Source organism: Zootoca vivipara, chromosome 2 (assembly GCF_965207765.1).
Source record: "Zootoca vivipara chromosome 2, rZooViv2.hap1.1, whole genome shotgun sequence".
NCBI classification, from domain to species: domain Eukaryota; kingdom Metazoa; phylum Chordata; class Lepidosauria; order Squamata; family Lacertidae; genus Zootoca; species Zootoca vivipara.
Genome location: NC_142584.1, coordinates 94,838,127 through 95,118,459, shown reverse-complemented (window position 1 = coordinate 95,118,459; position 280,333 = coordinate 94,838,127). Strand labels below are relative to the sequence as shown.

At 44.3% G+C, this 280,333-nt stretch overlaps 2 protein-coding genes across 11 annotated transcripts; both read right to left on the bottom strand.

Moving 5' to 3' along the window:
* Positions 1 to 2,949: 2,949 nt before the first annotated feature.
* Positions 2,950 to 30,264, bottom strand: LMOD3 (leiomodin 3). 2 transcript variants are annotated; one of them, XM_035106677.3, is made up of 4 exons: positions 29,729 to 30,264; positions 15,104 to 15,443; positions 8,591 to 9,949; positions 2,950 to 3,369 (listed from the first exon to the last, which is right to left on the bottom strand). In XM_035106677.3, the coding sequence occupies exons 2-4, from the start codon at positions 15,395 to 15,397 to the stop codon at positions 3,343 to 3,345; spliced, it is 1,680 nt and encodes a 559-aa protein (XP_034962568.2). In that variant the 5' UTR covers positions 15,398 to 15,443; positions 29,729 to 30,264; the 3' UTR covers positions 2,950 to 3,342. The 2 variants fall into 2 exon arrangements, with proteins under 2 accessions (XP_034962568.2, XP_060127319.2); XM_060271336.2 differs by having other exon boundaries at positions 29,733 to 29,909.
* A 16,640-nt stretch (positions 30,265 to 46,904) lies between these two features.
* On the bottom strand, positions 46,905 to 275,933 carry FRMD4B (FERM domain containing 4B). Of its 9 annotated transcripts, XM_035106673.3 has the most exons (24): positions 275,613 to 275,933; positions 212,845 to 212,972; positions 162,058 to 162,123; positions 160,358 to 160,452; positions 155,656 to 155,748; positions 153,987 to 154,071; positions 129,848 to 129,904; positions 128,837 to 128,859; positions 107,711 to 107,794; positions 105,216 to 105,281; positions 104,294 to 104,351; positions 101,315 to 101,401; positions 75,748 to 75,824; positions 72,941 to 73,079; positions 72,007 to 72,148; positions 69,574 to 69,707; positions 69,179 to 69,298; positions 66,312 to 66,540; positions 62,084 to 62,140; positions 58,279 to 58,429; positions 57,210 to 57,377; positions 55,435 to 56,240; positions 52,850 to 52,982; positions 46,905 to 49,304 (listed from the first exon to the last, which is right to left on the bottom strand). In XM_035106673.3, exons 3-24 carry the CDS (start codon positions 162,121 to 162,123, stop codon positions 49,184 to 49,186), a joined length of 2,991 nt encoding a protein of 996 aa, XP_034962564.3. In that variant the 5' UTR covers positions 212,845 to 212,972; positions 275,613 to 275,933; the 3' UTR covers positions 46,905 to 49,183. The 9 variants fall into 9 exon arrangements, with proteins under 9 accessions (XP_034962564.3, XP_034962560.3, XP_034962562.3 ...); XM_035106669.3 differs by lacking the exons at positions 212,845 to 212,972; positions 275,613 to 275,933 and adding an exon at positions 191,257 to 191,601; XM_035106671.3 differs by lacking the exons at positions 212,845 to 212,972; positions 275,613 to 275,933 and adding an exon at positions 191,257 to 191,601 and having other exon boundaries at positions 57,210 to 57,329.
* Between the last annotated feature and the right edge of the window lie 4,400 nt (positions 275,934 to 280,333).

The window sequence follows — 280,333 nt, the reverse complement described above, 5'->3', positions numbered from 1 at the left end:
CTTGGAGTGGAGCCATCAAAATTAATGAACCAAAGTTTGTCCTGCCCATTAACTTCAGTAGGTTTCTGCTAGCATTGAATGCCATCCTCTGAAATTTACGTCCTGACCCTGATCTAAGGCTGTGCTCATTGACAACAGGGGGCTTGTGAAACTTTCTTGATTGATTTTACATAGCCAAGCTGCATTGAGCATTTCAAAGCCTATGTGCTCTTTCTTGTTGTTTAGTCGTGTCCGACTCTTCGTGACTAAGTGAGTTTGATTGTGATTAACAGGGCAATGAGCAGCTTTCAAGATATGTTCATGTACAGAGATGAGGATCCTGTGGCCCTCCGGATGTTGGGTTACAATTGGGTTACAATTCCCATCATCCCTGATGATGGAAGTCCAACATATGGAGGGCTGCAGGTTCCCCATCGTTGTTACAGTCAGTGGAAAGAACACCACAACGGCTGTGAGGATAGGTTGTCTTAGTTGTTATCCTGGGAGGCAGCTGCTGCATTGATCTGCAAGTGGTGTTCTGTAGCTCCACAACTGAACAGTGATAAAATGCAATCTAAGGCAGCATAAATCTGCTAGGTGGTAGCTTGGTATGTCTCGGTGTAATAGAACAGTTGCCTTGCAGGATTCCTAATTTAAACTGACATGAGTGTGACGTAAATTCAAGTTTGTGCAAGCCTGAAGCATAAGCCTCTTTTGAATTTAAAGGCCTGTACTCCTTTGCCATAAGTAAAATTTAAGTTTGCATGTTATATCAGAGCCCACCTTTCACAGCAGATTGTCGTACGTGCCTGTTTTACTCATTCCAGATCTGTATTACAAGTGTCTCCTGAGCAGGAAGGAGAAATACGTTGGCCTCAGCTTATAAGTAGGTTGCCATCAGCAAAATGGTTGTGTGCCTCAGTCTTTAGGTACAGCTGCATGCATGATAGTTACGTAAAGGAAGTGTGTTGGGGGTGTGTGTGCTTGCGTGTCTCTTGGGAACAATGTCATTACAGCTTTCACAATGGAAATGTTGTAGTGGTGAATAAATGAGAGGCATAAGCTGGTTGGTACAAGTTAATGAGAAAGTGGATGAATTTACACCATGCACACACGGCAACATATTCATTGCTTCTGGAATCTTGCAGTACTAAAAGCAAAAGATCACAAATGAACTGGACATGTACCTGTTTTTCAAAATATTTCCCCCACACACAACATGGGAGAGACTTCATCTTACATACATTGCAGTGCTGTATTTTGCTCTTTAAAAATCAAAATAGCTAGCCAATTAAGTCATTGGCCAGGCCAGCTTTTAGAAACTGCTAAATAATTGGCCAAGGGTGGATTATCACCTTTGTCTCTAGCGGCTAATCTCCAATCTTCTGCAAGGACCAGGCCTGGTTTTCTCCTCCAGCTTGTAATGAACTTGCAGCTCTGAGCTGGGCAGTGCTCCAAGCACCTGGAGTCACTCATCTAGCAAAGGACACTGCTCTGCCCCAGCTCCTCCAGTCCATTAACAAACTGCCCCAGCGGATATCTGAAACTACAGTTCCATGGCTGTGCTATACAGAGGGTGGCCTTGACAGTGGGGAAGGAAAGAGACAATCAGGGATGCAGCAAGGGCAGGGTGGAGCTGCCAGGGGTGGAATGAGAGCTACTTTTCTCCAAGAGTCAGAGATGCCACGTTTTTAGACAGTGATGAAGAAGAATAAATGAAATTGCAGAAAGTGCCCCACTGTAACTTGAAGCTGTCAAGAAAGAATGCAAGCCTGTCAGCACAGCAGTCTAGGAAGTGGTGTCAATGTTCTTCAAACCAGTTTCAGCTGTCTTCCCCGATTTGCCTTTGGGTAGAGTTGTAGGCCACTCACACTATACCTAAATGGATAGCCCTGATAAGACACGAAGTCTTCACAAAGACAAGCTTTACTGAGAGCTGAAGGCCAGTGTTTATGGCCACGGGTGGTAGGGTGAGGTATCTGCAAAAGCCAATACTCAAGAGCTTCTCATTGTCATTTGCTTGCTCAACTGCCCTCTTATGGGCCAGAGTGGATGACTATGCAAATGGCAGCAGCAATGTAGAGGAGGAGGAGGAGGAGCTGCAGCTTTGGGCAGCCATTGCTACTCCCCAGCTTTTGGTCTAGAACAGGCATCCCCAAACTTCGGCCCTCCAGATGTTTTGGACTACAATTCCCATCATCCCTGACCACTGGTCCTCTCAGGGGAGTTGTAGGCCAAAACATCTGGAGGGCAGCAGTTTGGGGATGCCTGGTCTAGATGGATGTGATAGTAGAAATGGGAAGGGGAGCAGCTGCTAGCTGCAAGGAGGGCCCACTAAGGGTGTCCTGCCAGCGGTTTCCTAAAACCTTGGGAAATCACTGCTTGTGGAGTTTTACAGCCACCACCTCTATATTTCAGCTTTTGTGGCTGATGTACAGCAACCGGTGCTTTTTTCCCCCCTTTCAAAATGCTTAGGGATACTCTCACTTTGACTCAAAAAAATCACCAGGAAAGGAAATGGAGCCGCCATCGGAGGTGGTAACAACAAAATTGACCAATCACCATGCTGCATACTCCTTCATACATTAAACGCTTGCTTCCATATGAAACACCATGACAGGAAATGAGGCCGCCATTGGGAGTAGCAACTGAACTGACGATTCACTCTGCTATTCAATGGAACTGATGATTCACCATGCTAGAGAGGAAACTAAAAAAATTAAATTTTTTAGTTTCTTCTTCCATTAGATTCACAAAATGTTTAGGCGTATTCGTACCCCCAGGAAAAAAAGTACTGACAGCAACCATCCCTGAAAGTAGATGTTCATTTCTCTTGCAGTATTCTTCATCCACTAAAGATGAAAGTAACTGTGGTTTGCCAAACCCCCAATATGCACCTGTGCTGAAGCTGGCAGACAGACATGCCCCACAAGGACGGGTGAGAAGAAAAACTCACAAAAGGACACCATATGCATCTGTAAAGTTTAAAAGCAGAAGGCGACATGATTGCAACAGGGATTTCCTGAAGGAATCTATAAAAGTTATAACATAGGGGATAATATCCCTCTGTTCTCCACCCCTACTCTCTGAAATTAAAGCCCAGCAAGCTGACAGAGACTATAGGGGGGCACTAGCCCATTACAATAGTGTACGTGTGAATTATTAACCATTTATACTGTTTTCATTCTATCCTTTTCAATCATCACTTCAACAGGTGGCATGCTTTAAGCATTGTTCCCATGTCTTCCATTTGAAGGAAACAGACCCTGGAACAATATGAAGCAACACTTGCACAGTCTGTGTGTTTTGTTTTGTTCTTCTCCTTTCTTCTCCAAGTTGTTTCCTTCACTGAATGGGGAGTAACTACTCCAGCTCTTTGGGAAGTGGCACCTGTGCAGCAAAAATAAGAAATGTAAATGTAGGGTAGTGGGGAAGGGGGAGATATATCCTCATCACAATCTTCTTCCAAATGAAACAGAATGGTAACTGGGTTCAATTCCACATCCAATGTATAAACAAAATAACTCTTCAATATATACCAGACACATTGTGACAATTAATTCAATCCGCTACAAGCATCCCCAACCTTCAGCCCTCCAGAGGTTTTGGACTACAATTCCCATCACCCCTGACCACTGGTCCTGTTAGCTAGGGGTCGTGGGAGTTGTAGGCCAAAACATCTGGAGGGCAGCAAGTTGGGGATGCCTGCAATAGATGATGATCTCTTTACAACCAAATCCTAAACGCGAAGTTTTGGCAATCCATCCATTTCAACAGAACTTACTTTCCACATAAATTTATTACCAGGCTCAGCATCAATTGTTGTCCACCACAAGTACATATAGAGGGGTTTATTAATTTTAGAAATGTCCCAGGCTTATAATTTTGCTTTTATTAAAGATTTGTGTTACTATTTTATTATTTTATTTTTTGCAATATGTTTGGTAAAAAGGCATTCTACTGAGCTGCAGGTGTGACAAACAGCTGAACTGACAAGCTTAGGCCATCCAGGTGGTGGATGGGATGAGTATGCTGACTGTTGATTGTTCTCTAACGAGCATTGCAAGGTGCTCAGTGCCAGGTGTGTGTCTCATTTGTTTATGCACACACACAGCATCAGAATTCTGTCACAGGGTGACTTGTTGCAGCTTTGAAGGATAAATGGTTGGGTGATCGGATGCAAGCCTGTTTCTTCCCTTCACTGAGGTGCACAAAGGGTCACAACCTGTATCTGGAATTTCTTCTATAAGGTAATTGCAGGCTGTCCTGACTTAGGATGTTGTATGTTTCTAAACTCATTTCCACTGATTTTCCAGTGTGGGAATATATGGCTTGTGGGAAGTAGAAGTGCTGGAATAGAAGGTGTGAACTGATCACCACCAGCAATAAAATCCCCTCATTTAACTGTCCTCAAATTGACAAAATGGATGTTCTCCTGTGTTATGTGACTGAAGAGTTCTAGAAGTTTTGCAGTTTGGAAGGCTACAATTAAACCACAAGACTAATGCATAAAAAAGAAAAGGAGAAATATTGATGGACATTAAATAAAATAAAATGCTCTAGCCTTGCCCAGGCTGTTTGTCTATAACAACTATTTAGTTCAAGTTAAAACTAAGAATGCTACAACAGATCAAAACCAGAAAACATTGAAACTGGCTCTGATTTTAGATTGCCATGTTTCTAGACAGGAAGCTAGCCCAGATGTCTTAACATAATGAAGGGAACTGCCAGGAGGTGTAATGTATATTGCACGACTTTCAAGCTTGGAAAATTACTTCATAGCTGCCAAGTTTTCCCTTTTCTCGCGAGGAAGCCTATTCAGCATAAGGGGAAATCCCTGTAAAAAAGGGATAACTTGGCAGCTATGAATTACTTCTGAACTACCGAGGAAGACATAATTAAACATAACTGCTATGGGTGACCTCAGTGATTAACAGGTGCAGGACACGGGACCTGATCCAAATGAAAACATCCAAGGCATGCAAAACACCCTAAGGATAGAGATCTAATGTGGTGAGCTTTTCCAGCTGTGTAATTGAGAGGGGGGATTTGTCGGGAAATGCACCCTGCATCTCCACATCTTGCAATGCTCTTGGTGGCTGACACTGGAGACGCCCCACCCGGGGTCAGAAGGATTTCAAACAAATGCTCCTTTTCAAGCAACGTGACTAGAGAAGGAAAAATAAAAAGAACTGAATGGTAAATCTGGGCACTTTTTAGCCACTTCACTGTGTGTGAACACATATACATCACTCGCATATATCGGTGCCACAGTGTGGAGAATGTAAGATTTCATGCGGAGACCCACTGAAGACACTTTATCATTAATATGTTGTGATTGCCCTTTGGGGAACAGAATCAGAATAAACTGTAGCAGAAGGGCCAGTGGTTGCCACTATTGGGCACCCTCAGGTAGGAGATCACAGCCAGCTTTCAGACCCTCTCTAGGACTTGCACCACCTCCTCTCATTATTGCTTTCTGTTCACATGTTCCATTAGTAATGTCAGCAGTGATAGAAGCAAGGTGAAGGAAAATGAGCCCAGTAGATCCCCTTGAGGGCCCACTCAAGAAGGAGGTTCACAAAGACATTTCATCCCCGCCCACCCCCGAGGGGGTGGGACCCCAAAGCCAGCACTGGGTAGTTTCTAATATAGACTAAAATGCTGCAATTATAATGGATCTAAAAATGCTGATAACAACAGCATAGAAAGGTGGATGCAGTGTTAATGCCATCCACCTGACAGCTGCAAAATATGGCTGCACTCAGCGGAATATGGCCATATTAGCAACACCAACCCCACCCTCAATGGCATCTGCATGTTGAGCCTGGGAATATGTTTTAATTTATTGGAAGCCGTGCAGAGTTGCTCAGGCGACCCAGTCAGATGGGTGGCATATAAATAAAAAGTTGTTGTTGTTTGTAGTCTGATTGGCAGCTTCTCTCTTTTAGCTGAAATTGCCAGAGACTGAACATGGGTTCCTCCATCATACAAGGGAACCTTCCAAAATTACTTTAGATAGCTACTATTAAAAAAATTTCTCTTCTGAAAACAGTAGATGCTCCACCCATAAACATGCATCTTAGTTTGGATTTTTTTTTAAAAAAAAGTGGGTTTTTAAAATAATAAAAAATACAAAAATTCCATCATTAGTATTTACATAATATTAATGTGAGTGCACAAATGAAGTTTGCATGCTTTGGGTCCTAAGGTAAGAAGTCAGGAACAGAAGAGAGGTCTGCCCAGTTGCAGGACATTCCCCCTTTCCCCCCCATCTCACATGGCTTGGGATTTCTTTCCTCCAGCCTTCATGAGATATCTGCAGTGGAAATAAGGGGACAGAAAGCTTTCCTTCCATGGCCATCACCAGTGGTGGTGGGGGAGGTCACCTCAATGGGGACACACCACAGGGATTTCCCGATTGGTGTCTCTCCTTCTTATAAACCTTGCTTATTAGGGTGCAAGGACTGCACCCCCATAAGAATGGCTGGTGGATATTGAAAAGACTGTGATTGAGAGGCAGTACGTAAAGTGAAGATCTCTCAGAGTGAGAGACTGGATGAGAAAAGGGAAGTTAACCAGTGAAAGGTGGGAAGGTTTGTAATTTTCTCTGGAGAATGGGGAATTAAGAGTTATGTTTGCTCACAGAGGTATTTGCATTTCTTACACATTTCATGAAGGTTTAGATATCCTCAAGGTTGGTGCTATTATTAGGCCAACTAGGCAGCTGCCTAGGGTACTGACCTTTCAGGGACAGTTTTGTTACATCTTATAAATTTCTGATAGTATTTTACTTCTATATTTTGAAGAATTTTATCATTTTTGAGGTAATTCATATATTAGATTTTTTAAAAGTATATATGAAATACACTGTAGAGTTGATTGGAGGTTATGTTACATAGGAAGTGAAAATGCACTTCATTTTAAATCTTAAAAGTCACATCTTAAATTTGGCAACTATATCAACTGAATGTGCCCAAGCATCAGGTACACTTCACCTGAAGGAATGGGTGACAAAATTTGTAAAGGAAAAGGCTTGCAAAGTAATATTTTGATGTGCCTGAAATAGAGACTTTTCAGAGCCAGTGTGGTGTAGTGGTTAAGAGTGGTAGACTCCTAATCTGGGGAACCGGGTTCGCGTCTCCGCTCCTCCACATGCAGCTGCTGGGTGACCTTGGGCTAGTCACACTTCTCTGAAGTCTCTCAGCCCCACTCACCTCACAGAGTGTTTGTTGTGGGGGAGGAAGGGAAATGAGATTGTTAGCCGCTTTGAGACTCCTTCGGGTAGTGATAAAGCGGGATATCAAATCCAAACTCTTCTTCTTCTTTAATTTTAATATCACAGCTTTCTGCAAAATTATTTGTGTACTAAAACATTTTCTTTTGTACTTGAGAAAGAAAATAAAAGATTGTTCTTTTATTATTCCCTATTACTTATTCCTGCAATTTACAAATTTAGCAGTTTCAAGTTTTGTGTAGTTCATTTTTTTCTACAAGACATCTGGGGTGGGTGGGTGCAAGTACCGGTCCTTAGTATTGCATAGGGTGCAAAATAGCATGACACTGGCACTGGATATCCTGCTGATGATTTCCCTCTCCCTTATTTTTTTAGGAGGCTGTTGTTATTAGATGTGCATTATGTTTATAGTTGCACCTGAGATAAGCAGGTTATAGGAGCTTCTGGATTGTACAGGGTTTATAAGAGTGTGTATAATTTGGCACTGTTATTATATCATATTTACTACTATGTATTGCTTATTATTCTGAACTGTATTTACGTAACCATTCTAATGTTTTGTATTGTCCGGCTATTATGGGGTATATTGACATACATTCTTTATTATGTTCTATGCTGTGAACTGCCCTGTGGTTTACTTTTGCTTTTTGTTTTCGTTTTGCAAAATGTGGTATATATATGTTAAAATAAATAATAATAAATAACTGCAAATGTTAGCTATATATACAAATAGCTATATATACAAATTGCCAGTACATGACACCCAATTTCAATTAGGATACCAGAGTAGGAGATAGGGGGACTATGATCCTATGGTTCCATATGCAGATCATTCCCTGCCTGCAATCTGCATTTGGAAAATGTCCCCATTAAAGTGAATCAAAAGTTTTCCTCCAATGCAAATTGTGGCTCTGGATTGGGACTACAGTGGAGGTAAAGGATTTGTTCCCTACCCTCTCCCTTGGTAGGGTGCTGATCTAGATCAAGGGTGATCGGCTGGGATACACTGACACTTTGTCTAAATTGAAAACCCTTGCATTTAAAGCAGACACCCTTGCATTTAAAACTCGGCCCTCCAGATGTTTTGGGACTACAACTCCCATCATCCCTGACCACCGGTCCTGTTAGCTAGAGATGATGGGAGTTGTAGTCCCAAAACATCTGGAGGTCTGAGTTTGGGGGTGCCTGATTTAAAGGCTCAGAAACATAGCTTTTGCAATGTGCAATTTCACCCTTAGGATCCAGGCCATTGTCTCCACAACACACGGCCGTTGTCATCCCCAGATGACTCGATTTTGAATGAAATATCTTTAAGATGGGCTAACTGATATCACAGTATTTTCCTACTTCCTTTTTTCACCCCATTGCACTCACCGGTTTCAGATAAGCTACGTTGCTCTGCCGAATATCATTAAGTAACTGATCTCTAGGAGTTACTTCCTTCAGAGGAGGTGGCCGCCTTCTTGGAATAGGCTTGAGTGTCTTGATCACATCTTTGAGGTTGGTTTTTTCAGCAGGCTCCACATATTCTTTTATGGTGGGTTTCCGCTGGGTTCTCTTGAGTTTCACTATTTTGAAGTCGCCGCTGCTTACCTTTTCAGGCTCTGGTTTTCTTGCAGGTTCGTTTTTCCTGGCCGCAGATGGAGATTTTGGGACTGGTGGCATTGGAGGTTGCATCGAAGGAGGCATCACTGAAGTAGGCACTGGTCCCCCTAGCAATTCCCACATGCCAGGAGGCAACCCGAGTCCATTCTCTAACATGGCTATTAGCTCTTTCTGCTCTTTTCGTTGCTGCTGCTTTTGCTCCTCTATCCTTTTCTGCCTCTGTTTATCGAGGTTTCTGCTGAGCAGATTAGTAACCACCATTCTGGGACCTGGAAGTTCAAAGTGGTACCCTATCTTGAGCAGCGTAGGGTTGGCTTTCAGTAACCTGGAGATCTCCATTTCTGCTTGATGGCCCAACATGCTTCTCTGGTTGTGAAAGCGTAGCTCAGTCAGCTTCTCATTGTACTGCAGACACCTCATAATTGCAACAATTCCTTTACCCGAGATGAAATTTGAATCAATATTCAGCGTAGTGATGCTCCTGTTTTCACGCAGCATGTTGGCCAAGGCAAAAGCAACATTATCATCTGCCCCCACATTAGCTAAACTGAATGTTTTGATGTGCTTATTCTTTTTCATTGCATTGACAAAGTCCACCAGCATTTCCTTGGGGATGTTCTCAATGTTGTTCAAGTTGAGTTCTGTCATGCTTGGGTCATTCTTCCGGACCTTTCTCAGGCTCTCATCTAAATTGGTTTGATTTCCTGAAGGCCTAGCACTTAACTTAATAAAATTAGTATCTACAGCTAATTTTTTGGGAATATTTAATTTTGATGCTATCTTTTCATTATTTTCTTGTTTTTCATCTGATTCCTCTGTTTCATGTTCACCTCTGCTGTCCTCTTCACCATATGGTTTCTTTGTTCCCAGTTCTTCCTTATCTTTCTCTTCGTCCTCCTCCTCTTCTTCCTCCTCCTCCTCCTCTTCCTCCCCTTCCTCCTCCTCTTCTTCCTCCTCCTCCTCATCTTCTTCTTCCTCCTCCTCCTCTTCTTCACCTTCCTCTTCCTCTTCTTCATTCTCTTTATAATCTCTTATGTCTCCATTTGTTTTCCCTGCATTACTTTTCACCATCTGCTTCTCATTACTAATATCTTCAGAATTTTCTTCGGACTTCTCCACAGTGAGTCTCTGCAGAAAACAAAATGCTAAGAGCTGAAATAATTTAAAATAGTTTTGCCTCATCTACTAAATAAAACCAACAAAGTTGTTGTGACATTTAAATTTGTTTCCCCACTGTGCAGATGAGTTACTTTAAAAGAAAATACACAGTTCTAAATTCTAGTATGTACTATGCTGGAATTTATTCTTTACTTTTCACAATCCAAATGCTCTCATGTCAATATTATTTGAGTATAATTGGCTTTGTCTGCTACATTACTATCATATGTCAAAATCTGGAAATAACTGCTTCATTATTTTATAATGGGTTTCAAAATAATGTATTGGTCTTCTGGCTAAAACATCAATTTCCCTCCACTGATTGCCCTGTTTTCCTATCCACAAAATAACTATTGTTTTAGAATTACTGTAATTGTAGCATATCTTTCCCCATCACCACATCCAGGTTCAACAAACCCCACAGGACATTGTAAAAGAACATACCTGTGGGGTTTTCAGTAGTGTCTGAGTGGCGTTTCCACCCCTGTTCAGCCCAGACACTGAGGTCCAGTTCCAAGGGCCTTCCAGCAGTTTCCTCACTGCAAGAAGTGAGGTTACAAGGAACCAGGCAGAGGGCCTTCTCAGTAGTGGCGCCTGCCCTGTGGAACGCCCTCCCATCAGATGTCAAGGAGATAGGTAACTATGCAAGCTATAGAAAACATCTGAAGGCAGCCCTGTATAGGGAAGTTTTTTATGTTTTTGTATATGCTGGAAGCTGCTCAGAGTGGCTGAAGCAACCCAGTCAGATGGGTGGGGTACAAATACTAAAATTTACCGTGTTTTAAATTTATCGTGTATTTAATATTCTATTGGGAGCCACCCAGAATGGCTGTGGAAACCCAGCCAGATGGGTGGGGTATAAATAATAAATTATTATATTATAAATTATTATTATTATTATTATTATTAGTAGTAGTAGTAGTAGTAGTAGTGACTGGCAAGGGAGAATGAGGTAGGGCAGGACGGCTCACCTGGCTTTGCAATATGGAAGTGACTGCCAGTAACATATGTGTGAGAGGGGCAGGGAGGTAGGGAGGTTGGTGTGGTGTGGTGTGGTGTGGGGGCAGCAGCAGGAGAGTTGAATTGGGTCTGCAGCCATGCCCACACTGCATCACACTTCCTGCCACCTCTTTTTCACTTACCAGCAGTGGCCTCTGCATTGGGAAGCCAGGTAAGCAACCCACCCTGCTACTGCTCTGTCCTGCCATTGGCTACTTAAAGGTAAAGGGACCCCTGACCATTAGGTCCAGTCATGACTGACTCTGGGGTTGCGGTGCTCATCTCGCGTTATTGGCCGAGGGAGCCGGCGTACAGCTTCCAGGTCATGTGACCAGCATGACAAAGCCGCTTCTGGTGAACCAGAGCAGTACACGGAAACACTGCTACTTACTAGGGGGTTGTTTTTATTATTTTAAAATGTTGAGAGCAATCATAGTATACATTATTTGGTCCGAAAGACAATAAAGCTGAGATATGCTCCATGTTTAGATTTCCACACCATATTTTTCTGGTAATTCTAAGATATCGTATCCTCCCTCAAAGAGGGCACAGGGTGTGGTGAGACCTGGCAACCAAACCCTTGTGTTGTGGGTGGGTACGATTGGATAGCCACAGCACCCGATTGGTAGGTCCCTTGATGATGGGTTCAATCTGACCAATGGGACGCTAGTCCAAATGGATCAAGGGACCTATATATGCCAATGCACATGACCCTGAGCTTTCTCTCTTGGTCAGTGCATCGGAACACCCACCCAACTCTCCCTATATTTAGGGCTTGCACGCTTGACCGTACTATGCCATCGTGTGTAGTCTGTCGTTGGAACAGGGGCACAGCAGGAATTTTTCCCACTTGGCTGATTGGCTGGTGCCATTTGGGTTTCACCTACCACGTAGCAAATAATCACAACTTGTAAGGTTGCGGATAAGCTCTGGTTCAGGTGATAGGGATGGGGAAACGCTCTAACCACCCCTATGCAAAGGGGTATTCGATTAAAGGAATCTAGGGACTCAATGGTTTGGTCAACCCTGCGAGGGGTTGTACCTGAGTCCAGGGGGACATCTGGGTGGTGGACATAGCATGTCCCCAGCTTTCCGTCATTCCGGGTGTTCACCCTAGCCTGACCTATGGTAGAGCTGTGGGTTAGCGCTACCTGCAACGGTGCAGGGAGCTAGTTGAAGCAAAGCCTATGCAACCACTCACTTTCTGTAATCAAGAAAGTTGTGGTCTAAATTCTACCAAAAACCAAACCAAAATTTGAGTCTTGTCTGAATTTATTTAAGGAGGAGGTTTAAAGGTCTTCACACGCAAATTGGAATCCATATAATTTCCAACTCGGTGCCCCCTTTCCCCCTGGACCTGCTTAGCTTAGGCAGTTGTTAAAGATCCTGGTAGTTTAGTTTAATTTCCAGCCATCCTAAAGCAATTTACAGTGCCTGCTAGAGTAAATTTGCGTGGCACCAGAAAGACGGCAATGTCAGCACCAAGCAAGCTTGCCTGGGGAGAGCACTCAACAATTGGGGCGCTACCACAGGAAAGGCCTGTTCTCTCATTGTCATCCTCCAAGCATCTCTCTTGTGGGCCTCACACTATATACCTGATTATACTAAAATATTTTTTAGTATAAATCTTCTTAATTGGCATGCTTTGCCGTTATCACTTCCTCTGGCTTTTCCTGAATAATTTTAGAGCAATACTAAGCACAAAATACAGTCCTTCTGCTAAGGTAAAGGTAAAGGGACCCCTGACCATTAGGTCCAGTCATGACCGACTCTGGGGTTGCGCGCTCATCTCGCATTATTGGCCGAGGGAGCCGGCATACAGCTTCCAGGTCATGTGGCCAGCATGACAAAGCCGCATTCTGGCAAACCAGAGCAGCACATGGAAGCGCCATTTACCTTCCCGCTGTAGCGGTCCCTATTTATCTACTTGCATTCTGACGTGCTTTTGAACTGCTAGGTTGGCAGGAGCTGGGACCTTCTACTAGTCCTGGTGTAATTGCAGCAGTAACTGTAAGAGTCAGTCCGTAGAAATTTTTAAGCAATGTCTCACTTTCAGCCAGGCAGGGTTATGGAACCCTAATTTCAATTCTCGCTCTTTTTCTTTGTTGTCTCATATCCTGTTAGATCTACTGTCTCTAATGGAGCAGGAGCAATAAACGGTGAGACAGGTCTCCTACCCCACTCCTCTATCTGTGCCTTTTTTTCTATTTCTCTGTTCTCTGCTCTCCTCTGTTGACTAAGTCACTTCTCTCTCTTCCCCTATTTCCCTAAACCACTACATACTCATTTTGCCCAAACCTCCACTGATGCCTGAACATTTCTAACTGATTTACACTGCTCACTTACGCAGTGCCTGGTTTCTGACTTCATCCTCATCCTGTCCAGGTGAGACTCCTGAGCCCTTCTATGCAGGAATAGTCTTGTGAAAAGTCAGTACACAACCTTCTCCTAAGGCAAGGCATTTCTAAACCTTGTAATAGAAAAGCGAAACAAAACCAAATATGCAATTGTTTCTGGCTTATTACATGCGATCCAGAGGATATTCCCCTCAGTGTTTCCCAAGCAAGGAAAAACGTTTCCTGAAATTTTGAGTTATTGTAAAAACATGATTTTCCACTCCCAGCCCCTGCAATTCTTGCATTTGTATGTTTTAAGGTATGGTTTCCTCCCCTCACTTTTATTGTTTCTCTTTTCCTAAACCACTTCGAGGTTTTGGGGTTGTTGGTTTTTTTGCAGTCAAGCAGTGTATAAATTTTATGAAATATGTAAAATAAAATAGTGTTTTTGTTTTTAAATTTGTTTTTTTGTTTTTAAAAAAGCTTAAAAGCCCCATATCTTTGCCTCTTTAGTATCTGAGAAGAATTTGAATTTGTCTTTAAATTTGTTTTTGTTTTTTAAAAAAGCTTAAAAGCCCCATATCTTTACCTCTTTAGTATCTGAGAAGAATTTGAGCCTCCTACTCCGTTTCTGCGTCCATCATAGCTTGAATCGCTTTTGCTTACACAGATAAATCTTTAAACTGCTGCTTTTAATTAGTGTGTTCTCTGTACTGCCATATTTCATTTTTGCATCTTTTGTGGTGAGCTGCGTTTAATTATAAGAGAAGCAGGACACAAATAGCTTTAATCCACCAATCAATTCTTCCAAGGCTGAGTATTATCTATTTGAACCATTTGACTTTTGATGCATTCAAGAAGGAATCTCCCCTCTCCCATAGAAGCCAGGGAGCATCTTCCAGCCAAAAGACCTCACCATTTCATCTCTAGGAGGGTGTGTATATTCATCAGTTTCCATTGCCTGTCTAAGATACAGGGCTCTGTTACTGCACAGCATACCTGCATCACACAGAAGTAAGGAATGCAAAGGCACTGCAGCATGTCTTGCACTTCCTGTGTAAGAACTCCATTTTTATTCTCAGACACCCTCACACCTGATCATGTGAGTTTCTGCACTGATCCAGTAATTCATTGGGCTTAGGTCATATGACAATACAGTGGTACCTCGCAAGATGAATGCCCTGCAAGATGAATTTTTCGCAAGACGAATGCGTCTTGCGATCTGATGGTGACTCGCAAGACGAATTCATTTTGCGAAAAATTCGTCTTGCGAATCGGGGTTTCCCCTAGAGGAATGCATTGAAATTTTATTAATTAATTATGGGCAAAAAAAGAAGTTTCAGTGCATTCCTATGGGAAACCGTGATTCGCAAGACAATATTTCTGCAAAAAGAATTGACTCGCGGAACAAATTAAATCCGTCTTGCGAGGTACCACTGTAATTAAAACTGATTTAAAAACCACATACCGGCTAAAATAGATAGGAAGCACCTTTGTTTATACAAGCTTGCTTTCCCTTTAAGGTCCCAGGCAGTGGCATGAGACAGGTACATTTGGCTAGGATGTGGAGAAAGACCTTTTGGGTGGGAGCTCTTCGCTATGGAACTTTCTTTCCAAGATCTACTCCGTCTGCATCTATAAAAGCCTGCAAAATGTTTTTTCCCCTCCCAAAAGCCTTGTAGCACAATTCAATTAACCTAATTATTATTTAGTTGTTGCTATTCGGTGTGTTGTAGTTCCCACGTCACCACGAGAAGCATGCAGAATAGTTGCATTTCCTGTTTCTTACCTCCGACGGCAAGAGAGTGACAGGCACCCTTTCATCCTCATGCATCCGCCTCGATGCCTTCTGCCAATACAGGTAGTCAACAAGGGATCTGTGGTCAAAGTTTCCCGTCGGTGGCTTTTCCGTCTGGTCTCTCTGTATCATCCCAACGGGCACTTCAGGGTCTGGAGCCATGACTTCCATTTCACACTGTAGCTCCTTCAGTTCTTCGGGGGAGAGGTTTGCTAGGATTTCATCTTCATCGATCTCTTCAGAACAGATTTCTTCTTGGTCAGAGTTTTGGCTGAACTCAGACATGTTCTTTGTCGATGTAAAAAAAAGAGAGAAAAAGACCCAGAAATGCCTAAAGGGAATTTAAGAAAGACAAGAACCAGAGGTGGTTATATCTTTTATGAAACCCTCAATCCCCCCTAAGGTTTGTGGGAAAGATTATTTATTAATTGCAGTACAACTCAATCGTAGGAGATGCTTGTGTAAGAGTGAGCAGGGGCTACAGCATATGGTCGGTCTATATTAAGCAGCGCTTGGCTGGGGGAGGAGAATTTATGGAAGTGCTGCCATGTTCTGTTTTCAGCAGCTTGTGTCAGCTGTGTAAGCCCCTTCTGACATTTCAGTACAGCTGTTGTGTAGCGCTGCAGCTTCTCTGTGGCAATTTGCTGGAGGATTCCCCCAAGGAATATGAGATTTATTGGCTCATGATATATTCAAAATATTTAAATATAGGGAAATGAATGCTACTCAGGGTGGCCTGCGCATGACCCTCTATACACCTCTCATGTCCACTCCAAGCTTAGCTAATGCTCAGGCTTTGTGCTGGTCACCAATTATTTTCATCCTCTGCACGTATCAGAAAATGATTGATTTATGATGGCTAGTTTAAATGGCACTGGCAAAGATCGCTGTATTTATTGTCCCTAGCACGTCCCTAGCCTTCGGGCACGTGCTCTGTGGAGTCACTGACATTTTGTTTTAACAAATCAAAGGACCTGGGCAACAGAAGCATCATCTGACAATAAGCAAAACACCTGTTATTTTAAGACAGACTTTTCAGTGGAGAAAGAAACGGGGGGGGGGGAGTGCTATTTGTAGACTCTCATGACCCGCAAATAAGACTGACCCTATAGCACAGTTCATATTTGCTAATTATAAACATTTTGTATGACAGCACTTCAACAAATCATGGTTTTTGCCTCTGCAGCCGCCTTCATGGTGGATGCAGGACTATTGCAAGGAAATGTATACCACCTAGTCCTGCATCCACCATGAAGGTGGAGGCTTTTTCTCACTTGCTCACTCTCCACCTTAGAACAAATCTATATCACCAGGTGCCACAGGACAGCACTAGGCATATCAAGAGATCCATCGCATCCTGTTCACCGTTTATTTGAGCTCCTGCCATTGGGACGGAGATACAGAACAATGAAGGCGAGAACGAGCCGTCTCAAGAACAGTTTCTTCTCTAGAGCAATTTCGGCCTGAAATGGAAAGTCTGGACTTTGAAGTCATCTTATTTTTACTTGTCATTTCGTATTGCATTGTTTAATTAATGTTTTGTGTAAATTTATGTGGAGTGCCTTATCTGAGTGGATGGAGCAGCCGAGTAATTTCGTTCCCGCAGGGGGGCAATGACAATAAAGATTATCTTATTACTGTATCTTATCTTACGCAAATCTTGCGGCAGGTGAGAACACCCCTGAGGTGCCTCCTCAAGCAGAGCCTTAGCCCATAACAAGGACACCTGCAGCAATTAAGATGCCGTAGCAGACGTCCTAATGACTAGGGCCATGGCTTCACAAAGCCTTTGATCGTCGGCATTATTGGGGAGATCACCCTTGACTGCATTAATCCCAGAAGCAACTGGGGAAACAAGATGAAACTGGGGAGTCCACTAAGGGGCCTTCAGCTTGCCCATAATGCAATTGGGCAAAGTGTGAAATCTCTGAGGGGCAAGACCAAGAAACCCTCTAGTATTGCCCATTCAGCTGAGAGGGAAGGGAGCCACATTGGGCTCGATGTCTGGAGCAGCCGTCACTGTGGAGACTTTCCTCCTAGTTATCATCATGCCCAGAAACAGTCTTAGGGAGAGAAGTCTCCAAAGTCCAGCATGAATTCTTACTTAACAGAGAGAAATCCTTCTGGGAGCACAGGCAGGAATAGAGGCAAGGCTTGGCTCCTCCTCAATTACAGGCAGGGCAGGGGAGGGGAAGCAAATTCATTCACGCAAGTTGCTGCCACCTCCACCAGGGCAAAAACTACCAGACTAACCATAACTTTTGCCCCCTGAGCCAGAGAATTCTGCTCCTTGGCCCCACATAGGTACCAATTTTTTTTTATTTCAAGTGTTGGCAAATCTTGCTCTAAGCATTGCAATAGTGAGTACTATGATTGTTTTGGTTGTGCCAATATAAGCAGGCCAAACTAATTAAGTGAATGCAATTAACATTATAAAAATAAAAAGAGCAGCAATGAGGGCCCTAAACAGAACCAGGATCACCAGGGACAGGGAGGTGGTATAACCCTCCCCCTCCCCAGCTGCCCCTGTTGAACCCTACCCCCAGGGCCGTCTTAAGGCTATCTGGCGCCCTGGTGCAGGGATCCCTCGGTGGGCGCCACCCCCACCCTTCCCTCCGGGCAGGCCGGCTCGTCCCTCTTTGGAAGAGCAGGGAGCGCAGAGAGGCAGGAACCAGGCGAGGGGCTATGCTGGCCAGGGAGAGGCCCCAAGAAGGAAGAGCCCGCCCCACTCCGAGGCGCCGAGGGCACCGTGCGCGCTCGGGATAGACAGGGCCGCCGCCGCCACTGCCGCTGCTCCCTGGTCCGCCCGAGCTTCCCTCGCCTCGCCCAAGGAGCAGCCGGGGTGCGAAGCGAGCAGGACGCTCGAGGGCAGGAGCGCGCAATGGAGGCGGCCGGGCAGCTGCTGCGGAGCCAGCGGGCGGGCCAACCTCCACCCAGCAGCCACCCAGTAGCAGCAGTGGGATGGGTCCTGCCCGGGCGGGCGGGATGGAGCTGCGCCCCGGGCCGCCGCCTCTGGAGCCCGGCCGCTGGCCCGGTGGTGCGCCTGGGCTGGTGGCAAGGACCCCCACCCCACCCCGGGCTGGGCACCAAGTCGCGGCTGCCGGAGGTCCAGCGTGGCATGGTGGCCGGCGACGCGTGCAGGGAAAGGGGACACCACCAGCAAAGCCGCACAGCTCCACCACTCGCTGGGGAGCCCCTGAGAGGATGGCACCCTGGCGCAGTGCGCCAGTAGCCCCAATAGGAAGGACGGGCCTGCCTACCCCCAAGCTGCCATTTATATCCTAATGCAGCCTCCACTGGCACCAGTGATGCTGCGTGTAGGTTGTTAATTAAAAGGAAGGTGTCACATGACTCTTACTCTTCCCAGCCAATCATGACTTGAACAAAAGAGTGCAGGTGTGCCCATGGCAGACTGGCACATGCAAGACTTTAGCTTGAAGTCTTACTATTGGACTGAAAACTAAGCTCTAGCAGGATATTTTAAAAGATAATTCTGCTGGAATCAGAGTCTCATTGAGGCTTGCTTTGCAAACCAATAATTTCCTGAGTTATGTAAATACAGAACAAAACAAACTGACACAGAAAACTAAAACTACACAGCTACAAGCAAGATGGGCCATATTTGTTAGTTTCATAATTGTAGTATTAATGAAATAACATTGCATGGGAATGTGTATATCAGAGTCCTAATCATGGCTGGTGGGTGTTTTTTGTTTGTTTGTTTCCCAAGTAAAGCTGCTTTTGCAGGGGTAATTCAGAATTGTGGAGAGCGGCATGCAGTCTTTCTCCAGCCACCACTTCTGCACTCCAAATTGTCACGTCAGCTGCTTCTCCCTACAGGGTTCCAAACACGTGACTTCACAAATTCCTGTTTAGAGCAGAGGCGTGTCAGGCAGAGAAAAGGTTAAGCACCTCTTCTTCTCATTGCTCCCCATCTTTTCCGGGGGGAATGGTTTCATGTTCGGTTTCAGCTCCAAGAGCTTGCACAGAAAATGCAGTTAATTCCCCCAACTTATTTACAACAATTTCTCCCAAAATGTATTGTATGCGCGCACCTTTGTACTGCTGCGACGAAGTTTTCTTCCTAGTCAGTGCTAAAGACCTTGACCTTTAGGATGAATCAAAGGCTGCTTCAGTGACATAGATCTGAACTAAAAAAGATGGGCAGGTTTTCCTTCTGGGAGAACCAAGCAACTAAGCTGGTCCAGATGGTTGCTAGGGCAGTTCCTGTTTGTTGTGGGGAGGAGAATGTAAAATTGGAATGTGGACAAGAGGTCAGACGTTGCACGTCCAATGGCAGCTATCGGTACCCTTCAGATATGTAAATAAAATACAGAAGAGGAAAAGTGGTTGGTTGTGCTCATGGGTAATCGCTGAAGTGCAGAAGATTTTGCTTATTGCAGGTAACTATGACAATTTGCTATTTGTTGGAATTAACTCTGCTAGTACAGAGTACACATATTGACAGAGACAGTTATTACCCAGCAATAGTTTAGCAGGTATGGGCAAGGTTGGCCCTAACAGTAGGCAGCTGGTTTTGGGTGTCATGAAAGAGCAGCGCATTGTAATGTATATAATTAATATTTGTTGTATTTTTACTACCAGGGAGTGGAAGAGGAATTTGTGGGATTTTATGCTTCAGGTGCCAAAATAACTTGGCCAGCCTTGGCTACTTGGGGAAAGGCAGGTGTTGCTTGCTGCTCAGCCACAAGACAAGGAAATGTCTTGGGGTGGCCACTTATGGATCGGCAAAAAAAGAGGAAATAAACCACCCAAGAAGTGGATGAAAGAGTAATTTCTTAAAATGTGCACATGCTAATTTGGAAATAATTACTTAATTTAAATAGAAATAAAATCTCACCACAATGGGGAAGATTATGACCAGGTGATTTTTGTGTGCTTGATTCAGTCTGATGTCCAGGTGTGCTGCCCTTTTCCTCTTCAATTCTGTGATTGTATAAATGGGTAGACTGTCAATAGCTGGTGTTTAATTGTGGGTGTATTCTGCAATGTATTATTGACGCAATAATAGTGCATTAGTGGTAGTTTTATTCTGGTTGTTTGTTCTGTGATGCCTCCCCAATGCTTCCACATTATTGCCATCCAAAGGGGCTATAGGGCAACAAAAGCAGGACAAAAAAATAAAGCAGAACGTTGTGGTAGAAAAAAATTACAGGATTCTGAAGAAGTGTGCATGCACACGACAGCTTATACCTATGACAAACTTAGTTGGTCTCTAAGGTGCTACCGGAAGGAATTTTTTTTATTTTGTTAGGATTCCAACGGGTAGTTATGGGTTCTGCACTGCCTGGAAATAAAGCAGCGTGACCACATCAAAGCTTCCACAGGTGCAAACAGTATTGAAAGGAAGAATGTGTGCAACCACCCTAATAGTATGAGTACAAATGATAATGATTACACACTAAAAGGGGGAAAAAATCCTTCAGTAGCACCTTAAAGACCAACTAAGTTTTTATTTTGGTATGAGCTTTCGTGTGCATGCACACTTCTTGTATCTAACACTAAAAGGGAGGTCTGGAGGCAAAGGTGCTATCAATATTTCTGGCACTTTACAAAATTACATAAACTTGGTGTTTGTTTGTTTGTTTTAAAAAACACATACAAATAAACAATCAAATGGTATATATTGACTAAGAGCCCCAGTAACTTATCACTGTGGATTGATGAAAGAGGTTGGGACTAGAAGTGGACTTAACACACTTTTCACTGCAAAGGATTTAAGGGGTCAGTTTGTGTTTTGCTTAGCAAAGTTTGTTCTTACTTGGGTTATCTAAGAACTACTTTAAATAGCATCACCATTAGTTAAGTGAAAGAGATGTCTCACTACTTCTTTTTTATTTTTAAATAACTTAAATAACTTCTTCAGAACGTGTATCTGAAGAAGTGTGCATGCAACAAAAGCTTATACCCAGAACAAACTTAGTTGGTCTCTAAGGTGCTACTGGACATTTTTTTAAATTATTTCGCCTACTTTTCTACATAAGTCACCCACCTGCTCAATCTTCTAAGGTATTTTTGAGATGGAAAGAAAAGGGTGAAGTGAGATTTAAAAATACTGTTTGGAAATACTCGATCCAAATCAACTAAATTAACATATTTGTCTTCTGCTCTGGATTAGCAATTTCATATAATCTGCTGTTGATTGATTACACCAGAGGTTTTTAACCTTTTTGAGTCCACGGCTCCCTTGGCCAACTACATTCTTTCTGCGGCACCCCTGTGGCACTCAGGAGCCCAGTGATGTCACCAATTGCCTGCAGAGCTGGCAACCTCTTACCCTTTTCCAAACACCCTCCCCTGTGGAGTGTTCCCTCAGCCTCCTCTCCTTTCCCCTCTCCTTGGGAATCCTCTGGGCAGCTACTGCTGCTACCCTGGTCTCTCAGCTGCCTCCTCCCACTGCCCCACAGGAGCCCAGGAAGCACCCCCTGGCCAGCCCCAGAGGCACCATTTGCCTGGGGAGCTTGTAGCCAGGACTGTTGCAGTAAACCGCTGTGCAAGCCTTTAGGAGGCAGAGAGGCGAGGGGGCATCACAGAAGGGAGGGAAGGAAAGAGGGAGAGAGGCCAGTGTTGCCCATGTGATGCCCTAACCATCATTCAAAGCACCCCAGGATAACATGGCACACTGGTTGAAAACCACTGGATTACATTTATAACCTGTTTCATCCCATCCCAAGAGCTCATTTTCTATAAAAGTATAATAATTATTCTACCTATTCCTAGCCATCAAAGGCTAGATTTTAATCATGTAACAAGCATATTCCAGTGTGCCCACCTTGACCTCCTATGGTGCCTAGAAAGGGCCTCAGTATTATTAACCCTCAAAGAAAATCACAATGCATGCTCTTACTTTTCAGTTTCTGTGTGCAGTGGCTCAGTGAGCACACACCCTTAAATATCCCCACATTTCATTGGCTACTGGACACACACACACACACACACACACACCGCATTCTAAACAGAGGGGAGGTGCAAAAAACTGCTCACTGTGAGGAAAGGGTGGCTGGTGTAGGTGTAGTTTAATGCTGGTGGGGAATGATGCACCATTTTTTTCTGTTTCTGGTTTTTTAAGATGTACTGCCAGCCATTTTAGGTTACGCCACACACCCATAGCAGCCATCTTTTGACTGGCACCCGTGGCTCTTTCAAAATTCCAAATGTGCCCGTTGGCTGCAAAAAGTTAGCAAGGCCCGTGAGTCTAGGTGAATTCCAAAACTGGTAAGTCCCAACCCTGATGAGTAGAAATAGGCCCTAAATAAAGGGGCTATTTGTTTGATATAGTCAAAATGTGACTAATTGCTCAACCTAGAATTTTGCTTTCTGGTGCTTATGCCCAGGACATATCATTATTATACAGTGGTACCTCTGGTAATGAACTTAATTCATTCTGGAGGTCCGTTCTTAACCTGAGGTACCACTTTAGCTAATGGGGTCTACCGCCGCCGCCCCCGCACTATTACTGTATTACTGAATTTTGCACTCTTGCATCTGCAGCAAATAGTAGCAGGAGACTCTTTCAGGTGGTTTGTGATTTAACAGAACCACCTTCACCATTGGGGCCTTGTAAAGACCCTGAGGTAACGTTCTTAACCTCTGAGGTACTACTTCTGGGTCTGTAACCCGAAGTGTTTGTAACCTGAGGTGTTTGTAACCCGAGGTACCACTGTATTTTATGCCTGTGTAAGCACAACATCAACCTCTCTTGTCCTGTTCTAAACACTAGGATAGTCATCCATAATGTAGTCCATAAATGGCTTCCTGATGTTATCGAATAAATCAACTGTGGTCTCTCACTGGCATTTTATTCTCTCAAACCATGCCATTTGGGTCACTGAAGCGATCCATTCACCACTTGCAAATCTCCTGCTGATTTCTTGTCTGTAAATAAAGTACTTAGCTGCCCTCTTATATTTCCCTGATCTGCAACCGTTCCATCTTGAGGCCACGAGCTTGTGTGATCTGCTAAGTTAAGGTCAAGCCTCTTGTTAGGGCCTCTGCAGAGGAATTACTGAGGGAACATGAGATATTGTTGGCACATAAGGAACAGCAATTTTGATTTGCCATTTCCACATATTCTGCCTTATCTCTGGTGGAACTATGATCATGGAAGAGCTGCCTTCTAAGATGAGGCCTAAACTTGTGTTCACTGGTAGCAACCTATGTTCTGGAAACTGCCCTGAGACCTCTGGATATATGGCGGTATATTATTATTATTATTATTATTATTATTATTATTATTATTATTAATTAGTGTGTGTGTGTGTGTGGCTTTGTATTGCTTGTTTAATATTTTAGGTAAGACTATGAATTATGAGTGGGACAATCATACAACTGTCACTAGAATTACCAACCTAATTTTAAATGAATTTTGCACTCTTGCATCTGCAGCAAATAGTAGCAGGAGACTCTTTCAGGTGGTTTGTGATTTAACAGAACCACCTTCACCATTGGGGCCTTGTAAAGACCCCAAGATCTCCTGCAATGATTTTGCAAAATTTTTTGCAGATAAAGTCGCTCAGATTCGGAAGGAGGTAGACACCACTGTGGGAGCAGGGCCGTGGCGGGAGAGTGCTGGAGCTCTGTCTGGTCGAGTTGCATGGAATCAATTTCAATCCGTTACCTCTGAGGATGTGGACAGGTTGCTTGGACGAGTGAAACCGACCACCTGTCTCCTTGATCCTTGCCCATCCTGGCTAGTAAAAGCGAGCCGGGAAGGGCTGGGCGATGGGCTCTGCAGGGTGGTGAATGCTTCCCTCTGTGAGGGAGCCTTCCCAGACCCATTGAAAGAGGCGGTCATTAAACTGCTTCTTAAACAAACATCTTTAGACCTGGCCAATATGGCCAACTATTGCCCAGTCTCAAATCTCCCATTCTTGGGCAAGGTGATTGAGCGGGTGGTTGCTGAACAACTCCAGGCACGCCTGGAAGAAGCGGACCATTTGGATCCCTTCCAGTCGGGATTCAGGCCTCATCATGGGACTGAAACTGCCTTGGTCGCACTGGTTGATGATCTCCGGTGGGCTAGGGATAAAGGTGAGAGCTGTTTCCTAGTTCTGCTGGATCTCTCAGGGGCTTTTGACACCATCAACCATAACATCCTTCTGGACTGTCTAGATGGGTTGGGAGCTGGGGGCACTGTCATACAGTGGTTCCGCTCCTTCCTCCTGGGCCGTGTTCAGAAAGTGGTGGTGGGGGATGAGTGTTCAGACCCCTGGGCTCTCACTTGTGGGGTGCCTCAGGGTTCTGTCCTCTCCCCCATGCTTTTTAACATCTACATGCAGCCGCTGGGAGAGATCATCAGGGGGTTTGGGCTGGGTGTTCATCAGTATGCGGATGATACCCAGCTCTACCTCTCTTTCAAATCAGAACCAGTGAAGGTAGTGAAGGTCCTGTGTGAGTGCCTGGAGGCGGTTGGAGGATGGATGGCGGTTAACGGATTGAGGTTGAATCCTGACAAGACAGAAGTAATGTTTGTGGGGGACAGGAGGCGGGCAGGTGTGGAGGACTCCCTGGTCCTGAATGGGGTAACTGTGCCCCTGAAGGACCAGGTGCGCAGCCTGGGAGTCATTTTGGACTCACAGCTGTCCATGGAGGCACAGGTTAATTCTGTGTCCAGGGCAGCTGTCTATCAGCTCCATCTGGTATGCAGGCTGAGACCCTACCTGCCGGCGGACTGTCTCGCCAGAGTGGTGCATGCTCTGGTTATCTCCTGTTTGGATTACTGCAATGCGCTTTACGTGGGGCTACCTTTGAAGGTGACCCGGAAACTACAACTAATCCAGAATGCGGCAGCTAGACTGGTGACTGTGAGCAGCTACCGGGACCACATAACACTGGTCCTGAGAGATCTACACTGGCTCCCAGTACGTTTCTGAGCACAATTCAAAGTGTTGGTGCTGACCTTTAAAGCCCTAAACGGCCTTGGTCCTGTATACCTGAAGGAGCGTCTCCACCACCCCCACCATTCAGCCCGGACACTGAGATCCAGCGCAGAGGGCCTTCTGGCGGTTCTCTCATTGCGAGAAGTGAGGTTACAGGGAACCAGACAGAGGGCCTTCTTGGTAGCAGCACCCGCCCTGTGGAATGCCCTTCCATCAGATGTCAAGGAAATAAGCAGTTATCCTAATTTTAAAAGACATCTGAAGGCACCCCTGTTTAGGGAAGCTTTTAATATTTAATGTTGTAAAGGTAAAGTGTAAAGGGGGCCCATGACCATCAGGTCCAGTCGTGTCCGACTCTGGGGTTGTGGCGCTCATCTCGCTCTATAGGCCGAGGGAGCCAGCGTTTGTCTGCAGACAGTTTCCGGGTCATGTGGCCAGCATGACAAAGCTGCTTCTGGCGAACCAGAGCAGCACATGGAAACGCCGTTTACCTTCCCGCTGTAGCGGTTCCTATTTATCTACTTGCATTTTGACGTGCTTTCGAACTGCTAGGTGGGCAGGAGCTGGGACCGAACAACAGGAGCTCACCCCGTCGCAGGGATTCGAACTGCCGACCTTCTGATCAGCAAGCCCTAGGCTCTGTGGTTTAACCCACAGTTATTGTTTTAATATTCAATTGGGAGCCGCCCAGAGTGGCTGGGGAGACTCAGCCAGATGGGCGGGGTATAAATATTATTATTATTATTATTATTATTATTATTATTATTATTACAGAATGGTGCTGTGTAATCATACATATATTAATCACTTAGCCAACCCTGTCTTCCTATTTTACTTTCTATTATTTCCCAACATGATCCTGTAATACCAGACGGAGGATGCTTCTAAACATTCATCCTGATTAGACATTGACTATTCAAGGAGCAGTCATTCTGATCTGTTTGCAGGGAGGTTAGCCAATGTTGCGTCAAAACAAGTGCTATCCCACACTGCCTCATGGCTTTCCTCATTGCAAAAAGTCCAGCCTTTTGCTGAAGTGGGTTTGTCGCACAGGAGCTGCAAATGAACTTTAATTGTGCAATATGAGTTTGCTGGTATGCGATTGAATCCTGTCCCACAAAGTGACAGACTGAGGTGCCCTGAGCCATTCAGTTTTCATCCCTAACCTGTACCAAACATGAAGATACAATGAGAAACAGTGTCAAGTTTCAGTAAATGAAATTTAATTCCTCTGTAAATGGCTGTACTGTATATGTTAGAACCCTCCTTTTATTTAACACAAAGAATTGTGATTTTTTTCCCGGTTCTTCCAGCCATCCTGAATTTACCTCGTCCATCCTATCCAATTTAATTAAAAAAAACAAAACCTTGAATAATTTTAAAAAGAACATCAGTTTTTTGTTTTCTTTCATTTTTCCAGTCTTACATTTGGTTCTCCACATTTAATCAGATTTTAGTGTAAATTTCTTCTTTAATATACACATATTTGTAGGCACTTTTCCTAATATAAACATTTTTCCAAAGCATTTTGCCCTAATATAACACATTTTTGTATGTTATTTTCACAAATGTATGCACACTATGTATCTATGTGCACACTTTTACCCCAGTTCCTGCATTTTTCTTTACATTATTTGGATGGAGAACAGCATTGCAAAATTCAAAGATGTGCAAATTTAGGGTGGCTGTGATCACGCAAACCAACCTAGACCATGCACTTGTCATGTGATGCCCTTCTCTGCCCCCCCCCACTTGAGTGATTCAGTGGGTGGCAACAAGAGAAGGGGCCTTTTCCGTGGTGATTCCTGACTGTGGAATGCTCTCCCCAGGGAGAGAATAGTTATGGAGAATAGTTTCTGAGATATCGCTGTCTAGGAGCCATATCTGGCATACCAGTCGTAGCTGGTGGGAGGCACTTCGTAGGACCAATGTCACTAAAACATCAAAGACAGGGCCACATGATGGCAATCTCAGCAGATACACACGGGCCAGAGTTGCCCAATGTGAGCATATCTCATTTGCTACTGTCCAACATCAACAGTTAAGATATTAAATATTATTCATGGGTTAGGCCAGGGGTCCCCAGACTTACCGGCGTTTGGGCCGGTTCCCACCGCGCCGATTGCGCGGCGGGCCGGAGGGCGGGGGAGCGCACGCCTGTGTGGGCCGGCGTGGCGGGGGAGTGCGTGCCCGTGCGCATGCGCACGGGCGCTTACTGGCGCGGCGGCGCGCTTCCAGGGTAATAATAATAATAATATATTATTTATACCCCGCCCATCTGGCCGGGTTCCCCCAGCCACTCTGGGCGGCTTCCAAAAAAACAAATTCTAAAATACAGAAATCCATCAAACATTAAAAGCTTCCCTAAACAGGGCTGCCTTGAGATGCCTTCTAAAGGTCTGGTAATTGTTCTCTTTGACCTCTAGTGGGAGGGCATTCCACAGGGTGGGTGCCACTACCGAGAAGGCCCTACCGAGGCACTACCGAGAAGGCATTCCCACAGGGTGGGGAAAGCGTCGAAAATCCGTTGTGCGCATGCGCGTGGGCCTCCCCCGACCCGGAAGTGCACCAGAAATGACTTCTTCCGGGTCGGGAGAGGCCCATACGCATGCGCAAAAAGGATTTTCGGCGCTTTTTTCCCAACCCGGAAGAGCGCTGCCGCGCTGCGCACCGTAAGAGCGGGCGGCAGCGGTGGGCGGCGGGGGTCATCGCGGGCCGGATTGGCAGGCTAATTGGGCCGCATCCGGCCCCCGGGCCGTAGTCTGGGGACCCCTGGGTTAGGCGGAGGTAAAAAGACCATCCAATGACTCTGTCTATCTACACCAGGCATCCCCAAACTTCGGCCCTCCAGATGTTTTGGACTACAATTCCCATCTTCCCCGACCACTGGTCCTGCTAGCTAGGGATCATGGGAGTTGTAGGCCAAAACATCTGGAGGGCTGCAGTTTGGGGATGCCTGATCTACACCATCAAATTCATGAGTTGCTGAATCTTCTTCTTTGGCGATCACTCGTAGCCGAGTAAGATTATCTTCCATAAACACGATTTTAACAATGGATTGATCTGAATGTATAATTCTTGAATGTCTCCCAATTTACCTGAAGCTAAGATTAATTGAACAGATTTGTTTTGAAAAACTTGACAAGCTCAAGCATTTATGCTTTAGCAAACCTGACTGAAATTCTGGGAAGCAGCATTACAGACATTAGTGATAAATATCTCTTAAATATGCCCCATAATTTTAGCATAAACTGACATGCTAACAATTTTTCACTTGCTAGGAAAGGCACATCAATTTTTAGAACTAGCAAGTTACACAGGCATAGAGAAAACAGCTTATTTTATGGAGCTGTATATAATGTGTGATTGTCTAATATACAAAGAGTGTTTTATGTAGAATGTATTACTGCATAATGTGAAGAATTTATGGAAACAATAGTTGTCAATTTTCCCCAAGAAAACAGGCCATGTTAAGTTTGTTCATATCATTTTATGGGTTTTTTTAATTCCTTTATCAGAGAGGCATTAGGCAATACATAGACTCATAGAACTGTAGAGTTGGAAGGGACCCCAAGGCTCATCTAGTCCAACCCAGGAATCGAAACTAAAACACCCATGACAGTATATTTCTCCTTTGTTCCCTTCAGTAGTTTTGTCATATAAAATGTGACTTTTATCAGCAGAAAGATAAAGGACCGCTGACAGTTAAGTCCAACCGCGAACGACTCTGGGGTTGCGGCGCTCATCTCGCTTTACTGGCCGAGAGAGCTGACGTTTGTCCGCAGACAGTTTTTCCGGGTCATGTGGCCAACATGACTAAGCCGCTTCTGGTGAAGCCAGAGCAGCACACGGAAACGCCGTTTCCAGCGTTTATCAGCATAGTGCTTTACTATTGAGGAAGCAAAAAACGTAAGATAATTTCATGTAAATACTTTAAATACTTACTGTATTCAAACATACATCTTCTGATTTCTTAGCCCATAACTGTCAGACATATGCATGTACACACAGACACAAATACAACGTATTGCCAGGGTTTTTCTCCATAAACACGAGGTCTAGAAAATTAATCATAAAAACAGGGGAGATGGTGCGGGGAACGTTTGTCAAGCTAAACTTTCACCAGCAAAAGCAAAAGTGTGAATACTGGGGGCATATAGGCTGTGATCCTCATCATTGGATACATTCAGAAGTACCAGTAGGTGCCAATGAAATGATTGGAATTTATTTCTACGTCGGTTGTGGTACTGTCACCTAAAGGCATAACTTTCTTTTTTTCTTTTTAATAATATTTTTATTAAATTTTTCACATTAAAAGACCAAGCATACATAACATATTTCCACCCTCTTCCAACCCCCCCCTCCACAGGCCCCCTCCTGCCACGAGCGAGTCCCATGAAAGTAGGCAGTCGAGGGTGGTCCATTTTATAATTGGGTTTGTCCTCCCCCCCTCTCCCTCGCCCCAAAGCCCCCCCCCGCCACCAGGGAGCTCCAGAAAAACAAGGGAGAAATCAGGGGAGTGTCCACCCAACCATTTATCCAAAAAAGAGAAAAGAAAAACTCCAAAACAACCTCCTCCCCCAAAAAGTAAAAAGGCATAACTTTCAGTACATCACATAAATCCAAGCCATTAAGGGCTGAATTTCAGAAGAGACTGTATGGCATAGGATACACCGAAGCGAAGCAAGTATTTATGGTTTCTAATGTAAGCACTTACCTACAGCACGGGCAGGTATAGAGATCCCAGGCGAGTGGACCACAATAGCATGTTGCTCAACACCTGGGCTGCATCTTTTCCCAAATCTTCAGCCTTCAGTTCTACCTCCAAACGAAGCCGTGTCAGATGAAAGAGCAGCAGCAGCAACCAACATGCTCACCTCCTCATGTGTCACCGTTTCAATCCTAGGTAGTGGGGTCATCAAAACATGCCTGAAGTGCCTCAAATGTTGAATGGGTTCTATTTTTAAGATAACTGATGGGACAAGTGCTGACTCCAAATACTTCGGAGCAAATTCTGCCCCGCTAGTCTTTCATTTAATTTACTTTTTGCTGATAACCCCCCCTCCTTCAGAACCCGCCTCATTTATGGCTCTCTCTGTGCATGCCCTATGGTGGTGCCAGAACTTTAACCGGAGCCAACTGGAGAGAATGTACCCATGAAACTTAAACCTTGCCTCGTCTGTAAACTACTTTGTAACTAAGCATGGCGGGGCAAAGAAGAAGAACACAGCATTAAGCCCCTCGATGGCCTGTAATGTAATATCGGGAGTCTGAAGGGTCAGATGATAGCTCTGCGATAACAACATCGGCTTGGGTTACAAGTAGTCATAGAGATGCTTTGAGAGGCTGCTCCCAGAGACCCGTCCCAGTACACAATGAATGCCTAACAGGCTATGTCCTGCCTTAAGATCTTGTACCAAAACCCTGTCTGCACTACATAAAACTAGCACAGCATTGTAGTTAAGAGGGCTGGACTTAAACCAGGGAAATCCCGCTTCAAATTCCCAAGCAGCCACAAAGCTCGTGGTGACCTTGTGCCAATGCCAGTCAAGTCTCCCAACCTAGCTTCCCCTCAGCAGGTTGCTGCTGAGGAAAAACTGAGGAGGGGGATATCATGTATCCCACCCTGAATTCCTGAGGGAATGGTGGGCTAGAAATGTAAGAAAGAAAGCCATTTTTAGAATTAAAACAGGCTCATAATATATGGATATTTTATTTTTCTCTGGGGCTGATTTTTTTCTCGCTCTTCAAATTAGTCTTTAAAGCAGAACCTGTTAATTTCTTGTACTGTCACACCACATAGCTGACGGCTGTTAGAGACAGAGGTGTTTTTTTTAAAACTAAATAGATATTTGGTCTCCTCCAGCCAGTAAATTCTTATGTCCTTCTCTTCTAACTCTTGGCTAGCACAGGACTCAATGCCAGATGCCCCTTGGGAAGCTTGCAAGAAGAACATGATGGTCAATCCTTGTCCTTTGTCAACAGCAACTGTCCCTGGAGGTATACTGGCACTGAACACAAAGTTTCCCATCTTTGCACTTACAGCTATTTGCTGATGATAGATTTATCCTTCATGAATTTGTCCAACCTTTTTTTAAAAAGCCATCTAAGCTAGTGTCCAACTCCATATCTCAGGGGTTCTCAAACTTTCTTCCCTCAGGGTCCACTTGACATGGCTGGAAAAATCTGAGGCGCACCAGTCACAAAATGGTGGTGGACGGAGGCAGAGTTTGGCATAGTCAGTGGACAACAAAATGGTGGTGGACGGAGGCAGAGTTTGGCATAGTCAGTGGACAGTTATTGGCATAACTATCTACTGATATTGAATCCATTTTTGGACATTTCTAAATTCTTTGTCAGTGTTTTCCTTATAGCAAGCAGGCCCATTGTTCAGTTTCCCTCAAGCTAAGTTCAGACAATTGCTCTGGAAATATTGTGACTCGGCCTCCCCATTTTAAGCAGAATTTGTGGATCCAGAAGCACTAAAATGGAGAAAGCTTTTCCTTTTATATTTCCCCCTTTCTGCCCTATGTGGCACTCAGAGAATGGTTGCACATCTACTCTCATTTCTTCTCCTATTCATCTTTCACACTCGGCTTGTATTTTCTCCCACTCCACATATTCTGACAGTTTCTTTCACACACACCCATTCTTTTACATTCACTTTCTCCTATAAAGGCCCTTTCTCTCTCTCATCCCCTTCCTTTCTATTTCCAGTTTGTTTGTGTATTAACATTTTTATCTCACTTTTCAAAATCTCCTTCGACAACTTCTCTGGCCCTTTCCCCTCAGAGGAGACAAACAGTTCTTTTTCTTTGTTCAGTGTCTATATCCAGTTTCAGTGAATGGCCAGGTTTTAGTGTGAATGGCCAGGTTTTAGTGTGGAGAAAGAAGAGAAGGGAGATGGGTAATTTATCTATATTTATGACACCGAAGTTATGACAAAGGCATGGGGTTCCCAAACAAGTGTTTCCCTCATAAGGGAATATGGGGGTTCCAGCCAAGTATTTTGCCCATGAAGGAAACATGGAGTTTCTAACCAAGTATTTGCCTTGTAATTTTAAGGGTGAGGGAAGGAATTCTTAATGACACTACCATAAAATTGCCCAAATGTAGCCCTGTGTGTGTGTGTGTGTGTGTGTGTGTGTGTGTCTTTAGACTCCTTCTTAAGGCCAACAGACAGGTTTACACAAATTTCCATGGGAGGGCAATCTAGATGATTCCCAAGCTGCTCTTGAGTTTAGGAAAAATAAAAGTCAGAGAAAGCGTTCAAGGCAAAAACATATATAATTTTAGCAGAAACAGGTATATGAACTAGAGCAGGTGTGGGGAACCTTTGACCCGCCAGATATTGCTGAAGTACAACTCTCATCTGCCCCCGGAAGCATAGCCAGTGACCATTTTGCTTCTCCTGATAGTAAGCGTCTCATGGCCCCTGTCTTCTTGTACCAAACAAAGCACTGTAAATCACATCATCTAGTCCGTTTGCATCTGCTCTTTTTTCTCTTTCCCTTCACGTTGCTGAATTACCAACAAAGCCATGGCCCACGGTGTCCAAAAATATATTGGTGTATAATTGTGGGGAAAGTGCATGCACTCTTACTGGGAGACCAGCGTGTTAATAGCTGCAGGTGGGGCCATCTGTATTCCAGAGGCAGCTTGAGAAGAGAAACCCTCAATAGTTGTTTGTGTACATTAGGCACCCCCAAACTTCGGCCCTCCAGATGTTTTGGACTACAATTCCCACCATCCCTCACCACTGGTCCTATTAGCTAGGGATCATGGGAGTTGTAGGCCAAAACATCTGGAGGGCCGCAGTTTGGGGATGCCTGGTTGTACATGATACGATGGCTGGCTGTTGACAGAGGTGCTAGGCCTCAATTGTGTTTCATAGTAAGAGAGGTGGTTCTTTTAGTAAGCAACAGTGCCTGTTCTTACTGGAAGCCTAAGGGCACCTTTGACTTATGTGTCATTCGTATTTCCATTCTCCTCATGGGTCATAAGTGACATTTTGCTTTAGGAACACTAAGGTCTGTTCTCTCTATGCCTTCAGCCTCCGACCATGCTAGTGTTTGTACATCTGGAACCCTATTTATCTTTAATTTCTCAGACTATGATGACAGGCATATTCAGAGTTTGCCAGGCTATCCATAAGTGTTGCCTTCTCTCATATCCAGCACTTTGTAAGGACTAGCTTGCTTTCATTTCTCATTCCTTCCAAGAATTAGTTGGCTATTTTCCAGGAGGGTGGGGGTGGGAGTGGGGAGACAATGTTATTCATTTAGAAAAGCTCTACACCACTTAGCATTTTGAGCAAAAAAAATCCCCAAGCAGTTAACAGAGATGATAAATTTTTTAAATGTACTGTAGTAGAATTATTATAATTGATATAAATAAAAAAGCACAACACAATAAACACAATGTTGGTGGGGTTTTTTTTGGGGGGGGATAACCCATTTAAAATGCCAAGTCAACAATGTTGCCCATTATAACAGTAATTCAAAGCAGGAATGCATGGCTTAAAACTTTGCGTGTTGAAGATCTGAGATACACAGTGGTGGTTCTCAAACTGGGGAGAAGAGAACTGTCCTGCGCTTGGTAGGCTACCATAGGTGTGTCAACTCCTAGGGGCCGAGGTCCCTTCACTCCCCTATAAAATATTTGAGGTGCCCCCCCCCCCAGTTGAATGAGATTGCCATTCAGATGGTGTTTGTGCTCCGCATCTTGTGACTGATTATGCGGGGCAGGATTTACCTCCCCCCCCCAATATTTTATTCAAGCTGGTACCCCTGTAACATTGTCTGGCTGGTGGGCTGCTTGGTCTATCACACAAAGTTCCAGTTTTGACCAAAATTGCTTGTAAAACCTCTTCCAAAAACAGTTGATGCCGTATCAAAAAATACTTGAAAATAAAATAAAAATAACTACACACAAGCACCTGTAGCCTGATGCAGTTATCCAAAGCACCTTTTTCTCCCCACCTCAGTAGTGCCCCACTGAATTTGGCAGCAGCATAATTAAAACAAAAAGTAACCAGTGCTGGGGCAGCTCAGCTTTCTCAAGGGGGTGCTCCCTCTCTACCCACCATAATTATAATGATCATGTGGGGGTAGGGGTGGGGGAAGCTGGTGTGGGGGAAGCTGTGTGCATGTGTGTGTCATGTATGTGTGTTTGGGGGGTGTAAGGTGTGACTCCCTACAAGGAGCCAGCCCCCATCATCCTGACGTCCACCTCGTCAAGTAGAGAGCACCAGTGGTTCTGAAGCAGCCAGATTGGGAGGGGGAGACTCAGAGGAGGAGAGAAATCAGAGGGAGGAACAATGGGAAAGCTTGGGGGCGGAGGGATACAGACAGATGCTTAGGGATGTTGCAGAGCCAGGGCACTGACTGCTGAGGGAGGAAGCTGAAAGGGCATCACTCCTTCTGGTGCCAGAAGTAAGGAGAGCGCCGCAACGCAGGTCAAGGGGGCGGCGTTTTGGGGTGCCCAGATTACTTTGCTGGCATAGGAATAGACGTACGCCATTGCCAGATTCCGATTCGGGATGAGAGGTCATGTTTTAAGCTGTCTCTACACTGTAAATAAATAGCACAATAAACTTCTTTGAAGACAAACTGGACTCAGGCGGAGTTACTCTAGAGTAGCCACGACAACCCTCTGACGGGTGGGGTGGGGTGGCCACACCCACTGGAGAGTTGGCCAAAAGTGAATGTGGCCCTTAGGTCAAATAGTTAGCCATCCCTCTGTTAAAACATAAAAAAAAATGAAACAAAACTTAAGTGTAAATGACAAAATTCGCTGGAATGTGGAAAGTCTGCTTGGTTATGATTTCACTTAGTGCCATGGGCGTAGCCAGGATTTTTGTTAGGGGGAGGGGGAGCCAAAGTTGTTGAGACCCCCCCAAGCTGTTGAGCTTTTTTTGGGGGGGAATCATCGGTAAATATATTATCCAAAAGAGGACATTATGGGGGCAGGCTTCTCCAGGAGGAGGGGCCAGAAACTCAGTTAATTGAGTGCTTTCAATACTTTTCCATAATTTTTGTGGATCGGGGGGTGGGGGGTGGGCAGCTGCACCCCAAGCTACACCCATGCTTAGTGCTTATATAGACTGACAATCTATCAGCTTCAGGCAGAGCCCCTGGCATAGCATACGGGAATATGAATACTTACTACCTTCCTGGGTTGTTGTGAGTACTAGAGAGAAACAATATGTGAAAAGTTTTGAATGTGAAACCAGGCAGTGCTGTCTTCCACCTAAATGGAAATGTGTCTTTAAAAAATAATAATAAAAACTTCACCCAGGCTTTCCCTGAAGGGTTATCCCATTGTGTTAATAATCCATATGATCTACGGATGCATTTTATATTATCGGGGTAATTTAAGCAGTTCACCACCATCCGTGGTGGCACTGGCAGAGAAAGGGGGGTGCAGTAGGTGCGGACTGCCCTGGGTATCATCCCTGAGGGAGGGTGACATCGTCGCTCCGCTCCCCTGGGATGCTTGCTGTAGGCGATGCCCCCCTGGGATGCTAGCCCTGCCCCCATGGGCAGCTAGCCCCGCCCCTGGGTGCACAGCATGTGCGCTGCTCTGGGTCCCAGAGCAGCTAGCTCTGCAGACCTTGGTCTCAAATTTCAATGGTGCCCTGTGTAATGCCAAAATTCTGCACCTCCTCCCTTCATGGGTGTAGCCAATGGGGGGGGGCAAGGGGCAGCTGCTGCCCCTAAATCAATACAAATCAATACAAATCTGAGGTTCTCCCCCCCACCTAACAAAAATCTTGGCTATGCCCATGCCCCCTGCCACTCACTTTCCATTCTACATCATACGTGTGGCACCCCCCCCCCAGACGCCACACCCAGGGCGACCGAACCAGCCGCATTCCCCCTTCCCCCTCTGCTACATAAGCGAAACATGAAATGAACAGGGCAGGCATTAGATAACACTGAATTTTCTATTAAAACTTAATTCTTGAGCATATTTAGTTTGCCCCCCATTTAAAAGTGTGGTGGAGTCTCCTTCTTTGGAGGTCTTTAAGCGGAGGCTTGACAGGCATATGTCAAGAATGCTTTGATGGTGTTTCCTGCTTGGCAGGGGGTTGGACTGGATGGCCCTTGTGGTCTCTTCCAACTCTATGATTCTATGATTCTAAAACAAAACACAACCCATGGAAAAGCCCATTCAGCCTGGAGTGAGGCTGATGAGACACTAGAGGTCCTCATTACTCCAGTTGAAAAAAGGCAAAGGGATTTTGCCCATAGATTATTTACACGGATGCCAAATATTTTTTCCCCTAAAGGTGATGGTTGCTTGCAATTGTCCAAGTGCTTGAAGGAAGAAACGCATTGTAACTGCTAGCTACATTAGTAATGGAAATATCACTTTCTTAGATAACTAAAAATGGAATTTGACACATTAACGAAGGAGCTGAGGTGACTATTAGCCATGATCCATGATAATAATATAATAGTAATAGGAATAATAATAATAATAATAATTTATTATTTATACCCTGCCCATCTGGCTGGGTTTCCCCAGCCACTTTGGGCAGCTTCCAACAGAATAATAAAATAATCGATTAAAGATTAAAAGCCTCCCTAAACAGGGCTGCCTTCAGATGGCTTCTAAAAATCTGGTAGCTGTTTTTCTCTTTGACATCTGATGGGAGGGCATTCCACAGGGCAATGAGGGAACCGCCAGAAGGCCCTCTGCACTGGATCTCAGTGTCTGGGCTGAATGATGGGGGTGGAGACGCTCCTTCAGGTATACAGGACCAAGGCCGTTTAGGGCTTTAAAGGTCAGCACCAACACTTTGAACTGTGCTCGGAAACGTACTGGGAGCCAATGTAGATCTTTCAAGACCGGTGTTATGTGGTCTCGGCGGCCACTCCCAGTCACCAGTCTAGCTGCCGCATTCTGGATTAGTTGTAGTTTCTGGGTCACCTTCAAAGGTAGCCCCACATAGAGCGCATTGCAGTAGTCCAAGCGGGAGATAATCAGAGCATGCACCACTCTGGCGAGACAGTCTGCGGGCAGGTATGGTCTCAGCCTGCGTACCAGATGGAGCTGATAGACATCCATGCCTCCATGGACAGCTGTGAGTCCAAAATGACTCCCAGGCTGCGCACCTGGTCCTTCAGGGGCACAGTTACCCCATTCAGGACCATGAAAGCTTGGTGGAGCCTCCATGTTTAAGAGTCTGTGTACCTTTGATTGTGTGGTTCTTTGAGACATCTGGTTGGCTCATGCTGGTTTTGTTATACAGTGGTACCTTGGGTTACAAACGCTTCAGGTTACAGACTCTGCTAACCTAGAAATAGTACCTCAGGTTAAGAACTTTGCTTCAGGATGAGAATAGAAATCGTGCTTTGGTGGTGCGGCGGCAGCAGGAGGCCCCATTAGCTAAAGTGGTCCTTCAGGTTAAGAATAGTTTCAGGTTAAGAACGGACCTCTGGAACGAATTAAGTTCTTAACCAGAGGTACCACTGTATTGGTTGTTTCTATAGGGATATTGAAATAATTTTTAAAACAATTCTATAATTCAGAGACATTCCCTTGTGAGAGAAGAACTTGTCATCTTAGTAATTTGCAGACATGTCCTAAACCCATGCATGCGGTTGTTGGAGCACAGAAAGGCCCTGGGCAGTGGTGGCTAGGATAAAAGCACTGGATGAGGTTGTTCTCCCACTAAAAGAATGGGTTTGGAGCTTAGGAGTGCTCTTGGATCGTTCTTTGTCACTGGAAACCCAGGTAGCCCAAATGGCTAGAAGTGCTTTTTACCAGTACACAAACCATGGCCGTGTGTGGTGTAGTGGTTAAGAGCGGTAGACTCGTAATCTGGGGAACTGGGTTCGTGTCTCCGCTCCTTCACATGCAGCTGCTGGGTGACCTTGGGCTAGTCACACTTCTCCGAAGTCTCTCAGCCCCACTCACCTCACAGAGTGTTTGTTTGGGGGGGGGGGAGGGAAAGGAGAATGTTAGCCGCTTTGAGACCTCTTAGGGTAGTGATAAAGTGGGATATCAAATCCAAACTCTTCTTATTGGACTGGGGTGGTCTGGCCATGGTGATTAATGCATTGGGGCATGAATATAGGGGCAATTACTGTGATGCACTCTACGTGGAGTTGCCCTTGGGCCTCATCCAGAGGCTCCAGCTGGTGCAAAAAGCTAAAGGACCCTGGACTGTTATGTCCAGTCAAAGGCAACTATGGGGTTGTGGCACTCATCTCACTTTCAGGCTGAGGGAGCTGGCGTTTGTCCACAGGTAGCTTTCTGGGTCATGTGGCCAGCATGACTAAAATGCTTCTGGTGCAACGGAACACCGTGACTGAAACCAGAGCGCATGGAAATGCCATTCACCTTCCCGCCACAGTGGTACCTATTTATCTACTCACACTGGCGTGCTTTCGAACTGCTTGGTTGGCAGGAGCTGGGACAGAGCAACGGGTCAACATTCTGATCGGCAAGCCCAAGAGAGTCTCAGTGGTTTAGACTACAACGCCACCCGCGTCCTAAAACAAAACTCTCTAGCTGGACTGTTGATGGGAACAGACCATCACCAGCACTTAACTCTGGTTCTAAAGAGCTTGCACTGGCTGCTCATATGTTACTGAGTCAGGTTCAAAGTTCTTGCATTAATTTACAAGGCCCTTAACAACATAGGTCCAGATAAGGACCACTTGATCCCATATATCTTTGCTCAATCAACTGAGATCTTAAGGGGACTCACTATTAGTGAAAAACACTGTGCCCCCCCCATGGCTCAGATACATGGCTCTTTTCCACCAGGCGCCACATGTTTAGTACTGCAGACCCAGTTTTATGGAATTCCTTTCCAGTTGTGATCAGGCAGGCCTACTCCCTGTCCCTGTATTATTTTGCAACAATGAGGACTAGAAACCTGCTTTTAGCCACCACAAGCGGTAGCTCTCATGATTCTGCCAGAGGCCAAGAGCTGCCTACTGTGTTTGAAGAGGCTGCATGGCTTCCCTGATCTATAATACTGTAATCATGTCACTTCAGTCACAGTGGGACTGCCTGAATTCTACCACATAGCATGGAAATGAACCAATACTTACCTTCAAAGCTATTTTGTGACCCTTGCTTCCCATTACATTCCTGCCCATGCTTTCACTCTTCCAACTCCTTCCACAGTCTAAATGTCACTTGCTGTTTTATGTGCTTCTGCCAATGAGCTTGGCACCATCTCTTTCTCTTCCTTGGATTCCTTCCTTGAAAACTCCCTTTTCAGAAAGTCCTTGTTCCTGGCCCCGAGCATGTTTAAATGCACATACTGTACTGCCTCCCTCACCTCCCCCCTTGTTTCTTTTCCCATTGTCTATTTTAGATTGTCATCTTCTTCTGGGCAGGGACTTTTTGTGTGTGCATTGATGATCAAATTTTGTAAAAATACATACATACATACATACATACATACATACATAGTTTTATTTGTATGCCACCTTTCTTCTGTTCAAACTGTGCTCAAGAATACATAGCTGCAAGATAACAAAGGTAGTCATAAATAAAACATTAAAAATATACGTCCTAACTCAGGGGTCTCCAAACTTACCTGGCCCTGGGCCTGTGCCTCCAGCGCAGATTGCGTGGCGTGCGGGAGCGTGCGGGAGTGCACACCCATGCGCGTGCGCACACGCGATTTCTGGCGCAGTTTCAGGTCGCCGGAGTGTCAGAAAAAGCTTGTGCGCATGCACCAGCATCATCTATGGTGCACTTCTGGGTCGCCGGAACACCGGAAATAGCTTGTGGGCATGCACATGGGACTCCTCTGACCCGGAAGTGTGCCAGAAATGACACTTGTGCATGCACACAAGCTATTTCCAACCGTCCAGTGACCTGGAAGTGGGCAGCCGCGCTGCGCTGGTAAGAGCGGGCGGCAGCAGTGGGCGGTGGGGGTTACCGGGGGCCAGATAAATTAGCCTCGCAGGCCGTAGTTTGGGACCTCTGTCCTAACTGAACAACTTCCACATCTATCACAAGATCTAAAAGAAAGATACAAAAGGCCAACAGCAACAACCCCCCCCCCCCGCAAGTAGGACTCAGAGTAGAGCTATGAAGATGCCTTTTCCTGCACCATGTGTCTTGGTTTGGTATGTAAGGCTGTGTCAGATGGAGTTTTTCCCCTCTGCCGACACCTTCTGCAATGCATTTGCTCCATGCTTATTGTGGTCTCGATTGCCTAGTAGCCAGGCCCCGGGCCTCCTAAATAAGTTTAGATGAGATGCCCTTTTAACACCTTCCATCTCTGATAACAGATGCAAAACACAGCTCCCAAGAGGGAAGGATGAAAGAACTGTTTTTGAATTGAGAAAAGAGAATTAAGGGGAACCACTTTAATGGTTTTCAAATTCCAACTAGTAGATAGCTCTTTATACTGACAGGAGCACAAGAACCATAGACTCAAAGGGTTGGAAGGGACAAGTCATCAAGTCTAACCCCCTGCAATGCAGGAATCCCAGCTAAAGCAAAGGGTTCCGAACAGCAGGGAGGCAAATTGAGTAAATGCCTCAAAAAAATACCTTGGTTGCAGGGGCGTAGGAACACAGGGGCGGTGCGCCCTGAACGACACGATCCCAGGGGCGCCATCGCTGCTGCCCGCCCCGCCCCCAAAACGCCCGCCCCGCCCATGCGCACGGTGCGGCCCGCCCCCAAACGCACAGCGCACCCCTCCCCCAGAACGCACGCCACGTCACTGGGGGCAGCGTGCCTGCTCTCCGTCCCCGGTGGCAGAGCATGAAGCTCCGCCGCTGCTTGGTTGTAAGAGACACCATTGCTAGAATAAAAGCCACGGATTTCTAGATAACCCAAGGTTTATTTACTTAAATATTCATAAACTGCTCTCTCCACGTAAAATATCAAGGTGGAGCACAATAATATATCTAAGTACTGTACAATGCATTAAATAAATACCACAAAGCCTACATGAAATAATACTAAAAATGATTGACTCTTGAGACAGTTTAAATGACAGTGTGAAAAGGCCTTCTGAAAGTTAGCAGCGAGGATGTCTGCTAAATCTCAGTGAGAAGAGTACAGTATTCCACAGCATGGGATCAGCAACACCAAAAGCATTCCGGCTTCCGAAAAACTGGGGAACAACTAACAATGATCCTCCGGATGATCTGAGTGACCCAAGGACTTCAGGACTTTGTATTTCAACGCAGGAACACTAGACCTGCCTCGGTAGTGCAGATGTTTTAGCAGAGCTGACACAAAGCAGCTTGATAGTCAATTCCTCGTCATGTGCAGAAGCGGTTATTTTTCGGACTACAGTTTACATGCATCAAAGAAGTAATTTGAGATACAATCTGAGTCTGGATGCAATGTGTCATAGCGTTGTTGTTGTGTGGCTTTGCAAATGTGGTAGCAATTCTATTGCTTCACAGAGGCCTTTGGTCAGCTTCTGTATCCAGTTGGTCTCACTTAAGTCTTATGATGGTGTCTGATACATATTTTTGTTTACGGTATCTTCTCATTCTTCACATTCACTATAGTCTTCTAAGTGAAGCACTCCTAACATTTTAAAGCAAGCTATAGAAATAATGTTTAGTATTGTTTTAAACCACACACACTAGTTTTTATCCTGGGACCATCCATAAAGTGTTGCAGTGCTAACTGAAGTCTTCCCCTTTAGCATTCTGGCCAGTAATTTCCTCCAAGAAGAGCATTCTACCCACCTTCATAAATGCCTATTTTTTAATTTCCAGCTGACAATATTCTGTGGTTAATGAGCATGCTTAGTCTTTACTGGACTGGGGTGCTTTTTGGGTGTGCATGTCTTGCCCCTGCATATTTGTATTTCTGCAAACCTCAGAGTTCCTCCCTTTAGTTTCTCAGAGTTCCTTCCTTTTGGCCTTCTTTCTTTCAGCACTAACCATCTAAGTTGATGGAATAGCATGTGATTAAAAAGGGAAGATGTTTCACCCCCATAAATACATACTAGTCAATTAACCCATGGGTTACCGTTACTTGATTGCTTGATCAATTGATTGATTCAATTTTCACATAAAGAAAGCATTAGTTCTGAAGTTAAAGGCATGCTTTGTTGGTTTTCAGATTGAGCTCACGTGTCTGCTAGAACTTGTGGCGGAATGGTGCCTGATGATGATTCTGGTTCATCATGGGTTAATCCCTCACTCCCATTCTAGACAAGTGTTCCCTGAGAGGCGGAGCTTGGGGGGCATTCTAAATGGCAGTTGGGAGTTGGGGATTAACAGTTGGGAGTTAGGGAGTTGGTAGAGAGTAGAGTGTTAAAGAGGAATGCAGGAGCTGTATGAGGAAAACTGTGTTAAATAAAAAGAAGACATATGCTTTTAAGAACCAAAGAAACTCATGTTAATAAGTTAAATAATAAAGTTAAATGTGCTTAAACGTTCACTGACTCGGCAGTGTCTCAGTACCTTCAGAGGTGTGACAAAGAGGGGAGAACAAAGCTTTCCTGGGGAAGAGGAAACTGTTTGCTGTTTCTCCTGTCATACAAAGGGCTGGTTAGCGAAGCCGAAGGAGCCACATAGTTGCCTAAGGGAGAGGCACACTGTAGCAGTAGGGATCCCAGGGAGGGAGACTCCACTGGTGGCAATAGGTTTCGAACGCAGAGCCTGAGGTACTCTGGAGACAAGTCCAATTTGGACTCTGGAGGTTATTTTTCTCCTGTTTGTGGAGAAGCACAGGGAGAGCCTCTGAGGTTAAAGCAGTGAGGTGGGGGATCCATCACAGAGGTCATCATAATAAAGAAGGGGAATACGACAGCGTGTGCTGCTTAAAGTTTTTATAGGCCACCCCAGGGTATGTATGGTCTGAAAGCAAATGAAGCTGTGTCTGGATGGGTGACTGCCTAGGAACCACAGTATGCCATCTTAGGTTCCATCTCAGAAGAATATAAATGTAAGAAAATAAAACAAAATAGATTTTTAAAACCTACTGCCCAATCAATCGTGGATTCTTAGGCAATCAAATGCTTAAATAGTTGATTGAATGTTGATTTATCTTATAGACTTGTAGAGTTGGAAGGGACCCTGAGGATCATCTAGTCCAATCTCCTTCAAAGCAGGAATATGCAGCTGTCCGGTAGGGAGATCGAACTTGAAACCTTTGCATTATCAGCACCATGCTCTAACCAGCTGAGCTACCAGGATGTGATCAATTATATGTCGAAAAAAACAGACCCATCTGTTAATTGCAGGGTGCTCTCTCTTCTACAAACAACCCTTATTTCCGTGGTGACAGTCTAGTCTGAGCTTGGGAAGGAGGCACAAAGGGCTATATTGGAACAATCATGGAAGAACATTTTGTGCCGCTGAGAGGCTTGCCAGCTACTGTTTATTTCCCCAACCGTATACTTCACTTTGCTAAGAGAAAGGGAGGAGGGATGGCAAGCCTTTGTAGTTGTCAGCACCTGAGGTGTGCCCTGTGTTGACGAGGTTGTTAAACCAGTCATGGCATCAACTTGCTGGGGAAAAGTTGTTTTGCTGGGCAATGGCTTTATGGCACTGACCGACTTGGTATCGGTTGAGATTTTACTGGCACTTAAACTTTTCCCCCCAGATGTGGCAGCTCAGCCAGAAGGACCTGCAAAGCCAGTGAAGCTGAAACTAGTATTTCCCTTCCCTTCCCTTTTCTGTCACTTCTTTGACTTTTTGACAGCAGCCAAATTCACATCTGTTTATCAGCTCCATCTGGTACGCAGGCTGAGACCCTACCTGCCCGCAGACTGTCTCGCCAGAGTGGTGCATGCTCTAGTTATCTCTCACTTGGACTACTGCAATGCACTCTATGTGGGGCTACCTTTGAAGGTGACCTGGAAACTTCAACTACCGTAACCCAGAATGCGGCAGCTAGATTGGTGACTGGGAGCGGCCGCCAGACCACATAACACTGGTCCTGAAAGACCTACATTGGCTCCCAGTACTTTTCTGAGCACAATTCAAAGTGTTGGTGTTGACCTTTAAAGCCCAAACGGCCTCGTCCAGTAAACCTGAAGGAGCATCTCCACCCCCATCGTTCTGCCCGGACATTGAGGTCCAGCACCGAGGGCCTTCTGGCGGTTCCCTCGCTACGAGAAGCCAAGTTACAGGGAACCAGGCAGAGGGCCTTCTCGGTAGTGGCACCCACCCTGTGGAATGCCCTCCCCCCAGAGGTCAAAGAGAACAACAATTACCAGATCTTTAGAAGGCATCTTAAGGCAGCCCTGTTTAGGGAAGCTTTTAATGTTTGATGTCTTTCTGTATTTTAATATTTTGTTGGAAGCCTCCCAGAGTGGCTGGATTGCATGGATTGCATGTTCAGACCCAGAGACCTCCCCACTAAATAAATTCACACTTGACTCTGCCAAAGGGTCTACATACCGTATTTATAGAGAAGCCAGTGAAGGTCCTTGTAAAATGAGAAGAACCTAAGAATAGGCATCCCCCTCTTTCAACTGGGGAAAAAACCCCAGCAGAGTTTATTCACAAGCTTGTAAAAGGCTGCGTGATCAGGCCAATGACTGATTTAGTCAATTATCCACCCTGTTCTCACAGTGGCTGACCAGATGCTTATGAGAAACCCCAAGCCAAGACCTGAGCGCCACAGCACTTGCCACACAGGTGATTTCCAGAAGCTGGCATTCAGAGGTATGCTATCTGTAACCATGGAGCTAGAACATATTCATCATTGCTAGTAGCCATTGATCACAATGGCTATAATCTACTTCCATTGTTGGAGTAGGCACTATGTATTGTGGGAGTCGAGTAGCTTTCCTTTTGGTGCATTTCAAATAATACTTTCTAAACAGAAGAGAGTGAGTTACGTAACTGCCTACCTTGTCCAGTGAAAGAACGTGTGAATTTATATTGCAATGGGGCCATTTCTCATCCCCTTACTACACCCTATTACCCTTGCCATGAAAGAAGATGAATGACTGGAGCAGGCTTTTGGAATGAGTAGTAGTTCCAAGGCACTCAGAAAATGTTTCTCTGGGGATCAGGACTTACCTGATCACCTTCTTTTTCAAGGGGCAGGAAGATTTGCTTATTTGTGATTGTTTTAATTGCCTGCAACTCATACAACAGAATGTGTTTTGCTTGAGCCATGTGTACAGTTAACATTTTTGCAAGCATTAGGACATTAAAGTGGAATTGCGAGTATTCAAAGGAGGCAAATTTCTAAATGCATTTCTCTTGGAGTAAACCGTATAGAATTGGACTTGCTTTTGAGTAGACTCATAAGATGGCTCTGCTAATGCATGCTCTGATTTGCAGCTTGCCATTTTCCTGTTTCGCTTTTGAAAGGTTTTCCGGGTGTGGTCAGGCACAAGCTATATCTGTGATGTTCCAGATCAGCATGACAAACCTATGTTGACACTATTACTTAAGCTAATTCCATCATATATTATGTACCAGTAATGTAATTGTGGCACACCATAATGGTGGTTACTTGGGAGGAAAAATAGCAGTATGGATGTGTGAGGGACAGGGGATACCGGGAGGTCCCTCCCATCTTAAGTACCAGCTCATCGCCAAGCGCTGGGGAAAGCAGGGAGGGCTCTGCTTCAAGCGGAGACTCAGGAAGTGGTGACCGAGGCTCTGGCAAGGTAGCGGAGCCCATGCACAAGGTGGGACAGGAAGGGGGGAACAAGGGGGGCAGGCCGATCCCTCCGACCCCAGAATTACGCAAGAAACGTCGTGGGAAGAGGTTGGGTCTTCCCAAACTTCTTTGCTGGAGGAAAACGCGCCAACCTCCATTCGGAGGTACTGACACCTGACTGACAACATGTATATAGATCGCTCCGAGCACTGTAAATAATCAGCACTTAATAAAAGCCTAAAAGGACTATGCTGTGAGGAGTCGTTACTCTAGAGTAGCCACATCTGCATCTCTGACAGGATGGTTCCACTTTATTCAATCTCTCCTTTTTTCCTTAAAGCAGCTTTTTAGCCCTTATGCCAGCTCAAATAGACTCAAAATGTAGAGCCAATGCCCCAATGCCCCCTGTGAAACCAAACCCAAGCATTTATAACAGAACTAGCTGGATCTGTGCGCAGTCTGTTAAACTCAGAGTCCCCCTTCAGACTCCCCTCACCTTCAGAGTCCCCCTGTTTTACTCATGTTCTGTTTATGCAGGCACATCCCTATGACTCCCCCCACCCTGTCTCGACCCATGACGCATCAGGCCCCCTCTTCCCCCCACCCCCCGGTTCATCCCTGTGACTGGTCCCACTGTGTCCTGACCTATCTCATCCCCTCCCACCCCCCACCCCGGCAAGTCAGTATCTCCATTCGGCCTAGTCTGTAAAGGATTCGGCCTAGTATGTAAAAGGGAGCTGATGTGCTGTTGAGAGGGAAGGTTTTATAGGTGCAGTACCAGTGTAGCCGCCGCTAGAGGGCACTCGCTTGCAACCTGGTTCTTTTCCCAGAATGCATTTTCGTCTGAGTGGTGTGTTTTGAAACACGGGGTTTGTTTTTTTTACCAGGCACAGGTGTGACATCTGTCTTTGAAAACGGTACGGGGTTACTCTCATATTCACATGCGGCTTTGTGCCAAAATTTGAACGCAATCGGTCAAGCGGTTTTGGTGAAACGTGGATACTAACGGACATGGCCAGTTTACATTTTTATATATAGAGATGTGGCTGGCATGTGGTAATGGGAAATTCTGGTACAACACACAACTATAAAACGTACATGCACGCTCTTGAGAAGAGGAAAAACGAAGAGGGAAGGAGGCCTACATTCAAAATAAGCCAAGGATGGAGAACCTTGAGAGAGAAGTAAGCACATCTTTCAGTGCTTTTCTTTGACTAGATCATAACCTGTGTATTTAAGTTGTCATCCACTCCAGAACTTTGGGATATCAAAAGCTAAAACCAAAAACCAAACAGAAATAGAGAATACGGGAAATGTTTAGTAGCATACTTTTTGAGTTTATTGACCTATACAAAATCATAGGTCTTTAAAAAGTCAGGAGTAGTAAAAGAATAGGCAAAAAAAGATATCCTTGTTTCTAAAAGGCTATACAAATATGCACAAAAGAAAAAAATTATTATTTTTGTTTCTTTTTTTTCCACGTTTATTCCAAACTTTAACTCTAATAATACAAATGACTAAGGACCAGCTTAACAAATTCAGAATCTCTCTGTATATATATATATATATATTTATAGAATTCTTTTTACATGATTTGGAGTATCAGTTAAAAAAAAGGTTCAAAAACCTTCCCCCCCCCAAACCTTTCTATTCACAATAACAAGGAGTGATTCTGCATTTTGTATTTTTTTTAAAAAAAGGAAGATCCCCAAACAGCACCATTGGATAGAATCCTGAAGTACAGTATAGCTGAGAAACAAAATTATTTTTTATAAGTTTGCAAAATTACACTAGGTAAACTTTAGTTAATTTGTTCCTACAGGTAGATGATATGAGGTAGGCTTATTCCTCCTAGATAAAACCTGCAGTTGAGTTCTTCCTTTGTTTGCACAGAAAAAAAAATTCACTTACTTTGTGTACATGCTAATTCATCACTCTGTTGCCCCGATTTATATAGGAGGCAATTCACATGAGTGGAAACAGGCTTCCATTCACAGATCCCACAGATGGCTATGCTAGTCTTCTTCACGTATTACTTGTGTGAAGGCGGCAACATGGAAAGAAAGGTACTTGAGGTCACAAAAAACTCCTCATATGGTAAGGGATAACAAGTGGAGAGTCTTTTTCTATCCGTGGAAGCTTGCCACATTCAGGATTCTTAAATCACACAGGGAGCTTGCAGGGATAAAAAGGCTCCCCACTTCAGAAGTTATCCTTCAACACAAAAGGGGTCAGAATGAATCATGCACCCTCAAGAGCAGGGTAAACACACAGCCTTGCGGTCCATTTATATCTGTGTTGCCTCTTTGTTATTGTGTGAAAACGGCTACTGTCAGCTCAAGCCAGATCATTCTCCAGCCTGGTACTCCTTCCCCCTTTTTCTCTCTCCTTGGACAACAGATAATGAACACTGATCACATCTTGAAGGTGAGAGGTTGCACCAGGAGAGAAGCAGGGGCTATTCAAGTATTCTGCTCTATTCCTGACTTCATTGACTGGGACCAGTGAATGCATAGTGCACCTGCTTTTTACAGATAGCATATTTTACAATTTAAATGCCCTTTGATTTTTAAGGCACCAACTTGGTATTACTGTTAAGTGCAATTGTGTCCACTGTTTTGTTTTTTAAAATAATACTGGTCAATATAGTGAAGCCGTTCAATACATTGGACATATTGTCACATCAGTAATGCAAATATTCTTGCAAACTTTCTGTTTCTTATTGATGTATCAAAACCAAGTGTTTCCCTGTGCATTCCACATTTAAACCTGCATGCATTCTTGCATAAATGAAAATTTATCATGGAGAGTTGTAAAATTACTCCCCACTAGGAAGCAATTTGAAGATGCCTGCTTGCACTTTCCAGAAAACAGCCGCCCTGCTGTCCATAGCTGCCAAGTTTTCCCTTTTCTCGCGAGGAAGCCTATTCAGCATAAGGGAAAATCCCTTTTAAAAAGGGATAACTTGGCAGCTATGCTGCTGTCACAGATTTATGTGGTACATTGCAATGTGCAACCACTGCTTCTTTTCTTTTCACGGTGCTTCGATAAGAGAGAGACATTCAGGACAGCACATCTTAAAAACATCTTTAACCTCATTCAAATACTGTTTAAACCCCCAAACATTCTTCAAGGAGTGCTGCAAAGTCAACCTTCTGCCTTGTAGCCATTAAGTGCCACAAACTTGTCTTCTTGATCAGCAGATGCTACGACAGAAGCGACTCTGAATTTCTCTCTGAATTGTGCTCCTAAAATGGTCCCAAGAAGAATCCCCTTTTCACATTTTTTTTGAAGTCTGCACCATCATCTTCTTTCCGTCTTTTCAAAAAAGTGCTTTCCAAAATACTTCAACCAAAGGCTGCGTTTTTGTGGTAGGAGATTTAAAACCAGACCTCTTCCTCATTTTGGTCTATTTGGATTCATATTGTTGTGCTAACGTGGATAAGAATCTGCAGCTTTGTCTCGCTGAATACTTCATCCTCCCATAACAGTCCTCATTTCTGAGTTGCACCAGGAAGCTAAGTTTTGTTTTGTTTGCTTTGTAGAACAGCATAAAGGTGCAAGGCACATGGGGTAACTGAAGCCAAGGCTAGGCTCACACTAAAGTCCCAGGCTTCGAATCCTCATGCCAGAACAGTCCCTGGTCACCGTCTTGCAAGTCTCCTTCCAACTGGTCCCTGTTGCTGCTGCCCAACTGGCTTGTTTCGGCATACATCCTGTAAAAACATAATGGCTGTTAGTGATATGCAAGACGAACTGCAAATTCAGGTGCTGCTCAATAGTACACTTGGAGAGACTCATTTATATTCAATATAACCTTATCCTCAAAGCAGTGAGATTTGAAAGTAGAATCAAGAGGACTCACACCAGTCTGATGCTGAATCATAACTGGGACCCAAATTTACTGGAGCAGTAAAGACCCAGGAAGTAGATAATAGCCACAGTGAATATTGGTTTTGGTGACAGATCAATCCTGTATTTAAGCTGGTGTATTTAATTACACATTACAAGCCCCTGGCAACTGACCGGTTATAATGTTTGGAACATAAATACCCATTAAGAAAAGACATATCAGAGTATTTGCTTGGCATTTCTATCTCATCCTATTCTGCAGAGTCCAGGTTAGGTCACAGCACATGTATAAAAACAGCCCACCAAGATGCTAGTTTTGACAGTGAAAAAGCCTGCAAACTGGGCTCCTCCACAGCCAGTGACAGATGAAGGGTCTCTTAAAGAGTAAAAGGAGCTCTTTCTTCCAGAACTGGCAATGGGAGCATTGGTCAGTGTTCTGGATTGGAGCCAATGAAATAAGCTGTTGTTTATGATGTTGACTTGTTTAAATAAATTGTAATTGAGGTTAATCACAGGTTATGTTTTGGACACTGCAGTTAACAGACAGTAGGAGAGGAAAACACCCCATTGCCTCATTGCACCTGCACTGGAGAAGAGAATTATCATGCACGGAACACTAAGCCATCATTTAGCATTACAGCTAAATCAGGCCTTTGTGTAAAGCTGCCAAAATAATGGCCACTCTCCTCAGTGTTTGACATTAGGTGAGAAAACTCAGGCAATTAGTAATAAAATTAAATATGATTATAACGTAACTTTTAGCCACCCTGTTAAAAAACTGAACACCGCAAGGACTTCAATGAACCATTGGATGGGATGCTTTACACCATGGGTAGGCAAACTAAGGCCTGGGGGCTGGATCTGGCCAAATCGCCTTCTAAATCTGGCCCACGGATGGTCCGGGAATCAGCTTGTTTTTACATGAGTAGAATGTGTGCTTTTATTTAAAATGCATCTCTGGGTTATTTGTGGGGCATAGGAATTCGTTCATCCCCCCCCCCCTTCAAAATACAGTCCTGCCCCTCACAACGTTTGTGCTGCGGTGCCTCAAATTTAATATTGTATTTTCTGCCCATTTCATTCTTGGTGCTAATAACAATATTGCTGACACCCTATCCTGTTTTCAGATGGAGCGCTTCAGATCCTTGGCTCCAGATGTCCAGCAGCTTTCGGAATATTTCCCGGTTCAACTTTGGAACCTTGGCAGCAGCTAGTCCTGCAGGGAGTACAGTAGTAGCATCTATTTCTCCTTCCACTTTGAGGTCTTATAAGAAGGCCTGGATGGACTTTTTAGCTTTTAGAGCACAGCTATTGACTAGCAACACTACAGAGTCGCCATCCATGCACCAGGTGTTGCAATATTTGGCTCACCTGCATTTTATAGGTCGCGCTGTGAAGTCCATTCGAATTCAGTCTTCTGCGATTTCATTTTTCTGTAAGTCCCTAAATTCTAGAGACCCTTGTGCAAAGTTTGTGGTATGAAAGGCTCTTGAGGGCTGGGCCAGATTGCAGTCACCTAAGTTGCCAGGTAGGAGGCTGATCACATTCGATATTTTATGTGCTATGCGCAGCAAGCTGAGGCTAATTTGCTGGTCTATTTATGAGGCGAGGCTATTTTCGGCAGCCTTTTCAATTGCATTTTTTGGTGCATTGCATGTGGGTGAAGTGGTGCTGGAGTCAGCATGAGGAAGGGCTCCCAGGGGCTTGCTTTTGCAGGAAGTTCAGCTGTCTGATGCTGAGCTGGTGCTCACTATTCACAATTCAAAAATGGACCAGTTGGGCAGAGGCACCTTGATGAGGCTGCCTGCCACTGGTAAGCACGGCCCTTGTCCAGTGAAAGATGCAAAGAAATATTTGTCACTTCGCCCGCCTGGGAATGGCCCCTTCCTGGTCCACGAGGATGGGTCCCTGTTAAAGAGGCATCAATCTGCTGCAGTCTTTAAGCAGAGGCTTGACAGGCATATGTCAAGAATGCTTTGATGGTGTTTTCCTGCTTGGCAGGGGGTTGGACTGGATGGCCCTTGTGGTCTCTTCCAACTCTATGATTCTATGATTCTAAGGCAATCGCAGCATGTGGCCTGCTGGTCAGTGAGTTTGCACCTCATTCCTTCCGTATTGGGGCAGCTACTACTGCTGCACATTGGGGCCTGTCCGTTGACAGGATTAAGGATCTGGGCCGCTGGAGATCTGAAGCATACAAGGGTTATTTTCGGATGCAGCGCTAAGGTGCAGTTGCTAATGTTGTTTTGTTCATTCTTAGGTCCGCCTAACCTGCACGTCTGGATAGGTGGGCACAGCATTGTCCACTGGGCCAGCAGGAGGGCGGCGGAGTCTGGATTTGGACACAGGCTCAGGCTCCCCGACCACGTGTGCGTATCCTGGATATCCAGATGAGGAATGCGTTGGGAGGAGCTTCTCCTGACAGTGCAGGTGTCTGCGGAAGGCATGCCTGAGGCGATGGTGGTGCAGCTGGGGGAGAACGATTTGCCAGCTTGAGCCTGCGGACCCGCATGCAGGAGGACTTGGAAGAGTTGAAGGCAGCTCTTCCTGGACTCAAATTTTTTTGGTCGCAGCTGTTGCAATGACATGTATGGCGTGGAAGCCGATGCCCAGCTGCCACCGAGAGGGCCAGGAGGCACGTCCAGAGCACAGTGGCCAAGAAGGTTCTGACTTTGGGTGGAATGGTGATCCGTCACCCAGGCATTACCTTCCGTGATGTGTCCCGTTACAGGCTTGATGGGGTTCATCTGTCTGTGATTGGGAATGATCTATGGCTGACCGCCATGTCAGCGGGGTTAAGGGATTGGTTACAGGTGTGAGTGGTTGGTGGCAAGCACAGGTGCTCGTGTGGCAGATAGGCACTGGTTCAGGTGATAGGGATGGGAGAACGGTCTCGCCATCCCTATGTGAAGGGTATTCCATTAAAGGAATCCAGGGACTCAACTTGGTTTGGTCAACCCCTGTGAGGGGGTTGTGCCCGTGCCTGAGTCCAGGGGGACATCTGGGTGGTGGACATAGCCTGTTCCCGGCTTTCCGCCTATCCAGCACTCCTTGGCTGACCTATGCTGGTGCCCTGGGTCAGCGCCACCTGCAAGGGTGCAGGGAGCTAGTCAAGCCAGAGCCTATGCAACCACTCACTTTCTGTAATCAATAAAGTTGTGGCCTAAATTCTGCCAAAATCCAAACCAAAATTTGAGTCAAGTTTGAATTTATTTAGTGGAGAGGTCTCTGGGTCTGACCACGCAAGTGAATGAAGAGACAGAGCATTGTCTGCTTGAGCTCAGTTCTCAGAAAAAAGTTGAAAACTACAGAAGTGGCTTTCTTATGTGTAGGCTGCCACATTCCAACAGACAAACCAGCTGTAGACATATCACAATGTAAACCAGCAATTCCATTGTAAATGGCTTACCTGCTTGGCAGTGGGTGGTTGCCATACACACTCCCGTAACAGCTAGCATAAGAGGATTGAGACAGCGTATCATAATCGGGAAGTCCCAGTGCAATCGGATTCCGCCAATTCCCAGAGGCATTTGTAGAAGATGCTAAAGCAGAGGGGGGATGAAAATAATGCTAGCGGTGACTAACTTGCCTAAGGATTCAAGCATGCTTTTTTTTCTTCACATACTCGAAACACAGCCATTAGTTAGAAGCTGTTTTTAGACAGAGACAAATAAGTGGAAGACACAAAGAATGTTTTTTATATTGTAAACCACCCTTCGGCTGAAGGGTGGTAATTTAACAAGCAATAATAATTAATAGTAGAAGCTCAAACTGTGAGCAATTGATGCACTGCTACCAGAAAAGTATAGTCAGCTATGCAATGAGTTCACAGAAGTACCACATAGATTCACTGATGAGAATAACATGCTCAGTTAACTTGATTAGGGCAATGCACCTCCTTTTTATCTACCGTACCTTTAGATTTTAATCCAATCAAGTTACAAAGAAAATCACAGAAAACAATTCCTCTGCTTTTTATCTTTCATTACTTAGTTCTGCTCTAATTCATGATTTAAAAAACGATCATAACACTGTTTTCCCTTAGATTCCCTACCTCCACCATACATCTTCCTGAATATTCTAGATTTAACAAAAGTGATACTTATTAATGTTTTATTTTAACTTAAATTCAGTTACTCTGTTCTTATATATGGTAGGTTCTATTACAATAGTTGCATCTTTTTCTAATACACAAGTGCCCACCCTTCTGTCATAAAATTACTCCCCCCCCCCAGTTGTGTGAGGGTTTATCTATTATTAAGACTTTATGAGCTTTGCGTATTCAGACGGTTTCTTTCAATGGCTTATGCAATTTTCAGTGTTGGGCAAGAAGTCCATGCACAGGTATCAACACATTTTACATTTTTTTTATATCCCCAAAGCACAGATACTGGTTGAAAACCCAATATAAACCTTAATATTTGTCTTATTCTCTTATGTACTTGTCCCTTTGTGCAGTAAATTTTGGATGCATTTGCTGCCACCTTTCGTGGATAAACATGTTTCATTAACTGCCTAGATCTCGCCACTATGAGAGGCAGGATGTTGAACTAGATGAGCCACCTCTGAGCCAGTAGGCTTGTCCCCAGTTTCTTAACCTCCTGCACACTGTTGACACCCAATTACTTTGCAAACCAGCTTGACCATTCTTTCTCAAACCAGTTTAGCAAGGCTTCTACAAATTATTTTAGCTCAATCCAGAGCTCCGTCGTTCTTACACAGCACCGTATCTAAGCTGACACTGAGAAACAATATTAAAGAAATATGTTCCCCATTAAATGTTTTATGTAAATGAACAAGCAACAGTAGGTAGGGTTGAATTTAAACACACACACACACACACACACACACACACATGTACTCGTGCACACAGATCATCTATTTGCACAGAGTAATTACAGAATGTGAGATTGGTCTAATACTCCGTCTTATGCAGTATTATGTATCTATTTACTATTCTCATTTTAAAAATTATATCCTGTCCTTTTCTTGTATTTAGGATGGATTACATAAAAGAAACTTCAATGAAATGCACTGGAAAACAATAATAAAACCAGGGTAAGTGGGTGGACTCAACAGTTTAAAACAATACATACACCAGAAACTAAATACGTCTTAATCACTCATGAGCCTGTTCCATCCTGTTTGGCCTAGGCAGGCCTGTCTGCAGGCATGGGGTAATAACAGAGAAAAACTTGCTCTTGTGATTTTGCCAACCTAACCTCTGGCACAGAGCAGCAAGGCCTCTCTCTAGGTGGTACCAGGGGCAAGGGAGGGGTACATGGGAGCAGGTGTACACAGGCTGTTCACTGCTTTCAAGTTTTAGGCACCTTGGCATGGACCTCCAAATCTACCTACTGATGAACGCAGCTCCTTTCAAACAAGTGCAGTATGTTTCCTACTACTCAATATTCAAGGCATCTGGTTTCTGCACCAGATACATTTCCAGGTAGTTTCAAACAAAGAAGTACCAATAGGAAGTTGTATAGAACCAAGAACCTGCTAGTTGCCTTCAGTTCAAAATTCTGAAGCCTCTCCATATTAAACAAGCTGTATTTATTTTCATATCCAGCTTTTTTTTTTTAAATATCCCAATAGTTATTCCTGCTTCCAAAAGCTGATCAACTGGATAATTCCTCCCCCCCCCCTGCAGCCTGTGCTGCTCATTGCACGGATCAACAGGGCAAGACTAGAAGCATTTGCTCCAGAGGCACCAGCAATCTACCTGAGTCTCTGGGCTTTATCTCTGCCACCTGAAGCAAAGCTCTGTAAATGTCCCAATGAACACAGGAAGCAGGCCTTTCTATTTACCAGAATGGAGGAGGCGTTCATTGTGTGCGAAAAAAGGAATTCAATTTAGATATGGACGTGTTAAGTTGTTACAGTCAGAAGGACCCTGGTTGTGTCGGTACACCTCATACACCCATGAGCAATTGCTGGGCTCCAGAGCCCACGATATGTGTGAAGTTGCAGAGGCACAAAATGGATAGTTACCTGAAGAGAAAGATGACGCGCGGCTGCTCGGACAACAGGGGACCTGCAGTCCAGTGAAGCCCAGGCTCCTCTGTGACCCTCTGTCGGCGTCAAAGCCTGCCTGCAGGCCATGAGCCTGGTCTTTGTGCCCAGAGGCACGCTGGTACCAGCCGCGAAGATGCTCTGCTACTAAGGCCTTGTGAATGTTTTTGGTGATGTGTTCAGATTTCACGGACGGCTTCCGCGGCAGGCGAAGGGTGGCGTACGGGTTGTGCGGCACTCTCTCCATCTCGTCCTCGTGGAAAGACCTGAAATCCCGATAGCGGCGCTCGTGTCCATAGTGTGCCGACGAACGGTAGGAAGGGTTAACTGTGTACTGGCCCTCCGTGCCATTTTCATACACGTAGCCGCTATTGTAATACACATCGCACTCCGTGTAAGGGGCGTAGCCAGGAATGTAGCAGGTGACCGACGGTTGCTCCTGGCTTTTTGGGTAGCCGCCATTGCGGACATCCTTCTGGGCAAGGTTTGGCATGCTTCCCGAATTTGCAGCAGAAATGTTCTGTTTCTTGGTCCATCTCCTGTTTCTTGTACGGTTGTCCAGAGTCTGGGTTGTATAGCAGGGGCTTGGGGTTGAGGTCACATAGTATTCCGCGCTGGACTGGCTGGTGTAGGAGGACCCATCATCTAGGATTTCTGTACTGCTGCTTCTTGGAGATTTTGAAAGGGTGAACACTGGCTTTTCGCTGGCAGTCTCAGACAGCAAGTTGGTTTGGGACTCTAAGCTGCCCCTCCGTTGCCTGCGGTGCTGGGGGGATACATCCGGCCTGAGAAAGCAGAAAATTGCCTTTGTTACAAACATGGCATGCAGTTCTATCCAACAAGTAGCATAGGGCAAAGCTACAATACTTTGAATTACAGGAAAGGTAGGCATTGGTTATAAGTAAAAAAACAAACAAACATAAGAGCAATGAAACAAGCTCTCTATGGAGGCTGTGACGTCTTTTCCCATGAAGTCTTTCATGGGAAGTCCAGGCAGGAATCTAACAGGGATATAAAATATCACAAATGTAATAGGAGGTTGGAATAGTTGATGTTCCATGGTTGTAGTCTAATCCACAAGAGTCTCAAATATCTACGTGCTATACTAGGATTTCATGTATCATTGTTGGCATTCATCTGTCTCGGGAGACAATGGAAGAGTGCAAACCTTGGAGAGTTACAGTGCCTGCTGCGGCTGTAGAGACTGATAGGGTGTCACAGGGCTAACCAGTGTTTCCCAAACTTTTCAGTACTTCCTGCGACAAACTTTATCTGATTCAGAACATCTGTACTATTCAAACATTTGTTGCAAAAAATAAAAATAAAATGAAGGAAGATAAAGCAGCAAAGGAAGCTGAGCAACATTTGAGTTCCACTAAATAATTTCAAGCAAAGCTTGTAATTCCTTCAGTTTCAAGGATACTTAGGAATGTCTAACATCAGGTTAGGGAAATCTGGGGAAGCTCCCTCAGCCTTCAAGAGATGTAGGAGCTTGGTTTACTGTTGCTGATTGAATGCAAATATATAGGGGATAGGGGACCAGCAATAACTTACTTCTAGGGGTAAGCAGCTTTTGGGAAATTGGGAATGCACCCATCATCTCAAGCTTTCAAATGAGTGCTATGGCGGACACACCCATGATTTCATCTATTATTTTATGATATGCTTCTTATCATAAAGAAAGATTATGGATGAGCTAATTCTTTTCTGCTGGAAATGCTTTCTGGGGGAAAGAAAGAAGAAAACCAGCTTACTGTAAATGAGTGCTACTATACGCATTGCGTGTGAGAACTGGTGTTGTGGGCATACTTCTTCCACCACGGTGCTGCCTCTCCACTGTTCTGTACGGGCTGCTGTGTGTTGACAAGGGGTCTCTGTGATTATAAATAGAGGAATCCGGTATGTGGCCACCATCCCAATATCTTCAATAAAATGCAAAGCAGAACAGCATTCGCGTTACTCGCCGACAGATTGAAAGCGGAAGATTTGAAAAGCACAGGAAAGACAGTATATAAAGCAAGCACAAAGTTCATTCAGGAAAGCATTGTGCAGAATGGCTGCTATTTTGAGAGCTGCGGAAGCGGAACTTTTAAAAACAGGGCAGAAGAGAAAACGAAAATAAAAGCAGAAGTGAAACCAGTTAATTTAGCAGTCATGCTTTGTTGGGATGATGGTGCAAGTTCATGGAATACTAAGATACAATCTCAAGTGACGTAGAATGGATGAGGAGTGTAGAAGTTAGAAATAATGGTGAGGAATTCACACAAGTGGTTCTGCAAGTGTACTGAGGATCTCTAACTTTCTCATTCCCACTGAAGGTCCTTACGCTTCATTAGAAGCAGCTTGGAAAGGTCACCTGGCTTGCTGTAGCAGCCTTTGAAGGGGCACAAAGGACTGCAGTGGTCAGAGAAGAGCTCAGAAAACCCTGGGGGTGGAGATGAAGGCTTTTGAGGTCCTACCTAGAGCCAATCACTCGTTAAGCTTTTCTTGCAAGTTCCACAAGTCCAGCCACTTTTTGTTTAACCTAGCTCCCCTACTGAATAATCTCAAATGTTCAGTGTTGCATGCCAACACACAGAAATGTGTCTTCAGTTCACGGATGAAAGGAAGTTCAGCCATGAGAAATCACTCAACGACAACTGACCCCCCACCCCCCACCCCAAAAAATGTATTGCAAGTCATTTTGCACGCTTCTTTCTTAAGAGGCAGAGAAGGTGATGGATGAGTAAATAAATAACAGCAGCATTTTAAACATATCATCACCTTTGTAGAAAAACTAAGCAAATGTTACTGAAGTTTTTGGCAACGTCAGAAATTCTGTACCTGGAGTGCCTGGATTCAAGGAGTTGCTCATTCATGGAGGACTTCCTGAGATGGATTCTCTCCACCCCAAGGGATTTGGGTGATGGAGATTTTGGAGAAAGTGGCACAGAGTTTATTCTTTGGCCTGGCACAGCAAGATAATCACTACCTGCTTAAAAACAACAACAACAACACATGGTTTAAAAACTTGGAAGGATGAGGAAGGCATCTGTCCTGTTAAAGCAAAAACCCTAGCAACACTCACATCCTTAATTAGAAGAATCTCTCAACCCTATCATTTTGCATGCTTTTCATTTTACAGAAAGTTAAACAATACAAAGGGAAAGAAGCAATACATAGTTACAACAGGATTTAGTTGAATGTAAAGGCGAAGTCCTGCACACTCCTGGCATATTTCATGAATTAATTTATTGAGATGTTAGCCTTCTAATGCTATGTTTTCATTAAAAAGGAAGACAGATTTATTACGCCTAAGCAAAATCCCAAGCCACAGGGTTGAACAATGTAGCACTTTAATACAGACCAGCAATGATAGAAACTCAGGTATAAGGGCTGATTTTTTAGTATTCAACAGTCATTCAGGTATTAAAGATTCATCCAGTCCTCTTTATAGATTTAGCAACTGAGTTTGCACAAAAGACTGTTTCCTTAATAACTGTGATTGAGAAATGATGGAGACTCAGAGTTATATACTCACAGAACTTTCTTATGTATTGCTAATCTAGGATAATGATTGGGAGGTCAAATAGAACATCAAGAACATAGGAAATTCCATTACTGCAAGTCAGACTATTGGACAATCAAGCTCAGTACTGTCTACAGCGACAGGCAGTAGCGGCTCTCTAGAAGATTTTCCCAGACTACTTGGAGATGTTAGGGACTGAACTGGATTCCTGTTGAGTTACAGGACTTCCCTAGTACTGTGGACTTACTTTCTGTCCTGTTAAAGCAAAAACTTTCCGAGGTTTGAAAGAAGCACATTCGGACCATATGTTTGAAATATCTGTCCCGCAAACATGTTTAAGCCCCCAAAACGTGGGAATTCCTGAGGCCAAATGGGGTCAGTATTGTATCTAATGAGAGACCAGCAGACGTTTCTCGTGCACACATTTGGATGTATATACATTGAGATGCAAAGCAATAATCATAATCACAGATAAACAAATTCATGGAACGAGCCCCGTGAAGGAGGAGCAAAGTTTTCTATTTATATAGGCATACGCCTGGAACTCCAAAGTATCACTTTGGAAAGGGAATGGGTCATGCAGAGCAGCTGGTTGTGACATTTCGTGAAGAGACAGTTGCATTTTCATTCAGTCTCAAAGAGCATAACAGCTGTGACGAGTCAACTGGGGATAGGGGGGGGGCTGTGCAGGAGAGCTAGTTATCTTATCTCCCCACCTAATGTGCTCTATACATTTCTCCCAATTCCCAGAGTGGCTTAACAATCAACGTCTCTTCCCAGGGAACTCTGGGAATTGTAACTCTGCGAGGGGGATAACTTTCAGCACCCTTTCCAAATTACAGGTGCCAGGATTCTTTGGGTGAAGCCATGACTGTTTAAAGTGGTATGATACTGCTTCAATTGTAAGATGTGGGCCAGGGAGAGAGAGAGAGAGTGAGAGCGAGTGATAGCCAAGTCCTTAGTTGCGGCTTCCCAACTCTGGAGCACTCTCCCCTAGAGGCTTCCTGACACTGTTGTCTTCACTCCTTTTTATTTGCCCAGGCTTTGAAGCTGCAGAGGAAGCTTTTTATTAGCTTCTCCTTATTTATTCTTTCACTGACTACATCCTATTCGTTGCTCTCCTTGTTGTTTGTGCTCCACCCCCCCCCCATATATATATATTTCTTTCATGGCTAGATGCCCAGGCAGCAAGCTTTTCTAAAAGTTTGCAGGGCACAAATCTCCTCCTCCTCTTAAGTGGATACATTTTATTATTATTAGTTGGACAAACTAAAAGACTTATGGGCAAACCAAGCTATCGCTACCAGTTAATTCTACACTACGTCTGAAATCGCCATGAGCTTCAAGTGTGAAAATTTTTGCAAAGAAAAAAGAAAAGCTGAGGACTAAGTCCTCTTCCTGATGACTCAGAAGCAAGATCAGATATGACAGTGTGTTAAAAAGAGAGCCATCTAGGTCATTCCATTATTGGCGGAACCACAGCCAATTGGGACTGGCCAATCAGAAAAGGCTTGCTGGATCAAAGCTATGGAACAATTTGCACTGTAGGAGTTTGGGCACTAAAGTTACAGGTTATCTGTCTAAGCAATAATGAGTGGGAAGGGAGGGACGGAGGGTGTTTCTAGACAGCTAATGACTAGATGAAGGAGTATGGCTAACCCTGCCTGTTGTCAGCTGGCAGGAAACACACAACCCAGATGTCATTATGGCAATTAAATAAATCATGGGAATCCTGAAAAAAAAAATATATATAAAAGGATAATAATCACTTGTTTGTGTGTTAAACAGGGAGCTATATCTCTCAAGAAATTGCATTAGCACACCAGATTTCTTCTTATTCTCATCAAATTAGCAGTTAAGCCCTTTTCAGAAAATGGCTCAAGGTTAGCTCAGGATCGCCATAAACTTTGCTGTTCAGCGCAATGTTCACAGGATATCATGGGGCACAATCTTAGGCAACAGTAATGGTGGCAGTGATAGAGGGAGAGGGGAAAAATAGGGTTGCCATACACCCGCAATTTCCTGGACAAGCCCTTGTAAACAGCATCAGGGAGGAAAGTGCTGAAATGTCCGGGAAAATCCGGGTGTATGGCAGCCCATGCTGGAAGTGTAGATTTTGGCGAATTTCATTAAAAATTGCCCAAAAAGTCTTCTTCTTTTTGAGATTTTTTTTATAAAAAAGCTCAACACCCCTAGATGACGTCCAAGTATGTGCATATTTGTAATTATTCTGCTGGACAGTGAATGTGTATATTTATTGCAAGTGTTCAAGGTGGGGGTGTGGGGCAGAGAGGAAATGGGCAAAAAAGCGTGTCTCTCTTTGCAATGGCGAAGTGGCCAGCTGGGAGTATCTCTCATGGGAGGGATAAACCAACTTCAGTAAACTTTGCCGGCTGCTTGAGTCTTATATGCTAATCCAGTGTTTAAAAAAAGGTAAAGGGACCCCTGACCGTTAGGTCCAGTCACAGATCTTTCTGGGGTTGCGGCGCTAATCTTGCTTTACTGGCTGAGGGAGCCGGCATACAGCTTCCAGGTTATGTAGCCAGCATGACTAAGCTGCTTCTGGTGAACCAGAGCAGCACATGGAAACGCCGTTTACCTTCCCGCCGGAGCGGTCCCTATTTATCTACTTGCACTTTGAGGTGCTTTCGAACTGCTAGGTGGGCAGGAGCTGGGATTCGAACCGCTGACCTTCTAATCGGCAAGCCCTAGGTTCTGCGGTTTACATACAGCCATTACCTTCCTGTTTATCTAGGTCAGGGGTGGTGAGTCTGTGGTCCTCCAGATGTTACTAGTCTACAACTTCCACCATCCCTGACCATTGATCATGCTGGCTGGGGCTGTTGGAGACCAACAACCACTGGTGGGGTACAGGTTCCCCACTCCTGCTCTTAAAGAAAAGGAACAGACAGAAATACTCATAGACCCTCATGCTGTCTTTAGAAATAAGCCTGGCTTCTTCTTTTTTAAGGCTCTGTACAGTACAATACATTCCAGTTGTGGGGTGTTGCAGGGGGAATAGCCAGTTCCCTAAGAATACACAGTGTCAAATTAGGGAGTTGGGACATCCCCACTTTGCTGTGTTTTATCCGCTTGTGCTGAAAAGCAAAAGCCACATACCATCTTCAAATGTTGTTGTGTCAGACAAAGAGCTGCTCTCAGAAGGGATGATTTCATCTGGGGGGGGGGGGAAGAAAAGAAAAAAGCTTTAAAAAAGACAAATATTGCAATCTGGAACATTAAACACAGGGCACAGCTGTTGGGTTCACTCACTCAGGTTTGTGTATATTTACAGGTTCTGATATAATGATCGACCAAATTACCATCAGGAGTACGAAGAACAAACATAAACACAGCCCCACAACTTAAAAACAACCAGGGGAAAAATAGAATCCAGAACTCCCTTTTGATAGCAGGTGTATTGGTTACTTCAGAAAAATAAGCCTCTCTAGTGTAGTCAGAGAATCTAACTAGTCTCAGATTCTGTGAAGAATAATGCCAAACAAATCAGCTGTTGGCCATTTTTAAAATTCTTCTCTATATTACAATAGCGTCCATTGATACTGGGCCACACGCATAACATTTGCTGCACTCTGCACAAATGTTCGCCACTATGAAATGCACAGGAGTCATACCAGAGCCTTTTACCATCACCCAGGATGTGCCAGCAGACAGCCCAGCACAAGCAAGACCAACAAAACTGTGGATATGGCTGCCAAATACATTTGATCTATCCACAACTGTGTTTTCTGTTGAGCAGCTCCAGAAAGACACAGCTGCAACAGATTCATTGCTGAACCAGAAAGCTAATCGGCAAATTTTTCCAAAAGAACTATTCACCTCTTTTTATACTGTCAGATTTCAGAATGATGAGGCCGCAAACAGCAGCAACACAAGCTGCTTGCAGTGTGTTTGGACGAGCACTTGGCACAAACTGATGGAGAACATTGCTGCTCTCTTACATGGCTAGCTAGTCATTGTCCACAATGAGAAAAGACAGGCAATGAACTTGAGAAATGGCACACACTACCTGCTGTAGGCTAAGTTTTACCTTTGTCTAGCAAATAGCGTGAGAAATAATAATGGTAAACAGAACTTAATAAAATAATGGCAAAACAGAACTTAATAAAAAGTAGGACGTTTTTCAACATGTTAAGGCAGCGATGAGCGTCCCAAATTCTGTAATCCTTTTCTTTTGACACTCAAAATTAATCCTCTGGTTCCTCGACTGCAGAGAAGTGCTGAAACACAACCAGGCTTGCTTACTCTGCCTTCTTTCCATTAACTTCTACACAAAGCTCTTTTTCTCTCCTCTCTCTCTATTATGTGTATTTTGTCTCCTTTTAGCTTTTTGCCTTTATGCATCATTCTGTTCCCGTATCTTTGTTCAAAGCAGTCCTCAAAAAAACTTTCGTCATCCTCACTTTGTTCTTTGAAGTAAGGAAGAACATTTTGTGATACCCAAGATCCCAATTCTTACTTTCTTACAAATAACACTTCTAAGATAAGGGTATATATTCTAAATTCACCCTCTCTCACGTGTAAACATTGGAGGTTCCAATGGCAGCACCCAACACATTTTAAACTAGCTTAGAAGGAACTTCCTGTCTTGCTACTTACACCATTTTATTGAATCATAGATCTCTTAAGCGCGAAGGCAAGCATCAGAATGATCTACAGTAATGGACTCCAATTATTACTCTTTGTGTCATTATCATTTCCCTTGATATTTTCCCCCTTTACCCTGATGATAACAACACTGTGATTTTTGCATTCCTGAACATTTTGCAAGAAATTATTTTTCAGTGATCTCATGTTTAAACAATGGAGGTTACAACTGCATTGCTGAGGCCTCTTTAGCGCAGGAGGGAGTTCCTAGTTTGTAATCACCATGTCATATCCTTTTATTAGTGTTTCCCCAAACACATCATGGGAATGGACAAATCCAAAAGCGGTTTTTTTTCTCCATCTCTCCCCTTGTCACAATCCTATGTGACATTACATACAAGGGGTGAAGTACAAACTCTTAGCTTTAAAATCAGAGATGAGTGGATGCCAACAGTATGCCAGAAACCACACTGATGTCAGGAGTGCAGACAGATAAGCAAGCTGTGCAGGCCTGCTGGGCAAATAACACGGTTCAGTTGCAAGTGAAGCTGCTAGTCAACTACAGTGCAGGACAGAAGGAACTGGCTTTCATTGGCATGCAACTAACATCGAAACCGACCCATGGCTTGGTCCCATACTTGCCAAGTCCTGGACTGCAAAACTTCCGGTGTCACTTTGCCCATCTATGGGCACCAAAAATGGCCGCCGCTGGCAACGGAAGTTGTGTGTACACATGTCCAGAAGTGCGTAGACGCAACCTCCAGTGTCGCTTTGTCCATCTATGGGCACTGGAAATGGCTGGCGCCGGAAGTCACGTCTACACACTTCTGGACATGCGTAGATGCGACTTCCAGCACCGGCCATTTTCGGTGCCCATAGATGGGCAAAGCAGCAAAAAAAATAGATTATTATTTGCTTAAAAGGCTGTCGGCAGGAGCGGAATAAGGGAGAATAATGGGGGGACCGTCGGGAAACGGTACAAAAAGGGGGTTTCCCGGGAAAAACGGGGTACTTGGCAGTTATGCTTAGTCCCCATGTCAATTGCCCAGCTTTTGCTCCCAGCAAATGGCACCTTTTAGGCTTCCCTTGGCTTGATTAAAGAGTCCATTTTGGTATCTGGCCGTTTTCTCCTCATGAAGGTGCCATAATCACCTTCACCCTAATCTTCACTTTGATAAACTGTACTAAATTGTACTCCTCATGCTCCTGCCTGATCCGGTTTGTTTCCCAGCGCCTGAGTCATTTCAGGGAGCTCTCCTCTGTACATTTCAGTGTCATTTCAAAATGCACTCTTGACCAACCACTCAGACCATGCATTTTCCTGCATTCATCCTCCCACATGTCTGCCCAGCACAGAGGTGTTGACAGCTATGTGAAACAAGTGATTCTGCATCAGTTCCCATGGCAGCCCGGGGTAATATGCCTGAATGGAAGGGGCCATCAGGATGCCATCCATACCCAAACCAGGCCACTTTTGTCTCGTAGATAAAATAGTGCAAGTGTGCCTAAAGCAGCCGTGCCAAATTCCTCCCCACCCCCAATCCTGCTTCAGCAGCCTGCCATGCCCCATCCTATGCCAGGAGGTTCAAGGGGCTGTAATGGGGTTTCCGAAGGAGGCAGGAAATCCCCACTGCACAAGAAACATTCCTCTTGCTTGTCTCGGCATCCAATCACTGTTGACTTGTTAAAATTTTCAGTTCATTGAAAGGCACACAGATAATACAATACTGAAGTCACGTTATTATCTACGTACGATGCCCTGCCAGCTACTCACTGCTACATGAACATACATGCAGTTGTAAAAATGGCTGCTGTGCGTAGAAATGACGGCATGGTGGCACATCAAAGAGAAGCAGCTCTAGGGCTAGTTGGAACAACTTGGTTTGGAAACTGAAGAGGCCTAATTTGGACTTCTCAAAAGCCAAATTTGGGACTCAGGAGCTTCTTTTTTTTTTTTAAGAGCCCCTGGGCAGACGATGACTGTATTTATTCACCCTGCTGTGTATTATACAACTGCCCCTAGATTGTCCCCTGTTCAGGGGGAGCAGTCTCCTCTAAAATCATCATTCCAGCTCTTAGAAAAAAGCAGTATTTACAAGCACCTTACAATCCTCTTTCACAATGGGTCTCTGATATAGGCACTGTCTCGTTACAATGTCGTTACTTTACAAACTCTTAAAGACAACTGACATATAAAACTATGCACGCTTCATTCTTGCCATCTTGCTGGGAATTCACAACCAGACACCATCTACACACACACACCTTCCCCTTGCTGCCAACTTTTCTTACACGTCTTAAGACCTAGCTTTAATTATGTGCTTGATTCATTATGCGCCCAGCATTAGCCAACAGATCACACAACAATTTCTGCTCAAATCAGCATCCGATACTCAACAGAAAAGGTACCACACTAGTTTCGGCTGGGAGATGCCGCCAGCCCTTCGACATACAGCAATTCGTTGGTTTGCGTTCTCTGTCAAACATGCCAGCGCTTGTGCTGCACTTTGAGACTGTTCCCTTTTAACCACATCTTACATAAAACACGGCAGTCAGATTACAGGTAAGCTCCAGATTACAGGTAAGCAGAGGCTCTGGTTTCTGCTGGGCAGGACTGCATCTTTGCCTGCCGTTGGTATCAAAACCATGTTTTTCTTCCACGAGAGAAAAACACACCCAACAAAAAGTACTTGAAAAACAGATTCAAATCCTCATAAGAATGTTATTAGATCTTTGATACCTGGTAAGGTCAGGGTTGATTTCTGTGTAGGTTTCTTTCCACACTTAATCCTATACTCATTAATGGAATTTTCAATCTCCTGAAGCTTTTTCACTGCTTCTATGTACTCCTGTTTCCTCTTCTTCTTCACATTTTTGCATAGGTCTGGCTCACTGGAAAGTTTCTTCACAGCTTCCACCATCTTTTGCTGTATGAAGAAGTTGCTCTCCAGATTCTGCAGAGCTGGGTCCTACGGAGCCAAAATAAAGTAAAATAAAATAAAATAGGGATTTCCCACTTTGGAACCTTAATTTAAGCCAAGTCTTTGTTCTTTTGAGGTTTGAACAACAAATAACAATTGGCTTCAGGATGTGCAACGAAGAATAGGGAGGGCTTGTAGATTCATCTGTATGTAGCACTGGGTGGGCTGATGTGGTAAGCCAGGGTATTTATAAAAGGCCAACATTTCACACCCATTTTCAGAACATCTGCCAAAAGCTAAACACCAGACTCTCTCCATTGCCAGTAATGCATTTGCATTGCTATGCTAAGGACAACCTGTTGCCAGGCTTCTCTACAAAAGGGTTAGCAAGGTGTAAACATCAATATAATGATGCCCATAATGCTGGAAGCTTTATTACTCAGTGTTTGTAAACAATTATGAAGAGACCAGATGAAAGGAGGCACACACATATAAACCCCAAAGGAGTGCTTATTATTTACCAGACAATTATGCTTCAAAAGCATTCGTGTCCATATCCTCACATAAGGGAATGGGATCCTACTAACAGAGAGGTGTAAATAACCCATTAGCCACAAAAAGTAAAAGTCAGCCAGCCTTCAGGTTTGAAATACAGAAGGATAAGGTGAAAACCAGAATATGTGCTATCTTTCTCTAAAAGAGAAGATCTGCTTCTGGATTCCACAAGTTCTCCTAACAACACATATTTGTGACTTTGGCAACAGTGGTCTCATATCTTACATAAGAAGCATCAATCTGAGGCAAACAAGAACCAGAGAAGCTAAGCACTTGTCCCAGGCAGCCTCTGCAGCCATCTCGCTATACTATTATTGAGCATGGCACATTAAGTTGCCATTATCCCAGTCCTTCAACATAATCATAAATTGCATCATACATGCCATGAAAAGTTTGCTTTAGCTGTTTGTCAGAACTGCAAATGATTTGTGTCTCCCCCGCCCAATAAATGCTTGTCAACACAGGGTGCACCTACAGACTGTCAGTATACTGTGGGAGGAATTCAAGAGCACACTGGATTAAGGTACAATTTGCAAAGCGGTGGGGAAATTGCAAAGCATTGAAAAGTGTGGGAAGAGCAAATGATTAATGGGAAGACATGTAAACACCTCCATAAACGAAAACAGGATGAATGCTCATTGTGTCATGTAACTGCCCCGAAAACGAATCAGAATGAATGCTCAATAAAGTCTACCCACCACGCAAGCTATGTGCAAGCAAATCGAGGATGAATGGTGAACAAACAGGAGGAACCTGTAGGCAGAGTGCCAAATCGCACTCTAGCTATGTCTTTCCCACCCAATCCATCCATGGCAGGGTAGGATAGCTTTAGGATTCTGTAGGTGAGGGGAGCAAAAGGGAATCCTTCTAAAGGGGGTAAAAATTATAGCACAGGCGACTCTCAACTGACGCAGGAGTTACGTTTAAGGGATCACGCATAAAGTCAAAATCGCGAATAGTCAAAACACTTTGAGTTCAATGGCGGGTGGGATTGCCGAAGCCATTTTTCCAAGGCTCCCACCCCCTTTCTTATTTTTTAATATTCTTCTGCCAAGCACGTAAAGCTGCACAAGTTAAATGTGCGCAAGTAGTGAGTTACCTGTATTGTAAAGTGGGGGGTAGCTGCGTGTGGCCACAGGGTTTGAAACCCCAAATTTGGAGCTTGTTTTAGTGCTCCTAGCATAGGAACTGCTCCTGATTACGCATTACAGGGGACGTTACATGAATAAAGCAAGCATGCATGGCGAGGGCCAATCTCTGAGTATTTCCTTAACAGAGTGCCAATTGGGTATCAAATCAAATTTATTAAAACGGTCACAGACCAGCTTCAAGCCAATTGGGTAAAACAAAAACCCTTGCAACTTGCTTGGGCTTGGTTCCACGCTGCAGTCATGTGTGAAGAGGGCTATATTCCAGCATGCCAATATCCCTACAGTATATCATTTTCTACATTTGCTCCGAGTTGGCACCATAATGGTATCTGGCAGCCAACAGAAATGGTTGCCTTTCAAATCCATGAGGACTATGTGGGAATCAAGGATTTCGCAAAGTAAACGTGAAACAACTTTGAAGGACAAACCAAGAGGTTCAGGTCAGAGCTACAGAAGTAGTAAGTGCAGAATTCAAGCCCCACCCTCCCTTATGGGGCAGGAACTCCCGCCCCCAAATTATCAACTCCCTAGGAGAGGTGAAGTATGTGCGATTTCCCAGCTTCCCAGGAGAGGTAAAATGAGTGCAGTTTCTCAACTTCAATGTAATTTGGCAGAACAAAATCTATTAAGCACGCCCCTATGTGTTAAACGCTTTAGTGAAACTACTGGCCGAAATTCCCTGCAATTTGAATATTTAAATCTTTACTGAGGCCAGATAGCTTTTAAAGCCATTATGCAAGGGCTGAATTGTGCACATAAATAATTAAGTGAGGCTTAATCTTTGTTTCAGAACATGTCTACACAGATTTCCAGCAACCGTCCAATCTGGGATTTCCCTTCACTGACCCAATGCAAACCAAAACCAAGAAGCTGTGAACAGCGAAGCCAACGCAAGACACGGCATCTGGGAGATGGTCCCAATGACACGCGTTTTACAGCCTTGTAAAGTAAGTGAAACCTGCAATGGGGCTTGCACATACCTCCTCGCTGGGAAGCAGGTTGCCATCCAATTTGAAGGCTGTGCCTACACGCCTTCTGACCTGAGGTGGTTTCTCTCCTGTGCCCAGGGGATATTCCTTTGGCATTTTCCCAGTGAGCTCCTATGGAGGGGAAGAAAAGCAGTATTAGGAAGATTAGGATAAATGAGTGTGGACGTCACAGGAACCTGCCTCATGCACTCACATCTAGCTCACTACTGATAACCCTGGCTGGCAGCTGTTCTCTGAAGTTCCAGGCAAGAGTCTTTCCTGGCCCTACCTGGGATATATTGGGGATTGAACCTGGGACCTTCTGCGTGCAAAGCAGATGCCCTGCCCCTGAGCTACAAGCCCTGTCCTGGACCCACGCCGAAGGAAAAGCAAGCAACAGGTCTCACCGCTTCCCGCAGGCAGATTTTCTTCAGTTCGTCAACTTTCTGCAAAAGCTTCTCCTGCAAAAGCTTTTCTTTCTTTTTCAGCTCCAAGATTTTCTCTTTCTTTTGCTCTTCGCTGGCCTCTGAATCTTGAGACCCTGTAAGATCCAATGATTTGTAAACTCATTCCTCCTTTTGGACTTAAAAGAGTTAGCTGCTGGGTGGGGTGGATGGCTAACATCTTACATCTTTTCTTAGTTAAAGGTGGGCTTTTCAAAGTTGGACACAACAGCACTAGAGTTAAATTGAAGGGAAAACCTCTGTTGCCAGCCAAGATAGGCGAACATGCATCAAATCTACTTAAAGTGGATTACTGTGCAAAAAAGTAAATGCACTTCAATTTGACCTTTTGAACCTTTCAATTAGAATCCTCCTTCCAAGCAGATTTCCCATATTTGTTGCAGGATCTGTGGGTTGCACATAGATCATAGAATTGCACAGAATAGTAACTGTAGAGTTGGAAGGGATACACCAAGGGCCATCTAGCCCAACCCCCTGAAATGCAGGAATCTCAACATGCAAGTCTCCCATCCAATTTGAAACCACACAGGACTCTGCTTAGCTTTGCAAAGGTGCTAGCAGTTTTATTGCTGTACCACTAGGAGAAACTCATCATCAAGCAACGCTTTAAATGTGCATACAGGTGACATGTGGTATGTACATGTTTTATAAAGAACTCATGGGCAAAGTGGTGCAATCCTGCAAAGCTAGGCTTTTCATTTTGCACTGCAAATCCCAGAATATAGGGCAGCAAGTTGACTGCTGCACCTAAGGGCAGAGCATGCTGAAGGAGAAGGGGAGATACAGGAAGCCTCTATAGGTCACCTGGGTGGGGCAGGAAGGAGAAGGTACTAACTATACCTGACTGCCCTGATGGTAAACCTGTGTTGCAGGAGTGGTGTTGACTACACCAGAAATTTTCAACCTTGGGCCTGCTGATGCTGTTGGACAACAACTCCCAGCATCCCAGCCCAGCTACTTAAGACAATGCTCAGGGATCATGGGAGTTGCTGTAGTTCCAACGATGCCTGGGAACCCAAGAGGGAAGAAAGCTGGTCTATACGAGGGATGGACCTCCAGATGTTACTGGAATACAGCTCCCATCAACCCTAATCATTGGCCATCCTGGATGACCACGAATTCCCCATCCCTGACCTACACTAAGGGTTCCCCAACTGCGGTATGTGAACAACCAGGAGTCTGCAAGCTTCATTTGGGTGGCCTGCAGCACACCTGCGAAGCACACTTACAATCTGAATTCTGTAGGATTTGAATTGCAGGACAAGAAAACACTTTATTTTTTATAAAAAATGAATTAAATAAAAGTAATCAAATGGAATTAAAAATCACACATTATCTTGAAAATCATACTGCACTTGCTAAAACAAGTAGAGGGGGTGGGTGGTGGGAAATATCATTAAGTAGTCTGCCAAGACACATAAGTTAAAGGGACCCCTGACTGTTAGGTCCAGTTGCGGAAGACTCTGGGGTTGCAGCGCTCATCTCGCTTTATTGCCGAGGGAGCCGGCGTACAGCTTCCGGGTCATGTGGCCAGCATGACTAAGCCACTTCTGGAGAACCAGAGCAGTACACAGAAACGCCGTTTACCTTCCCGCCGGAGTGGTACCTATTTATCTACTTGCACTTTGACATGCTTTTGAACTGCTAGGTTGGCAGGAGCTGGGACCGAGCAACGGGATCTCACCCCGTCGCGGGGATTCGAACCACCAACCTTCTGATTGGCAAGTCCTAGGTTCTGTGGTTTAGACCACAGTGCCACCCGGGTCCAAGACACTTAGAAATTTTCAAATGTTCTGTGGAGGGAAATGTTTAGGAACCACTGACCGACACCATATTAGCGAGACAGTGGGAGATAATGCAAGAATGCACTTCCTTTCTCATAAGCTGGCTATACTTGTTACATAGCAGTCCAGGAAAGGAGCAGGGGAGAAAACAATCTACCTCCAGTGAGACCCGTTTTATAGATCACAAGCTCTGTCTCTTGCTTCCTTCACCACAAGTCTGTGCAGAAGGGGGGCTGCAGGGGATGGAAGACGATGACTATTATGACCACGGAGGAATTAGGTTCCAAAGGACGGCATGTTAACAGCCAGAAATGAATTGTTTTAGGAAACTACAGTTGTTTTATGCAGTGGGATATAAAAAGGATGAGAGAAAATTGCCAGATCAGCACAAGCTCAGGGAAGAGAAAGGCTGACTTTCCTTGTTTTGATTGTGGTGTGTGTGTGTTGTAAAACAGCAATTGTGGATGTGTAATATAGTAGAATTTCACCCATGTTAAGGAAAGACATATTTTCCTTGTACTACATGCAACTGAGTTACATAATACAGACACCTAGACTCCAAACAGAAGACATTCAAAACAATATGTATTACCTGAGGAGATTAGGCTACCATTGCTGGCCATAATAAGTTGACTCTTTGCTTCCAAAGTGGCTAATTTCGAAACCTTTGGTGTTCCCATCTCTGTTAAGTCCATTGCAATATCGTCCAAGCTTCTGGCTGAGGGGATTTTTGCCTAAAACAATTTAAACACACACACACAAATAGTGAGCAATCGTGTACAATCAGCTTAGCCCTAGCAAAGACTCCAAACAAAAGGGAAATAGAAGATGAGTTTTGCTCCACTCCAAGAGCTACATGCATGCTGTCTCACTATTTAACTTATGTCCTGGGCACTGATCACTAAAGCCAACTTGACTATCTATTAGAGGCTCAAAACGATCAAAAGGAAAAACAGGCAGTAAAAAACAACACCCTCTAGGCACAGAGAATATAAGAACAGAATAAGAGTTCTTAAGGGAAAGGCCATGGCTCAGTGGCAGAGCATCTGTCCTGAATGCAGAAGGTCCCAGGTTCAATCCCCAACATCTCCACGTGAGGCTGGGAGAGAACTCTTGTCTGCAAATCTAGAGAGCCACTGCCAATCAGTGTAGACAATACTGAGCTAGATGGACCATTGGTCTGACTCTGTGTAAGGCAGTTTACTATGATCCCAAGAGGCTTGCTGGATCAGACCAAAGATCTAGTCCAGCAACCGGCTTCTTACACAGACCAACCAGGTGCCCTATCTCACCATCGGGACATGAGATGGGAGTATTTGCAAATGAGAAGACAGTTGACTTTTTTTTGTCTGATGTGTTCACACAGATGACTAATATAGGTATATGTGCAAGAAGGTGGTTAAGAAAATAGTGTTGTGGCCTCATTTGCAAGGCAGATCTAATCTCTCTTGAGGTATTTTTTTGATGCAAAAGACAAACTATGCATTTTCAGCAACTAAATATTCCTTTATCGACGGGTAACTTACTTTGCTTTGTTTCCTGTCCAAGTAAAACTGATGTTGACTGATTGCCATAACCCAGATGGATTTGATCAGAGACGTGTTCGCATACCAGGTTTGCACTACGAGGCCGCTCTGTCCAAAAGTCCTCCGTGACACCGAAATTCTAAAAACATTTTTTTAATAAAAAAAAGGCCACATAAAGCTTTTTTGCTGCTTCTTAAAAAATGAAGAAATAGAAGTTTGGTGAAGTGACACAACAACTCTGTTCTGGAGAGGATGAAACCCTCCCCACAAATAATGAGAAATCCTGTTTTCCGTTTTGGTGTTATCTGACCAAGTTCTCAAAAGCTAGTAAACCCATTGCCTGGGCTAAGCCAGGGGTTGCTGCTGCCCATTTGGGAATGGTAGGGTGGAAGGCAGGAAAGCCAAAAGTAGGTGGAGCAGGAGTTAATGGCAGGTAGAGCCATTAAGGGACGCGGGTGGCGCTGTGTTCTAAACCACTGAACCTCCTGGGATTGCTGATCAGAAAGTCAATTGTTCAAATCCCTGCGAGGGGTTAGCTCCCGTTGCTCGGTCCCAGCTCCTGCCCACTTAGCAGTTCGAAAGCATGTCAAAGTGCAATTAGATAAATAGGTACCGCTCCAGCAGGAAGGTAACCGGTGTTTCCCTGCAGTGGCGGACGAACCCTCTCTGGCACCCGGGGCGGTGCAGCCCGTATGGACTGCGCATGTGCGGCATCCCGCATGTGCACACTCCGTATGGGCTGCCGAATGCACGGTGACCATACAGGCTGCCGTGCGAGCAGCATCCTGTACGGTGTGCGCATGTGCGGCACCCCACACGTGTGCATTCCCTACGGGCTGCCACTTGCATGGCGACCGTAGGGCTGCCGTGCGAGCAGCATCCTGTACAGTGTGCGCAGTGTGACGGACTGTGCATGTGCGGCGACCGTACAGGCTGCCGGTGCAAGCGGCATCCCATGCAGATGGCACGCGCGAGTGGCAGCCTGTACAGATGCTGCGCCCTCGGCCACTCTACAGCTGGGGGGAGGCAGGGGCCACCTTGTCGCCCCTCCCAGAGTGGCACCTGGGGTCCCCTCCATCCCCCTTCCTACACCACTGTTTCTGTGCGCTGCTCTGATTTCACCAGAAGTGGCTTAGTCATGCTGGCCACATGATCTGGAAGCTGTACACCGGCTCCCTCGGCCAGTAAAGCGAGATGAGCGCACAACCCCAGAGTTGTCCGCAACTGGACCTAACAGTCAGGGGTACCTTTACCTTTTAGAGCCGACTAATTCATGTTTTGCCCCCATCCTCCCTAGTGATCTCAACAAGGGTAACACTAAGGAGGGGGAAGCCTATAGCTAGCACCACCACCTGGAGTTTATGCATGGAGAAGTATTTGATCATGACACACACACACACACACACACACACACACACACACACACACATTATGATCTGCAATCTGAAGTAGTATGCTCCAGACTCAGATTTGCCACCTCAGTAAGAAAGAGGTTTCTGTTACACCCAGGCTTTTTTACTTTCCTCTTTGTCAGAGAACTGAGTCACAAATGCAAAACCACTCCCGAGAGAGATGTACATGAAGCAGTCTGACCCCTCTCTTCCTCCTCCTCCTCCTTCAGAGCATGCACAGATGTTTTTTTAACCAGATCTTTGTCATCAGTCTACATAGGCAGTGCGCCAACAACATGACTGTCCTGCCTCTGCAGAAAGGCAGAATTTTTATGAATGACTGCAACTCTCCCTTCTCCTCCACCCCTCCCTGCAAACTAGTGCTTGCTCCAAGTACCCAAGCAAGCCCAGCTGAGACTGATCTGGTCCACCCACCACTTCCACCAGGTCTCCATAAAGCACACCGGGTCAGCTGTGGGATGCTGGCTCCCATCAGCTCCAGCTAGCATGGCCAGTGGTCAAGGATGACAAGAAGTGTCATCCAAAAACACCTGGGAGGGCCACAGGTTCCCTATCCCTGCTCTAGAAAGACCTTACTAAATAAATGCATCCTCCTGTGGACATAATAAGATCTGATGAGGTATATCTGATGTAATGTTTTATCCTACATTGCTGTTGCATTGACACACGAGGGTTCTACACATCCTTCCCTTTGAGCTTGCTAAACTCAAAGCAACTTACTTTGGTTTAGCCATGCATAGGAGTGCACTCTTAAGCTTCCCTGACACATTCACCTCCTGCTCCCTGTGGTTTTTATGGTGTGACTCTGTAGACTTGGAATATTTTAACTTCTGCAGTGCATATGAATTTTTGTGGAATAAACAATGATATTTTTTTTTAAAAAAAGCAACAACAACAGTCACAATTAAAGCATGTATTTCGTACTGTACTCTTAGGTTAATTTTAGATACAAGCAAGCAAGTGTGGCGTCTTAGAAATATGGTGCCCAAGCTATTTAGGCACAACTGCAACCACATACTAAACACCTCTCATTTATTTACATAGAAGATTTGCAGCAGACATTTCCAGTGGATTCAGGCCTGTAGCGATTTCCCAGCAGGTTTTTACAGCGTGTGCCAGAATTTGTTTTATTTGTCCTATAAAACTGGTGCACGCAGCAACTTTTCATGAGGTGACCGAAACCCACTTGTGTTAAAAGGGAAAAGAAGGGTTGCGATTTGTTCGCTTTGTGCCGCCAAAGAGATAAATACTGTGGATGGCACAAGCAACTCAAGCTTAGCCATATATGCGGTGAAACATTAACTTGTGGTGTTCAGTGCAATGGATTTAGGTCCCAGGGGTTCAGCTGCACGACAAACGAATGTTTTGGATATGGCACACAAACACACCGCTTACCTACGGGGATCGTGAACCTCAACAGCAAATTTCTTCTCACGGAAATAGAGATTCTCCAGCTGTTTCCATTGGAATAACTGGAAGAGTGAGAGAAACAAAACAAGACAGACAATTATTTAAGAGCCAGCCACATTATTAAGAATTATATTCCACAGAACTTTAATTTCAAAGAAACCCAAATTACAGCAAAGGATTAATTGTGCAAAACAACAATTCACTATGCATTTGTAAGATTAAAAGGACCATGTCATGATAAACAGTACATAGCCAACTGCATTTTGCAAGTGTGTTTTAACTTCAGGTAGTGGCTTCTCTTACTTACTTCTGCCATCCTCTGTTCATCCTCCAACCAACAACCAATTCCGGGATTTATGTCTTAACAAACATTGCTGTCTTGGGGAGGGTAACTAAAGGCATTCTTCATTTTGAGCCAAAGCAGACTTAATATAAACAACAAAAAGTAATTCCCCCTTCTCCCCCTCTGACCACCACATATCACCTCCCTATGGGTAAACCAAAGTCCAAAGAGGCCTGCTATGCTTTGGAGAGGCACATTAGGTCAGTAGGAGTGGGGAGTGAATCCATCAGTTTAAAACCCCTGGTGTCAGAGGTCTGAAACCACAAGATTCCATGTCCTGCACAGGCTCATTTTTTAAAACTTCATTTCATGGACGGCATCCAAGAGATAGAGTGATGTGATTGCTCTCCCCCAAGGTGCAGATGAAGTCCTTTTAAGGAAAACATGCTGGACCAAAGAGACAGACTGGGGATGTGGCCGGTGCACCACTATCCAGCAACATCCAAGGAGTTTGCCTTGAGGTGGGTTCATAAAAGGTGTAAGATGAACCTTGCTGGATCAGGCCAGTGGGCTACCCAGTCCAGTGTCCTGTTCTCCCAGTGCCCAATCAAATGCCTATAGGAAGCCCACAGGCTCTACACAGGCAGTGCACAAGCAGTACTTGTAAGAACATGCATTAAGCAATCAGTGATGCTGCACTGACGCAGAAAACAAGAGGGGCAGAGGGGAGCAGAGGAAGGAGAGAAACCACCAAACGATATAGGACATGCACACAAAAACTGTCTTCTGCAGGCTCAGAAAGAAAAATTCAATGCATGTACAGAACAATTCTCTTTCTGTGCGCAACATTTCGCCCCCTCTGTGTAGTGGAAACAAGGAATCATAGAGATTATACAATAGTCTCGTTTGCCTTGGGGCAGCGAGTGTTGTGCACCTGTCTAGTTTTATATATATATATATATATATATATATATATATATATATATATATATATATATATCCATTATAGATCGATGAGCTAAAGAGGGATTGGTGAGCTCACCCTAACAGAGCCTCAGTTGGAAATGAAAGTGCAATCTATCTGCAGTATGCAATTCTCACAGACAACTTTGTTGGCACGAAAAATAAAAAAAGAGGTATGGGGGTAAGGGGGAAGAAATTAAGGAAGGCACTTAAGTTTCGCTTGCACTGTTTGTAAATAACAGAGCAAAATTATGATCTGTCCAGCCATGGTTTAACTCAAGTAGTGTGGTAAAATTAAACATGTTTGGAGACACCTAATGCCTTACTTGGACCATTCCCAGATGCATAGAAGTGGAGGAGCATGTAGACAAAAGTACTAAGTGTTGCAACATGCAGATTCACCAAGCACACCACAATGACACAGTATGTGGGCTGCATACTCTATGAAATGGGAGCTATCAATGGGAAACATTAGGCGCCCATGGGCTACGCAGATAACATTTCTATGGTTTGTGCTCAGTAAAGACTTTTATTGCCTTCCTGTGCACACTTGCTTGGGAGTAAGTCCTACTGGGCACAGTGGGACTTGCTTCTGAACAAGCATGCGCCGGATTGTGCTGCAAAGCCAGCTGTGGCTACATGCAGGCACAGCTAAATAAGCCACACTGAACTCAGTTAAACTTAAGAACACACGGAGAGCCCTGCTGGGTAAGACCAAAAGCCTATCTAGTCCAACGTCTTGTCTCCCACAGTGGCCAATCCACTATCTCTAGAAAGCCCACAAGTAGGAAATGAGGACAACAGCAGTCTACCCACTCATCCTCACCCACCCACCCACCCACTCACACACACAACAAACAACAACAACCTGGAATCCAGAGGCTTGTTTGTGTCCAAGCATGAACTGTATCAGGCTGCATAGGTCTCTTAAGCAGCTTCCTTTGAAGAGCCTCTGCTCATGCTTCAGTTTAGCCCAGTAGGCTTGATGCATGCATATTATAGTGTAAGAGATAAACCATAGAATTGTAGAGTTGGAAGGTACACTTAGGATCATCTAGCCCAACCCTCTGCAATGCAGGAGTATGCAGCTGTTCCATAGTGGGATCGAACTTGTGACCTTGGTGTTATCAGCACCATGCTCTAACCAAATGAGCTGATACTAGAAAGCAAAGCAATCTCACCTCCCCTCAAATTTCGAACAGATGCTAATCAGTGAGATTTCTAACTGTATCAAGGTAAAGGACCCCTGAACAGTAAAGTCCAGTCAAAGGCAACTATGGAACCTGGAACAAACAAACAAACAAACAAACAAACAGTATTCTCTGGGATATAGTGACTAGTAGCGATTTCACTGCAAAGGGACAGTGAAGAGTAACCTTGGGGAGAATTTAACATCCCTCCCGCACACACACCCAAAAGGGGCATGTGAACTTTATCCTTACTCATATTGCCAATAGAGGCCCTGAAAGCAGTGCTGCTGACGCTATGATTTGAATTAGCTTGGCACCCGGTGCTGGCAGCAGTGGCGATGCCTTGGGGGCCTCTTCGTGAAGCCTCAGACAACGCAAGAGGTATTGCGCAGCTCTTGAAAGCAGCTCCATGTGCCGGCTTTCCATGGGAACAGGAAGAAACGGATGGAAGAATAGGGAACAAAAGGGGAAGGAGTAGGGCTTGCAGAGGGTGGAGAAAGAGGAAACTGGAGTGAACATGTGGACAGGACATGGCAAGGAAGAGGCTGGAGCATGGCAAGGAAGCGGGCAGGAGTCCCCCCCCCCAATGATCTTCCAAAAATGCATCTCTTACCACAGTCAAAAGATTAGCGAATTATTAGGAACACAGGAAGCTGCCTTATAGCAAGTCCGGCCAATTGTCCAACTAACTCAGCACTGTCTACATTGCAAGCCAGAAGCTGCCCAGGATTTCAGTCGGGGGGGGGGCATGGTCTCAGCCCTACCAAGATGCCCAAGATTGAACCACTGATTCCAGAGGTGCTCTGCCACTGAGCCTTGGCCTTTCCAGCAATGGTCATAGGACACAGGAAGCTATATTATACTGAGTCAGACCATTGGCCCATCTAACTCAGTATCATCTACACCAGGAGTAGGGAACCTGTTGCTCTCCAGATATTGTGGGACTACAACTCCCACCACCCATGACCACCTGATGAGAGCTGTAGTTCCAGCAACATCAGGAGGACCATGGGTTCCCCATCCTTGGTCTACAACGACTTGCGGCAGGTCTCCATGATTTCTGACAGAGTTCTCAGAGCCTTAGCTGGAGTTGCTGGGGCTGAACCTGCAACCTTTTCTATGAGAAGTTTGTGATCTGCCACTGAGCTATGGGCCCAACCAGTATTCCATATTGAATAATGTCAATGGTCCATGAATAATGCCATACCCGGCCAACGCAAATACACCTTTTTCTAATTTATCAGCCAGTTCTCTCTTGGAATCATAGAATTGTAGAGTTGGAAGGGTCCACATGAGTCATCTCGTCCAACTCCCTGTAACGCAGGAATCTTTTGCCCACAATCCTGAGATTAAGAGTCTCATGCTCTACCAGGTTATAGCTGCCCTCTTAGTTGCTTTGGCGGCCTTGCTGAAGGAAGTGGCACAGCTTCCTAAAATTCTCCTCAAGGAGCACTAGTGTAAAACAAAGTTAAAAAGTTTTCATAGCTGTCCTGCCCACCAAAGGTCAATCTGGAGGCAATGAGTTTGGACAGGTGTGGTCAATGAAGCCCTTTGTTTGCTGATGCTGATGGAGCAGCTGAGACGGTGCTAAAGGGTTGATATTAAACTAAGAAAAGAACATCTCTACACATTGGGCAAACTGAAATGAAAGACAATGCATCTGGAACCGCACGCTTCCAGGTTCCACCAAACCTCTGCTCCCAATTATTTGCTTTTGTTTTATGAATGCTGTTGTTCATCAACACATACACTGCAGTGTCTGTGCTTGGGCACCTCTGGCACAAAGGCTGTGCTTGGCTGTTTACCAGAAGGTTAGTTGTATGAGCCCACCCAGGGATGGCTGCACACAGGATTCCTGCATTGGACTAGATCAGGCATGTCCAACAGGTAGATCGTGATCTACTGGTAGATCACTGGACGTCTGTGGTAGATCACCGGTAGATCAGTGGCTCCCGCCAAAGAAGCTAAAAAAATTTGGCTGTCCTAAAAAAAGCTCAACATCTTTGTCCTGCACCCCTAAAATTACCTGAACCACAAAAAACAGGGCTTTCCTTCCTTTAAAAAAAGCTCAACGTCGCTTTCTTCCCTAAAGAAGCTCAACAACTTTTACGTGAACCCCCCAAAACAGGGCTTTCCTTCTTTTAAAAAAAAGCTCAACAACTTTGACCTGAACCCCAAAAAGGGGGGTAGATCACTGCCAGTTTTTAACTCTGTGAGTAGATCGCTGTCTCTTGGAAGTTGGCCACCCCTGGACTAGATGATTTTTGGGGTACCCTCCAACTCTACAATTCTGTGACAGTACGACTGCAACTTTTCATTCTGCTCCTATTATTGTTTGCTTGAGAGTAAGTGCCAGTATTCAATATGTTTTACTGCCAAGAATATCTGCAATCTATACACACTTATCTGGGAGTAAGTCCAACATCTGAATAAACATGCATAGAAATCGCATTGTTAGTGTGCATAGGACCCACTGAATGCCAAGTCCTTAGGCTACAATCCTATGCACACTTTTTTTTGCAAAGAAATTCCTTCCAACACAGCAAAACTGACCTTTAGTATAAACATCCACAGGCTTCATTTCTATGAAGAGCGCACTTTATGTATGCACCAAATAAATCTGCAGTCCATGCCTACTCATTGAGACATTTAATTCTTCACGTATACAACAATACTGTAGTCCACAGCACTCTGCATCCGTACATTTCAAAAACATCAAAGATTACAATTTTAAAAATTTATTTTAAATGCACTTATCTCATGCCATAAATAAGGCCGAATCCTTCACACGTGTTCATAGAAGAACCAAGCACCACTCATTCTGCAAGCCTTTCATCTTCAGAAATCCTACTGGATCCAAACTGTGCCTTTGCCCAAACTGTGCTTTATGATTGTTTTTACTAGACTTTCAGTTGAAAAGGAGGCTACACGTGAGATGTGATTGTGCTTTTAAAAAAATACCCTGTTTCTGGCTCACTGAAATGTTTCAGCAGCCTTGGTTGCTGACCAACCCAGTTCTCATTCCATTAAAAAATGCACATAAAACAGCCTCACAATATTGTGCATCCATAAAGCAAGCAAGCAAGCCCTGGAAAGTTCACTATCACAAAACATAAATTTGACCCAGGCAAGAAGTATCAAAAGAGAATTTGAAACCTTTCCACCTGTAAGATGGTTTCAACAGCTAGTCGAACCTGTAAGCTCATTAACTTTCTGATCTTATGCACATTGTGAGGCACCAGCCTGGCTAATTTAACTGAACTATGCCCACTTAGATACCACTTAGGGTCACAGCCTGATACAGACAGTTTCCTCCTTCCCCCTCCATCTTTTGGAAAAGCAAAACCACACAGCCTTACACACACTAACACTTCACCCACACGGCAGAAAAGGAAGGCAGCCTCTGTGCTTACCTGGGTCTCTTAGTCGGAGCTGATTTCTTGAAGGATTTTGGTTATTCCATAGCCACATGCCTCAAAAGCGCCGTTGTGGTGCGGCGTTTGGCTTTTCAAAAACAATACATGCTTGGGAAAATCCTCCCCTCTCTAACCGACCTCTCAAATTCCTTTCACCTAGTGAGCAGGGCAACTTCCTGTCTCAACTCCTCTGCCCGACTTTCAGACACTTAGCTAGGTGTAACTCCCTGTCTCACAGGCTGGCTGCCTCCCTCCGCTGACACACTGCTGACATCATCAGCTTTTATCTCCAGGGAGGCTGCCTCCCCATTCCACAGCGCGCGCTCTCCTCCTCCTCCTCCTCCTCGCTCAAGGGGGCAAGGGAGGAGAAGAGCGGGTGATGGGTGTCCCGCAGGAGGAAAGACGCAGCTGGGACGGGAGAGAGCGAGCGAGCGAGGGAAGGAAGGACTTTCACTGCTGCAGCTCTCTGGTCAAGTCTGCTGAAAAGCAGCCTCCCCCCTGCCCTTGCGCACGCTATCGAAAGGCAACAGGTTTTACAGGAAGAGTTTGCCACATTCCAGCCGCACTTCCTTTCAACTCAGCTATCATGTTCATTTAATAATAATAAAATAAAATAAAAAACCGGGAGAACGAAAAAGGAGCTGTGTGTGAAACAAGATCTCTTGGAAAGCATAGCGTCTCCCTGCCTTATCGCTCTCTGACTAATAATGACTCCAACTTACCATGCTTCCCCCCCCCCCCGCCCCCAACTCTCTTATCACTTCCTTTGGAATGTTTTAATTCACAGTGACATCTTATGTGATGCTCTCTGTGTATCTGTGGGAAGCCCGAAAGGGCACCGGCAACATACCAAGAGAGACAACCTGTTTGACTAGGAAGAGCTCGGGTGTGGCACATGAGTAAGCACCTTAGAGATCCCTCATGGTTTGTGGCTGGAAAAGGCTGCTTTTTTATTTGTTGTATTTATGTTCCAGCTTCCCTCTAGCCAAGGCAGTATACAGGGCTCTTCCCCTGGCCTTTAGCTTCACAACAACCCTGTGAGGTAGGTTAGTGTTATGTACTAAGCAACCTTCCAGGCGCAACGGGAACTTAGAGGGGAGGGGTGTTATCTACTAAGCTTGGATCCTAGAACAATAGGCAAGTAGGATCCTAGAATGCAACAACTGATTGGCTTGCAGGAGAAGACCAATCAGGCTCCAGGAAGAAGTTGATGGAAAATCTAAATAAAAATACAAAAAAGTACTTTAAATAAATAACTAAGTTTGTAATGGTGCATTTACTCAGGGCCGTCTCAAGCCGGTCAGGCACCCTGGCGCCGAGATCGCTCCGGCGCCCCCGTCCTGGTGGGCGGGCGCAGTGTGCAGCATGGCTTCCGCGCCACAGCGCCCGCCCGGCGCCCTGTTGCCCCATGCCACCGAGACTACCCCTAGAGCCGGGCCTGCATTTACCACAGGGTGGATTTGATTTAAATCAAACTGATTTAAATCACTAGTCAGTAAGGCTTGATTTAAATCATAGTTTTCTACATAAAGACTAATTCTTGCTGGTATAACTTTAATATGCAAGTAGATTAAGATTTTTAGAATAACAACTTTTCATATTAGTTTTTTATCCCCCAGTTTAATAGGTTAATCATATTTGGACAACTTTACTGTTGTACTTAGGAAGGAGAAAAATAATCATTACCTTAATAATAACAATTTAAATAGATTTATTCAACTGAAACAATAACATTGCAGCATATGTTATTTGCTTAAACAAACATCCATGTTTGTTAACTAATTTGGCTAAACAAAAACAATATATATATATTTTAAGAAACTTAGACTGTCAGCCCAGCCTACACATGAAAAACTTAAATACTGTCTATTCCAAACAATCAGAAAAATATTGTTTCTATTCTGTTCAGTGAACTTCTTGAAACTTAGCACTGAAGGGATTGTTTCTGTATTCATAGGTTTGTAGAACAATAGGATTAAGGTCTTTTTCTCAACTCTGTTCATGTTATAACATTTTTGCTGTGAAGAAGAGGCATGTGATCTCTGTTGAGTCAAATTCAGTTTTAAGAACTACAAAAGTAAACCAAGCATCTGTGATAATATCTTGTAGGCAGAGAAACTGCCCAATAATCTTACAAAAACCTCTGGAAGAGCATGACATTGTGAATGGATTAATGCAGACATCCCCAGACTTCAGCCCTCCAGATGTTTTGGACTACAATTCCCATCTTCCCTGACCAGTGATCCTGTTAGCTAGGGGTCATAGGAGTTGTAGGCCAAAACATCTGGAGGGCCGCAGTTTGGGGATGCCTGGATTAATGGAATTTATTTACCCCCAAAAATTAAACATATACAACCTTATTCTACATAATTTAAAAACTAATCTTTATTTCATGATGGAACAACCTTTGGATGGCAATATATTTTCCTCAAAAAGCATTTTATTTTAAAAAAGCCGATTTAAATAAAAAAATCGATTTAAATAAAAAAACCCCGATTTAAATAAAAAAAATCCGATTTTTTTGATTTTTTTAAAAAAATCATTGATTTTTATCCACCCTGATTTACCATCTCTTTTAAGGAAAAAAAAGGTAGTCCATGTGCCCTTGCAATACAGAGGTATTACTAATCCTTGCTATAACTTGGCTCAGTGTTGCCCCACTAGCTGTAAAGAGACCAGGCTAGTACCGGTATAAACATGGTGACTTTCACAACTCTCTCCCCACTTTCTCCTCATGGACCTCCTTATGAACCTTATGAACCTCCACTGTACAGCCCACTGAGCTAATTCTTCCCCAAGTGAAGAAGAAACCAATAAAGCTGATGGGGAATGAACTCAATTAGGCCGGGAGAGACCAAGGTTCAACTCCCTGCTCAGCTCTGAAACTCACTGAGTGACCTTAGGCCCATCGCTATCTTTCAGCCTGACCTACCTACCTCACAGGTTTATTGGGAAGATGAAATGGAGTGAGTGGGAGGGAGGGAGGGAAAAGACATCTGAAGGCAGCCTTGTTTAGGGAAGCTTTTAAAGTTTAATAGACTACTGTATTTTAATATTCTGTTGGAAGCTGCCTAGAGTGGCTATATAAATAATAATAATAATAATAATAATAAATTATTATTATTATTATTATTATTATTATTATTATTATTATTATTAAAGAACCAAACATACTGCCTTGGAAAAAAAGGCCAGACATAAATATAGTAAGTAGATAAATCAATAGAATTAGTCCACATAAGAATTTCTGCCCCCTCACACAAATTTGTCCTAATGAGCTTCTGAAATTTAAGTTAAGAGCTGTTCCCGTTTAGTCAAAGCATTGCTGTATCTTGCACCGTATGGGGTAAAAGCTGAAGCTCAGTGGTTAAGAGCATCCTCTTCGTATGTTGTTGTTGTTTAGTCGTTTATTCGTGTCCAACTCTTCGTGACCCCATGGACCAGAGCACGCCAGGCACTCCTGTCTTCCACTGCCTCCCGCAGTTTGGTCAAACTCATGTTGGTGGCTTCGAGAACACTGTCCACAGTCCAACCATCTCGTCCTCTTGTCGTCCCCTTCTCCTTGTGCCCTCAATCTTTCCCAAGCATCAGGGTCTTTTCCAGGGAGTCTTCTCTTCTCATGAGATGGCCTCAGCTTCAGGCTCTGTCCTTCCAGTGAGCACTCAGGGCTGATTTCCTTCAGAATGGATAGGTTTGATCTTCTTGAAGTCCATGGGACTCTCAAGAGTCTTCTCCAGCACCATAATTCAGGGTTGCCCTATTCCTAAAAGTGAAAATCTGGACAAAGTTTTGTTTTGTTTTGTAGTTGTTGAGCATAACACCCCTTGCCATACGTCCAGGTTTCCCCGGACATTTTGCCCATTTGCTGAAAATCTGCCTTGGCGTTTCCAGGAAAACCTGGACGTATGGGAGCCCTAACTTTGTATGTAGAAGGTCTCAGGCTCTATCCCTGGCATCTGCAAGGTCTCAATAACTGGGGAACCTCTATTGGTCAGTGCATGCAATACTGAGCTAGATGGACCATTGGCCTGACTCAACATACAGCAGCCTCTTACATTCTCTTCCTGTAACAGCATTGGAAGAACTCGCCTACCTCCAGGTCAGCTACACTGTTAAGTGAGATTACCAAATAGTATTCATGGAATGGCTTCAGTTTGATCCCTTTAGGGAGCAGTGGTCTCCCATTAAAATGATTTGTGCTCAACAGGAAGAATTGCTTTCTAGTTACCCTGTCTGTTCACCAGGGGGGTCTTCACTGCCTCTCTTTCATCAACGCCCCCACCCCACACCTCTATTGGCTCAATGAGCACAGCTCAATCTTAGGCAGAGAGAGAAGGAAGAAACCGCAGCAATATTTACCACCCAGCAGCCTCGCAAGGTTGCATAAGGGACAACACCACTTTGCCATTTACTTTATAGGGTTCCGAAGAACGATTCTCGAAAGCCGACGAAGTGACGGAGGCACTTTATCTTAAAGCGCCGTAACATGGTGTGCGCAGCTGAACACACACGTTTGCTGTGTACACAAGCAATGGCTTTAGTTGAGACATTTACCATTCGTGGTATTGGTGTTAATCATGCAAGTCTGCTACTGTAAGAGGCACATTTACTGCTTCTGAATAAGTCACACATATCGGCACAGAAAAGAGAGAAAGGGAGAGCAAGCATAAATGCTGCTCAATACACTCTAAGCCTAAAATCCCAGTTTGGTCATTGGCAGGAGGCCGCTCCAGGCGCTGGGCTATATCCAATGAAGCTGTCCCGTTAGTACACGAACTTCCACCTGCACAACAGGGCGTCCCTTCCCTCTCCTTCCCTTGCACCCCCGAAATCTGTTCCAGAGGGTTGGGCAAACCCTCACTCCTTGTGCTGATGGAACTACTTCAACAGATGTTGTTGTTTAGTCGTTTAGTCGTGTCCGACTCTTCGTGACGTCATGGACCAGAGCACACCAGGCACTCATGTCTTCCACTGCCTCCTGCAGTTTGGTCACTCATGTTCGTAGCTTCGAGAACACTGTCCAACCACCTCGTCCTCTATTGTCCCCTTCTCCTTGTGCCCTCCATCTTTCCCAACATCAGGGTCTTTTCCAGGGAGTCTTCTCTTCTCATGAGATGGCCAAAATATTGGAGCCTCAGCTTCAGGATCTGTCCTTCCAGTGAGCACTCAGGGCTGATTTCCTTCAGAATGGATAGGTCTGATTTTCTTGCGGTCCATGGGACTCTCATGAGTCTCCTCCAGCACCATAATTCAAAAGCATCAATTCTTCGGTGATCAGCCTTCTTTATGGTCCAGCTCTCATTTCCATTCATCACTACTGGGAAAACCATATACGGACCTTTGTTGGCAAGGTGATGTCTCTGCTTTTTAAGATGCTGTCTAGGTTTGTCATCACTTTTCTCTCAAGAAGCAGGCCTCCTTTAATTTCGTGACTGCTGTCACTGTCTGCAGTGATCATCGAGCTTCAACAGATACAACACTTTATTTTATTTAACACAATTCTATAATGTTTTTTCACAAAATGGCAGCTCGGTGGTAGAGCAGCTGCTTTGCATGCAGGTACCCAGGTTCAATGTCTGGCATCTCCAGGTAGGGCTTGGGATAGCCCCTGTCTGAAACCCTTGAGAGTCGCTGTCAGTCAGAGTAGGGTCAATACTGAGCTAAATGCACAAATGGCTTGAACTTAGTGTAAGGCTTTTTGCTATGCTCCTAATCAGTCATTATTTTATGACCAATGCATTTTGGGACTGTACAAGTTTAACAGCCGGGCTCTGCAACACTTGGCGAGGGGGCAGGATCTTTCAACAACTAAGAAGATTGGTAATGCCTTTTTAGAAATAACAAACGTTGGCCTATACTTGGAGCATAGACAGTAGTCTTGGCATGTTCCAGTATCCCTTCTGAAACATATATAACCCGTTGCTACAAGCCAATATCTGAACTAAAAAAAATATGTGGTGATGCAACAATAAGCCAGTGTTCTCAGAAATGCTTCAGAGTTCATTAGCTCCTTGAAACTTGCAACACTTCCCAAAGTGTTGTATCTAGGATTTGTGGGAGACCTGAAGGCATTCTCAAGAGCGTAGAGGGAGACAACAGCCCTGATTGAGAGGCCTAAGCAATGAGCCCCATGCACAAATCCCCAACGAAAAGCAGGCGTTTAAGTGTGCTTCAAAAGAAGCCTTCAAAGTGCTTCTGTGCAGGGGAAATAATGCATGCCTGATGTAGCAGGCCAATTGCAAACCCAGCTCTCACAGCGGCCCACCAGATACCGCTGGGAAGCCTGTAAGCAGGACCTGAGCAACAACAGCACTCTTCTTGCTTGTGATTCCCAGCAACTAGCTTCTAGCTGCAAAATGAAGGGCTCCTTTTCCTCCAGTCTTCCCTTGCTTCGGTGAAACTTCATCATAAACACAGCCCGCCGGAAAGTTCTCCATATGCTATATATATATATATATATATATATATATATATATATATGTTTTGACTATGCTCCTGGCTTAAATCCAGGGAGCAGTTTTCTTTTCTTATAACAAGGGGGGAAATGCTAAAACACAAAAATTTGGGCAGGGGGAAGGAGCAACATTGCATACCATAAAAAGTAAAACGTTTGTATTCTGTTTAGCTGTCGGAAGCTGTCCCCCCCCCCAAACAAACGAAGCCACAGTGGAATAAACAGGCATAAAGCTAGGCTGTAGGTTAATAATTCAACAGCCTCAACATTTCTTCGCTCCTGCTAGACACAATCCACCGGGAACTTCTCTTGCATAAGGTTCTGCTACAATGAATGGGAGTTACACAAGAGTTCCATAGCATGGAAGAAGTGAAATGGGGAATTGCTCCCATTGACTAAATAAGCATAGTATTCAGCAGATAGTGCCTTCTCCGCAGATTTAGTCCAAACATGTTTACCATTCGCTGGCAACCTGTTCTTGAGAATGCAAATACATTTATTTCCAAGTAAGGCACACTCTGTTTCCATGGAACTAACTCCCAGGTTCACCCAGGGAATCTAACTGATAGTCTTTAACCCGAATATATAGCTGCAAAAGCCTGATGAAGTCATAGGTCATTTAAAAACAAACTGTGTAGATAAATAATAGCACCCATGAGAGCTATAGGCACATTTCCCTATTACTGACAAACAGATCAAGGTGTTCCCCTTTTCCAAGTGCTCTGCAAACATTAAGAACAAGGTGGAAAGAAAGCAGGCGAGGGCACAGAGAAACAAACAACTTGCCTTAACGCAAGAAGCAGTTTCAGGTTCTGTTTGCAAACTCAAAATGCAATGCTGACCTCCCTTAGGGAGGCTGTGCTGTTGCACTTCAGCTTAGGCCAGTCACACCTGGAGGCAGTGTCCTTCAGGTCATTGTCATTGTGACGGGAGGCAGGCCAATGCAGCGGCCGCAGCCAATCACCAACGGCACGAACGCATTTATGATGCTGCAACCACAGCACAAGCAAATGGTTTATCACGTCCCCCCTCAACCTGGCGCCCTCCAGATTCTGTGAACTTCAACCTCTATCATTCCTAGCTAGCGTTAGGCTTCTTCCCTGAGAGGCAGGATCTACTTGCACAGAGCACACACCCTACGACTTCTTTCTAGAAAGCAGGCAGTAGCACATGTGATATGCTGTACTGGATAGTCCCTTCCTTACATCTGTTTATTGAGTCAATTTACTTTGGAGCTTGGGATTTTTTTAAGCCAAGAAAGAAAGAAAGAAAGAAAGAAAGAAAGAAAGAAAGAAAGAAAGAAAGAAAGAAAGAAAGAGGGGGGGAGTAGCCTGCCCAACTTGTTTCCTTGATGCTTTTGTCACTGGGCCAAGTTGTTTTATCAGCTGGTACTCCCCTCTTGCTCAGAACTGGCATCCTTGCTAGGCTGCCCTAAATCCTCAGCAGATTGCCCTAAATCCAGTGTAAACCCGCTCAGCACAGAAGCATTTCTATAACCTGATCTGATTTTTCAGTTCCTTCTCTACTCTTTCAGTCTGTGGCTGATCAAGGCTTTGTAGTCATCCCCAAGAGGCCTTTCACTCCCTGCCACGCATATGGCACTCCTTGCCATATGCTTGGGACTGATGGAAACAGGACCATAACCATTATTTCCTTTTTATACACAACGTTTACTCAAGAAAATGCCTTTTGCAACCTAGGTTTTTTTTTTAATGGTGCAAGCTTAATGCCTCATTTGTAGCTCCCCAGAAATGAGATTTTTTTAAAAGGCATCAAATTTGCAGATGACACCAGGAGGGGTACCTAATGCCACGGAAGACAGAATTGGGATTAAAGATGACCTTGATATATTGGAGAACTGGGCCAAAACTAACAAAATGAATTTCAATAGGGACCAATGTGTAAGGTTCTACACTTAGGCAGGAAGACTCAGATGCACAAATATAAGATTGGGGGTGGGGGTGGGGGTGGGGAGAGAGAGACACTTGGCTTACTAGTAGTACATGTGAAAAGGATCCAGGGGTCTTAGTGGACCACAGCTTATTTTCTCCTGCTCCAGAGGCTGGGACCCGAACCAATGGCTTCAAGTTAGAAGAAAGGAGATTGTGACTAAGCACCAGGGGAAAACTTTCTGACAGTAAGAGCTGTTTGACAGTGGAACGGACTCCAACGGGAGGCTTATAAGCAGAGGGTGGATGGCTATCTGTCCTGGATGCTTTAATTGCAATTCTGGCATTGCAAGGGGTTGTACTAGTGACTACGCTTCTGTGCGAGTTTGGCAAACTGAATTAAGGGCCACATTCGGCAGTACGTACAAAGGTCTAGGGCAGCCTTCTCCTGAGACTCCAACTCCCATCATCCGAAGCTAGTAGGGCCAATGATCAAGTGTGATTGTATGTGTGGGCCAACAACTTCTGCAGGCCCCAAGTTAGGGAAATCTGGCCTAGGAACAGATCAACAGGGAAGCCGTCGTCCCAGGCAATCATTTAACAGGCAGTCATTTACCTGTAGATGAGATGAAGCAACTGGAAATTAGGGATGATCACAGAGTGCAGTACACATGCACGTCAGATGATGAGTCATTGCTGCAAGCCTCATAATATTGCTTGGGGCAAAAATAAAAACCAGTGTCTCCAAGTAAACTAGCAGTACTCTCCACCTCCCTTAAGACCACCCCCTTATAGAAGACAAAACCAACGGTATTTCTGAATTGCTGAATGTAGAACATCATCCACAGAATGTGTATGGTGTATTGTCTGGAGTGCCAGACTAGGAAGACATGGGTTCAATCCTCACTGAGCCATGAGTTTATGGGATGGCCCTGGGCCAGTCATTATCTGTCATCTTAATCAACCTCACAGGTTTGTTAGGAAGATTAAAATGAAGTAAGCACTATGTATGTTCGATCCCCATATGGGACAGCTGCATATTTCTGCATTGCCAGGGTTTGGTCTAGATGATCCTCAGGAACCCTTCCAAATCTACAGTTCTATGAATCTATGTATTCCACCCTAAGCACCTTGAGTGAATTGCAGAAATAAGCAGCACAGAAATAAGAATATTCTCAAATATTACTTGTTTCAGAAAAGAGGAGATACTTGCAACAACATATAATTTACTAAGCCCTCAGACGTCCCATCAATCTTGAATACTGGCTATGCTGGTTTGGGCTGACGGGAATTGGAATCCAACAGTGTCTAGGAACACAAGAAAGAGGATCAGGATAGGCCTATAGGGACTTTCCCCATTTAAATAAAGTCCTGAATGGATTAGAATTTTGAAAGGGTCAAAACTAGGGTAAAAGCAATATCTAAAAAAGTGAGGGTTCCACCCCCCCCAAATTTAATTCTTTGAGTTCAACCCTCCTACTAATACCCATGAAAAACTGAACTCCTTTCAATTCAACCCTCCTACTAATACCCATGAAAAACTGAAGCTCCTTTCAATTCTGGGCTCAGTTTACAAAGGAGTTAAATAGCAATGACTCCTCCTCTCTGGTGTGACCGCTTTCCTACTTGTTTTCTTATCCAAGTTTTACTTGGTAGCAATGGGGCAGTTTCACAGCTCCCATAGTCCCTAAACACTGCTGCAGTGGAAATAAATAAAACCAACAGGACATTTTTCATGGTTCCTTGAAGCCGTTGCAGCACACTGTGGCAGGCTTTGGAGCAGGCCAAACTACAGGACCTTGCTGCCACCAAGGAAGCTTGGGACTCGAGGGAGTTAGTCCTCAAGGGCACACCACACTCCCAAGTAATACCTTTAGGAGTGTGATGCGGCCCAAAATTTGGAATGGGCTTCCTTTATTGCTCAACTCCATTCACTGCAGGTCTGGTGGTCGAAAGCCTGGACTTTGAAGTCATCTTATTTTACATGTTATTTTGTATTATATTTACTGTTTTTAATTAGGTTTTTGTAATTTTGGATTATGCGGAATGCTTTATTGGAGTGGATGTAGCAACCGAGTAATTTCGTTGTTCCCGCAAGGGGACAATGACAATAAAGATATCTTAATCTTAACTTAACAAAGTGTGGTACACAGCCTTAGCAGAGATAAGAGGCTGCTGTGGGATGGGAAATTGGCCGATGCTTTTATAAACACTTGGGGGTCCCTTCGTAACATTTACGACGGGACACGGCGAGTCAGTGGTACCTCCGAATAATCAGAGATTTACTACCGCAGTACTTTTGGTCTTTGTGTGATTAATAAGTCAGTCAATGGACAAAATGCGATGACGCTACCCCTTCAGTAAATTCTCTATATGTAGGAATAACATGCACCAAGTTGAAATTTTTCTTTTTATTTAATACTTTGCCTATGTGTTTGTTAAAAAAATAAATAAAAATAAATGAAAACTACAAATAAAATAAAAAAAATTCTTTTCAGCTTACTCAGAAAATAAATGGTTTTAATCAGGTCTGTTCTGCACTCAAAAACCTGTAAGAACTCTGCTAAAACTTAATTCCTACAAAAACAACTTGGGGTGGAATACCTGCATTGGCCAAGGCTCTGTGCTGAACTCTCTCTCCCCCCCCAAAAAAAATGTTGTGGATGTTGGCTAGGCTATACAGGAGAACGAGACTGCATCAATTACCAGCTTTTGCCTGGAACATCAGGTGCTGTCCAAGAATACAATCCCCCACATTCTCTACAACCTTGTAATTCTCAGCACTATAAGGAGAGTGAAAACCTGAAACGCTTTTCGTTCCACTGAAACGAACCCCTAAGTGATAGTTTAGAAAGGTTAGTGTGATCCCCAGTCACTGCTGACTGCATCCTTTCTCCTGGCCAACATCTGATCCAAGGTGTGGGGTGACAATTTTTTTTCTTTCCAGTAGGAAGCTAAAAACATTCTCCCATAAAATGTACCGGTAAGCAGTGACATGTGCGCATGATGACAGTGTGTTAAAAGGCTGTATACCAAGCCTTTCTCCTGAACCCAGGACCATTTACTGATCTTGGATTAATAGTCATGCCTACTTGCGTAGGTAAAGGATTTTACCCTTACTGATTAGGAAAATAAAATTTAAAAATTCCTTCCAGCAGCACCTTAGAGACCAACTAAGTTTGTCATAGGTATGAGTTTTCGTGTGCATGCACACTTCTTCAGATACACTGAAGCAGAAGTCCCCAGACGCTTATATATAGTCAGATGGTGGGGGGGGAGGTATTACTCAGAAGGGTGGAGGGAGTGGGTGATTGACAGACTGATAGCTGTTGATGACCGTTAACGACTGCAAATGGTCTACAGGAAAAAGCAAGGGGTGAGAATTCCTTCCAGTTTTTCCTGTAGACCATTTGCAGTTGTTAACGGTCATCAACAGCTATCAGTCTGTCAATCACCCACTCCCTCCACCCTTCTGAGTAATACCTCCCCCCCCCCACCACCTGACTATATATAAACGCCTGGGACTTCTGCTTCAGTGTATCTGAAGAAGTGTGCATGCACATGAAAGCTCATACCTATGACAAACTTAGTTGGTCTCTAAGGTGCTGCTGGAAGGAATCTTTTTATTTTGTTTCGACTACGTCAGACCAACACGGCTACCTACCTGTGATTAGGAAAATGACATTTTAAAGACTAAGGTATGAAAAATTTATACTTATGTGCAACATGCTGGCAGGCCCTGATGGGGGTTGTGGTTCAACAGCATCTGCACCACACCTGGTTGGCCAAGCCTGCTCCACAGCATGGCAGGGGGAAATAGCATTGTAGGTAGGGCTAACCTCAGGTGACTCTCCTGCCTTTAGCAGAGAGCTACACTATGTGTTGCTCTTGCCACCTGCCGAAAGAGCAGTCGGTGGTGGCTTCGCATCATGGAAGGGAGGGGGGAAGTGGGTGAAAGTGGTAGAATGGGCAGGATTTACAAAATAAAATGCCTCATTTGCTCTTTTAAGAAAAGTAGAGAGCTGTTGGTTCCCACCCCGGCTTTATCTGGGAGAGGATTCTTTTCAGGTTGCACGTTGAAACTAAAGGATGCTTGCGGTTATCTCTGACAGCAGCTTCAAAGAATGTGGAATTGGCTAATGGCCATGGGGGTGAGGCAGGGAGATCGTGTGGTTAGTTTTACCCGGCTGGAACAGTGCCAGAGAAAGAGGTTAGCACTCCTTAATCTTGCTAGAGGTACCTGTATCTTAAAAATCTCAGGCGCTTTCCAGCCTTGAATACATCAATGGGAACTGTGTACAGTCAGCATTTCCTTGTAAATGCAGGACGAGAGCGCAAGTTTCGGCATATTGAAAAAACTCTGCATCTCACATGATGTAAATCCATGTATATCATGGTTAAGCTATAAACTATACAGCAGATCATAAAACTTTGGAACAGCTGATGAGGGAAAACAAAGGAACGTTTACGTGAGTGTACAGTACACAATGAAAAATGTTTGTGTTCTGAATCCAATGGTTTTAATGGTTTTAATGGTTTTAATACAGAGCAACTCTCCCTTCTCATACAGAATGGAAAGCATTATTAATTATTATTATTATTATTACAGTCGTACCTCGGGTTACGAACCGCTCGGGTTGCGAACAGTTCGGGTTATGAACTCTGCAAACCCAGAAGTGTTTTTGTCGCGTGCGCGTTCTGCGCATGTGCAGAAGTGGCGCACGCGCAAAGCGCGAAAATCGTGAAAATCACGCTTTGCACATGCGTAAAAATGGCGCTCGGTTTGCGACCTTTTCGGGTTACGAACTGCGACCCGGAACGGATTGTGTTCGTAACCCGAGGTACGACTGTATTATTATTATTATTATTATTATTATTATTATTATTATTATTATTTCATTCATTTGTTCAATTTATATACCACCCTTTATCAAAAGATCCCAGGGAGATGTACAACACTAAGAACACAGAACACATTACGGAGCATCAGTATTAGTAACAACAACAACATAAAAAGCATAACAACAGACAGCATAATAACAAAATAATTGTAACAACAGCTCCCTCCCCCAGCTTTAACAGGCCATAGATAGTAGAAGACCTGGGTAAAGAGGAATGTTTTTGCTTGGCGCCTAAAGACATGTAATGATGGCACCAGGCGAGCCACTGAAAAGGCTTGTTCTCTTACTGCCACCTTCTGAACCTCTCTGGGAGGAGGGACATAGAGAACGGCCTCAGATGACAAGCACAGTGTCCAGGTTGGTTTTTATGGGGAAAGGTGGTCCTTAAGGTATTGAGATCCTGCTCAGTGTAATGGCAGGTTAAAATTAAATGAATGAATGAATGAAGAGTGCATAATTCAGTATTCACAGATTTTACCTATATATTGTATATATCTCGCTCTTTGAAATCAACCCTTTTTATATACACTGAATTGCTTGCATAAGAGATGAACTGATATTTCTGACCTGTATCAGGGAGAGCTGATATAATATTCAATTTGATTATCATCTATGTCACAACAATTACTGGTACAGTAATTGGTTCCGGAAGTCCGTACTTAACCTGAAGCGTACTTAACCTGAAGCGAACTTTCCCATTGAAAGTAATGGAAAGTGGATTAATCCGTTCCAGATGGGTCCGCGAAGTACTTAAACTGAAAATACTCAAACCAAGGCGTACTTAAACCGAGGTACAGTTGGGTGTAAGCACATACCCTTTACGAGCTTGTATGATAAAAGTGGAGTGGCTTTGCTGAGTGTTCAACCACATACATACCCAAACCCACCCACCCCTTATGTTGAATGTACCCTTAGTGGCATAGACTCGAGCACATCTGGTTTTCTTTTCTTACTTTGTGATGTATAAATATTTATAATGTGGGTTTTACATGTGCACCCATCTCACATACTTTAGCGTTAATCAAGATGTTGTTGTAACGGAAGATTAAATCTGCACAAAAACTTAGCCAATACCCCAAAGGAAAGCTCACGTGAAACAAAACCTGCCCTCTACTCTTGTCATCCATGCAGGCAGCAACAAGCAAGTGAATGTACAGGAGACAAGATTACTTTCACCACCAGCATTCCATTCCTAAGAAACTATTTTACGTTTACCACGAGCTTTCTGTATTCATTATACAAATACCCCTCACCCCAGAATTGTTTCACTGAGAGAGATTCACATTAAGTGAATTGAAATACATAGCGAAAATTCACTCATTTTGTAAATCACATTGAAACGGGTGGCTTAGAACAGGCATCCCCAAACTTCGGCCCTCCAGATGTTTTGGACTACAATTCCCATCATCCCTGACCACTGGTCCTGTTAGGTAGGAATCATAGGAGTTGTAGGCCAAAACATCTGGAGGGCCACAGTTTGGGGATGCTTGGCTTAGAAGGTGATTGATAAATTAACTGTAATAGTAATAATAAATTTGGCACACTAGTTGAATCTAGCTAGGCAAAATGTGCACTTGATTCCGAGAGGGGGAAATAAAATCGAACACATACATACACACACACGGGTCAAACATTTTATGAAGGGCTTTCAATTATCAGCATAAACGTTTAAGAAAACTATAATACAAGACCTCCCATGTAGACAATTCTTTCTAATGAAAAGCATTTAAGACCCCTGCAAATCTAGCCTTATAGAGAAAAACGGGCATGGTTATTGCAAGGACCATACCTCAGAGGGCAGCTCACATACAGTGCCTGCAGAAGGTCCCATGTTCATTAAAAGGATTGCTGTTAACTGCATGAGTTAGTTGCTATATATATATATATATATATATATATATATATATATATAGAGAGAGAGAGAGAGAGAGAGAGAGAGAGAGAGAGAGAGAGAGAGAGAGAGAGAGAGAGAATGTCTCAAAGCAGCTTAAAAAGAAGGCAAAACACAAACAGACAAAATAAACTAAAATACAAATTAAAAACAAGTATAATATGCAGATGGTGAGAAAGATTTCTGCCTGAAGCTCTGGAGAACTACAGCCTGTCCCACTAGATAATACTGGGCTAGAAAGACCAATGGCTCGACCTCATACAAGGTGACTTCCTGTGTTCCTGATCACATGTGCCCCTATGTCCTATAAACCATCAAGGTATTCTGCCTTGGCAAGTAACATTATATTGCTCCATAATCCCTATGATTAGAAGGGCAGGGTTCGCAGGTCAGAGGGTGAAGTTTACAGGTGTAATCAAGTCCAGGCACTTCTCCTTTAAGAAGAGCTAGCATGTCAGGAAAAAGCATGTCAGGCTTCTAGGCATGCTCAATGTGCATGAGAGTAACACCTTTGATGAGGTAAGGGAGTTCAAACAAATGGTACTCCAAAGTCCATAAAGATTCTGCTATATTGCTTTGCTTTAAGGTAAGACAGCCAGTAGGCTATGCTTGACTTGGTAATAACAGGCTTCTGTATATTTCTTCTAAAACAAAAAAACAAAACTCTGTTGGCAGAGCCAAGGCTAAGTGTCCTTTAACTTGCAAAGCAGTTACATCCCTGATCACAATGGGGCAGGGAGAGACAGAGAGGTGTAAGCATAGGCAAAAAAAATATGGAATGGGATAGCAGATTTCGGGAGAGGTCATTCCTCACACACATAAAGCAGGCTTGGCAAGCATAAAGTTCAAAATTCACTCTTGGGCACCATCGTGGAATGTGGCTAAAATCCTGAGACTCTGGAGAGTGGCTGCCCATTGGATTAGACCAAGGATGGGGAACTTGTAGCCTTCCAGGCATTGTTGGACTCCAGTTCCCATCAGTCCCAGCCAGGAATGATAAGAACTGGAGTCAGCAACCTGCCAGAGGGCAGCAGGACTAGGGTACGTTTCCTAGAGTTTCCTAGAGACAGAATAAGGCGAAATTCCAGTTGCTGGAAGGCAACAGCATACTCTACTTCTGGGCTTTCCCAGAAGCATCTCACAGACTATTGTGAAGAAAAAGACACTTAACTGGATGTACCATCTAATTGGCTGGTTATACTTTGATAACCAAACTGAGGTTGTATGCATCACTTTTTCTGTGTGTGCAGAAAGAAACTATTTCGACGCCTGATGCACCAATCGCACCAGTCTCTGTACACCTCTATCTCACACCCTTGCTAAACATATGTGTTTATTTCTCCTTGCAGCTACACCTCGCTTAGTTGCTTTTGCTCACTTTTACAGTTTACTGCACATGGCAAACAAAGAGCCACCCTCTGTGCAAAGAAACTGTTTGTACTATCATCTCTTCTTCCATGACTCCTTTTAGTAGGAGTCACTGTTTCCAGAAGCTGGCTGGCATCGAAACTTGCCACTTGCTTTCCCTTCCTTTTGTGGTCTATGCTGTGTAGCTATTGCAGGAGCTGCGTAAGTCTGTGTGTTGCTTTAAAAACAAACAAACTGCAGAATGTCTATTTTAATGTGTGATGGTGCACTGAAACACTTGCCATTTGCTACATCACCATTCCCAGAAATGGGTATTTATTAAGCATGGATTAACAAGCACAGATTCCCATAGAATTGTCTCAAATGGTGTGAAAGATTGCCTGCAGTGACAACTGTTTAAGGCTGTAATCCTAAACACAATTATTTGGGCTTAAAAAGGACCCCTGACTGTTAAGTCCAGTCACGAACAACTCTGGGGTTGCAGCGCTCATCTTGCATTAGTGGCCAGCATGACTAAGCTGCTTCTGGTGAAACCAGAGCAGCGCACGGAAACGCCGTTTACCTTCCCACCAGAGCAGCACCTATTTATCTACTTGCACTTTCATGTGCTTTCAATCTGCTAGTTTGGCAGGAGCTAGGACCGAGCAACAGGAGCTCACCCCGTCGCGGGGATTCGAACCGCCGACCTTCTGATCGGCAAGCCCTTGGGCTTAAGTCACGTTCCTTCATATTTAAAATAAACCCAGTGAGGTTAAGCTGAGTGACTACACCAGGCACCCCCAAACTCGGCCCTCCAGATGTTTTGGACTACAATTCCCATCATCCCTGACCACTGGTCCTGTTAGCTAGGGATCATGGGAGTTGTAGGCCAAAACATCTGGAGGGCCAAAGTTTGGGGGTGTCTGCACTAACCATTATACCACACTAGCTTAGATGCACAATTCATGACTCCTGAGCAGTGCTATTTTTCTAGAAAAAGAGGTGCCAGAACTCTCCATGAACACCTCCCTTGTTCTCTTATAATGACAATGGCGCCCACCTGAGAGGTGATGGAACTGAGTTCCTCTGAGTTCTGGCTGAAAGAAAGCCCTGGTCCTAAGTAATAACATACTGTACAATGATGCTTTGCTTGAGAATAAGCAGCGCTATACCTAAATCGTCAACTTTCCTTTTACCCTGGAAGCCCAAGTTAAGCCCCAGGTTAAGACTACCCAGCCCTCTTCCAAACCAGTGTTTTACCAAAGAGCAGGCAATTACAGGCAATTGTTCAGGAACAACAACCACCAAACAACAACAGCAGAGCAGCAGCAGCAACAACAACAACAACAACAACTCTTTTGGACACAAAAGCAAGATATACATTTTTAAAAAATGAAAAATTCACTGAATAATTTGATCACTGCACAGTCAAGCCATTGCTTGTTTGTTCTAGATCAGGTATGGCTAACCTGTGGTCTTCCAGGAGTCACTGAATTACAATTCCCATCATCCCTAGCCAACATGGCCAGTGGTCAGGAATGTTGGGAATTAAGAGTTCAATGACACCTGGAGAGCCATAGGGTCAGCTACTCTTGTACCAGATGAATAACTGATGGTTGGATAAACAAAACAAAACTGAGGCATGTTGACTAATTGTTTCTGGATTATTTACTTGCATTGTTGCAGAACAGTTGAGGACATGGGAAAGAGCATTTTCTGTGGCAGACCTCTTGTCCAGTAAGATCTGCCTCTTTTGTGGTGTTAAATGAATTTCACATTGAGATACTGTTTCAGATATAGACGTCTGCTAAAAAATCTGGCCAGATGTACCACTCCTACACATACTTGACTTGTATTCTGAGACAGCAGCAAAATGTGCAGCTGGCAGAAAATGCATTTGAGGTGTTGACCCCCAAATGATCTAGGGAGCAGGAAGAAGAGCAGAATAACTATCTCTTGGCATCGATATGCAGATAAAACAGGGAGGCGTGGCTGCAAAGAAGCAGGGTGCATTTTCCCTGCGGGATAGTCACATGCATTAAAGTGTCCCTGCTACATACAGCAAGGGAAATTAGCTCTTCCAGATGTTTATGATTTGCACGTGTTTATGATTTATGAGTTGGGACAGTTCCTATACACATCATATGCCCAGGGAGGAGGAAAGGGGCCTATTAGGGGTGGCAAGAGAAAGCAGTGGGGCAGCACCATGCCCTCTATTTTGGTAGGGTAAGATGGTTAGGCTTATTTTGTTCTGACATGCTGCTGGCAAAAGGTTTCAGCCTACCCACCTATCCTCATGCCACGCCACAGGTTCACCTGAGATGCCACCGGCACCTCAGTGAGATGGACGAAAAATGTATTCTAATCACGTTTTAGTACAGACTTAATCATGGCAAATGGACATGTCCTTTCCAAAGGGCCTGCTCCCCTACTTTTGGATGACAGACAGACAGACACACAGATAGTCAGTGGGCAAAGCTTTTCCCATTGGTTCTCTTCCTGGCAAGAAGAAGTGCCATGTGTTATACCACTACATGCCAGGGAAGGGTTAAAAATATGGAGGCAAGGGGAAGGAAGGAAGGAAGGAAGGAAGGAAGGAAGGAAGGAAGGAAGGAAGGAAGGAAGGAAGGAAGGAAGGAAGGAAGGAAGGAAGGGCAACCCTAAGTGAGTGGATGAACAAACTAGCCCATATATTTCTGTTAAGTTTGTATAATATAGTTCCCACAAAGGTGGCAAGTCCATTCCCCCCTTCTCTATTCGCCCAGGATAGCTTATTTAACAGCTGTGGGAGAAACAGAACAGGCACACATTTTCCCCACCACTGCAAAAAAAGAGAGGCTGTATTGGTTGAACGTCTGCCTCTCAACGCAGTGTTTATTTAAATATTTAAAGGCCCCATTTTCCTAAAAATACAGCAAGTTGGTATATAACAGGGGGGAAACCCGACACGGCAATAAAATCAATACAAAATGGTAGATGAAAAGAAATTCACAAAGGCCTGTTTCAATAACAAGAGTTATCAGGGTGATGCCTGCCAAGCTTCTGCTTGCAGGGAGTTCCACTGGGCAGCACTTGCTGTTCAGTCCCTAATAAAGGCTAGATTACACTGGGCTCAGTTCTTTCAGTGAACAGAGGAACACTTTGCTAATCATCTGGGTTTTTTTAAGTTGCACCCCACACCTATGTATTACAAAACACGCACACACACAGAGACTTACCTTCCTAGGCTTGACTTTATCTTGTAAATCGTACTGGCCGATTCCTTTATAACTGATCCCGAGCCACCATGGGATCCCTTGTTTATCCTGAAGAACAGAAAGGACACAAGTGGCGAGACCTAAGTAGGAGTCAAGAGCTGCAGAGTTGATGCAGTAGCATTTTAAACTATTTTGTTCTGCAACATGTATCTGCAGGTTAGGGAAACGAAAAGCAGCTCTTTGTTAGCACACCTGCAGCCAACTGAGCGGGGATTATTGTTTAAAGTGGTCTGCCATTCCTTTCCCAGCTGGAAGATAGATGCTGTGCAAACAGGCAGAAAGAAATAAGGAAGCGAGGAGCGGCATTCCTTGAAACAGTGGCTTACAGGCGGGGCGCAAGCTGAGGAAAATCTGTGGGCGGTAAAACAACAACAATGGAAGGGGGTTGATGAGGGGTATGTCCAAAGTACGGCTGCCCTGGGACACTGCTGAGTGGAAAGAATGGGCTATGCACACATGCAGCACAACCCCAGGCACTTAACTCCAAAGTACATCTTGCTGCCTTTAGCAGATCATCCTGCATTTATTACTTTGCACGAGCATATGATACAGAGTAAGGAAGTAGACCGAAGCTTATCTTGTTACTGTTTGACTGCCTCCTCTCGGAGGGACCTGTGCAAGATTTCATGTTTCATAGGTAGGGTTGCCAGACTCAATAGAGGACAGGACTTCTGTGCCTTTAATTGCCCTGCTCTCTTTTGAGTCTGGAAACCTTAAAGAGAAACCAGCAGACCCTTTGCTTGGAAATTAAACAAAGGGTCTGCTGGTTTCTCTTTAAGGTTTCCAGACTCAAAAGAGAGCAGGGCAATTAAAGGCACAGAAGTCCTTCCCTCTATTGAGTCTGGCACCCCAATTCATAGGTCTCTTTTTCTCAGCTAAGGAGATAATAATATGAAGCATTATGCAGACGTTACACTGTTTCAGTAAACCTGACCACAAGCCTTTAATATAGGTTATTAGTATCATCCACCTATTGTGTGGCAATTCCCGTGGCCTCCCGGAATGAAATAAAGACACTGGACACATAGCTTAAGGTTAATGGGTCGAATAGGCCACAACTTTATTGATTACGGAGGAAGAGAGGTATTGGCATAGGCATTGGATCTAACAGACTATATCTGACTCCAGCCCGCTCTGCTGGCAGTCTGTGAAGGGTTAACCACCATTGGATGGGACCTGCGATGCACATCAACTAGGTACCCATCCTGGGGCCACCATTCGGGGTCGTGCCCTCAGGCCCTCACCTTCCACGGTTTCGGACTTGGCAACGCCCCTTGGACTCCTTAAGGGAGTACCCCTCCGCATTTTGGGGAGGTGATGGCAGCAACCTCCCCACCACACCTGTACCTACAAGGGATAATCCAATGCCTACCGCCAAAACCCGAGTTGTGACGATTACCACGAGGTAGGCGAAAACCACCTGGTCGGAGCCAATTTGCCAGGTGGGAAAATTCCTACCAGGCCCCGAATACGGCGACCAACCAAAGTCCGTAGGCAACGTCAGAAGGAAACCCTGCCTGAAAGTGGGAGGTGGGTGGGAAAAGAAGGTGAGTCGCTTCCGAGGGCAAGAGGATGAGCTCCTGCCGCGGACTCACCTATATAGGTGAGCCACGCCCTCGCGGTGCGCCCTGATTGGGCGCGCCGCAGGCGTGCCGCGGCAGGAAAACGGCCAATGGGCTGGGGAGGAATGCTAGCCATTCCTCCCCCACGTGAAGGCCGCGTGTGCCCACAACACCTCCTCCCGTCGAGCCGGGAAGAGGCTTTGCAGACGGGGCTCAGAGGCTAGGAAACAGCAGGTAGCCTAAGGCAACCAAATGAATTCACGGCCGAGGTAAACTAGGGCTTTCTGGTTCACAGCTCAATCTCTCAGCCACTATCTTGCTGGTGTGAAGTTTGCATTTTTCAGCAGCTGCATTATGAACATATATTGGCAAACTTGCAGAGTTTAATCAGGAAAGTATGGGATTATAAAATGTATACATTAGGTGTGTGTATTACCAAATAGTGTTGTATTTGTGTGTGTTTTTAATGTGACCCTGACCTAAAATTGCTTACCATAAATTGCTTAAATTGCACACATAAAAAAAAAGTCACATCTTGTGTTTTTGTGTGTGGAAGATGACACAAGGTTCCTAGCATATGGCCTCACAGTATGGTCTGAAAGCACACGAGGCCACCATCTTGCTGAAGTTTAACCAGGGCTGGGTCTAATCACTGCCAAGGGGACCAAACACCTGGGAACCACATGTATGTTGTTATATTAAAAACAAGAGTGTTGCTCCAGATGTTAATTCTGACTCCCATCAGCCCCTGCCATGGCCAGGCATGATAGGGGGCTTCAGTCCAATATATGGAGAGCAGCATGTCAAGAAAGGCTGGTCTACTCCAGGCATCCCCAAACTGCGGCCCTCCAGATGTTTTGGCCTACAACTTCCATGATCCCTAGCTAACAGGACCAGTGGTCAGGGATGATGGGAACTGTAGTCCAAAACATCTGGAGGGCCGAAGTTTGGGGGTGCCTGGTCTACTCTCACTGGCAGTGGTTTTCCAGTCCCTCAAACTGAAATCTTTCCCACCACCAGGGATTGAACCTGGGACCTTCTGCATGCCAAGTATGTGTTCCCTCCTGCTTCCCCCCCCCTGGGGGGGTGCTCTTTCAAAACTCCAATTCTATGGTGGGATTCAACTAAATTACTGTGTGCATGCAACAAAGTCCACTCATGCAACAGGGCTTCCCCCTTCTCCCCCCCCAGCACCCCCTAAATATGCTCTGTAGGGTTGAACAGGTTTAGGGGACAAGTAGGGGGAGAAGAGAGGGGGGGGAGTCCCATTGCACTAGCAGACTTTGTTCCAAGACTTTGTACCACACTTAGCACAATGCTGAATTCCGCCCCCATACAATAGACAAGGCACTCAGGTTCTCTTGCAGCGGTCACTAACCTTTACTCCGTAGTAATGGACTCCATATGTAGGCAAAGCTTCAACCACTTTCATGTACCTGTGCAGACAGATTCATAAGTAAATGGGTTGGCTCTTCTGTGAAGTTCTCTCTAAGCACATATTCTCTGATTTTTTTATTCCTCTTCAAGCTGCAACAGAGAGTTCTCCCCGCTGCCCCTTAATATTTTTTTTTGAACGGATCAGTCAACAGCTATGTTTGAAATGTGTTTACAAATGTGTTCGAGCACAGCAGCAAACTGCATGATCAAAAAAAATGTCAAAAGAGCTCAGCAGAATAGAATTAAGTGTGGTCTCCCGTAAAAACACCACCAAAACCTCAAGTTGTGCAGTGCAATTTGGCAGAGGTGCTCAACCCTGTTCTACTTGCCAGCTTAACAGCTGAACTCCATTAAAAAACTTGGCTCCAATTATTGTGGCTAACAATACAGGTCTGCACTATTTTCCAAGTTTAGTTCTAAGGCATGTTTTACGTTCTTCTGAGCACACTTCCATGGTAAATGTAGCTGACCAGGCTATATGATAGATATTTGAATAGTCAAGTACACATAACGTCAGGGAGGTATGACCAGGAAATGAGATCTGACCAAGCAAGCGCCCATTCATGGAATTGTCAGTTGTTTGCACAGCTTCAGCTGTTGGGTCAATTCTTGAGTAGGCTCCTGGCTATGAAAGGCACTGTGGAGTCTTCAGGAGAAAAGACAGCGCAGAAGGGGAATTGGTCCAAAGATCTGCTGCCCATGCCTTCGCAACCTACAGGTGGGCATGTCACTTTCTAGTATGTAATCACTGACCATCAGTGTCCACCAGTGACTAACCAAGAACCATGTCAACCTATCAGACCACTGGTGAAGCCCCTTCTGCACTCCACCTCTCCCCACAAATGTCCAAGTGAAACACTTACTGAACAATCGCTTGTCCTCTGGTCAGCCCCTTGCTTTTTACATAATGTTCAATGACTCTGTCCTCACTGTGGAACAAGCACAATGGTTAAGGAGGCGGCAGAAGTATTTTATACTAAGTAATAATGTTTGATGGCACTCAGAAAACCATTCCACACACAAACACACAACAGTCTCCGGTGAGGTGTGCACTCTTGGCTCATTCAAGAACTGAGCTACACAGAATAGAACGATGTGTCTGTTCCTTGATATAGCAGGACGGGCTCTAGATTTGTAATTAACCCTGATATATCATGCACACCACTGTAGAATGTCCCATTACTAAGACAGAAGCATTGAACGAGTTGCAAGCACAGCAAAGCTGAAATTTAGCAAAAAGCAGGTGGAGTTATGTTAGGTTCCCTACTGCATCACTTATCACCCTGATGAGAACTTGCAGACAAAAGTGTGCATATGTCAGAAAATTGCCTATACCAATACATTATCTTTGGGGGGAATTACAGAAGAAGTTAAGTGGTTCCCTGCCAGATCAAACCAAAGACCCATCTAGCCCAGGATCCTGTTCTCACAATTAGAGGCCTCTGCGAAGCCCATAAGCAAGAGATGAGTGTAATAGCACTCCCCAGCAACTGGTATTCAGAAGCATATCACCTCTGATAATGAAGGTAATATAATCATTGTGCAGCCATTCATAATGTAGCTGCTCAATGATTTTGACTGTTGTTAAAGGCAGAAGACTCTTACTGAGCGGAGGAAGGAGTCTAGTAGCAGCTTTTAAGACATTTGGGCTTGGATCCAGAGTTCCTGTGAGACGAACTCTGATCACAGGATGCTCCTGCTAGAGGAAGAGGCAATTCCCCCTCCACCCCTGCCTGCCCCCATAATCCATTGAAAAGCTACTCTAAAGGGTTGAGAGACCCTCTGGAAATAGTGTGGGAAGTGGCCTGCAAAGCTGCAGCAGGAAGGACTGGGTGAAAATCACCTTCTCACCTCTTCCTCTAGCAGGAGCATCCTGTGAGCAGAGCTCAGCTCACAGGAACTCTGGATTCAAGCTAAAATGTCTTACAGTCTGCTGCAGGCCTCTAATTTTTTTACCAGGACCTTTCATAGTTCCATAAAATGCAGGTATTTTAATAGGGATAATCCTGGCTTACATGGGCCAGCAATGACTGGAATAGCTAGATCTGCTGAATTTCTACAGGACACTGATATTGTTAAGACCTGTGTGCTGCTAGAGAAAAAGATAGCAGCACCGTGGGGCCCACAAAGGCTGCTACCCTACATACACTGCTTAAATCTTACTGAACTTGCAACACCTACCTGAGTGCATCACTGCAGCCCAAAAGGAATAAGCTGTTGTAAAACGATCAATGACTTGCCCTCTCTTATAACTACAGATTTCATAGTGAGGCTTGAGTTTATGAAGGTGAGTTATCAGCATGACAGCAATGGACTATGAAGCAGCAACAACAAAGATGGCCACGTGACTCTCATGGGAAGTAATAGTTACACTGTAGTCTGCACTAGGTAGACCTCATCTGGAATACTGGGCCCAGTTCTGGGTGCCACACTTTAAGAAGGATGAAGAGAAACTGGAACAGGTTCAGAGGAGGGCAACGAAGATGGTCAGAGTATGGAAAACCAAGTCCTATGAGGAAAGGTTGAAGGAATTGGGTATGTTTAGCCTAGAGAAGACTGAGCAGGGGACATAATAGCATTTTTTTAGTTCCAGGATTACAGCCCCGAGTTTACTTTGGAGAGAGATCATCTTATGAAAGTCAGCTCCTTTAAAACATTCCTATGTTTTTCCTTAAACATTTGAACTAATCTTTAAATCCTGGCCCTGGATTCAGATACACTTATTGACCTACAGAACTTGGGCAGCGTCTGTATTAAAGACATCTATACTATTTGTTCAACAGCTTTTCAAACAAATAGTAGGTGTGAGGAAATTTTGACAGCCTCATGAAAATATTTGCATGCGTGTTATTTAGGGCGCCAGATAAAGTGTTTGATGGGCCAGGAGGACCTTGGATTAAACCACTGCTCAGAAGTGGAAGTCCTTAGATGGCCTTGGGCAGGGCACAGCCAGGCCTAATTTACTTTGCTGGCTTGTTGTGAGGATAATATGGGGAGTTTGAGGCAGGGGGAGAAGAGAAACTATGGCTTGGATCTAGAGTCCCTGTGAGTGAAACAGGGGAGGTGATTTCTGCCCAGTTCCTCCTCCTCCCCTCCTCCCTGCAGCCTCCTTTGTCCATTGAAAAGCTGTTTAGGAGGGATGGAGAACCCTCCAAAACAAGGTGGTGCTGGGAAGCATGGGAAGTGAAACTTGTCAAAAATCTCCTCCTCCTCACTTCATGGACCACAAGTATGGAAAGAGCCCTCCCTATTCATGGAAGAGACAGTGTGGCTCTCCAACCCTTCCAATGCTGCTTAGAGAGGAAGGGCAGGATAAAAGCGTGAAAGGCAAGTGAAACAAAAAATAAATGTGTCTTACCAAAAGGCGAGCGATGGGTGTTCTTGTAGTGTCTTGGTAGGAAAGGCAGGCAAGTTCTTTAGATCTTTCCTTGCATTCTCATCGCTTGGAAGGGCAGGCGAAAACAAAAGAATGGAAGAGTGTTAACTATTTTGGAATCGAAAAGACTTGCCTAGTTGGTTCTAGGAAAAGGGGGCCGAGCTTTAGCCACTCAGAAGCGGGTTCATTCATAGTGTAGTCCAGCTGTCATAGCAATGTAACCCTATAGGCCTTCTTGCATGACAACTCTGAACAAAAGAAGTGGACTTGCATTACTTTTCTGATTAGGGACACAGTGCAACTGAGGAAATTTGGCTGCCGAAGAAAAAGAAGCGGTGATACTCATCAGCCACTGAATATTCTTTGCTGAAATGATACCTTCTGGGTCATCCAGTCGATAAAACAAACCCCCACGTTCTCTAACATGGACACATCTCTTAAGATTCCTAAAGCAAATCTGATTCCACTTTTCGATTAAAATAATAATAATCAGCTAAGGCATTCTCACTATTCTAGTTCTTAGAGAGGGGGGAGAAATAGGAGGAGAGAGAAAGTTAAAAGGAAATTGTAACTTGGCCCCAAGATGTAGGGATTGGGCAGATATCCATTTAATTATTTTAAGACGACAAAAAGGCATGTGTGGTTGCTGGCAGGAAAGAAAAGTGGGCAATACTTTCTGTTTATCTGCTTAATTAGGCCAACGAGTTTCTGCAGGATTTCTACATGCTTTTAGCAGAGATCAGCAAGCACCAACATGACTTTCCTGTACCAGTAATTCATTGGGCCTCCTGAGTCATTAACACGTGCCTCGTTTTTCCCAATGGAATAAGCTGACGCACGACTTCTTATACAAGGTGCCTTGTTCTAAACTGAACTCGCAGCATCTTTAAATAATTCAGCACAGGGGAAAAGTGTGACTCCCTCCCAACCCTCTGTTGCAGAATCTCTCTGGATGTGCACCTGTCCACAAAACAGGGAAGGATTTCCTAACAGTGTGGTAGCCCAGAAGTGGGGAACCCCAGGCCTAAGGGTCAAATGCACCCCTCCAATCCTCTCTACCTGCTCCTCGGGACTGACTGTCCCCAGGACATACCCCAGGACATACCCCTCAACTGCCCTGCTGTGAGCTTCTGTCTGCATTGAATGCCTCCCTGAACTGCAAGAAGACATTTTGGAGGGGCGTGTGTGTGCATGTTGCATAAAGACCTCTGGTTTCTGTCTGGCTAGCGTGTAGTCTACTGTACAAAGGTAAGCCTCACACCTGCTGCTCCACCCAATGTTGGCTCTGGCCCCATCCACCACTTACACAAACAAACACAAACACACAGGGAAGCTGCCCATGGGAATGCAGGCTGAAAATGGTACCCCAGCCCAGTGATAGTATTTATCGCAGCATTGGCACCCAAATATTTCTGGAAAGAGCCTCCTGTCAAGAGAAATATCTCCTTTCTGGCAGCAAGAATCATCTCTTCCAGAACTGGATTTTTTTTCAAACAAAAATCAGATCTAAGCTCTATCTGCGTATACACACACACACACACACACACACACACACACACACACACGGGATAAATTGTCAGTTGCCCTTCTGCAGTTCAGGAAAGGCTCTTGCTGGCAGAAGGAGGGAGGAGGCCTCCGCCTTTGTCCTGCAACTCCCCACACCACCACCCCATGCTGTTCCCTGATCCCTCTGGAGCACATTTTCAGGGAACAAAGGGAATAAGGAATAAGCAAAAACTGCCCTCATTGAACTGAGTTCTGTTCACAGGATCCAAACCATCATTTTAACATTTTCAGTTAACTGAAAAACTACACACGGAGTGTGAATATGTATGCATGTGTGGATAACACAAACACTCCAATTCAACTGTGGTCCTTTAACACAAGTGTTCCTATAGGAAATAAAAAGGATTCTATTTCAGCTGCCAGTTCTCACCAGAATCTAGGTCTCCACGCGCCACAAGCACAGAGCAGGCCCATTGTAGTCCAGCGCCTGCAGGGCAAATAGCTATTGATGACAAGAAAGTCGATCTGCAAGGAGATTCTCCTAAGGGCTGCAGCCAAACTGAGGTGGTGGGAAAGTTTCTTCCTGACCTCAAATATCATTATATGTCAAACGCTTGAGTGTTATTTGAGCAAACCTCTTTCAGAGAATTACTCCCAAAAGAAAACAAAATCGGGCACAATTCTTATAAGCTGTTCACATGCACGTGCTCATTGCATGAAGACTGCAACACCTTTTGCATTTGTTAATGGCATTTGTTATGTAACATGGGCATAACTTTCACATTTCCTTGGACCATCTCACAAAAACATAGTGTTTCGATGAATTGTGCCAACACTGTCAGCTAGTAGTATTCCAGTGTACAATAACTGAGTAGGTAACTCGCATCTTACACTTATTTTACTTATGCATTCGCAGCTTTGCACAGTGTGTGTGTGTGTGTGTGTGTGTGTGTGTGTGAATAAATAAGCAAATGGAGAGCAGAGGAAACCCACTCCCCATTTATATATTCTCCCACCACCACCTGGGCAAAGCTGCAATCCTGGGCTTGCCCAGCTTTGGGAAGGTGGCAGTATCCCAGAGCCCTTGGCCTTCCCAGAGCCAGAAGCCGGGCTTTGGGAAGGAGATGTGAGCGCTCTGGTAGGGTCCTAGACCCCCTGCTCCACAAAGCTGGGCAAGCAATCCTCCACCTTGTAGTGAGGACAGTTCTGGAGGTTCCTGGCTTTACATGATTTTGCATCTGTAAGCAATGGCTACGATGCGAGTTACCTGTACAATCGTACCTTGGAAGTCGAACAGAATCCATTCCAGAAGTCCGTTCGACTTCCAAAACGTTTAGAAACCGAAGGGCCGGCTTCTAATTGGCTGCAGGAAGCTCCCGCAGCCAATTGGAAGCTGCAGAAGCCCCGCTGGATGTTCAACTTCCAAAAATAGTTCACAAACCGGAACAGTCACTTCTGAATTTGCGGCATCCGGGAGCTAAAACGTTTGAGAACCAAGCTGTTGTAAAACAGAGGTACGATTGTATATGAATGACGAAGTCAAGTATTCCAATATTCCAAGGTTTTCTCTGACTCCCAAGAAATGGGGGGCAATATCTTGCGGGTGTGAATGTGTGCACCTGTGTGTAAAGGTTCCTGAATCAAGGCTAGAACTCCCACCCCATGGAGGGGTATATCTAGAGTCTTCCTTGTACAGCTTTCGACATAAGCTGAAGACACGCTTCTTCTATACCAGGGGTGGCCAACTTCCAAGAGACTGTGATCTACTCACAGAGTTAAAAACTGGCAGTGATCTGCCCCCCTTTTTGGGGTTCAGGGCAAAGTTGGTGAACTTTTTTTAGGAAGGAGCAAGACCGATTTGAGGGGTGGGGTTCAGGTCAAAGTTGTTGAGTATTTTCAGGGAGGAGGTAAAATGTTGAGCTTTTCTTAGGGGAGCCACAGTTGTTCAGCTTCTTTGGGGGGAGCCAATGATCTACCAGTGATCTACTGCAGACATCCAGTGATCTACCGGTAGATCACGATCTACTTGTTGGACACGCCTGTTCTATACCATAGCCTTAGACATTTAAGGTATTTTGTTGTGTAGGACCCTCCTCTTTCGCTGAATGTATACTGCTCTGTTCTGGCTGAAACGGTTCTCCTTGCTCTTACAATTGTTAGCTGTTTTATCTGTTTTTATACATTGCATATTCTATTGTTGAAATCAGCTCTGGGACCTTAGGTGAAGGGTGGGTAAAAAAAACTTCTAAATAAATAAAACATCTCTGCTCTCATCTCGACTTTGAAGCAATCTGTTCATTAGCTCCCTGTGGTATACGTATAAATGACAGCTTCTTCACCTCCTTCAAAGCTTCTCTGTAGTGGCTCACCACTAAGAGGCTAATATACGTTCACAACACACCCATGACAAACTACTGTGGCTCTATTTTGCTATTTCAGAACCATAGGCCAAAAAAAAAAAAAAGTCGCAAAGGCAAGCCGCCTCCTATACAGTGAATCAAGTTACAGGTAGGTAGCCGTGTTGGTCTGAGTCGAGCAAAATAAAAAACTCATTCAGTAGCACCTTAAAGACCAACTAAGCTTTTATTTTGGTATGAGCTTTCGTGTGCATGCACACTTCGTCAGATACACTGAAACATTATAGACTCCTTAGGCTGCAGGAGAACTGAAGATCAACTAAACCTCAAACCCTTGTTCACAACACAGGATCAACTTTCACTAACCCAACACTACCCAGATGACAATGTGTGCAATACAAAGCGCACCACTGAACAAGGAGTAGCATGGCACACTTTCCTAAGAAAATAAACTGAATGGATTCATTAATTGAGCAGAGTGACACGTTAACAGATGAAAGTAAAAAAAACAAAAACTCACAATGTCAATGTGACCTGAGGAAAAGCTCCCCCCCCCACCATCTGCAAATAAGTATAAATGTAATGTCACAGGCACAGTGCTGCAAATTGTATTCTGTGCTTCTATTTCCATGAGTATCAGAACTTCAGGGTTTGAAGGGAGCTAGCTTCGGCTCACCCCTTTTCCCCAGTTGCCTTCGCTTCACCTGCTCAAACTCAGGTTGGATTCAGATGATCATCTGCAATTCAGATTACCACTTAAAATCCAGTCCAGAGAGAATGCAGCCAGAAGGATAGTCCATTATCTGTGCCATCTGGCAACACGGTAAGGTGTTCAGGGGCGAAAATAAATAAATAAAATCCACTTTGCTTTCTATCTTGGTCTCTATAAGCCTAGGCCAGGGAGCTAGTGCCATCAGCTCTTGCAATAAAGAATACACTCAGTTGAGAACAGCATTCTAAAGTATCTCAATCATTCTAAAAGAGTTGCACATCAAATAAACAAAACACCAACACTGGCCAATCAGGTCACAGAGAGATGAGTCCCTAACACTGGCCAGTGTTGGCCTAAGTGTGCTACTTCGATAGCCTAACTCACTGCCACACCACTAGGCATGGCCGTAGGCAGGGGGGCAGGAGGGGGCAATTGCCCCCCCTAGAAGCAGGGCCGCTGGCCAGCCTGCCCCGCTGCCCACTGCTGCCCGGTGCCGTCTCCCTTCTCCCTGGCTGGCTGTGGGGCGGGTGGAGGAAAAGCCCCAGAGCCGCGCAAAGCGTTTGGCTGGCTTTCCCTCCGTCCGCCCCACAGCCAGCCAGGGAGAAGGGAGACGTCCCTTCTAGCCGGCTGGCTGTGGGGCGGGTGGAGGGAAAGCCAGCCAAACGCTTTGCGCGGCTCTGGGGCTTTCCCTCCACCAGCCCCAGCGATCGCGGAGGGGGAGGAGGGGATCGGAACAGCCCGATTTCGGGCTGATCCTGGCGCCCCCTCGCCCCTGCTGATCGCAGAGGGGGAGGAGGGGGTCGGAGCAACCCGATTTCGGGCTGATCCTGGCACCCCCTCGCCCCTGAACGACCATCGCTTTCCTTACCCCACTGTGGCCCCTCCCCCCATGCCTTGCCCTCGCCCCCCTAATTTTGATCCTGACTACACCCCTGCCACTAGGCCATATTCCGAATCCTGTTTGCCCAGGAATAAACCCCACGCTGAATTTAAGAGGATTTATTGCTGAGTGAGACACGGAGAGGACAGTTCTGTAAATTATTATTCTACAAGCAGGTTAACGTCTACGCATTACTGAAGACTACATCAGCACTCCCTTTTCGGTTAAACTAGTTTCTAAACTAACGTTAACAAAAATTCATAAGCAGACGGAATTGGCAGATGCGACCTTTCATTTACCTGCAGTAGTGTGCGTCACAGCCAGCTATGGAAATGGAGGTAACACAAGATCACTCAATTCAAGGGGGAAAGCCAGTATCACTTTCCTATACAGCAAATTTGTGCTGGAGCCTCCTAGAGGCTGAAACCATCTGTTGGTTCAAACATATGCATCCTCTATGCTTGAAAGGTCTAACCACTGTTTAGTCATTTAGAGTAAGCCCGTCACTTACATGGGGGTTACGTTCTGGGGGATACACCTAGAGTCAATATCCATAGAGTCAATGGCGGGCAGGATTGGCCAAGTCTCTTTTCCCCAGACACCTGCCCCCTTTTTAAAAATTTTTGCCAGACACGTAAATCTGAGCACACATAAGCTGCAGGCTTACTGTATATACTGTATACAAAATGTGAAGCTGTATTCCAAAGGTATACATTTCTGCACCCAGGTCCCCACTCACATAGGTTTTTTAATTGTGTGTGATGATTGAGATCTGCAGCTGACATATTTACAAAGAGCATTGAAACTAAAGAGCTTACAGCTTTTTAGGGGGGGCAGAGGATAACCAATGGGCATATGATCTCATTCAGTCACTTACAACTTGCAAGAACGACCTCAGAACAACAGACAGATTCTCCTATGCACCAGGCAGGAAACGGATCTGTTCCTCTCTACCTGCGGATTTATTGTTGAACGAGTGGGGATTATTCACGGTCTGCATGATGCTAGAAGATGTCTCCCATGAGGCTTCCAAGAGCTGCAGACTTGTTATTGCTAACACTCATGGGTTCTTCCTCTTTGCACAAAAGTCAGATTAGCCAAATTAGTCGTGGTTCCTTTGTGCGGCAGCAAAACTGAAAGCTTGTTATCACAGTCCTATGTGCTTGATAACAAAAGGCACCTCGGCCTACAAAAAGGCATGCATACAGTGGCAGGGAACTGGCAAAACTACAAGGGGAAAGTGGCATTAAAGCACAAGCACTGTCTGCGCTGTGTCTACTGGGCACACAGTAAACCTAAGTCAGGGGAAAGCTTCAGAAATAGCAGAGTGGAGCTGCATATAAACACAACACCTCCCATTTTTGTTTTCACAGAATCGACCCAGAGAGACCTTAGAGACCACCTAGTCAACTCTTGGCTCAATTTAGGAATCTTGCAACTACAGCATCCCAGGCAGACGGAAGTCCAGCCTGCACTTCAATGCTTCCAGCTAAGGAAAGCTGACCGCCTCCATAGGTAGTCTATTTCGTTGTTCAGCTAAAATCTGCTTCCTTGATGTTTCTATCCATTAGTTCCACTCCTGCCTCCTGGAGCAGCAGAAAACAAGCCTGATTCATCTTCTCCCTGAAGCCGATCAGATCTCTGAAGGACAGCTATGATGTCTCCCCAACTTCCCATCAGCTTAAACGTACCTAGTTATCTCACCTACGGTAACTGACTGACTGGAACGCTATTCCAAACAGATTAATTACTGGCACTGTTACGACGTTACCCAAGGCACAATAACAATAGCTCAGAGGTATAGTACTGTATCTGTTTCTCAGATGGAAGCATGTAAAAGTCCAATGAATAAAAGTCTAATGACTTTTAGAATGTAGAGGAAATCGAGTGGGGGTGGAGGGAAGAGGGACGAGGGTTAAAAGAATATTACGTTTGATTGGGGATATAAAAGATGAATATATGTTGGGGTGGGGATGATGTAGTGATGGCTTTGGTATATTTGTATTGTAGTGTGATGTAATATGGAATAAAATTTTAAAAAAGTCTAATGAATACAGTATTTCCCACAGACCTCATGAATTGTCTCACTTAATCTCTGTACTGTATTCACTTGAATTCTTTAAAAATGACACCACTGACAACACAAAATTGCAGCAGCTGACATCATCACACTTCTTTAGCTAATTATTTTCCAAAATAATGGACATAATTGAGCCAAAGCAACATATATGTTGATTTCAGTAGGAGAATTACAGGACAACCCTATAAAAGTCCAGGCAGAAGTAAATACCACCAAGTGCATAATGTAGGATTAAAGCCTTAAACATGTGCTTCAGTTCTCTCCCATTCGAATCAATGATACTGCTTAACTTTGGCTGGATTGCGGCCACTGTTTTGTCACAGAAATTCCCTGTTTGTTCTACAGGCATATTTACACCTGCTTGGATACATTGATTGCCTTCTAATACAGATAATTAAGATCTATTTCTGTTAACCCAGCCCACAGGTTAACCCTGTTAACCTCAAACTGCATATATCCTTTGATATGTACAGTGGGACCTCGACTTACAAATTTAATCCATTCCGAATGCACACTCGTAGGTCGAAAACTTCGTAAGTCGAGTTTCCCATAGGAAAAGCGGTTTCCCATAGGAATGCATTGGAAACGGAAAAATTTGTAAGTCAAGGAAACCACACCTAGCCGCGAACGGGTTTTCCATTCGGATGTTGAAAAAATCGTAAGCGCGCGGCCACTTTTTCCGCTCGTAACTCAAAAACGTCGGATGTCGAGTAGCTCATAAGTCGAGGTCCCACTGTACTTCAATAATAGTCAGTTGTCATTCCACCCCACCAAAAAAGAAGCACCAACGACAAGCAGATACTGTTTTCACATAGACTACATTGTGATATGTATTTCTAAAATACATCAGGATAGATATTGGAACTTTGTACACAGGGTGCTCTGCTAGAGGAAGGGGGTAGGCGATTTTTGTCTATTTCGTCTTTCCACAGAAAAGTTGCTCCAGAGGATTGGAAGACAGCACTGGAGGTGATGTTGGGAGAGGTGGAGCGAATTGGCAAAATTTGTTAGCTATGGGCCCTCATTGTCGAGCGAGAGCTTCTGTAGACTCTCAGTCCCTTCTGAGAACTGAAGGATTGGTAAGTCTGGATCCAACCTATAAATCACTTAACAACATCTGCAAGTGGTGCAATACTTTAAAACAGGGATGTCCAACTGGCCGACTGTGATCGACTGGTTGATTCCCTGCAGCTAGCGGTTGATCACGGGCCCTATTTCCTCCAAGGTGGAAAAAGAACACCTGGCCCTGGCCCCTCGCCCTGTCCTTCATTTGCGCACAATCGCAACAGTGGCAGATGGAGTTATCGCTAGCGATCTTCTGTTGAGCGACTTTTGACTGACTTTCTCCCCCCCCAAAAAAGGTCAACAACTTTGACCTGCCCCCCTTAAAAAAGGTAAACAACTTTGACTTGCTCACCCCAAAAAAGCTCAACAACCTTGGTTCGCCCCCCCCCCCCAAATGGGTAGATCACTGCCAGCTTTTTATTGTGGGAGTAGATCGCAGTCTCTTGGGAGTTGGACGTCCCTGCTTTAGAAGGTTTCTCAAAACAACAACCCCGTGATGTGAGTCACCACACTCTTCCCACATGGGGAGCTGAGGCTAAGAGAAAATAAATTTGCCCTGATTCACACAATGAGTACATAATAGAGTTGAAATCGTGTACCTTAGATCCTTAGGCAATTCTCAGGTCCACCCAATCAGAGATTGGTATATTTGTTAATGAAAGATACTGGAATGTTGCTCATCACTTACATTTAAAAATCTATGTTAGAAGTAGCTGTGCCTATAAAGTACCCAACAGAGCACAATGAATCTGTTAAGTTTTTTACAATGCCACAAGTGCAGTACTGTTAAGAATCCTGGGTGTTGAGCACGGCAGCATATTTTGCCTGGGTATAAAACTGAAAAAGAAATATTTTCCCCAATTGAAAACTAGCTCCCTGTGAGAGTAAATGAAAAGTATCTACATGCACATATTTATCCCGAATGTAGTAGCAATCAATCCTGAAGCGTAGCACAACCATTAAGTGGCTTTAGACTCTCAGGAACTTAAAATTCCATGTAAAAACAAACAAAGCACAAAGCAAACGCAACCGTTTGTAGTGCCATACATTTCACTCAGACTTATAGATAATCTTATCATGCATATAGAACCCAAGTCCTTACAACCTCATGCATCAACCTGACAGCTTTAAGCATTTGTCCAAGATGCTGCTTTCATTTCTATACCATAAACAGGCATTGCCCTCTCAGAAAGATTATTGTTACCATGCCTCAGGATTCCAGACAGGAAACACCCACTTGGCAGCAACACTTCAGAAAGCCAATTCCATTGTTGGAAGTATACTGCATGCAGGTAACCAAAGAGGGTTGGTTCAGACAATCACACACCAACTTAGTAAACCAGTGCTTAGTAAATGAAGTGCTACGGAAGGTTACACACAGCGTTTGAAACTCCCATTGTCCTAGGCACGTTTTGCAACAGGGAATTTCATGAACACGAGCAGCTTCTGAGCTCTGAATGTAGTACTGAGCCTAAGATTTCAGATTAAAACTGCCACTGCTGGAAGAAAAGGAGGACCCTTTTCTGCCTCCCCACTTCCAGCCACTGTCTGAAGACTGGAGAAGGGACCCTCATAAGAATATTAGGAGGGTGGGCAGGGGAAGTATGGCTTTGTTTTTTGCAGTCTTCAGATGAGGACTAGACCACTTGAAAAGTGAACATAAGATTTTAGCTGCAGTTCGTTCATTTTCAGGTTTGCATTCGTTATTAAAAAGCACGCATAAACACTCCATTTCGGTGCCCAGAACCTAGGTTTTAGGTGCCATTTAGCTCCTAGCTTTCATATCTCTGTTTCTAACACTGGTTGCACATGAACCAAGAACAAAATGTTTGGCAAAGCCATGTTTCTACAGATCTCTCAGAATTCCACAACTGATCTTGTTCAATAAAAGCTGAGGCTATTCCTGCTGTGTCTATGCCGTTTCGGGCATTCATCTCAGATTTCTTCACTATCAGCATGGAGGTGCCATAAGCAGATTTTTTTTAAATAAAAAAACAGCAATTGCCACAAAACCAATGTGCACCAACCATTATGGCAGGGTTGGTGCCCTCCAGTTATCATTGGACTCCCACATCCTATCAACTCCCATCAGGATGTTGGGAGTTGGGGTCCTACTTTATCTGGAGGACAACTTGTTGGCTGTCTCTGCATTGTGGGGATGGGAAAGCATGTGTGCATAAAGGTTGGCCACAGCATCTTGAGATGCAGCCACTACTTCTTAAGAACCCTCTCTGCTTTCAGTACAATTTAGCAACTCCAGTCCAGTCTGGGCTTGCGGGAGAGCAAGGGAACAAGTGTGCAGTTCACTTTTCATGCTCATTTTCCCCCCTAAGGAGGCTGTACATATGCTGGATCAGGTCCACACTAGTGTTAAGTACTTTCAAGCAGGCATTGTTACATTTTTTAAAGGATATATGCAAGTGCTTTTCTGTGCAGGCTTCCAAGCCCTGGGCAGCCTCTCTTACGCCACCCCCCACCTGCAGCCATTTGGTACATCAGCCATTGGCTAGACTGTGATAAAAATTGCTATTCCTCTTCAGGGTGGACATTTCTGCATTAGGAGAGCCTGGATGGTACTGGGTAGCCCCTTTGTGTTCCAACTAAGATATCCAAGGCTTTATAGCCTGCCAATGATTCCAGAGGTTGTGCTGCTTTGTTTTGTCTTTTTTTAAATAGCCGAGTCAGCTTTATGATGAGAAATGTGGCAAACAGGTGTTTCACCACAGCATGGCTCTGACTGTTTTTAGATTAGAGCAGCTGCTTTCTTTGAACAGCTTCCCAATTTTTCCTCAATAACATGCATAAATCATGATCATTACAGTCCTCTCAGTGAGTTTGCAATGAGTTGCGGCTACAGACACTGAGCATTTGCACAGCACATCTGCAACTTGTAAAGCATGCTGCCAGAAGTAAAAGCGAAAAAAGCAAAATACATATTCCTTCTGTTTGATGCGGAAGTTCGTGACTTTCAATTAAGCTGCAACATCAGTCTGCAGGGTATGCATATGTATTTATACAAACTGTTTCCTCTTACAAACTGTGTTTATCACTCAAATAATAACACCCCCCCTACACACACCAACCACCAAGAATTCATTCCATAGTCTGTGTTATGCTACACCAGGCAACAGTTATCTTTGCAGCCTATGGGCTATAATGGAAACCCAACATGCCAGCTATTTAAAGAAAAAAATAGAAGCCCTCCTGGCAGCAATTTAATTAACTTCCAGGGACTATGCACAGCGAGTTCTGAGCTCTGAAAAAACATTACTATTGAAAATGGAATCTGAGATCATCTGTCAGAAAATAAAACTCTTAAAAACTGATTACCGCCTGCTTCTTATACAGCAAATGGACTCAAAGTTAAGTTCCACTCTGTTCAACTACACATATTCTACAACATGCAGAGACAGAGAGATCTCCACCGCTCTCACTGCAAATTAACTTGGAAACGACCAGAGTTCTTTTGTGGGTGGGTGATGAACACACAGAAAGAATCTCCCCAGCACTTCTTGTTTCTGTGCAGCCTCCTGGGCAAATAGATGGAGCTGCAAATAGGATGAATGGCAGCAGGAAACAGAGTTTGCGCAGGTGTAAAATCTTTTACACTGTGAACAATTTCAGTTCAGTCTGGGCTGGTGAGAGCTAAGGAACAAGTGTGCAGTTCACTTTTCATACTCACAATTTCCTAATGAGGTCATACCTCTGTTGGACACCAGTGTTTACGACTACCAAGCAGGCATTTTTACATATCTTTAGGGCACATGTGAGCGGTTCTGGGCTGCTTCTCCATGCAGCCTGCTGTCCCCCTTGATCAAACATCAGCTGGGTGGTAGGGGGAAAACTGCTGTACTGGGAAAGACCGGGAGTTTTTTTGGCTGTATTAAGATCACAGAGAAGTGGCTGGTTGAACATGCCCCCCAGTGCCCATAATATAGCCAGCATCGCTGTCTCTGAGTACCCGGCTCACCCAGGGGCAGCAGCCAACATCTGGAGGGTCACTATATCCTTACCTCTGTCCCACAGGGACAGAGTCTGAATATTTCACACTCTGTCCCTTCACATATGCAACAGGGAAGGGAGAAGGCAGAGAGAACCAGCGGTCTCATCTCTTATATTTGCACACACACACACACACTTGAGAGCAATCATAAGCACTTTGTGTGTGAAGTATCCAAACAACGTTTAACCAAGGAATAAGTGTTTTCCTCTGCTTTGGCAACAGAACAGACATGAGCAGCATCAATGATGTCCTCTTTTTATGTTAAGATAGGGCAAGGAGCATAACTCAGTGGTAGGGTATCCGCTTTGCATGCAGAAGAAGTCAAGTTCAGTGCACAGCTATAAAGATCAACCTCAGGGAGCAGGAGCAGTAAGGAACCCTGCTCGAGACCTTGGAGAACCCGTCAATCAAAACACACAAACAATACCAGGCTAGACAGACGAAAGGTCTGACTCAATATTAAGGCAGAATCACGTGTTCAACTTTTTGCTTGCCTTGCATGCATATCTCTGGTGTGCTGAAGATTCATTTTGCTGGATCTCGTAGATAAAAGTCTTCTGAATGACACATGCTTAACTGGCAGGGTTTATAGGTATACAGAATTAGCATGGGCAAATGGACTTGGTGATCGCAAGGGATTTCGCTGCTTTTGCAATCCAGTCAAATCAGGATGGAAGCATCCATTGGAAATCCAGACATCCAGGAAATGTGCACTGCATTGCATTGCAAAATATGACCTCTCATACATAATCTGGCTGCTGCTGCTGCTTTTTTGAGAAAACATTTGTACCACATTCTACAATAAATTTCCCAAAATGGTTTCAGAGCACAAAAAACAAACCCCCCAAACCACAATGTGATAAAACAATCACAACAATGACTCCGGGTTTCAAGACCTGTGTCAAGCCACTAGTAAAGGTAAAGGGACCCCTGACCATTAGGTCCAGTCGTGACCGACTCTGGGGTTGCGGCGCGCATCTCACATTATTGGCTGAGGGAGCCGGCGTACAGCTTCCAGGTCATGTGGCCAGCATGACAAAGCCGCTTCTGGCGAACCAGAGCAGCACACAGAAACGCCGTTTACCTTCCCGCTGTAGCGGTTCCTATTTATCTACTTGCACTTTGACATACTTTCGAACTGCTAGGTTGGCAGGAGCTGGGACCAAGGAACGGGAGCTCACCCCGTCACAGGGATTTGAACCATCGACCTTCTGATCGGCAAGCCCTAGGCTCTGTGGTTTAACCCACAGCGCCACCTGCGTCCACTAACCACTAACCACAGCTAAATCTGCAACAGCTGTGTTAGCAAACTCCTGAGCATACTTGGGGGTCATTTCACCCTTCGTCACTTCCCCTGTGGAATGAAAACATACACCATCATGTGATAAACAGCAATCCCATGAATGCACACACGGGGAATGAATCTCTAACAAAAACAGCACATTCAGTAGCATTAAAACAATTAAAAGGTTTAGGCTGCAACCCTAACTCCTCTGATGTTGGTGGTGATTTTTGCAAACATACCCCAGCCTACACCCCCAGCAGGGGCCAGTTTCACCAATCTCTAGGTATGCCTTTGGGCACCACTGCCCAGAAATACTGCTCTGAATAAACTTTGCCTTAAATTCATGGCACATTTGCAATAAGTTAAAGAAAGACATTTGTTTGACAGCACCTTGAGACTAACTCTTTAGAAGCTTCTTATTGTAAAATATTCATGTTTATGTTTATTTAATTTATTTACAGAACTGCCAACATGAATACAAAAAATAAAAATAAAAAAACTTACGGCAGTGAACTACATCATATAAAGAATGAAATTACATTCATAAAAAAGAAGTACAAAATACATCACAAATCAGTAGACCGAGTTAATACATCAATACAGCTGAATTACCCATTTTCATGGTAATTACTTTAAGCTCATTTTATGTCATGGCAAGTCACATGCTCTGCTTTGCACAAAAAGGCTGGAGGGGATAGAATGGGCCCCTCTTGCACTGTGGCTTAGTTCCCCCACAAAACCTTTGGAAGATGTCTGTTGCTGAGGTCCAGCCCGTGATTCCCATCCCTCTTTACCTACAATTCTACAGGTCTCTTTTTATTGTTAATTATGGTCTATTGAGAAAGCCCAGCTATCTTATACTGACACTAGCCATAAATGTTCTATAAACATAAGCGCACCTGGGGATCTTCCACTTCTGAGTTCTCCTGGCAAAAATCCCCTGGCATACATCCAAGCGGTTCTGCGTCTTCCAAATCTGCCACTCTGGTGCCAGATTTCTCTAGCTTTAACCTGCTAAAGAGCTTTCAAGTAAGGAACCATTGAGCTCTCAGTATTGAAAACAAACATTGCCTTCCCTTCTCGTACATTGATACTGCCTCTTCCCTTGGGCACTGACTGTCTCATTAGCAGCATATACACTATTTTTGTTGATATAATCACACCGGCTGGTTGTCCGGGTATGACCCAGGCTTCTGAAAATGAAAAAAGTGGCACTTTCCAATCAACAGCTGTAGTTTGCAGATGAAAACAAAGCGGCGGGGAGGAGGGAGACTTCCAATGCAACAATACTTTCCTGAAATGTAACCAGACCAAAGAAAAATAATACTTCCATGCTTTTGCCTCCAGCGCTTATGCTGTAACAAGGTGCCAAAAGACTGCTTGTTATTTAAAATTACGTTCACCAGAAATGATACTCATCCGTACTCCACATCTTCAGTTGAACAGATCATACCTAGCAGAAACCCTGGAGAGTGGATAACAGAGAGTGGTACCTTGGTTTAAGAACAGCTTAGTTTATGAACAACTTGTATTAAGAACGCTGCAAACCCGGAAGTAGGTGTTTCGGTTTGTGAACTTTGCCTTGGAAGCAAAACATGTTCCGCTTCCTCTTGAGTGTGTTCCATTTGTAAATTGAGTCCCCTGCTGCTATGGGAAAGGATGCCTTGGTTTAAGAATGCTTTGGTTTAAGAACAGACTTCCGGAACGGATTAAGTTTGTAAGCCAAGGTACCACTGTATACAGCAGCAGGCTACATGAGCCAGTGGCTTGACTGAGCTGGAAGCAGGGTTAGTATTGTTAGGCGTGCCAGAATTTTTTAAGTGGTGATAATTGGAACATGGTTGTCGCTGGAAGCTTGCGGCATTTTTCAATCTCTGTGTTTATTCGCTATATAGATTGAGAACAGATGAGGCTCACTGCTTAGCAGTCCAATGACACCCCCAAATCTTCTGCTTCCACATCAGGTTTGCTAGGGGAGCAGCCAGCACTTTCAGAGCTCAAGAAACCCCCACTTCTTGGCTGTTTCAAACTGCTGCTGCTGCTTCACACACTGTTGGCTCTCATCATTCCCAGCTGACGCACCTCATTCATATATTGGCTGGCTATGGATAAGGGCAAACAATAAGAGACATCAGCCAGAAGGAAATCCGCTAGGCAGATCTTGTTGGGTTGGGCCACTTTAGCAGTTTCTTCTTGCAATTACAACATCCCTGGGTCAGAAGGGCCAGCGACTGTGAACACAAAACTGTTGGGGATGGGCATGTTTTTGTAAAAAAAACAACACACACACAGAAAGACAAATTAACATCAGCTTTAGAATGCTTATTCCTCCCTCCTATTACTCACCCCTCAGCCATCCTACATTTGACATTCAGCTTGCAATCACACACTGGTTTACCCATTGATCTAAATGGGGCTTATTATCAGGGGCAAAATGAAAAGCTAAAACTGATTTCTTTTCTTTTTTTCCAAGTGAGTCAAAAATCCCGGAAGGCTTAAAATATTTAACACATGGTTTCCAACAGGCAGCTCCTTCTTTCTGAGTCCAGGTCTGATATCTATCTGGCACTTCAAAACATTTGCTCCCCCCACCTGTTTTTCTGACAACTGTCCCCACATTTTTGTCAGTCATGAAATAAATGCAGTTATTCTTTATTGGGCCATCCTGATGCTATACTGAAATCCGCAGTGTAATAACAGTCTGGAGACAACCAGTAAGGAGGAAGGGAGGAAATAATTAGGTTGGAGTGTTCAATCAATTAATCAGTTAGAATAAATTGGTTAAGCTTGCAAACCTAAACACGCTAGAGATTTAACCTCACTGGGCACAGTGTGACTTTGTATTGAGTAAATAAGTATTAGGTTGTGATATGCAACTGCAGTTCTGTACATGGTTACCTGGGAGTAAGTCTCATTGAACAATCCTAAGTAGGCACATTCTGTGAAGCTCTTTGCATTGGCGAAATGCAAATTTACTAAGAACACCTTATCATTTGCTCTAAAATCAAGAGGCTCAAAAAGAACATTTCTTTTCTCACACCCCTCAGAATTTTAACAAATCAGTTTAATTGTTGCTATCCCATCCTGAGACTTCTCTAAAGAAAACAACTTTCACTTGCAGAAAGTGAAAACCTGCCTACCTACGGTAATAACAACAGCTAAAACCACAACTATTTTCCCTTTCCCATTTCAATAAGGCTCCGATTTCTCCGATTTCTAAAAGCACAGTCCTCAGAATAAGGTTGATGGGGCTTACTAGTGAATTAATATGCATGTCTAGGATTTCAATTTGACATCCTTTGGCATTTTTGCCATTGTATTTTCAACTTCATTTCTACAATACAGGAGAATTAGAAGCACACTCTACAGCTACTGGTTTACCTTTTGTAAACCGCTTTGAGGGTTTGTTTTGTTTTGTTTGTTTGTTTTGGTGTTGTTGTTTTTTTTTACAAACAAGCTGTGCATAATTTTTATGAAATAAATAAATACCGAAATAATCTTTAAAATCAGTGGAGGTACTGTGTGTGTGTGTGTGTGTGTGTGTTTACTATTATCTCTTTATTACATCTGAATGCTCACTTTCCCCCAAGCATTCCCAGGGAGATTCCCCCCCAGGTAACAAAAGAAAGTCTTAGACCTGCTTAGCAAGAGAGATCAAAGCTGCACCAGACACATTTGTACTGATTTCTGGGTCTATGTTTATTGATTTTCAAATTAATGTATCGTCGCACATTTATTTTGAACTGAAAGAACTGCTGTGGCACACACACCTTGCAGCATATGTGCAGCATATGAATTGGGTTATTCATTCATTCATTTATTGCAAGGGAAGTTGGGCTGTTTAGAAACAAATGAAAGCTGTGATTCAGAAACTGAAAGCCATGCGTACATTCCCATTTGCATTGATGGCATCAAAGTACCTTTGCCCACACCAAGTTGTGTGAAGTTTTATGGCTTCCGCCGGGGGCTTTGCCGATTTTAAGGTTGGAAATAAGTTCTAGGATTTCATCAGGGTCAGTTGGGGGTCAAATGGGCAGACGGTCTGATAGTTTGTCTAAGGTATTAATATTAGATTCTGGAGACGTAAAATAATTTCTTAAAAAGGATTCCCAGACTGGGGCAGAAATAACTGTTAGAGGATATCTTTTAGATTCACTGTTGACCAAAAGCCAGAATTGTGTCTAGAATTGTGGGATTTGGAGGCAGCTATAAGCGCTTGCCAGCGGTTAAGTTGCCATTCCTGCTTGGCCATTTTTTGCACATGTTTATAAGCTATTTTTGCTTGTGAAAGCCATGCGCAAGTGCTCTGAGGGCGGATTGGGGCAATGGGGCATACTTCACATTTGATCGCCCATGTTGCCCACACCTGCTGTTTCAACATGGTATGCTAGCAATCTAACTTCTCTGGGCAGCCTGACACATGGCAGTGACCTTGCTTTAACTCTGGATGCTTCCTGAATGTACACGATTGTCCCAAGGCGACACTAAACAGCTGGGCAGGCTTGACATCGCCAGCCTCACTGCATACAGAGGAAGCAAAAGCTATTTGCCTGGCCAGAGCTGTATCTTCAACTCAGAATTCCCACAGCAAGGCTTAGGGAGTGCACTGGCCTCAAGGAACTTGCAGAGTTATTTCTTCTCTCTGCCTTCTGCAGGGAGATGAGATTATCAGTAAACTGCTAGCCAAGAAGGTTGCATGCAACCTCCACGGAATGAATACCTGTTGCCTCTGAGTCCCGGTTGTCGGGAACTGCAAGTGAGGAGAACCTCGCCCAACTCACAACATGCACATAGCATTCAGCATGACGGCATTCTCAACACACGGCAAATCCTTCCATGGATTAAATCAGATTACTGCTAAGTATTCTGATCTGGGATTAATTGGTTAATCTTACCAATTAAAAAAACCTATGGCTTTGAGTTAAATTTGCAAGACTCACCAACCAACAGTGCTTGCATTCTGTTACAAAATACCCAGCTACTGCTCAGTCAAAGCACTTACAGGTGGATGATGTTTTGGCACTAGCTGACAACTGGAAGTTGCACAGGGACTGTGCTGATCTCTGCTAGCTAGACCAGGCGATTGGCAGTGCTAGTACAGCTAGTGCAGTTTGTATCGTGATAGGGGGTAGCTATCCACTGAATACAACTTTGAAGACCTTTTATCTTACAGGGTTTCCCCCTCTCTTTTGTACATTATGCCCTGCAAATAATTGTAATAACTATGCCAAGGGCTACTTCTTGCAAGTAACTGATGCAACCTTAATTACATCAAAGGGAATTTAACTACTGCTGTTAAGTGAAGTCAAAACACCTTGCTAGAAAGTTAGCCTTTCGCCTAATCCTGTGTGGTTGGAGGGTTCCTAGAGGGCAAGACGGAGAACAAGAGGGGGAAATGGAGGGATGCGGGGGGGGGGGAATGGATAGAACAGTGGAAGAAGAGAGAAGTCCTCTGCAAGCGATCAGTACAGACCTTTAGCAAGGAGAGCAGGGAGCCAGAAAGGACAGTAATGGTTGGGAATGGTCACAGCTCAGTGGCAGAGCATCCGTTTTGCACGCAGGCCAGAGGTTCAATAAGGGATAAGGACCATTTTTCAAACCATGGAAAACCACTGCCAAACCAAGTAGACAGTACTAAGCCAGATGGACTAATGCCGCACCGCTGCTAATCCCTTATTTTCCAATCCGGAAGTTGACAGCTATGCTTAGAGACCAACTAAGTTTGTCATTGGTATGAGCTTTAGTGTGCATGCACACTTCTTCAGTGTGTGTGTTGTTATGGTTATCTGAAGAAGTTTCAGCATCAAGTTATGTCACTGAAGAGGCAGAGCTTTGTAGAAAGTAGTGGACACCTCAGCCAATGGCTCCCATCAAGTACCAAAACCCATAGCAAACGTAAAGATCAGCCTTTGCCAAGATGTTTTGGACTACAACTCCCATGATCAGCTCCAGCCAGCATAGACTGGGGCTGGCAAAGGGAAGTAGCAAAACCTTTCCCCCGAATCAACTGCAAATCACCAGAGACTGATTTGCCAGTACTGCGTTTGAGGGCACCGCTGTGCAAAGGGGGCACAGCCTGACACACCATCTACCTGACACACCATCTAAGCAAGCATGCACAGAGACAGTGTAGTCGTCCCACCCTCAACCCCCTGCACACGCATGCACACACACACACACACACAGCAAGGATACCTCAAGTCTAATATACAGAACCTACTTCTGCCATCTGTAAACAAGCAATCTTTCCTTTGCAGGAAGGCAGGCATGTGGTAAAACATTAACGTGATGAAAGCTGACCTTTTGAATTTGTTTGTTCAGTGAGCCACTACTAATTAAAGTCCCTCTCTCCTCCAGCTCAGACACAATTTCCTTTTCATTTCTTGTTTTAATTCCCACCCAACCCACCCCTCCTCTTTCCTCCTTCTGCCTTGCAATTCCACCCAAAAAAGGCTGGGTTTGACAGGTAGGAAGAGACACAATGGCCAGGGCTGCCCGATTTATGCACCAGTAAGTAGAAAGCTAAGCCCTACACAAGCTCCAAGTCCCTCACCAGCCACAATGCAGCTTGTCAGGTCAAGAGCATGAGGGGTGGGGCCCCAGTGGGGCAGCTGCACGGGAAAAACTTTGTACAGTGATCTCCAAAAGCAAGCAACTGACAAGCTTCATCTTTCTGGGTACGCATCAGGGCTATTCACAAGCAGGGTCATTAGGAACTCTGGACTTCTTTAAAAATGAGCGACAAAATGGAGCAACTTGTCTGCAGAGGACCCCAGCACAAAATGCTGCTATTGTTTATGCAAGTTTCGCCTTATTAAAGATTAGCTAACGCAAGCAAGTAGGCTATGGCGCTTTGAAAGACACTGCCCCAGTTCACACCCCATTCACAAAAGAATCACATCCCCAACCCAGTGTGAAGGGGTCAGTCCAGCCTCTGGCTGCTGCAGTGATTCTTTTTTTCTTTTTCTTTTTTTATAAATATTTTTTATTAAAAAGTTTTTTATAGAAAACAAAAACACAACAATACAAACAGAAAAAACACACATACATCATCTTATATTATCTTTTTAACTCATTGTCTTCTTTCTTCTTTGGTTACTACACATGCTTTCCTTTCTTCCCCCCACATTTGCAGTTGGCGAATGATTGCTTAAAATAATGCGAACTGAACAAAACATAGTCATTCTATATGCTAATATTGAAAAGGGAAATGTAATTACCTGGAGTAGTCCCCTTTAGCTTCCTACAATTGAGAGGGAAAAGTAATGATGTTAAAACACTTTTTTTTTCGCTCTCAATGCTAAATTAAGACATCACATCACTGAAAGCTTTTTTTTTAAAAAAAAGAAAACCCATACCCACACCCTAAACTCGTATTTTAAGCCAAGCCTTGACCACTCAGGCAAGTCTAAAGGACATCACTGGTTTTACAGGGTTTTGCTCTTTTCAAAGAAACAGAGAGCCCATCCTTGCTCAGCCTCAGCCAACCACAAACTGAAATTACAGGGATGGCCAGCCCTTGTGAACAGCCTGGCAAGGTTCATTCAAAACAGCACAAAAGTTCAAAAAGTCAAAGCCATCATCAGTTTGCTGCTGAATTTTGTCAATGAAAATCCAAGTCTCTTGCTGAGAAAAAAACCAGAAGAGACATGAAAACATGAACAACAACAAAATCGTATGCGGTAAGAAAGATTGCTAACTGGAAACCAACAGTGCCCTTGATTGGGATCTACAGAACACTGTTCCAAAAATAAAATGACATTGCATTTTGAGCTTTTCTTTTTGAAGCAGAGGTGAGAGAGGTTTAAAAAATTATAGAAATGCTTAACATTGCTGCTCCATATCACACTCTTTACCCAGCGTCCAACATATAAATTTTTTTTTTGGGGGGGGGCAATAATTATGCTAAAAACGTGATGCTAGTTCAATCATTCTGTGCAACTCCACATCTTAAAGCACATACTCATACTTCACCCCAAATGTTTATGTCCATTCTAACATCTCTGTTTGCTCTTAGCACAATGGCAGTTTTGAAGCATTTGTACCACAAATGCACATTTTTTTGTGGTTTTTTTTTTTGTCGGGGTTAAGGGAGAAATAGACATGCCTATGCAATATAACAAAAACATTAAAAACTGCTGTCAAAATTTTGGAACTAAAGGCTTTTGAGACCATGCATGTAAAATTAATAACAACAACAGGCACGCAGAGAGTTTTGAGAAAAACCTTACCTGTAAAATCAAAGCAGCTAACCTGAAGACTGTCTCACTTTCCACCTCAATATGCCCCTGTTTAAATAAAGAGGAAAATATTAAGGAGACATAGCCTAAAACTGCAGCAATGGGATGCCCCCCTGGGCTACACCGAATCTGTTAGCCTGTCACTACTCAGCACCACTGGTTTTCCTTCCATTGCAGATCATACCATTACAGCAAGGAGCTGTAAAGTTGGGCAACTTCATTGCACTTAGCATGGACAAGCAGGGAAATGATTCTGTAAACGTAGGTGCAGAAGGCAAGAGAAAGCTGACACATGGGTTGCCTGAAATCTTTGATGAATCACACCTCCCCCCTTACAAATTTAGCACGTTTGGACCCTGCAGATTTCCCAAGGTCTGTTGGCTGCACATTGACTGAATTTTATGCAAACACATCCAGCACACTTACAGTGTGCACAGTTATATTGAGGTGAACCGCATGATGTCCAATGGTCTAAGCATTCATAAGACGCTGCACTTCATCCTTTTTACGGCAAGGTTTGGGAACTTGAACTATCTTGTTTCAACACACACACACAAAACAACTTGTGAATTTAGGCTAATGTATTCAGGCATTTCTAAAGATAGAACACCCTTGTTTTTTACCGCAAATGCATTATTATCGTTTCAATAGCATTTTTGAATATGCAAAAAGGCTTTCCAAAGTCCCTAAACATTTCATGCCCTGAAAAACGGCCCTGCTGGGTAGGTTGATAGTCTCATCTATTATACAAATGCAGAACCGAAGCTAAGAGGCAACAAACTGCAGCGGCTGCAACGTTTTTCATTATTCAAAAAGCCAGTAAACTTCAGATCCTGGCTAAGGATTTCCCCCACCCCCTGCTGCTATCCTCTTCTTTCACTGCCACCCAATGGCTAAGAAATTGGTTGCCAGGCACTTCCACAGGAATAAATAAGCTAGTGCAGTGCAACTCCCCCACCCCTACCCCATGGACCACTTGAAAATTGCTGAGGGTGTTGGTGGACTACATAATGATTTTTCTGCCTGTTGCAGCATTTCTAATGTGCTGTGACAGGTGCTGTGTGATTTGTAATTATATTTTTGCTGCTTCTTTTATTTCTTATCTTGTATTTTATTGTATTACAATTTTAATTTCATAGAATTCCTATCCATATATCCTCTGCATAGAGTCTATGTGGGATTTGTTTCTTAACAAAAAAAACAGACAATACACTCTTATACAATTGAATCAGCAGTTGCTGTATTTTCTTCTCTTCCACTGAATGAAGCCACCTTCTTCTTGCTTTCACTATGAACATTTCCCTCCCCACCCCACATGCTTCAAACGGGCAGTCCTCTTTCTTCTTTTCTCTTTTTAAAAGAGCCACTTATAACCTTATAAGACACATTCTTGTTACTTTTTTCTAAGTAGTCAAATGCTTAAAGGTTGTTCCAAGAATGAAGATAGGCATGTCACTGTCTGTGAATGAAGAGGAGACGTCACTGTCACCAGCCAATCTATGCTGTGCACTGCTGCCTTCTCTTGGCATCCAGTAGAACCAGTTCTTCCTGAGCAAAACCCTGAAACAGGAATAGCAGCTATATCTGATCCAGAATAGCATAGAATATGAAATATTCAGAATATTGGGAAATGATAGAAATGAAAAGACCTTGCAACAGTTGAACTGTGATCCAGCCCTTTGGCTAATTAAACCATCTACGGTCTTTTAAACTGTGCCAGGGGTAATTGGTTTGTTTGTTACTATGTTGTGTACTTTTATATTGCCATATGCCCTGCGATCTGGTATATAAATTTAATAAATCAGAATAATAAAATATAAATGCACATAGAACTACTGGCCTAGTTCTCATTGAGGTGGAAAATCTATACCTGAGCTGTCCTGCTTCAAACTGCAGGTGAGGTTGCACATGACTGAATGTTCATTGAAAGAAAGAAAAAATCCTTGCATGAGTGATACCTTCAACAAGATCAAAATTGAAGGGACTAACAAATAAATGGCACACCCTGCTTTTAACATTTAGAAAAAGAGTTAAATAATGACTGTAAAACACTTGGGTGAATAAGAATATTTTTGTTGTAGAACAGCCTTTCCAAACCTGGTGCCCTTCATATATTTTGGACTATAATTCCCATCATCCCCAAGTACGCAGGAGCTAGGTCTATCCACATAATCCAAACATCCTAGTTTCAATTTTAAGTATGTCTTGAAACAATAGTAGTTGGGGGAGCCCTTTTATCTTGCTACATTCAATATGCATATGTAAACCTAGTTTAGCTAATCTACATTAATAGTTAGTTTATATTAGTGAAGATAGGGCTGCCAACAGCTTTGTCCGGATTTTCACTTTTGGGAATATGGAAACCCTAGTGAAGGACACTTGCCATTGGGAGAATGATGTGATGGAGTGGGGAATGTGAAGGAGCCACAGCTGTACAACACAGCCAGTGTGATGATGTCATATGCAAGTGTGCTAAGATAAATGACAGGCTCTCCTTGCTCAGACAAGTGACTGACGTGATATTAAGACTTTCAGGTTTTACTATTGTTTGTGGCATATTAACACAGAAGTTAGTAAATGAGGCCAGCTCACTATTACATGGGATAAAACAAATTTCCTTGCTTTTTTTTTTTTACCATTCTTGGGAGTGTTCTTATGGGGGCTACTGAGATGACCTACTACTGCACTTTAAAATTCACCTCTACACCACTGCAGTGGGAATTGCTTAACCCTATACGGAGCATAAATCCAGTGTAGCAGAGACAATGTCCGTTTTTCACATTGCAGAACTGCACTAATGCTCATACCAAAATAAAAACTTAGTTGGTCTTTAAGGTGCTACTGAAGGAATTTTTTTATTGCACTAATGAGAACATTCACAGTCATAAAATGCTTCACCTTTTGTACAACAATTAGAGCCACTTGAGACCCCGTCCTGAATTGAACCTGGCAGTCCAGCTGATAAGCATCCCCGGGGACAGCTGACAAGAAGACACAACTTTAAAAAAATAAAATAGCTGCACAGTTAGTTATGCGGTACTCTGACATACGGCTACCCCCCAGGGATCATGTAGTTTGATGGCATCAATCCAAGCAGACATAAAATTTAAAACTCACAGACACTTGCTAAGGTTTTATGGGAATCTGTGGATATTAATGCATAATGTGACACTTATCATAATCCTGCATTCAGAAAGTGGTTCGATTTACATAAAAAATGAGGCATATGTTTGGAGAAGGACAATTTTTAGGAGCCAGGAATTCTTAAGTTTTCCTCTCTACAGGTAAGGACAGTATTAAGTACTGTAATTATTAATTCCACGATTGTACATTTCCCAGTACAGTATATATAGGTTTGTGAGTCTGACCAAGCTGCGGGAGGCAGTGGAAGACAGGAGTGCCTGGCGTGCTCTGGTTCATGGGGTCACGAAGAGTCGGACACGACTAAACAACTAAACAACAACAACAAATAATGTTGGTGTATCACATTTAGAGATAAAATATTTATGCCTTGTGACACTTGCTATAGTTTGGGTGGGTGTGCTGTTTTTCAAGCTTCCCACCTTCTCCTGCAACCAGAAAACAGAATCGTTGTACTGTTTTTGCTTCTGCACTTTCTCTATTCTTCCAGGCTGACTTGTTTAAGATGCATGTACCAGCATACCAGCAATCTCTCACACCATTATTTACTTTATATTGCTTTCCCCTTTCAATTTTTGCATGGTAACGTGTTTGTGTGTATACACACACAGACAGTACACACACTGTGTGTGTACACACAAATGTACTAAGATCACAAATCCCTCTGTGCTGCAAAACAAAGCCAGATCTACTATGAGTTGTATGTATTTTATGTATTGTATTCTGTCATGTGTGACAGGGGTGGGAATCTTGGCTGGTTGGGGCAGATCAGAATTGGAATCCAACAACATCTGGAGAGCAGCAGGTTCCCCAAAAGAGATTCAGTGGTACCTCGGGTTACAAACGTTTCAAGTTACAGACTCCGCTAACCCAGAAATAGTACCTCGGGTTAAGAACTTTGCTTCAGGATGAGAACAGAAATCGTGCTCCGGCAGCACGGCGGCAGCAGGAGGCCCCATTAGCTAAAGTGGTGCTTCAGGTTAAGAACAGTTTCAGGTTAAGAACGGACCTCCAGAACGAATTAAGGTCTTAACCAGAGGTACCACTGTACCTGTGTAGAAAATTGGCACATGTAAAAATCTCTGGAAACAAGTTACTTTCCACATGGAATGCTTTCATGGTGTCAACATTCCTGTGTAAAAATTAAAGAGGGGAAATCAGTTTGACTCTCCTTTACCTTTAAGTGCTGAGTCTACTTGCACCAAAAGAGGTATATAGGTGTGTGTGCGCACATGTGTGTTTACACACATCTCCCCCCAAAAGAAGACAGAATTTCTATAGATTTATATCCTTGTCTTGATTTAATGTTTTGCTTCTAGACAGTAATTTTAAATTTGTCTGCCCCAGCCAACCAATCTCTAAAAGTGTTCAGTGCTCCTTTGCTAGAGCCATTCCCCTCATTTCTACCTGGGCTGAAAACATAAGCCCATATTAAAGATTCAAAGTGTAAGTTTGACAGTTCGGCACACAGCAGCCTTATGAAAAATTCAGTGGATGACAGACGAGAAGTCCCAATGCTGTATTTACCTCAAAACATGACTTCATTTCACAGAGAAATAAATGAATAAAATATCAAGTGCCATCTTAAGTTTCATAGTTTGGAACAGGATATTCTTTTGGGTCCAAGCAGGGGGAAAATATTTTTTAAAACAACAACAACAACAACAAAACCTACGAAGTTAGATATGTTTTCAGAAAGTTTCTCAATTTGAACATGCTTATTCCTCCTATCAAAACCTTCACGATCATTTCAGACAGAGGGAAGATGAACTGACCAAAGTGCCATGAGAAAGTTGGCTGTGTTTTTGGTCCTACTGAAGTACCAAACACCTCAAGGTTGTTGTTTTTTTTTGTTTTGGTTGTTGTTGACACAGATAAACATGCATTGATATATGTCAATACGAGCTGATCTTATATGAGTGATGGTGGACAAGGTGGCATTTTGAATTTTGTAACTACCGGTAGCTCCTTTCTTGTCCAACTGAGGTAATTACAGGGTGGTGGCAAGTTTGGAAATCAAACTAGTGTTTTAAACCTGGAACAACTTCAATTTTCAAAAACAAACCTAACATAAAAACAGTAATTTGATATCGCTATAATTACACAGATGGCTTAAAGAGTATATGTGCAAGCAAGTTGGCGGGGCTGATGTGCAGGATGAGTCTCAAAAGACTGGATACATTTCTGAATTACTCAAAATGGGAAGGGAGGACATAGATGGATATAATCCAGATAAATCGAGATTTTATAAGATGCAGATGTAAAGAAGTTCAAACAGAACTATTCGAAAAAGAATGGAAAGAGCCATGCCTTTTAATCTGATACTGTGTTGACCAATCCTTTTAACATGAATAACTAAATTAAGAATACACGGAAATGACAACTGCAGAACAGTGGAGGTGGTTTTTGTTTTGTTTTTGGTTTCTGGGGTTTCTTTTGCATACAGAACATCTTAGGCCTGAAAATTACTTTGGGTGACATTTCTTCTACATTTTGAATAAGCCACTTGCTGCATACACATTAAATAGCCTGTCTCATGGCTGTTTCTAATTACCCATAGGCATAGCTGCCAAGTACCCCGTTTTCCCCGGGAAACCCCCGTTTTTACTTACCTTTTCCCGGTGGTCCCCCATATCACTTCATCTCCCATTTTTCTCCATTATTTTCTCCTGCCGGCGACCATTTTTTTCTTATTTGCCCTTCTATGGGCACCAAAAATGGCCGCCGCTGGCTTCAAAAGTAGCATCTACGCATCTCCGGAAGTGCGTAGATGTGACTTCCAGTGTCGGCCATTTTTGGTGCCCATAGATGGGCGGAGCGACACCGGAAGTTGCGTCGACGCACTTCCGGTCATGCGTAGAAGCGACTTTTGAAGCCGGTGGCGGCCATTTTTGGTGCCCATAGAAGGGCAAAGCGACACCGGAAGTTGCGTTGACGCAACTTCCGGTGTCACACAGCTGCCAGTCCCGGATTCTGCAGTCCGGGACTTGGAAGGTAAGCATAGGAAATAGGGGTAAAAAGACCCTTCTTATGGCTGCATTTTTAAAGTAGGTCTAAAGATCTACCCTCTCTATTGCTTGTCCTCCCACTTGGTGTTGCATTTGTTTTATGCTTATGTTTTGTATTATTATTATTATTATTATTATTATTATTATTATTATTATTATTATATTATGTTCAACAACTAACCTCAGCACAACCTTCAGTGCTGATAATATCCACTGGACTTTATATTCTGGTGAAAGAATCTCACTTTTGCTGTTGCTTTTTGCTGTGCAAGGTCAACTCTGGAAGGTTTGGTGAACTCTGGAGTTAATGAGGCCTTAAAGGCTCATCGTTAGAAGTTTAGTCAAATAAATAAGGTCAATGAGCACTAATTAGGCATTAAATGGAATTAAGAACGAGGTTGCCTTTCAACCATTGTGTTCATTTTATTGCACACAATGGTAGTTTCATCACTGAGTATATTATTTCTTGCAGTCTTCAAACTATTTGCAGCCTAGGTTTTGGTTTAGGATTGGTAATGAGGGAAAGCAGGGTTAAAGCCTTGAGACTGGCAGAAATACAGCAGGATATGCCTTTTCTAGCATGGAGGTACAATTATGGGAGAAGCAATACCCATTCACATTTTGACTGTTGGACATTTTATTATGTGTGTGGCCACTGATTTATTTTTGGGCCTTCCTCCCAATCTGCAAAACAGAAAAACTAATTTGTGTATGATGTAGCTCAAATTCTTTGAGAATTCTGTCCTGCTTTGTGAGTGGGTCAGAGGGTACAGTGTACTGGGCCCAGAAAAACCTGTTGGCACCCCTTGGTAGAGAGGCCAAGCATGACTAAACCACTTTGTAAATATGCCCACTTTTCCAATATCATTCTGAAAACAGAATGTATAGACGTAAATCTTCACAGTACAGTCGTACCTTGGATCCCAAATGCCTTGCGAGTCGAATGTTGTGAGTCCTGAACGCCGCAAACCCGGAAGTGAGTGTTTCGGTTTGCGAACGTTCTTTGGAACCCGAATGTCCAACGTGGCTGCCAACTGGCTGCAGGAGCTTCCTGCAGCCAATTGGAAGCTGTGTCTTGGTTTCCAAATGTTTTGGAAGTCAAACCGACTTCTGGAATGGATTCTGTTTGACCTCTGAGGTATCACTGTAGTTAGAAACTTGGCCAAATCTCCATGCTCAAAATTTGTGATAGCACACGTCACCTCCCTGAAGACTACATCATATCATCCTTTTTTCCATCTCTTGTTAAAAACATGCTTTTAAAGATCTGCTGTGACCGGGGTCCTTATGCAGTATCTGAATTACAACACAACTCTAACCACATCTACTCAGAAGTAAGTGTTTGAATTAAATGGGGTTTACTTCCTAGGTGAGTGGGTTTAGAACTGCACCTTTAATCCTTTTATTGAAATGCTGGTAAAAGGAGCTTTACTGTACTGTGATCTAGGAAGGTATTTGGACCCTGTACCTAGAACAGCTGCAAGCTTATCAGCATTTGGGGGTTAACCTTTTCTACAAGGAGTTAACCTTGCAACACCCTTCAAGTAGTTCAGTTGAGACCTATGACTTCACCCACTGAACTTCACATCTGAGCAGGAATTCAAGCCCAGATGCCCGTAGGCAACTCTGACACTTGAGTCCAACACGGTGCACTCCAGGGATTATGGGCTACAACACACATACCTTATCACTGGTTACACTGGCTGTAGCTTATGCAGGAGTTACTGTGGTTCACAACATCTGGAGCAGGGGTCCCCAAACTTACCCGGCTTTGGGCCAGATGCCCGCCGCGCTGATTGCGTGGTGGGCCGGAGGGTGAGGGAGCGTGCGGCTGTGCGTGCCCATACGCATGCGCAAATGCTATTTCTGGCACACTCCCAACCTGGAAAGCACCGGAAATAGCTTGTGTGCATGTGCAGAAGCCTCCTCCGACCCGGAAGTATACCGGAAATGACGCTTGCGCGTGCGCACAAGCTATTTCTGTCGCTTTTCCGGGTTGGAAGTCGGCAGCTGCACCGCACCACACTGGTAAGAGTGGGCGGCGGCAGCTGGCGGCAGGGGTTCCCAGGGGCCACATAAGAGTCTCGGGGGGCCGTATGTGGCCCCCGGGCCGTAGTCTGGGGACCCCTGATCTGGAGGGTACCATGTTGGCTACCTGTGGTCAAAGGCGTAGCAAGCCCAGGTGGTACCAGGTGCAGAATTTTTTTGTCCCCCCCCCACGCGGCTCTGGCGAAACGTGAAAAACATGAATTGCAAAAAAACCCCTAGCGTTTACAGAACAAAACCGACTTCAGATATGAAATCAGCATTGAAAGAACATATAAGAACAGTTGAAAAATCTCATGCAACAGAAAATAAAAAACATGTTCCCCAGTGGGGGGTGCGAGTGTCACCCCCCCTCCAGGGTGGCACCCGGGGCGACCCGCCCCCATCGCCCCCCTTGCTACGCCACTGCCTGTGGTCAACTCACGACACAACATTTCCCCCCCCCCAGGTGTACTCTTATTTTTTGAGTGATTAAAATATTAATGTACAGAAATAAAGGAACACAACTTAAACCGCTTTTGATGCTAGTTGCAAGGTACCTCAAAAAGAAAGGCTTTATGAAATGCTAAGAAATCATCAAATCAATTGCAGCCCGAGAGACTTCAAAACTAGCAGTTACGTGAGCATAGAGAAGAACTGTACCTTTCCTCTAGTCATAAACTTGGTTTTCTTCCTAAAGGCTGGTGTCATTCAGAGAAGACTATGGGCTGTGTGAGTAGCCTCAAGAAATCCAAAGCCCAAGTAACAATGTGCAATTACATGTGACTGTTTGGGTGTTGGGAAGAGGAAACAGAGAGAGAAATGGTAGGGCATAGCTGCCAAGTTATCCCTTTTTAAAAGGGATTTTCCCTTATGCTGAATAGGCTTCCTCGCGAGAAAAGGGAAAACTTGGCAGCTATGATGGTAGGGTGGGTAGAAAAAGAAAAGGGGGGGGGAGAGAGAGAGGGAGAGAGAGAGGGAGGGAGGGAGAGAGAGAGAGGAGAAAGTGGTAATTACCAGGGTGTGGGCACCCTGGTAAGCTAATTAAAGTTAAAGAATCTACAGTACAAGTCTATGCCATTATTACATGAAATAAGCAGCACCAGACACCTCAAAAGATCACGGTGTTGAGAAAAGGTAGCAAATGTTTAGTCACCATCTGGATTCTGACGTTCAGTCAAACCATCATTAAGACTAACCACAGTTTTGCCTGGATATTATTAATCATTATTAAGTATTATTAACGGCCTTGCCCCAGTATACCTGAAGGAGTGTCTTCACCACCACCGGCCAGCTCAGACACCGAGGTCCTCCTCCAAGGGTCTTCTGCTGGTTCCCTCACTGCGAAAAGTGAAGTTACATGGAACCAGACAGAGGGCCTTCTCAGTGGTGGCGCCCTCCCTGGTGGAACACCCTCCCATCAGATGTCAGGGAAATAAACAACTATCTGACTTTTAGAAGACACCTGAAGGCAGCCCTGTTTAGGGAAGTTTTTAATGTTTTATTGTGTTTTTAATAATCTGTTGGGAGCCACCCAAAGTGGCTGGGGCAACTCAGTAGCAACCCAGTCAGATAGGCGGTATAATAAAAAAATTCCTTCAGTAGCACCTTAAAGACCAACTAAGTTTATATTTTGGTATGAGCTTTCGTGTGCATGCACACTTCTTCAGATACATTTCGTGTGCATGCACACGAAAGCTCATACCAAAATATAAACTTAGTTGGTCTTTAAGGTGCTACTGAAGGAATTTTTTTTATTTTGCTTCGACTCAGACCAACACGGCTACCTACCTGTAGATAGGCGGTATATTATTATTATTATTATTATTATTATTATTATTATTATTATGCTTTTAATGTATGCCGTGCTGGAGGAGGAAATGGAAATGTGAGAACATAAACCCAAGGCTTGTTTACATAATGCTTAACTATGGTTTAGCAAACAGCCAGACAACAAAGCATCTTGTAGCATCTTAAAAGGAAATAGGTTTATCATGGAATAAGCTGTCATAGTAAAAAAAAAAAAACCCCACTTTGTCAGATGCATTAAGTGTTATCCATAGTTCATTGATACATTTACATAGTACATATATGTGCATGAATATGAACACCCAAGAGAGAGAAAAGTGTAGGAGTGTGGTCAATGTCTATATATATCTTTCGCTTCTCTCTTTTCCTGTGCACTCTTTCGACATTAATTTTGATGTTATTTTCAGTTATTTTTAGAAGGTTTTCATATATTTTCTATGGACTTTCTCAAAGGAAAGGAAGCCAGATGTGTTTGTGGTTAAGAGTACTCTAAATGCTGAAGGAGTGGCAACTGAACATAATCTTCTGTGATATGTTGAAGAGCAGATTTGGAAACTAAACTAGGCAAGGAAATTAAGGGCGGCTACTCACCTGAAAAGGAGGCCACCAGCCAACCATGAATAATTAGAAAGGAACAAAATAATGCCTTCACAGAGACCACAGGGGATATTCTTAATCCTTTGCCTTTTACACAGACATAAGTAGGCCTTCAACAGACTCCTACTAGGAATCCTTTGTGGTCACAAATGCTCCTTTTTGTGAAATGACTGAAGTGTTAAGAGCAACTGGGCTCTAAAAACACCTCCCTAGAAAACAAATGTGCAAAGTTGGTGGGATAACCAAATACAGAAAAATACTAATAGATGAAAAGTTAAGTGCTAGCCTTATTTTCTAAACACACAATGTTGAACCAACCAAATCAGAAGTGGAGAGAAACAAAAGGTTAACTCCACTATTTTGCAGAAAATGGAAAGGCAGCCATATTAGTCCAGAAGAAGAAGAAGAAGAAGAAGAAGAAGAAGAAGAAGAAGAAGAAGAAGAAGAAGAAGAAGAAGAAGAAGAAGAAGAAGAAGAAGAAGAAGAGGAAGAAGAAAACACTCCCAAAATTTAAAGCTGGACTACTAGTCTCCATCAAAATGCCAGGAATGTGTGTGTTGCATTTAAGGCGTTGGACAGAACCCAGCTGCAAATCAGGCTTTGATTTCTCAGAGCCCTAATTACTTCTTCATCCCATAATCTTAGGTGTGTAACTTGATAAAGCACCAGTGAAGTACTTACTCAGCCTGAAATGTCAATCTTGAAATTTCATTCAGTTCTCTTCTGGAGAACTCTTCATCAGGCAATCTTTTGTTTGGTTTGGAGGACTGAATCCGAGACAGTTTCCATGCAGAGCATGTGGAAGAGCCCTTACCCCAAAACATTACAAGAGTAACACCTGAGCCCTTGCCTGCAGAGCCAGGGCCGGCTCTAGGGGAAGGCTGGGTGGCGCGGGGCGCCAGGGCGCTGCGCCCGCCCACCAGCCGCGGCAAGAAACGGGGCGAGGGTGCCGGAGCGATCTCCGCACCACGACGCCCGACATGCTTAAGACGGCCCTGTGCAGAGCACAATGGATTTCTAGCCTATCACCTTCATAATTTGGTCTCCTTGTCCAGCCTGGACTGACACACTGAACAGAAGCACTTCACACTGCAACATTTTGTTGTGGATCCCGCTTGTGTAAACACATACAAATAAACACAGTGAAGATGCTAATTAAATCTTATTCATTTGCAGCTGCTGACACGTAGCTTGCAGGCCCTGAATTAGCTAATCCCTAAAATATTCCTAAACAACTAGGGAGGGTTTAGGATAAAGGCAATTCATAAAAAGATTTCGTATCTGCACTTTCTCATTTCATTTTACCCCCCCCCCCTCCTCTTTTGGAGCTCGTGCAAGTTCTATCTTTAGGAACAGAAATGATAAATCTAGTCTGCTGCAATGTATATTTAAGTAGTCACAGGCAGAAACAGAACACCCTTCGGTGCAAGAGAACACTCTTCTCTCCCAGACAAGAGACGGAGGAATTGTGAAATGTTTGTTGTAAAGCTTGCAAGAGCTCTTAACTTTTTGCTGAACTGGCAGGTGGCCATACAACTGCAAACACTCTTCAGAAGTTTTCTTTTTTCCCCAGCATTGCTAAATGTACTCACTACCAAATGTGAAAAATAAATCTTTTGTGTGTGGAAGGAATTGTGGCAGACATATCTACTCTGTATGTAATTATCGTGACATCTCAGCGGAAACTGCTATAAAGCTTAAACAAGGATCTTGTATTCTCACTGGAAACACCCAAAACAGCACCTTGAAAGGTGTAGTAATAACCTCGACACCCAGAGCCATTTCTTGCACTTGCCATTCCTTTATCCTGGCTTTTGTGTAATGCAGTCTCAGCTGTCCTCTTCAAACGGATGTGGCCAACCATGCATGGTCATTGGGGAAGTGAAGTCACTCCCCCCAGTTTGATGGATGTCCAGCTATGATGAGATGTCTTGCATAATGAGAACAGTGATGCACAAGAAGGGTGGGGAGGCAAATTTGAACAGGAAGGGGGGTGCTGTACCCTGAACATGCGAAGTACTTTTAAAGCACTTTGTTCCTAATGCCCTTGACTGCCGGTATTGTCTACAATCTAAGAGTAGCTATGTTCATATGCTTCAGCTGTACCCAATTACCAGTTGGCATCCAGAGCAGCAGGTGAGCTCTGTGGAACAATGCACCTTCTGTTCTTCTTGAATAGAGTCAGTCAGGTTACAGTTATCCATGCTCTTGGACATCCAGGTTAGACTACTACAACCCGTTGTATGTGGGGCAGCCTTTGGACACTGTTCAGAAGTTTTCAGTGGGTTCAGAAGACAAGTGCTCGTATGTTAACTGGAACATGTTGTTTGGAACATACGTACTTCAATTATGTTGTGTTTTTTTTAAAGAAGTCACTGACTTCTGGTCAGTTTGTTTTTGTACACCCGCATTTTGACCTATAAAGTCATAAACCAACCTTCCCCCCCAACCTGATGCCCTCCAGATGTTATGCTTGACAATTATAATCATCCCTGACTTTGGCCATGCTAACATGCCTGATAGGAGTTGTAGTCCAAAAAATATGAAGGACACCAAGTTGGATACTCCCCAAAGTCAACGCCTGTGGTATCTAAATGAACTCCTACTCTCATATGAACCTATCCGATTGTTCTGAGACCATCTTCAGAAAACACCTTGCTGCAGGCCCCTCTGCCTGCAGAGGTTAGGCAGGTAGTAATCAGAGCTAGTGGCCTTTCAGTAGTAGCAACCTCAGCCATGGATTCCCCCCCTCCCCCAAGGTATGTTCGAGACACCTAAAATTTAGGCACTTGATAGAAGATCTGCTTTTACTGCTGCTTCAACTTTTAGGTTGGCTGGATTTTAGTGCTGCTTTGTCACCTTTATGTATCAATTGCTGCCACTGCTTTGTATTTGTTGTGAAAAAGAGACTAAACGTACAGAAAAACTTTCTGACAGTAAGAGCTGTTCGACAGTGTAATGGACTCCCCCAGGAGGTTGTGGACTCTCCTACCTTGGAGGTTTTTAAGCAGAGGTTGGATGGCCATCTCTCATGGATACTTTAACTGAGATTCCCGCATTAGGGGGGATTGGACTAGATGACCCTTGAGGTATCTTCCAACTCTAAGATTCTATGAACTTCCTTTGAGAGCTTTTAGGTGGTAGGAAAGATGTTTTAAATAAACAAACAAGTTGCCCCCTTGAGGTTTCATTCCCTCGCCTTCTCAGGAGTTCTTGGGAGTGCCATCTCTGCATGGAGGGGAGATGCATGTTTCCTGTATTTGTTTACAAGATTTATACCCTTCCTTTCCATCAAATGATCCTCAAGGTGGCTTACAAGAAACAGGTACTAATGCATGGAAACCAAAGTCGTACAAGACGAGCAACCCTTAAATCTTCTAGCCAATTTATTGCTTTGTTGTTTAGTCATGTCTGACTCTTCGTGGCCCCATGGACCAGAGCACGCCAGGCACTCCTGTTTTCCACTGCCTCCCGCAGTGTTGGTAGCTTTGAGAACACTGTCCAATAGATGGGGCCAGACTGGGCTGCTGCTCCTTTGCTCTACGATGGATGGGGCTCAACTGGGCTTCCCCTTGCAATCGCATTGTTTCTTGAGCACAAAGGGACAGCCTCCCAGTGGTCCTTGTTCCCCTAGCTGGTGGCAGAGGCCAGAGTGTGCTTCTCTTCTGCTTCCTATTCCCAGAGCATGTTGACTAAGGTGCTTCTGCACACGACTGCAAAAGCATGAACGGCAAATGCAGTGTGCAGCTTGCCTGCTGCAGCTGGTGAGCTTGGTAACCACACCTACCTCAAAAGGCATGCAGGAAAGTCAATGAATCCAGGACACAACAGGCAGGGAAACATTCAACCATGTGCATGTGCAGTCAGGCAAGTGATCCTTGGTACAAGACAAGGAACATTGCAAGAGCACACAGGAGTGAGCCTATTTTAATCTGTGAAATGTTGACGAGTATACGTGTGACACCCACTGATCTTCTATTAACTTTAGAGTGCTTGCACCTTCACTGATATCTGATCTCTCCCACTTAGTGATGGCGCCACCATCTGCATTAGTTTGTCCAGACTTCATAATCAAAACATTGAGCATGTGCACATAAGCTCATGCGGCTGTGTGATGAGTGGGTGTTAAGGCCAATAGGCCAGACAAGGCTGAAGGCAATATGAGCGGCAGTGGGGTGGGAATTCCCTACAAGACAAACAAGACACATAAATCAGGTGGGGTGTGGACCAGATGCCTGGATGGAACAGCTGTAAAGGCTCCAAATATCAGTATTGTGTAAATGCAACAGTGATAGGGAAATGGTGCTGCAAGTCACTCACTCCCCTAGCCCCATTTCCATTAAGCTGCTTCATTGCAAGGCTCCACAATTTTTTGGCAGGCCTTAGGAGCTAAGCCAAAGGTTGTGGTTCCTGGAAAAAGTTGCCCTCTTTTTTTGTCACTGGCCTCACACAGAGCCTCCACTCTTTGTCAGGGACAAGATCCGGAGCTGGAAAAGAGGGCAAGAGGAGCTTGCCGATTTGCTCACTTCACAGTGCATCTCAGCCACTCCCCCACTCCCCCGCTGGATGACTGGTATCCTGCTGATATAGCTGGCTAAGCAAGTGAAGGTGCTCTGGATGCATTTCTAGTTCGACCAGTGAAGGCCCCCATCACTCCTTCCTGCTGTGGAGCATGGAAAACAACAACAGGGAGGTTGGTGGTTTAATCAGTGTGCTGCCGAGACACTTCATTTACCTTGGGAATTAAGTGGACAAGCAATTCCCTTCTTGTAGCTGGGGAAGAGGTAGGAATTCCACTGGAATGATCCAATCCACCTCTGCATCCCTAAAGCTCGGAACAAGAACTAGGGCATGCCATGTTTGCCAGAGAGCTGCAGCGAATAAACAGAAATGTGGAATGTTCAAATTCAGGTGTGATGTTCATGCTCACATTGCCCTGATTCCTATCTATCTTCAAACGACTGAAATATTGCCACACAAAGAACAGGCAGAGAAACCATCCTCCCATGTCTCAGACACCATGGCAGGTGCCTACTGGGGTATGTTGCAAAACCACATAGAAGGCGGCTTGCATTATATATGACTGGCAAATGTTTATGAGCAGTGAGAACTGTCTGGTGAAGGGAGCTGCCATGACACCTTCTCTAGAGACTTATCAGAAGAGCCTGGATAAAATCTTATAAGCAAGGGATATGTATGGGTACAGGTAGGCTTCCATGTACCAACATATGGGATTTAATGTGTAATGTGAGAATCACAACATTAATTGGCAAACAACAACTACAGGGCACTTCAAGGTCAGGTATCCATCCCATGCCCCCGAGTCAAGTTCCTTCTAACTACATGTTGTTGTTGTTCAGTCGTTTAGTCATGTCCGACTCTTCATGACCCCATGGACCAGAGCACGCCAGGCACTCCTGTCTTCCACTGCCTCCCGCAGCCATGTTGGTGGGTTCAAAAACACTGTCCAACCATCTCGTCCTCTGTCATCCCCTTCTCCTTGTGCCCTCAATCTTTCCCAACATCAGGGTCTTTTCCAAGGAGTCTTCTCATGAGGTGGCCAAAGTATTGGAGCCTCAGCTTCACGATCTGTCCTTCCAGTGAGCACTCAAGGCTGATTTCCTTCAGAATGGATAAGTTTGATCTTCTTGCAGTCCATGGGGCTCTCAAGAGTCTCCTCCAGCACCATAATTCAAAAGCATCAATTCTTCGGCGATCAGCCTTCTTTATGGTCCAGATCTCACTTCCATACATCACTACTGGGAAAACCATAGCTTTAACTATACGGACCTTTGTCGGCAAGGTGATGTCTCTGCTTTTTAAGATGCTGTCCAGGTTTGTCATTGCTTTTCTCCCAAGAAGCAGGTGTCTTTTAATTTCGTGACTGCTGTCACCACCTGCAGTGATCATGGAACCCAAGAAAGTAAAATCTCTCACTGCCTCCATTTCTTCCCCTTCTATTTGCCAGGAGGTGATGGGACCAGCGGCCATGATCTTAGTTTTTTTGATGTTGAGCTTCAGACCATATTTTGCGCTCTCCTCTTTCACCCTCATTAAAAGGTTCTTTAATTCCTCCTCACTTTCTGCCGTCAAGGTTGTGTCATCAACATATCTGAGGTTGTTGATATTTCCTCTGGCAATCTTAATTCCGGCTTGGGATTCATCCAGCCTTTCGCATGATGAATTCTGTGTATAAGTTAAATAAGCAGGGAGACAATATACAGCCTTGTCGTACTCCTTTCCCAATTTTGAACCAATCAGTTATTCCATGTCCAGTTCTAACTGTAGCTTCTTGTCCCACATAGAGATTTCTCAGGAGACAGATGAGATGATCAGGCACTCCCATTTCTTTAAGAACTTGCCATAGTTTGCTGTGGTCAACACAGTCAAATGCTTTTGCGTGGTCTAACTACATAGACTCTCCCAATGTCGCCAAGGTTGTTCATTCCCAAAATTTAGGTACCTATGGAACTCCCACCCACCCACCAAATACTGGAGATGGAGTATACCAAAAGCCATCAGTCTGCCACTGATGGGTTGGGACCCACTATTGAACCACAGCCTAATCTCAAGTAGCCTGAAACAGCAGCACAACCACTTTATGAATACATGGATACATATAATACATATAAACCACCCTATACAGAAAATCAATGGTTTGATTTACAGTTAGTAGTTCCTTCCAGACAGAAACATAGGGCTGCCACCAAAAGCTCATTGCCTAAACACTGCACTCCCCCCCACATCTGTCAGCTTTCCCAGATTATCCCATGCAGTCTTACCAAAAGTGTGCCACAAGCAAAACACAGGAGCCAACAAGAAACATTAGTACAAAGTGTTGCAAAGCTGGCGGCTCAAGCAAAATGCCAAAAGAAAAGCCAACGCAGAGGGCAAAAAAAGGCCAAGGTCACTGGCAACCTAGGATGAACAGCACTTTTCACCTAACGTTGTACATGATTTAGGGTTTGTTTAGTTTATGTATAGGCAATCTTAGCCATGGTGCTAGCCTACCCGGAGGAACAAACACAAGATAAGAAACTGCTGGAAGTGTTTAGTTTGCCTCAAGTGGTGTTTGTGTGTGCAGAGTGTCATTCGTGTTCTCTCTGTGCCCTGAGCATAGAGTTAGGCAAGTCAGGTGGAGACTGAAATAAACACAGGCTGAACTGCGCAGGCAGGTTTATCCTATAGGTGTGCGAAGTGCTGGTTTCAATTGGAAGGAACTTGTGCAATGTTCATTGTTAAGAGCCCGCCCAGTATTGAAAGACATGGCATTGAAAAGGTGACAGCCCTTGTCTAAGGAAAGTCTGTGGTCAAAGCACCAGGGTGTGTGAAAATAAACATGACCAGCAAGTAACAAATGTGCTCTAAATCCCATTAATGTTTTCCCTCCTGTCCGGCTTGTCCAACTCAGAAACCCGAAAGGAGCTCAAAGGGAGAGAAAGGGAAGACAGGAAAGGGAGAGTAGATGCAATTCAGCAGGGTGTTATTAAGCCATTTGCTTCTCTGCAGAGGCTTGGTATTTAGATGTGCACCATGCCTAGGGCAAGGGAGTTCCTGGAGAATTCTAGGACAAATGGGTCAGCAAGCACAGTAATTGACGTCTTGCTTGCAGCAGAAGCATCCCAACCTGTTAAGGGACTTCAATTCTGGAAGGCTTGGGTTAAAATCAAAGCTAAGTACATCCCAGAGTGAGGTTCCAACCCAAACCGGGAGTCTTGTTGTATCATCACTGAGGATGGAGAGAGCTAAACCCACACCTGATACTGGGCTCCATTTTAACTCCACAGTATGTGGTATTAACTATTGAAATGCCCCCTGTTGCGATGGCTTTGTGTGTGTGTGTGTGTGTGTGTGTGTGTGTGTGTGTGTCTAGATGGCCCATGGGAGAACTACCGCCATAACCACATGCAGGTTTTACTGCTCATGCAATTCTAGTCACCAAACATCAGGGCTGTGAGGCTGGCCTATGCTTAGTCACAGAGTGAAAGTGCAACGTGAAGTATGTTTGCTCAGAACTAAGACACACTGAATTCAGTGGGACTTACTCCCAAGCAATGGAGCCTAACAGAGCAATCCCTTGGTCTCAGTCAACTACACTGTACCTGCTTATGATAGTGTGAGGTCAGGGAACACGGTGGGTTCTTAGACTCTTGCAAACATGGCAGAGATTTCCTTTTGCAATCAGCTGCTCACAGGGTTCAGATTAAGCTTGCTCTTCCTCTGACACACTGCTGACGCCACCCATTTTCAGCCCTTCTGCCAGCATAATATCAAGCTGGTGTATCCCTAGTGCCATGCCGGGGTAAGCCTGAGGTCAGCATGACATTGCTAGTCCTGAGGACTTGCACCAAATCATGAAACACTCCAGTTGATGCAACTGGGAGCACAGGATTGAACCGTGAACGTCGTAGTAGAAGGCAAATGGGATGCCAGAAACTCCAGTAACGATTAAAGGATTGCTTCTCTAAATATATAACTAGTCCATAACTAATACTGGATTCTCAACTCATTTTGTGCTTATTTCTATCTTTTTAAATTAAAAAGCTGGTACTATCGCAAAATAAGTTAACAGCTTTATAAGATGTTCATTTAATGACAGCAATGTTCATTACAAGGGCTTTTAATTTTAATCTGGTGGTTTGGGGCTATAAAGGAAACTTTTGTATTTTTGTGTTTTGTATTTTTGTATGTTTTTGTTGTTTGTTAAAAAAAACCCACCTTAATAAATATGTTTTTAAAAAATAAAATAAAGGAAGCTTTTCAACTCCTTACTTTGGCCACAACCCTGTTCAAGGCTCCTCTCCTCAGCCCCCTTCTTCCCTATAAATGTAGAATCACATAAACTTGTTGTACATCTGGAAGCATGCAAATTTGGGTACTTTTAAAGAAGAACAAAATGCCATTAAAAAGGGCTGTTAAAAAGGAAATAATATCCCAAGAAGAAGGAACCAACTGAAAGATGGATAGGATGTGCAAAGGCTCGCAAAGCGTGAGCAAAAAAAGGAACAATACGTTAAACAGCAGACGAGGACAAGCTGTGCAAAAGACTTGTTCTGCAACAAGCGTGGCACCAGTACAGTTGAAGCACAGCCACTCCGTGCTGCCAAATGACACAAGACGCTTACATGGGACTCTTCCGTCTACCTGTCCGCAATCCAGCCATTTCAGAGATGCACACAAGCGAAATGCCTGGTGTTGTTCCCCCCCGCCGCCGCCCCCAGCACATGCTTCAATGTTTTCTCAAAGCTGGGGCTTGATACATGCATTCCTTTCCCTCAACAGTTAAACATTAAATAATGTTTCAGGTCTGAGATGTTCTAGAAAACTGTTATTGATCTAGCCAGGTTTCTGTACCACACCCGTCTATCTGAGCATCTCTCCTTTTGGGCTACTACATTCCTGGCCCACAGGTATGTGTGGGGAGTTGCACAAGATCACTCTTTCTCTTTCCACTCATTAGGCAAGCGATGCAAGCAAGAGCATTATTGATTAGTTTCACCTATCACTTTTAAAGGCCCTCTTAAAAGAGTTTTATAGTTGGGTGCTCCATGAAGGTGGGAAGAGCTGGACTAAAGACAATGAGGTGGGAGGGATATCAGAGATTTCTGAACTAGGCATATGCTTTGTTGAATGGGTTCAATGGGCAGTTCCCGTTTGCAAACTCGGGGTCCTGCAGCACTGGTGCCAACATGCAGCAGACATCATATACTTGGCCTTAAAAAAAAAACCAAATTCATTGATGCACACCCTCACCAAGGATTTCAGAGTAAATTTAGGGATCATGGGTGCTTTTCTGTCTTCTCCTGGCACCCATGAAGCCTCTGAGCCCTCCCATTCATTGCCCCCTTGTTCATGAGGTGGTGGCAGTAGTTACTCCCTGCCCCCTCTGCCAAAACATGCATAGAGCTGAAGGAGGAAGTTGGAACAGCAATATTATTTCCCAATTCCTCTTTCAGTTCCCTGTGTTTTTCAAGGCTCACATAAAAGGCAGATTCACCTCATGCATCGAAAGCACATCCAATGCACACTTGAAGCACATGATTTCCCCAAAAGAATCATGGGAGCTGTAGTTTGCCTCCCCCCAGGGTTACAATTTCAATAAACCTTAAACTACAGTCCCCACGATTCTTTAAATGTATGCCATGGGCCTGCCCTAATTGTACTGAATCCAACTTTTACCAGATCCATGGAAACTGCAAAATGTAGGCTCATGTGGTTTATTACTTTGCCAGCTGAGGGTGGGGTTAATCCAGGAGAGGTAGGAAGGAAGTAACCAGGGTGATGGTGCCAATGGCAATTGATTTTAAAAAATCCAAATGTGCCCATGGACTTGAATAAATTGGTCATGTCTGTTATATCTGTAACCCAGACCCTATACCATTGCTTCTTGGTCATGAGATGTCACTGTTTCAGGATCAGCAGAGGTGTATTAACAGGTTTGCAAAACCAGCACCCACCAGGAACACAAACCTGGAGGGGTGCAAAAATCACCTATCAGACTATCAGATGCACCACCAAGATCAATCACTGGAGAAGCTTTCCATCCTTCTTCACCTTCTTCAGCACAATGGCATACGGTAAAGTGACTTTTTTTGGGGGGGAGGGAGGTGCCAATACAGCTCCTCGCCAAGGGCGCAAGGAACTGTAGGTATTCTGAGGATCAGTCACCGATGGCTGTAGAAACTGCTATGCATATGCAAGAAGGCACTCTCCGGTGCCAACAGGTTATAAGGGTGTTTCATGAAATACAATCCTAAACCACACCAGCATAGCTGACAGTCAACGAATTATTAATTTCAGTTTCAGATTAATGATGTAGAAGGGTACATGGATGCAGATCTACTTGCAAAGACCCTTTTACCATGCCCGCTTCTGAGTGAGAAGCAGTCAACAAACAGAAGGCCACACTGCCGTGTTACTCGTTACAAATACAGTATGACACCTATTGCATCTGTGACCCATATTTCTGTCTACCTCTTTCCCATGCCTCCCACAGAAACTGGGTTCTAGGGACAGCTATTTTTCTCTTGGGCTGACAGGCAGGCTCAGCAAGAAACCACCGCCTGGCACCATCTATCCCGATACCAATTAACACACACCTAGTAAATAGAGGAAAAAGGTTGCCCTCTGTCAAAATTGTTCTCTACACCCTTAAAGCCTTTAACAAAACACTGATGAGCAGCATTACTACATCTGCACATCACTGCCACCATAACCAGTTCCTCTCAATGCTAGAACATGCAAGCAACATTAATACATTCAAATCATATATCTTGGCAAAGTCACAAGAGCAAATTAGCAATGTTTATGTTTCAAACATTTTCGAATTTCTTTAGCATATATAAGTAGGTACACATTCATCTGCACACTCACACCCATGTGTTTCGGCAATTCATTCTCACTTTCATTCCCACCTTGTTCTGGATTTCTTAGTTGTATTTTTTTTTTTAGCCTAGTTAAACCGCCCCAACGTTTCCAGAAACTACACTTGACAATGGTCAAAACGCTTATTGGAAAATTCTGGTGACTCCAACATCTTTCTGTTACTGAATCTAGCTGAAGGATGGTCATGAAATTTCTTTAGAAAAGGGATGGGGAACTTCTGGCCCTGCAGAGGCCCAGTGTGCTTTCCTTTTTTTAAACCAAGCCATCAGGGCACTGTTAACTACACTGGGTGTAGCACATAACACGTTGAGAAATGTTTCCATGCCTCTGAAAGCAAGGATTCTTGTGGGTTTGAAGAGCATAAATAATAAATGGTGTGGCAGGAACAGCAATTAACTGGACACCAGCTCAGGCATCTATTCATATTTTTGTTGTTGCTGCAGCGGTCCAATGAAGGGAGCATCAAAGTGGTTAGAAGGGGGAACCCCAGTTGCTAGAAACCCTTTAGAAGTATGTATCTTTAGAAATTCTAAAAATAGTGCGCTCCTGTGGGGTTGCACACCTAAAACAGAGGGCAAAAGTGTTCCAACCCGCTAGGTGTCCTGCCTTATTTTGTGCTGTCATGCATCCACGACAAATGTCGGCAGTTTTCTTTTTTGACATGAGGAAAGGCCAAGAGCAATTTATGGGAATGGCTGAGAGAGCGAGTCAACGGCAGGTGGAAAATATGACCACATGTTTTAGTACACCCACGAGCCTCCATCCAGCAGCTTGCGCAAATGGGCACCTTCATGTGCTCAAGGGCCTCCTCATTCACAGCTAAAGGCAAATCCCATTGCATGCTAGAGCAGGGCCATGGTGTTCATTCTGATAATGTTTCCATTTCAGCTGTCTAGTGGACAGCATGTCCCTAGAAGATGTAAAAAATGTTTCCCCTCCAGCCAGCCCTCCCCATAGACTGGGAAGTCAGCCATGCCCCCGTCAGCCATAGCCCCCACCAGCCAGTGGTGTTCTTGTCAGCTCTGAACTTTGGGCAGGGAAATCAGAATGCAGGAAGACTGCACCAATGGATTTTCTAGCTCATAGCCAGGTGGGTTTGCTCTACACCTGATGCTAAATTAAATCCTGAAGCCTTAGACCAGGGTTTCCCAAACTTGGGTCTGCAGCTGTTGCCGGGCTACAAGTCCCATCATCCCTAGCTAGCAGGACAAGTAGTCAGGGAGGCTGGGAACTGTAGTCCAAAAACAGCTGGAGAAATCCTGCCTCAGACTCCAAACAGCAGGCATAAGTTTCTCCTCTTCCTTCTTGCCACTCTGACAGAAGAGAGAAACGCAGGTATGCTTCCGCCACTTGGCATCTGCTTCTGGAGGCAGAATGAATCTGCTGAATCAGCAACCAGGTGACTCAGTGGCCTTGTTCAGATGCAACAATGGGCTACTGTTCAGCGTTGCATGAGTGAGCCTCACAATTCATGCGACGTCTGCTCCTGCTCCCCCTCCTGTGGCATGGTCATGAAGAGAGAGTTGAAGCTTTTGCTTCCAGTTGCGATTAACTTCAGTTACATTGGACCATAAACTGTGGTTAATCTTCCAACTGTTTATTAAAACAAGCCAGCTTCATAAATCACAGCTTGAAGACGAGCTTGTTTATGTAAACCTGAAGAATTATCTGAAGAAGTGTGCATGCACACGAAAACTCATACCTATGACAAACTTAGTTGGTCTCTAAGGTGCTACTGGAAGGATTTTTTTTTATTTTGTTATGTAAACCATAGTTAAGACTGGCGGTGGTGGAGAACCTTTTCCAGCTTGAGGGCTTCATTCCCTTCTAGGCAACTTACCAAGTGACACATGCCTGGAGCAATAAATGTTAACTTACTTTCACATCCCTCTCTATCCTCGATCCAGGCAAACAAAAAGCACATCAGAGTTTAAAGACACCTTCTAGACAGGAGCAAGACCTCAACCTGTCTAAGGTCTCACAATGCTTCATCCTTGCGTTATTTCTGGAACTTATCCATCCATTTCTGTTAGTTACTTCAGGCAGAATGAAAAGTATCAGTTGTGTGTGTGTGTGTGTGTGTGTGTGTGTGTGTGTGTGAATCCATATGATTGAACAAAGTTTATTTTTACAACTACACACATACAGGAAAGGTGCTAAATTACCTTATGCACACAGGACTTTGCATTCAGGAAAAAGAGCTCAACTGTGGTTTTGTCCTTCAGGAAGGAAATGCTTTCAATGTAAAACCTAAAATAAAGAGGGAGAAAGTGGCTTTATATTACAGTACTTCCAGCTCTAAATGAATGGCAATCTGCTGGTTTGTGCTATAATAATGTGAACACCAGATTAAGGTGATGCTTCGATTGACTGTATGGAATAACCATGTGAGTGCTGTTCCACTAAAGTCCTGCTTTAGGGCTTCCCCTAGGCATCCGGTTGGCCACTGTGAAAACAGGATGCTGTTTTCAGTGGGCCACTGGCCTGATCTAGCAGGCTTTTCTTCCATTTTTATGTTCTTATGGTCTTTATGGTCACTCAAATATAGTGCAAAGAGGGCCAATGGGCCTGGTGCCTGAAGCCAGCTCCCTATAGAGCACTTCCTTGAGGATCCTGCCATCTTTCATTCTGTGGACACGATCAAGCCAGCGTAGATGTCGCTGAGACAGGAGTGTGAATATGCTGGGATTGTTATGGGTGTTTTAATATTGCTGTTACTATTGCTGTATATATGGGATGTTGTCTACAGAGAGCTGAGAACTCAGATGTCAAAGCAGAGCCATCACGTAAGAAGTTTCTTATCACCATAAAATGAACAATGCAAGTCAGAACCACAGACATACAAGGATGTGATAGACACATTTCCTGTGAACACATTTCCTGTGTTCCCTTCTTTGTGGGATATTGCTCTCATTATTCTGAAGAGCATGAGATGTTCATTATTAAGCTGCCTCTTCAGACCATTGCTATTTTAAAGAATATTTCATTAGCTGAAATGTAAAGGAGATAATACAAAGCCAATCTGTGGTATCTTTAGCACAGAAGGCTACTTTTAATTATTTGTGAGTTCATTGCCTTAGATCCCAAGATAAGTTAACTTAAGGTTTGTGGAAGGAAAGTTCTCTGTCCCCCGTCCCCCGCATTGAAAAGTCTCTCCGAAGGGTTGGGGGCCTTGCCTGAACAATGTGGGACGCAGCAGAGGTACCGCTGGAGAGGAAATATCACCCCAAGTTGGGCAGATTTTCTCAGTTTAAGCTATCTCACAGGGTTGTTATGAGAAGGAAATGGGGAGGTGTGTGGGAAGAAATGTATCCTGGCCTTGGAGAAAGGACATGATGCACACATAATAAAACAATACAGTGTAAGGTCATCTAACTAAAAACTAAGAAATTAATGAGTGGGTAGGTTTGTGTGTTGGAGGGCATGATTAGATTTATAGAAGCGAGAATTGGAAGCCTTGTGCAGGTAGGGATGCAGAACATTTGCAGTCCTGCAAGATATTCCTTGAAGGAAAAGTTCTCTTTAAAATCTGCATTGTGCGTGTGTGTGAGAGAGTATATATAGCACATTTTGAGTCATCTTACTGAGGTTTAAATAAAGAATTTAAAATGTGATGCAGCATGTTCTGTTAGGAAGTGATAGGCAAGTGTGACAAAGTTGCTCATACAAATGACACCACACACAAAAAACCCACAGGAACCAACTGGCTGCCTGTGTGTTGAAAATTAACTCATTTGCACACAGTAAACACTTCCGGGTCCGTCGCGTTCTTAAGCTGAAAATACGCGACCCGCAGCAAACGTAACCAGAGGTATGACTGTAATCATTACTCACCTGACAGCAAAAAACAAAGTCGCTGGACCAGGTTTCTTGGGCAGATCATGATCCAGAACTCTGTGATCTAACTGTAGCCAGATATTCTGACCTCTGGAGAAATAAAAAAGAACAACGCCCCCAAAGGGTTAGAGACAGGAAAAAGAAATGAAACTGGTTTGGTTCAGAGCAACAGAGGATGCATTTCAAAGGTATAATAATCTGCACATACTGCCGCCCCCCCCCCTTTACTGGGTTTTAAACAAACCATGAATCTTTAACTTTAAGCAACTTTAAAATATATATATGTATTGCTCTAACCACTACTGTTTTAACCACCAAACCCCATGGTGATGGTTGGGGTTGTTGTTGTTGGTTAGGACAGCATGCAATGCACACAAACTCATCCACACGCAAACATCTACCGTATTTTTTGCTCCGTAAGACACACTTTTTTCCTCCTAAAAAGTAAGAGGAAGTGTCTTGTGCGTCTTATGGAGCGAATGTGTGGTCCCTGGAGCCGAATTGCCCAGGGGTAAAAGGCAGATCATGCTTTTTTTTTAGAAAGAGCTAAATACTGACAAGAGGGGAAGAGAGTGTTGAAAGGAACCCACTCAGCAGATGATTGCAAGAGATTGGGGAGGGAGATAAGAGATGCTAGCTGCCTTCCCGGCCCGCCCAGGCCCCTTGCCCAGGCCTCAATTGTTGTCTGCAGAGGGAAGCTGTTTGTTTCCCCAGCGACATGTGACTGGCTGATTAGATTATCTGTCTGGAAACTGTAGAAATGGGTCCCTTTCCTTTCCTAGAGAAGCTGCAGAACTGTGAGTTGAACCCCATAAAAACAGGATTTTTTTTCCCTTGCAAGGTAAGCTCAATAACTTTGAGCTGATCTTCAAAAATGGAGCTTTCCCCCTTTGAAAAAGAAGCTTCCTCAAATACAGTATGCTGTATATTATACAGTGGTACCTCTACTTACGAATAACTCTACTTACGAATGGAGCTCCGTCCGCCATCTTGGATGCGGTTTAGATAGGATTTTTTCTACTTACGAATTTTTTGATAGGGTTGCTTCAACTTACGATTTTTTTCTCCCAATGCATTCCTATGGGATTCGACTTACAAATTTTTTCAACTTATGAATGTGCGTTCGGAACGCATTAAATTCGTAAGTAGAGGTACCACTGTATATACCAGAAGGTGGGTCATTATCAAAGGAGTCGCCTGCCACTTCACCAGCCCCAGTTCCTCTGCATTAAGAAATCAAGCATGACAGCAGGAAAAAGCCAATTGTTCTAAGCAACCATTATTTATACTTCCCACAGCCAACGTGGCTTCTAATAGGTTTGCAATAGAATCTGTGCAGAAGGAATAGCCCGGCAGATAGGAAGGACTCATTTGCAAGCAAAATGTACTATTAACCACCAGGTCACTGCCTATAGAGGGTCTGAGTCACTAAGTCCTTGCCACAAGCACAGTTTGCCCTGTGGATTTTACAGGAGAGAAAGTGGTGTCATCCCTCCACCATGTGGACTGCGTTAGAAAACTGAGAGATAAAGTTCTAATTGAAAAGAGCTCGTTTGCCCTCTGGTGGTTGCTAAATTCATACACAAAAAAGCAACTAAATGGAGAATCACATTGACATGAGCTTTCAAGCTCCCTATAACTTGTCAAAGCAAAAGCTGCTTTGTTTTGTAAGGATAACACTAGCCCAAGACATTTTGCTGCCTGAGGCAAAGAAGAAGGTGGTCCTTGTACAGAAGCTGGCTGAATTAGAAACTGAATCTGGTGATGAGATAATGTAACTGAGGGCAATAGGCTGGTGTAAGGGGTGCATGAAAGGTCATGAATCACCCACAGCTCTGTCTTCCAACTGAGAGGAACAACCAAGTGGCTGCAGCCACTGCCCCACAGCATATGCCATCTGAGCCGATTGCCTCATGCTGCTCAACGGTAGGGCTGGCCCTGGATACCAGTCATTTCTGTAAAACTTAAGAAGTTATTTTTGCAAGATCACTGGGTGGAAATGCTACTGGGCAGGAGGCTGGAAGTGAGAAAAGTATCACCACAGAAACAGCCTGTCCCCCCCCCAAAAAAACCAGAACACCTGAAAATAGAATCCCAAAAGGTATTTATAAAAAGAAAACATTTTCCAATGGTGGAAAAGACAAAAGACGTATAAACAGAGACAATTAAAAATCCCCCCACCCTCCGCCTCTATTTTCCAGGAAGGCTTTCCCAAGTGTGAAATGTTCTTCCAAAAATATACTGATGACAACACAGAAATCTTCAGGGAGATTTAACAAGGGTGATAATATGCAGCAACAGGAAGCCCAGCACTCGTGTAACAGAAAGCATAGGCTCACATGTTAGCAAAAGGGTAGGAGTGCAGCTTTCTGAGATGGGAATGCTGGAGATGGGCGTTTAACCCTTTCCCTGATCACTGTTTCCCTGCTCCAAATTGCAACTCACACCACTTCCCACCACTACAAATTTCCACCTGAATCATGGAGAGGCAAACATACATTTTGAATCTTGGGTGAGAGGAGAGAGAGATAGAGAGCTGGAGTGGAGAAGTGACAAATAGGAAGTACATTAAGTACAGTACTCTCTTATACTACCATTTGTCCCCACCAAGTCCCTAAGAAGCTGTAAAACGTCTGAAACAGGTGAATAATATAGACTTCTGCACCCACAGGAAGAATATCTGATGCTGCCTTTCTAGATGCATTTTGAAGCTACACAACTGCAACAAGAGTAACTGTGTAATAAAAGATTTCATTCCTTACACATATACAGGTGATGTAGTGATGTATGGAAGTGAGAGCTGGACCATAAAGAAGGCTGATCGGTGAAGAATTGATGCTTTTGAATTATGGTGCTGGAGGAGACTCTTGAGAGTCCCATGGACTGCAAGAAGATGAAACCTATCCATTCTTAAGTAAATCAGCCCAGAGTGCTCACTGGAAGGACAGATCCTGAAGCTGAGGCTCCAATACTTTGGCCACCTCATGAGAAGAGAAGACGCCCTGGAAAAGACCCTGATGCTGGGAAAGAGTGAGGGCACAAGGAGAAGGGGACGACAGAGGACGAGATGGTTGGGCAGTGTTCTCGAAGCTACCAACATGAGTCTGACCAAACTGCAGGAGGCAGTGGAAGACAGGAGTGCCTGGCGTGCTATGGTCCATGGGGTCACAAAGAGTCGGACACAACTAAACGACTGAACAACAAATATACAGGTGAAACTCGGAAAATTAGAATATCGTCGAATAAGTGCATTTATTTCAGTAATGCAACTTATTATTTTTTATTTTTCTTTTAGTTTGCTTTCTTTTGGAAATTCCACTGTAATAAAACAAATAGTTACAATAATACAAAAATAAACAAAATTAAACATCACTACCTGTATTACATTTCATTAATTACATTCCGTTTATAATTGACCCGCCTAACGACAAATAATTACAATTACAACAAATAAAGGCTTGACATATCTTGTTTTGCATGCCATGCATCTATCTCATATATTGGTTTCACCTTTTAACTTGTATTACTGAAATAAATGCACTTTTCGACGATATTCTAATTTTCCGAGTTTCACCTGTACACTCCAGGTTTTGTTTTGTTTTTACTCCATTTTAGGACTCTTCACACATCTGACAACTCATGATAAACCATAATTTTTAAAAAAGAAAGACGCTGCAGTACCGTTATCACATTGTAAAAGCGTGCCTTAAAACCAAAAGAAATTAGCTGGCTGAAGAAAGCAGACAGAAGGGAGATCAGTCTGGTTTCCAGTAGTGAAAAGGCCATGGTGCTGTATCCCTACGCACTGTACTTCAGAAAGCTGGGGGGACACAGCAGGACCTCCCTCAATGAACTAAGCACACATGCATGGTTATGTTACACTGGAGAAAGCAATTCCAAATACCATCATACCTCGGGTTGCGATCCGTGCGGGAGGCACGTTCGCAACCCACAGCATTCAAAACCCACAGCACTGCGTCTGTGCACACACGTGACGCAATTTGGCACTTCTGCGCATGCGCATGCACAAGCATCGAAGCCCGGAAGTAACCCGTTCCGGTACTTCCCGGTTCGGCGCGGAGTACAACCTGCAGCATTTGCAACTCAAGATATGACTGTATACCCTTGTCCAGCGGCAATCAGTATTGTTGGACTTCAACTCCCATAATCCCTGGCTGCATTTGACAGGAGCTGCAGTTCAAGGACAACAGCAGCAGGAGGGCACCATTGGGCTACCTGTACCCTAGTCCCAAATCATGTACTGCATGATGGCATCTTCAGCTGATGTTTCAGAAGACGGTCCCAACTATTTACCAAAGTCTGGAGGAAGTAATGTCTGTGATTTTTCAAAATATTCTTTGGTCTATGGACAATTTCTCTGTACAGTGCCTTTTTCACTGGAGTTAATATTTGTTAAGCATGTGGTTGGATTCTGCTTTAACTCATGAGTCTGTTGGTGGCCTCCTGCTACAGGAAACTTGCACATTGGGCTATTTTCTTGGCCAATCCCCAGAAGTCAGTTAATTGTGGAAATGAAACAGACACGGACAAAGCAAAGGTGCAGCAAATGGAAAGCTATTATTGGCTATGTTATTACCCAACAATTAGAAAAATCTTTTTTTGAAGAAGCCAATCATCATTCATTGGCAACTACCGGTAGCTCAAAACAGTGGTTTACAAAATGCCTCCATAAACTTACGTATCATCTATGAATGTTATCCCAAAATACTCCTTTTCTTTGAGGTTGAAATGGGAAGCCACCAGATCCAACAATTCCCGTGACAAGAGCTTGGGCTATTGAAGAGAATGATATGGATTAGATGGCATTCTTGCGTTCTGTACATAACAAGCTGTATTTGAACCAGGGCTATAGACAAGCGAACCTTACAGGTCATGGAACCTTTGTTTTCTGCTTTTACCCCCAACAGCTCTCTGTGCAAACAGAAAATGTGTGTTAAGACCACCTCCCCTTCTTGTACAAATATATCTACTTCTGCAGCCATGGTGCATGATGATTTTTAATGTTTGCTGTAGACCAACTGAAATCAATGGACCTTTAGTGTGACAAAGTGATTTTTTTTTGCACGCGATGATACAAGATACATTATATCAACAAAACTTCTTACCTATGTTACAAATTCTCTTCTATCTCGATATTATAGGGGATGGGCAAAACCGGAGAGATTCCTAGGATGTTGCCATACACCAGACTATCAGACTCCATCTAGTCCAGTACTCACAGCTCTGACTTGCAGCAGCTCTCCAGGGTCTCTGAAGAGCCATAAGCTCAGTGGTACTCTACTACATCTGTCTTGGATGCAGGAGGTCTCAGGTCAACCCCTAGCATCTCCAGGTAGGGCTGGGAGAGACTGCTGCCTGAAACCCTGGAGAACCACTGCCAGTCAGGGTAGACAATATTGAGCTAGAGGGATCAATGGTCTGACTTGGCATAAGCTTCCGATGTTCCCATGACAACAATGAGCCTGTGTGTGGGAGTGCATATAGAAACATATGGCTTTGGTGTGGCTGAACCATAACCTACTGTACAGTTGTTCCTCCACCCACCTTTTGCCTCTGGTCCCGCCCACCACTGACTTACAGCTCCTTGAAAGTTGCTCATGAGGGAATGCAACCCTCACTGGAAAAGAGCTTCTCCCACTAACTTAAAGACTAAAATCCATACAGATAATCTACCTACCGGTACCTGTCAAGGAATTGTTGCGGCTACTCTCGAGTAAAGACACTCCAGTCCACTCTGTCTTTCAGAGTTTTATTGTGCATATTATTTACAGTGCAGAGATATCAGAAAACATGACTGCCTAGTCCGATTCAGAACCTGGCAATGGCTTCCTTCGTGTCTTGGACCAGCATAAAAGCCTGGGCACCCCAAAGCGCCTCCCCCTAGCCTAGGCTTTGACACGTCTGAGAGCCCTCTCTCTCTCCACCCCGCTCCATTCCTCATTCCCTCCTCCTGACCCGCTGCTAGTGCTGTCACTGGGCGAAGTGCTGGTCAGGATGACTGGGAGAGGGTCCCTGTAGGGAGTCCCCCTGACACTACCTTTAAAATATCAAAGCATCATTATCTTCATCATCAAGCAGTGGCTCATGTGAAACTGGCAGTGAGACACTATATCCATGTGTACTCAAAAGCAACTCCCACTGAATCCAACGAGACTTACTACCAGGTAAATGTATACAGGTTGCAAGTTACAGCATAATGCTCACCTGGCTGAGGTAGGTATTTGGCCCCCACACAGCAGGGCTTTTCAACTAGTGCATCCCCAGCTTTTAAAAAGCAAGTACCATCTTAGAGCCATTGATAGAGACCACTGAACTGGAGAGGCTGGTATAAAGCAGTACTGAAATGATATAATGATGCCAGAAATGCAGGTGTCTCACCTGAACCAGCAGCTCCAACTTCCTGTCATCCAGAAGCTGTACCTGACAGTGTCTCCCTTCTGTCATCTGCAAAGTGAAAGAAGCATAATTAGAAGTAGAATGGACTCTTGGCATTTCAAATAATTGGAATAACTGTCCTTCAGTTACTGCTAAGGCTGGAGACCTATACCAGGCACAGGAAATCTCTGGTTCATGGGCCAAATTAAGTCTACCACAGATCTAGTTTGGTCCATTAGACTGCTATTCTCCAACCACGCTCACCAGGCCCCACACACCTGTCATTATACATTATTTTCTTCTGTTTACTCTGTTATTTTGTCACCAGTGAAGGCCCACCTGAAAGATTTTCAAAGCACACTCTCAGGCATTCCACTGAGTTAGTTTGGGTGGTTTGGATGACTTATGAAATGTTTAACTCTTTTTCATCCAATAACCATTCCTGACTGAAATAAAACAAGGTGTTTCCTAAGCAAGAATCAGTACAGCCTACACTGCACAATTCTATCCACACTTACATATGTAGATATTCTCCTGAAATGCGAGACTAAAAATTTACCATTGGGGTCTGACTTCCATAACATTTCCTACATGAACTTCCATCATAAAATCAAAAAGACTTTATTAACCAAACCTGCTACCTTAGGCACTTACTAGGGAGTAAGTCCCATTCTGTTTCAAGGAAACTAAGAACACTGTCTTGTCACAGGTCAGATTATTTCATCTGTCTAGTATTGGCAACGTCTCTCCAGGATTCTGAGAATGGTCTTACCATCTGCTACCTGATATTTTTTAGGCTATCCTCTCTCCCATAACCATTGAGTAAAAATACATGTGATCTGGCTGCCCATCTCTTAATACGCTTAATATGCAGAGATGGTGAACCTGTGGCCCTACAGATGATGTTGGATTCCTACCCCCACCAGCCTGGAAATTGTCATGGATGATGGGAATTGTAGTCCAGCAACATCTGGAGGTCCACAGGTCCACCATACCTGCTGTCGTGAGACGGATCTGCAGCCTTTGTTTGGTGGGTATACGTGTTTTTAAGTTCAACACCCTAATTTCTAGAAGGACTCCATTAACTGAAGATTTGAAGGGGAAATCTTAGACTATCTAAAATTTCAGCACTATGTTTTAACCATGGCTGGCTGGGTTGTGAGCTGGTAGATTAATGAAGGGTCCCAGAAGACATACATGTGCTGGTTGCTACAATGGCTGACTGGGGAACTTCGTAAGGTCAAAAGAAAAGGGAACAAAACACAGCGTAACTCCTTTTTGCTTCCTCCTGCTCTGATGGAGAACAAAGGTTCTTTCTTCAACTTTTACAAGACCAAAATAGTACACGACACAAAATGTTAAAAGTTGAATTTTCTGTCAAGGCAAAACATTAGTGGCTACAGATTCCACGTGTCAAATGCCACAATAATTGAAGAATGTTTTATTTCAAAGTGACTGTCAGGAAAAGCTGAAAAAAAGAACAATTTCTCCACAATGTAAGCTCCGTTTCCCTTCTGAAACCTCAGAAATTTGGAATAAAACCTGCAGGATATTTCTGCTACTCCTCCACAGGAGCAGCATCCTCTTGATGCACAAAAACATGCTGTTAGAGGCAATATTTTTAGATCCCAACGTGTCATCAAGTTATATGTGTCACCAAGTTATACACCCAACATATTTAGATGCTATATAAACAGGAAGCTTTTTTTTAACCAAAAAAAGAGAGCGCCTAATTTAGGAAGTGAAAAAGCAGGGACAAACCTATCTTTCTAAATACAGAATAACTTTGTAGCAAGGAGGTCTTTAACGAAGGTATTTCCAAACTACATAGCCTTGATTTGCTCTTTGCCTAGAACCGAGATTTTATTTCCTCCAAGACAAAACACATTTGTTTTGGCATGTAACACCTGTCACCCTCCTCTTCTATTACAGGATTATATTTTAAAGTTGCAAAAGTAGATGCATTTTTTTAAAAAAGAAAGGGATAAAAAAACCCAAGAACGGGTGCTTTCATTTTCAATCCATCTGCAGACTCTCAGGTTGTTAGCAGCAACCTATCAGCAGCTCCACCCCCCCATCAAAAAAAGAGGTGAATGTATGTGCACCTGCTATTTGAAAACAACTTTTGAAGCCCCATGTCTTTTAAATAATCTGTTTCAGAGGTCTTACTGCCTTTAGATATGATGCAACCAGACACAGGGCCTTTTCGATAGTGGCACCTTAGTTGTGAAATACTCTCCTTAGTTGCACTTGACCAGTACCAAGAGACCACAAGGGCCATCCAGTCCAACCCCCTGCCAAGCAGGAAACACTATCAAATACAGTGGTACTATTACTTCCCTTGATCTAGATGCTATACTCCTATTGATGCAGCCCAGAATTGCATTGGCTTTTTTAGCTGCTGCATCACACTGTTGACTCATGTCAAGTTTGTGGTCTACCAAGACTCCTAGAGCCTTTTCACATGTACTGCTCACATGTATTTGCCTGACCTTTCAATAGATGATCAGTTTTATTTGAGCTGTTCTTTTTCTGTTTTTTTTTTACATTTTTAAACATTTATTGTTCTATTTAAATTTGTTACATTTTTTAAAAAATTGCTTGTTCTCTTGGAAACTTAAGTCAAAAGGTAGAAAATGCTGCGCCTTAAATAAGACCTTTTCCAGATAAAGAATGCTGTAAAAGTTTGGCTCAGACCTACATCTTGTTTGTATGTGCATATTTAGTTACTTTAACACAGCTTCAAGACTACAGTATGGCTGAAAGCAGATACCAAAATGCATGAGCTAGTTTTGTTGGAATTATTTCCAATATAGCTCAAAAGGTTTATAGGTTTGAAGGGAGGATTTTATACATATTTGATTTAAATTTCCAAAAGATTATAATATGATCCTTTCCTTTTTAAAACATCCAGAAGGAATCTCCCCCAATTCTCCAGCCGTTTTAGCTAAACTAGCTAAGCTTCTTGTGGAATGTCTCTCTGATTTAAGAGTGGTTTATCTCATATTAGCTTAATCCTGTTACCAGATGAATGAACATAAACCTTGGTTAATTCACTCTTAATTGAAAAGGAAAAGTGTCTGTGTAGAGTTGTGCAACTGTTACAAAACTGGATTAAACCTCAGTATCTCATTATAGTTGATTCACATAACCAAAATTCTACCACTTGCCAATGGCAGAATGCAGCGGGGGAGGGATCTAAGAAGCCACATTTTAATCAGGTGGTCTTGAATACAAAGGAAATGACCTGTCAGTTCATGTCATAAAGTAATGACTAACTAGCCTGAATCCCATGTTGCTAACTAGCTTGAATCCCATGTGGCTAATTGACATTGGGGAGGGGATGCAAATTTGCCCATTTCTGCCCCGAGACAGTTAATTTTTCAAATATTGATTGAAGAAAATCTGCAATGTAACGTTTGAGTTCCAATGGACTGAAAATGCAAATCAGTCAAAACAGACGGATTGATCAATACTATACTCCCTGAAGACCCTGCCCAAACCTACCCTGGTGTGAATCGGCAGTGTTAAAGTGAGTCCCAAAGTACATGTTGTTATAAGCAGTGCTTGGCTCCTCTTCCTCTCACTATGTACCAGTAATGTAAGGAAGCCACTTGCCATGCTATCACTGCACTCAGCATTTCCTAAGCCTATCAGCGTCCAGTAGGAGAGTCAGGCCCCCATACAGCAATGTTTAAGCTCCACCTACAGTCCAGGGTAGGCTCAGTTCAATTTCTAGACTAGAGGAAGGAGTCAAAGACTCCAAAGGCAGGTAATGTAACCAAAGGAAGGCAAGAAGTCAAGTTCCCAAAAGCTACCAATAGTAGCATAATTCTGGAAAGAGACTGGGTTTCAACGGAGAGCAGTACCAGAGAAGGGAGTACAGCAGTCCCTCTGTCAGGCATTCTTCTTCAATAAAACCAGTAGTAGATGGCACGATGGAACAGGTTTGTTTACCTGACCCCCTGGCAAATGAGTCCCTGCTGCTTGCCAGGAGGGGCAGGAGAGGCAGCAGGGAGGGCAGTGTGGTGTAAACTAACTGAGAGGAGTACTGTACTGGGTTGTCTCCACTGACGTGTTTGCACCACGAGTCATAGCAGAATGGAAACAAATAGACCCGGTTTCACTGCTGGTCTTAATTCACCTCCTGGCAGCATCACAGAATCATAAACTACTAAGCACATCAAAACTGTATACTACGGTGATAAATGTTTTGGAATATTTTTGGAGATGTAATAAAAATTATTATTTTTATATAAAAAGTTGACGTGTGAGTCCCAGAAGGCTCAGGAATGGGGGTAGATGGTGCACTGATGGAGATCTGTGGGAGGACGAAACAAAGACTACACCAATTTGCAAGCCCTGTTCTTAACTTGGTGGCTGTGGGAACTGGATGCAATGGCAGGGGTGGGAGGGTATGCAGAAAGCAAGACAGGAAATCAGATAGGGAAGCAGAAAGATGTGGGGTGGGGAGGAAGACTGGTAGTGGTTGTGCTTATGGTCACACCAGGTTAGAAAGAACTAGTGGATTTCCAAGCATGGGGCCCCATAGTGTAAGATGGGAGAGTGCTGCTACTTCTTCACTAAGCAACCCCAAGTGGCTGACCAGGCGGGGAACTAGCGCAAAGCTTAAGGGGCTCAATCCCAGCTGATGCCAACATCTACAAAACCAGATGTTGAGAAAGAAGAATAAACTGCCTGGGACCTGAAGACTGCCAAAAGGCGGGATAAGGTGGCTGCAGAAATAAAATTGAGGTGGTCTTCTGCTGGACCCCATCGTTGTTCTCCCAGGGAAAGCAGCAGTCTATGAAAAGCATTTGAAGCTTAATGCCTTTTGGCTGATGTTTCCATCGTCGTTTCGGCTGCGCAGTGTTAACTTTGGCAGGGTCTCAGTGCTACTTTGGGACAGTTTCAAAACTATTCAGAGAAAGCTTAGTTTTGATTCTGGTGCAGTATTTTTCGGTCTATGTATAGAAGGGTTTGTTTTTAACAAAACAAAAAACAAAAAAAGAGGAGGGAGGGAGGGGAAACTGCTTGGCTCCTGCAGAGCATCAACTGACTTTCATATAATCTCCACCAGCTGAGCCAGTAAAAAAAAAAATAGAAAAACTGGCATGGTCACAATCACAAAGCATTCCCCACCCTGAGAGAGGAAGGCACAGCGCCATTGCGTATTCATCGGGGCTCTATGCACACTGCATTCCCTGCCTATGAAGAACGCTCCCAGCCACCACACACACAGACAGAGACACCAAATTCCACACCAAGGTGACCCAAGTGTTGTGCCAAGGAAATCAAGTGCATATATTTGCCTTTTCTGCATAACTTTTATTCTGTTTCAAAGTACAAAGTTTTAAAAGGCTGCCATATTTTTTGGGGAAGGGCTCCATGAACTGTTGGGATTTGGAGCGATTTGACAGGTAGCTCTTTGGGGTGAAGTCAGCCATAAACAAATGATAAAGAATCATGCAAGCAGGGCTTCCCCTCCCTTCAGCCGGAACTCGCTGGAATTCAGTTCCAGCACCTCTCAAGTGGGAGCACCATGGCCATTTTAAGAGAACAAGGAAGGTGCTCATGGTGAGTTCTGGTACCTCTTTTTCTAGAAAAATAGCACTGCACGTAAGGCCAGCAACCCACCTCTCTAGCACCTAAGATTATTTTTCCTATTACACTGTTCTGTAGCCCCCACATATTTAAAATGCTCTGCCGTCTGTCAGCTGGCACCATGGCTTCGACAGGCAAATATCTACTGCACCCCAATGAAGATGGAAGCATGGGCATGGCAGATGACATGGTAAGTAGATGAGGGGAAAGGTTCTAAACGCTAACAACAACAACAACAACAACAACTTTGCCATTTATATTTGTCCCAGCCACTCAACCCACAAAACCAGGCCCCTTAGCTCCAGGAAACTGCAAATCAAATACTAGTTCTTTGTGGTCTCAAAGGAAACCATCTTCGTCTTCCCCTTGGGGGCTTCTGAAATTTTGCCGGACATTTGTGAATTTTTTTCACTGTGGCTGTAAGGACTAGAAATTTTGTTTCCCTGAATGAAAGCTGGAATTGTTGTATTCTGCAAGAGTTGCCATACTTCTGGAATTTCCTGAACATAGCCAGTATTCAGCCCCCATAAACAGTGTCCAGGCAAAAATCGCTGAAATGTCCGGAAAAATCAGGACATATGGCAGCCCATGTTGGTAGTGTAGATTTTGGCAAAAAAAAAAAATTAAAGCAGCTCCAAAACTCACCCTCTCTTTTTTCTTTTCTTTTTTAGACTTTGCCAAAAAAAAAAGAGCTCATAAATTTTCACTTTTGGAAATACGCAACCCTATATTCTGCAAACAAAGCACAGAAAAGAAATGAATACCACACACATCACATTATATCACATCACACAGACACACACCCCTCAACTACAAGAATATAATTAGAAGCCTGATAGGATAGCTCTAAATACTGAGCCAGTGAAATACTTTGTGTACATCTGCTTTCCTTGGTAGTAGTGCTGCAAATTAATTAAAGCTTGTGCTCGGCACACTCTTCCCATACAGGTGGTTTTGCCTGGTTACTAGGGCTTGCTGGTTGTACTGCAAGCCATAGTAACCAGGCAAAAGCTCATGAGCATGTTTTGTTCCAGGATCTTGCGTAGAGTTATTGCTAAATCTCCTGGGTAATGACATGAGATTGGATAATTCCTGTAGTAACAAGGTGGCAGCCCTAGTTATATTTGCTGATGACAGGCGGTAAGACAGAGCCAGGAATTAAGTAACCGTCCTGGGAGTGTGAGACCATGAGCTGCCTTTCCATAATTTCTATTGATTCCAAACCTTTAGCAGATCACTTAACCCTGCCTCTACTTAAATTGCTGTATCTTCATAATGAACCGCATAGACACTAAACTTTCCACATCAGAGTTTTGCACCAATTATAATTCATGTTTTGCTAAAGTGTTTTGCTAACTCTATACAGACACTAATTGCTTATGCTTCTTCGTGCTTTCTATTGCTGACACCCCAAAGCCTGTATTAGGAGTATCTGATATGGGGAACATTCTTAGGGCATTGATGATGATGATGATGATGATGCAGTGTTTATCTTTCTGAAGCAGTTCCCACCTGTAAACTAGAGCTACACTGTTATTTCCCCTACAGATTCATCTCTCAAAATTAGTCAAGGGATTATAATGCTATCTGTTGGACTAGAAGAGTTTTAATTTGGCTTAATTTGGATCATCTTGGCAGCTGCATCTTGATGGTCTGGTATGGCACTTTCCTTGTCTTTCACACATGCACACTGAGAAAGATGCAAATGGATCTGACAGGACTGAACTTTCATGACTCATTTCAACCTTTCAATAAGGGTGTGGATCAAAGGGCCCTTTCTAAGAGGCTGCTAATGAGCTCAGTGCCTGCCACGCACCTCCCAGTGCCAAGCATTGCATCAGATGAAATGGGGGACAAGGGAAGAGCAGATCTCACTCAGGAGACGTTGAACGGTTACAGAATGAAAAGAGGCATCTGTATCTTTGGAATAGTTCTTATCTTCCCATAACCTCATGTAAAATTATTCTCCCCTGAAGAGTTCCAACACCGTAAGATGTGCAAACACACTGAATCTGTGAGACCAGAAAGTATGACCTGAGTGATGACTGGGACTAAGAGGGATGAAACTTTTTCATAAGGTAACAAACCAAGTGCTTGCAACAATAGCGATAAATACTGTACTCAGAGCAAACACAGAAACACCTCTACACTCCATGTACATCAACAGTTAGAATCCCAGAATTGTAGAGTTGGAAGGGACCACAGGGTCATCTAGTCCAACCCCCTGCAATGCAGGAACCTCTTGCCCATCGTGGGACTCGAACCCACAATCCTCAGATTAAGAGTCTCAGGCTCTACCGACTATCCTCCCTCCCATGTTCTAGAAGAGGAATCAAGCATGATCTTCACGTTGAGCTTGCAATTATTGTCTAATATGCAATACCATTCTTTGCAGCAGTTTTACTCTGAAGTTATTTAATCAAGGCCACTTTACAACAACCAGCACAATAATGTGCCTCAGAAATAGAAATTCATATAAATTTATCTTACCTCCGGGGACGAGGGTGGCGCTGTGGGTTAAACCACTGAGCCTAGGGCTTGCCGATCAGAAGGTCAGCGGTTTGAATCCCCACGATGGGGTGAGCTCCCGTTGCTCGGTCACAGCTCCTGCCCACCTAGCAGTTCAAAAGCACGTCAAAGTGCAAGTAGATAAATAGGTGCTGCTCCAGCAGGAAGATCAACGGTGTTTCCATGCGCTGCTCTGGTTTCGCCAGAAGCGGGTTAGTCGTGCTGGCCACATAACCCAGAAGCTGTACGCTGGCTCCCTCGACCAGTAAAGCGAGATGAGTGCCGCAGAGTCATCTGCGACTGGACCTAATGGTCAGGGGTCCCTTTACCTTTACCTATCTTACCCCCAAACCACACACTCTGGTAGGTTTTAAAGGGCTGCATGAAGTGCAGAAGGTACAATGCAAAGAGCGAGAGCGTTCCCCCACCTAAATAAAAGCTATTTGGAGCAGAGACTCACACAGTCCCAGACTTTCTTCCGTTGCCATGTAATCTCTAGGAAATGACCTTACTGTTTGTTGCTTTGATTACAGATTGAGAAACAAAAGCTTTCCCCAGTGAGCAAGGCGGCACGAGATATTAAAGATTTGTACAGAATGGGAGGCAATCAAACTTGAGAACTTTTATTGTTAAGATGTCCCGTTGCAATAGTTATTTGCCCCTTATCATTTCCAGCCTCACCTCCCCCCCAAAAAAAAACAACCTCAAAAACCAAACTCTCCCTATAACTCCAGTGCGAATCACTATGCGGGTTTGATGCAAATACAAGGCTCCCAAATGAACACTTCTCCTCATGCAGCAAGTATGTACATCAGGGGTGGCTAGTTTGTGGGCCTCCAAATGTTGTTGTAGTACAACTCCCATCATCCCTGACCATTGGTCATGGTGGCTAGGACTGATGGGAATTGGAGTCCAGCAGCAACTGGAGGGGCAAAGTTTAGCCACCCCGGTGCAAGTGTATCCACTCCTAAGCAACATCAGGCAGAAGCAGTGTTCAGCCCAAACTGTGGAGAGCTCATGGGCAAGAAGCTCTTAGAGGGCTCCCATCGCTCAGGAGGTGCTCTTCCTCATCACTGCCATTTCGCTTGCTCTGTCCCTCTAGCATCAATCGGCACAACCTCCCCAAAGGGAGATCATAAAGAAAGTGGAGGGTGTTGCTCCATCTATACATCCATTGTGTGTTCAAAATGTACAAGGGAACAGGTCGCAATAGTAAGGAGCAAGAGCAGCTGGGTGGAGATGCTCAGAGGTTGGCGGTGCAAGCCTCTAGGTTCACATTTGCAGGATTCACATATGTATGCACAATTGCTCGATGCTTGAGGAGCATCCAAACACCACAAATTTCATAGCTGAATGCGAGGGGGGCAGGGTCATGCCTATGGGGCTCTGTCCCATTCCCCACATGCATTTGGTACAAGTTCCTAAAGACCCCGTGCACATACACACAATTGAGAGAGCCCTGCTTTTCTAGGGCTCTCGGTTGGACAGGAAGAGGGACAGAGCAAATTCAATTCATGCATCTGCTGCTTCTTTCAAAACTTATTGATATGGCATGTTATTATCCGATTCCCCCTTGGGTAGTTATTTAGTTGTTCATAATCTTAATAGCACAGAGCCACCAAAAAGGAGACACTTCTGATATTTCCTGTTGTTTGCTTAGTAATTTAATTATTTTATTATTTATACCCTGCCTAGGGCCGGCTTACCCATAGGCGTTAGGGGTGCGGGGCACCTGGGCGCTGGGCTCTCAGGGGTGCCAGGCCAAGAGTCCAGGGCCTGAGAGTTGGAGTCCGGGGAAGAGCCGTCCTGTTGGAGTGCCATGGCAGGCTCTTCTGCTGCGGGTAGCTCTCCACTGCAAGTTTGGAGGCAAGCGAGGCATCGAGGCGCTGAGGCTGCCGGCCGGCTCCGCCCTCCTGTGTGCCTGGGATTGGTGTAGGGCTGTGGAGAGGCCCACCCAGAGAGCACTGCCAACCTGACAAGGCGCCTAGCCTAGTGCCACCCCTCGCACTCCTCTGTGCCCTGCTCTGCCCTGCCTGCGTGCCTCGATGGCTGACCCAGAGCACACTGCCCCCCCCAAAAAGGTCGACAACTCTGGGCAACGTGGGGTGGGGGCTGCCGGATGGATTTTTGCACCCCAACACCGCATATGCCCTGACCCCGCCCATCTGGCTGGGTTGCCCCAGCCACTTTGATTATGTCAGGCATCCCCAAACTTTGGCCCTCCAGATGTTTTGGACTACAATTCCCACCTTCCCCGATCACTGGTCCTTTTAGCTAGGGATCATGGGAGTTGTAGGCCAAAACATCTGGAGGGCCGCAGTTTCGGGATGCCTGGATTATGTTATATGAATTGCATATAAAACTGCAGTGTAGTAATAACAATTTTAGATCAGGACTGTTCCTCTTACAGGGATCAGCAACGAAAGTATTGGTTCACTTCTCTTTGTTCCAAATCAAAATAGGGAGAGATTAACTCACGGACTTTCAACAATACTGAACCATCTATTTCAGCTGTCACCCAGAATCAATGAATGATATGACTTTTAATCAACTAATTAATTAGTTAAACCTGCATACATTTACCTGTCAACAAAACCATTCCCTCCTATGTGAAAGAAATTTTGCCTGAGTACTAGTATTCAAAATAATAACATTTTTTAAAAAGTTGTCCATCATCAGCAGGGGCAGATATTTTAAAATATGCTGTTCAATTATTCTGACCAATCAATCAACTAATAATTGCATACAATAATGATAATAATTATTATTATACTTATTGAATATGATAACCAAATATTTCTAAGTACATGCAACTCCAACATTCAATACCTGCAAATTGTTATTCTAACTCTCATTACATCTAGTTCCAGGAGAAGCGGCATTCTGTCAGACACATTCAACCTACTTTGCCAGCTAATGGGCAGTAGTTTTAGAAATCTCCCTGCCTCCTCTGAACAAACACTGGTTTCCTCTCCTAGAACCAAAATGGAAAATACATGTGCAATAAATGTGCCACCTGTGCAGAGGAAACAATAATAATTTTTTTTAAAAAAGAACAAACATCAAGCCCACACCAAAAAGAGGCCAGCTCTAAGCTATATACAAGTTAAATCTTCACCAGCTGAGCATAGCAGTTCAGGCATGGGATGTACTAAAAACAAATGACAAAAAAACACTCATTGGGAATTATGGGAGCTATCTGAAGGCCCAGAGAAAATAAGGGCAGCTTGTGAATGCCAGTTGACATGACTACTAAAACAAATGCAAGCTACCAACAAAGCAAGGAATGGATCTTGGAAAGAAATGGAATGGAATACAGGGGTAGAGCACATCAATACGGAGAGATGGTGAGGAATGACAGACCTTAAGAGACTGCAATGATGGCTCTTAAGACTGGGATGACAGCTTCGAGACTGGATGCAACTGGGTTCTGAGGAAACTTATAGTGCTCTGCAGGTGCTGGCAATCAGCAGATTGTTGGTTCTTGCAAAGGCATAAAACTCTGCAGACTAATCCCACTTCTTGCAAGAAGGTGTGTCTTTATCTGCTGCACACCTGGCATTACATATAAAGTCAGGTGTAGAGTATGGATGTGTGGCTTGGCCAAAACAGCCTTGCACCAGGCCTACTCAGGCCTGCAGGCCAGAGAGGTTCCCCACCTCTGCTATACAGTGGAACCTCGGTTTATGAACACCTCGGTTTATGAATTTTCAGTTTACGAACGCCGCGGACCCATCTGGAATGGATTAATTCACTTTCCATTACTTTCAATGGGAAAGTTCACTTCAGTTTATGAACAGACTTCCAGAACCAATTACACCCATGCTTCGGGTTAAGTACGCTTCAGGTTGAGTTCTCCCCGGACCCGTCTGGAATGGATTAATCCACTTTCCATTACTTTCAATGGGAAAGTTTGCTTCAGTTTATGAACGCTTCAGTGTAAGTACTCCGCGGACCGTCTGGAACAGATTAATCCACTTTCCATTACTTTCACTGGGAAAGTTCGCTCCAGTTTATGAACACTTCAGTTTATGAACAGACTTCCAGAACCAATTGTGTTCATAAACTGAGCTACCACTGTATACTAATGAAAGATTTCCCAAACTTGGGTCTCCAGCTATTGTTAGACTACAACTCCCATCATCCCTGACCACTGGTCCTGCTAGCTAGGGATAATGGGGGTTGTAGTCCAACAACAGCTGGAGACCCAAGTTTGGGAAACCCTGTACTAATGCTAAGAAAATTGATATTCAAAAGCTCAGCTCTATCTTGCACTTTTAGTACTACTGAAAGTGGTAATCCCATGTGTTATGGTAGAGGACTTTTGAGTATGTACCAGATATTACAAAACATCCACAAACCTCTTGAGTTCAGATTATACTTGGCCATGAATCTTGCTAGCTGACCTTGGGATAGCTAGACTCCTGACTATTGGGCTCATAGCGGCTGGGAGTGACATGAACTGCAGTCTAGCAACATCTTAGGGCACAGGTTCCACACCCCAATGTATATAATCATAGAATCATAGAGTTGGAAGAGACTACAAGGGCCATCCAGTCCAACCCCCTGCCAAGCAGGAAACACCATCAAAGCATTCTTGACATATGCCTGTCAAGCCTCTGCTTAAAGACCTCCAAAGGAGACTCCACCACACTCCTTGGTAGCAAACTCCACTGCCAAACAGCTCTTACTGTCAGGAGGTTCTTCCTAATGTTTAGGTGAAATCTTCTTTCTTGTAGTTTGAATCCATTGCTCCGTGTCTGCTTCTCTGGAGCAGCAGAAAACAATCTTTCTCCCTCCTCCATATGACATCCTTTTATATATTTGAACATGGCTATCATATCACCCCTTAACCTTCTCTTCTCCAGGCTAAACATACCCAGCTCCCTAAGCCGTTCCTCATAAGGCATCGTTTCCAGGCCTTTGACCATTTTGGTTGCCCTCTTCTGGACACGTTCCCGCTTGTCAGTATCCTTCTTGAACTGTGGTGCCCAGAACTGGACACAGTACTCCAGGTGAGGTCTGACCAGAGCAGAATACAGTGGTACTATTACTTCCCTTGATCTAATGAATTCATAGGTGTAACAGAAACGTTCAAAGCTAAGTGCTAGATGGGAATTGGTCTGCCTCCTGTCTCCAAACACATCCTTTGTTTTCACAAGTGATCAAACACTGGAACAAACACGGGCAGAAATGGGCAAACTGCCTTGCTTCATATTCATTTTTCATTTGGAGGGAATCACTTCTCTCCCAATTAAGACTATGACCTTTGCCTGCTCAGCAGAGTACCATATTTACCAGGGTTGTGCTGGACAGGGAAAACTTGCCCCATGTGAACATAAGAACAGCCTGCTGGATCAGGTGAATGGCCTAATCCATCTAATCCAGCATCCTCTTCTCACAGTGGCCAACCAGATACTTATAGCAAGCCCCAAAGCAGAACCCGAGTACAACAGCACCGTCCCTGTCCCCCCCTGCAGTTTCTGGTATTCAGAAACATACTGCCTTCAACAGTGGAGGCAAAACATGTGTAGTTTTGCTTCCACTGTTTGGCCTACATGTGTAGGCCATGTGTAGTTCTAAGGCTTGGCAAGAACTGTTGCGTTTGGAGTTTAAATAAGTAGCATAAAGCAGGGATAAGTGTGGGGAACAAAACAGTAATCAAGAAACAGAGGAAAAAGGATGAGCAACAGATGGCAGTGTAGAGAGACCTGAAATGATGCAGAGCATCATGCTGGGGGTACAGTGAGAAAAGGGGGTGATATGGGGTGCAGTCAGACCAGTAAACAAGGGAAAGGAGGAGGTAGCTGAGAGGTGGAGATATAGAGAGACCTGTAGGGGGCAAACAGAGAAAATGGGAAAGGTGCAGGAGGACCAGGAATTATTTGGGACACCTAAAGAAAATAGGTTAAAAGAAAACACTGAATTGAAACTGAAACAAAATGCCCTTCTTCGGATAACAGCAAACAATGCAGTCCTCTTAGAGGAGGGAATGCAAATGTAGCCTTCAGAGAGGTTTCAGTTGTCCCCCCCTACCCCACCCGCAAGAATCTCAGGTGAATTATTAGTCAATGAGAACACAATGCCATCTCTGTTCCATCCACTTCTAACAGACTCAGCCTTTTTCTCAGATAATCTATGAATTCCCTCAGCATCACCTTGTGGCTCTCCCCTGCCCTGACATGCTCCCCCACTTACTCCTACGTGATCCTCTGATCCTGTGCCCTACTTCTTGTGTGTATTAACAAATGAACTGGCTGAGCGGGAGATTTGCCAGAAGCCCTCCTACACAGCAGGTAAGAAGACTAGGCAGACATCAGAAGCTCAGGCAGGGGAAATGCAAACTGGAGTACTATTGCTTGTTAGGGAATTCCACCTGGAAAACTGTTTGGAAGGGTGAAATATTTCAGAGAATTAAGGGACAAGTCCACAGGCCAGCAGAAGCAATAGCACTAGTCCTGCTCACTCCCAACCAGCTGATAAGCAGTGCTAAGGCAGAATGCACAGTAAAGAAGTGTGGTGTGGATATTATTTATTTATATTTCATTTATTAATCACTTCCCATGAAACACCCTGAAGCTATTAACAATAAAACATCAGCAACAAAAGCATACATATAAACGCATCTAGTCCAATGTAGACAAAGACTGGCAATGAAGTAATTTTAGCAATTAACAGATAAAAGGAAGTACCATTATGTAAATGACCAACCAAGACTCCCTGTGCTATACAATCATCAGGGAAGACCAATCTAGGTCTACAATGTGCAAGAACCCAATGTTTCCATGGTGTTCCATACATACTCATCCTTCTCTTTCACTAACCAAGTCAGTAAATTAGAACCATGTTCCAAAGTAGTGAGCAGTTTTTGCTTGCCTTTTCGCTGCCCTTCTTTCAGGTGTCCATTTTTTTAACCAAAGTGATATTCCAGATCAGCTGATACCAACAGCTCTGTCCGGGCATTCTGCTCATGGTTAACATGTACTTCCTACTCTAGCAGGAAGTGGAGTCATGCCGAATAATCCCTCCCCTAAGTGTCCACACAAATGGAAAATAAATGTCACAAGGGAGGGAGGGAGTCCTCGTGTATATAGGCTTCCATGCAATTTGGAACTAAGCCTATACACACAAAGACTTCCCTCTTCCTCCAGACATTGGAATTCTATCTGTGGATGCCAGGGGGATGGACTCACTTCTTGCCCATCTGTTGATTTTAGTAGAATGCACAAATAGGGCTAACATGCTACAGATAAGTCTGCCCTCAACTTCCAGTTTCTGGTTATTGCTAGGTAAGCTGCTGCTAGCATAAAAGGCAATAATTATTTGTATGGCACATTTTTGTTAGGTCCTTCAGAGTGAGATAGCAAAGCTATTTTAAGTTACGTTGCACTTTCGGGCGCATTGCTGCGCTACATTCTTCAAAGGTTTTTTTCTACCACAATCTTTCCACTAGATCACATTGCCATCTCACATGGAACCTGGCATTGTACTTTCTCACTAACAATGTGGGTTTAACCTCCCTGCCAACTTTTTGCAAGCAAATCAGGATGAGTGCTCAAATAAACTGGTTTACTGGAAGCGACCTTACTTCCAAAGTATGTGTAGGCTTGCCATGTAAGACAACAAAACCCCAAGTATGAAACCATAAGGGAGCTGATGAATCTGAAATCATAGAATTGTAGAGTTGGAAGGGACCCTGAGGGTCATCTAGTCCAACCATCTGCAATGCAGGAATCGCAACTGGAGCGTCCATGACAGATGGTCAATGAACCAATGAACATACAATTCACATTTGTTGTTGTTGTTTAGTCGTTTAGTCGTGTCCAACTCTTCGTGACCCCATGGACCATAGCACGCCAGGCACTCCTGTCTTGCACTGCCTCCTGCAGTTTGGTCAAACTCATGTTCGTAGCTTCGAGAACACTGTCCAACCATCTCGTCCTCTGTCGTCCCCTTCTCCTAGTGCCCTCAATCTTTCCCAACATCAGGGTCTTTTCCAAGGATTGTTCTAGGCCCAGTGAAATAGCCACATCTTCACTGCTTACACAAAAGGCAGATGAAGCCTCTTTGGGATGCAATGACTGGGAAGGCTTGTCTCTAGTGTGCACTGCCTGCACACTAGAGGTGGAGGAACACAAACAAAGGGCCTCTGGTGTTCATCTGACCAAAAGGGCTGATTCATGTGGGAGGAGGTGGCTTAGAAAATACTAACGCTGTTGATTTTCTACAGCCAGCCAGATTAGACAGCTGGATGCTGCAGCATCTGTGCCATCATTACCATAAACAAAAAGAGAGATGTTGTGCCAGCCAAGGATACAAAAGGAAGCTTATTGACACAGCAGGTCATGGTGACGAAGCCCCATGTCTGCTATTCTAGCCGTGGTGTCTGGCTGACCATGACTGCCACTTCGTGCTTTAACTGTTGGTACCTCAGAAATGGAAAAACCAGCTTGTTTACAGCTACAGCTAAAAATTGTTGCAGAGCAGATTTCTAATTTATTTTTTGGACATAATGCATTGGCCATTCAGAGATCCAACAGTAAGCCTTGCTACAATATTTTAAGTGGAAGCTAAGCACATGGCAACCAAATTGATCACTGTGTGCTTGGCCTCCTCTAAGGGGTTACCATCCAAACTGTGGCAAGCACCAAAGCCCCCAGTTCAACCCATATATCACAACACTTATTATGAATGCCTGCCAGTATCTGGCTGTTGTTGGACTACAACTCCCATCGTCCCTAGCTAGCAGGACCAGTATGATGGGGGGTTGTAGTCCAGCAAGCGCTAAAGACCCAAGTTTGAGAAATACAGTACTTTGTTTCAGGAACTGTTTAACAGTGGAACAGACCCCCTCAGGAGGTTGTGGACTCTCCTTCATTGCAGGGTTTAAAAGCAAAAGCTGGATAGGTTGTGGATGTTTCAGTTGAGATCCCTGCATTGCAGGGGGTTGGACTAGATGATCCTCAGAGGACCTTACAACTCTACAATTCTATGAACTCACTATTGGCATATGTCCTAGTAAATGTCCTAGTTACTTAGTCATCTTTGGGCCCAAGTCATCTTTGGGCCCAAGATCCTAGGGATTTCTGAGAATGTTATCCAAGGAAAAAGTTGTTCTCCCCTGGTCAAGCAACAAAATGATGAGATAATGCTCTGGTAGGTGCTTCGCAATGTTATTTGTTTTCCCAACACCTAATGAACATAATAAATGTTCTCATCTGAGAAATGACATATTTCTCCTGGAAAATAAAATCAAAATAAAAGAGTAAAGGCACAAACAAGGAGCTAACCCAAACGTTGAGGCAAACTTTACAGATCTGAATAAGCAATTGGTTTGCATGCATAGGAAGTGTGCATGCATAGGAAGCAGAAGATAATGTACCCCAGCACTGACAGCATTATCCTCTTTGCAATCAGCGACAATGTGCCATCTGTACAGGAGATCAGTGGAATTACCAATGACTAATTATGACATGGTAGTCTTCCTTGTTACAACTTGGCATTAAGGTTCAGCATAATTGGGATACTGAATGATGCAGTAATATTTTGAAGCCGAGTGCTGCTTTTTTAAAAGCTACTAAACAAAGATCCAGGAAGTTTGAAGTTCAATTTATACTAAAGCTTTATGCTTGAACTTGGAACAGGAACTGTCTCAACTTCTGAAGGATTTCTACTTGATTAGTGTCATTTGCATGGCATATCTCATAATATGCTTAACATTCAGGAGTAATTCCAAGAATCCAGGGGCAACTGTATTGCATCCCAGTCCTGAAGCTGACCAGTTACTATAGTTTCTTGCGAAGCTCACAAAGCAGGATAAAAATGTGGAAATCCAGGAACTATTTCATGGTGAGGGAAATGCTTCCTATGATGTCGTTAGAAGCTCAACATGTTCCTGATTGGCTAAAAATTGAGGAAACCCCCCCTTTTTAAAAAAGTGTCCATACTGGAGAGCGGAAAACTAAACAGGTGGTACATGACACACACAATTAGAGGGATTATGACTTGCCTTAACCCTCTCCTTTGCTTCCAAAATGTTTGACACATGTATCGGTACATCTGTGTTTGATGCTTAAGTAATATATTGCTTTGGTATGTAGAGTGGGCAGAGCTGCTGGTGGGGGCATACCAACGACTTACGACTTTGATGATATTCAGAGTATCTGTTTCTTTCCTCCTCGAGGAAAAAAAAAGCAGCACAGCTTAGACTTGAAATTTGTTTTCTCATTACTCACTGCAAGACAATGATAACTGTCCAGAAATTGTGGCTAATTCAGGATTCACTGGCTTGCCTACTGATGGAACACCTTTAAGCATTATGAAGTCCAGCATGTGAATGAGCTTCCAGTTCTCTTCTTCAATGCCTTGAGTCCAAGATACTAAGAGAAGATTTCTTCCTTTTATTATAATTTTCCCCAACATACTGTCCTATAGAAGTTTTGGACTACAACTCCCATCATCTTTGTTGGCTGGCCAGGCTGGCCTGAAGCAATGGGAATTGTTACCCCAAACATCTGGAGGGCAACAGATTGGGGAAGGCTGTTACATAGTTTGGTTGTTAGTTGCCCAAATATATTTGTGGCCGAAGTCAACTTCATCAGATCCATCACTCCTGATAATCCATGAAAGCTTGTGGAATAATACACTTGCTAGCCTCTAAATTGCTAGTACTGCCCCTTCCCCACTCTGCAAGCCCTACGTGCCAGGACCTAGAAAGTACCTTAAGAATTGACTCTGCAGAGAACTGTTGCTGGTCAGCTGAAATTAGGGCATGTTGAACTATGGTTTCCTACTCTGAATAGCCAATATAGGGGACAGCTATAAATGGAAGGAAATAAATACTAGAAAACCATATTCATTTTCTATGAAGATAAAAATATTCACCAACTTTCTTAAGGTGGTTCTTTAAAAATACTTTTCAAACGCTTCATCCACTGCTTGTGAAACCTAACATATCTTGCGAACGACGTCAGCAGAGAAATATATTACATAAATGCACAGTGCATAAGGGAGCACTGTTTTTAAATTGGCCCATGCAGTGCCATGAAGGAAATGAGATGAAATTCATAGTCTGGAAATGAAATCTGTCCAGAAATGGGGAAGGAGGGGCAATGCAAAACATCATTTTATTCAGTCTAACCATCACCACCCAAAAGCAAACTGAAGTGGAAATATGCACATATGAGAGTAGTTTTTAGGCAGCTGAATGAGCAAAGAAAGTTTAACCATAAATTAGGACTTACTTGATTTACTTTCATTATTTCAGAATGTGTTCTAATGATTTCTAATGATTCGTTCACCAAAGGAAAAGAAAATCATGGACCGTCAGAGAAGATGGCAAACGCCACTTCATTGTTATTATTTTTTTTAAAAGAGAGCTATCGTAATGCCCAAACTTTTTTTTGATCCGCTTGGAAACTCTCTGGCACTAAAGTTTGGACACAGATGTGGAAAGAAAGCATAGGAGTATTCCTAGCTGTGCAGTTTCCATACCTGCGCTTAAAAAGTGAGCATGTGCAATTGAGAAAGTAAGGTCTGAGAAAAGACAGTCCATGAATATTATAGGACGGTAAATAAGTAATAATTAGAAGGTCACCGATTCTCAGAAATTGGTCTCTTCTTCACTTCCCCCAACCCCACAAATTAGTGCTCAACTCACCTCAGCTCTTCCCTGTACAAAAAAAGCTCTGCTTCCAACCATGCAAAATGGTGTGATCCCAGAAAATGGATGGCACCTCTCACTTTTCATTATTCATTATTAGCCTTGACTACAACAGCAATCCTTACTGAATGTGCCTCTGTTGGCAAGGGATAGGGGACCTTGGCAAATCTTAGCGGGGAGGGTCTCTAGGCTCCGCTAGTCCCTCTCTTTCAGGGTCCATGTCAGAGGATGCAGCAAGACTTGGAAGGTTTTATCCAACTCCACATCTTCCTTTCAAAACAAAGGATACTCAAATTGTAATGCCTATAGAACAATAGAGAGGGAAGGGCCCATGTGTCTAGCTGAACCGGTGCCTGAACTCACCTCCAAAGGTGATTCCACAAGGCCTACAGACTGAGGTACCTTTCTAATTAGGCAATTCTTTGCACTTAACCAATAGTTAATGTTAATCAATCAAACACTTGCCTCAATATAGCTTACAACCTATTGGACATGGGCTTGTACATTATCCCATGTGCGTATGAGGTTCCAAATACTTGGAAACTGTCAGCATTTGCTAATTAGCAAGAGGCAGAAAGATCAACACAAATGCACAACACAAACACTCAAGACTGCAAGCCCTACAGAACTCACTGGAGCTTGATTCGAAATTGGGATCAAGTTGTAAGACACTGCAGCATTGGTAAATTAGGGATCCCCCCCCCACACACATAAAGCATTCCCAACTGCTGCAAAGACCTTCTAATTAGTTCACTCCAAATTACACATATAGATGAAATGATTTCAAGAAGGGGAGTTCACCTTGAAATAAAGGAGGCATCTAAGTGGAATTCAACAGAAAATTATTATAGCAGCAGCAGCTAAGGGGGCTAAGACAGACTTTGCAGACATCCTATCTGAACTAACAGCTATGTCAGAATTTTAGGTCGGAACCTAAAGTCTTGAAAGTCAAAGAGTAAACTAGCCTTTAACATTCATTCGCCCCATTACCCAACATCTCATATTGGGTGTTTCAAAGCTAACAATTTCTCTCTTCCATCTGGAAAAGGAATTGTAAAGACCTTCCCTTTTTTGTGTGCAATATCATTTTGGAAAATTAATCAAGGGTGGGGTGGCAGAGGAAATGTTAATGGTGCAGCTGTCCAAGCTAACGGAGTCTGAATTACAGGAAGCAGAAATTGCCTATTTCTCTCTTTATTCCTCTTTCACAAGTTAGGTCTCGAGCAAATGTGTGCACACTGCCAAGCTTATGTACTGTGCTTAAGTACTTTGTCAGCAGTTTCTCCACCTGACCTAGAAGAAACAACCTTCCTGGTTTCAGAATATGCTCCCTCCACCGCTCTCTACAGAACACCAGTTCCATTTCAACAACTTTAGGTCAGCCATCACCCAATCTAAAGCTGTTCAGGCAGACAGTCTCCCTGCTGCCTCATTAATCTTCTGCAGTGACATCCCACAAATGGGGTACTTTATGTAGCCTGCCCCAGATTAATCCAACAGGAAGACCTCTTGGAAAAAACACACTATTTCACTGTATACAGAAGAACTATATTGTTATTGTGCTGTGCATGGTCACTCTCCCAAAGGGACTGTAACATGGTTGTAAAGGACGTTTATTTGCCTGCAGGAAAAGCTACAGCTGAAGGATATCAGATCTTCTTCTTCTTTGGCGATCACTCATAGCCAAGTAAGATTGTCTTCCATAAACACGGTTTTAACAATGGGTCCGTAAGTGACTGTGGAGGCCAATTCTGGATCCACACGTCCTTCCACAGTGGGGACGTTGGTTTCCAGGTGGGACTTGATCACGGTGTGGATTTGCCAAGTGTGCCTTCCTCTTAGCACGTTTCTCCCTTGCGTCCTGAGTTTCTTCAAAGCCCATGACACCTTTGGTAAAGGCTGTTCTCCAACTGGAGTGCTCGCAGGCCAGTGTTTCCCAGTTGTCAGTGTCTATACTACATTTTTAAAGATTTGCCTTGAGACAGTCTTTAAACCTCTTTTGTTGACCACCAGCATTACGCTTTCCACTTTTAAGTTCGGAATAGTTGCTTTGGAAGACGATCATCAGGCATTCGCACAACATGACCAGTCCAATGAAGTTGAGATAATAGCACTGTGTAGGACTACTGACTGAGATCGTGGAGATCCACTTTGGGTGAAGAGAAACAATCCTGAGCCAGATGCACCAGTGGTATGTCTCCCCAGTGGTAGACTAACTCAGTGTAAGGTAGACAATGGGCTAACTCAGTGTAAGGTAGCGTCATATGTTCATATACACACCAAGGCATCTTCCCACTTGCAGCCACCAACCTTCCTTGCTGCTGATCTTATTTCTGTCCTGTTACTCGCCAACACTTTCTATCCTTGCCAGTACCAATGTTTCAGATTTGATCAGGGCAAAATATTAAGGATGTATGGGCTGCACTGAGCGTGACACCAGACTGGTGAGCGAGGGATTTGAACCTCCCACTTCCCAAAGAAAGCAACATTACCAACCCTCCACACTCCTGCTCATCAATGGAATCAGTATTAAACTGCAAAGGTAAAGGGACCCCTGACCATTAGGTCCAGTCACGGACGACTCTGGGGTTGTGGTGCTCATCTCGCTTTATTGGCCGAGGGAGCCGTCGTACAGCTTCCGGGTCATGTGGCCAGCATGACTAAGCCACTTCTGGCAAACCAAAGCAGAGCATGAAAACGCCGTTTACCTTCCCAGCGGAGCGGTACCTATTTATCTACTTGCACTTTGACGTGCTTTCGAACTGCTAGGTTGTCAGGAGATTAAACTGTAGAGTCGCCCAAAAAAACAAAATAAGGACAATTGTGTCCTAAGCACGTTAAATAAACTATAGAAATTTGAGGAACTAACTCTTATGGGGAACACTGTTTTCCCTAAAGATGCCTGAAGGCTTCCAAAGTTGAGGAACTCCCCGCAGCACTCATACGAGGAAAGGTTGGCATCTATTTGAGTCTTGAGGTAAAAATGACCTTCTAAACAAGAGGATAACATTCCTGGAGTCTTCTAAGCTCCAGGCTTTATTTGGGAGTCTGGCCAAATCCTAATACTATTAGTATTAGCTCTTATTGACTTGCAAAGGACCCTGCCAGGATTGCAAAGACCCTGTGTGCCAACTCTTCATCAGCACCTTCCAATGCAGATTTCTGAGGACATGCTGCTCTGTTTTGTATGGAGCACATAAGAAAAAGTTTGAGGTCGCGCCACTATTCTTTCTAGACAGAAATAAGCATTCTGTTTGCCAAAATTGGGTAAAAAGATATAGGGACCTTGTTTTATGTCAGGCCCTCCTGACTACAACTCCCAATGTCTTAGACTACTGGCCATGCCGGTGGGAGCTGATGGTGGCCAGGAGTCCAAAAACATCTGGAGGGCTACCAGTTCCTTGCCCCAGGCTGGAAGCATGCATGTCTTTTGGTACCACATTTGAACAAGCCAGAGTGGTACTCTGATTGAAGCATCTTAAGAGTGATTCTAACTGCATTTAGGAACACTGCATGATTAGGGTAGTCATGTATCCTACTTTATAGAGGGCAGCTCTTTAATTAAACAGCAGAGGATTCTGCTCTATTTTGAAGTGTCTTCCATTTGAAAGGCTGCCCATCCAAGTGTGGCTTAAAGGTAAAGGACCATAAGCAGATATTGCGAAGGTCTTACAGTTAGCACCTTAGCAGCAGACTGAGCAAGCACAGGTCACCTAGGCATAGCTTTCCCAATTATTGGGGATTATTTGCTGTATTTATATTTAAATTTGTCCATGGAGTTTTCTTGGCAGGGATACTGGAGTGGCTTGCCAGTTCCTTCTCCAGGTGGATCACGTTTAGTCAAAACTCTCCACTATGACCTGTCCATCTTGGGTAGCCCTGCATGGCATAGCTCATGGCTTCTCTGAGTTATTCAAGCCCCTTCGCCACGACAAGGCATTGATCCATGAAGGGGACAAGATGGTTGGACAGTGTTCTCGAAGCTACGAACATGAGTTTGACCAAAATGCGGGAGGCAGTGCAAGACAGGAGTGCCTGGCGTGCTATGGTCCATGGGGTCATGAAGAGTCGGTCACGACTAAACGACTAAACAACAACATATTTAAATTGTATAAATTATTTCTAAAATTTGCATCTATACATATGATCAATGTATGCAATTCTTATGCAAATTAGTTTCTCTTTATTTGGCTATGTGCCTATTGCAGTCTAGGTTCCTAATCAAAGGGAGTATTCTAATTGTATTTGCCAGAGCACTATTAATCAATTTGTGTATCGCTTCCCATAAAACACCTCAAAGCAATTTGGCAAAAAGAAACATCAACTTACTACTGTATATACATATATATCTCCAATACAAGTACAGTACAGACTCCACTTAAGTGGATTGTTGGAGAAGGAAGTTGTTGCTTGTTGCTGAAAAGATAAAAGACAACACCTGTCTGATTTACAATGGGAGAGAGTTCCAAATATGGTTCTAATCTTGCAGATCTTCAAACTCCACTTGTAGAAGTTGGGAAAACAGGAGCATGGATTGATTGTTATGTAGGGGGGCATTGAGGGCTGAGCTGGCATGCACACTCCCACATCCATACAAATAGCAGAACAGGGCTCTTTTTACACATCTATGGAACCATACCTTCTGAGTGAAGCTGATCCCACTAGTATCCCGAAACACCTGTGGATATGCTACCAGTCATAAGGCACAATACTCGGCTAGGTTGACAAATAGTCTGACCTGGTATAAAGCAGCAGTACAGATTTGGCTACCTGGGAACAATCCCCCCCCCCAATGTTCGTCTCAAGGAAGACGAACTCTGAACTAGGTTGGGAACTGGGTCATTTCTCATCACATAGTAAGAAGAATAGCTCAAAACAACAGATTCCCTACTCATTATCTTCTGTGAAGCTAGGAAGTTCAGGACAAAATGAATACATGTTGGATTCTAAAAGAGTTCTAATATTCAAGAATGAGAGTGAAAAGAGTATACAACAAAAATAGTCCCAAACTGAGCTGTCCTCTACAAGGAGGCAGGGTTGAAAATGTGATACTTGGGCAAAAAGGCCAGGGATACACTTCAGGGCAAGGGAGGACAGGGGGCCACAAAAGGGACCAAATTTCAGAACAAGCTCATAGCTGCCACTGCCACGTTGTTCCAACACCACCTAACCTGCCACTATCCCGTCAACAGATCCTGTGGAGGGTGGTTGTGGGAGGAACCACACACATACAATTTAGCTTCACTTGCAGTCGTGTAAGAAACGGGGCAGAATTCATCAACCTGGAACCCTACTGTTCATGTGTTTGCTAAGCATATGCATTAAGCCACAATGACTTAATGGCCCAGAGTGCTTTTTACCAGCTCCAACTGCTATGCCAGCTGTGATGGTTCCTGGAGCAAAACAGCCTGGCCATAGTGGTCCATGCACAAGCAACCTCAAGACTTGACCACTGCCACATGCTTTATGTGGGACTGCCCTTGTATCTGATCTGGGAGATAAACTAATATGCAGAATTCAGCAGCCACACTGCTCACGGGGGAAGGTTACTGGTTGCAAGAGCACTGCACTGGTTGCTCATTTGCTCCTGAGCCAAGTTCAGTGTTCTTGTGTTTATTCACAAAGCCCTAAACAGGTTGGGCCCAAAGAATGTAAGAACTGTCTGATCAACAAGCTCCTCTGATGGACACTTCTGCGGTTCGTCTGACCCCTGAGGTTCAGTTATAGGTAGGTAGCCGTGTTGGTCTGACGTAGTCGAAACATTTTTTTAAAAAAATCCTTCCAGTAGCACCTTAGAGACCAACTAAGTTTGTCATCTAGAGCTTTCGTGTGCATGCACACTTCTTCAGATAGGTTCAGCTGGTCTTGACTAGGGACCAAGCCTTCAATGGACCAAGCCTACATTCATTACTTTACCCACTTTTGCCCCTGGACCTGCCCAACTGCACGTGGCACCCCCAAAAAGGTGACTACAGGGGAATGCGGGCCTCAGGCTGAAAAAGGTTCCCTACTCCTGGTGTACACAGAATCATAGAGTTGGAAGGGGACCGAAAAGGTCATTTAGTTCAACTGCCTGCAATACAGGAAACTTTTTGTCCAACATGGGGTTCGAACCCACAACCCTAAGATTCAGAGTCTCATGCTCTATTATAAGGAACAAAGGCTAATCAGCTGGATGCCCTAGTCCAACTGAAATTCAAGGGCATGAGCCAGCTTTGTAAGGCCACAGAAGGTCACATTACACATATTGTACATTAAGTACTATAATCTCAAGAGATCCTTTGCTGAACCACCCATGCGTTCCCTTTCAATATCACACGCATATGCATGCACGCAAATTCACAACAGCAGGCGGAGTATTTCAAAACGATTCTCCTGTCACATGAAACAGCTCTTTTGCATGGAAATTGCACAGAGCAGTTGGGGAGAGTAAGAAGCCTTGCACCTAATGCCTTGTGGACTTTTTTTTTACAGAGAATGCAGATAACAACAACAATTGTGTTAGCTTTAAAATAATTACAGTAGAGTATATGCCATTGCACTGCAGCGCTTCCAGGTATCTGCTGGATTTTTGTCCGACTACCAAACCAAGTATTAAATGGGGTGGAGAGAGGAAAGAGTTATCAGAAGAACACATTTCAATATTTATACCTCTCCCAATCCAATATACAACCAAATTACCAGCATAAGGGCCCGTAAATAATCACTGCGGAAACAGAGTCATAGCTGTCAAGTTCTCCCTTTTTTAAAGGGAAATTCCCTTATGCTGAATAGGCTTCCTCGCGAGAAAAGGGAAAACTTGACAGCTATGAACAGAGTAAATGTGGGATCATGAATAAGTTTCATGCCCAATGCATGCTCTGTCTGCTTGCTTGATGGACGTGAAGGGCAGGCACTGAATTAACCCCATTGGATTTAAAAGCATGTGGTGGCAGCGAGGGCTGTCCTTTCGAAAGGCATAGGGATGGAAAGGGCGATCAATCTCAATTAGCAATTTTAAACACCGTTGGAGGGCACTTTGCCCAGCAAAAGTTTCCAGAAACCACTACAATTTTAAAAAGTGTGTGTGTGTCCAAAGTCAATTAAGTCACGTGAAAACAGAAACACTGGCATCTCGGACTTCCACATTGCCAATCTTTCCAGGGACTATGAAAATATAAATTTGTGCCGCCTCTCATTCAATATTCATCCATCCATCCATCCAGAGCCCTGCTGGATCAGGCCGATGGCTTATCTAGTCCATCACCCTGTTCTCACACTGGCCAACCAGGTGCCTGTGGAAAACCAGTGAGCAGTACATGAGCGCAAGAGCCCTCTCCCCTCCTGTGGTTTCCAGCACCTGGTATTCAGATGCACAACTGGGAGCATAGCCACCATGGCTAGTTGTTTCTGATAGCCCTCCCCCTCCACAAATTTCTCTAATCCTCTCTCAAAGTCATCCATAGAATTGTAGACTCAGAAGGGATCCCGAGGGAAATCTAGTCCAACCCCCAGCAAAGCAGGAATATGCACACGGCCCCTACGGGGATCGAACCCACGACCCTTACATTATCAGCACCACGCTCTAACCGACTGAGCTAACTGACCGAGTTGGTGGCCATCGCTGGCTCACTGTGGCAGAGAGTTCCATAGTTCGAAGCAGATATGCCTACCAACAAAGCCTCAAAAGGGTTTATATAAAAAGAAGGATAAAACAGTAACATTTTCAGCAACTTGATTTTTTAAAAAATAAGAGCCAACCAAAAGCTAACTATTATCTCGTGCATCTATAGAAAGCATACAGCACGGGTGTCAAACTCAAGGCCCGGGGGCCAAATCCGGCCCGCCAGACCTCGTCATGTGGCCCGCCGAGCGCCCCAGCCAGCGGGACCCAGCAGCGGGACCTTGCTGCTGAAGCGCCGCACCGACAAAGCGCCGACAAACAGCTGGGGCCTGGGGGGGGGTAGAAAGGCGGCTGGAGCAGCACTGCGTGGAGTGCCCCGAGCCACAGCCTCCTCCTCCTGCCACGGCTCGGCGCCTGGAAACGGCTGCTGCTGCTGAAGCACAGACAAAGCACCCAGCAGCGCTGCGTGGAGGAGGAGGATTCAAAGTGCTACAGAGCACTGCTGCGTCCCAAAGGCTCAGCACTCTCCGTACGGTGCTGCCAGGCACCGACCCGACAAGCCGCCGCCTCCTCCTCCTCTTGCCTCACCTCCTCCTCCTCCTGCCGCGGCTTAGCCTCATGAACGTGAGCTCAGCAGCGGCTCAGCCTCATGGATGTGCAACTCTGAGGCTTTACGCACGTCTGCTAAAACGGACACCCGCTGCCTCACGCTGCACGGGAAATACTTTTTGCCCCTGGGTCCCTTCACGCTCTTTTCTGGCGCTGAATCAAGGCGGCAACCCCCCCTTCCCTTTCTTTCTTCCTCTCTCTCGTTCTTATTCTTTCTTTCCCTCTCCTTCCTTCCTTCTTTATCTCTGTCTTCTCTCTTTCTTTTTCTCTCCTTCTTTATTCCTTCTTTCCTACTCTTCTTTCTCTCCCCTCTTTCCTTCCTCTCTCCCTCCTGCTCCCTCTTTTCTTTCTTTCTTTCTTTCTTTCTTCCTTTCTTCCTTTCTTCCTTCTGTCCTTCCCATCTTTCTTCCTCTCCCTCATTCTTATTCTTTCTTTCCCTCTCTACTTCCTTCCTTCTTTCTCCCTTTCCGTCTTCTCTCCCTCTTTCTTTTTCTTTCCTTCTTTATTCCCTTCCTTCTTTCCTACTCTTCTTTCTCTCCCCTCTTTCCTTCCTTCCTTCCTCTCTCCCTCCCACTCCCTCTTTTCTTCCTTCCTTCCTTCCTCCCTCCCCTCCCCTCCCTCTCCCTCTCCTCAGAAACATAGGATGCTGCTTTATACTTCTGGCCCTTAAACCCTGGAACCAGGAGAGCAGCTCCAGTGAGTCAACCTCAGCCAGTCCCTTTGGTGAAGGGTGGTGGCTCACTGGCAGAACATCTGTCCTGCATGCAGAAGGACCCCAGCATCTCCAGGTACCAGTAGCTCTGCAAAGCTCCTGCATGAAACCCTAGCGAGCCTCCACCACCCAGTGCAGTTACCAAAAATCATTTTTCAATAAGTTGTACAATAATTGTACATTTGAATATCTACTTCCCATTATTCTGACTATGTTTCTGCTTTCAGAGCTAGTTATTACTTACATTATTACAAAAAAACCAGTAATAATTGAATGCAGTGACAATAATTTATGATAATAAAGAGTGGACACACCAAACTGCTGATGCGGCCCCCGATGAATTTGAGTTTGACACCCCTGGCATACAGGCTTCATCCAAGAGCATCCCACAGGTGAGTTGGTTAGGGCTGGTTGCACATAGGCTTTGTCCCCCCCCGTTTCTCCCCCCTTTTCTTTTAGGGCTATGCAATAAGAAGGAACAACCAAAGCACCTTTCCTTTTTACCTGATAGACGTCCCTTATCCCGCACCACGTCCTCAGCGCCTGGTGGCATCCCCTCACCCGCTGGGTGTACCACCTCCTCAGCGTCGACACTGTCAGGTTCCAGACGAAGCGACTCCCGCTGAAGAGCAGGTCCTCCACTCCGCACATGAACACCGAAGCCATGACTTTGCCACTTCAGAGGGGGACCTTCTCACTCTCTCTCTCTCAGGGCCACGCTTCTTCTTCTCCTCCTCCTCTCCCTTGCGCCTTGGCTCTCAGCAGTCCAGATAATAATAACAACAATAACAACAACAAGGCGCTCCTTCTGCTATTGCAGGCTCCTGCTACACCGCGCCGAGCAAGGATGAGGCGCGCTTCGCGGAGAGGCCGGGGGCCAGAGCCTCTCGCACAAACTCCTCATTCACGCGCCGCTTCCTGGGCAGACCTCCCAGACGCTGCCCCGGCGCGCCTTGAAGCCCAGCCAAGGGCTGAAGCCGAGGCGGCGGCGGCGGCGGCGGCAGCAGCGGTAGCTGCTCCACACAGCCCAGCCTTGTGTCCTTCTTAACAGCTTATATAAATCTCCGCTAAGCTTCAGCAGCTACCACTACGGGTTCTAATTAAAAGTTTAACCCGTTTTGTGAGCGGGGAGCGCGTCTCTTTTTCCCTCTCCCTCTCCCACACACGAGTAGCTTATCTGGATACTCCTGAGCTTGCTCCCCGCACGAGGAAAGGGAGAAAAGAGAGACCACAAACAATTCCTGTCAAGTACTGTACTTCCATCCAGACTCCGTTTCCCTCCTAAATGCTCTTAATAATATGGAAGCGCGCGCCTGCGCGCACCCACCCTCTCCAAGGAAAAAGCGTAGAAAAACACCTCATAAGCCACCTTCAATATTTTTTTTTTTTGGAGTTATAACGCTGTCACCGTTTTGTTCGGTCAGTTAATAAGAGGCCTGACATATTTATTTCCGTCTCTCTCACACAAAACTCGCAGAACTTTTGAAACCTAAAGCATCTTCTGCTTGTGGTTGTGAGGGGAATCTCCCTCACGCGCAGGAGAATACTGTAATACCTTAGTGAATGTTTCCTGCCCCCCGGACCCCTCCTCTCTCTGGTATTCCCTATTTTTAAACACACACACTCGGAGAAAGCCGCCTTGCTAGCTAAGAAAAATGAGCATCGATTTGGATTCTCCTCCGTTTAAACTGACGCTATAATCCTATTAAAACGCAGCATGCGGAGCACGAGAAAAACAAGAGCCGCCTCACGCAGGCTGAGCCCTTTCACCAGGCAGGCCACAAGTAAATAAACACTCTGTGAAATAATAGCCCACAAGAGAACCCCAGGTTTGCCTCGGTAGTTGGTATAAAATTAGGCTGCCAAAGCCCAGCCCTTCGGAGAATTAAACCGTTAATGCTAGACGGGAAGGAGGGGGGGGGGCGACGACTGCATTTCATTTTACAGGCCATTCCCTGTAAGGCTCTAAAGTGGGGAGGGCAGTTGTTAGATGCTGACAGGAGAGGAAGAAAAACTCATCTTTTTAAACGATTACCCGTGGGATTTGGAGTTTTCTAAGCTTTTGAGGTATTGGGGAGGGCGGGGCAAGACAGGGCTTTCCTTGAACCGTTTTCCTACCAAACAGTGAAAACAAACTGTTTAGGTTGCAATATAGACACAAAAAGTGAGGCGATAAGAGGAAGAGGAAGTGGCTGAGGAGGACCACAGTAGTGCAAGGCAGAATCAATTTGATTTTTGTTTGTTTGTTGCGTTTCTATCCCACTTTCTCTCCAAGGAGCTTCAGTGCACGGTTCTCCCCTGCCTCATCTAATCCCCAAAACAACAACCCTGTGAGGTAGGTTAGGCTGAGAGGCCGCGGCTGCCCCAAGGTCACCCAGTGAGCTTCATGCCCAAATGGGGATTATTAACTCTCAAGTCTTAGTCCGACGGTGTAACCATTACACTGCACTGGCTCTTGACAAAGAGGAGGGAGCTGGAATAGAAGCCTTAAGGAATGGATACTGTGTGGCACCATGCCACTTCCTAACATTCAGTCAAATTCCCTGCATATTTTTGGACACAAGTTCATTCCTTTGTGCACAAGAAGAAATAACTTGGCACTCCCTGCCTGTTGACACCAGCTAGGAACCTTCAATGTACTCTTCTCGACCTTGGCTTAAAACATTTTTGTTTAAGCCAACCCTATCCGGACATATAGAAGGCTGGCATGATGTTTGCATCCTTTTGCTTACTGTTGGTTTTAATTATCTTTTGAATGTTGTTTGAATGCATTGCAGGGGGTTGGGCTAGATGACCCTTAGGGTCCCTTCCAACTCCGATTCTATGAGATGCCTGTTTTTAACTGTCTTTCATTAACATTAATTTCTTTTTGTAAGCCACTTGAAATATTTTATTACAAGCAAGTGGATTTGACATCGTTCCGCAGGGCCTTCAAGATGGAGCTGTTCCGCCAGGCCTTTGGGCAGGATGCAGTTTGACTTACAGGTATTTTCCTTTGTATAAAACAAACCCGAAGGAGGCCCCCAGCCCGCTCACAGGCGTTTGTATGCTCAGTGGAAACAGTTGGTCCTGGCAAGTATTAACCACTCTCAGCTCCAACCTGTTAATTGCCACCTACCCAGATTTTAACTTGTCTGAATTAATTTTAAGATGTATTTTAATTAATTGATGTCTGTTTTTATGCATATTGTGTTGTTTATATGATGTTAGCCACTCTGAGTCCGGCCTCGGCTGGGGAGGATGGGATATGAAGCACCAAGGGAGCTTCAGACAGTACCCCTCCAACTCAGGGAAGATGGCTAGAACAGGGATTGTTGGTGGAGTTTCTGTACCTCCCTTCATGTGTTGATTTAAGTGTTCATTTATGTTGTGAACTGTCCTGAGATCTAATTTATTTTATAGTAATAAATAATAAATTAATAAGTCATATAGAAATGCCTAAATAGTGCTAGTTGCACACCTAGTTTCAAACTGGATGGGGTACTGCATGTTGAGATTCCTGCATTTTACAGGGGGGTGGGCTAGATGACCCTCGGGTACCTTGCAGCTCTACAATTCTGATTCTATGAAATATGAGATGAATTGTCACATTCTTAAATTTTAATGTGGATGCATTCCTAGAAACCTGGCTCTGCTTTCTAGGAATCAAGGTCCAAGGAAAAGAAAACCTATACAGAGGGCCAGAAAAACTTTATTATGTAAGTTGATGAGCACAACTAAAACCTATATTTGATTAACAGTGGCATATATAATTGTTTAATGCCTCAAATTTGCCTGTTACTTGTGCTATTTGTGTTTTCATTAAAATGCTACATTATATCTGATCATACTGGGAAAGGGAAACATTTATACAAATTTGGAATCAGCTGAATTAACACATGCCGGTAAGAAAACAGCAATAGTTTTACTGAAGGAGTGGTGACCTTATGCACCCCCAAATAAATACTGAGTTGAATCCAAAATACCCCTGGCATTTCCTTACATATAAATAAAAAAAGAGGCTGCTTCCCAAAATCACATTTTGAAGCCAAAGATACTTTCATGGAACACCTAACACATCAGAATGAAAAACTGGGCTAAAAAAAAGTCCGAGACTAATGCAAAGTTCTGCCTTTAGGCAACAGCAGCAGGAACAACAACAAATCAAATGCACAGAGATTGGATTGGTAGTGGTACATATGAAAAGGATCTTGGAATCGTAGTTATTGACAAGCTGGACATGAATCAGCTGTGTGATGCAGCTGCAAAAGAGGTAGATGCGTTTTTAGGCTGCATTAATAGAACCACTTCCATAGTGATGTATGGAAGTGAGAGCTGGACCATAAAGAAGGCTGATCGGCGAAGAATTGATGCTTTTGAATTATGGTGCTGGAGGAGACTCTTGAGAGTCCCGTGGACTGCAAGAAGACCAAACCTATCAATTCTGAAGGAAATCAGCCCTGAGTGCTCACTGGAAGGACAGATCCTGAAGCTGAGGCTCCAATACTTTGGCCACCTCATGAGAAGAGAAGACTCCCTGGAAAAGACCCTGATGTTGGGAAAGATGGAGGGCACTAGGAGAAGGGGATGTCAGAGGACGAGATGGTTGGACAGTGTTCTTGAAGCTACCAACATGAGTTTGACCAAGCTGCGGGAGGCAGTGCAAGACAGGAGTGCCTGGCGTGCTATGGTCCATGGGGTCACAAAGAGTCGGACACGACTAAATGACTAAACAACAACAATAGAACCACAGATTCAGGGCACGCCAAGAGTTCATCTAACCCAGCATCCTGTCCTCACAGTGGTCAAACGGATGCTTATGGGAAGCTCACAAGCAGGACCTGAGCTTAAGAGCCCTCTTTCCTCCTGTAGTTCCCTGCAACTGGTATTCAAAAGCACACTTCCTCCTTCTGTGGAGGCAGACCATCGCCAGCTTTGAGCCCAATTTGGTGATCCTGATCAGGCCCAGATTCGAGCTAGACCCAACCAGACCCTAAACTGATCTCTGGGGCCTTGCACAGCCCTACCTGTTATGGCCTTGACATACACCTTTATTAAACACGCAGCAAGCTGTGGTAGATACGGTAGAAGATGCAGGCAGAGAGTCTCTCCTACATCATTTCCTTCTTCCCCATTGCCCTGGGTGCTTAGTCACATGTTTAATACCGGTAGCTTCCCTGCTTTTGACTGCTCCAGATCACTCCAGGTAGACTCAATCCAATCTGATCTGAGGTCATCTGGGGGTGTCTTGAACCACTCTGGGCAGATCCCGGTTTCCATCTGGGATCAGGATATGTCCTGATTAGTAACCACGCTGAAGCTGGGAGACTAGAGAGGTGAGGATGGGCTTTTGGGTGTTTTTAGTTGGGTTTGCCAACCAGGAGGCCTCTTTCTGCCTGCCTATCATAGAAGCTGATGTTAGGTATTCCTACCAGCAAAGGGGGTCTGAAGCTAAATATGCACAGGACTGGTCTCTGAAGTTCTGTGTTCTAATCCCGAATTCTGGGGCTCTGTGCAAGTTGTAGCCCTTCATAATCAGTCAAATGCTTTTTTTTTAAGTACAAAGTCGTTGCAGTTCTTATCTCATTTATCCTCACACAACATTCCTGTGAAGTCAGCAAGGTGTCTAAAATCACAGAAAAGCACGGATTGGACTCTCTCAATCAGGCATCACAGCATAGCGTATCACAACCTAAAATGTTTTGTTTTGTTTTTGCCCAGCCTTCATTAAACTTTTTTTTAACATAACGATTGCTTCATAGAGCTTAGAATAATACCACAGAGGCTTGAACTTTATAGGCACCCCCCCCCAACAATTCGTTTATGAAACACTGCAATCATTTTTAATAGTCACACACAGAATAGTAACTATTTTAGTAATGGAACTCCAAGTCCCAAGCATTATTTCAACACTTATTATATTTAACCGTGCTTTTGCTCACTGAATTTCAACAGGAGTGCGAAAGAACATCTGCACTATGACAACTAAGATTCTCAAAAAAAAAAAAAGAACTAGCTAGCATATAAAAATACATACCACTTTATTGTACATAATAGCCCAAGCGTCTTTAAGCCAAAATATAAATCAGACAAAATGCAGGGGTTGGGGGGGGGGGCTTTGAGATATAATTTCAATTGTTTTAATTCTAGGGTCAACATATAATTGTTTTAAAAAGAATAAATAATATATATTTTCCACCCTGATGCTCTCAGCTCACATTTCCAAAGGTCAGTCCTGAATAATCTTTGCGCTTAGCAGTCATCAGCATACAAACAGCCAATAGTTTTGCAGGTGTTGATAAAAAAACCAAGGCTGGGAGTATTTAAGCAGAGACCAGGTGGCAATCTGCTATCAGAGGTGCTGCACTTGCATTGAGCAAGGGGTTGAACTAGTTGACCTCCAAGGACCCTTCCAATTGTCCAGTCCTTTGGTTTTCTATCCAGCCAAATCACTTCATATGGGGAATGACTTCCAAGAGTGCTCCTGCCTCTTCTCCCGCTAGGTACCTCCCAAATCTGCTCTGGGAGAGAAAGAAGGGAACTTCAGCTGCACTTGTGGAAGTTTTCTCCATACGGAGAATGTATACAACCTTAGGATTCTATCATTTTCAGCTTCCCCTCACCAGTCTGACATGATGCTCTGCTTCCCTTGCCATGCTATTAGATAGCTGCAACACTGTAAGGTCAGGCACCAGTGTTTCTGCTTTTAATCTATATTCTGGGATGCTGGTTAGAAAGAAATGCAAATTCCAAAAACACCTGGCTAATTTTTTTTTTTTGCCTTGGCTTTCCAAATGGTTCAGGAGGTGGTGACTGAGGTTAGAAAAGGGAGAATTAAATCTACCACTTTGAATTTTTGAATATGTCTTGCAGACATACCTGCTTTCAGTGTGAAGCATTTAAGAGTAGTCTACTAATGAGGAATGCCTGGGAGTCCCAGCCTGCTCAGCTTTGACACACACACACACACACACACTGGTATGATCAAATCACCTACTTGGGACTATTTTACAAAAAGGGAAGAAACTTCTGGTGATATTCTGAAGGCAAAGTGCGTTGAAAATGGACTGTGCTCAATTCTGTTGAAAGTGAGCGAGCGTCATTACACGTTATGTCATAAAGTGATATGTGAGTGAATAAGGAGGATGGAAAAGCATTAAAGTACAAGACAAAGGAGCATGCAACATAAGGAAAGGTTGAACATTTAAGTACAGAGAAAATTGTGTTAAATCCCAACTATAACCGATGTGAAAGGGAGGTTTTAAGGTAGAGTGTCCTCAAGCAGAATTCCTGGATGTTCAGGTGACGTACAAAGGGCATGGATTTTAGTGCAAAGAATCCCCACCCCACCTCTGGATTTCTGCAAAAGAGAAACCACAGAAACCTCTGGGTTTGGCAAAAGCTCAGACCACGAATATCAGGCATGTACGTAAAGTTTGTAAATAGACAAAGGAAAGAAGGAAGCGAAGAGAAATTGAATTAGGATTCTTAGGTAAAACTAACATACCTGTAGTCATTTTGGGTACTGGTACATTTTAGAGAGGATTATTTAGCTTTGATGGAGGTCACTCACCTCTTTCTACAGATCAGTCTTAAAAGGACTCTTGAGAGCAATGCTTCTCTGTGTCTCTCGTTAGAAGATGGACATCTTATACAAAACAGTAGGGGGAAAATAGTGGGATAATCAGAAGATGGCAAGGGCTTATTATAACCATATCTTTATTCTTCAGGGGAGAAAAAAAGGGCTGTCAATTGGAGACATGCCCTACTTTGAAAAGACCTGGAGAGAAACAGCTGCTACATATCATTTTTTTTCAGGCAGTTTGAACAAAAGACTAAGATCTTTAGCCAAGGAAAAATCTTGTAAGACACAAGTTCAAGGGGACTACACTTTAAAAATAACTCAGTGTGTTTCATTAAGTCTCGCAAAATAGTACAACTATAGAAGAGCAGTGAAAGACAGAACAAGAGATAGATGATAGATTAGATAGAGAGGGGGGAAGGAGAAGGAAAGGAAATGGATTCTAACTGAAGTCTGGTAATATTTTTAAGCTAACATTTGCAGGGAACAGAGGATGGAAGGCAGGAGACAATTGTTAAAAATCTGATCTGGGTATTTCATTAGTATAGAATCCGATGGAGAGGCAGATTAGACTGAAGTTCAGCACCCACCCACCCCAGCCACCCAATCCACCCCGGTTAAGATTGGCCATGGGGGGCACCAGGTACATACAGCTGTCTCCTCCCACACTTTGCTGCAATTTTGCATGGCCCTCCTCAGCATCTGCCTAATGGTATTCTGTTGCAGATTTGGGGTGCCATGAAGGGGCAAAATAGTGTTAGTATGTAACAATGTTATTCTTGTATTTTTAACTCAAATGATACAAAACGGTACTGTACCTGTGAGATTTTCTGCCTCGGGGCAAAAAAAAAACTTGGGCTTTGTTACTGTGCCATTTGTTGCACTGCCTCAGGCAGCAAAAAGTCTTGGTGGGCTGGCCTCTCTAGAAAAGTATGGTAATAAGATTCATGTGGCAACGCATGGCTAGCATAGTGTGCAAACACATTTAGATACCATACATTTTAAATTGTTAATCCTCTGCAGTTGGTGTCAAACCCTGAATTAGCTATTACATCCATTTGGGAGCAAAGAAAATTGGGGCACTAATACTTCATTCATCTTTAAACATTGTGACACGTTATTTCTTGATAAGCAGATTGTTTTACACTCTGAGCACAAAAGCAGGCCAGGTAGTTAACTAGCCTTAACGTACTCTAGTTCCATGTTCAATTGCATATATTGGAATACAAAATGGCCTTCCTGTGTTGGGTTACTTAGCCACCAGTGAGGCACAACAGCAGTTAAACCATCAGATCATTTGGCATCAAGGCTCAAATCACCAACCATCTCCCATGCACATCATTACCCCTAGAGTTCAGGTATATTATGAAAAGCCGACAGATCCTATCATTTGTTGAATAAAGTACATTCCCTTATCTCTCCATGTTTGCCAAGCCATTTCCCTTCCCTAAGTATTTTGGTGGAATTACCCTTGTTTTGAAGCCATCATGCAACAGCTTCCAAACACATTGCTCCTGTTCCTTAGAGTCCCCACCACCAACACCGCCCACTGCCTATGACAGGATGTAACACTTATGTGCTCACTCCCATTGATGCACATCATTATTGACACATTTCTTAGACAGAACGAAGTGCAAAAGAACCAGCCCAGGAGTTCTGCCTCATGAATGACTAAGAGGAAAACAGAACTCCTTATCAGTTAGATGGCTACTGTCTGCAGCACAATTTCTTGGTGCCCAGGACTGCCTGATACCGATGAGATCATAAGGAAGTGACATTTTCTCAGTGTGAATGGCACAAGCATGCACACTCTTCTTTGAAACAAAAGCAAGCTGCATAATACAGTAGGGGGGAAATGATCACTTCAGCCCAGCAAGACTGCTTATCAAACTTCTAGTCCAGATAAGAGTTCAGCTGATATGAGACATGTTTAAGTCCTGGGTGCAGAATCTCTGCAAAAAGGCTGCCCAATTCTTTCCTGAGTGTAATCCTCTCCTGCCATGGCAAAGAGAATAACACTCAGTGAAGGCACACTCTTCAACAGGCAAAGGTGCCTTCAGGCTTTCTTAACTGCCCAATAAGTACAGTTGTTTACTTGCTTTATAGAATTACAGAGTTGGGAGGGTTCCTAAGGCTCATCTAGTCCAGCCCCCTACAATGCAGGGGCTGAAGAATCCCTGGCAGATGGCCAGCCAACCTCTGTTTAAAAACCTCCAGAGTCTACCACTTCCTTCGTAGGCATTTTGTTCCACTGTTGCCAACAGCTCTTACTGTCAGGACCTTCTTCCTAATGTTCAGCCAGAATCTCCTTTCCTCTAATTTGAATCAATTGGCTCGGGTTCTACCCTGTGACAGCCCTTCAGTCATTTGAAGATGGCTATCGTATCACTCTTCCCTTCAGTAGAAACCTTGTACTCCACCCTTCCTGTGTATTTGCATCACATGGAGTGGCTGACAGCAATTAAAAACAAATATTCTGTTCTCGGGAATTCTGTAGCAAATATTCTGTTCTTGGGAACTCCCCTCCCTGTCGTATTTCTGCAGAATTGTAGAATATACACACTGCAACACATTTAGACTGCCTTCACAATATCAGTTCTGCTCTCACTGAAAAGTGAAGCCTGCATTTTATTTTATTTGGGGGGAGCATTTTATAGATGCACCAAAATTATCCTGAACTCTATCAAAAAAGTTACAAAATGCACTCCTAAGCAGATATTAGCATTGGCCATAAAATTCAGTGAAGCACACTTGAAATCGATTAGACTTACAGGACAACCCTCTGCATGCTTACTCAGAATCAAGTGCCACTATGCTCAATGGAGCTTGCTCCCTCATAAGTGAGTATAGGATTGAAGGTATAAAAAAGATTAATTGTGTTGTGGCAGCCATGTCCCTCCCCCTCCCTTGCCCTAAACAAAAGAAATTCAAACCATATGATGTGAGTTTGCTGACTGCTCTCAACTGAGTAGGGGTTGCAGTTTGCTGTTAATTTTCTAATCCCCCCCCAACTGCTTCCAGCTAATTTCTGGTTACGGGTTTCTCTGGCGATCTCTCTGATAAGTCACTGTGAAATAACCTCAAAGGGATTGACAACAGGAGATGATCCTACTGGGGGTCTTTTGTACCCAGTGGGGTACATCTGAGAGACCCAGGAGGTGCCCTTGGTATTTCGAAGAGGTATAAAATATCAAAGGGAGGTGAAAGCAGCCAGGTAATTATATCTGCACGAAGTATTTTCATGGCTGAAACAGAATACTGGAGCCCAAGAGCTAGCCTGAGTTTATTATCATTATTATTTTACATCTTCATTAATCTGTGGAAAGTGAATTGCAGAGTGATCTAAAATGATATGCAAAGAAAGGCTCCCCACTAGGAAGCTGATAGTAACCTCCCACCTGTTTTAATGACATTGTTTATCTGTATTGGAATTCTGAGATATTTCTTGTTCCAACACATTTATAACAGCCTCCCACAGCTTGGTGCCCTACAGATGTTGCCAGACTACAGTTCCTATAATCCCTGGCTATTGGCTCTGTTGGCTGGGGCTGATAGGACCTTTATTCCTAAATATATGGGCTGGCACGAAGTGGGGGGGTCACCAGCATAGCTAGGGGGGGCTGGGGAGTATGGACCACACTGGGCAACCACTGGCGAGAGCCAGTGTGGTGTAGTGGTTAAGAGTGGTAGACTCGTAATCTGGGGAACCGGGTTTGCGTCTCCGCTCCTCCACATGTAGCTGCTGAGTGACCTTGGGCTAGTCACACTTCTCTGAAGTCTCTCAGCCCCACTCAACTCATAGAGTGTTTGTTGTGGGGGAGGAAGGGAAAGGAGAATGTTAGCTGCTTTGAGACTCCTTCGGGTAGTGATAAAGTGGGATATCAAATCCAAACTACTACTACTACTACTACTACTACTACTACTACTACTACTCCTCTTCTTCTTCTTCTTCTTCTTCTTCTTCTTCTTCTTCTTCTTCTTCTTCTTCTTCTTCTTCTTCTTCTTCTTCTTCCCATAGGGCTGGCACTTACCGGGGGGGGCGGGGCTGCAGAGTGCCCAAGCCACACGTCCATCCTGGGAGTGACGTGGTGGCTCGGGTGCCTGCAGGTAACACACCACCTGAAAAAGCAGTATAGGGCTTGCATTTGTCTGCATATGAGAAGTGTGACGGAGGCAGAGCCTGAAAGGGCCTCAGTTCACTTCCAGTCCCCGTTGGAACAAGTTTCTCAGTAAGGTCACATCTACCATATGTTTAAAGTGCATGGCTTTCCCCAAAGAACCCTGGGGACTGTAGTTCGTTAAGGGTGCTGGGAATTGCAAATCTGCAAAGGCTACTACAGTTCTCATCATTCCCACGGAGCAACCATGTGCTTTAAATGTGTGTTGAATGTGGTTTAAATGTATGGAGTGGATATGACCTGAGTATTCTTCTTGGAGCTGTGACAACTCCAACCTTGCTGCATACGACCAGGAAAGGACAATTTGCCATTTTTGCTCTGCAACCTGCCAACTAAGGATAATATTTGATGCATCTAGTCTGCAATTTGCCTCAAGACTTTTTCTTATATTCACATTAAGACTGGAATATATTGGTAGGAAGTTTGGTCTGGTGTTTTTAGAAAAGGAAATTGTCAGTATATTTTGAACACGGTCAGAAAATGTCCACATTTTTCATCTCCCACGTGCAGTCAATGGCCTATGGTGATTATGAACTAATGCAGTTTTAAGACTAGTCATGGCACATAATTATCCTTTTTTCTTTTCTTTGTAAAACTAATAAGGTATTAGCACAATGCAAGTTTGACAGGCTAGCGGGGGGAAGTCAATAATGATTTAAGATCTGGAGAAGCAGTGAATCGATAGACATTGTTTATTACAGCAGATTAAAGTTGGCATAAATGTTCCTCCGATGTACAGCAAACATCTAGAAATCAGACCTCAGCATTATTGGGGGCATTTGACCACGGAAGAGAAAATGACTCAGCTTGCAAAGAGCAATTCAACACTCATCTCCATTCCATAGGGCTCTGAACTTTATTCAGCTATAGCATATTCATCAAAAAGTTTGAAAACATCTGTGGGAATGAGCAAATTAGAATATGGCAAAAAAATGTTTTATTGTGGATCGTCTTATTTTGAGATTTAATGGGTTGTAAACCGCTTTGAGGTGTTCTCTTTAAAATATGGTAGAAAAAAGTGGCATAGAAATGACATTACTGTAATAATAATAATAATAATAATAATAATAATAATAATAATAATAATAAATAAAAGCTTTGAGTCCTGCAGAATGGTTGAACATCTGAACACATGCACCCCGGTCCAGTACTCTGTCTACATGCTTTGTTCTTGCTAAGCTTGAATCATATTAATTTTTTTCTCAGGGCTACTTCGGTTAAAAATCAGACTGGAAATCTAGTGCAATGGAGTCTTCATTTAGCTTTCCACATTGTATGGATAGTAATGGTAGAAGCAGCATCAGCTTTCTACCACCCTAACTTATGCTTTCTCCAATTAGGAGTGCCAAGAGCTACAGCCAGCTCACTTAAAAATAGTGCTTACACAAAATGTTCCACCAGGAGATGGGTTTTCGAAAGTATTCAAGTGATTTGCTTTCCAGGGGGAATGAAACCCCTGCAATGATTAATCTCAGTGTGGGAAATGTCTGTGCTATCTCACTGATGGAGATAAATAGAGATGTGACCAGGGCAGCAATTATATGGAAATGGTTCCTATGACTGGTCCATAATTTCAGCCTTACCCAACTACCTCTTTGCTTCTTCCTTCGGCCCTTGAACCCACTTCTGCTTTCATTCTAATACACCCATTGCTTCTATACCCTCTCATCTTCCCATTCCCCGCCTCTTCCCCATCTGCTTTCCTCCATCTCTTTCTTTTCATCTCTTTCCTCTCAATGACCATTTCCAAATTGTTCCGATTTTCCATTTTCCTCACCCCAGTGCATTCATATGTTTCTTGTGCACCCCATTCAACTATTTAACTTGTACACTCCAGTACACAGCTGGTCAACCCTCTACTGCCCAGTTCAGAAGGATCCAACCTGATGCCCTCCATATGTTTTGGACCAGCCATAGCCAACATGACCAGTGGACAAGGCTGAGAGAGTTGTCATTCAAAATATCTAGAGGGTACCATATTGGCTACCTAGACTAGATCTTTCACACTGACATTTTCTCCTACCGGTAAATCATTGGATCATGTATCCTACAACAGAGCAGCGAGCTTCATTTCTATTATCTCTGAGCTTCTGTGAGATTGCAGCAGCTCAGCCAATGGCCCGAGAGTCCTCAAAGTTTGCAACTTGCCCTTCCCTCATATTTTTTCCTTAAAAACAATAGCCTCATTTCCCCCTACTTAAGAACAATAATACCAATGTGATTCTTTTGAGCAAAAATGGATGTGCTGTGTGCTTTAACTGGAACCTCAATTCATCTGTCTACAAATGTGGTAAATGCCCTAAAGTGGTATCTCCACTATGTGTGTGTATGTGAAATTTATTATTGTTGTTGTTTAATAAACTTGTATACTGTCCTTCAATGGAAATGATCAGGGAGGTTTACAATCAAAGCTATACACACCCATGTACAACAGCAAGTGGGTTGTTGTTGAAAGAGCTACATTACCCTAACATTACCACAGTTGTTCAGCGTTTTCCCTAACACACTAGGCAGGCAGAGGAAATGTGTATCTCAAAACTGAACTGTTCATAGAGAGTTGAGCTTCCTGCCATTCCAGGATCAAGGAAGGGGAAAGCAGGAAAGTCCCACCTCCAGATTCATTCATTTATTCTTCCTAAGATGGGTGGAGGGCAGGAACACAGGAACAACCAGATGTTAGATCTTTGACTCCCACTATGTGCTACTAAGGGCAAATGAAATGTTACATTGACGTGGGGTAATTGCATTGCCAATTTAGAACAATGCACACTAATGGGCAAAGACAATTTTAAAAAAAATTCTGCTGGGCAATGGACTGGCATCATCATCAGCCTTATCCAGTGGGAATTGTGACATTTGGAAATGTCGAAAAACAAACCCTCAAACCTGGACAGAACACACACACACACGCCAGTGAGAAAGGATGTTGGAGAAGGAAACTCTAGAGGTGGGGTGGTCAGCCCTGCCCATATTCGCTGTGGTAGTTTAGATGAGTCAGCCTAGAGAGAGGAAAGGAAGACATTGGAGCCACACCAAAAAGAAAGGAAAAGGGTAGAGGTGAAATCAAACTTACCCACCAGAATGATGAACAGACTGGTGAGAGTGGCATTCAAGAGAAAGCAACTTTTGGTACTGCACAAAATATGGGGGGTTTCAAAAGCTGTATATGACCTAGATTAATTTCCACTGATGTAATTCTCTATTTTTTGTTCTCCTGATGGTTTCTTGCAGGAGAATGATTTGCAGATGGATGGATGAGCTGCCTCCCTGGCAACAGTGTTGTCTCAGATGATGTTAGGAAATAGGAAGGGTCTACCTGTAATCCGTGATCGTTGCTTCATACAGGGACATTCAGCCCCCGCTGCCCCAGATAATCAGAAAAAGAAGATGGCTGTTGTACTCAAGGCAGACTGGTTTTCCTCTAGTGTCCTATACTTCTTAACTGTGACCCTAGAATTGTAGAGTTGGACCCTGAGGCTCATCTAGGTCCAACCCCTCCTGCAATGCAGGTGATCAATGACTAGGTCTTAGATTTCTTTCTTATTCAAAATAAAAAAATTCCTTCAGTAGCACCTTAAAGACCAACTAAGTTTTTATTTTGGTATGAGCTTTCGTGTGCATGCACACTTCGTCAGATACTCTTGAAACAGAAGAGCCAGACCCTTATGTATATACAGAGGGTGGGGGGTGGGTGGGAATAAGATTGTGCGAACTTATAGCTTTGTTTATTTGCCCATTTGATATGGAGCTGGCAAAAACATGTCTGAAAAGCATGGAACATTCAACATGTCTGCCTTGAGCCCTCCAACCCTTAAAAATTCTTCTAGCTCTTCATGAGAAAAGGCAACTGTGGTCCTGACATTCTGCCCACCCCCTTCCTCCACTTGTTGTGGTGGGCAAGATTCCAGCAGTGCCACACAGCAGATGTGGGGGGGGAGGGCAGGAAGGGGAAATGAATGGGTGGGAGAAAGCCACACCTACCTTCTTTCCTCTCGCATAGAGAGATTTAAAGCTATAGTAACAGTTCTCCAGGCTGCAACCGGGCAACTCTGCCTGTGACCTCTACAGCGGCTTGGGCATGCTTGGTGCTACCGGTACTACCCTAAATGTCACTAGAGCAAGAACCGAAGTGGAACTAAAGCCGCATAGCATCACATAGATATAGATAATATATACGTTTCAAAGTGTTGGTGTTGATCTTTAAAGCCCTTAATGGATTTGGCTCTGTACTCCTGAAGGAGCATCTCCACACACATTGTTCAGTCCGGCCACTGAGGTCTAGCTCCAAGGACCTTCTGGCTGTTCCCTCACTGCGAGAATTGAAGTTACAAGGAACCCGGCAGAGGGAACGCCCTCCCATCAGATGTCAAAGAGATAACCAATTGCATGGTTTTCAGAAGACATCTGAAGGCAGCCCTGTATCGGGACGCTTTTAACGTGTGGTGTTCTGTTGTGTTGCTGTTGTAGTGTTGTTGCATATACCCTATTGGGAGCATCCCAGTCAGGTGGGCAGGGTACAAAATAAATAAATAAACATAAACATATAAAGTAATATAATTCTTGATTGGTGACTGCAGAGCAAAAGGGACCAAACATTTAATCAAGAAAGGGCAGGCAAACGATGTAGTAGGCAGAGAAGGAGCAGGTGGGGGAAAGAATAAAAACGAACAGGGATTTAATAAGAGACTGTGAAGTCCAAATGCTTAGACTCGTTTTTGGAATCTGTGTTTATTGATCAAGTGTGCAGCCTGGACTCTTCCATACTTTAATTACTGAGATTTTCATATATATATTGCTATTACAATGAGCAACTTACACGGCCTGTCTGTTACTCAGGTCTGATCCTTCTTTTGCCAATAGATTGTAAAGGAACAACTGTTCTCCTTAGAGAGAACATAAGGTGAGCAGGGCCTGTCAGAGGAAGCCATTTGGAAAAGGAAGAGGATGTCTGGCAGCAAAGCACAAATGCTCATACAGGGGCCATTTAGGCAGCCATAGGAAGGCAGCCTGACACTTCAAAGTTCCTTGCTATTCACACAAGTGAGCCAAATGAATGACACCCATGGCTCTAGAGAAGCTGCTGCTACTAATAATAATAATAATAATAATAATAATTCATAAATTTATTTATACCCCGCCCATCTGGCCAGGTTTCCCCAGCCACACTGGGCAGCTCCCAACAGAATTTTAATAGCACGATAAAACATTCAAACATTAAAAACTTCCCTAAACAGAGTTGCCTTCAGATGTCTTCAAAAGTCAGATAGTTGTTTATTTCCTTCACATCTGAAGGGAGGATGTTCCACAGGACAGGCACCACTACCAAGAAGGCCCTCTGCCTGGTTCCCTCTAACTTCGCTTCTCTCAGTGAGGGAACCGCCAGAAGGCCCTCAGAGTTGGACCTCTGTGTCCAGGCTGAGCGATGGGGGTGGAGATGCTCCTTCAGGTAAACTGGGCCAAGCCCAGTTACTGTAGAAACTAAAGCACATCCACCAACAAAAGAAGAGTGGCAGATGAAACTGATGGACTATGCCGAGTTGGCAAAATTAACTAGGAAAATTCAGAACCAGCAAGACCAGACTTTCCTGAAAGACTGGAAGAAATTTATGATGTATTTGAAAGACAATTGTAATCAATTGACATCGCTTGTAGGGTTGCAAGAGCTTTTGTAAGGAGAACCATACGAATTATTACGAAAGAGGACTAAGAAGGAGTTCATGTAGGATATGGATTCTATAGCAATAACTATTAAAATAAAATGCAAAATCAGAAAGAAAGTCGAAGTTGACGGAAGTCTCAGGCTGTGATAGGCGAAGGTTGTTTGTTGTATAGGATGGGATGTTTGGAAAATATGTGCAAAAACCAATAAAAATTATATATATATATTTTAAAAAGAAACTAAAGAGCATCCAGAACTTCACATGGCTCATTGAAAAAGATGCAGGCTCCCCCTTATGAGAGGGAAGGAAATATTAGTATCCACATGTTGCACTTCAGAGATGCACATGGGGTGCTGGTCAGAAACTACATTACCCAGCAGGCCAATCCAGAGTCCAGCACAGGGGCAAATGGGCCATCCTCTCTATGGAGAGGACTGGTCCCTTTCTCCTCCGAATCTCTGTCCTTCTACACTAAACAGTGGTGACAGTTGTCTGGGCCATCAGTAAATGACAAGGGGGCACCCGAAAGAGATCCTGCTCTCTTACACGTGTATTACGTTAGCCTCAGGGTTGCCAAACCATTTGGAGCCTTATTAATGATGATACATTTATTCTTACTGTATTTCCCCCCCCCCCAAAAAATGGTCAAAATAACTCTTAAATAGATGGTTGAATATTTTCATTTACCTATGTTTGTTTTACAACTTTTTATCCATAATTGGTACAACACAGAACAAGTCTCTGATAGCCTTCAGGATGTCAAGAATAGGTTTCCCAAGGTAGACCACGTTCTGCAATATGATACATGGCTTTATTTTATTTTATTTTTATTACCCTGTGCCCTGAACAGGACAAGGAAGAGGAAAACAAAGCAGACTGAACATAAAATGAAGAACAACCCAATTTCCCGTAGTAAGGCTCTGCCATTTGGAATGCAATCGATATGTCTCCATCGTGGAATTATGCATCCGCCCTCCACTACATCACACTGCAGGATCACGCCATCTGTTACCTGGCCAGGTATCTCCTGGTGGCACTTGCTGCAAAGATTTGCAGTTATGTTCCTTTTAGCTCACCACTGAGATTATGAGAATGGATGGTTTTTGCCATTAGAGGCAGGGCACCTGTCACTAGCATACAAGACATTTGGGATGCTGCCTAGTGGCAAGTGGGTAACAGCTTAGTTATTCTCTGGCATATGGGATATAATGTGCATAATGCCAACTCTAATGAATAGTGCTTGATGGTGCTGCACGTCCAGAGAAGACTGCAGAAGCAAATTTTCCAGCCGTTTGTTTGTCAAGATGGAATGCATTAATACCAGCTGTTTCATTTCCAAGTAGTCGGTATTTCAATACTGTATATGATTGTTCCAGTGATGACTTTTTTGGTGTGTGTGTGTGTGTTCTTTTCAACCACAAGCAGGCAACCCCAACACCTCACCCCCACCAACCCATTCTTCTATCCCATCACAAATCTTTAATTCTCCTTGTTTTGTTTCCTCCTTATTTTCTGCAGCTTTAAAAAGCTTTTTAATGCTTTTTCTATCGGCTGGATGTATCTTGTTTTATAAATACAAATGGATTCACCACCCCCCTTCATTTTTTCCTGGTTCTACAGTTTTCAGAGTGGGATAAGGTTTTCTCTGAGCTGTCTGAGAACAAAATGGTAAGCCTGAGCCGTGTGTGTGTGTGTGTGTGTGTGTGTGTGTGTGTGTACATCACACACTAGCTTAAGAAAGGAATGGCTTTGTGGCTTTCCAGAGCATTAGCTGAATTGGTCTGTTATAATTTTTAATCCTCCGTATGCTTATTTTATAGTAGCCCCATCAAACCGAGTGACGTTTACTTCTGAGTACAGTCATAACTTGGAAGTCGAATGGAATCTGTTATGGAAGTCTGTTCAACTTCCAAAGCATTCAAAAACCAAAGTGCGGCTTCTGATTGGCTACAGGAAGCTCCTGCAGCCAATCGGAAGCCGCAGAAGCCCTGTTGAACATTTGGCTTCCAAAAGAACGTTCGAAAACCGAAACAGTCACTTCTGGGTTTCAAACGTTCAGGAGCCAAAATGCTCGAGAACTAGGCTGTTCAAAAACCAAGGTATGACTGCACATGAGAAGAGCTGTGCTGGATCAGACCACAAGCTCATCTAGTCCACAAAAGGGAACACTATCATCAGCGGCGGAGCTTTATGCTCTGTCACTGGGGGTGGAGAGCAGGTGTGCTGCCCCCAGTGACGTGGCGCGCGTTCTGGGGGCAGGACGCGTCGCGCACAGGGGCGGGACACACATTTTTGGGGCGGGGCGGGCAGCAGCGATGGCGCCCCTGGGATCGCGTCGCTCAGGGCGCACCGCCCCTATCTTCCTACGCCCCTGGCTATCAATGGCTACTAGCTATAACTCCCTCCAGTGAATAGCACTTGCTGGGAATCACAAGCAGGGACAGTACCGCTGCACTCAGATCCTGCTTGCAGACCTTCCATAGGCATCCGGCTGGCCACTGTGAGACAAGGATGAAAGCAAGATGGGCCTTCAGTCTAATCCAGCAGGGCTCTTCTTATGACTAAGGGCCCCTCCAGACTGTGAGTATACATTGCAACATATCACAGACACCATAATGGGGCATTCATACAGGACACATTGTTCTACTTTATTAGTTGTTCTGCAATAATCCCCCAGTGCTATTGCATTATTGCTGTCTGGAGGGGCAGTCTTGCACTTTAATGCAACAAAAAGGGAGCAATTAAAATAAACAGAACACTTGTAGTATAAAAAGTAACAGGATTTTATCAGGAAACTATGAGACATGCAAACTATGAGACATTGGAAACAAAGCAGTGCGCCTTTCCCCGAAACCTTTGCAGGCACAAACAGTATTGAAAGCAAGACTGCATTCAACCGCCCTAATGCCACCATCAAGCACAAATAATCATGAATGCACAATCAAGCACAAATAATCATGAATGCACAATGAAAAGGATGTGAACTGACCTAAAGACTGGTGTATGTAACACACTTTTAAAAACTACCTTGATCCTATTTTAAGATTTAAAAAATGTAGGAATGAAGTTGGCTGGAAGTTCTCTAAAATGGATACAGACAGTGGTCACTCTCCTTTTCAATAATTTCGGAATGAACTTCCATGTAAGAGTTAGAAAGGTCAGGTTTCAAGATGAGATGGCCTCATAGATGCTGCTAAATCCATTCCACTGAAGACCCATTCCATTCCATTCCGTGCAGGTGAGAAGCACAGCAGCCCACCAGAGGAGCTATTCTGTTCCTCGTGCTCCCTCTGGTGGTCATGCCACACAATTAAAATAGAAGAACCCAGATCTGTGGTGAGTGGGGCAGGATTGACATTTTTACAGAGAGTCTCCAAGGGTGAAAAGCAGAATGTGTACGTTAGGTGTAGTTCTGGAATTCTTTTTCCTTCTGGATTTTGGGGGGAAAAATGCAATAGAGCCGCTTAAGGATGCAATTTGAAATGAAAAAGCTAGCACCAATGATCCTTTTTCCTTGCACCCCTGTTACCCCCAGGTTCTTTGCCATCACTGGGAGGAAAAAACAACAACCAAATGCCTCTTAATCTCCTGCATTGGTCTTCTGCGCCAGACTGAGGTCTGCATTGCACAGTTTGTGCAGGGGAAAGACCAAAAGAGAAATCATTGACCTATGCATAATGTGTTGTTTCTTCCCTGGGACCAGCAGTGCAGAATGGACGTGGCCAGAGAGGTGCAAGGATGTGGAAGAGAGATGTGTATGATGCAGATATATCAGTGTCCCTTATTCTTTGCTCAACACCAGCTCAGTCAAACAATAATTTTAATTTGAAGTTAAAATGGGTTTTGGAACCTTTGCTCGACATCCGTATATTCCAGGGGTGATAATCTACAACAGCCAGCAGACCGAGTAGGGCAGTGAGGCGGACCTATGACACGCGTGTCAGACGTGACATGCAGAGCCCTCACTGCTGGCATGCGCCCCATCGGCCCATTCACGCTGTTGTTGTTGTTTTTCCCCCATTTGTTCTCCCACTCCTCCTACAGCTTGTCTCCACTGTTAAAACCCAGATTCTTTTTTGTTGTTGCTGTTGTTGTTGCTGCTGGTAGCCAGAGATTGGTTTTTTAACCCCTTCTGTGCTGCTTTTTTCTGGCGCTTTGGCAAACCATGATTGGGTGTAACAGCATTCATTTTTTAACCTGTTCTGTGCTGGTTTTTTTGGCGCTTTGGCAGACTATGTCGGTGCTGCGTGTTAGTTCCAGCGAAGGTATTATTCGTCATTTATTTCTGTTCTCTTTCCCCCCCCAAAAAAAGCGCAGCAGCTTTGGGGCATCCCCCCCAAAAAAAGCAAAGCAACTTTTTCACCCCCTCCAAAAAAAAACCTCCAAAACTTTGGTCATCAGCTCCCCTCAAAAAGCTCAACAACTCTGGGCACTTTGTGATAAATAAGGGTTTTTTGGTTTGGTTTGGTTAAATAATTAGTTTTTGGTTTATATACTGTATATTAATATACAGTTATATATTACAATTATACATTTTTGTTATTTAAACTATAAATATCGCAAAATTATGATTTTTTTCTCTCGAAGTGACACACCACCTGAGTTATGCTCAGTTTTTTGGTGAATTTTGACACACCAAGCTCAAAAGGTTGCCCATCACTGGAGTAGGGGAAACTTTTGTGCTGATTCCTACCTTTATCTCAGAGAACAGCCTCCTCTCTACTTGACCCTCACTGCAATGGTTTTCAGCCTTCCATTATTACATGAACACTTCTTCACCCTTCTCACTCCTTCCTCCCATCTTTTCCTGTATCCATCTTCCTGTAAGGAGAAGAAAAAAATGTCAAGGGCACATAAATTCCGTTCAGCAGAACAACCTTTTTCAACATGGTGCCGTCTAAATGCTTTGAACTACAACTCCCAGCATTCCCAGCTACCATGTGCATAGAAGTTGTAGTTCAAAACATCTGGAGCATGGGTAGGCAAACTAAGGCCTGGGGACTGGATCCGGCCCAATCGCCTTCTAAATCTGGCCCGTGGACAGTCCGGGAATCAGCGTGTTTTTACATGAGTAGAATGTGTGCTTTTATTTAAAATGCATTTCTGGGTTATTTGTGGGGCATAGGAATTCATTCATCTTTCCCCCCCAAAATATAGTCCGCCCCCCCCACAAGGTCTGAAAAAGTTTGCTGACCCATGATCTGGAGAGTACCAGGTTGTTGAAGGCTGAGGACTGTATCCAATAGTGAAGGCACTTGCAGAAAACACATTTTTGCAAGTTGTGGGAATGAGCTTCGTGTTGCTCATGAGCAAGTGGCATTCCAAGGAATTAATGGGGAACATCACCAAATGTTTCTGTTTGTGTTCTCACGACATTGATGTGGCCAGGCTGTCACATAATGCTCATGGGTAGCTTGAAAGAGCATATTCTGGGCTGTATTCAATGGTGGCTTTGCAGCTGGTGGAAAGCACTGACTTTTGCACAATTCTGGGCATCCAGATTTCACCAGTCTCGCCCTTCCCACCACTGCCTTACTAAGCTGCCCCTGAAGTTTGGGAAACCCTTTGATACCAATATGAGATATAGTGGCAGAGGGATGCAGCACGTAGCACTAAGGGAACTGATGGACCATCTTTGCTCTGCCAAGTGAACGAAGTGATAATTAGCATCAAGAATGAGGGGGAAAAATAAAGCAGAGGTGGGATACTGTTTTTGATAGGATTCCTAGTTCACACTAGCACCTTAAACGTTAACACTTCCTTGCAAGGTTGTTTGCGTTTTGAATTAATACCTAAAGGTTGCATTGCAGCTAAGGGAAGAGCTGCTGTTAAAATCTCAGCGTGTTTTACAGGTTGTACCCATGAATTCAGAAATAAGCAACGCTGAGTTCAATGGAATCTAACTATGCACAGGATTGCAGCCATGCCACCGTGTCTGATCAGGGAATGTGAAGGCAGGCCTCCTCAGCCAAATTTCAACCTGCAAACTACTTCACCAGCTCACTATTCTATGATGGGAATTTACCTACAACTGTCACCGTATATGAAATTAATTGCCATTGCAGAAGCTCACAGAAGAACCAATGTCCTTTAAATGGAAGCCAAATACAAACTAAATTAGCATTAGCCACCCCAGCCCATTGGAAACACAATCCCTTCATGATAAAGTCTGCAGAAAGGTCTCTGCTGACACCATTCAGCACAGATCTAAAACTAGGAAGGAATCTAGAAAATGGGGTTGTTTCACTGTGTGTATAACAGGACTGTAGAAATAACTGCTTCAAATGATGTAAAATTCAATCTACAGGGAAATCAGGAGGAAAGGGTCCTTATGGGGGCTAAAATGCATATAAATTGTAAAAACACGAATAAAACAAATGAAACGGATATGCCAAGATAAAATAAGTTCCACCCTGGAACAGGGCTGTAAACTTCCACTCTCTAGAGTTAATGGCAAATTTGTAGCTGAGTAAGAAATGGGGCCGAATATTTGATACGTGTCTGTTTTGAGGTGGTCATTTCCTCTGCCTAAATGGTCCATAGTAATAGAACGGCAGAAGTGGCCTGAAGCTCATATGTCCAAATTGCCTGCCACGAGGAATCTCAGGATTATTTCTACCAAAGCATGCAGAGTATATGATAGGAAAAAAGGGAGAGGGGAAAAGACTCCAGACACCAGTAGAAGGGGGCGGGGGAAGTGGAAGAAAATGAAAAAGAAGGAACGGTCTTTGATGAAGAAGGCAGATGGGCAAACAATCGCTGGTAAACAGTCTGGGACTTCTGTTCATAGTAATTAGGGAGACGCTCTAACGAAGTGGAGCCCTAACCAGGGACAAAGGATGGCAGAGCACAAGAGGTGGCATGTTTTGCATCAGCTATGCACCAGGGGGCAGAATATGCAAAACTACAATTTTACTAGTTTAAGCATGTTTTTTGCGTTTTTTGAAAAATGAAAGAAAGTGGGGGAAAGTTATGCGCAGGTTCGTCCTTTGCAACTATGCCCCAGGAGTTTGTAAATAAAAAAGGACGCATTCAATGTCAACTGAAAATTTATAACATCTCTGACAAATCTGTCCTTTTGTTTTCTTTCCGTTTCCAGTTCCTTCGTTGGGACACACATTACAAGCACACACTCAGCCTTTCTTTCTCAGCTGTGAGCATTAACACAATTGCTTTACAATAAATGACACTGACCCCTTCATGGATCACTGCCTTGTCGTGGCGAAGGGGCTTAAATAACTTAGAGAAGTTATGTTTTGACCAAACGTGATCCACCTAGAGAAGGAATTGGCAAGCCACTCCAGTATCCCTGCCAAGAAAACTCTATGGACAAAGACAACAGGCATATAAAAGTTATGACACTGGAAGATGAGCCCCTCAGGTCGGAAGGCGTCCAACATGCTACTGAGGAAGAGCGGAGGACAAGTACAAGTAGATTCAGAGCTGATGAAGCGGCTGGGCCAAAGCCGAAAGGACGCTCAGTTGCGGATATGCCTGGAAGCGAAAGGAAAGTCCGATGCTGTAAAGAAAAATATTGCATAGGAACCTGGAATGTAAGAACCATGGATAATGGTAAGCTGGATGTGGTGAAAAATGAGATGGCAAGAATAAATATTGACATCCTGGGCATCAGTGAACTAAAATGGAAGGGAATGGGTGAATTCAGTTCGGGTGACTATCATATCTACTACTGTGGGCAAGAATCCCGTAGAAGAAATGGAGTGGCCCTCATAGTCAACAAAAGAGTGGCAAAAGCTGTAATGGGATGCAATCTCAAAAATGACAGAATGATCTCGTTACGAATCCAAGGCAGACCTTTTAACATCACAGTAATCCAAGTTTATGCACCAACTACCGGTGCTGAAGAAAGTGAAATTGACCAGTTCTATGAAGACTTACAACACCTTCTAGAAATGACACCAAAGAAGGATGTTCTTCTCATTACAGGGGATTGGAATGCTAAAGTAGGGAATCAAGAGATAAAAGGAACAACTGGCAAGTTTGGCCTTAGAGTTCAAAATGAAGCAGGGCAAAGGCTAATAGAGTTCTGTCAAGAGAACAAGCTGGTCATCACAAACACTCTTTCCCAACAACACAAGAGATGACTCTACACATGGATATCACCAAATGGACAGCATCGAAATCAGATTGATTATATTCTCTGCAGCCAAAGATGGAGAAGCTCTATACAGTCAGCAAAAACAAGACCTGGAGCTGACTGTAACTCAGATCATCAGCTTCTTATAGCAAAATTCCAGCTTAAACTGAAGAAAGTAGGAAAAACCACTGGGCCAGTAAGATACAATCTAAATCAAATCCCTTATGAATACACAGTGGAAGTGAGGAACAAGTTTAAGGATTTAGATTTGGTGGACAGAGTGCCTGAAGAACTATGGATGGAGGCTCGTAACATTATACAGGAGGCAGCAACGAAAACCATCCCAAGGAAAAGGAAATGCAAGAAAGCAAAATGGCTGTCCAACGAGGCCTTACAAATAGCGGAGGAGAGGAGGCAAGCAAAATGCAAGGGAGATAGGGAAAGATACAGGAAACTGAATGCAGATTTCCAAAAAATAGCAAGGAGAGACAAGAGGGTCTTCTTAAATGAGCAATGCAAAGAAATAGAGGAAAACAATAGAATGGGGAAAACCAGAGATCTGTTCAAGAAAATTGGAGATATGAAAGGAACATTTCGTACAAAGATTACCATAATAAAGGACAAAAGTGGTAAGGACCTAACAGAAGCAGAAGACATCAAGAAGAGGTGGCAAGAATACACAGAGGAATTATACCAGAAAGATATGGAGGTCTCGTACACCTCAGGTAGTGTGGTTGCTGACCTTGAGCCAGACATCTTGGAGAGTGAAGTCAAATGGGCCTTAGAAAGCATTGCTAATAACAAGGCCAGTGGAAGTGATGATATTCCAGCTGAACTATTTAAAATTTTAAAAGATGATGCTGTTAAGGTGCTATACCCAATATGCCAGCAAGTTTGGAAAACTCAGCAATGGCCAGAGGATTGGAGAAGATCAGTCTACATCCCAATTCCAAAGAAGGGCAGTGCCAAAGAATGCTCCAACTACCGCACAATTGCGCTCATTTCACACGCTAGCAAGGTTATGCTTAAAATTCTACAAGGCAGGCTTAGGCAGTATGTGGACCGAGAACTCCCAGAAGTGCAAGCTGGATTTCGAAGGGGCAGAGGAACCAGAGACCAAATAGCAAACATGCGCTGGATTATGGAGAAAGCTAGAGAGTTCCAGAAAAACGTCTACTTCTGCTTCATTGACTATGCAAAAGCCTTTGACTGTGTCGACCACAGCAAACTATGGCAAGTTCTTAAAGAAATGGGAGTGCCTGATCACCTCATCTGTCTCCTGAGAAATCTCTATGTGGGACAAGAAGCTACAGTTAGAACTGGATATGGAACAACTGATTGGTTCAAAATTGGGAAAGGAGTACGACAAGGATGTATATTGTCTCCCTGCTTATTTAACTTATATGCAGAATTCATCATGCGAAAGGCTGGACTAGATGAATCCCAAGCCGGAATTAAGATTGCCGGAAGAAATATCAACAACCTCAGATATGCAGATGACACAACCTTGATGGCAGAAAGCGAGGAGGAATTAAAGAACCTTTTAATGAGGGTGAAAGAGGAGAGCGCAAAATATGGTCTGAAGCTCAACATCAAAAAAACCAAGATCATGGCCACTGGTCCCATCACCTCCTGGCAAATAGAAGGAGAAGAAATGGAGGCAGTGAGAGATTTTACTTTCTTGGGCTCCTTGATCACTGCAGATGGTGACAGCAGTCACGAAATTAAAAGACGCCTGCTTCTTGGGAGAAAAGCAATGACAAACCTAGACAGCATGTTAAAAAGCAGAGACATCACCTTGCCTACAAAGGTCCGTATAGTTAAAGCTATGGTTTTCCCAGTAGTGATGTATGGAAGTGAGAGCTGGACCATAAAGAAGGCTGATCGCCGAAGAATTGATGCTTTTGAATTATGGTGCTGGAGGAGACTCTTGAGAGTCCCATGGACTGCAAGAAGATCAAACCTATCCATTCTTAAGGAAATCAGCCCTGAGTGCTCACTGGAAGGACAGATCGTGAAGCTGAGGCTCCAATACTTTGGCCACCTCATGAGAAGAGAAGAATCCTTGGAAAAGACCTTGATGTTGGGAAAGATGGAGGGCACTAGGAGAAGGGGACGACAGAGGACGAGATGGTTGGACAGTGTTCTCGAAGCTACGAACATGAGTTTGACCAAACTGCGGGAGGCAGTGGAAGACAGGAGTGCCTGGCGTGCTATGGTCCATAGGGTCACGAAGAGTCGGACACGACTAAACGACTAAACAACAACAAAATGACACTGAATGTTAGATTATTTTCAGTGCCATCCTAGGCATGCTTGTTCAATGCGTCCGACTTCCTGGTAAGCATGTATAGTATAGCACTGCAGCCTAAACGACCCTGGACCAGACCATGAAGTAATATTTAGCAAGCACATCTAACAATTTCCTGCAACTGCAAAGCAACAATGAAATATAAACACGGGTAGCTCTGCAAGTCCCCCACTCCAGTGTCAGCCATGAACTCACTGGATTAGCCATTTTAGCCTTATCTGTAAATGCAGTTGTCACGCAGAGACTCGCTTAGTGATAATAGAACATCAAGTGATGATTTCTTCTATGGGAGTATCAACCACCACAGATCAAACATCACAAAAAAGACATACTCTCAGACTAAAGTGATGTTTCTATCTTGCTGAAGTTAAGCAGGTGTGGCTTTGGTCAGTGGCTGGATGGGTACCCCATGTAAGATAACTTACCTGGGAACCCCATGTAAGATAACTTGAGTTCCATTGCGGAAGAAAGGTGGGATGCATATGAAGCAAACAAACAAACAAACAAAGCAGAGTAGTCATAGCCAAATGCTTGCCAATTGATGCAGATTTCCATGTTTAGCCAAATCTGTCACGAAGTCAATGAGATGACTCTGATGCAATGCCAAACCATGGTTTGTTTCGATGGCTAAACCAGCAACATCTGAGAAACGATCTTTGAGTAGCTGTCAAACCAGGATCAGAAATTAGTTTGGCACCAGTTTGCAAACCATAGTTGGTTTGTAATTCCACCTGAACCAATCAGCCATGGACTGGGACATTTATTTTCATGCTGTTTGGGTGGCCTCCTGGAGTTCTCGAGGAAAGAAAGGGGAGACCACACAATCCATGGTTTGTCTATATGTTTGGAACACGAACTATGGTTTGTTGCCTAAACGATGGTCAGCAAAAAACATGGTTTGGCAATACAGCTGATCTAATCCATAGTAGTGTTACTGAATGATGTTCGTATATTGTGCAAATCGTCTCTTCCAATAGCTTCCTAAGTAGACAACAGTTAAGCAACTGCAGTATAGGTCAATTTACACCTAGTTTTAGAGTTAATACGAAGAATGCATTCCAACTTGCATTACAGTTGTGCATCTTTAGCATTGCATTGTGCCACAATCCTAAAAGCACTGCGCAGAGTTCAAAGGTTTGGCAATACTGTACAATTCATCACATAGCCATGCTGGCATTCCCTAATAAATTTGTGTGGCTTTATGATAAGAAGGAAGCATGATAGCTCAGTTGCTTAGAGTGTGGTGCTGTGAACACCAAGGCTGCAAGTTCGATCCCCAGAAGGGACAGCTACATATTCCCACATTGCAGGTTGGACTAGATGATCCTCAGGGTCCCTTTCAACTCTGATCTATGATTCTACGATCATCAACAACACCGAGGAAAAGCACCGAAAGCTCATTGATAAGCTATTGGCTCTGGTTTTATTTTCTGGCTCCCACCAAGCAAAAGTGATAAAAAAGGGAAACTGCAGAATTAAGTCATGCCTTATCTTGAATTAAGAACAATAGGTTTCACGCGGCGTTAATCCCAGCAATTCAGCTCCCCTTTAAATCACATGGGACATATATTGAGAAACAGGGCCATAATCCACTCTGACTGCCATCCCAAATCTTTGCCGAGCGAGACTTTGCCAGGTTTTAATAGCTTCTCACAGAAGTAATAATTTACAGCAGTAGGTAATCAAGAGACGTGTGGCAGAGGAGATGAGAAAATGGCATTACGCTGGTACTTTTATTCCAGTCAATTCTGTTTAACAGCTAGCCATCCTACCCCAGGCTCTGACCAGCCGCAATCATTCCTTCTAATAGCAAATGCAATTGGCGAGTGCTGACGGGATTGCAGCCAAAAAATGAGGCTGCTGAGAAGAGAGAAGAGAGGGTATTGAGGTGCTTAGAGAAAGCTGGAGGTTTGAAGAAGGGTGTAAAATATTTTTTTAAAGGAAGCCCACCGGGGCAGGGGGGCGGTGGAAGGGCTGTGGCAGTGGAGAGCATGCAGCAGGGGCAAAGGCAGGGGTGCAGGTAATAGCAGCCTGTGTGTCTGGGCAGTGGGAGAGCAGGTGCTGACTGCGGTGCCAAGGGAGCAACAGTGGCAGGGAGATAGGAAAACAGGCAGGCTTTTCTGGCTTGCGGTTGGCATGCCTGGGAACTCCTCTTTCCCCTCCTGCACAGATTAAGAAAATATGAATGGACCACACCGCACACAAAAGAGGTTTTAATGTGCCTTCCAGCAATTGTACCTGCTTCCTTCCACACACAAGATCTGCAGGAGCGGGGGAACTAAAGCAGCAGCAGCAGCAGCAGCAGCAAGCCATGTGTTCAGTCACTACAGGGGATATGTATAGACCATGGGTAGGCAAACTAAAGCCAGATCCAGCCCACTCGCCTTCTAAATCTGGCCCTCAGACAGTCCAGGAATCAACATGTTTTTACATGAGTAGAATGTGCCCTTTTATTTAAAATGCATCTCTGGGTTATTTGTGGGGCATAGGAATTCGTTAATTCCCCCCCCCCAAAAAATATATAGTCGCCCCCCAAGGACTGAGGGACAGTGGACCGGCCCCCTGGTATAGACTGCAGTTTACATTCAGGAAACCAATCCACTGCTGAAAAAGAATGCAACAGGCAGGCTCCGGAGTCTGCAATCCTAAACACAGGATGGAATTCAAAGAAGCGCTGAGCAAATAGCTCCGCCAGTGCAAGTATTTCTGCTTCCCTCTCCTTCCACTGCTATGGGGGTTCTCCCAACCGTCTCCCCCCAAACCCATTTAGAGGGGCAACGGGGAGAGGAGAGGAGGAATCCCTGTTGCACCAGCAGGATTAATTGCGCTGGCTCCCCCTTGCGCAACTATTTAGCAAGAGAATTCAGTTGGTACAACGTGAGACCCTTAATCTCAGGGTCACGGGTTCGAGTCCTACGTTGGGCAGAATGATTCCTGCACTGCAGGGGGTTGGACTAGATGACCCTCATGCATGACGCCTTCTGCAATTCTATGAATCTAGCTCAAATTTACTGGTGTGAGCACTGTGTCCTGTACTGAAGACATTGGGACCTAGGCCTGTGAACGCACTGTCAAAACCTGTTTGGCTTTGGTAGGTGAGGTTCAGCTGGGATGCAGTACGGTCTTGGAGGAAAATCCTAAAGTTTTCTATGACGGTGCATAAGTGCTGTTTGCACTTCTATTGTTTATTTGTTTTTTGAATACATTTCTTTCCCCAATCGTTCAACCCAGGTCCAGCCCCGAGGGCCTTCTGGCGGTTCCCTTGTTGTGAGAAGCGAAGTTACAGGGAACCAGGCAGAGGGCCTTCTTGGTAGTGGCACCCGCCCTGTGGAATGCCCTCCCATCAGATGTTAAAGAGAAAAACAACTACCAGACTTTTAGAAGACATCTGAAGGCAGCCCTGTTTAGAGAAGCTTTTAATGTTTAATAGATTATTATATTTTAATATTCTGTTGGAAGCCACCCAGAGTGGCTGGGGAAACCCAGCCCGATGGGTGGGGTATAAATGATAAATTGTTGTTGTTGTTGCTGCTGCTGCTATTTCCCACCCTTCACCATAAGGTGTTAGGGTGGGTTGGAAATATATATATATTAAGATAAATTAAAGCAATATACAATCAGAAGGGTAAGGTGGGCTCTAAAATATATTTACCTCAGGGTCCAGAAGTGCGTCTTCAGCATACAGCAAAAGCTATACAGGGCAGGGGCCAGAAACATCTCTGTGGGTGTGGCACCCAGATATCAGCATCACTCCGTGTCTCCTCTCTCAGTGACTCAGAGCTGAACTTGTGATCTACCTGCATCAAAACGTCCTGTGTGTGAGGTGAGGCCTGACGATGTGAAGGCTGTGTCAGAGGCGTTTTATCTCTTAGTGGCTCCTTCATACACTCAGTGCTGGATGATGCAGTCTCATAAATTAAGCACAGGTCTATGCCCAGTTTGCACGTGTTCTATATTTAATATGAGAGCAACGCATTAGCGATGGTGGCAATGCTCTGCCTTCACAGTTGGAGGCAGCAAGGTTTCTGGGTACCAGTTGCTGGAAAACCACAGGAGGGGAGAGGGCTTGAATCCTGCCTGCAGATTTCCCACAAGGCATCTGGTTGGCCACTTTGAGAACAGGATGCTGGACTCGATGGGCCATTGGCCTGATCCAGCAGGCTCTTTTTATGTCCGTAAAATGTACCTGAGGAGTTTTAGATGTTCTTAAAAGAAGAAGAGAAGAGTTTGGATTTGAGTTAACATTCTCCTTTCCCTTCCTCCCCCACAACAAACACTCTGTGAGGTGAGTGAGGCTGAGAGACTTCAGAGAAGTGTGACTAGCAAAAAGGTCACCCAGCAGCTGCATGGGGAAGCGAACGGGGAAGCGAACCCGATTCACCAGATTATGAGTCTACCGCTCTTAACCACTACACCACACTGGCTCTCTCTGACTGACCTTCCTTCCCAATCGTTACTAATGATAAAGCTACCCATATTACGATGGCCCACAAAATTGGAAAAAGAGGTGACAAAATAATGCTAGTGCATTCTTCAGTAAGGATAAGGGACACGTCATCCTTATGGAGGGGCACATTTTGGTTCATGCCTGCCAACATCCACAGAGAAATCCTTTGATATGAGATTCCACCATATCGTCATTTTAAAAAATAAACTTAAAAGAATGTATAGTGCCTATTCACCCAATTCTAGTGCTGTATGTCATAACCACGGCTGGAATTTTATATGCAAAATTTTGGAAAGGTACTTGCAAACCTAGTAAGCTGGATTTATTAAGGAGACTCTGGGATCAATTCAGTATTATAAAGTTAACTGCTATGCTTGGAGATAGAAAGATTTACTGAAGTTATAAATAGCTGGGACTTAGTGACCCAATATGTGAAAAAGGCCTAGTAATCTCATGAACAGGAATAGATTGTGTGTTTTATGATGTAACAAAGTCGTTCCTCTCCTTCCTGTACTGTGACCAGGTTGTGATGGATATTTAATAATATCTGAAATGGATCTATTTAATATCTATTTAGTATTATTAATCTAACTTTAAAATGACTTTAATGAATTGAGATCTTATGTAATGAACTAACATGTGAATAGAAACATATTTTACTATTGTGTATTTGACATTTTTAATATAGTCATTATATTTATTAGTATTTTATTGTATGCTATTGCGATTTTTAAAAGGGAGAAAAACCTCACCTCCAGTCCACACTTTCACATAAATTAACTCGAACACAACTTGAACAGCAAACGTCCTCAAGGTGATTAAATGCTTAGCTGCAGCAGAAGGGTTAATGGATGGTGAAATCTGAATGAGAGATGAGAGATGATCTGGGTGGAGTGAAAAAGGCCAGGCCATCCAGGCTGCGATGCAAAGCGGCAGAGAACAAGGTCAAAAGGAGGCTTTCTTCTTCTGAGACTACACAGGACTGGATATACTACATGGGAACAGCCAATCAATGCATGATAATAAAAACTAATGCTTGATCAGCTGCTAACAGATCTATACAGGGAAGATTTAAAAACCTATCAATGCAGAAATTAGGGGATAATATAGCACCATGCCCAGTTGCAGCAGAACATTAACTGAGAAGCCAGAGTATAGCCATCACAGCTAGTAGCCATCCAAGCCACACCCTTCTTTCAAAGCTATCCAAGCCACACACTTTTTCCTGTGGAAGTGAGTTCCACAGTTTAACTACGCACTGCACTTTCTTCTTGCTTTTTCACAGCTCTGTCTGGATCACCCCCCCAAAACTAAAAAGAAATGTGAAAAAGAGTTACAAATCACCATGATCAAACTCCAACCGATTAAAATCCTAGAACTTGGGGAATTAATAAAATGGGTATCAGCTCAGCCAGGGCCAGCGCATCCATTAAGGTGAACTAGGCAGTTGCCTAGGGCGCCAAAATGGAGGGGGCGCTGGCATGATGGGGAGCGCTGCTGGCTTTGCAGGACTCGCTCTGCCACGCGACCGCTGCGCCCTGACGCCACCTACCCGCGTTGAGAGTGGGTGGCAGGAGCGGTGCCGGTGCAGCCCAGGTTTGCCCGGAGCGCCAAGGGCAGCAGCATGTGGAGGACACGTGGGGCGAGAGCAGCCCTTTCCTGCGGATTTCCCGTGATTTCAGTTCAGCAAGTGGGTGCTAAAAGCCACAGAAAAACTGCCACCAGCATTGAAATGGATGGTCATACCAAATGTTGTGTGTGGGTATGGAACAATGAATGCTGCCAGTGAATGTTTTCCTGACGCAAACGAATGTGCATTTGAAATCCCAGCTTGGAATGTGTGTATCTGAAATGGAGATGGAGTGTTGAATGTTGCATTGTTTGACATAAGTTGTTTATTTTAAAGTTATTGTGACTTTTTATATTGGATCAGATTGTTACTATTAATGTTTGATGTTTTATTATGTTTTTATAACCACTTCTCCATTAAAAATATTGCCTATATTCTAACACTATCCTGCAGCCTGGGAGTCCCAGGCCCTTGTTTTCTGGTCTCAGTGTACTTCCACTCCGAGAGACAGGTAAGCAAAGTGAGGGTGTAAACCTGGGTACCCCACACTGATACCCAATTCTCTATCCCAACGCTATACAACGCTGTTCCCAATCTAGGAGTCAAATCCTCAGTTTTCAGAGCTAAACTAGATATGATGGGGCAGTTGATTTATGTGTCTGCCTTGTTTAAATGAAAAAGTTTAAATGAAAAACAGAGCAGAGGGGAAGGAAATCAAACCCACCGCCTCCCCTACTTTTCCTTTGCTGTGCTCCATGGTTTAAAACCAACTTCATCCCAGCCCAATTCCAGTCACAATTATATAGTTAATGGCTTAGGTTGCCTTTTAGGAAATACTTCTTCCCCCAGACATGGACCAATCGGGAGAGAAAATTCCGTAATGGAGTACAGTGTGGTTACATTGGGGAGGGGATGGGTTTTGCTTACTTTCCCCTGCATTCCTGCTCATGTATAGCAGGGGGTGGTAACCTGTGGGCCGTTGGGTGTTGTGGAATGACATTTCCCATCAGCCCCAGCCAGCCTCACCAATGGCCAGGGATGCTTCTGTCTGGAAGCCAACAACATATGGAGAGCCAAAGGTGAAGCACACCTGATGGAAAGGCTACCTCTACACACACAAACTACTGTATATGTGAACAGGGCAGATATATTGATAGTGTAAATGAGCCTGACCCGTCCCCTCAAGTCTGTCTCTAAAGTGAAGAGTTTCACGTCTTAAAAACTGAGCTGGCTTGTAAAAGAGAGCTCCCTGGAGTTTTGCTATTATACCAGTAATGGGCACATATCTCCACGTGGTCTACGGCGAACTATGAGCATTGGATTTCTGCACTGAGTTACTGTATGAAATAGAATCCCAGAGAAAATGGGCAATAATTATCAGACGTTTCTATTAAAAGCAAATTAAAAATCACAGCGATTGAGAAGGCAATCCAAAAGATTAAACATGTTACAAGATTATATTTGGAAATACTTTATCTTTTCTGGACAGAGCAAAGAGAGATTGAGCAGGAGTGACACAGTCATTGCCACAGTAAGTTTCCTGCCAATGATGCTTAGTTTTATTTATTAACTGTTGCATTCCAAAAAAAGCAGGAGGGGGGGGGGAGTACATTTACAAATAGCTGAGAAATGTCAGGACTGGGCAGGTTTCCAATAAGACCATGTGCAATAGATAAATGGTGCTGTTGGCAACTTGAAGGGGTCTTGACGCTCCTGAAGAAAGAACAGTAAGAAGATCACAGTACAAACGTATGCCTTTATATTGAATAATGTGAACAACCCTGAAACTTGCTTTTCTTTAATCTGATTTTCTTTTCTTTTTTGCTTTCATGCAGTGTGTTAACTTCTTAAAGCGTGGAGCCAAAGAACCACCACCACCAGCAGCAGCAGCAGCAGTAACAGCAGCAGATGCTACAGTACGTTCCATGATCCCTTGCAAAAATGCAAATGCCAGACTTCTCATAGTGAAGTGCCACAATGTAGTGGGGGTTGTAGTACAATGTGAGAAGCACGGTGAATAAAAAAGAATGAAACAAAAATTTAAAAAATTTTTTTTTAAAAAAAATCCTTCCAGTAGCACCTTAGAGACCAACTAAGTTTGTCATTGGTATGAGCTGTCATGTGCATGCACACTTCTTCAGATACCTGTAGCATGCACACGAAAACTCTAACCAATGACAAACTTGGTTGGTCTCTAAGGTGCTACTGGAAGAATTTTATTTATTTAATTTTGTTTCGACTACAACAGACCAACACGGCATATATGAGGCATATAAACTCACCATAAAAGAGTTTTTACACTCTTGTACTTGAAAAGAGCTTTTACACTCTTGTACTCTATTAAATTCCGTTAGCCAATTCCAAATATGAATACATGAATAATCAGCCAGCAATCCATCTCATATAACCTGCAGCAATCCTACAATCTGGAATGAATCCCTTTTTTAAAAAGTGTGTGACCTTGTATTCATCAACGGTGGCTGCAAAATTCTGCACTTGGCCTCCTCTTAGTTTAGTGCTGTTCAAAGGGTCGACATTAGCTCCACAATCCCATAAACCCCACAGAAGGCTGGTTGACAGACCTGTTTCAAAAAGGGCTCTTAAGCCCTTTTCTTTCAGAAGCAATAAATCCGTGTCTCCGCTGCCCTGCTGCAGACGGCAGCCCGGAAGATGGAATATTCTCCTATGGGAAAGCCAGCCAGCCAACCACTTCTACATATAGAAAAATGACAGAGAGAAAGCTAGGCTAGAACCCTTGACCCTAACATCTAATTTTCTATGTAGATGTATGTTAAGAAGAGGAGGAGGAGGAGGAGGAGGAGGAGGAGGAGGAGGAGGAAGAAGAAGAGGAAGAAGAGGAAGAAGAGGAAGAAGAGGAAGAAGAGGAAGAAGAAGAAGAAGAAGAAGAAGAAGAAGAAGAAGAAGAAGAAGAAGAAGAAGAAGAGTAGTAGTAGTAGTTTGGATTTGATATCCCACTTTATCACTACCCTAAGGAGTCTCAAAGGGGCTAACAATCTCCTTTCCCTTCCTCCCCCACAACAAACACTCTGAGAGGTGAGTGAAGAAGAAACCTTCAGTCACGTTGAGACGCTACTTGTTCACATTGGCTTGGCCTGGCCATAGAGTTACCACCTCCCTGAGAAATAGGCCTAATTATAGCAGTACTCAGGCTGCTGGTGACCTCGACCTCCTACTCAGCTTTAATGGCAAGTTTAGGGGTGGCCACTGTAGTGCACAGCAGGTGTTGTTGTACCCTGAGGTGTGTGTTGTATGGCAACCGTTTGAAACCTGTGGCCCTTGAGATGCTGCCAGGCTTCAGCTCCCATCACCCTCAGGCAGCAAAAGCCAACTGTCAGGGCTGACGGCAACTGTGGTTCAGTAATGTTCAGAGGACACCAAGCTGGCTATCCCAGCCTAGTTACTCTGTACCTCTGGTGGCGACTGGACTGCCGGTGAGCTAAAGGGAAACACATGAGGCCTAGGTTTCAACAGGTTTCATTTCCGTAATGCTAAAACACGGTTTAGCATTGTGTCTGAACTATTTTATTTTATTGTTTATACCCTGCATTTTTCCATAACGGGACTCAAGCCAGCTTACAGATAAAAACAAGAAAACATTGGGGGGGGGGAATACAATAATTAAAGAAAAACAATTAAACATTAATGGAATTGAAACTATATACATAAATAAAAATCTATTGGAAACGTACAAATTATTGCAATAAAAACAGCACAGCATTGGCCCTTTCATTAAAAGCAGTAAGTTCCCCCAAAAGCCTGTTGGAAGAAGAAAGTCTTCACCTGATAATGGAAGGACAAGGAAGGAGCCAGTCTGGCTTCTCCAGGGAGGGAGTTCCAGAGTCTGGGAGTAGCCACCGACCGAGAAGGCCCTTTGAACAGGGCCAAAGTATTCATCCACCTCCCAAATCAGGGTGGCAGACAATGATATTTGCATATATTGTGACAAATACCAGACCGTGCATGTGTGCCCACGTGCTCATGCGCACAATGTATGTGTGGGAGATTCTGTGGTGAAATGAAATGCTAAGCAAAGCCAAGCTAAGCTAAGTGGAGTTTGTGTGAGTGAGCTGCATCAAAGCTAATTTAAGTTCATATATTAAAAATTGAATTTGTAATATTGCAAACCAGGAGCACAATCTTCTTTATGTCTACTTAGAAGTTCGTTCCATTGTGTTCATGCCTTGCTGCATTGTGTTCCAACCATACTGCAGGCAAATATGCACAAATTGCATCAGTGTCTTTTTAGCTGATTTGCCTGCATCCAGGCAGATATTTGGAAATGAAATGTGCACTTCATTTGCTGATGTCATATTTGTGGATTTCACAATCTGCTTATCCAGATAAGTCCTGAATTATTTTACTTTAAATACTGGACACAATATGATCAAATATAACCAGTTTTAGCAAACGGCAGCTGACCTTGGTAACTAAGGTGCCTGTTTTCACAAACCAAAGTGGCTCAAATATTCCCCACACATGCTGTGTGTGGAAGCTGATTCAACGGTATTTAACATACCTGCATATCATATTTCACATACCTCAGAGGTGGATATGTTAGGCCTTCTGCTACGTTAACAAAACTAGCTTTTTAAAAAACCAAGGTGATACCCTAAGTCAAACAGAAAATAAACTGAAATATAATTAAATAGGATACTTGTGCTTTGCACAGAAAATAATCCACAGGTGTGTGATGGGTAGCTCTATCAGTGAACCTACACAGCTATAAAAAACACTCTGCAAAAAAACCTGTTGTAAAGCTCCCAATTGAAAATATAATTGAGTTGAGATTTCAGCTCTACAGCGCCCTCTGGTGTCACAGTGTTACAATGCATTTATAACATTGTATTTTGACTAATGTAGCCGAGTCCAGGGTCTGCCCAGCTCATGAACCATCAATCTGAAAATGGCTCAAGACTCTGAGGAGGGTGGAGGCGAAATGCAGTGAAATGTACAAAGCAGCACAGCAAATGCTTCCTTGTCGCTAGAATCCTCCTTCCTCACTGTCTAGGGTTGGTGTATTTTCCCCTACCCCATTCTCACTGAACTGCAGTTCATGCAAATGATGTCAGGACTGTACCCCTAGGAAATAATTGCATGTCGGGTTGATGCTTCTAGCTCACCTAGAGGATTAATGGGACCTCATTCATTGCTCTTATATTTTCCTTTTCAAAAGCATTATCATGCTTCTGGCACATTTGCTCAAACGGTTTGGGAAGAAAGAGGCTGCACTGTGTGCGTGTGAGGTAGCCCCATCAACCAGCTCTTATTTTTCTAAAGAACAGTCCCTAAGAATCTATACGATGCCACTCGAGCTTCTAGTGATTTGTCTAAAGTGCATTTGCCCTCCCACTTTGCTGGAGAGTTGAGCAAGGTAGTAATTTATCCCTACTGCAGCATCTTGGACTTATTGAGAGCGGATAAAATAGTTAACCACGATGGGTTTAAAAAAAAATCAAAAAATCCCCCCACTCGCATTCACTTAGCTGGCGTAAGAGCTTGGCAGAATCACGTCCCTTTCTGCCAGACTCTCTGTTCTTCCTCCAATCGGCCCTCGTCCACGTACGGTTACTTGGCTTCACTCAATGGGCATGTTTCCAAAATCTAAACACCGCTGGCACTTGTTCTCAAGATAGAAATGTTACAGAGTTCTCACTGGCATCGATGCCAAAACAACTTCTAAAGTTACAAGACCGTGGGATGCTATCGGGATGGATGCAACAGATATCCCAGGCAAGCACATTTGTTGTTGTTTTTTTAAAAAGCAAACCACCAAAGCGAATCAAAATATAAGCAGAACTCTTACACTTGCAGGGACTATTTCAGTATATGCTATTCTTTCCCAGCATCCAGCTCAGACCTATGCTCATTTCCTTCTGCATTCAATGGGCAACGCTCTCAAATAACTAGAAGAACTGAAGTCCTGAGCGAGTGCCCCCTCCCTTACCAGCTTACCCCTGCTTGTAGGTCATCAGGTGCTTCTCTCCATTTCCTCTTTGCTGGAGGTGAAACAAGTAAAAAAACAGTGGGAGGGCCTTTCTTCAGTTGTTGCGATGCCCCCATTTGTGCAACGCCCCTCCCTGCAGTCGCTTGCTTGCCCCAATTATTTTCTTTCAAGCATCAGGCAAAAACTTTGTTCTATGCTCTCAGGTTTTGCAGTTTTGGGCATGAGAAGAGAAGACTCCCTGGAAAAGACCCTGATGCTGGGAAAGATGGAGGGCACTAGGAGAAGGGGACGACAGAGGACGAGATGGTTGGACAGTGTTCTCGAAGCTACCAACATGAGTCTGACCAAACTGCGGGAGGCAGTGGAAGGCAGGAGTGCCTGGCGTGCTCTGGTCCATGGGGTCACGAAGAGTCGGACATGACTAAACAACAAACAACAACGAGACCATTGATCCATAAAATGAAAGCAATAATCAATGTACTGTACTATAAAATAAATCAGGTCCTCCCTCAAAGAGGGCACATGTTGCAGTGAGACCTGGAAACCAACACCCTGTGTTGTGGGTGGGTAAAATTGGTCAGCCACAACACCCGACTGGTAGGTCCCTCGATGTTGGGTTCAATCTGGCCAATGGGGTGCAGTCCAAACGGATCGAGGGACCTATATATACCCATGCACGTGACCCAGAGCTTCCTCTTTCAGTGCGTGCGTTCGGAACACCCGCCCACCTCTCCCTACTTTCAGGGCTTTGTTGCGCTTGACCTTGCTATGCCACTGTGTGTCATCTGTCGTTGTGACAGGGGCACAGCAGGAATTTTCCCCACTTGACTGATTGGCTGGTGCTATTTGGGTTTCGCCTGCCACGTAGCAAATCGTCACAACTTGTAAGGCTGCGGATAGGCACTGGTTCAGGTGATAGATAGGGGTGGGAGAACGCTCTTGCCATCCCTATGTGAAGGGTATTCCGTTAAAGGAATCCAGGAACTCAAATGGTTTGATCAACCCCTGTGAGGGGGTTGTGCCTGTGCCTGAGTCCAAGGGGACATCTAGGTGGCGGACATAGCCTGTTCCCGGCTTTCCACCTATCAGATGTTCACCCTTGGCTGACCTACGTTGGTGCCCTGGGTCAGTGCTACTTGCAAGGTTGCAGGGAGCTAGTCAAACCAGAGCCTATGCAACCACTCACTTTCTGTAACAATAAAGTTGTGGCCTAAATTCTGCCAAAAACCAAACCAAAATTTGAGTCATGTGTGAATTTATTTAGGGGGAGATTTCTGGGTCTGAACACGCAAATAAGACAGTATTGTAGATGATAAAAATGAAAATTTATTTTTTCTTCTTCTTCCCTGCACCGATGATAATCATTGTTTGGATGGGGTTTTTTTATCCATCTCTGCAGTCACAATCAATCAATCAATCAATCAGTAGCTGAACTGGGTTCCACACAGTCACAAAAACAAATTAACTGAAAAAGCCTCAAAAACAAAACAAATGTGCCAAACTTAATCCAATTCGGAAGTCCGTTTGACTTCCAAAATGTTCGAAAACCAAGGCACAGCTTCTGATTGGTGCGGGTGCCCCGGAAACAATAGCCGACAACCACACTGGACGTTCGGCTTCCAAAAATTGTTCGAAAACTGGAACACTTACTTCCGGGTTTTCAGAGTTTGAGAACCAAGGCGTTTGAGAACCAAGGTAGCACTGTACTACCTTTCAGCTTATGGATGGTAAAGCCAAAGGCTACCACAGGGTTTTCCAAACTTGGGTCTCCAGCTGTTTTTGGACTACAACTCCCATCATTCCTAACTAGCAGGACCAGTGGTCAGGGATGGTGGAAACTCTAGTCCAAAAACAGCTGGAAACCCAAGTTCGGGGACACTGAGCTACCATATCATCAGACTGACTGGCTCCACCCCCTGTCAAATTTGGACCATCTTGATAAGGGTCTGGCCTATGTGCAGCAATTTCACTTTTCAGAACAGACCAAACAGGAAAAGATATCACGCTATCCATTACATCTTCAAGACATCTTACACTTCCTGGCTCACTTGCTGTTGCTTTTTGGTGCCTCCACTTTGCTCAAACACATGGTTCTTCAAGTGAAGAAAGGACTGGCTCAAAATGTGTTTATACAACAAAAATCTGGCTTCATAGAAAAGATCAAAGATGCTATGGAGACAGCTTTCAAGGACAGCCAGTGTGGCACAGTGGTTAAGAGGCTAAGACTAAGTCCTGGGTGACCAGGGTTCAAATCCTGGCTCAGACATGAAGTCCATGGGCCAGTCACTATCTTTCAGCCTAACCTAATGCACAAGATCGTGAGGACAAAACGGAGAGACACAAAACTGCATGACCTTGAGCTCCTTGGAGAATGTAATGGGTAAAAAAAAGCACAGGTGACCTAACCAGGAAACAAAACTGTGGCTAGGTGACTCAGGCTGCAACCCCCTATACACACCTAACCTGGGAGCTGCTCTCAATGAAACTTACTTTGGGGTACACATGCACAGATTATGTTGCTGTGCAGCTACTCGGGGCTCAAGCGCTGTCCATGCCAGCTGTCCCCACAGATTTTGAGAACAGCCAGAAACTTTAAGTCATTAGGGAAGGGTCACATTGCACAACGGTTGCGTTAGGATTTCTGCCACATGGGGCAACAGGAGCTCTTATTGTCAACGGGCAATGTCTTTTCTTTATGTTGGAGAATATGAAATTTTACTGAGCTTAATATGGTGAATTGCAAAGATTTAATGTGGCAATTTATTTGTAATGGATTAGTTCAAGGGTAGGCAAACTAAGGTCCGGGGGCCAGATCTGGCCTAATCGCCTTCTAAATCTGGCCCCTGGACGGTCCAGGAATCAGCGTGTTTTTACATGAGTAGAATGTGTCCTTTTATTTAAAATGCATCTCTGAGTAATTTGTGGTGCCTGCCTAGTGTTTTTTCATGAGTAGAATGTGTGCTTTTATTTAAAATGAATCTCTGGGTTATTTGTGGGGCATAGGAATTCGTTCACCCCCCCAAAAAAAATCTCCCCCCCCACACCATCTGAGGGACAGTGGACTGGCCCCCTGCTGAAAACATTTGCTGACCTGACCCCTGGATTAGTTCCTTCAACCTTTTGAATTTTAATACAGTCATACCTAGGTTTAAGTACGCTTCGGTTTGAGTACTTTCAGTTTAAGTATTCCGTGGACCTGTCTGGAACGGATTAATCCACTTTCCATTACTTTCAGTGGGAAAGTTCGCTTCAGGTTAAGTACGCTTCAGGTTAAGTACGACTTCCAGAACCCATTACACTCATACTTCGGGTTAAGTATGCTTCAGGTTGAGTACTCCGTGGACCCGTCTGGAACGGATTAATCCACTTTCCATTACTTTCAATGGGAAAGTTCGCTTCAGGTTAAGTACGCTTCAGGTTAAGTACGACTTCCAGAACCCATTACACTCATACTTTGGGTTAAGTACACTTCAGGTTGAGTACTCCGTGGACCCGTCTGGAACGGATTAATCCACTTTCCATTACTTTCAATGGGAAAGTTCGCTTCAGGTTAAGTACGCTTCAGGTTAAGTACTGACTTCCGGAACCAACTGTATACTTAAACTGAGGTACCACTGTATTTTAATCTTTATTACCGGGTATTATTATTATTATTATTATTATTATTATTATTATTATTATTTTAATGTGAAGATACATTTTGGTTCTTAAAGATTGTATTAGTTGTATACTTTTTCTGTAGTTGATATGGTGGTTGAAACGACAACAATAACTATGAGAGAACCTTATTGGTGAATTACATTGGTGGACAGAATTTTACAGGATTAGAATCCAGATGTGAGGCAAGGATCCAAGAGTGGCCAAGTTGCTGGTTTGAATACACTGCCTTACTTTTCACTGTTTACCTCACTACTACTACTAGTACTTCTTCTTCTTCTTCTTCTTCTTCTTCTTCTTCTTCTTCTTCTTCTTCTTCTTCTTCTTCTTCTTCTTCTTCTTCTTCTTCTTCTTGACATTCACTTTGATCTCTCTCTCCTTTTTTCTGGTGCTCCCACTTCTCTGCCCCAATTTTTGCCCACTCCAGCCTCAACTATCTACCATCTGCCTCTCTTTCTCCTCTTAACAGCTTACTCGAAAAATCCTCTCCTCTCCTCTGCCCAATGCTTGTGCTCTTGCTACCACGACATGCCCTAAGCCGCCCACATCAGTTTGGTGTTTGGATCTAATCCCTTCTGGATCTGAAGCACGTATACAGTATTACTTCCATGATTTAAGTAAAAGATGATTAATTTGGCCCTGCGCTTTTGACATACCAGATAAAGAAAAATCTAATTTTCTTTATCATGTGTGGCTCCTCAATGGATCAAAGACATTATTAATTTGATGAACATATCAACTCTCAAGGGAAAGGATCAACTTTTAAAAAATAATAAATCCCATAATTTATTATTAGGCTCCTGGCTCTGTGCCTTATTTCTAGGAAACTTAAGCAGACAAGCCTTGGGTTCATGAAGTTTTTCTGTTTTTCCATATTCATGAAAGCATCTTTAGGCCCCCCTTTAAATTCATCCCCAGCTAAGACAGTTAGTTACTGGCTTCTATCATATTGGAAAACCCAGCGCTCACTGTTCGTTAGGCATTAAATTAGAATCACGGGTGCATCCAACAGCAACTCCCCCGTCAACTCCGACTGTTGGGTCTGTGAGCTCAAAGAAAACATAACAGCTGGCTATCGATTGGCAGAGTATTGGTGCCCCTGGGGTAAAGGAAAGAGAACTCAAAAAACAAGATCTTGTCCCCCCAATTGTCTCGCCACATGGCGTGGAATTAATGCAGGTTATCCTTTTGAAAAAGAGAAAAGTACAGAAGTTGAAACTCATCAAAGGTAGCAGATTGCACACTTTTGTTCCACCCAGCCCTTGGGATATACATCAAGAGTGCTAATGCAATAGCCAACATATTTAATGTACGCGCACATTTGCAAACATCTATTTTACCAGCAACATGTACATGTTTGTGTGTGTGTCGCTCTTATATATTTGGATGCTCCTTCTCAGGAACGGTGAAAAGAGAATGGAGAGGGCTTGCTTTCTCATTTGCATGTCAATGTCCTGGTGCTTTCAGCTAAACCACAATTTTGTAGCAGCTGAATCATATTAATCAGACCAGCTTGTCCCTTTCTAGTTTCCAGTAATAAGAGACAGGTGGCTCGTCACAATGTAGTGAGGGTCTTTGAAAGGCAGCTTGCTCAGCAAACTGCTGGAGTGAGCGGTAATAATGTGGGCAATTAACATTCATGCTTCAGGACATATTGGGAAGGGAGGCATAAAAGGTAGGAAGGAATTTTACTACATGTACTGATGAAGAATTGGGCAGTTGTCGCTCAAGACTTTTTTTGAAGACATGCCGAAAACTTTTCAGCTAAGTGGTTTAAAATGGAAATTCACAAGCTACTTGATTTGCATGAGAATAGGAGCCACCAGCACGGTGCCCATGGCTGCAGGCGTGCCCTTGAATTCTTTCCACAAAGCTACAGTACTTGAGGGCCCCCTTTGTAATGAGACGGAAAGAGCGGTTCCCTTTTTCTCCCTTGTAAAGTATATAGAGTTGAAGGAGGAAGTTGGAAGAGTGACACTCTTTACAACTTCCTCTTTCAACTCTATGTGCTTTCCAAGACTCAGATTAATTCAACGGGATCCAACACATTTTGTCTTGCCTAAAATGGGAGTTGCCTGTACAGTGTAAAGAGCTGGGTGGGGATCTAAGTGTTTCAAATCCCATTGCAGTCACTGATTGATTCATTGTCTGACTGGAAACATGTCATGCTTTCTTAGCCTCCAGGGATGCCAACTTGAACAAAATATTGTGGGGGCCCAGGTAAGCCCCCCCCCCAACATAATCACATAACGTGGTGCACAGACACCATTTGAGTGGCAATGCCCATCAACTTTGGGGGGCAGCCCCCTCATATATTTTATTGTGGGGCAGAAGCCCCTGTGGCCCCTAGGAGTTGAGTCCTATGTTGGCCTCAGTTCCACATCTGTAAAAAAGGAAATGCCAGTATTCCCTCTTACAAGTGAGTTGTAAAAATGACTGCTGCACACAATATGGCTAAGCCATATTGAGGATAGTACTAACTTGGTTGATGTAACATCTAAGTAATACAGTGGAACCTTGGTTCTCAAACTTAATCCGTTCTGGAAGTCCGTTTGACTCCCGAAACCATTCGAAAACCAAGGCGCGCCTTCCAATTGGCTGCAGGAGCTTCCTGCACTCAAGGGGAAGCCTCGTCGGACGTTCGGCTTCTGAAAAACGTTCGAAAACCGGAACACTTACTTCCAGGTTTTCAGTGTTCTGGAGCCAATTTCTTCATCAACTAAGCCGTTCAAGAACCAAGGTATGACTGTACTCAAGTACTACACTGGACATGTATTACTTAAGTTCCACAAACATAGGTAATAAAAATCTGTCTAGCTGCTGTTAGAAACAGAATGTTGAACTTAGATGGACCTTGGTCTAAGCCAGCAAGGAAATTCTTAAGTGTGTGTGTGTATGGAAAGGAAAGGCCAGCACTGTATTTCATGTTGTAACCCTCAAACATAATATTCTTCTAAAGATACGTGATAATATTTATACCTGCTCCAGCAAACAAAGTGCATTTGCTTTAATAAAAGTAAACATAAAAAGAAAAGGTAGGTCAATTCAAACAAGGCAAGGTCAAAACTTTCCCATTGATCTAAAACTACTCACCTTGCTGGCAGATGGGAGTCTGATGTTTAATCAGGAATCACAGCATCATTGTTACCTTCTATAAGATGCTTATTGTAATTATGTATGGTATACACACACACACACAAAACCCACTCCCTCCATAGCTGACTTTTTGAAATGTGAATGACATTTGCAGTTCTTAAAGTAACACATAGATAGAAGTCCAGTCCAGTATGTTCAATAAATACTACTGTAAATTCAAATTCCTGTTTAGCCCTCTTCTTGTTAGGTAGCTTTGGAAATAAATAAGCATTTAAGCTTTGGTTCCTATCTGTAAAGCGGAAATTTGTGCAAGATGACCCAGACCCCTGTCTGCAATCCCGAAAATCCACTGCCAAGCAGCATAGGCAATGGACCTTAGTACTTAAGGCAGCTTATTATGTAAGAGCTCTGTGGGTTAACAAAAGAATGTTATAGAAATTATCAATATTAGTATCTCCACAGAAAACAGATCTCCAGAATAACAAAACCTTTTGTGTACAGACAGTGCTTTCCCTAATATTTGCAATGTTCATGAAGGTTTATGGTCTCTTTTTTTCTTTTTCTTGTCATAACAACTTTTTTGAATTAAGTCAAAATTATTCCCCTTTTATAAACAGGAAAAATGGAGGGCATTTTCACACATCACATTATTTAATCCAATTATCTAATGTATTATCTAATGTATAATTATTATTTAATCGAATTAATCTAATGTAGTGTCAAGTGTGGACGCAGCATACAAATTTGCAAACTTTTGTATCATACATATGCAGCGGCAGCCCACCCACGAGGCAGGTTATGGCAGCCACCTTGGGCAGGGGCATGCCAACCCCATGGCCAACCCACTGCCAGCAGCTTCTGGCAAGATCTCACAAGATCTCATGGGACACACAAGATCTCGTGAGATTTCAGTGTGGCCTTGCTAGAATCTGCCATCATCACCGCTGCTTTGCAGGTGCTGCTACGTGAGTCAAGTAATGGAGGTGGCAACGGGGAGTGGCAGGGCAGTGGCAGAAGTACCTTCCTGTCTCACCTCAGGCGGCAGAACAAGACGTACCGCCCCGGGAGAAGTAGCAGGAAACTGTAACTGCCTGCAGCTCCTGCTGAGTTTGGCACCAAATGTAATCAATAAATGGTCCTGAGGCTGAAAGATGGCTTGCCCATGAGAGATACATCTGTCAGAGACGCCTCTAGCCCATCCACTGACCATGCTTGCTGTTTTGACTTAAAGATGACTTAAAAGATGCAAACATGTAAGCCACAAGAATCCAAGTCCTCACTTCACCTTTTCTTAACATTTGCTGAATAAATCCAACTCATAGGACTGTGTCCAGAGAGAAATCACACAATGGCAAATCATTAGGAGCTACTAAGTAAGAGCAGATTAAAGTTCCAATAATGTGATATAGGGATACTGGGTGTTTCTTTCCTCAGAAACTAATACAAAACTTAGGGAAGTTTTGTATTAAAAGCCAAATAATGCAAAGCACTTCTCTTAAGAAAGTACACTTTGGGTTTACATGTAACGCAAGGAAACAACAGCTCCCCTTTCTACCCGCAATTCCCAAAAGCTCCTGCAGCTAGGCCCTGAAAACTATAAAATGCTTTTGTCCTCTCAGCGCTCAGGGAAGTGTAGTTAATCTCATTTCAGGGATCTGAAGGAAAGGAAGAGTAGGGGTCAGATTAATAAAGCCACGCAACAACTCTTTTCTCTGTGGTGTTTCCAGCAGCCCTGCTGCCTAGGCAAATTTGCAAACTCATCTGGCAAACAGCAACAACAATAATATTCCTCTAAAAGAAGGCACTCAGTGGGTGTCAGCAGGAAAACAGCTAGGCTACGTACGTGTGTGTGTGTGCGCGTGTGAGTGCCTAAGTGCTAGTGGAAGCTGTAGTTCTATGAGGAGAATAGAGGTGTCATAACAACTCTCAGCATCCTGAACATATTATTGTTATTTCATTTCGTTTCATTATTTATATGCCATCCAGGTGAAATCTATCGATTCTGGGTAAAGGTAAAGGTAAAGGGACCCCTGACAATTAGGTCCAGTCATGACCGACTCTGGGGTTGCGCGCTCATCTTGCATTATTGGCCGAGGGAGCCGGTGTATAGCTTCCAGGTCATGTGGCCAGCATGACAAAGCCGCTTCTGGCAAACCGGAGCAGCACATGGAAACACCGTTTACCTTCCCGCTGTAGCAGTCCCTATTTATCTACTTGCATTTTGACGTGCTTTCGAACTGCTAGGTTGGCAGGAGCTGGGACCAAGCAACGGGAGCTCACCCCCATCACAGGGATTCGAACCGCCGACCTTCTGATCAGCAAGCCCTAGGCTCAGTGATTTAACCACAGCGCCACCTGGGTCCCATCGATTCTGGGTAGCTTCCAGCAAAATATAAAACACACACACAGAAATCAAACATTAAAAACTTCCTTATGCTTCCCCATACAGGGCTGCCTTCAGATGTTTTCTAAAAGTAATATAGTTCTTTATCTCCTTGACATCTGCTGGGAGGGCAGGTGCCACTACCGAGAAGGCCCTGTGCTGGGTTCCCTGTAACTTCACTTCTTGCAGGGAGGGAACCGCCAGAAGGCCCTCGGCGCTGGACCTCAGTGTCCAGGCTGAACGGTGGGGGTGGAGACACTCTTTCAAACCACAGTTTCCAGGATTCTTTGACAGAAGCCACAACTGAAGTGGCATCATACTGTTTTAAACGTGGTCCCAATGAGTTCGGACCCTGGTTTGGTTGGCCCCCGTCAGGAAGCCTGTTGATCTGGAAAACTTCTCCAGGTGAGGCGCGACTGACATTATTTTAAGAGGAGCTATACCATGTACATCTGTACTCCTTCCCATGTCTATTGAATGAGGAGGTGTTGGTCTGTGACGGAGGCATGTGTCGAGGGCTGGGGCTCCTCTGTTCAGTCCCCTCTGGAGGGGGGCTATATAAATCCCTCTACGGAAAGCAGGCATGGGCAGAGGAGCACTTTCAAACAAGAGGCCCCCATCTACATGCCTCACCCACATTTTGCTCTTTCCTCCCCTGAGGCAGATCTGTTACAAGCTCCAATTTGGAATATTTATCCTAATCTGGAGGAAATCCAAAGTCTTCCGTCAGATTCATGTTAAGTTATGTAGAAAAACCCCAAAGCTGGGTGAAAATCCATTGAAGAATGATAATGCGTTCTCCTCCACCCCACCCTAGGGCATCTTCTTTTTATTTACAATTTGTAGAAGGCAATTAGAATTCAAATGTATCATCATTTATGAGTCCTTATGATCAGCAGCAAGACAGGGGCCTCTTTTTTTTGTAGCTCCTGCAATATTTCAACAATGCTGTTTAGAAGGATGGAGTCACACGCCCAAATCCTTTGCATCCCATTGCTACCTCCCCCCCCCCAGTAAATCTGGGCAATAGTTGGATCCAGCCTCCCAAACACTAGCATACAGAGAAAGCCTCTGTGATATAATATGAAGGGTTAAAAAAAAAACCCACCCTCATATGTTTTCATGCAACCGGGGTCATGGTTGTTTTTAAGTGTACAAAGTGGCTTAGATACTTGTGTGTCCTCTCTGTAACATAGGTCATGACCAGTCCCAAGCCCAGTGGGAATTCCCAGTGAGTGGGAATCTCCATCCATCAAACTGAAAACAGTCTTGCAGCATGACCCTAAACATGCCTACTCAGAAGTCAGCCCCTCGGTATTCAATAGAGCTTATTCCCAGGTATGTAAGATCAGGGTTGCAGCCGGAATCTGAAAAGAAGATCCACAGTATGCTCTCCAGCCATCGTGCAACAAAAAACTGTCAGATGGGGTGCCAATTTGAATGAAATATTGCGGGGGGGAGGTAAGTCCTGCCCCGCATAACCATAGCTGCCAAGTTATCCCTTTTTTTTAAGGGAAATTCCCTTATGCTGAATAGGCTTCCTCGTGAGAAAAGGGAAAACTTGGCAGCTATGGATAACTGATTGCATGACATGGTGCATGCACAACATTTGAATGGCAATGCCTATTGCCTTTTGGGGGGGCACCCCCTCAAATATTTTATTGCGGGGGCGAAAGCCCCGGCACCAATGCGTTGGCTGCTATGCTGTCAGGCGGGCATACCAGCAAATCAAACGGTACCCAACATCATATCGAAACCCGCAACCTCTGATTTACTTTTACTTTATTTTATTTATTACTAGTGAGGTTCTGGAAATATTACTGAATTGGGGTCGACCTATGTAAGCTGCAGAAGGCCACCTTCCTAAGCTCTGCTATATATCACCCCCGTTTCCAATAATGTGTAGTGTGACAAGTCAGTTCTTTTTTATGTAAGCCCATTGGGGTGAAAGGCCAAACCAATTCTTTTTATGCCCCAATGACACTCTCTCTCTCTCTCTCTCTCTCTCTCTCTATATATATATATATATATATACATAGTTTATTATTATTATTACAGTTGCCCTTCAATTGTACTGACTTGCAAGCTTCACCAGGCACTGTCCTTGGAATATGCTCAGAGTCACCTGGGTGCGGAAGACATGAAAGACTTCAAGTTTCTGGGAATATTCTTAAGGCCTCTTGGGGAAGCAACTTTTGCAAAAAGGAAAAACACACAGACACGCAAATGTATTATTTATGGCTGATGCCAATGCAGCTGCAAAAGGCGCTTTCATATTTAACCAAGCAGATATCCTGATGCAGCACAGCGTATCAATCATCTTTATATTCATACGCCATACAAAGATTGCAGTAGGGTAGCAATATTTCCCTCTAGGAACGCACTTCATGTGGCTGTTTTCACTGCCTGAATTACCCTTTGCCAGTCAACTTTGCAAATGCCCAGTTACAGCTTTGCAAACTTTGTGGCCATTACAGTGGTACCTCGACTTACAAACGACTCGACAACCGAATTTTTCGACTTACGAATGGGGCAAATGGCTGCGCGCTTACGAATTCCTCGACATCCGAACGGAAACCGCGGCGGTTTTAGATAGGGTTTTTTCGACTTACGAATTTTTAGATGGGGTTGCTTCGGCTTACGAATTTTTCCATTTCCAATGCATTCCTATAGGAAATCGCGTTTCCAATGGCGCTTTTCGACTTACGAAAGTGCCTTCGGAATGGATTAAATTCATAAGTCGAGGCACCACTGTATCAATATGGATCCGAACAGCTGCCCAAGGGACTTTTGGAGGGGAAAAGAGGGTAGTTGGGGGGAGTGCTTTTTTTCTAGAAAAATAGGGACCGGTACTCACCATGAAGCTGTTACAGTAAGTGCCACACTTTTTAACACCAAATAGAAGTGTTGCGTACCCCCTGGGGGAAAACAGTGCTGGTTGTGGGGAGTGGGGAGCAATACTTCTCCCTTCGGCTGGTTTCCCCCTGAAAATGACTCCCTCCCAATGTCTAAAGTTTGGGAGTTATTCCAGATGACATCCAGGCCATACATTTAGAGCACTCTTACCACTTTAATAGACATGGTTTCCACTTCAAAATCCAGTGAACTGTAGTTCATTATAGCTGCTGAGAGTTGTTAGGAGACCACTACAATTCCCAGCACTCTTAGTAAAACTACAGTTCCCATTTGGGGGGGGGCATTACTGTCAAAGTAATATGAGTGCTTTCAATGTCTGGTGTGGATTTGACCCCAAATAGCTAAACCTGGTCAGGAGGAACGCAGAATTAACATCAGTTTTAAAGAACTGAGATGGTGTCCAATGTTTAAGTCCTACTCAGAGCAGACCCATTGAATAGACATGACTAACTTAGGACCATTAATTTCAATGGATCTGCTCTGACCTTAGTTAACTACAACCCTTTTCCCGCTCTTTTTAAACAGATGTACAAGACTAATTAAGAAAACCAATTTACTCCTAATAACTGTTTTGAGAGCTTTATGCTTGCTTATAAAGTGTTTTGAAATGTCTCCCAAGGTGGCTAAATGATATTCACTTTAAAATACTGTAAATAAAGAAACAAAAATACGGCACGATCCTCTTGAGCCAGCAGAGATGCAATAAAATAAAGTAACCCAAAAATAAACATATTATATTTAATAATTACTATTATTTTTTCAGCACATCTGTATTGTCTATTTTTCATGCAATGGTCATTAAGAGGAAGGCTGGCGACGTCATGTTTTTATATTATTGTAAGTTACTTTGAGTTGCTTTTGTAAAGCAAACAAACAAATGTTTGTTGCAGGTACTGGGAGTGGTTAGCAGACCCCTATTCCCCTACAATTCGGAGAACTCCCTGGGAAGAGAGATTGATTGTTAAACCACTCTGGAAATTGCTCCAGCCTCACAGATCTATAATGTCAGTCAAATGGTGATGCAGAGATGAGGCCTTCTGCATCCATACCCTAGGATGGCCACTTTGACATTTGTCCTAATATTTCACAAAGGTCTGATCACATCAGTTGAATAATCCACTGAAATCTGGATAAACAGCTGCAGTACTAAGTTCCCAGTACAGTTTAGTTTTAGCCCGTAAGTTTAGAAATCAGAGGGCTAAGTGCTTCCCCCAATTTTCATGTATAAAGAAGTGCTTCTGGCTATCTTGGAAGTGAAGAAAGGTTTCAAAGGGGAACATCGACCCCAAAATACTTAAAAAGCAGGAAGACTGATAAAACAAATCCAAGCTCATTTCATTTCATGTTTTCAGGGTTAAAGCTGTACTGGCGTTTTGAGCCGTCCCAGCCAGCCAGAATTTTTAGCTGGTGAGATAGAGATGTTCCTCTTCCAAATATGCCCAAAATAGCTTCTTGAAAATAAAACAAGGCATCGAGTCAACTGTTTCTGGCTTGTGTAGTAGAGCACAGAAGTGAAAAATGTCCCCCAACTATGGCCTGGCAGCCGATACAATCATGCAAAATGTTAGGCTACGTAAACATAATCAACACATGTCAAGTCTCCGTTAATTCTGCTCCGATTCCAAAGTCATACTTGGTGCCAATCACTTTCTGTCTGTCGCACACCTACATTCTGAAACACAGGCATGTTGGAAAGTATCCTTGCTCTGATGAAGTGATGTTTTGTTTTGAACTTCATTACCCTAATTCCCGGGGGGCCGGGGGACAACAATGCCGCACAACTCAAATCATTGAGCTGGAGTACAAAAAAAACAGACGCCCCTCAAAATCAATATAGTGACATCACTTTACTCCAGTTGACAGTAAACCCCACACGGTGTCAATTATAGCACAGCAATATGCATGTTTATTCGGAGATGGGCTCCATGACCTAGTAAGCGCGCTGAGGATTGTATCCACAAGACCTCGCTGTGTTGCCAACACATCCCTGTCAAAGAAAGTGTTAGCTGTTTTTCCTTCCCATTGACTCCCGACAGTTTTAAAACATATTTCCATGCAGAGAACATCCTACTTTGGGCAAAGTTCTACTCACCAGATATGGAGGGCCTAGGGAAAGGAAATGCCTGAGCATGCTACCTTATAACTTCAACACAATGCATCTTTAAGGGGTTTTTCTAAAAACACAGGGTTTTTTAAATAGCCAGAGCAGGGGTAATTACAAATAGTCTCTCTCTTCTTTCCCATGCTGCTTGCTAATAATGGCACACCTCTTGGGTAAACATCAGTTGCAGGAATGCTCTCTAGGGCTCCTTCAGTTCACTTTGCTGTATTGCCTAACAAACAACATAAACCAGCAACCATCACCGTGCTGCTCCTGTTTTTGAGAAGACAAAGGAAAACGTGTGAACAAAAGGCAGAATCGTTGTTTTTTTCAATTCAAGAGGTAAGGTAAAGGTAAAGGGACCCCTGACCATTAGGTCCAGTCGTGACCGACTCTGGGGTTGCGGCGCTCAAATCGCGTTATTGGCCGAAGGAGCCAGCGTAAAGCTTCCAGGTCATGTGGCCAGCATGACAAAGCCGCTTCTGGCGAACCAGAGCAGCACACGGAAACACCGTTTACCTTCCCGCTGGAGTGGTACCTGTTTATCTACAGTACTTACACTTTGACGTGCTTTCGAACTGCTAGGTTGGCAGGAGCTAGGACCGAGCAACGGGAGCTCACCCTGTCGCGGGGATTCAAACCGCTGACCTTCTGATCAGCACGCCCTAGGCTCAGTGGTTTAACCCACAGCGCCACCTTAATACTAAACCCAAGTCTCATTTCAACCTGGAAGTTACCAAATCCCACTGTTCTTTTAATGGGCCAGCTCCCATGAAGACAAAAAGGATAGATTACTGGGGAAACCCAGCCAGATGGGCGGGGTATAAATAATATATGCATGTGGAGGAGCGGAGACGCAAACCCGGTTCACCAGATTACGAGTCTACCACTCTTAACCACTACACCACACTGGCTCTCACACAGCAGTATGTATAGAGCTGGAAATATGAAAGTTGCGGACAGGGCCGGCTCTAGGGGTAGGCTGGGTGGCACGGGGTGCCGGTCCGGCAGGGGGGCGTCACGTGACAGAGCCGCACGGAAGCTATGCTGCGCCCTGCGCCCGCCCACCAGCCACGACAAGAAACGGGGCGGAGCGGGGGCGCCAGAGCAATCTCCACACCACGGCGCCCGACATGGTTGAGACGGCCCTGGTTGCGGAACAGGACTAATAGCCCTGAAGCAGTTCCCTTTCCATGCGTGCAGTAAATGTGTGCCTTTAAGATAAGAATAGGGCTTTATTCTACGTGCCTTAATGTACCAAGAGAGTCGATTTGCAAGAACTTAGGAAGTTGCCTTATACCATTGATCTGTCTTTCTTTGCATCCTGAATTTGGGTGGAATCTACATACCCTGTGAAAATGCTTTTTAAAAGTTTTGAAAAATATATTGAATTTGCCATAGCATACTGTCGCCATCCAGTGTCACATTTGTATATTGCACTTTACAACACACTTAAAACGTTTTATTTGCAGCTGTATAGCTGAGTCCTTGGAAAGCATATATGAAGTGGCTTTCATTTTTTGAAATGTTTGGAAATCAAAAGAACCATAAGTTAAATCACTACCCAAAAGCATGTCATTTCTGAGAAAGCAAGAAATGGTGAGCATATAGACTGTGTAAAGCTTCACAATGTCCCAGAGTTTGGGGCTTGCTAAAAAGCAGTGCTGTGAAGAGATTCAGGAACAGAATAGGGAGGATTTAAAAGGCACAGATAGAAAAGCTGGCAATGGACCCCTCTTCTGAAAGGGGAAAGCATATGTATTTCTGTGTGTGTGGCAAAGGGCAAGCTAATACGGGAGATTCTCTATAGCTTCTCTTTTATGTGTGTTGAATCATTAAAACGATATAATCAGAAAGAAAGTCTCCTTGGGGAAACCAGGATTTCAGCTTGCTTGTGTTAAAGGGGGGGGGGAGTGCTTCAGCTGGAACAGAAATGGAAAGATAATATAATTGAGTGTCTCGGGTGAAAGGAGGCTTACACGAGGACCTCCCTAAGGATGTAAATCCTACAAACAGAGGTTCAAGATGATATCTCGCCGAGTGTGCTTGTCTTCCATTTAAGCCTTGTACGGTGGTTCCTTTATGAAATGTCTCTTTGGCCCTCGTGTGCTTAAGCAGAGAACAGGCCCATGGGCAAGAGAGAGATTTAAATAGTACCTGTTAATGTGGCTTCACTAGGCTCCTGACAGCGTTTGCAGCCAGGCTGTTTGAAGGATGGCTTCCACCCATACGAACTTGTGCAGGCCCTAAGATTAGCCTCGGAGACCCTGCATGTAGGTCAGGTCAGCTAGTAAGATTGAGTAGATGAGCGGGCGACAGAGACAGGGCCTTCTCTGTGCAACCCCATCCCAAAGAATATATGTTTGGCGCAACCTTTACTGGCTTTTAAGCAGGCCTCAAGAGGGAGGGACCCCTAGATTTTTGCCTGCCCGTTGTCATAACAGTTCTCAGGGCTGGCACCAGGTTTAACTCAGCTCCTGGGCAAGGTACCCTCTGATGATGTACCTGACAGTGGGGGTTTTCTGAGGGTACACAGTACTGGCACCCCCCCCCAAATGTTAAGTGTGGCACTTACTGTAATAACCTCATAGTGAGTACCAGCACCATTTTTCCTTTTTAAAAAAAGCTCAAAAAGCATTGTGTGCCTCTTGGGTGGGATTTCCAAATCTTACCGGGGTGGGGTTGGGGGTTGGGATAGGCAGTGTATAGAAGCAGCTCACCTCCAGATGACTGTACAGAGAACCTTGGTTCTAAAACTTAATCCAAAGCGTTCCAAAACCAAGGCGCGCTTTCCCATAGAATGTAATGCAAAACGGATTAATCCGTTCCAGACTTCTAAAAACAGCCCTTAAAACAGCAATTTAACATGCATTTTACTATTTAACGAGACCACTGATCCATAAAATGAAAGCAATAAACAATGTGCTGCCGTCACACAATCAATCAATCAATCAATCAGTAGCTGAACTGGGTTCCACACAGTCGCAAAAACAAAACCAAAAAAGCCGCAAAAACAAAACCACAAAATAAATAGCAAAATGAGACAGACCTCAGCGTAACACTCAAAACAGAAGTGTGGCACTCAAAAAAGGAGCACATTCGGCTTCCGAAGAAAGTTTGCAAACCGCAACACTTACTTCCGGGTTTGCAGTGTTTGAGTTCCAAGTTGTTTGAGTACCAAGGTGTTTGAGAACCAAGGTACCACTGTACTCCCTTCGTCAGGCTAATAATAATAATAATAATAATAATGCCACCCATTTTACTACAGCCATTGCTGTCTCAACCTTCTTTACACCTAAACCAATGTGCTCCATAGGGGGTGCGACTCAGAGACACTGGAGATAAGGGAGTGGGGGACTGCCACTAGTTTTCTTTACAGCACTGGGCCGATACTCTTCAGGGGGGGGCAGCGTTGGCCGTGGTGGGTGTAGGTCCTGGCATTGTCTCACCATGTCAGGTGCTGATGGTGGCTCTGACAAGTAGATGGAATCAAAGACAAGACAAGAGATTTCCATTCACCCACAGCTCAGCATGATGTAAATGTGTGTGGGTGGGGGGTGTTGCACTATGAATCCAGAACCAGATCAAACCTACAAGTGCCGTTCCGCTACCCTAGAAGAGCAAGCTAGCAAAGAGAAAATTAATTTGCTCATTAAAAAAAAAAAAGCCTCAGCCTTTTTACAGTTCAGTTGCAGAGTCTCCCTCCCGGCTGATATTTATATATTCTGCCCTAATAAATCGAAGAGGCCTTTAAAGGCCACTACCATAAACATCCTTTTGTTGCTAAATTCACATAAGTCACTTACTTGCTAGCACCTCCACTGGTCTAATTACTAAACACTGACCATGTGGAGTCTGTGTGTGCTCCACAAAAGTCAATAGTCCAGCAGGTCATGTAACTCTATGGCCAGGACTGTGTTTAAGCTGCGATTCTGCAGGAGTGCAGAAAAAGTGCAAAATGTTACAGGAGTTCAGGTTACTGAAAACATGAGCTTTCTTTCTTTCTTTCTTTCTTTCTTTCTTTCTTTCTTTCTTTCTAAAAAATCAAGTTTCTAGCCCTCATGGATGGGAATATATGCTTTAAAATGGATGGGCAAAGCCTACTGAAATTCTAGAAGCCAGATGGGTGGCTGAATTATTTCCTGTGGATAAAAACAGGAAATTCTTTATCTTTCCCTTGACCAGCAATACCAGAACATGTTCTGCCAATTAGGAAAAAGAGGCAAATTACAGTGGTACCTCGCAAGACGAATGCCCTACAATATGATTTTTGTGCAAGACGAATGCGTCTTGCGATCTGATGGTGACTCGCAAGATGAATTCATTTTGTGAAAAATTCATCTTGCGAATTGCGGTTTCCCATAGGAATGCATTGAAATTTAATTAATGCATTCCTATGGGCAAAAAAATAAATTTCAATGCATTCGTATGGGAAACTGTGATTCGCAAAACAAATTGACTTGCGGAACGAATTAAATTCGTCTTGCGAGGCACCACTGTATTGTTATTTGCATTGTTTCTGAAGATAGGGAAATCCAACATTTCTTGACACATAACTGGGCTACCCAGGTGCACAATTTTATTTTATTTTATTTATTTATTTATAGCAGCATACATTTGCCTGCATATGTTAGCCACATGCCTCACCACAACGATGTTGCAGTGGAAACATGACAAGAACATCCAGGTCCCCCCCCCCTTTGCTGGATGTTAACATCCATCCTCACCTTGGAGGTTCCCAAGAAACACACAATTGAAATTCTAGAGACAGTGGGCCATGCAGGGCAATTCCAGACCCCCCTGTTGTACAAGCAGAATGACTGAAAAATTAATGACTCCTGAGGCATAAAAATCAAACCATATCTAGTGGTGAGATGTGTTGGGTGTGGGCATGTTTTACTACTTTCTTTCGGGTCGCTGGTTTGAGAATGGTAGTAATTTAGACACTGTGATTTGGAGGCAAGTGGGCATTATAATTTAAAAACAAAAACGGCAGGCCACCATCACTTTTAATGGAAACGTTTCTTAAGGGTGTGAAGGCAAGTCCCCGTAGGAGGCGCATGTGATGCCAGCGACAAAATTGCTTTCATCCAGATCAGAGAGGAAGAAAGACTGATATGGAAACCTAAAGAAACGGAACTGAAAATAAATAACACTGCTAGGACGAGAGCGGGAGGGTGCGGAAGGTCAAAGAGGAGCATGTAGTAGAGATCTAATAATCGGCTTATAAGAGAAAAAAACGAGCAGGGCAAATTCATCACCAGAGGTAAGTGAATCAAATGAACTGTGTAAATATCTTGGTTATGAGATCCTGGTGTTACCCCAGCCAGTACAATAGGGAAGACTAACAGGTGCAGCAAGACGCACATAGATACTAACAGAGGAGTAGAGGGGGGGGGGACCTTAAAAAGAAGAATTGTTCATCCATTTCACCACGATCTGGCATAGTTAAAGAAAACCGCTGGGCCACTGCATGACTGTGAATCAAAGAAGCCAAGGCATCCATCATCTGCCTTAATTGCACAAAAGTTGCTTCGTCAGATTAAAGGTAAAAGGTAAAGGACCCCTGGATGGTTAAGTCCAGTCAAAGGGTCTTAAGCGCTCATCTCGCTTTCAGGCCAAGGGAGCCAGTGTTTGTCCACAGACTAAACCATTTCTGGTGCAATGAAACACCGTGACGAAAACCAGAGAGCACAGAAATGCTGTTTACCTTCCCACTGCAGTGGTACCTATTTATCTACTTGCACTGGCATGCTTTAGAACTGCTATGTTGGCAGGAGCTGGGACAGAGCAACAGGAGCTCACCCCACCGCGGTGATTTGAACCGCCGACCTTCTGATCAGCAAGCCCAAGAGGCTCAGTGGTTTAGACCACAGCGCCACCCACGTCCATCAGATGGTGGGGCCATGATGCTGTTCCAACGTAGGCTTCTGAATGATCTGCAACAGTTGCAGAAGTACAAAAATGAAAGTGGGTCGGGGGGCAGAATCCTTAGCAGGGGAAATCCTTCACACAAAAACAGCATGATGTGGTCTACGCATGCTCAGTGGCCACAGAAAGCTGAGCAACTGTGGGTGGTGGGGTTATCCTCTGCTCTCTCCATGCCTCTCCTGGTTCTGGGAGACCAACAGGGAGGGGAGTGTGTTGCAGCAGGAGGAGACACCCGTTCCTCTTCACCAGCCAGATTCATCTCTGTCTCTTGGCCTCCTTCCTCTCCTGCTTCAGCTTCTACCTACGGTTCTGGACTGCTCTCTGCCACAGATACACACACACACCCTACTCACTAAGCCCTTTTACCTCTTCAGCTTCCAACACCTCCTCCCAGTCTTCTCCCTCTGGCCACTCATTGTCGTCACACCACCACTCCCATGGCTCTAAGTCGTCTTCTCTTGGTGGTTCCCCAACTGGTTCTTCCCACCATTCTTCTGCGTCCGACCAGTCCATGCAGGGCCGTCTTAAGCAAATCCAGCGCCGTGGCGCAAAGGTCCTTCTGGCGCTCCCTCCCTTTCCCCAAGCTGCTCTCTCTCGCCCTGGCTCAGGGTCCCCAGCGCCAGCAGCCCAGGCTTCCCGCCGCCCCTCACCTGCTGTGCGGTATCCCACTGCCAGCCCAGGTCACACCGCCGACCCCTCTCCGCCCCAGCCAGGGCGTGGGCAGCTCCCCAGCTCCCGCCATCTCCCCGGCCTGGAGGCCGCGTGGCCCAGCGGCCGCCATCCTAACCGGAGGAAACAAGCATGAGCGGTGAATTTCGGGTCCCGCAGTGCGCCGCTTGTTCTCCGGCTGGCTGACCAGTTCACCGCTGCCTCTGCCTGCACTCCCAGTGGCCCGAAGAGCAGGAGGCGGTTGCCACGCCGCTGCCTGTGCCCCGGGAGTGGTGGTGGTAGTGGGGCGGCGGGCACCAGATGTGGAGGAGGCCCCTCAGGAGCTGTTCCCGCAGGTGACAGCGGCTCAGCGGGCAGTGGCTGAGGGGATTCCCGTGGGACGAAGGAGAGGAGGCGGCAGTGGAGCCATAGGGCTCAGACATCAGCTGTCTGGCAGGCGCAGCAGCGCCCCTGGTGGCCAGGCGCCCTGGCGCATTGCACCACCCAGCCCAGGCCTAGAGACAGCCCTGAGTCCATCACACCTGAGAAAGGTCAAGGCTGGCCGGCACCCTGAACAAGGGGAATATCCCACAACGCAAGATTTTGTTGCAGGTTCCACTTGTAAATGATAAACTAAGGCAGTTCTCAGTCTATTTTACATTAACAGAATCCTCCAAGGAAACATGGGAGTTCTACTTTTGCTAGCGTGTTGGGGATTCTCCCAACACTTCATAGAACTACAATGCCCTAGATGCCCTGGAGCAATCTGGGACTATAAAGGTGCAACCCTGATCACACTTTCTTGGAAACACCTGACACTGACATTAGGCAGGGAGTTTGCACCATGTGTTTAGCTTTTGGTAGCTATATTTGTCCAGCATAACATATGTAAACAGTTAACAAATATAATAAGGACACCCTACAGCTGTGGGGACACATTTTTGGCTTGGAATGTCTGTTGAAGTAGGAGTAAGTAGTATTACTACCACCAAAGGATGTTTGTAGCTTACCTAAGTGATCTAATTTTGAAATGCTGGTTTCAGCCCAAGGTGATGACCTCTGGCAGAAAGCTTGTATCATAGGATGGACTATATTTTTATGAGTGCAAAGCAACCTTGACAGAGCCATCCTTCCAGGCAATTTTATTTATCCCAAAAGCAGGAGTCTTGCAATAGGAGCAGAAGATTTGTGTTTAGTAAGGGATTTCCCCCTATGCACACACACACTCACTTCTTAAAATAATTTTTACTACCGAGCATTACAGCACAAGTTCTTGCATGCAGCTTAAACATCAGAGGGAATTCCTCCCTGCTATCCTCGACAGTTTGCAGTCATAAAAAGCAGCTTCTACACACTTTGTATTTCACTGTACTTGTAGCCAGGAAGCTGTGATAATAGACACTGCCTATGATCAGGTCCTATGTGCCAAGGAGCTAAATGAGTGTTTATGAGAGCAGTATAATCTGGAACTGGCAGCAAGGGAAACTACCCTGTCAAGGTGATTAAAGCAACTCTCTCTGGGACCAGTGCAGCTAAAGGCCTTTGCTGTCACACCTGAAAACACCTTTCCTCCAGGATTGAAAACTCAGTTGTTTTCAATTTGCAGCAGGAAATGATTATCCGCAACACATTACATGTGTTAAGACAGGGGTCAGCAACCTTTTTCAGCCATGGGCCGGTCCACCATCCCTCAGACCATGTGGTGGGCTGGACTATTTTTTTTGGGGGGGGGGGATGAACGAATTCCTATGCCCCACAAATAACCCAGAGATTCATTTTAAATAAAAGGACGCATTCTACTCATGTAAAAACACGCTGATTCCCTGACCGTCCGTGGGCCGGACTGAGAAGGCGATTGGGCCGCATCCGGCCCACGGGCCTGAGGTTTCCTACCCCTGTGTTAAGAGGATGCCCTTTCCCCCCTTATTTTTGGCAGTTGCATTTGATCTTAAGTCTGCAGCTGTTCCCAAGGACAGTGTGTTGTTCATAGAATCATAGAGTTGGAAGAGACCACAAGGGCCATCCAGTCCAACCCCCTGCCAAGCAGGAAACACCATCAAAGCATTCTTGACATATGCCTGTCAAGCCTCTGTTTAAAGACCTCCAAAGAAGGAGACTCCGCCACACTCCTTGGTAGCAAATTCCACTGCCGAACAGCTCTTACTGTCAGGAAGTTCTTCCTAATGTTTAGGTGTTGTTGTTGGGGGACAGGCGGTAAACATGATTTAAGAAAAAGTAGCCAGCGTAACAAATAAGTACAAGGCAGAAAAGTGTCTGGGAGTTAATGAAAAGGTAACACGCAGGGACCACGATCTTCATGCCCACCGTCATGGCAGAAGTTGCTTGTTCTGGTGTTTAGCTGCTACTGATGTGCGCTGAGGCATTTATGAGCTGGTTGACGACACAGCACAGGACTCTGTGGTCCCTGAGGGTTGTACCCCACTAAGTTCTGTGCAGCACTGCAATTAATGAACTCGAGTTAGTCATGCCTATTAACCTCAATGGGTCTCCATCGCTTCAGAGAGCAGGACTAGAAACAATGACTAGAAATGGCAGGGAAACAGATTTCAGCTAAGCATTCGGAGAAGCTTTCTATAAGTAAGAGTTGGTTAACAGAGGAGCAGTTTGCCATGGGATAAGGTAGGTTCTGTTTGACTGGAAGCTGGACAGCTCTCTTATCAGTCACCAGTAGTTGCATCGTGCATTCTTCGAAGTCCCTTCCAACTGGAGTATTCTTAATGCAATGTAAAAACAAAAACATTCTTAAAGACTAGTGCATTTATTATGGCATAAGCTTTTGTGGACCAGGTTCAATGCACTGTAGGAACCATCCCAAAGCTTTCTAGAATACACTGACTGGTCTAAAATGGAAAAAGTTGACTAACTGCTCCAAAGTATTGTTGATGTAGCTACAAGGCTCCCAGTACGTTTCTGAGCACAGTTCAAAGTGTTGGTGCTGACCTTTAAAGCCCTCGGTCCTCGGCCCAGTATACCTGAAGGAGCATCCCCACCCCCATCGTTCTGCCCGGACACTGAGGTCCAGTACCAAGCACCTTCTGGCAGTTCCCTCATTGCAAGAAGCCAAGTTGCAGGGAACCAGGCAGAGGGCCTTATCGGTGGTGGCACCCACCCTGTGGAACGCCCTCCCATCAGATGTCAAAGAGGAAAACAGCTACCAGATTTTTAGAAGACATCTGAAGGCAGCCCTGTTTAAGGAGGCTTTTAATGTTTAATAGATTATTTTATTTCATTTTTCTGTTGAAGGCCCCCAGAGTGGCTGGGGAAACCCAGCCAGATGGGCGGGGTATAAATAATAAATTATAATGATGATGATGATTATCTTCACCAGCCACATTTTTCCTGTACAATATGCAGGACAAGAAACATCCGTGGTCACTGACCACTGTATAAAACAGTGACACAAATATATCTATAGTGCCCTAGAAGTGAGAAACATGGAGGGGGTTTTGCTTTTGGTTTTGCTGGAGCAGAAGGCTAGAACCACATACGGTAGCATATCTTAGATTTTCTACTGCTTTTCTGCAGACTTAATTTTGCATGGCAGCGGGCAAAGGCACTTAAACGTTTCTAGCATTTGCTTAAGGGCAGAAAGGCTAACAGTATCTGATTTGAGGACCTTTGAGAAATTCCTCATTACTGGGAGGGGAAAAGATTGGATCTCCAAAAGAATGTTGGAAGAAAGTGTGAAATTGCAACCAGATTAGAATGTATTGGGCTGAAATAGCAGTGTTCACAGCTGAGCTAAAAGAACCGTTGTATGCATGATGAAGACAAAGTACCTGGAGCATTGCGTCCTCAGCTAGAAAGGAATGCCATGGGTGCTGCATTTTAAGATAAACAGGCTCCAAACTGTTCACAGGGCAAAACAACAACAGCAATAGGATAGTGGCTGGAATGCACAGTGCAGGAAGGAAATAATGAAGGCATTTTTAGCAGTGATAAAAGGGGCATAACAATAATTTTCAAACCTGTAGAAGGCTTCCACAGAGTGGGCCAAGATTACCAAAGGTCAGAAGGAAAAAACCTCCAGTTGTAGTGGTGACAAGGAACACCTTCTAGCACTGCCATCCAATAAGAAGACTGCAATCACTGTTAGATTTCAAACTGGGTAGTGATGGTCATCTGTGACTTTACATGGACTGTGACAAAGGCTGGATGGAAGAAACTGAAACATTACATGGGCATTTCATTCCACCACTTGATCAGAATCACTTGATGGAGACCAGAGGTGCAGTGGCTAATTCTTCTCCCCGCCGTTGCATCGCCATGCCTGGCCCTGCCACCCTCCATACATGGGAGGGAGAACATTTGCACTGGGAAGTCTATCATGCTCATGGAATCTCCTCCCCATGCAATTTAGAAACCTGCCTGCACAAAGGGGACACCATGGAGTGGGCAGCGGTAGGGTAGGGGCAGCGCTCACTCAACCTCCGGTCACTGATGTCACTGCTGCAGTGAGGTCCGTGTAATGCAAATGCACTGGCGGAGCCAATCCAGTGCTCCTGCTGGCGTGTTTGCACCACGACAACCTCACTGCCTCCCTCCTCTTCCAGTCCAGTACATATCAGCAACAGAGGGTGTAGGTCTGTGGAATGCTGCCACTCCAATCCATTGCCTTCTGCTGCTCACACTATCCTAAACTTGTAGGATATTTAGATCCATATATAAGAGCTTTAACAGAGGGGTAATTCCAGCAACTGCTTGCTGCAGGGAACTTTCTGTTTCCCTCAACTGCATCTGGCACTTTCACTGCAGGATTATGTTCCAACAGACTGGCTGTACCTGCATTTTTCACTACTGTTGTGCACACTTTTTTCTCCATAACAAAAGGTTTCGTCGAACACTAGAGGCGTAAAGAGATTTGCAAGAGGCAGAGTCCTACAACACAGAAGCGTTGCCTGCCCTTTTAAGACTCCCGGGCTGCAAGTACTAAAGTAATGTACATGTTGGCATACATTTTAATGGACCCCTGTGGCTTGATTAAGCTAAGAAACAGGATTCTGTTGCTGGTAGACAATTGCTTCTTAGGAAGCAATCCCAGTAGCTCAGTCTCTTGAGCCACGGAGGTATTCACATTGAAATTCTCTTCCTTTTAGCTCATAATTCAAACTTAGGCCCTGTCACATGCTGAAAGTACCTTCTCCGTGTCTCACTATTCAAGAAATGCATGCTGAATAGTGTTAGAGATACAAACCTGCCTAAGCAGTCTTTTTTAAAATAATAATAATAATGGTGGGTTGTACTCAGCAAAGTTGTCCCATTAGTCCATTTTGCTACCAAAGCAATATTCTATATATTGCTACCAAAGGAAGACTCTCTCTATATAAAGACTCTCTATATACAGTAAACAGGGTAAATACGTGAACAGAAGCATAAGTTTGCCACATTTGCTTTGAGTTTGGCTCTAATTCATTATACAGGGATAGAATCATGTTGTAATTATCCTTCCCTAAGCTATAGGGTTTTATTTGGAGTAGCACTATGGAGATGTGCTGGCAGTACAGGGATTTCTCCTTGCACAGAGGAAGGACATTCTCTCCAACCCCTGAGCACTCCCTAAATCTCTTCTGGGTTTCCCCCAAACCCTCTGGAACAGATTTGGGAATGGTGATGGGGCACAAGCAAGGAAGAGGAGATGGGTAGGGGAGGAAATCCCACTGTACTAGCACTAATCCCAGTGCCACCACAACTATTTGGTTGAAGAGCACATACAGGATTTGGTCTTCCCCGAGAAAGCCACACCCACAGGAGCATAGTTCCATTGTGAGGTGATAAAGGCACTTTAAAGTCTCTGAATAAAACCAAGCTAAAAACAGGAGCATTATAAATCATAAGATGAAAGGCAAGGAGAATGAGAGCCCATATATTAAGACAGATGGGGAGACCCTGGAATGCACCCTCTTCCCCTCCCCAATGTTTTAAATCTTTTAACTTAAAAGCCTTTTTTAAAAAAAAGGTGAAATGGGTCAGGAAAGAGTGGGCAGCATCTCTGGCAACTGCTGACCTACACCTTAAGCAAGCTGGCCTCATGCTTTGAGAACTATAGATGTTCTGATTGCAAAAGAAATGGGGTAAGTCATGCTGTGGCAGACAGGAAAGATGTTGCAATGCAGGGATGCATGCATTTCCTCTCTACTCCCCACCCCCCTTTTTATTCTGACACACCAAATATTGGCTACAGCTAGAGGCAGGATGTCAGCTAGAGAAACAATGGCCAGTGCCTTTAGAGCAAATCCTGTGTTCTCAGGGCCCTCAGTTGCGCAGAAAGTCAACAAAAAGCTAAGAATAACTAAGGGACCAACAGGAAGGTGAGAACAGCACATTCGTCTTTCCTCCCAGGCCCAGAATACCTGTCATCCTTTCCTTTTCCCTTCTTGGGACCACAGAGCATCATTTACCATGATAGACATAAACTGTGGAGGGGGGGGAGTCAAGATTGTGGCTCTTATGTACAATATATACATTGTTTTCTATGTCCCCACAAGGTGATATGACGTTCAGTGCTGAATTCTACCATCCATTCTTTCCTGCATTAGGAAAATGGGGATATGTCTGCAAAGCCAGTGTTCACAGCCCAATATTTCTCCCACGATTTTATGTGCAGATCACAGCATCTCGCTTCTGCTCACTTGCAATGTGACAATAACAGTAACTCGCCTGACAGTGTGAGGATGACGGAACTCAATCTCTGCCAACCTCCTTTCACGCTATGGAGGCAAGGCTAGACATGCTTGTTTGAGAGGGAACACCACTGAGTACTGTGATACCTGCATTTGACTGTTGGGGAAAGGGCTGTAATTCAGTGGCTTTGCATGCAGAAGGTTCCAGGTTCAATCCCTGGTGTCTCTAGGTAGGACTAGAAGAAACCCTCTCTTGAAATCCAGAAGATCCACCGCCAGTCAATACTACACAAGATGGACCAAGGATCTGACTCAGCAGAAGGCAGCTTCCTGTGCTCTGATGACTAAACATGCGTACGATCAACTTGCCTCAGTAGCAACCTCGTTCACATTTCCTAGGAAACCATGGGAGTTACTTCTGAATAAGCATTCTTAGGGTCAAGTTGCATAAGACAGGGAAGTGCAGATCAGGTACTCTTAACTGGAAGCCAATGCAGATTTACTTAGAAGAAGCAGATGACCCTCGAGGTCCTTTCCAACTCCACACTTCTGTGATTTTATTATTCTAAGTCTTGCTTTTTTTAATAGGGAAAGCTATAGCTTCACACAGGGGGACCCAGGTAGCGCTGTGGTTAAACCACTGAGCCTAGGGCTTGCTGATCACAAGGTCAGCGGTTCGAATCCCGGGTGAGTTCCCGTTGCTTGGTCCCAGCTCCTGCCAACCTAGCAGTTCGAAAGCACGTCAAAATGCAAGTAGATAAATAGGAACCGCTACAGCGGGAAGGTAAACGGTGTTTCCATGTGCTGCTCTGGTTTGCCACAAGCGGCTTTGTCATGCTGGCCACATGACCTGGAAGCTATACGCCGGCTCCCTCGGCCAATAATGCGAGATGAGCGCGCAACCCCAGAGTCGGTCACGACTGGACCTGATGGTCAGGGGTCCCTTTACCTTTATAGCTTCACACAACATGAGGATGAGCAGCAACGACTGGGAATGGTCACTATTCTGCTTTCCTCCTCTGTTGCATGCCAAGTGTGGGCCCTGAAAACTTTTACTTTTTAAACTAATCACAGGCCCCTGTAATATCCAAGTTCAGTTCAATTTTTTTATTTGAAAAGCAACCCGGATCTGAAATAGTATGGCAAAGAAAACAAGCCTTCTGCACCTTTAATACGGTAGTGGTGTAGAATATCTGAAATCTTTTCTTCTAGTACAGGAACAAGAGCCCTGGTCATCCTCATGGCTTATTTTCGTAGCAGGAAGAAATGAGTTGCTCCCACTAAACTTAATGGGCTTTACTTTTTGAGAATAGATCAGGCACCTCCAAACTTCGGCCCTCCAGATGTTTTGGCCTACAACTCCCATGATCCCTAGCTAACAGGGCCAGTGGTTGGGGAGTATGGGAATTTTAGTCCAAAACTTCTGGAGGGCTGAAGTTTGGGGATGCCTGCAATAGATAGATGGGCAGACAGATACTGTAGATAGAATCAGGCTGCAAATCACCAAATCTCCCTATTCACTGGGTTTGGAAAAGCTTTTCAGTAGCAAATCTAAATTCAGGCTCTGTCCTTTTCTGCTGGATAGAATCAAGCCACAGTGCGGGGAAATGGGGCATTTTTATCATTGTGTTGAATGAGGAGCACTAGGAGCCTTGATCATTGGAAGCTGTCTGACCCCTCCTTATACAGACTCCTGCTGGTTCTCTGGGTCAACCCAGCTCTGTCTGGTTAAGGAAGCTACAGCGCTATTTCCAGCACTAGCGAAACAAAACAAAACGGACAACAGGAAATTGTGCATTGCAGATGCAAATCAGCTGCTGCTGCCAAGCATTTTTGTTCACAGAAGATGCATGTGATGACCCTATGCACATTTACACAGGAGTAAGTCCCATGGAACTCAATAGGCCTTACTTCTGAGTTAAAAGCAAGAGCAGGCATCCCCAAACTGTGGTCCTCCAGATGTTTAGGCCTACAACTCCCATGATCCCTAGCTAACAGGACCAGTGGTCAGGGAATTGTAGTCCAAAACATCTGGAGGGCCGAAGTTTGGGGATGCCTGGCAAGAGGAATGTGTTCAGTGAGACACATGTTGAGGGAAGGGTACAGTCTTGGGTCCAGTCCCTGCTAGTCTTCTCTTCTGCAACAGCTCATAGATCCAGCAGTCCCATTTCCTGAGAGGCACAGCCTCCATGCAGGAAACAGCCATAATAGACAAAAGAAAGCATCGTTTATTCAGGCGGTGATGACCACTGGCTGAGATTGGTTGAAAAGGAGATAAGACCAATTAATCGAGGTTTAGAAAATCATTAGCTATTAACCATTTAAGGAAACTCCAGGTTCACAGCAGTATGTCACCTGGCTCCCATTTGCTAGGAAGCAATAGGTGAGGGCTGCTGGCTTCATGCCTTACTCATTGGCTTTCCAAAGGTATCTGTTTGTCTACTGTGAGAAGCAAGAATGCTGGATTAAATTGGGTCTGATCCAGAAGAGCTCTTCTGTAACCAAGCACAGCCCCAACTCTCTGTTTCTGGGCTCTATGAGAAAAGTAAAATGGCTGATAGGGCCGGAAGTGGGTCACCAGGTGAGGTGGAGCCACTATGCTCGGTTCCCAGCAGGTCGGCTGCTGTTGCTTACCAGGAAATGGGGAGAGGAGAGTTGGTGGGAAAGTTGCCATGGTGCAAACACACTGGATGGGGTTCAACCAGTGTTCAAAATCCCCCAGGGTGCCAGCTCCAATTGTGACCACATGGAGATCTCTGGGGTGTAGGGTTGCCAGACTCAATAGAGGACAGGACTTCTGTGGCTTTAATGGCCCTGTTTAATTTCCAAGCAAAGGGTCTCCTGGTTTCTCTTTAAGGTTTCCAGACTCAAAAGAGAGCAGGGCAATTAAAGGCACAGAAGTCCTGTCCTCTATTGAGTCTGGCAACCCTACTGGGGTGCCAGGTGGGCGACTGACATCTCCATCTGGCTGGCCCCTCCAGCTTTCTTAAGCAGGTAATCAGAAGAGCTTGTTTACTGCATTTATATCCCACCTTTTCCTCCAAGGAGCACCTGGTTCATCCCCCCCACCAGTTAATCCCTACAAGAACCCTGTAAGGAAGGTTAAGGGGCTCTGACTGGCCCAAGGTCACCCAGTAAGCTTTGAGTGGGAATCTGAACCTTGATCTCCCAGGTCTACCTAGTCGGACACTCTAACCACTACATCACACTGCCTTCTTAAGAGTACTTCTGTTGTGGGACAGCTACAGAAATTAAGTAGCTAAATAAATAAAAAGGGGGAAAGCAAAATGTCACTTAGAGAAAGAACTGAAATATTTTCCTTGAAACTTGCATTCGTTTTACTCTGGATTGCTTTATTTGATGTTTTAATGTGCTGTAAATGGCTTTAAGATTTTTTCCCTTTAAGATATAAAGCAGTACAGAAATGAAGTTAATAATAATAATAATAACAATAATTTTTTTAATTCCACTGCGGGGGAAATGGTGCCCAGACATTCCATTGCGGCCACCGTAACTTAGGTTTAAGGCGCCATTTGCCGATTAGCTTTCATATCTGAGTTTCTAACACTGTTCCCAGCAGGTAGGTTGCTGTTGTTTACCAGGAGATGCAGAGAGGAAAGGTGGTGGAGAAGCCAGCATGGTGCAAACTATACTGGGTGGGATTCAACTAAACTAGTCCCATGAATGGAAGCCATGAAGAAGTGCTTTTGCTTGTCCCATGGGGCTTTCCTTCTCCCCTCCCCACCCTCAGGAAGAACCCCTGGAACAATGGAAAGGGGGAATCGTTCCATCTGGAAAGCTGAAATTCTGAAGAATTCCTCCCGTTTGCACCGCGCTGACCTCCCTGCCTCGTCCGTCCACCTCTCCCTCCCAATAAGCAACAACAACTGAAATGCTAAGAATTTGGCATAGTGGCTCTGCCTCTCCCAGTGAGCTACTTCTGTGCTAGACCCAGCCACCTGGTACTTCTCAGAGCCATGGTCCTTTGCTGCTACCTAAGGCCACCAGTCCAGCGATAGAAGAGGTGGCCCACCAGAGGACACTTTGCCTGGAAGGGCTCCTTCAAACCTGGCGCCAGCCCTGAAAGTTAATAGCCCTAACAATGAAAATGTACAAGTCACCTTCTCCATTTGCTCCCAGCCGAGTACGCTCCCTCTGTTTGATTTCTAGCCTGGCCTTGCCAAAGTATTCCTCACACAATCCATCTGTTTGCAACTTTTCCATCTAGCATTTCAGCCATGCTTCTTCTTGAGGACTTGGCATGGTCGGGAAATGGCACCACATAGAAGAAAACCAAACACTGGCCTACGAGCTGTTGACAAGGATAAAGGAAATGACACAAGCAACTAGACAAAACAATTTGGGTTTGGAAAGGAAGCAGGATCTAAGCCATGGCTTTATTGACTTGCCACAGTACAATACAGTATTTTGAGGACTTGTAGTAACATCTGAACTTTAATATTCAGATATAAGAAAAAATGTGTTCATATATGTATGTGTGTGTGTGTGTGTGTGTGTGTGTGTAATCAGCATATTTCCGTGCAATTCAGCTAGACTACGAAAGTGCATCTGGCGCGAAAGGAGGAAAGGTTTCTTTACTGAGATGGGAGCAAAGAATTTAAATTTTCCAAAATACAGCTAAGACAATGAGGAAACATAAAAGATCTTAGTAGCACTTGCTTACTTTGTCCAGCATCAAAGCCGGAAAAAATGTTAAATTAAGAATAGTTTTGTCAATTCAAGCTGAACACACAATTTAAAAAAACCACAGAACATAAACAAAGCTGTTCTCCTAGTGTTCAAAGTGGAAAGACTTGGGATTAGCAGCAATCTGCTAATTAAAAGTCGTCAGATGAAGCTGCATGCCACAGTAGAGTAAACAATGTCTGGTGGAATAAACTTCTGTCTTGCACATTTTATAACCACACCACTCCTCCATGCTGAATGGGCAAATATCTAAAATCCAGTTTCATTTGTTACAAATACAACACTTGAATTCCGTGACTGGCTGTCATTGGTTAAAAGCAGCCATGGGGAGCAATTTGTGATCAGAGCCGCTGCACAAGGGAAAGGTTCGTTTTAACCCTTTCACTCCCTCCCCTCCCTCACTCCCGAAGCTGCTATTAACTATGAAACTCACTGTATCATCTCTCAGGCACTGGGTTAAGATATTTTCATTCTCTTAGGCATTTGAATGGATTGTATATTGAGTGCCAGATGGATGCTGTATTTCAAACTCAGCATGAAGTTTTCAATTCAATCCTATGTTGTTTGATGTTTAATAGTTTTGAGGTTTTTTTAACTGAAGGTAAGATGACCTAGCAGTTCAAAAGCACGTCAAATGCAAGTAGATAAATAGGTACTGCTCTGGCGGGAAGGTAAACGGCATTTCTGTGTGCTGCTCTGGTTTCGCCAGAAGCGGCTTAGACATGCTGGCCATTATGACTCAGAAAAACTGACTGTGGACAAACGCCGGCTCCCTTGGCCAGTAAAGGGAGATGAGCGCCACAACCCCAGAGTTGTCCGCGACTGGACCTAATGGTCAGGTGTCCCCTTACCTTTAAGATTACCCTGCACCATGAGGCTAAAGGGCCATCTCTCAATGGCCAACTAGATACCTCTGGGAAGCTCATGCACTGAACATTAGCACAATCACCCTCTTCTATCATCCCTAGCAAATGGTACACAGAAGAATGATAATGGAGGCAATGCAGCAATCACGAATAGGAACCATTGCTTATAAAATAATAGTTTTTAATTGTTTAATTAAATTGCATGTGATTATTTCGGTTATATAGACAGAGAGATAGGTGGTGTATGTGTTGCAAACAAATACATAAGGAGAATCCCACCTTTTTAACTGTAGCTAATGGGTAGAGACAACTGAAGTCAGGGAGAGATTGTACCCATCTCTCTTAGCACCACAGCCCCAAATCCAAACGCCTCTGTCCACAGGGAGGGAAGAGTTCTTCCACATCATGCCTAGGTTGACTCCTAGCAGCAAGATAACAAGATCCTCTTTTGATTTAGCACTTCTCCTTAATTAACATCATCCCTGCCCTGCTATACTATGCAATTGACAGCGGAAGCTTTTGATTATGAGTATTCAATGTGCAGTTATAAAGAGAGAGATTACCGGCACAGGGGGGGAATATTTGTCATTAACTGGTTTTATTTATCATATGGCACAGAGCCCAGCACCCTGATGGGGATGCAAATTGGATGAGTGGAAAGGGGGTGGTAACCTCACCTCCACAAGTGATTTGCATGGATCAGCTGAGCAGGGGGGGGGGGCTGTGTGCCTGTTTGTGTGCCTGCCTTTTGTGTGCTGTGGGGGGAAATGGGTGGCCATACTCGCCACTGGCTTGTGACCCACAGAGGATTGGCCAAGGGTGAAAAGGGGTGAGGAACCCTTACTGCAGATGAAAATTGGCACATCTTTTACAGAACCACCTTAGACTTATTCACATGACCATTTAAAAAATAGCATCCTAAACTGATTCACCTCCATGAGGGATCTGGATACGGCTACACATGTGAAAATCATAAATCAGTACCACTACTTTCTGGGAAAGGAAATGAATTGCATTCATCTGAAATGCCGCCATGTGCACAAACCTTTCCCGCAGTACAGGGCTAAATGTGGTTTCTTTTTTACCTGTCTCAGGTGCTGAGCAATATTGCTGCTTTAGTGGATGACAAAGCCTCTCCTTTCTAGGTTTGGCATGGCAAATGTGATCGTTTGTTGCTGTCCCACAATCTGATGTTTTAAAGGGGGAGGGGCTCATCTCCTCAAGGCTTGTAAAAACATGCATTCCACCTCTCCACCAAATGACATTGAGGCAGCTCATAACACAAAGTAGAAACTGAAAACATAAAAACCAGCCACATGAAACATCATAATAAAAGGCTGACCAATAAGCTTATGACTGGATGAGACTTGAATTTAAAGACTTTCTGTCTCGTAGCTCATATCTTTAAAAGTATTATACTACATGGCATCTAATATTAACCCCTTTTCTTCTGCAACATTGATCCAGGGTAATGTGATAAGATGGGGCCACATGGGAGGAATCCATGCTAGCGCTCCTCCCTATAAGAACTGCAGAGAAGACCCAACATATGACTAAAGGCTCTGTGACTGCCTAATAAAAGTGATTGAGCCAAAGTATGGACTCTGTTTGTCAACTCCAGACCGCCCCACTGTAAGCAGCAACCTAGATTTTTTTTTTTACTACAACCCAGATGAGGAGGAGTCACATCAATGGCATGGGAGACGTGGGTGTTGAGAACAAGATTAACATCATGGCCAGGCCCAAGCTGACAGCCCTTGAACCAAGGATGTCCGAATCATGGCTCCAGAGTCAACAGTCCCTAAGCCTGCTCTTCTAGGGCAGCTGTCTTTTGCACCGGGAATCCTACACTTTCAGTGCAGGCAATGAGCCTTGGGGGAATTAACCAAGACTGGGAGTGGTAGGCTCCAGGCCAGAGGACTGCCCTTTTAAGACCTTCCACTCTTCAGGTAAGAGGCAGAGCCTAGGACAGGTAATCTAACCCTGGAGGAATAAAATGGTTCAGTCTCAGAAATGGTCAAAACACTGTTGATTGCTTGGAGCTCTCCAAGGTCCTGTAATGGTACTCTATGTTGGTGCCCCAGGGTGCTAAAGCCCTACAAATTGCCATGGTGGTGGTGGTATTGAATGTGGGTTTCTAACCACCTATATCTATCTATCTATCATCTATCTATCTATCTATCTATCTATCTATCTATCTATCTATCTATCTATCTACTCTTTGTAATAGAGTTCCACTAAACTGCAAACAAAAAACACCTACTCAGTGTATTTTTCAAAAGAGCAATAGTTAGGAAGAGATCCAAAAGTTCCCACCGTGTACTACACAATAGATTCATACTTGATTATCTTCAATATTAAAAACCACTTCCCCTTCAAGAAGAAGGCAACAGGCATGTTACGCAAATCAAGGCTGGAAAACATTCATTCCCCCTTCCCAGGGTTTGCTGTGCAGCACTCACGACCACCTCCCACCTCCTCTCCCAAATGCAAGATTTTGCAGAAAAGGAAGGAAGCAAATAAAGTTACGAGCATGTTGTGAAAGTGTGTTGCTTGCATCACTTATTTTAAAAAGCTATTCAAGGCCTATTGAGAATCTGGTGCATTCATCAACAACTGGTATTAAGCCAAGAAAGAAAGTGGGTGATGTGCAGAAAGCAAGGTCATATATAGCCAGAAGTGACTTTTATATACAATGGTGCAACATTTAACCTCTGCTTTGTAAGAGTGTAAGGATGTACACACCACTGAGCTTTCATTAGACAGTAGTTTATGATCCTGCTATTCCAGAAAAGGGAAAGAATGTACAGTACTAGGTTATTCTCTGCTCCTATGCCTTTTCAAGTTCTCATTGTACTATATCAGGGATGGGGAATATGTGGCCTTCCAGATGTTGCTGGACATCAACTCCCATCATTCTTGACCAAGCTGGCTGGAGCTAATGGGAACTGGACTCCAACAACTTCTGGGGGGTAACAGGTTCCCCACCTCTGGCTATACATGCTTCTGCTTTTAATGAGATGTTTTATATTGTTGCTAAGGCCACTTATGCATCCTAATGGATCAATATTTCCCAAACTTGGGCCTCCAGTTGTTGTTGGACTACAATTCCCATCATCCCAAAACCAGTGGTCAGGGATGATGGGAATTGTAGTCCAAAAACAGCTGGAGGCCCAAGTTTGGGAAACCTTGTGATGGATGGAAAAACTGTGTATATTGACTTGCATTATAAATAAAACAATTAATTGGTACTATAGATCCTAACATGGAAAAAGGCTTTGCCTCCCTGGTCCCTAACTTGTAAAATGGGATTATCTGGCACAAATCAGCCTGAAAGGCACCACCTTTGAGTCCTTTGATTTGTAGAAGTTGACAACAGCTACTCTCACCCACAACCATTCCTTTAATTCTACTGTGCAAATCCTTACAATAGAGTCAGTACCTGGAACTACAGGTGGGGTGATGAACCCAAGAGCCACATTCTTTCTTGGGGAATTTTCTGAGGGCCATATCTCAGTGGGCAACAGGGCCAGGGGCAAAAGTGAGCGGAGAAATGAATGCAACATCTACGTCCGTACAGCAAGATGGTTTCTGTACATGCCTCTCTCTATTCTCCATCCAGGACAGCAAGAACCATTGCCAGCCAGGACACATTCCAGCCAGGCAAAAACATTCGAGGAAGATACGGAGAAAGACCAGTCATGGGCATGGCTGAGAAGAGAAGGTGTGCCCTGAGGACATTCTTGAGGGCCAGGGAAAGAATACTGCAGGAGTCTCCAAACTAAGGCCGGGGGCCGGATGCGGCCCGCGCGAGCCAATTGTGTGGCCCCCGATGACCCCCGCTGCTGACCGCTCTTACCGGCGTGCTGCGGTGCGGGTGCCCATCAAGTTGGGCACAAGCTATTTTATGTGCTGCGCCGCCCTGGAAGTGCACCAGAAAGGACATTTGCGCATGCACAGAAGTAATTTCCGGCGGCGCCCTGCGCCAGAAAAAGCAAGTGCACACACGTATGGGAGCGCATTCCCCCACCCTCCAGGCCCGCCGTGCGATCAGCGCCGGAGGAACCGGCCCGAAGCCAGGTAAGTTTGGGGACCCCTGGAATACTGAGGGCCATGTTAAGACTGCATAGCTTCTGCATCCCGGATTACACCATGACTCCCTCCCCACAGCCTCCTGTTGAGAGCATATTTCAGTTTCCAAGCTAGTTCCGAAAACTATTTTTTCTTCTACCCCATAATCACTAGACCAAAGGCTGGAAGCCTATACCAACACACCTTCCTTGGACTACTGCAATGCGCTCTACGTGGGGCTACCTTTGAAGGTGACCCGGAAACTGCAATTAATCCAGAATGCGGCAGCTAGACTGGTGACTGGGAGCAGCCGCCGAAACCACATAACACCAGTCCTGAGAGATCTACACTGGCTCCCAGTACGTTTCCGAGCACAATTCAAAGTGTTGGTACTGACCTTTAAAGCCCTAAACGGCCTCGGTCCTGTATACCTGAAGGAGTGTCTCCACCCCCACCATTCAGCCCGGACACTGAGATCCAGCACCGAGGGCCTTCTGGCAGTTCCCTCATTGCGAGAAGTGAGGTTACAGGGAACCAGACAGAGGGTCTTCTCGGTAGTGGCACCCGCCCTGTGGAACGCCCTCCCAGCAGATGTCAAGGCAATAAGTAACTATTCTACTTTCAGAAGACAGCTGAAGGCGGCCCTGTTTAGGGAAGTTTTTAGTGTTTGATGCTGTACTGTTTTTAATATTCGGTTGGAAGCCGCCCAGAGTGGCTGGGGAAACCCAGCCAGATGGGCGGGGTATAAATAATAAATTATTATTATAAATTATTATTATTTTTCCTGCAGCTTTAACAATACTAACCTTGTCTACTGAGAAGTAAGTCCTACCGAATTCAATGGGGCTTCCTCCCATGTAAGTGTGGTTAGGATCGAGGCCCCAGGAAACTGAATCATGTCCCCGTTTCCTGATTCTAAAAACCTTGCTTTTCACTAAGCTCTCTCTGATTGTGGGCATATTTGTTCTCAAAGCTCCAATTAGGCTTCCTGAACAAACTGTATATAAAATTAATTTGGCCATGACATTCCCTCCTATGAAGCAACTTTTGTGTGTGTGTGTTTTACCGTACAGTAGTAAAATTATGCATATAATCTCCAAAAAATATAAATTAAACAAACTTATCAGTCACCCACTTGGAGATGACCTTTTTTTTGTAATCCTAGTCAATCTGTAACTTCCCTGCCTGCAGTTATAGGGCACCGAGGAAGCAATGTTAAAAAATCTCAATTAGGTTGTATTTGGGCGGAGGCCAAGTCTCGCTTTGTCACAGTACTTGAAGATACATCGTTCCAATTTCTATTTTCATCTTTTGGAAATAAATTTTGTCACTCCTTTGCACTTGTTTATTTTTTAAAAATACACAAACAGAATCCCAGGGAAGTGGAGATGTGCAAACTTCTCCACATCCTTCTCCTTTTAAATTAATACTTTATCAGGCGTGCCATTTTTATTTTAACCAAACAGATGCAATTTATTTAGCGCCTATTCCCAGCGTCCTGCTTCTCCAGACTTTCAGCATTCACAATTACAATCGAAGCCATGATTGTTAAAGTAGAAGCTCCTTGTCCAGGGGCAAGAGATCACAGATTAGCGCAGGCCTCCAGAAGTTGCTAGACTACAAGTCCCATCATCCTTGACCATTAGCCATGCTGGCTGGCGGATGGTGGGACTCCAACAACATGGGGTGGGGTGGAGACGAGCCACATTGGCTACCCAGGTTGGCAGATGCCAGAGACAAACTACGAGTGAAATCCTGTCTTCTTGAAAGAAAGCCCTTGAAATTCACCTCCCAGTGTGTGTAGAATGACAGCCCTATACAGTGGTACCTCGGGTTACAAATGCTTCAGGTTACAAACTCCGCTAACCCAGAAATAGTATCTTGGGTTAAGAACTTTGCTTCAGGATGAGAACAGAAATCGTGCTCCGGCGCAGTGGCAGCAGGAGGCCCCATTAGCTAGTGGTGCTTCAGGTTAAGAACAGTTTCAGGTTAAGAACAGACCTCCGGAATGAAATAAGTTCTTAACTAGAGGTACCACTGTACTGGCTATAGGCAGGCACCCTTGCTGTAGTGTTGCAGACAACTGCCAAGAGCATTTTTATCTCAACATGCCCACCCAAACATATTATTTAGTTATTTACGCTCGTTTTAGAAGATTTACTGATAGTATGTGTTCTGTTGATAATTATCAACGAAAGCTCATGCCTATGACAAACTTAGTTGGTCTCTAAGGTGCTACTGGAAGGAATTTTTTATACTTACTATTTAACAGTTTTGTGGATTTAAACTGTTTTATTGATAGTTTTGTGTTAAAGCTATTCGTAAATCTGAACAAATAAATGCATCTAACACTTTTTTAAAAACTTATTATCAAATGAGGTAATGCATACTTTTCATTGCATAATGTAGTTCTAGGCTGTTGTCACTTATACTATAGTAAACGCCCCCCTCCCTATTTACAGTTTTCTTTGTGTACATAAAAAGCACTGGATACTTTTGCCACTGGGATTTTTTTTTGTCCCAGACAATGTTAAAGTATCAGTGATGGGGTGGTGTTTGTTTCCCCCCCCCTCAAAATGCCATTAAGTTTTTGAAACAAAAACAGATCAAGGAAAACAGGCAATTGCCCTTGGTTATGTCCAGGGACCCCACCAACAAACATTCTAATTTGCTTAGGTTAGTAAATTCTCTGAAAGAAGCATTCTGTGTCAAGTTTCTTTGCTTGAGCTGAAGATTTAAAAATCAATAATATGAAAAACCGGAAAAGGTCAAAAATTATGCTCTGCTAGGTTCTCTGGAGGAGTTTGGCCAACTGCTATATCAGCCCAGCATAGACAGAGGCAAATTTAGGGGAGGGTGGTTGGCAAAATCATTTATCAAGAGAGAGATTGTATCGGAGAATTTCTCTCCTCCTCCTCACAACTTGTAACTGTATTTTATCTGAAGAGATCAAGGAATCATTGTGGATGGTGAAACCACAAAGCAGGGCGGGGGAACACAAAACGATAATTGAAACCGCAGCATCTCATTGTGCTTTCAGGTCCCATTCTTGATTGTCATCTTTTTTCCAGGAGTGCTCAGCATTTCAGTGCACTCTTAAGTATTAGCGGTAACTCTTTTTTTTTTTTTTAAGTTTACGTCGTTCTATTTAACTCACAACAATTACTTTTTCCGAAGTAGAAAGCACCTTGGCAATATAATGCAAGGGGGAGCTGTTTCCTTATTTGCTTGGGTTCCGGCAGAAAGGGGATTTCTGTGACACTTATTAAAACAATGGAAAGTAAGGTAAGAGAGTAAACTAAGAAGCATCTTTTGAAGATTCCCGTATTTTTAATCATTCTTAAAGGGTGTTCATGTGTAGTCTGTGAATCACGGAGACTGCAATCCCACATAGTATTGAGTGCCACAGTGCAGACATAAAGCTTGCCATCTCTGTAAAAGATGAAGCCATAGTTTCATCCAAATGCTTTTTTATTTTGTATTTTTAAAAAGCTTCAACTAACAAACTGGTTCCGCTTCTGCATTCAATTATTTCAAATTACTGGCCTGGCTGATGCTCTGTTTAATTAGCGCCCAGATTGTGTACCCCCGTTTCTCTTTATCAGTTTAAATTAGAACAAAGTGGCAGGGAGCCATTCCATGGGGACTTAAACAAGGTTTGCAAATGTCTCTCTATTCATCATGCATCTGCCTCGCTCCACTTTTCATCTGCGCACCAAGCTTAATTCTCCTGGCTCAGTCAGGTGAGGGAGGCCAGAGTTGCTGGCCGAATCTCTCATTTGGCCAAAGCCCTCAGCAGAGACCAGCACAAGGTAGGAAGAAGAAGGAAAGAGAAAACACTGGTAGACATTAATATTTTCAGGCAATGGCAGTGAAACGGAAGCATGCCGAATGCAAGGGATCATCTGGTGATTATTATTATGTGGGCAATTTATATACTGCTTCATATTTCAAGGAAAAAAATCTCTAAGTGGCCTACAATAGCCTAGAAATAATCACAAACAAAAGTCAATTTCAAAAAAGAGAGTCATAAAACACCCACATTTGGAGCAGCACAGATAACAGATCAGATATCTACTTAAGCATCAATATAAAATGAGACAACTAAAATATGTTCCGTTTGCCAAATTCAACCAGTTTGAAGTTAGTAATAATATTTGGAAATAAATAAGAAAAGGTAAATTTAATCCTGCAATCCTATACCCACTTCCTGAGAGCAAGTACCATTGAACTCAATGGGACTTAGTTCCGAGCAAACATGTGGAGGCTTACACTGTAAGGCTGCAGTCCTATACACACTTACAAGGGAGTAAGTCCTGTTGGACACAATGGAACTTACTTCTGAGTATACATGAACAGGATTGCACTGTAATCTGAGGCGGCAAGAGCAAACGGGCGGGTAACTTCACTTCCTGCAGTGAGGGAACCACCAGAAGACCCTCAGAGGAGGACCTCAGTGTCATAGGCTTGTTGTAAGGATATATATTAAAGATGGTTAAATAGGTTTAAATGTGAAGGGTTGTGATTTGGGGTGAGCAGCTGTGGAATGCAATACTGAAGCGTGCTATGACCACACATGTGATTAGGAGAGAGATAGCACAGAAAAGCAAAAAGAAGGGAAATGGACACAGAAAACAATGCAGGAAGAGGGACTATTGCAGGAAACTGAGGGAGGAAACGCACAAAGGAAAGGCAGTACAACCAACGCCACAAAAAAGCTAGCCAGATCAGAACTTCAGTAAAGTCAGGATCTCATGTTGGTAGGTTTTATTTCTAGACCTGCTCAGCATCTGCAGACCCACAGAACACAATAGAGAAATAGCATGCAACCATTTGCACATCAGCACAGAGCAGGGACGCGGGTGGCACTGTGGGTTAAACCACAGAGCCTAGGGCTTGCTGATCAGAAGGTCGGCGGTTCGAATCCCCGCGATGGGGTGAGCTCCCGTTGCTCGGTCCCTGCTCCTGCCAACCTAGCAGTCTGAAAGCACGTCAGAGTACAACTAGATAAATAGGTACTGCTCTGGCGGGGAGGAAAACAGCGTTTCCATGTGCTGCTCTGGTTCGCCAGAAGCGGCATAGTCATGCTGGCCACATGACCCAGAAGCTGTCTGCAGACAAACGCTGGCTCCCTCGGCCTATAGAGCAAGACGAGCACCGCAACCCCAGAGTCGGTCACAAATGGACTTAACTGTCAGGGGTACCTTTACCTTTACCTTTACAGAGCAGCGCAGTTGGGCTTTAGCTTCCTTAGGGGGAAAGGTGGAAAACGTTGCTGTCAGAGGACTACTGCAGCTGTCTACTCAGAAGGTCTACTCATTGTGTTTCATAGTGCTTACTGCCTGTGCTGGACAGTGTGTGTGTGTGTAAAAACTTTCCTTGGACCACGTGTTTGTAGTCACTCACTTGTTACACATTAAGCAGGCACAATGTGTGTACTCCTGACTAAGTTGGTTATCAAGTACTTTTCAAAATCAACGTTCTTGTGCAGCACCATATCCACATACAGTCACAAGTATGTCCCAGTATAAGACTTATTCCCAAGTAAGTGTAGGTAATATTTCAGCCTAACGTTGCACACTTGTGTACACCTGGAAGTAAACTGAATTGAGTTCAAGGAGGCTAACCTAATAGACATTGCACTGAAAGGGAGTCTTTCATCACAGAGGGGTTAACATCTACGCATGTACACCCACATAGGAGTGTGTAGGTTGTTAGTTTCTCTACACTCTGTAGACCACCTGTGGCCCTTCCGATGTTGCTGGAATATACCCCCTATTATTCCTGAACCCTGGCTATGCTGCCTGGGGCTGATGGAAGTTGGAGCCACAGGTCCCCCCCATACCTGCTGTACAGGCTATAGAAAAGGGAGATGGTCTGCTGCCTGATCGTTTTGTCTTGCACGTTTTATTAGGCTTCAGGTAGAAATGTTTTTGAAGCCTTTTCAGGCTTAAATACTCCTTATTAAACAACTTTTTCAGAACTTCCTACGATGTGTATAACACCAAATATAATGCTTTCATTTTTTGGAAAAATGCTTGAATTTTCTGACCACAACTTAGCTTACACACTACTATAATTATTTATTAAGTTTAATAAAAAAAATTAAAATCTCCTCACATTGTGAGTGTAATTAAAGTGTAAGTAACCACTTTGATTATTCATCTTTTAAAAAATGGATTGTTTTTAATACAAACATAAGTAACAGGTGTGGGGAACTGTTGTCCAACAACCCCCCAGGGGGCACCACATCTGGTTAATAACCACACCTGGTTAATACAAATTGCAGGTGCCAAGCTCCTTCCTAAAAAGTGGCATTCTCCTTTCTATCACACACAGAAAGGATGTCTCTCCTAAGATTGTGCCTATCACTGAAACCACGTGGGCGCATCACCCAGAGAATAAAATACGTGTCTGCCTTCAGAAATACCATATTTTCCCAACTGCAAATTTAAAATGGATAGATTAGTCCATTACTCCACTGAAACTCATATAATCCATCCACCCATCAAAATCTCTTTAAAACACCCCCCCCCCATTTTTCTTTCTTTCTTTCTGATCTTTAATCTTGCCCAGCAAAATGGAACTCCAATGGGAAGCCAGGGCAGCACTACAGCACTTGTGAGCTCAGAGCATGTGGGGGTGGGGTGGGGAGGGGAAGCAGCCTCTGGGCATTTCCTACTCCTGATAAGAGAGAGCTTAAGTCCCACAGATAAGAGAATGTTCTTGGAAAGTTAACCCTGACTCTCTCTCTCTCTCTCTCTCTCTCTCTCATCCCTTTTACAAGTTTCCCCCCAAAAAACAAATCAGTTGAATGCTGGAAAGCTTGGAACTCTTAGAACGGGAGACGCCTCTACTCTTCCAGAGCCCAGATTTGCACCCAGGGAGCTGTCAAGGGAGTTCCTCTCTTCCTGCCTTCTTTTGACAGAAGCACCCCAAGCCAGAGAGGTCCCTGAAATCCGTGTCAGTGTCTGTCTGTGTGCATGAGAGACAGAGGATACCACAAGCCTTGCACCTGAATCTGCAATCCTCTTTGGACGCTTGTCTTATCATAACACACCTCTTGTGGGTTGAGCAACTGACAGCTTGAAGAGATTCCCTTCTAAGCAATCGCATCTGTCCTCATTCACCCCTCCCTGCCCCCACCTCTCCATCCCAAACCAAAGAATCCGGCTGGTCTGAACAAGTTCCCTCCATTCTACGTTTAAGTGCTCCTTCAATCCCAGCCTCGGGGCTCGAGTCCACATGCAGCTAAGTAACTCCTTTCCTGCTCAATGAAACATCTCTCGCTCGCTCTCCATTCACTCTTCACAGATCGCTCAGAAGAACAAAGCACAAGGGTTGTGTGCTTTGGTTGTTGGGCTGTTGTTGGTTTTTTTTTGCACGTTGCAAATAAAATAAAAAAGAGGGAAGGAGAGCTTTCACAAATCCAAAAGGAAAAAGGAGGGGGGAGGGGGGGAGAGAAAGGCAGGGAGGGGAAGCCACACATAATATGATAATCCACACGCCCAAACTTCCAGCCGGGCTCGAGTGTAGCCTCGGGGTCCCCGCAGCCAGACACCCTGCCCTAGTCTCTGAGCTTTGTTCCTGGGAACACCCAGACGCGGGGAAAACAGCCCGGAGGATTAGCTTTCGCTGGCTGGCTGGCAGGCAGGCAGGGAGAAAAACAGGCCGGCGAGCGAGGGAGCCTTCCTGCACCAACGCCGCCCTCCTGGCGCTGCTGGGCGTGAGCGCAGCCGAGGAAGCGTCGAGCGGGCAGCTTGTTGCGACTGACAATGGCTATTACTGGGGCTCCCGGCTTCCTGCTGCTGCTGCTGCGCTCTCTCTCTCTCTCTCTCTCTCTCTCTCTCTCTCTCTCTCTCTCTCTCTCTCTCTCTCTCTCTCTCTCTCTCTCTCTCTCTCTCTCTCTCTCTCTCTCTCCGCTGCAGATGGAGAGAGAGAGCACAAGGCACCCCATCCCTCTCCATACTCGCGGAGGGGCGCGCATTCAAAGACGAGACAACAATGCGTCCCTCTCGCCCGCTCCCCAAGACAGCGGGGAAAACGCGCCTACCTTTACGCTCTCGTCGCGGCTGCTCGCCTCGCGGCCAGGAGACGCGTCCGTCCCCACTGCAGGGGCAGGAACTCCGCCGGTGCCGCTGAGTTTCGCTTCCCTTCTGAGCAGCACGTGAGAAAGCGGGCTACTCCGCCCGCCGAAAGCCTCTCCCGCAACCTGGGCGACTTGGCTGGCTGCCGTGCTGATTTCCCGGGCGCTTCGCCTCTGCCGCCGGTCGCCCTCTCGCCTCGCTCGGCCGCTGCTTCGCCTATGCCCTGGCAGCCCGAGACGCCGCCGCCGCCGCGGATGCTGCTCCTGCACGCTCGGCGGAGATGGCACAGCCCTGCGCCAGAGAGAGAGAGAGAAAGGAGGGAAGGAAGGAGGGAGCGAGGGAGGGAGGGCTCTAGCGGCCGGGAAAGGGTCCCGCACGGCGCTCGGCGCCTGGCAGAAAGCGCCGCCGCCGAGGGAATAGGCGAGAGGCTCCCCGCGGCTCGCCAGGGGGAGGAGGAGCCCCACTCTCCTTCGCCCCGTCGATCTCCAGCAGCCTGGAAAGGCAAGTCTCGCCCACGTGCAAGTTGCGGACTTGAGCGAGGACTTGGACCGTCCGGAAGAAGCGCTGCGCTCAGACAACTTTCCGGTGGCCTCCGGTGAAACTTTTCCTTGGGATTGGGTCACACACGTGAAGGCAGGTGGTAGTCAGCTTGGTGGTTGCCTGCTCTCACCCCTAGACCATTGGCCATGCTGGGAGTTGGAGTCCAAAGACATCGGCGATGCATTATGGTGCAACTACCGTGTAGATTTCGCTGGACTACAACTCCCGTCAACCCCGACCATAGACCATGCTGGCAGAGTTTGATAGAAAAGGGGACTCCCAACATGTGGAAGGCACCGCATTGACTATCTCTGGGGGGGGGGGGGAGAGACATGCACACAGGCAGTACGCTAAATAGGCTCTGCTCACTTGCACCATACACAGTCCCCCACCCTGGTTGCGAACATCCCATACATTTAAAGCACCCACTCCTAAGATTCCTGGGAACTGTAGTTTGCGTCCCACAGAGCTACATTTCCCAGCACCCACACAGTTCTCAGGATTCTTTAGCCATATGGTGTGTACATAGATTCTGACCACAAGTGGGTTCACAGGTGCTCTGCTCAGAGATTCACATGAATGCAGGGATGTTGAGAGTCATAGAATCATAGAACTGCAATGCAGGAATCTTTAGCCCAACGTGGGGCTCGAGCACACAAGCCTGAAATTAAGAGTCTTATGCTCTACTACCAAGTTATTTGCAGCAGACATGGTCCCCCCTCAACAACCCTGCATAGAAAAGAAAGGTTCCACATCCCTGGCCTAACTGCTCTACCAAAGGTGGGATTTGGGGATGAAATTGAGGAGGACACTGTACAGCACTGTGAGTGCATTGTTCCCTTCCCAATATTCAGGGACATCCCACAGCTCACTGGTAGAACACATGCTTACAAGGCATCTCTTCCCATCTTCTGGTTGTTGTTGTTTAGTCATTTAGTTGTGTCCGCCTCTTCGTGACCCCATGGACCAGACCACGCCAGGCACTCCTGTCTTGCACTGCCTCCCGCAGTTTGGTCAAACTCATGTTCGTAGCTTCGAGAACACTGTCCAACCATCTCGTCCTCTGTCGTCCCCTTCTCCTTGTGCCCTCCATCGTTCCCAACATCAGGGTCTGTTCCAGGGAGTCTTCTCTTCTCATGAGGTGGCCAAAGTATTGGAGCCTCAGCTTCAGGATCTGTCCTTCCAGTGAGCACTCAGGGCTGATTTCCTTCAGAATGGATAGGCTTGATCTTCTTGCAGTCCATGGGACTCTCAAGAGTCTCCTCCAGCACCAGAATTCAAAAGCATCAATTCTTCGGCGATCAGCCTTCTTTATGCTCCAGCTCTCACTTCCATACATCACTACTGGGAAAAGTGGTAGGGAGTCCCAAACCTCTGGTAGGGAGTCCCAAACACTAGAGAACAATTGCTAGTCAGTGTGGACTGTAGACAGTACTACTGACCAATGGCCAGACCCAGTAGAAAATGACTTCCTAAGTTCCTGTGCAATGTTATCTTCCAAGCTGCCACACTTTGAGGAAGGATGGGGGGGAATCTAATAAATAAGAGATCAGGGGGTGTAAATGCATATGACTGTGAACAAGCATGGAAACATCCAGGTCCAAAGGGAGTCTGTTTCAACATGATGCCACCATGGGAATCCACAAGTAGGCAGTTGACTCCCATCCAGATCAACCTAATTCCCAGATTCCTAGATTCTCTTAGAAAGAGAGAGAACCTGATATATGAGATCATGTGGTGCAGCAATAAAACTGCTAGTACACTTGCAAAGCTAAGCAGGGTCTGGTATGGTTTCAACATGCTGAGATTTCTGCATTGCAGAGGCTTGTATTAGAGGGCTTTTGGGGTCCCTTCCAACTCTATGATTCAATGACACTAATTTTCTAATTTTTGTGTGAGGGATGTCATCTCTGTTCACGCATTCATTCTAATTGGAATGATACCTATTAAATACTGTCATGTGCTGTAAGGTAAGGAAAAGCCATTGCATGTCAAATACCGTCTAGCAGCTATCTGCCAGAAATGTACCGGTAGTTTTGTACACACTACTGTTATTGCTGCCTTTAGCAACAAATGGCATGTTCCTGCAGCTGCTACAGGCTGCGATGGCTTTGCGAGCAAGAATTTATGTCATTGAAGTACACTAAAGCCAAGGCAATTGTTCTTACCAGTAGGTTGTCTACACGCATCCTGTGACTGTCCACTCAGAAGTAAGGCTCCCTGAGTTCAATGCAACTGCTAGGTAAGTGTGCATACAGCTGTAATACTTGCCTGCAGTCCTAACCCCATTTACCTTGGGAGTGAGCCACACTGAATTCAATTAGACTTAATTCTGAGTAGACATGTTTAGGACTGCACAGCTAGAATGATCTGGCCAGGAATGTAACTTATCGTAGGGTGTGATCACATATAGTGGGATCATGTCCCTAAACACATACCCTACCAAAAGTACAATTCTGTACATCAGGCCGTAGCTATGTAGCAGAAGGAGAAGGGAAGGAGGGCCACTATCTACTTGGTTGAAAAGCCAGGCCTCTCTCTCCATCAATTGTCACCATGATGCAGCCAATCCATCAGGCTACAGCAGAGGAGGAAGGGAAGCAGGGCCACTCCATTCATTAAGCTGAAAGACCAGCAGCTTTTGGCTGTTTTGCTCCTTGAACTCGTTCCTTCCCTGCTAGTGACTGAGCTTGCTTTCCTCCTCCTCCCTCTTATTTATTTTCCTTTCGTGTTGCGCCTTTTAGAGCATAAACCTAAATTCAGGGACTGTCTCATTGTTGATCTCTGAGAGCTATTTTTTGCTGAAGAGCACGTTGAAAACCCTTCAGTTTTACAAGTGCGTCCATGTGCTCGACATTCTGCTGTTACATCACAAAGTAGTACTCAGTATTATTGGATAATAGTGCCATCTTTGATGTAGGAGTCAGTCGCTGAACAGTGTGCTGTGGATACACTGTGGTTATCAACTAGACTCCAGCAGATAAATGGTATGTTTGCAATGTGGGCATTTATTGTGGTATTCAGCTGCGAAATGATAGGTCTCAAATTTCCCAGTACTTATTATCTTGTCAGTCTGGCAAGTGAAAATTTAAGAAATAAGGCAGTACCAAGATGGTTATAAGGAGGACCACTACACGCATTATGATGGCTCTAGAGAAGGTTCTGGCTTCACTGGAGGCAGGGGCAGTCTTATAATAAACTTGAATGAAGGCAGAATTTTATCTTGATTCCACATTAGTTAACGTAATAGACAAGGAAAAGATCTGCAGCTCAGTGTTAGAGCATCTCCTTTGGATGCAGAAGGTCCCAGATTCAATCACTGGCATCTGTCTGAAACCCTGGCGAGCGGCTGCCAATCAGTGTGTACAATACTGAGCCAGATGGACCAATGGTCTGACTCGATATAAGGCAGCTTCCTATGTTCCTGTTTTCCAAAGTGTGGCCTGAAACAAAACATTACAGTGTGGAGTTCTCCTATTCAGCAAATTTGCAGACTTCTACTTTTAACTATGGATCACTATGAATGATTACTCTCATTTTACATACCCATGAAAAAGAGGGCATGTCCTGGAAAAAGAGGACAAATATGGCAACCCTATCTAGATTCTTAAAAGACTCAGGGAACAGGTGGATGGCACAAATTAGTACAAAGTGTGCATATAAAGTTGTACCTTGGTTTTCAAACAGCTTAGTTCTCGAACATTTTGGCTCCTGAATGCTGCAAACCCGGAAGTGACTGTTCCGGTTTGCGAACTATTTTTGGAAGCCGAACGTCCAATGGGGCTTCCATGGCTTCTGATTGGCTGCAGGAGCTTCCTGCAGCCAATCAGAAGCCACACTTCTGATTTCCGAATATTTTGGAAGTCAAATGGAATCTGTTCCATTCAACTTCCAAGGTAAAATTGTACTAATTTGTATAAATAAACTTTCAGAAGGAAATCAGCCCCATACACACACACACACACACACACACACACACACACACACACACACAAGGTTTTAAGAGGACGGGGGTTGTCCTGCTGCCAAAGACCAGGGACTTGGACCCTATGAGTCATCCCCACACAACTGCTACTTCAGACAGTCACTCAATAGCCAGTACAATATGTAGAGCTTCAAGGGGGGGAGGAGGTAGGAGGACCCTTAT

What these genes read in the sequence shown, in the direction of transcription:
- LMOD3 (XM_060271336.2), bottom strand. Translation starts at nt 29,779, where the DNA reads ATGCTATTGTGGTCCACTCGCCTGGGATCTCTATACCTGCCCGTGCT. An exon ending in TCTCTATACCTGCCCGTGCT is followed by an intron (nt 15,444 to 29,732) that starts GTAGGTAAGTGC and finishes AATTCCCTTTAG; the next exon opens with GCATTTCTGGGTCTTTTTCT. An exon ending in TCACTCTCTTGCCGTCGGAG is followed by an intron (nt 9,950 to 15,103) that starts GTAAGAAACAGG and finishes TGTTTTCTGCAG; the next exon opens with AGACTCACTGTGGAGAAGTC.
- FRMD4B (XM_035106669.3), bottom strand. Translation starts at nt 191,418, where the DNA reads ATGGCTTCGGTGTTCATGTGCGGAGTGGAGGACCTGCTCTTCAGCGGG. An exon ending in AGAGGACAAGCGATTGTTCA is followed by an intron (nt 104,352 to 105,215) that starts GTAAGTGTTTCA and finishes CTGTCTGCACAG; the next exon opens with GTACATGAAAGTGGTTGAAG. An exon ending in AAATCTGCCTGCGGGAAGCG is followed by an intron (nt 69,299 to 69,573) that starts GTGAGACCTGTT and finishes TCCCCTCCATAG; the next exon opens with GAGCTCACTGGGAAAATGCC.